General features: G+C 38.6%; 6 protein-coding genes across 11 annotated transcripts; 5 read left to right on the top strand and 1 right to left on the bottom strand.

Moving 5' to 3' along the window:
- The first annotated feature begins 23,019 nt into the window (after positions 1–23,019).
- zgc:110329 (uncharacterized protein LOC550500 homolog) lies at positions 23,020–48,294 on the top strand. The gene is made up of 8 exons (XM_057832626.1): positions 23,020–23,313; positions 28,948–29,133; positions 29,450–29,524; positions 29,630–29,725; positions 30,233–30,349; positions 34,964–35,014; positions 37,892–38,008; positions 46,563–48,294. Exons 1-8 carry the CDS (start codon positions 23,227–23,229, stop codon positions 46,896–46,898), a joined length of 1,065 nt encoding a protein of 354 aa, XP_057688609.1. The 5' UTR covers positions 23,020–23,226; the 3' UTR covers positions 46,899–48,294.
- A 12,197-nt stretch (positions 48,295–60,491) lies between these two features.
- On the top strand, positions 60,492–171,929 carry slc4a5a (solute carrier family 4 member 5a). 3 transcript variants are annotated; one of them, XM_057831414.1, is made up of 26 exons: positions 60,492–60,801; positions 76,565–76,623; positions 76,855–77,073; positions 81,207–81,336; positions 81,491–81,651; positions 86,042–86,194; positions 86,557–86,667; positions 86,984–87,039; positions 102,714–102,871; positions 102,955–103,042; positions 110,967–111,121; positions 111,207–111,335; positions 116,707–116,881; positions 117,073–117,206; positions 131,371–131,642; positions 136,574–136,608; positions 136,899–137,090; positions 141,915–142,028; positions 154,801–154,962; positions 155,722–155,900; positions 156,042–156,114; positions 158,978–159,046; positions 159,544–159,717; positions 163,431–163,598; positions 163,677–163,735; positions 170,135–170,379. In XM_057831414.1, exons 2-26 carry the CDS (start codon positions 76,566–76,568, stop codon positions 170,172–170,174), a joined length of 3,264 nt encoding a protein of 1,087 aa, XP_057687397.1. In that variant the 5' UTR covers positions 60,492–60,801; position 76,565; the 3' UTR covers positions 170,175–170,379. The 3 variants fall into 3 exon arrangements, with proteins under 3 accessions (XP_057687397.1, XP_057687396.1, XP_057687395.1); XM_057831412.1 differs by having other exon boundaries at positions 60,494–60,801; positions 170,229–171,928; XM_057831413.1 differs by lacking the exon at positions 136,574–136,608 and having other exon boundaries at positions 136,912–137,090; positions 170,229–171,929.
- A 5,043-nt stretch (positions 171,930–176,972) lies between these two features.
- Positions 176,973–182,073, bottom strand: ogfod2 (2-oxoglutarate and iron-dependent oxygenase domain containing 2). Of its 4 annotated transcripts, XM_057832110.1 has the most exons (8): positions 181,982–182,073; positions 181,453–181,543; positions 181,313–181,369; positions 180,860–180,970; positions 180,696–180,795; positions 180,507–180,631; positions 177,862–178,119; positions 176,973–177,772 (listed from the first exon to the last, which is right to left on the bottom strand). In XM_057832110.1, the coding sequence occupies exons 2-8, from the start codon at positions 181,534–181,536 to the stop codon at positions 177,506–177,508; spliced, it is 1,002 nt and encodes a 333-aa protein (XP_057688093.1). In that variant the 5' UTR covers positions 181,537–181,543; positions 181,982–182,073; the 3' UTR covers positions 176,973–177,505. The 4 variants fall into 4 exon arrangements, with proteins under 4 accessions (XP_057688093.1, XP_057688092.1, XP_057688095.1 ...); XM_057832109.1 differs by lacking the exon at positions 181,982–182,073 and having other exon boundaries at positions 181,453–181,670; XM_057832112.1 differs by lacking the exons at positions 181,313–181,369; positions 181,453–181,543 and having other exon boundaries at positions 181,982–182,033.
- Positions 182,074–182,820: 747 nt separating this feature from the next.
- On the top strand, positions 182,821–196,941 carry zgc:113436 (uncharacterized protein LOC503528 homolog). Its single transcript, XM_057833004.1, has 8 exons — positions 182,821–183,124; positions 186,248–186,441; positions 186,526–186,637; positions 186,732–186,870; positions 192,809–192,863; positions 192,965–193,222; positions 193,304–193,420; positions 193,738–196,941. The coding sequence occupies exons 1-8, from the start codon at positions 182,848–182,850 to the stop codon at positions 193,993–193,995; spliced, it is 1,410 nt and encodes a 469-aa protein (XP_057688987.1). The 5' UTR covers positions 182,821–182,847; the 3' UTR covers positions 193,996–196,941.
- A 1,906-nt stretch (positions 196,942–198,847) lies between these two features.
- Positions 198,848–210,747, top strand: abcb9 (ATP-binding cassette, sub-family B (MDR/TAP), member 9). The gene is made up of 11 exons (XM_057832809.1): positions 198,848–200,079; positions 203,976–204,090; positions 206,874–207,004; positions 207,083–207,288; positions 207,374–207,571; positions 207,674–207,802; positions 207,903–208,091; positions 208,181–208,354; positions 208,535–208,694; positions 208,842–208,978; positions 210,280–210,747. The coding sequence occupies exons 1-11, from the start codon at positions 199,416–199,418 to the stop codon at positions 210,592–210,594; spliced, it is 2,418 nt and encodes an 805-aa protein (XP_057688792.1). The 5' UTR covers positions 198,848–199,415; the 3' UTR covers positions 210,595–210,747.
- Positions 210,748–213,378: 2,631 nt separating this feature from the next.
- Positions 213,379–230,999, top strand: vps37ba (VPS37B subunit of ESCRT-I a). The gene is made up of 4 exons (XM_057832526.1): positions 213,379–213,705; positions 217,236–217,407; positions 228,343–228,425; positions 228,593–230,999. The coding sequence occupies exons 1-4, from the start codon at positions 213,601–213,603 to the stop codon at positions 229,082–229,084; spliced, it is 852 nt and encodes a 283-aa protein (XP_057688509.1). The 5' UTR covers positions 213,379–213,600; the 3' UTR covers positions 229,085–230,999.
- Positions 231,000–235,221: the final 4,222 nt, after the last annotated feature.

Raw genomic sequence — 235,221 nt, forward strand, 5'->3', positions numbered from 1 at the left:
TCAATACCATGGAATCATTTGGCAGATTATCTAATGATTCTGTTATTAATCCCAATCAGCACTAACCATGTCACGTAGATAATAAATGTTTAAGAAAGTCCAATCAGCTATTAATACCACATGGTTGCTTAAAGAGTGACTCACCAAGTCCCTCTGGAAAGTCCTTGCCGTGTAGGTTTATGTTGATTTTCACAGGCCACCTCGTTATTCATATGACTACTTAAACAAATGGTGATTTTTCCCCAAAAAAAGTCTACTAATGGGTCTATCGTATTCCTTGTCGAATACTCTATAGGAAAAATATAACATATATGCTTTTAAAATAGTCCTAAACAATTTTATTAGCAAATTTAATACTCATTTCGGTCGGTAGTCCACCAATCAGTGGTTTTTACGGAATAATTTGAATTTGGTGGGTCGTAGGGCCAATCTGACTACTGATTTCACACAAAGGTATATACATATCTCCGCATCCGATGGTGATATTTTTGTGTTGCTACTCTTTTTCTATTGCTCCAAGTCCAACTGTCCCCCTTATGTACTTTCACACGCTCGAAGGGCCCCTTGCTTGTTGCCTGGGGCCCCCGGGGACCCTCGCTACGCCTCTGATGAGCTATAACTGTTCTTACTGTAATTCAAGTCCTGTACGGAGTGTCCAAATACTGTATTGGCCCGAATTTAAGACGCCCCTGATTATAAGACGACCCCCTCTCTTTCAACACTCAAGTTTGAAAAAAGACTTTTTGAACACCAAATTAATTTTTATACAGAAAATAATTACATCCGAAACCAATGATTGTAATATATTTGAGAGAAAAAGCATGTTATTTTGCCTCATTCAAATCTTAATATCTGAACATTTAAATATGTAAACTAAAGTGCAATCACATTCGTAAATTAATGGCTTCTGGTTATTGAAATGTAAATAAACCAATCTATTGTGATAAAACAACAAAATTGCAATAACTGCATTAACCATCAAAGTGAAGTCTAACTGTAACTGTAGTCTTGAAACAAATCTGAATAAGGAAAAACATTGCAATGAAATAATGCAAACTGATACAACTTGAGAGTAGCTGAGATCTGTCATGACAGAACATCGCTTCAAAGATATCTGGCGCTATCTAGTGTCGTAAATGGGTATATTCGGGCCAATACGATATATATAGCTGTGCTTCTTTTCTGGCTTCACTTAATTGTTTAAGTCGACAACCCTCATACCTAATGTGTGTGTGCCCCCGCTCCCGCGGCCAGAGGACACAATTTTTGACGGGAGTAACTCCATTGGCAAGACACCGGTGGTGGCTCTGTTGCACAATTAGTGTCTTTAGTGGGGCAAATTGAAACTCCGCTCACCATTTTGACGGTGGTCTCTAGCGTTTCATGGTCCATATTAACAATCCCTGGTTCTTGCTCATTAGTTGTCGCTTTTGAAAACTTAGGTTTGAGAAAAATTACGTATATCCATCTTGCCATCTTGTCCTCAGGTGGTTTTGGCCAAGCAAACCAAATTGGCTAAGCAAAGCAAATGACCGTCCAAGGTGCTAGTCACATAATCTGTTCGAAAAATAATTTTGACCCATTATAAAAATATCTTTTTTTGTTCATTTTATTAATTTTTGTTTTTTTATTTTATTGCTTTAGAACTTTTATAGACAATATTTTACCGGAAAATTCTTAATTTTAAAATCATTTCCTTTAAAGGAAAGCCAATTAACTGCAATGACACTTTTCGGCCACCAGGGGGGCCTGCCCCCCACCCCTGAAAATCCTCTTATAGGGCTGATGTGAAAAAAAGAAAAAACATTCTTGACAAACATTTACAAAATGTTTCTGCAATCCATCACTGTTAAAGCCCACATATGTCTGAATCAGTTCCATTAAGGGGAATCCCTATTGTGGCCACCTTGTATATATGAACCATTTAGTAGTGATGTCCATCTGTGTCCACAGGGAATACAACTGATTTTATAGTTGACAGTGTCATGTCTATTTCATTATACATTGCTTGTGGGCTGATTGTATTTTTTACAGGGGTAAATGTAAAGGGAAAATGTGGCGGTGAACAAACTCATAAGGGTTTATTAATTGGATTCCTGATGACACTATGTCTTCAGAAAGAGTTATGTGGAGCACAAACAAGTTTTGAAAACAAATCGGGGCAGATTTCTTACTTGACAGTTTAACCATTAAATGGATTTATGACAATCATTTACAGGATGATTGCTTAATGTCAGCTCATCTAGCATTACAAATCAGTCATAACACATCATTGGCACTGATGTTAGATTTTCAAATAAACAGCTTAATTATCAAAATGACAAACGCCTGTGTCGTTCGTATTAAGATACAGCAAAGAAAAGAGACGCAATTATGCAATAGCTTTAAAATTATGTATTATATAAAATAGTTTTGACGCTGTTAGACCTCCTTTAAATACTGTATTGCCTCAGATGTATTCAAAGCCCAGGAGCATGTACATCTTTGATAATAAGGCAAACCTCATGACACCTAATGTCAGACTCTATTTATCTTCATAAAAGGACAGGTTGGGGGACGTTTATGCACACAGCCGCAAAATGTAAATTATGTACAAAGGAAGTTCCACTGGATTGAAAAACGGACTTTAGCAAGGTGTATAGTGCCTGGCTTCATGTGAAATGTTGAATTATTCCCTCCCTTTGGACGGTGTGCCCTTGGGTTCACCATGGTTGTCTGCACAGGACTTGATGTACAATATGTGCACCATCTAGTCTATATAGCCCCTTTCACATACACCTGAACACCGTTTAAATCCTTTGATTTACCCCGATATGTGAAAGCAATTTTCTGGGTCGACTGACACAGAAATGACACTGACATTTACCGAGTCGTGTCTTAGTGTCCCGGGAAGCGGCGTTTGAAAGCAGGCGTTAAATACACGGCTCACAGCACGATGGCTGATGATGTAAATATCATGGTGGGCCGATCGTCACTTCTTTCTTCACAGTAAGACGAAAAGCAGTAAAAAAAACATCGCAATTGTCAACATAGCAAGCTGGAAATAGCCAAGTTGAACTGAAAACACGACAAAATTAAATTGCTCCTGGATCCTAGAACCGAGGAAGAGAGTCCACCGTCCATCTTTGGAAATATGTGGTTTATTTTGTTTTTGATGTTAGGGTCCGCAACTGCGAGAACAAGGTTGTACATCAAAAGAAAACAATGGAGGGATGAGTTCAAGGGTTTTTAAATACAAACAAAAATACACACGATCGCGGAAGAGGGGGAATAACACAATGGGTCTGTGACAATAGGTCGACGGGGATCCATACCGTAATACTAACCTAAGCGGTAGGCAGAGAGCCGATAAGACAACAAATCAAATACATTAAAATACCAGCACGACATAGGGGATTTCAAAACAAGGGCGGTAGACGAACAAGCTAGCAAATGCACGAAATTTGAGAGTACAAAGTGTCGAACGGCGCCCAGCAAGTTAATATCTCGGCACCCTTTTTTTGGATCACCTGGGCCTTAAATACAGTCTTCATGAGCTTGAATTGGCTGCAGTGCAGTTACGACGTCGGGAATACGCCCACCACTGGCTTTGTAACAAAACACGAGCCGACCAACAGAATGTGACAGCCGATGCTGACCAAAAATGATGAAATTTCCGTGTTATAAAATCGCGCCAGCAGCCCTCCCTGCACAGAGAGTGCCGAGTAGGCAACATGGGACAAGTCTGTGAAAGTGTCCAACCCGCTTAATTTCCGGGATATTCCTCCATGCATGAAAGCAATAATGCGAGTAAATCCCGAATTGGGAATTTACCGGGGTATGTGTGTAAAAGGTAAAATGAAATAGGCTGGATCTGGGTTGAGTAGAATAATATTTTTCTACACACAATATCTACAAGTAAGTAAAGAACTTCTTTCCGCATCCAGAATGGCTTGACTGATGAGCTATTGAGTACTGTTCTTAAATTTTTACGAAAAAATACCTTTGTTAGCATGTTTATAAATTTCATAGCTAGAAAACATTGACCAGTCATGGAATTGCACTGTAAATAAACAAAACTTTAATTTTGTTTAAATAACTTTTTAAAGGCATCCATGTATAGAAAGACTTGTGGTTCTTAAAAGATAAACGTTATTATGAATTAAAATATTTTAATATTGAAACGCCTCTTGATGTATTTTTTTTTTTAATACGATTTGTAAAATTAGTTTAACTAGGAGGTCGCCATTGTTGTTGACGTCACAGGGCGGTGACGTCACATGGTTACGCTGCCGGGATTCCAGAGTATGACTCGAGCGACATGAACATGTCATCTGTTCAACCCTTTCAATTTGAACCGGAGAGGAACATTAATGAGCATGACAGCACTGTCGATATTTTACAAAAGCAAGAGCAAAATGAACAGCAAAGACAGGATGAGACAAAACGAGAATAGGAAAAATAAAAAGATGTTCTGCCAAAATGTGCTACACCGGCGAATCAAGAGGCGAATTTGACAGTCAAATTACTCCCGTGCACTTTCAGCTTGTTTTTTTTGGATGCATACAGAAAGAACATAGTAAAGGTGCCTTAAGAAAATACTTAAACGTAGTAATATTAAATAAGGGTGGTTTAAATATGCTACGTGACAAATGTGGTCAACAGATCAACAAATTGGTTTAAAGCTACCAAAATAAAAACTATGCTTAAAAGTATGAGAGGGAAACAAAAGTATTTTGAGGTGATGAAAAGATAATAAAAGACACAATAAAACCACAAATAGTAAGTACTCGCCACTTTTATCTGATGAACGCATGTGTTCGACGTCTTGCCGCGTAGAAGGAATTGCAGTAACCCGGTGTTCTGTCAAACTTTGCACCCTATCAGTAATTTAAACTTTGAGGTTCTGCGCATACGCTTAATTTTAAAAATGGCCACGAATGCAGCAGTTCCAAAGTAAACACTACAAACTTTCTTTAAAGAAAGGAATATTTACTTATGTTTGATCATGAACGGACATGTTGAAAAGTTCTCCTCAGACACATCCGGCCATGTTAGCTGCACACAACTGCACGCTGCTCTCTCACTGTTAACGTCTTCGCTGTGTCTTTAAGCATTAATTTACACCATTTTCGTGTTGCAAATATATGTTTATGATGTAACTTGTTTATTTAGCACCTTTGGATAACATTGAGAGTCCAACTGAATGTAAAAGAGGGCTTATTCACCACCACAAAAGCTTTGGGAGCAAGATATTATGAGGATGCAAAATTTGACAGAACACCGGTAGTATTCGTCGAGTGACAGTGGAAAATCTATGCCATCACCCCCAGCCTTCATAAAAAATGGCACCCTCCGTAGGTCAAAATGTGGACTAAATATTACAGATTTTTAAATCAATGGCAATAGTGGCACTGCCTGACAGCCAGCTAAGAATGAATGCACTTCCATAAACCACAAGGCTTGGTCTTTTCTTGCTTTTATGGTAAGACACTCGTCTTAATATTGTGAAAGTACAACAGAAAAATACACATATTCAATACTCAATATACAACAAACTGCACAATACACTTATATACACAACTATTATATGTATAGCATAGCACACTAGCTTGAGCTACTAAAGCATTGGCTGGCTTCTATAACACAACTTATGAAGTTCTGTACATATGACCCTTCACTACAGAAGTAAGCATATATTGCACATCCATATGTTATAGTAAACATAAAATACTTACATATATTTCCGAGGGGGAAACGTAACAGAAAGCATTCACGACTGTCAATGCTACCGCTAGACACCGCAATGTGTAAGTGATTGAACCAAACTACTGTAATAAAAAAATAGATGCATTGAATTATTCTGACCAGCAGGTGGGAGCAATGCCCCGCAAATGGTCAACTGATTTCCCATACTAGTGTGTAAACCAGGGGTCTCCAAACCGGTCCTCGAGGGCCACTGTGGGTCCTGGTTTTTGTTCATACCGATCAAGTACAGACCTTTTAACCAATGTGGTTTGTACTAAAACAAGCAGCACCTGACTGCAATCAACTGATTACACTTACAAAACACCAGATTGGTGATAAGGTCTGTACTTGATCTGTATGACCAAAAACCAGGACCCCCAGCGGCCCTATGTGGAATAGTTTGGAGACCACTGGTGTAAACTGTAAAGCCAGAACAGTACATATTATCGGTTCTATTATAAATGTTATTGGATTTATCGGGATGACGTCATAATTCCTATTATCGGACCGATTATTATCGGACCAATAATTATCGTGCACCAGTACTTTTTAGAGCCTACAAGTCAATAAGTCCAAGGTCCCCTTTAAATCACAGGTAGCACCAATAAAGGATTTTGTCCCCATAGGGCTGAGAGTTGGCGATCCTGCGTGAATAATTTGAATTAGTAATTTTTTACAGGTCTGTATGGACGCGAGAGGGCTCATCGTGTTTCACTGCTGAGGCACAATTCTAATAAGGGTCCTAGTTGTCCCAGGCATGTGCAAATTAAGAATTCATAAGGCCTATTAATTTCAGACTATTGATCCAAGTGATGCAGATGTGGGAAAATATCCCTTTATAAATTCACTTTTTGGCACCTCTTTTGTTATTTTGGGATATTTTTTATCGGGGTTTTGGATTAATGGTACAACGATCAGTGCAACATCACAGAATTACAAGACTGAAGTTGAAATGTGCGAATAAAGTTTACATGAATAAACTTCTTGAGAATAAGGTTTTTATGTGTATTTAAGACTTTTGGGTGAATATAAACTTTGTGTGCGTGAGTGTGAGGTACTAAATGTTCTCTTTGGCTTATACAGCACCTAATTTAGCCGTCAATAGGCTCACATCCAGGAAATGACTCTTGCTTTCTCAATATAAGATAAGTTTCTGCACTACCGGAGTAATTGAGCAAAGTCTCACTGACAGGTAATATGGGCAACAGTGAACTATAATTCATTTTCATCTGTCCACAGAGGGACACAATAACATGTTCATTAGCGTGGGGAAACTACTTTAGAGTTAATTTATGAGAAGCTCGCAAGGAGACGCATTACAATGAAAGACAAGTGAAAATGTTAGCGGCTGATTTTTCCTTTGGGGATTTACTCCAATTGCAAAAGTGAATGGGGAGAGACTTCATTACATTTATAAACTGTAATTAAACACTGGAGGCATTTTTTCCCCTCCTTTTGTTAATCTCTTTATGTGTTTGTTTGGATGCTATTCGACAGCATATGTTAAAAACTCACAAACCATAAATTGCACAAATGATGTTAGTTAAATATAGTTTGTTATCAGTATTATTATTATGCACGTTTGATATGTGTCATTTTTCATATAGACACAGATCACAGAAGATGTCCATTATAGCCTCTGTGAGCCATTAAACAGTCACAACTCTCAGATCCCAGCTAAAAAGTCATTTATTTGAAGTGGCTTACTGACTCTAATTTATGATCTGTTTGTTTACTCTGCTTATGCTATTCCCTCACTCACTTTATGCTTCAGTTGATTTTCAAAAATATTTTTATGCATGGCTTAATAAAAATAGTAATGTCTACATAGTAATGTTTAGTGAAAATAATCACTACAAGTGAAACCCAATTACTCTCTGCTTTATATTTTTCTTAGTATGACCCTGAGAATTAGATTACACCCATGCATACATGCGGGGAGAGATGTCAAGTGTCAATGGGAATAGAGGAGTTTTGGGGGTGTTTTATCCAAGGGCACCTCTACAGCTTTGCCCATACTTTGTCTAGGGTAGTTTGTCCTTACAGATGCTGCGTAAAGTTATTTAGAATGCCTGTGATATGTCATTGTGAAATTTATGAATAACAAACTGATGTCATTTCAACAAGGTCAAAGTTGGTAAGAGCTCAGTCACAGTACAGTATTGTCCATCTATCCATTGTCTGTACTGCCCATTCTCACGTGGGTATGCACAGAGGTGGGTAGTAAGGCGTTACGCTACTCAGTTACATTTACTTGAGTAACTTTTTGAGAAAAATGTACTTTTAAGAGTAGTTTTACTAAGTAAAAATGATACTCTTACTCTGCTACTTTGGGCTACACAAGAGTCGATACATTTTTCCTCTTTATTCTACATATTAGATTAAAAAAAAAAAATTTTTTTACCAGCGATGCCAAGAGTAGCTCGACTAATTTCACCAATGAGACGTCGCAGCAATAATCACATGACTCCATTCAACCAATCAGACGCAAGATTGCTGTTCTATGATCACGCCAGCCTGTTCTATCACGTGGCGTCTTTAAAGCACCATTAAAAAATGAAGTATTTGACATAGAGCGCTGCCCTCAACATGACTCGACAACGCGGATTTAAACCTCACCGACAGTTTTTTTTTTTTTGGCACCGACTGACCACGGAAAACAAGAGACTTGATACTTTTAATTTCATTATAGGAACCATGAAGGAACTATTCACTATTCGAACTTGGAACTATTTTCTCCACTAGAGGGCACTCATGCTCTTTGGACGAATAATGCTTCATTTCTGTCTTTTTTTTCTCTCTCGCCGGAATTGTATGGTTTTATTTTATTTTTATTTCTTTGGCTTAATGTTGTTATTTAATGGGTTATTGTACAGTAATGATAACAACCGTTCATAAAGAAATAAAACAAAACAAAAAATACAATACCAAAAAACACCCAAAAAACAGACAAAATAGCAGTAATGTTACTCATTACTTGAGTATTCTTTTCACTGGATGCTTTGTTACTTGTACTTGAGTACATTTTTTGGATGACGACTATAACTTTTACTTGAGTAATATTATTTTGAATTAACGCTACTCTTACTTGAGTATAATTTTTGGCTACTCTACCCACCTGACCTTAGATGGAAGGTGGATTACACCATGAACAGGTTGCCGGCCAAGTTTAGCAATGTGTTACGTTGATACAGAATTTGTTTAGTTCAATACTTGCTCCTATTACCAAATTTCTCAAGGAAATTCTGGGATAAGTCAAAATCTAATTGATTTGTGTCAATTGAGAGATTGGATATATGGTATCTCCAGAAATATTGTTCAGTTTTGAGTTCATGTTCGTTCTAAAAACATTTCATCAAAATGAAAATACTGTCTAAGGAAATCACTTAAATTCTACATCAATTACCCGGTAAAATGTGGTCGGAGTAATAGTTTAAAAAAAAAAATTATTTACAGTGGGGCATATAAGTATTTAGTTAACCACTCATTTTGCAAGTTCTCCCATTTGAAAATGTTAGAGAGGCCTGTAATTTTCAACATAGGTAACCCTCAACCATGAGAGACAGAATGTGGAAAAATGAAAAAACAGAAAATCACATTGTTTGATTTTTAAAGAATTTATTTGCAAATCATGGCGGAAAATAAGTATTTGATCAATACCAAAAGTTCATCTCAATACTTTGTTATGGACCCTTTGTTGGCAATAACGGAGGCTAAACGTTTTCTGTAACTCTTCACAAACTTTTCACACACTGTTGCTGGTATTTTGGCCCATTCCTCCATGAAAAGATCCTCTAGAGCAATGATGTATTGGGGCTGTCGTTGGGCAACACGGACTTTCAACTGCCTCCACAAATGTTCTATGGGGTTGAGATCTGGAGACTGGCTAGGCCACTCCAGGACCTTGAAATGCTTCTTACAAAGCCATTCTTTTGTTGCCTTGGCTGTGTGTTTGGGATCATTGTCATGCTGAAAGACCAAGCCACGTCTCATCTTTAATTCCCTTGATGATGGAAGGAGATTTTCACTCAAAATCTCACGATACATGGCCCCATTCATTCTTTCCTTTACACCGATCAGTCGTCCCGGTCCCTTTGCAGAAAACAGCCCCAAAGCATGATGTTTCCACCCCCGTGCTTCACAGTGAGTATGGTTTTCTTCGGATGCAATTCAGTATTCTTTCTCCTCCTGTGAACCTGTGTTTCTACCAAAAAGTTCTATTTTGGTTTCATCTGACCATAACACATTCTCCTAGTCCTCTTCTGGATCGTCCAAATGCTCTCTAGCGAACCCCAGACGGGCCTGGACTTGTACTTTCTTCAGCAGGGGGACACGTCTGACAGTGCAGGATTTGAGTCCCTGGTGGCGCATGGTGTTACTGATAGTAGGCTTTGTTACTGTGGTCCCAGCTCTCTGTGGGTCATTCACTAGGTCCCCCCGTGTGGTTCGAGGATTTTTGCTCACCGTTCTTATCATTTTGACGCCACGGGGGGAGATCCCCAGATCGAGGGAGATTATCAGTGGTCTTGTATGTCTTCCATTTTTTAATAATTGCTCCCACAGTTGATTTCTTTACACCAAGCGTTTTACCTATTGCAGATTCAGTCTTTCCAGCCTGGTGCAGGTCTACAATTTTGTCTCTGATGTCCTTAGACAGCTCTTTGGTCTTGGCCACTGACTGAGATTGTGGACAGGTGTCTTTTATACCGATAATGAGTTAAAACAGGTGTCATTAATACAGGTAACGAGTGGAGCCTCGTTAGACCTCGTTAGAAGAAGTTAGACCTCTTTGACAGCCAGAAATCTTGCTAGTTTGTAGGTGATCAAATACTTATTTTCCACTCTAATTTGGAAATAAATTATTTAAAAATCAAACTGGTTTTCTGTTTTTTTTCCCCACATCCTGTCTCTCATGGTTGAGGTTTACGCATGTTGACAATTACAGGCCTCTCTAATCTTTTCAAGTAGGAGAACTTGCACAATTGTTGGTTGACTAAATACTTATTTGCCTGTATTTTTTCAGTCCAATAAAAAACAAAATAATTTTGTTTTAAATTTTAATTCTAATTAGAAATAAAATGCAAATATTCTCATCACAGGGAGGAGCAAGTAAGTAAACCCTAGCATTTAACAGATGTTTACCCTTCTTCGGCAGCAACATGCTCCACCAAACATTTCCTGTTTTTGCAGTTCTAACCAATTTTTGCAGGGATATAAGGTATGTATGATTCACGTATTCTGCCTCCCACTCTAAAACAATCAATGCAAATCGAATTGTTTGTGGGGAGAAAAAAACCTTTTCTGTTCTTACTGAAATCGCACGTGTGATATCAACCACCTCAGTCAGCATGCACTGAGTTGTCTTTAAATAAAAGACATTTGGCGAATATGTCACCAGCAACTTTCTTCCAGAACAAAGGTTCAGGCAGAAAGCATTCAAAGTCAACCCTAAGCTCGATTCACTTGAGCACTCAAAACTGACAAATTGTTACACCACTCCAGCTAATGCTACAGTAGTTGCCCATGCACAGTATTTATTTTTGCCAAGCTCATTTCATGCACTGGGAAGTTAAACACATTTGCAATGAGTTAGGTGTAGCACTACTTAAAAGTTGGATAATCACCCACAGACAATTTGATTGGAAAGCACATTCTTCTAGCATGCCCTTCCATCGATCAGGCCTGGCTTTCAGCTCACGCTTCAGGCTCTGTGGTTGATGGTGACACAATATTTAGTTTGGGAGCGAAGAAAATGAAGCTGTGGTGAGAGTGTGTGTTGACGGACAAGAAAATGCTTCGTGTAGAGAAAAGAAAAGGCATGGAGCTACAAGCAGAGATGGGGGATGGAGACAAATAAAAACCGATGCTATACTGTTAATTGTATTATTTATATATACAGTGGTGCCTCTACTTACGAAGTTCTCTACATACGGAATTTTCAGGTTAAGACATCCCTCGATGGTAAATATCGCCTCTTGTTAAGAAAGAAATTTCAGGATACGAAAGGCAAAAATACAGAATGGGCTTCTACTCGCAACTCGCAACCAAAGTTTACTGAATGTAAAATATTTATACAGTGTAGCTGCTTTGCCGTTATCTATTGCCTAGCATTTTCCTAGCATCCAATTGGCTAAGAGGGACCTCTACTGTATGTGTGTATCCCAGCGTCCTTTTCATTCGCCCCTAAGGCCATGAGGTGTCCCAACAGTTTTATCATTTTTCATTCTTTACTCTATTCCTGTTTTTTTTTCTTCTTGTTTTTTAAATTTTTTTTAGGGCTGTCAAAATTATCACCATGAGCATTGTGTAATTATTGACATCAACAATGGCGGGCTACTAGTTTATTTTTTGATTGAAAATTTTACAAATTTTATTAAAACGAAAACATCAAGAGGGGTTTTAATATAACATTTCTATAACTTGTACTAACATTTACCGTAATTTTCGGACTATAAGCCGCTACTTTTTTCCTTCATTTTGATACCTGTGGCTTATAGTCCAGTGCGGCTTATATGTTGATTTATTTGAGTTAATAGGTAACACTTTATGTGACAGCGGCATCATAAGACTGTCATAAGACAGTCATAATTATGACATGATACTATCATGAGCATTACTGAGTGCTTATGTTATTAAGTATTATCCGGGAAATTATGTCACTAGCTTCATATATTTCCAGCTTGAATTTTTAAATCCATTCAAAAGTGAAATCTTTTGCCGGATAACACTAAATGACATCTGTTATAAGCATTCATTAATGCTCAGGACAGTGTCATGTCAATAATTATGATTGTCTAATGACAGTCTTATGTCGCCACTGTCACATAAAGTGTTAGCAAATACCATAACTAACAATTGATGAAACAACTGGAACAGTAACTGAAGAAATAATTAGCACAGAACATGAATTTTGATTAAAATTTACATCTGTACAATGCAATGCATGCTAAGAGGCATGTTGGATGACAACAGTGTTTACAGCAGGTGGCAGCAGAGGTTGCTTGTCTCCTCCAAGGGAGCAAAGATGGCCAAATGAAGCTTCTTGAAGCAATCAAGCCAAATGGTTCAAAGCTTCATGGTGGTGCATTTGGTCTTATGACAGTCGTATGATGCCGCTGTCAAATTAAGTGTGACCGGTTACTATCTTTTGGTGTAAATATCCCATAAAACAGTGAGTATAGCTGCGGCTTATCGTCCAGTGCGGCTTATCTATGAACAAATGCCGTTTTCGGGCCAAATTTGGTGGGCTGCGGCTTATAGTCAGGTGCGCCTTATAGTGCGAAAATTAGGGTATCTTTTAAGAACTACAAGTCTTTCTATCCATGGATCGCTTTAACAGAATGTTAGTAATGTTAATGCCATCTTGTTGATTTATTGTTATAATAAACAAATACAGTACTTATGTACCATATGTTGAATGTATATATCCATCTTGTGTCTTATCTTTCCATTCCAACAATAATTTACAGAAAAATATGGCATATTTTATAGATGGTTTGAATTGCGATTAATTACGATTAATTTTTAAGCCGTAATTAACTCGATTAAAAATTTTAATCGTTTGACAGCCCTAGTTTTTTTTTACATTATGCCCAACTCTCATTTTATATTTATTGTGCAATAATTGTAACATGTATTTATTACATATTTTGATGCATTTTTATGCTTTATAAAAGATTTATTTCTGAATTTTAGGGGGGCTTGGAACGGTTTGGGCATTTACATGGAAAACGCATCTCTACTGACGGAATTTATATTTTACGAAACTACTTCCAGAACCAATTAATTTCATAAGTAGAGGTACCACTGTACTCTATTTATAAAAATGTGTTTTCAGGAGTTGAAGTCTAGATTAAAATGGTGGATTTTCAACCTGCTTTTATAAACAGAAATGTTCCCTTTAGCTTTGAGGTGCAGTGACAGACTGTTCCACAGACAGGCCTTAAAACTTGAGTACTCGTGTTGGCTCAAGAGATAATGGAGTAGACAGTGGTTATTAGGAGTGGGAACCTCAACGCACCTCACGATACGATACGATTCGCGATACAAGGCTCACGATAACGATTATCTCACGATATCACGATACAGAAAATATCAATATATTGGTCAGAAATTTGATACATGATATTCTACGATACAACTGTTGAAACGGAAAAAAACATATATTTCAAAATAGAAAAAAATACTGTTTAAGTCATTTATTAAACAGTGACACCTTTTCAGTGCAACGTTGCTGTAAAATATAAATCTACTGATAATTGTGTACCTGCACATATAGAGGAAACGAACCACAACCACTGATATTTCTTGGCGAAATCATGATGAATGGCACCCTTAATTTCTTAAGTTATAAATCTTTTGAAAATTTTTAACAGTGCTGTAAGTGTCAGTCAGCAGTTGAGCTTGGATTGGGGCAATGATAAAATTGGTGGGCCTTTTCTTTGTATATGACCTTTGTTGTCAAAAGCATTGGTTTGAGCACTTCCACCATCTGCTTCAGCATTTGTGATGTCAGACTCAGTTACATTCTTCCTCACCTTAAAAACAACAAAATAAATCAAAAATATTAGCTACTCAATAGCTTTTGAGTTGAAATTCTGATGTTTTGTGTGTGTTGGAAGTATGGAGTGAATTTTAAAAAAAATATGAATTGAATGAATAAAAATTAAAAATGCAATAATTGCCTGTTTTTAATATGTAGGACACATTAATTATCATGCACGTCACCTTATATATCTTGGAAGCTATTCAAACCGTTTTTATAGCTTATTGTATCAAAATGGCAGTCATAACAGTTTGTGTAGTAAACTAGACGGAAAGTGGTTCTCAAATATGTAATCAAAATAATACATTTAAATGAAAAAATCAATTACTAGTACATTGCAAAACTTTCTTACCTCAAGTGATGCTCCATAGAAATCCGGTCTCCAATTAGTCACCAGCTGCCAGTGAACCTTATTTTATTAGACAATTCTTGCATACAGCAAAGTCCTTGTTCACCTTACTTCCTTTATTGTTGGTGTAAAATCCAAAGTGTGTCCACATGTGTGATTTTCAGCAATATTTTTCTCACTTTTTCCTCCACCGTTCTCACGAAGCTTTTTTATTTTTTTCAACACACTTGGGACCGCTCTTCTTCTATAGGCGACTTGTGCGCACTTTACCTTCACCGCCACTGTTGAGCGCCCCTAGTGGACCGCCAAGGAATTGCTCAACAAACATTGAGCAGTTTACAGCTTCCATACTCCATTGTATGGCCAATATGTCAAATAAAAGTATCAATGCTTGGCGGGAGCATATCGATAACCGATCGGGTTGCAAAATATCGCGATATATCGCTGTATCGAGATATTGTCACACTCTTAGTGGCTATGTTCTTTAAATAATAAAAAATGTTAGATTTTTAATTTGTGAAATAAGAGTGATCTAGGAGTCTACAAATAACGCCCCTTTTCCTCTTTTGCCTTTGAGGAAGGAGTCTAGGCAGTGCAAGTAATTTACAGTGGGGAGAACAAATACTTGATACACTGCCGATTTTGCTGGTTTTCCCACTTGCAAGCCATGTAGAGGTCTGTGATTTGTATCATAAGTTCTCTTCAACTGTGAGGGACGGAATCTAATACAAAAATCCAGAAAATCACATTGTATTATTTTTAAGTAATACATTTGTATTTAACTGCATGAAATAAGAATTTGATACATTACCAACTAGTAAATATTTCGGCTCTTAGTTCTTTTTTAAGAACCCCTCCTGTTCTCCACTCATTATTGGAAGTAACTGCACCTGTTTGAACTTGTTACCTGTATAAAAGACACCTGTTCACATGCTCAAACAAACAAACTCCAACCTCTCCACAATGGCCAAGACCAAAGAGCTGTGTAAGGACATCAGGGATAATAGACCTGCACAAGGCTGGGATGGGCTACAGGAAAATAAGCAAGCAGCTTGGTAAGAAGGTAACAACTGTTGGAGCGATTATTAGAAAATGGAAGAAGTTCAAGTTGACGGTCAATCTGCCTCGTTCTGGGGCTCCATGCAAGATCTCACCTCGTGGGGCATCACTGATCATGAGGAAGGTGAGGGATCAGCCCAGAACTACATGGCAGGACCTGGTCAATGACCTGAAGAGAGCTGGAACCACAGTCTCGAAGAAAACCATCGGAAACACATTAAGCCGTCATGGATTAAAATCCTACAGTGCACGCAAGGTCCCGCTGCTGAAGCCAGTGCATGTCCAGACACGTCTGAAGTTTGCCACTGACCATCTGGATGATCCAGAGGAGCAATGGGAGAAGGTCATGTGGTCGGATGAGACCAAAATTGAACTTTTTGGTCTAAACTCGGCTCGTCGTGTTTGGAGGAAAAAGAAGGATGAGTACAACCCCAAGAACACCATCCCAACCGTGAAACATGGAGGAGGAAACATCATTTTTTGGGGGCTGCTTCTCTGCCAAGGGTACAGGACGACTGCACCGTGTTGAGGGGAGGATGGATTGGGCTATGTATCGCCAGATCTTGGCTGACAACCTCCTTCCTTCAGTGAGAGCCCTGAAGATGGGTCGTGGCTGGGTCTTCCAGCATGACAACGACCCAAAGCACACAGTCAAGGCAACTAAAGAGTGGCTCCGTAAGAAGCATCTAAAGGTCCTGGAGTGGCCTAGCCAGTCACCAGATCTGAACCCGATAGAAAATCTATGGAGGGAGCTGAAAGTCCGTGTTGCCCGGCAGCAGCCCCGAAACCCGAAGGCTCTGGAGAAGATCTGCATGGAGGAGTGGGCCAAAATCCCTGCTGCAGTGTGTGCAAACCTTGTCAAGGACTACAGGAAATGTTTGGTATCTGTAATAGCAAACACAGGTTTCGGTACCAAATATTAAGTTCGATTTTTGTGATGTATCAAATACATATTTCATGCAATTAAATGCAAATTTATTATTAAAAAATCATACACCGTGATTTTCTGTTTTTTTGTATTAGATTCCGTCCCTCACAGTTGAAGAGAACTTATGATACAAATTACAGACCTCTACGTGCTTTGCAAGTGGGAAAACCAGCAAAATCGGCAGTGTATCAAATACTTGTTCTCCCCACTGTAGGTATACAGTACAGTTGGTTCCTGTCTCTGGGCATCAGTGCCCATGACTGAAATTACAGGTTTGCCCTCGTTAAGCTGGTTTAAGTTCTCTCAAAAGACAATCCATGGACTGGTCTCCTGGGGTCAGCAGTACAGTACAGTATCATTACTCACAGCTTCCTGAGTGATGACATTGAGAAGACAATGCAGTACAGTACAGTACAGAACAATACAGTACAGTGCAGTATAATATAGTACAATATAGTACAGTACAGTACTCTGTATATAATTTAAAGGGAAAGACAACATCTTAATCATTTCCAACCCAGGGGAAAGAATCGTGTTTAATAAATTGAAACGATACAGAATTTAATTTTTCTTACGTGTAATAGCTGAGAAAAATGTAAATAAAAGTCAGTATTTCAATATTAATGCTGATATAATTTTAGCAAATCAAATGTGAATACCCTGAATTTGCCAGCCCTTCCTCATTACGTCATAAAAACCCATTATCACATGCACCTGCTCTCCTATCTACCAGTGTGTATGTAGTACGTGGGTATAATTGATGTTTCAGAATGGCTAAATATTATTTTCCACATTATAAGAGGTCTAAAAAAAAAATCACAATTTGAATACTTAAATACATTAAGCAACCATCTTTTATAAGAAAGTCATTCATGTGTGGTGTTGTCTTACCCTTTAAACAATTTAGGAACTAAAATTGATAACCTTGCCGCTGCACTTGGTTTATTGTAATGTGACTAGGGATTTAATGCACATTTTTTCTCCACAGTCAGTTCTTCACAGTAAGTTAGTGGCAAAATTGTCACGTCACATGTAAATGTACCTCCACTGTATATGCGCAGCACTAATTGTAGATGAAAATTCTGAATAAAAATAAATAAATACAATACGAAAAACTATGACTAATGGAGAAAACAAATCACAAAAGAAAAACAAGCAGTCACTGATAATCCCTTGGGGGTGAACTTGACACATGGCCAGCTTTGTAGCGGCCTAAACCCATTGGTAAACATGTCAGTCATGAGCATTCCAAATATATCCAACAAGTGGTGGCAACAACTGGTGCAACCTGAAGCAAGAGCTAAGGATTAGTTTTGTGTACAAATTGAGAAGAAATACATTTCCTGTTATAAAACTGCTGTTGTCTGTTTGCGCTAAAATATCAAAAATGTTTTGAAAACGTGTTTATTATGTTGTTATTATTATAAATATTTTTTTTATGAATTAATAACATTTTTTAAAATTATTTAATAAAATTCAAATGAATAAAAACAGAAATCCTCTCCTCCCTCTCACTCCTCCCAGTCCAAATAGATTGGATGCCATGTGTCGTCAATGGCAGCCAGTGGCGTCGATAGGCCTATTTTAGGCGGGTTTCAGCCCCCCTAAAATATTTTCAAGACCCCCCCCCCCCCCCCCGGTGTTGTTAAAAAAACAAATGCTGACATATTCACAATGAAGTTGACAGAATATTGGTTTAAATCAATAATCGTAAAACTTCAATCATTATTAACTTAAATATGATCACACATCTGTCAGTTTTCCCTCACTTCATAGAGTAAGGTAGAGAGCTCCTTCAGTGGGTCATTATCCAATCCATTCCACTCGTTCATATAGGGAATGACCACATCACTGAAAATCCACTCTGTGTTTTCCCTGTGACCACTACCATTTGTATTACTGAAGAAATATCTAGTTGTATTGACAAAAGTAATCACGTACTTGGTGTTTTTGTGGATTTAAAAAAGGCATTCGATACAATAAACCATGATATATTACTTGGGAAAATGTAAAGATACAGGTTTAGAGGCATTGTTCTGGAATGGTTAAAAAGTTACATGGGAGCAGTACGTACAGATTGGTGATTACAGATCATCATTATCGGACATTACAGTTGGAGTACCACAGGGCTCTGTATTGGGTCCAAAACTCTTTATACTATTTATCAATGACCTATGTATGACATCTAAAAAATTAAAATTTCTACTCTTTGCAGATGACACCAGCATCCTATGCTCAGGAAAATTTTTAACGAATCTGATGCATGAGGTAATGACTGAATTAACATATCTGAATCACTGGTTCACGCTAAACAAATTATCAATAAATATGGAAAAAACTAAATATATTTAGTTTGGAAATAAAAAGACAGAAACTGCAGAAAAGATAATTATAGACAATAGCGAAATTGAGCGAGTAACTGAGACTAAATTTTTAGGTGTAATACTGGATGAACAGTTGAATTGGAAGTCACAAATAAAGCACATAAAAACAAAACTGGCAAAAAGTGTTGGACTACTGAACAAAACGAAACCCTTTTTAGATTATAAAGCACGCCATATCTTGTTCTCTTCATTAGTAATGCCATGCCTCAGCTACTGTGTGGAGGTTTGGGGCAATACATATCCCAGCAATTTACAGTCACTTGTGGTACTTCAAAAAAAGGCAATAAGAATAGCGCACAAGGCTAAATACCTCGAACATACAAATAGACTGTTCTTGGAATCCAAGCAGTTAAAATTCCTGGATCTAGTCAAATTCAAAACGGCCATAATCATGTTCAAGGCACGGAAAAACGCATTACCTGGAAATATACAAATTTTGTTTTCAAATAGACAAGGAGGGTATAATCTGAGAGGGGAGTTAAATTTCAAAAAGCAATACCACCGTACAACAAAAAAAGAGTTTTTGTCCTTCAATTTTAGGTGTGGACTTGTGGAACAAACTTACTGAGGACCTAAAGAAAAGCGCTAATTTGAGTGTGTTTAAGAGAAAATACAAAGATCTTGTTTTCTGTAATTATAGAAATGAATTATAGTATTTATGTTGAGAAAATGTTGAGTGATGCCAACAATTGTTCTTTAGGCATTATTGAACTGTTGTGAATTGTATTTGTTTTGTCTGATTCATGCTGATGAGTAGGTAGCGGACAAAGGGGTAGGATTCATATAAGTTTTTACTTCTTCCTACTCCTTTTCGAATCTTATGTTTTGTTTGTATTCTTGTATATCCATAATGTGATGCATGTTTTCGAAATAAAATTCAATCAATCAATCAATCAATCAATCAATCAATCAATCAATCAATCAATCAATCAATCAATCAATCAATCAATCAATCTCTTTCCCAGTAGTGAGTAATCTAATTACTTTTCCCATCTTTGCAATGCTATTACCGTTACAGAGAATGTGAAGGCGCACGTTTCTACAATTTGGTTGGATGAAAGGCGAGTTGTCTGATTTTGACAGCTGTCTGGATCGAGCAGTGCGGGAGGGGGGAGGAGCAAAGGGGGCGGTGACGCCGCTGCTAATGCGATGGTGATGATGATAGTTGGCTCGGAGCGATAGCATACCATTACCGTTCTCGTTAGCATTAGCATTTAGCGTGGCGAGCATCATCTTAAATTCTCGGGCATTTTTTTTTACATACAGTTCGTGGCGTCCAGGTGAGTACAATTAACTGAAAATACTGTTTTCCTGCTGAGTGTGCATTATCATCACTTAGTTAGCGTTGCCATGTAGACGCTACAATGTACATATTTATCTATACATATATATATATATATATATATATATATATATATATATATATATATATATATATATATATAAATTAGGGCTGTCAAAATTATCGCGTTAACTGGCGGTAATTAATTTTTTAAATTAATCACGTTAAAATATTTGACGCAATTAACGCACATGTCCCGCTCAGACAGATTTAAATGACAGTAGAGTGAAATGCCCACTTGTTAATTGTGTTTTATGGAGTTTTGCTGCCCTCTGCTGGCGCTTGGGTGCGACTGATTTTATAGGCTTCAGCACCCATGAGCATTGTGTAAGTAATTATTGACATCAACAATGGCGGGCTACTAGTTTATTTTTTGATTGAAAATTTTACAAATTTTATTAAAACGAAAACCTTATGAGGGGTTGTAATATAAAATTTCTATAAGTTGTACTAACATTTATCTTTTAAGAACTACAAGTCTTTCTATCCATGGATAGCTTTAACAGAATGTTAATAATGTTAATGCCATCTTGTCGATTTATTGTTATAATAAACAAATACAGTCCTTATGTACCGTATGTTGAATGTATATATCCATCTTGTGTCTTATCTTTCCATTCCAACAATTTATTTTACAGAATATATATATATAATTTACAGAAAAATATGGCATATTTTATAGATGGTTTGAATTGCGATTAATTGCGATTAATTACAATTAATTAATTTTTAAGCTGTAATTAACTCGATTAAAAATTTTAATCGTTTGACAGCCCTAATATAAATATATATATATATATATATATATATATATATATATATATATATATATATATATATATATATATATATATATATATATATATATATATATATATATATATAAATTAGGGCTGTCAAAATTATCGCGTTAACGGGCGTTAATTAATTTTTTAAATTAATCACCTTAAAATATTTGACGCAATTTACGCAGATGTCCCGCTCAGACAGATTTAAATGACAGTACACGGAAACGCTCACTTGTTGTTATGGATTTTTGCCGCCCTCTGCTGGCGCTTGGGTGAATGACCATCTCGCAGATTGCCTCAAACAGATTACATCATATGAGGCCGTTTATGGACATTAAGAGTGAAGAGAATGCCACCAGCCGCTTGGGGGCAGCGCCGTTCCATACTCATGTTATTTGTTCCAAACGTGGGAGAATTAGTAGTTGTGAGACGTTTATGCTGTATTCACAATGCAATGCAAATTGCTATTTGTACTCCACACATATTTCGGTAAGTTTTCTTTCTTTTACTTGCAATTATGTGTCTCTTGTTGTATTTTGGGTAAGATATGTACAAATATATGTTATACAGTAGAGGTGAGTGGACACAGGCATTCTTTGGACCGCACCGTTTATTGGCAACTCCTTCACAACAAACATACAGTGGGGAGAACAAGTATTTGATGCACTGCCAATGGGAAAACCCACTGGCAGTGTATCAAATACTTGTTCTCCCCACTGTAAGTATCGTTTAGTGAAAGCACAACAAAAATAATATTCCTATCTCTCCCCCAAAAAATAATGTTCACAAAAAGAAAAGCACTTCAGTCTATAGTAATGAGGCCCTATTCTGACACACAGTTAAACAACAATGAAAAATGAACTGGAATTCCATATCAAAATAGCTATGCAAAATACATGTAAAACTTAAGACTTTGGTCACTCTATTTTTATTCTTGTTATTTTTATTCCTCTTATTATTATATTAACTCTACTTTTGATTGAAAATTTTACAAATTTTATTAAAACGAAAACATGAAGAGGGGTTTTACTATAACTTGTAACTATAACATTTATCGTTTAAGAACTACAAGTCTTTCTATCCTTGGATCACTTTAACAGAAAGAATGTTAATGCCATTTGTGGATTTATTATTACAATAAACAAATACAGTACTTATGTACAGTATGTTGTATGTATATATCCGTCGTGTGTCCTATCTTTCCATTCCAACAATAATTTACAGAAAAATATGGCATATTTTAGAGATGGTTTGAATTGCGATTAATTGCGATTAATTACGATTAATTAATTTTTAAGCTGTAATTAACTCGATTAAAAATTTTAATCGTTTGACAGCCCTAATATAAATTATTATTACTAACAAAATTAGTCACTTGCCCTAAACTTTTCTTGAATTACGTATCCATGAACCTTGTGTGTACCAAGTAAGTTGCAATTGTAGCCATTTTTTTCCTGTTGTTCTACTGTATTAAAAAATAGACTGAAAAAACAACAATTATAATAATGATTAATTATCTGTCTTTATCTGGTTTGTGATGTTTTGTGCTTGTACGCTACGTTCACTTACATCCTGGTCATGTCCTGGGGGCCAAGCCCCCCTTGTTCTAAAAACGTAGTAACGCCCCTGATGGCAGCCAATGAGTTCAATGTGTGAGGGGAAATTTTAGTTTTCATTCAATTGTATTGTTTACAGTAAAAACCTTTCGTTTTGGTTTTTCTTTTCAAACAGAATTAGCTAAGATGTATAAAACTTCCATTCTTGTATATCTATGTATTTCTCAGTTACCTAATCTTGAAACAGTAATGAACATTAATGATTAATAAACCAAGGATAACGAGACTCTTTCTTGGTTAGTGGAGGTTTAGTGCACTGGCCCTTTAAGGATGTAGTCAAAACAAAGCGTATGCAAGCCGGTTGCACGGAAGTGTTTTTGTTCCACTCGACGTGATATATTTTGAAAAAAGAAAGAAGGAACGTTCAATCGACTGGACATGTTGTAACGGTGTAATTTTTAATTCTTATTATTTTATATGTAATACTACGGGGAGCAAAAAAAGGTAGTAAGCGAGCTGCCTACCAAACCTCAACAACACAAGCGGCCATGCCTCCCTATTCTGAAATGAGGAAAAGCAACCACTTCTATTACTTCATCAAATTTACCCTCAATGTCTATTCGATGCTATTTTCGGTAAGTAGGATGTACCTTTATTTAATTAAGAAACAAATGATGAAATAATGAAAGTGGAGTGGGTCTTGAATTGGAAATGCGAGCAACCCTAAGTCAGACCCAGACTCCACTTTCGAGTAATTGTATTTAAACTCCAGTCTTTATTAGCATACTCGTGCTTTTTTAGACTTACTTTTTGGGATATAAACTATCAGGATGTATCATTGTAATATTCGGCATACATCATTAAGTATTACTACTTTTCATTTAACCACACTGTTAAATTGTATTTCTGATTCTATTTGAACCAAATACCCTATGCTATTGATTGTCGGGTTCATAATAATAAATCTTACGTCTAAAGACGCTGTCTTGATTAGAACTTATTATCATGTTTCTTGACACGACTAAACAAATCTACTTAACGCATATATTTATGTGTATTCACTCTATGTAAGTGTCAACTTAAAACACCATATTTGCTAACGGGGTTTGGTACAGATGATGCTAGCTAGCTGCTAAACCATGAACTTTCAAGACAAATATAGCCACAGCCATCCCCGTGTTTATTGAAACAAGTTGAAATTTTCATATAATTAGATGGGTAATGTACAGTGATAACAAAAAACAAATATATAGCGTGGAATTTGATATCGTAGGTGAACACATCGTTCACCGGCTAATGAACAGCACCGTGGTGCAGGGCGTTGGACCTCTTAAAGGCAACCATCATTGTTGTTTTGCCGACATAAAATGACAGTTCGCTCATGCCCAAGCATGCTTTTCAACCAACTAATTCATGTTAATATATGTTAGTAACGCTAAAATAGTTTACCAAGCTGGAACTTGCCGTTGTGGTGTTTAATTTTAGAATTCTTGTGTCAATGCCAAATTGACAGAGCGCAGGCCTCAGTATAAGGGACATGTACACTCCGAACCAAGATAATAATAAAAAAAAAGAAAAAAATCTGTTCATTCAAGTGCAATGATTATATTTAACATTTGCTTCTACAACTGGAAATAGATACAAATTGAACAAACTATACTGTGGTGTATTTTAGGGTGACCATATTTTGATTTTGGAAAAAAAAGAGGACACTCGGCCCTGCCCCGAGATACTTAAATTTTACTCGAAGTTCACTCAAAGATACCTTATCATTTTAATATACAGTATATTTAAAGTGTGCCTCCTCCGTCTAGATAGAAAAATTTAGTTTTATTAAAAAAATTAAAAAATAATAAAAAAGCTATATAACCAAATACACAAATTGTCAGAAGTTACTCAACAGGCTTTATTATTCCTTAAAAAAAAAAAAAAAAAAAAAAAAAAAAAAAAAAAATATATATATATATATATATATATATATATATATAAAATAATGATAAACACTGAAATAATGTCAAAATGTAAAATCAAACCGTAGCCTCACAACAATCATTATTTAACAAAACAAACAAAATACGTCACTTTAGTCTTTAGGTTTTTTGTTTTGTTTTCTTTTACGATGGAACACTACGCCAACATATTTTCTCTGTTACTGAGCACAGCAGAACCAACCACGGATTTCGGATGTTTAGATTTGCCATCCGAATGGGCGGCAGGCAGCTCACAAATGGTTACCACTCATGCTTATATGTGATGTTTGTTTTTTGTCTTGTTTTATTTTTTACCCACAAATGCACAGGTGATAAAACAAGGAAACTAATAATAATAACAACACTATCACCATAATATACTGTATAATCATAGTAAGCAATGTCATCATTAAGTCATCATTGCATAAAAGCTGTTCAAAAAGTAATCACTAAACATTTCATTAATATACAGTTAATGCAGACCCATGAAAATGTAGTCCAGTCTATATACACAGTAGGCTACACTGCTGGCCAAAGATATTGGCACCCCTGCAATTCTGTCAGATAATGCTCAATTTCTCCCAGAAAATGATTGCAATTACAAATGCTTTGGTCGTAATATCTTCATTTATTTTGCTTGCAATGAAAAAACACAAAAGAAAATGAAAAAAAAAAATCATAATCATTTTACACAAAACTCCAAAAATGGGCCAGACAAAAGTATTGGCACCCTCAGCCTAACACTTGGTAGCACAACCTTTAAACAAAATAACTGCAACCAACTGTTTCTGCTATTCATCAATGAGATTCTTACAATGGTCTGCTGGAATTTTAGATCATTCTTCTTTGGCCAAATGCTCCAGGTCACTGATATTTGAAGGGTGCCTTCTCCAAACTAACATTTTCAGATCTCTCCAATGGTGTTCTATGCGATTCAGGTTTGGACTCATTGCTGGCCACTTTAGAAGTCTCCAGTGCTTCCTCAAACCATTTTCTAGTGCTTTTTGAAGTGTGTTTTGGGTCATTGTCCTGCTGGAAGACCCATGACCTCTGAGGGAGACCCAGCTTTCTCACACTGGGCCCTACGTTACGCTGCAAAATTTGTTGGTAGGCTTACGACTTCCTCATGCCATGCACACGGTCAAGCAGTCCAGTGCCAGAGGTAGCAAAGCAACCCCAAAACATCAGGGAACCTCTGCCATGTTCGACTGTGTGCACCGTGTTCTTTTCTTTGAAGGCCTCGTTTTTTTCCCCCCTGTAAACTCAACTTATGTTGATGCATTTTCCCAAAAAGCTCTACTTTTGTCTTATCTGACCAGAGAACATTCTTCCAAAACGTTTTTGGCTGGCTTTGTTATGTCTCTGGATCAGAAGTGGAGTCTTCCTGGGTATCCTACCATAGAGTCCCTTTTTATTCAGACGCCGACGAATAGTACGGGTTGACAGTTTGACACTGTTGTACCCTCGGACTGCATGACCACCATCCGCACAATCTTTCGTTGAAATCTCTAGTCATTTTTTCCCGTCCACATCTAGGGAGGTTAGCCACACTGCCATGGGCTTTACACTTATTGATGACACTGCGCACAGTAGGCTCAGTAACATTCAGATCTTTGGAGATAGACTTGTAGCCTTGAGATTGCCCATGCTTCCTCACAATTTTGCTTCTCAAGTCCTCTGACAGTTCTTTGGTCCTCATTCTTTCCTCCATGCTCAATGTGGTACACATAAGGACACAGGACAGAGGTTGAGTCAATTTTAATCAATTTTAACTGGCTGCAAGTGTGATTTAGCTATTGCCACCACCTGTTATGTGCCACAGGTAAGTAACAGGTGCTGTTAATTACAGAAATTCGAGAAGCATCACGTGATTTTTGAAAGGGTGCCAATACTTTTGTCCGGCCCATTTTTGGAGTTTTGTATAAGATGATAATGATTTTTTTTCCCATTCTCTTCTGTGTTTTTTTCATTGCAAGCAAAATAAATGAAGCTATTACTACCAAAGCATTTGTAATTGCAATCCTTTTCTGGAAGACATTAAGCATTATCTGACAGAATTGCAGGGGTGTCAATACCTTTGGCCCGCTGTGTATGTGCCATCTAAACATTTTTATAAATTACTATGACTAAAATTGTTGTTGACAAATTGTTATTCCCACTCAATATTTATTGTCATTCAATGTTCTAGATTGCACGCAAACAATAACCGAAATAAACTGACAAACAATTCAACCAGCATGTTTCCAAACGCAGCAGTTTAAATCTACATTTCCCATAATGTCTGACAGGATTTTACAGATCACACCTGTACAAAGTTCCGACAGAAGTCAATAGATGCCGAGAAGTCAGTTCAGCAAGTGTACATATAGCATGTAAGCTTCTGTCGTGAGGAAGGTTTGTTTGTGAATGAGAATTGACAGTTGACACCATGATAAAGCCAGTCTTTGACTGCGCATGCATCCGCAAATTTGTATCCAAAGTAGAGTAAAGGTATTTTCGTCTTTATTACTCTTTTGGATACATGACCATTTGATTATATACACGTATTGATCGTAATAAAAGTCTTAACATCTGGGCAGGCTCTCTGGGAACACGTCACAGCCAGCACAGTACCATAGTATTCTGGGCAAAGCGTCAATTTCAAATCACGCTAATGGGTCCCGCGAAAAATAATGAAAACCGGACATTTTCATGAATTTATATAACTCAGCCGGACTCCGGACAGGATGTGAAAAGTGGACATGCCCGGGCAAAAGAGGATGTTTGGTCACCGTAATATAGATTAAAAAAATAAATGAATTAATTAATGTGAATTCTGTTTGTTCAAGTGTAATGATGATAATTAACATTTGCTTTGACAACTGGAAATCGATACCAAATTAACAAATTATACACGGGTGTATTAATAGTGTTAATTACCTGCTGTCCATTGTATTTATATTTCCTACTTCAATTAAATGTAGTAGGTATATAATTAAAACAAATACTGTATTTGCCCGAATAAAAATTAGCCCTGATTATAAGACGACCCCCTCTTTTTCAAGACTCAAGTTTGAAAAAAGACTTTTTGAACACCAAATTAATTTTTATACAGAAAATAATTACAGTACATCCGAAACAAATGATTATAACAATATATTTGAGAGAAAAAGCATGTTATTTTGTCTCATTCAAATCTTAATATCTGAACATTTAAATATGTAAACTAAAGTGCAATCACATTCGTAAATGAATGGCTTCTGGTTTTTTATACGTAATTAAACCAATCTATTGTGATAAAACAACAAAATTGCAATAACTGCATTAACCATCAAAGTGAAGTCTAACTGTAACTGTAGTCTCGAAACAAATCTGAATAAGGAAAAACATTGCAATAAAAAATTGCAAACTGGTTAAACTTGAGAGAAGCTGAGATCTGTCATGACAGAACATCGCTTCAATGATATCTGCCGCCATCTAGCATTGTTAATGGGGAGAGTAGCTGAGATCTGTCATGACAGAACATCGCTTCAATGATATCTAGCACCATCTAGCGTTGTTAATGGTTATAATGTCTAGACCGCGAATATAAGACGACCCCCTCTTTTTCACTCTTATTTCAATGCAAAAAACACCGTCTTATATTCGGGCCAATACGTTATATATTATAAATTGTGGGAAGCAAAAACATTTTTTTTTTTTTTTTTTTTTTTTTTTTTTTTTAAGAAATAATATTCTGCTGTCTGGTTGGCATTGCTCACCCCAATATTATTCAGAGCCTAATGCCCTTTTACTTCAACGACGGGAATACTGTAATAAATCACACTTTTGAAAGGTGTCTGCATTTGGTTTTCTTGTATTTGTAATATTGGAGTTTACAAGAAACTTGGCAAAAATCCTGCACAGGTTGCCATTCAAACTCACCACACTGTATGGACCGAATTTATCTAACTTGCACAGATGTACAGAGATCCGGTGACTCAAATGGCAAAGTATTTTCTGTTTATTAGTTTGGTCTTTATTTTAATCAGCCTGTCTGCAGTCTCAAAATGATTTGTGTTTATTGTTTGGGAGAAAATAAGTCTTTCTTTTCAATGTTTGTTTTTTCAAAACGCGCATTTCTGAATAAAAGTATTAATAAAGGAATAGCCAATGCAATCTAAGCTCTGCTGCTAAATTATATAGTGAAATCCATTGAGTCTAAAACAGCAAGTCTCATTTTAGATATTTTGGGGAAGCATTCATCATCAATCCTAATAGCATATTTTACCCTTTGAAATGATTTGTGGCAACCCAAACCTCATGTTTCTCTTTGTCCAGCTGGTGGGTCTTTGTGTGCTCTGCGTGGGGGTTTATGCCGAAGTGGAAAGACAGAAAAATCGAACCCTGGAGGGTCTCTTCCTGGCTCCTGCAGTGGTGCTGATCCTGCTGGGTCTGGTAATGTTCACAGTCTCACTTGTGGGCATGGTTGGCTCCCTCAGGGATAACAAAACCTTGCTACACATGGTAAGAATGTTAAAAAGGAAGTGTGTGTGTTCTTTCGATTTACAATTGTAGTCAGAGGCTTAGAGCTATTCAGTATAAGCATGATTATTAACTATACATGTTACTGCAAATAGAAAATAACAAAAGTCCACATGTGGCATTTCATTTTCATTTTAAAAAGAGCTCCACAATAAATTGTAGCTTAACCTGATAGTGGACTGCACTGGTCTCTGATCTCATAAGATTGTGCCAGTGTACGTCGTGTCAAGAGAGTGTGTTTGGTGTCCGAATGGGAAGTGATGTTCCGTGAAATAATGTTTATTCTGTTCCTCCACAGTTTCTCTGTGTTCTCTGCGTGTTGCTTCTTCTCCAGGCCATCGCCCTCGTTATAGCTCTCATCTTTGAAAAGAAGGTAAACGGGGGCAGTGAACCTGATTATCAACGCTCATCGCTATAGAGCTTTGTTTGCCAGTGTTATCATTATTCACTGACCTTTTCACGTTGCCGCTTGTTCCAGACGTCTTCCTTGTTTCAAAGCAGTATACGAGAGGGTATCAAACACTACTACGACGACTTGGACTTCAAAAACATCTTAGATTACGTGCAGGAAAAGGTATTCGTTGAGATTAAGTTTAACAATTCTGGCACAAATTCAGTTCTTTTTTTTTTTTTTTTTTTTTTTTTTTTTTTTTTTTTTTATCCTTGCATGGCACTCATTTACATTATTGGTTGCTGTTGACAGTGGGGGCGAATGAATGAAGGTTTGTTTAGCACCACCCAGCCAAAATGATTGGACATATCTCGCCATCAATAGCACTGATATATGAGAATTCACAGACAGTCTTCCTGATTTAAATGATTTGGATATTTATCGCCATCAATGGCGTGCAATGAGTTAAATACTATGGGGAAAAATTCAACTCGAGTGCTACATGGAATGCTTGCAATGCAATGTTTACAGCAACAGAAATTGAACACTTCTCAATTGTGAAGAGGCTGACGCTACTGATTCATCTTAAATTTCTACCACTACAACATGAGTACATTACTGAATCGGATATACTGAAAGGTCAGTCTTGCTAAATTTTTTATTTTTTTTTTTTTGTACTTTCTGGTCCAGTTTTCATGTTGTGGAGGGGATGAATATAAGGACTGGGGAGTCAACCAATACCATTTCTGCAACGGTACGGGCCCACTAGCCTGTGGAGTTCCATATACCTGCTGTGTCCGCCGTGAGGTGAGTGACCCTCCTGAGACGAACAGTCTAATGGTCCTCCTTTTTGGAATTAAAAAAAAAAAAATGCCTCTGAAATCACACATGAAATCAGCACATTCTATGAGGCTTCAGCCATAGCTTCAGCTTGGTGAGCATCGAAAATATTATCTCCTGTTGACTCCCTGTTTATAGAGAGGAGAAACATGACGGTGAATCTAGAAATGGATACACAGTGTAGGCAAACGCGACAATATGTTAAATGCAAATTAGAAGAGGTAAGGTTTGTACTGTGCTATGCTTTACTCGTGTAGCATCGCTTAGTATAGTCATTTTTGCTCAACAAATGCTGAAAAGACACTATGAGCATTAAATGTGAGTCTATGGTTAAGGACCCTCACGAGGGTCGCGGAGGAGCTGGAACCTATCCCAGCTAAGAATGGACAGTGGGAGGTGTACAACCCAAATTGGTTGCCAGCCAATTGCCAGATTTCAAGCCACTCTAGAGTGACAGCTTCTAGGCATAAATGCAAAATTTAAAGAAACACTAGGGAACTTTCAGTTTTGGTCGATTTCAGCTGCACAGGTTGACAAAAGACATGAAAATCTCTCACCTTTCGGCGAAATTCGCCGTTTTGAAGTAAAAAAGGATGACCTACGTGAATCGTGTAGATCCGAGGAGAAAAAATTTTAAGGGGGGGGGGTCGTTTGTAGGCATGTGCCAGTTACCTTCACGGATTACCATGCTATGAAAACGTCGCGGTTACAAAACCACTAAAATTTTCCGTCATACAGTAGTACGTATTCGTTATTTTTCATGTGTCGAAAATGCAGCCAGAATTAGCTTGGCGCGGCAGCGCTTACCCCTTCCCGTTTGATGCTGCGTGTGTCAGTGACGCTATTCCAGCAAACCCAAAAACAAGCACTCCAAACGCAAGGCGTAAATTCTTCAATTTATTGATCTCTCAAATCGTGGTAACTGAAATATACCAAATGAATACATTTAAAACGTTGTACACTCGTATTTTTCCACATGTGAGTAGCTTCAACAGTTTAGCTTCATGAAAAAGTTCGTCAAAAACAAAACACACATTTTCCTTTCAAATTCAATACACAAAGTTACTAAAAACTTACAAAGACGAATGATAGGCAAGGCTTAGCTAGGACAGCAACTTCATTGAGCCGCTGAGAGAGAAACAAGTTTGTATGCGGGGAGGAAAAAAAAAAAAAAAAGAGCGTCAAAGATCGCTAATTGCGATAGATGATCTTGTACTAAGCACAAATTCACATTCGCTGGAGGAGGTAAAGTATCACTCCCGATTGTTTTTAGATGAATGCATTTGCCAGCATATTGAATTTAGTGAGTAATGGTTTTCGTTTTCATATTTTGTGGTATGACAAAGTTACTGCCATTCGTTGCAGCTTGCGTTGAACACTGCCGGAGCGTCCGGTGAAAAAATAGCTCTCCCGTTAAGGTAGCGTCAAGCTTGTGTATTTAACGGTAATATAAAAGCAGTGTTGTCAATAACGCGGTATCGTAATGCGTAACTAATCTGATTACTTTCTTTCAGTAAAGAACAATCTAACGCGTTCATTTTTCTAAATCAGTAATCTGAGTAAAATTACTTTCCTTGATGCCTGTGCGTTACTATTTTGTTATTGCCCCATAATGTGTGTAGAATGAAGAATACTGTAGTCATGGGAGTGACATCACATGTCACATTTTTTAATCGGGGATGGAACAAAAAGGGTCACGTGTATTACCATGATGCGTGAGCGCTGGGAGTTTGCGGCCAAAACAACATAGCCTTGCTACCTCGCCAGGATGCAATGAAATAGGCAGGAGATACAAACGGCTGCATTTGCACACTGGAAACACAGCCATTACTTCACATTTTTGTCCAGTAAAGATAACAAAAATATCTCTGTGCGCTGCAAACTTTGCGCTGGCTCAAAAAGACTGTCCACCGCTATAAGCATCCAATTCAAGCACCACTTGGAATTACAGCACAACAGGTAACACGACAGCCAGGACTTTTTGATACTGCTCGTGCTCAATCCTCGGTTCAAGCTCAGTTGTTGTTGAGGGTTTTGAAAGCTTAGGTTTAAAGAAATTCTAAATATCCATCTTGCCTCCTAGCTGTAGTTTTGGCTAAGCAATGCAAACGGCTGTCTCTAAGGTTCTATAGTCACATGATATGTTCGAAAAATAATTTGGACCTATTATGAAATACTTTGAATGATTCCTGTTCATTTTATTCATTTGTGTTGTTTGTTTTATTGCTCTAAAACTTTTATAGACAACATTTTAAGGGCCATATTCAATGGTCTTTATTTTAAAGGGGAAGTTCAGATTTTTTTACATTAGGCTTAATCTTTGAGTTAGCCGGGGTTTAATTAGTCGTTGGAAATGATTTGAACAAATTCTGTGCAGTTTGACAGTTATTTGTTAGTTTCAGGGCTCCGGAGTGGCTAAGCTAGCGCGAGTCAATGGTGGTTGAAATCAACTCCTTCAACTAATTAAACCCCCGTTAACTCGAATATTAAGCCTTATGTGAAAAATTAAAATGGTCAAATTCGCCATATGTAGGACGTTTTGCCGACGGCGGACATTTTGGCAGAACGCCGGAACATATTTCCTCCACACCTTTCTCACCTTTTTAACCCCTGACCCATTTTCATGCCTGAAAAGAGGTAGTGTTCTGTACTTCCCATGAGGAACAGCGCACAGTGTCGTAAAATCCTGATCTCCTGGTCGCCTGCAGTTGGATTGAAAGACATTTCTTTCTTCTAGCAGCTGTGTGAAGGATGAATAGTGATGAGGTAATGAATCCAGTTGTGGCTAAACAATATCATATGAAGATATTGAAATTATGAAACGTTTGATTTTGTACCGTATTCCCACACCAAACCCCCCAAGACCCCCCCCCCCCACCCGACGCTAATGAGTTCGGGTGAGGAGGGGTGGTCACGCCAGCGAGTGAAAGCCGTCCAATGTTTTTTCTTGAGTTACCTTTTATCCTGGTAGTGTCCCGTTTTCTTTTTTTTTGTCTCCTTGGACAAAACTTTTGTCTCTTTTGTTGCTCTGCCATCTCTGCAGAATTCGCGAGAAAGCGTTCGCATCGACGTCCGTCTTTATAACGAATGAGAAAAGGGAGAAGCTAAGTCCGCCGTAAAACAGTCAGCACGTTTGTAGTTTTTTTGTGTGGCAAGGTTTCTGCCACCCTCCTCAAAGTTAATGAGTACCGGTGTTGTGCCAAAATCTCCTACATTGGCGAAACGCCCTGCATTAGTCAAATTTGACACCCAAAGTACTACCGTGCGCTCTAAACTTGTTTTGTTTAGATGCATACAGAAATAACGTACTAAAAAAATGCCTGCAGAAAATACTTAAATGTAGTTATATCAAATAAGGACAGTTTAAATACGCTACGTAACTAATGTGGTCAACTGCTTCAAAGCTTAACACAAAAAAAAAACCCATAATGGTTAAAAGTATGAGAGGGTAATACATGCAAAAAAAATATCTTTTGAGGCAGTGAAAAGGTTCTAAATAACTGAATAAAAACAAAAATAGTGAGTACTCGCCTCTTCAAACTGATGTGTGCATGCGTGTGGATGCAAGCGCGCTGAGCATTGTGTAGGATGTTTCGCCACGTAGTAAGGATTGGCCAAACACCGGAGAAAGTGATACAGACCCCATCGGGCCATAACAGAGGTTTCATTCAACTGGTTGTAAGTTGACATATCATCAAAAATGTTATGAAATTATGTTATAAAGGTTGAAAACTCCCCTAGTGTTGCTTTAAACCATTTTATCCTATTAATCATGAAACAGCTCTACCTGCCATACTTAAAAATTTGTTAATATAAAACGGGTCTTGTGCTTCAATAAACCAATTACAGAACGTAAATGAAGTTTTGCTGCATTTGTCACAGTGTCACAAACTGTTGCTTTGTTTAGGCGCTAACAAACACGTACACGATAAAAATAAAATTTTGACAAAAGCTAAGTGTAAATGCTCAATTGTATCATGTTATTGTTTATACTATCTTAGTAAATTAAAACAGTCTACTTAGTTCCGAAACATTCACATCTAAAGTGACATAACATAATGATTAGACTTATTGGTTGGGACTTTTTCCTCTATTTTATTTCCCAATGGTGAAGAAAATAATAAACGTCTGTTACTTTATCACTATAGAAGGAGACTTTAATTATTTCCACTATGTAGTTGCCGTTTCTCTTTCTAAATGAAATGGCAGTCCTTGAAGAGCAGCTCTGTGCTCCCAGTGTCTGGTATCATCCTTGTCCTTCCCCTCAAAGTGCTGATATGGTCTATGGAAGCAGTGCAACCATGCTGGAGCAATAAGGAACAGTTGCCCTGTGCTGACACTCACAAGAGTGATAGAAGAGTTTATTAGCAGGGCAGAACACGAGCGAGATTGTCGCCATTATCAGTTCCCAGATACCACGGCTGCTGCCGTTTTCAAGCACGCAAGTTCACGCTCTGGCTGGCAGGTGACATGGACGCCCCCCCCATCCCCATTTTCACCGCTACTTCATAAGAGGAGCATACCACTAGCACATTTTATCTCCACATTTTGTGTCTGGTTTTAAACTTGCTCTTTCCACAGGTAGGAGAAGTAATTAACACCCTGTGTGGGTCCAAGGCTCTGGAAAGACAGGTATGTGGAATAATAGTTATTTGCTTCTGTAGCACTATTGCACTATTGTGTGGTTCCCATTAATGATTTGCCATGTAATAAAGGACACTGGAGTAATAATTGTGCATTGTGTACGGATGCTGGGAGGCAAGAATGAATTCTATACCCGTGTTTCCGTTCATCCAAGGGCTGTAAAATAGACTGTTATCTTTTACATTTGTATTTTACAAGTGCTGCCCTCACCTAGTATGCTGTAAATTTACATGGACATTTTGTGAAAGCATATGCTGAGATATAAAAACTAGGGCTGTCAACATTATCGCGTTAACGGGCGTTAATTAATTTTTTAAAAATTAATCACGTTAAAATATTTGACGCAATTAACGCACATGCCCCGCTCAAACAGATTAAAATGACAGCAGTGTAATGTCCGCTTGTTACTTGTTTTTTGGTGTTTGTTGGGTCCAAATGATTTTATGGGTTTAAGCACAATGAGTGAGCATTGACATCAACAATGGCGAGCTACTAGTTTATTTTTTGATTGAAAATTTTACAAATTTTAATAAACTGAAAACATTAACTCTTTCACTCCCAGCCATTTTCACCAGAGCAAGGCCCTTCGCTCCCGGCCGTTTTTTCTGGATTTGGACTGATTTTGCAAGGCCCACAGAAAATTATGTTCTATTGCTATATAAACTTGGAACACACAAAAAGAAAGATTAGACTCTCTTCTTTCAGCTGAAAAAAAGTAAGTTCGTATCTTTTTCCATTCTTTAGAAATCAGCATTAGAAAATAGCTTAGTTTGAGCAATTTTCCAATTTCTGATGAAAAAATGGAGAAAATGAGCTTTTTGTAAACGCATACATTTCAAACATAACTTTGACTTTAACAAAGCTATTTTTTTTGCATTAGTTACATTCCATACATCTGAATAATGTTTTCCTTTTGCAAAATACCATGAACAACCAGACAAATAGAGCTTTAGATAGCAAAGTAACAATTTATTCACACACGACTACTGAGAGATGACGGTTTGTCGCCGAGATGACGCCGTTGTCGCCACGTCAGCTGTGTAAACTTTTCCCTCATCGTTGTCTGTCTCACAAAGATGGATTATTTTTGCATTTCTGCGGGGTCTGCTTGGCGAGCCGCTCCATGGGGGGTTTCATTCGTTTTGCACGGTCGTCCAGCGCCTGGCGTCCCAGGCGTCCTCTCGTTGTTTTGTCCGGTCGGAGCGCCGCCTGGCTTCATGCCGCCAGCGCTCTGACAAAGCTGCCCGGCCGTTCACTGCTGTTGAATCGGTTGCCTGGTCTTCCAAAATGCGCTACTGCCTTCCAGTGGCCAGTTTTATTGCTTTAAAAAGGGTTTGGAGCGTTGTTCTTAGTTTCTCAGATACAGCGCAAGCTATATTTGCTTCTTATTAAAAAAAACACGCAAAAGACGTATAAATACGTTTGTGGGCCAGTGGAGCATTTAAAAATAGAACGTTTTTGTACGTTTCTGGGAGCAAATGAGTTAAGAGGGGGTTAATACAAAATTTCTATAACTTGTACTAACATTTATCTTTTAAAACCTACAAGTCTTTCTATCCATGGATCGCTTTAAGAGAATGTTAATAATGTTAATGCCATCTTGTTGATTTATTGTTATAATAAACAAATACAGTACTTATATACCGTATGTTGAATGTATATATCCGTCTTGTGTCTTATCTTTCCATTCCAACAATAATTTACAGAAAAAATGACATTTTATGGATGGTTTGAATTGCGATTAATTACGATTAATTAATTTTTAAGCTGTAATTAACTCGATTTCAAATTTTAATCGTTTGACAGCCCTAATAAGAACCTTTTTAAAGGGATCCACGGATGGAAAGACTTGTAGTTCTTAAAAGATAAAGGTTATTATGAGTTAAAATAGTTTGATATGAAAACCCCTCTTGATGATTTCGTTTTTTGTACAATTTGTAAAATTAGTTTAACTAGTAGGTCGCCATTGTTGTTGACATTGCCGGGCGGTGACGTCACATGGTAACACTCCCGGGCTTCCAGAGTATGACTCAAGCGACATAAACATGTCATCTGTTCAACCCTTTCAATTTGAACCCGAGAGGAACATTAATGAGCATGACAGCACTGTCGATATTTCACAAAACGCGCAGCTAAAGCAAAATGAACTGGAAAGACTGGATGAGACGAGACGAGAGTATGACAAAACAGGTGTTCTGCCAAAATGTGCTACACCGGTGAAACGTGCTACGAGAGGCGAATTTGACACCCAAAGTACTACAAAGTGCTTGTTTTGTTTAGATGCATACAGACAGAACATACTAAAGGTGGCTTAAGAAAATACTTGAGCTTAGTAAATTCAAATAAGGGTGGTTTAAATACGCTATGTAATTAATATTGTCAAGAGATCAACAATCTGCTTTAAAGCTACCACAAGAAAACACAATACTTAAATGTATGAGAGGGAAACACATGCAAAAAGTGAGGCAATGAAAAGGTAACAAAAGACTCAATAAAAACACAAGTAGTAAGTACTCGCCACTTTTAACCCGATGTGCGCATGTGTTGGATGTCTCGTCGCGTAGAAGTAATTGGAGTAACCCGTAGTGTTCGTCATTTAAGTGACAAACTACGTCATCACCCTGAGCGTCCATTGCGCGCATAAAACATGGCGTCCTCTGTAGGTCAAAACATGTACTAAATACTATAGATTCTTAAATCAATGGCAATATTTTATGTGTTACTAATGACATATTTTAGTAAAAGAGAACAATTGAGACTTATTAGAGCCTACAAGTCTTTAAGTCCGAAGTTCCCTTTAAGAATCTCTGCCCTTTCAAGTTTTAAATTAAAAGGGACTCTTGTTGTCTTCTTCCTGTACATCAGCGTGAAACCCTGCAGGAGGATATCCATGTGCGAGGCTGCATCCATGCAGTCAACCTTTGGATGAGTGACAACATTGGAATAACTGTCGCGCTGTGTTGTGCCATAGGACTGCCACAGGTAACTAAAAGTCAAGGTACTAACGCGCTGTAGCCGAGCACTTTGAAACTCTTTTGCACTTTCCAAAATTGATGAAAGGTATTTTTCGCTTTTGATATGATAACGGCTTCTTTGAAAGCTAGATGGAGATTTATGCAGAATGACACAACCATGCTGAAATATTTGAGATATGCGCAAGTTGATAAATGCAAGGAGTCAGCCCAATATCTTCCACACCCAGATTCCCCTTATAGTTGTAAATTTCAATGCACCTGGTGTAACAGTGGGTCATTAGTAGAAACTGAATGTTATAGTATGCCTTATCCAAAGTTTGTCTTGAACACTGGATACAACGCTAAACTAATAACAGCACCAATGTACAGCGCATGTTTATTCGGCCGTTTTCATGTGAACCATTAGTCACATTTCATAGTAAATATAAAAATTTTAAGTACAAATTTCTGTTCTTACCATTAAACAATGAAATCCTTCTATAACTATGCTGACCATAAATTGTTTGTTGTGTGTGCTCAATTCCATTCAACATTGCAGTTATAAGAAGCTGTGTACACTTGTGATACCACATTATCTCAGATTGGCATTTGAATAAGGGTACAGGGTTCCCTCGGTACTTCGCGCTTCAAACTTCGCGCCCTCAGTCCATTGCAGATTTTTTTCAATTAAAATAACTAACTAACTAACTAACTAACTAACTAACTAACTAACTAACTAACTAACTAACTAAATACAGATGAGCTGTCAAGGGCCGATTGCGTAGTCTCACTCTCCCTCCCTCCCTCCCTCCCTGCTCTTTGTTGGTCAGGCAGTGCACTGGAGTTGCTTATTAAAGTCAATGATGATTGACAGACGTTTAATGTTTGATCTTGCCACAGATGCCTGGAAGCCAAAGCTTCGAAGCGCCGCATGCGTCAATAATCGTTTAACTTGTTAAACAGCTGCTGTGGCAACTCATTGTGTGTAAGTGAGAAGCTTGAGCGGATTTGAGTGGACTCACTCAATGAAGCATTTAATAAAGAAAAGCATTTTTCTACTTTATTTCTGTTTAAAAATAATTAGGTGGGACATGTTTAAAATGTATTATACTGTAATTATTACATTTGAAGTGCTTAAAAGACATGTATTAAAATAATATATGTATATATACACACATAAAAGTTTTTAAAATATACTTTAGGGAAAAAAATGAAAAAACATGGTTTATATTTATCTCTTTCCAATAGTAAATCTGATTAAATACATTGAACACCCCCCCAACTTTTTTTTTTGGGGGGGGGGGGGGCTACTTCGCAGTTTTTCACTTATCGCGGTAGGTTCTGGTCCCCATTAATGCGAAAACCGAGAATTCTATGTATTTAGACTTTTTATAGCCATTGTTTATGTCTGTACAGCAGAGGTCACCAACATTTTGCCCTTGCCACCAGGTGGCTCACAAGGACTGCATGAGTAGCCCGTGGGCCTTTCTATGGCAGAGATGTATAGAACTGATATTTTTCACGTGGATATTTATCACAAGTGAAGTATGTATGCATCTGAGAACTTGTAGTATACTTGTACATGTGGTTGAAGATGTTTTTATATGTGTTTGTGACTACATTTATGGATTTCATGTTATACATATTCAACATGTATACTGGTGTATATTTCATAAGTGTATGTGTACTGGAAAAAATCTTCATAGCCCTGAGGGTTCAGTGAAACTCAAATGTTGGGTTAACGACACATTTGCCTTGAAAATGTAACCCTGTCCCTAGATGGTTCAGGGGAATTGCCCTTAGTAACTATTATGGTGAGCTTTTTATCTTCTCTGTTGCGCCACTCTTATTTAACACGGTCAGCAGAACCTCAGCTGAATTACACAGCTGAGACTGCAGTTTATTCAATTTTTAATGCCTATTCGGAGACTAGACTGCATTACATTGTTCATCTCTGGGACCATTCTCTGCAACAATGCTATTATATAAATATAATTACCTTTTTTCACATGCATCACTCATGTGGAAATGGTCAAAATATAATTATGATCAAGTTCAAATGACCGTAATTGTTCCCAACATCCATTTTAAGTACGTGTTGATTATGTGGGAGCCCTGTTTACATTGTCGTATGTGACCGTGTAATGCAGTGGTGTTGATGGAGTCACTTGGGGCTCCTAATAAAAAAATCCCTGGGACTCCGACCCCACCAGTGCACACCGCAAAAACCTGTTCTTTTTACACACAAATGCACAGTAAAAAAGTAAACAATGTACAAAGCCACATTAAACGAAAGATAAGTTGTCAGGCAATATATATAAAACATTTTGATTAGGGCTGTCAAACGATTAAAATTTTTAATCGAGTTAATTACAGCTTAAAAATTAATTAATCGTAATTAATCGCAATTAATCGCAATTCAAACCATCTATAAAATATGCCATATTTTTCTGTAAATTATATATATATTCTGTAAAATAAATTGTTGGAATGGAAAGATAAGACACAAGATGGATATATATACATTCAACATACGGTACATAAGGATTGTAGTGGGCATTTCACTCTACTGTCATTTAAATCTGTCTATGCTGTCCTAACTCCGAAGCGTCTACTTTTTCCAAAGCTAGACAGCTAGTGAACGACGCCTTAATAATCAGACTTCTTCTTTTTTCATCTGATTTATTAATAAAATGGCCTCAAACCATTGTCCTCTTTAGACCGTCGTAAAACTACAAAAAAAAGTACACAAGCATTGCTTTAGCAACAACGTTAGCTTAGCACGCTATACAGGTTCACTAAACATAACAAAAAGCGTCTCATACAAAAAATATAACATTTCGCTTACTAACATAATATGTACACTCTTTACAACAACCATACTTACGGACAAATCTTGTCCAAGGATCATATAAGCACAACATTACAACGTAGGCGTCAGCCCGAGACATTGTGCAGCCATATTGAACTGGCATGAAAACAATAAACCATGTCGCAAAGCGACCACAAGAGTTCGCTGTTAGACAGCACAAAAAGTCTTGCTGTAAAACTTCCCAAAAGGCAGAATACTGTCTGAGCGGGACATGTGCGTTAATTGCATCAAATATTTTAACGTGATTAATTAAAAAAATTAATTACCGCGTGTTAACGCGATAATTTTGACAGCCCTAATTTTAATTTTTTAAAAATGTAATCGTGTAAATAAATAAAGTCAAATAAAATAACCTTACACGCTTAAGTTTCACTTTTCACGAAATACACCGGGTCCAATAACAATGTGGTGCCCCCACAATGGGGGTTGCTACAGCGGTGTCTTTTCAAATTTTTGCCGTTTCCGTGGAGTACAATTTGGCAGCCCTCAGGGGCCCCTTTGTTTTATTTGATTGGGCCCTGGGTGCTATGGGGAGAATCACTATTCAATGCTCCAGTCACAATCAACACGCGGTTGACTGGTGACCAATCACAGTGCGGCCCCTTTGGAGATGTGTTCAAATACAATAACTGAAAAGTTAATGTGAAAAAAGGTAGTTTGTGACTCGCAACTGTACACCAATTGATATGGATGATTACGGAATTGAAAGACATTTTGTCTTAAAAAATCTTCAAAATTAGGCCTTTAATTCTCTTCTTTCTGCTCATCATTCATCATTAGTAGGCAATAAACTACAAAGGCAGATCAATAGTAAATGTTTTATTTAGGGATGACCCTATTGCATATTTTTGCGTCCGAGTCACCTGATTTTGAGAATCTGCCAATACAGAGGGTTACGATACCAGAAAAAAAAAAAAAAAAAAATTATATGAACAAAAGCTCCAAACATGTTACAATACTGTACTTTTTACAGTACTTCCTCTTCCGCTTTTTCCAGGAGTATGTGGGGTATAAAATGTATATATTTTTGTATCTTTTGGCAGTACCATTCTATTTCTGGATTATTTACTTACTTTTTAACCCTTAAAAGTAAAAAAATATATATAGAAATTGGGCCTGAATGATATTGGAAAGAATTAACATTACGATATACAGTATATTGCCATGGCTCCACACTTACTTTTTGCAGTGGTTGCACTGGTGCGCTTAACATTTTTTCTTAAGGTGCATCGGCACAAAATGTAGGCACACCCACATTTTTCATTGCATCACCTTTATTGCAATACTTTTAATCACTCTCCATAACATTCATATAACTCACATGAGTGAGTCCACTCAAATTCATTCATGCTTTGATGCTCACGCTGCCGAGAACAGCTTCTGGACAACAAAGATTGACTAAACAATGATAGACACATTTGTGCCTTTGATCCTAGAACGACCGAGCCTTCACTCATCAGATCAAAGCTACAACCTGTGAAGCATCGTAACTTTAAGTAGCAAATTCCAGCTGCTTGCTGACTCAGAAAAGCAGCAGAAGGGAGAGTCAGAGGCTGTACGTGCATGAATAAGAAAAACACAAATGTATTTTTTAAAATTAAAAACCCAATCCTTTTCACCCGATTCCAATCCTCTAAAAAATGGGGCGATCGGCCCGATCCGATCACGTGATCGGATCGGGACGTCCCTAATTTTATTGCATGATTTATTTTATATTCACAGTATGTGGCATTAGGCATGTGCTGGTATGAGATTGTGACGGTATGATAACCTTAAGCAAAAATGTCACGATTTCACGGTATCACGTAATTGCAAGTACAGCTGTAAAATATGTTGGTTTGAGATATCTGGGTTAAAAAAAAACAGGTACAGGATTTTTGTGTTTCAAAACATATTAGTAAATTGGAACATAATTATAATGTTAAGTTGAAATAGCTAAAGAAAATCATAAAAAAATAACTGAAATATTCTAAATAAAATTAAAATAATGCAATCCTTTAGGTGAGTGTAAACCCGCAGACACAGCTCAACATTTATAGCATCAGAACAAAAATAATTGAATTATTTTCCATAAAAAGCACATGTGTATGACTCGTATCATGTTTACATTATACACACACCCTTTTCTCAACACAGACAGTTGCCGGAGAGAAAAAAAAAAACCCACATGTTTTACCACCGCTAGACGCACTAAACATGCTGAAGTTAATTCTCGTAGCTGGTGAGAAACGTTCATGACAGTGTTTACTAACCTTTAACCGTGTATAAATGCGGAATCATATTAGAGGTATTTCCTCCTCGGCAGCCACCCTCCGCAAACATGTTTTACACATCGGTTTGCTCTCGTCCTCTAAGCCGTGGCCATCTGTAACTTTTCTGTAGCCGAAGTATTCCCATACCAGCGATTTTGTTTCTTCGATGTGGGGAAAAAAGTTCAGGAGTTTCACTTCCTCCAGCCTTTGTGTAGCACGGCTAACTCACTGAAACTGAGCAACAGCTGGTGGGGAGGATTATGCTTTGCAGCTGCAAGCGAGGAATTTCTCCCTGTATTTTTGGGACATAAAAAATGGCTAATAACGTAGGGACGGTATGACAGAAAATTTTTGCGGTTTTGAAACCGTGACATTTTCATACAACGGTATACATTGAAACTGGTAATTGGCACACATCTATGTAGCGTATTCACAGTAACAGGGTTGCGCCATGTCAGGGTTGTAAATCCAAATTAATGTTATCTTTTTCTCAGGAATAGGAGCTAGTGGTTTAGCTAGCTATCACTGCTTATTAAGTAGACAGGTTTACGTACTAGGCCTGTCGCGATAACAAATTTTAGTGTGTTTATCTCATAAATTATTGCGATATGCGATATTATTGCACCCCCCCCCCAATTTTTATTTTTTAAACCAATTTACAATAACACAGTGAGAATACAGTATATATTAATAGATCAAGTACACCCATTTAAACGCAATAAATATTTACTCTTAAATTCGAAAATACTTTTTAAGAAATCACAACTAAAAACAATAGACCATGCCTCTTAAGTAAAAGACAACAATATTAATACTGCACAGAAACACAGAATAAATAAAATGTGTTTTTTGAGGAAAAAAAGATAAAATTGCACTTCATAACTTAAGCATTTAGGCAAATGAAAACTTTTCCCCTCATAGCTTCTGCTATGGTTATCCATAAGACTGCAACGATACAGTTAAGTCACGGTTCGGTACGATTTTCGATACGGGGGACACGATTGTCGATCCGATTCAATACATTTTATGCTCCAAAAAAAAGAAAAAAAAATAACAATTGTATTTTTTGTTTCGTTTTTTTTTTTTGCTAACGAGCAAATATTAAATTGCCATCATATAAACATGCATTTTAGTGCATAATATTTATGTGCTTACTTCTTACTGATCTGAAGAAATTTTGTATAAATGTGCTGAGAACAATCTTTACTGTTTGTAAGTGAGGCGGGGCACACTGTTGATTGCTACAGCTCTCTTAGCAGCTAGGTTTACTACATGAGCAAGACATCCTATTTGTAGTCCGAATCCATCTGTGTCACGTACTGAATTAACAATATTTGCAGCATTATATTTAGTCACTGGTATGGATTGATTTGGCCTTCTTAACTTCCATTCAGTCATGGTGGTTTGTAATTCATCGATGTAGTATATGGACTACGTGTCCCATAACCACTCTGGGCTCACGTAGCCAATGGCACGGCACGTAGCACATCTAGTTTGCTATTTCATGATATCTAGTGTGTGCGAGCAAACGCCACAGAAGCCACGTCTGCTCATTACTGCACAACACCAACATATGACAATCGACTTTCATAAACAGGACGAGTTTGAAGCACAGCGCTCTTAATTTGCCACTCAATGTTCATCATGTCAGCTATCCGTTGTCAAAGCGAGGTTGTTCGTAGCAGCGAAGTCAGTAACAATGTTTTGGAGAACTTGGTTGTAAATACCCGATGTTGTGTCGAAAAATAGCCGCCCCGTGTGAAAGGCCACCCCTGACGGGCGCACCCACACGTCAACAACACCGACACGCTGGGAATGGTCTGCAGTCAATCCGGAGCACTGATGCGGCCGGTATACGTTGAACAATAGGTTATAATAGGAATGATTGGATCCGGCGCTATTTTTTGCTGGACCTGGAACGAAAAGGCATTTTGCGTAGTTGGTAACAAGGAATCCGAACTTTTAACAGCACGTCTGCACGCATGATAAATCGCAGCAGGAAAATTACCGCCTTCATTTTTATTTATGGTGCGATAAATGGAATTGTTGCATATTGCGACAGGCTTATTATGTACCGTAATTTTCGGACGATTAGGCGCACCTGATTAGTGCTGCAACGTTTAATCGATTAACTCGAGTATTCGATTAGAAAAAAAATATTCGAATTAAATTTTATTGCTTCTTTTACTGCTTCGAGTATTCCTTTATTTAAAGTGGTGTTGTAATGGTTTATTTTTAAAAGTGTTTGCCCTCTGGTCTGCCTCATTTCACATGGCTGAATCGAACTGCTCCCTGTTAAGACCAACATAAGCTAAGTTTTTGCTTGAGCTAATGTTTTTAATACATTCGTAATTTCGTTTATAGATATGTTTAGCCGTTTTTTTGTAGGAATATGTGTTTGAACCTTTTGTTAAGAGCATTGTAAAAAAAACAAACATTTTATAGCATTTAAGCTTGCAGACTTTTACTATCTAAGTTACCCAATTGTTCTTGTGTTGTACTTAGATCCTCTTTTATTTATTTATTTTTACACCGTTTGAGGCTCAGCTCAGGTATTTTAATTTTTCATGTTGTTTATCCGATTACTCGATTATTCGAACTAACTAGTTCATCGATTAATCGACTACTAAAATAATCAATAGCTGCAGCCCTACACCTGATTATAAGCTGCCACCCACAAAATTTTACATGAAAACGGCATTTGTTCATAGATAAGATGCACTGGGCTATAAGCCGCAGCTTTCCTCACTGAATTATGGGATGTTTACACCAAAAGATGTTAACGGTAACACGCTATTTGACAGCGGCATCATAAGACGGTCAAATGAACCACCATGAAGCTTTGAAGCTTCAAGAAGTTTAGTTTGGCAATCACTGCTCCCTTGTCCAGTCAACTTCTGCTGTCAACACTGTTGTTGTCCAACATGCCCCCTAGCAAGCATTGCAGTGCTGCAGATGTAAATAACGATCAAAATTCATGTTTTTTTCATGTTTTCAAGTATTTCTTCAATTACTGTTCCAGTTGTTTCATTCATTGCTAGTTATGGTATTTTGGTAACACATTTGACAGATAATCCTGTCATAAGACCATCATAATTATGACATGAGCCATGAGCGTTAATGAATGCTTATGACAGATGTCATTTTGTGTCATCCGGGAAATTATCTCACCTTTGAATGGATGTAAAAGATCTAGACATAAATGGAGTTGGTGTGATAATTTGCCGGATAATACCCAGGATAGTGTCATGTCATAATTATGACAGTCTAATGGCAGTGTTATGATGATGCTGTCAAATAAATTGTTACCTATTAATCCAAATAAATCAACAAATAAACCGCACTGGTCAATAAGCCATAGGATTCATATTCTGATCGCATGCATTACCAAGGTAGGGTGAGACATTCATTCAAAGCTACCTATTTTATCTTGATCAAGTGTGCGTGTCCCTCTTCAGCTGCTAGGCATCATCTTGAGCTGCGTCTTCTGGAACCTTCTGGTTGAAATGAGCCAATCTGTCGACATGGTGGACTTCAAGCTGAAGAAGCTGGAGTTCCAGTACAGCGAGCTGGACCTGGCCGGTGCCGGCTGGTGCATGTGCCTACCGAGGGACGGCGGCTACTTGCCCGTTCCGGCTTCAGAACCCGAGCTGGATCCCATTGACATTCACCTGCAGAAGCTGAAAAAGCAGCCGCCTCGCACTCACGCTCAGCTCCGAGAACTCCAACAGTCCAGATCGGCCATCGGGTTGGACGAGGTAGACGTGGGCCGCAAGCTGAAAAGGGAACACTGAGCGGTCTTGTTGCCCTTCTTGCCTTCCCTGCGGCATGGTGATCGTTTTATTTTTGTTTGATTTGTGTTGCACTATTTCATGGTTGAACCGATGATGGTTTTAGGGAATTTGGTCAGCCGAAGGGATCCAAAATAGTTTGTCACTTTGAGTGTACTGTTTACCAGAAATTGTTAGAACAAACAACCTGCAGCGTCTGCTTTTTAACTTAAATTTTTATTCTTTTTTTAATTATTTTTTTTAATTTCGTCTTGTTTCTGGTGTTTAGTACGTCAGGATTTTTGGCATTATCTCGCTTTTTAATTTTGAAATCAAGCTACATCTTGTATTGAAGTTTACCTCAGGTTGTTTTAAAGACAGCCCAAAAGCTATGAGGATGAATCTTGTATTTTGTGTAAAAATTAATTGTAGAGTAATACAAGTTTTTCAGTGTAGAACATATAGGACTAGCCCGTATGTCATGCGTGTAACGTTTGTGACGGATGTGTACAGGTGTAAAAGTTTTTTTTTTTTATTTGAATCTCAGTTGGATTTGTGCAGTCAGTGTACACTGTAAAACTGATAGTTGTGGAATAATATGGAATGCATGTTTTGTACTGTGTATGAATTAAATTATTTGTAAAATGATTCTCAGTTTACATTTTCAAAGGGGAGGCTTCAGTTTTTCATTTTTTAAAATTCTTTCCATCATTCAAAGGGCCAACGAAAGGGATAATACATGATACAAGTGTTAACAGCTGTTTGACTGAGCTACTATTGGACCGGTGTTCTGAGCTTCCCTCCATCTCCTGCCTTGTACCAACACTACTGCTCTTGTTAATAAACAGGAATTTGTCTACTGATTTGTGTGCTGTTAGTGTTTCCCCCCCCAATCATCCATCTATTATTTGTGAGTGATTGAATATGATTGGGAAAATAGTGCAAGATACTAAAATTGAAGTTACTTGGTAACTTCAATTTTAACTTGGCACTTGGTTACTTGGTAAAATTAGGAGTGGAAACCTCTGTGTACCTCACGATACAATACGATTAGCGATACAAGGCTCACGATAGTTATCTCATGACATGGCGATATTACAATTAACACATGGGTCAAGAAATAATTATACAGTGGTACCCATAGGCGGAGTTTGACTTTTGGGGCAGGGGGGCACAACATGTTGATGACCCCGAAACGCAGTGCCAGCAATAAAATTGACTTACGTACAAGAGTATTTATAATAATAAGTTGACAATGAGCGTTTTTTTGTTTCCCATCATTCTTGAGGGGAATTCTAAATCAGGCTGCTTAGGCAATACTTTTCACCAAGATTGTCATCCATTGAATATGGTACACCCGCCAGTGTCGTGCCAATGTCAAAAATTGTATCCCCTGGGCGGAGTCATATGGAGGTAGATTTGTGTCTTTATTATTCAATCAAAAAGAAAAAGTTGCTTCAATTTAAAAAAAAAAAAAAAAAAAAAAGTTGCTTCAATCAAAATATATATTTTCAATTTAAAAAAAGTTGCTTCAATCAAAAAAAAAAGAATAGAAAAATAAATTTGAAACTAAAAACAAAAAGCATGTGAAAGCTTTTTTCCTCTGAATTTTTTTTTTTTTTTTTTTTTTTTTTTTTGATTGGAGTCAAGGTTTTTATTCTTGATTGAAGCAACTTTTTTGATTGAACTAATGTTGATTTGTGTTTGGGGCACATTTTGGCTTGGACATTTTCGTCTTTATTATTCAATCAAAAAGTAAGTTGCTTCAAAAAATAGATATTTTCAAAAAGAAAAATCAATCAAAAAATGAAAAATTTCAATCATAGAAAACGTTTTTGAATGCGAAAAAATATTTGAGATTGAAAAATTTGCATTTGAACACTTAATTTTTCATTTCAAAATTTTCTTTGATTGAAGCAATCCTTTTTGTGTTTGGGCCATATTATGGGTAGGACATTTGTGTCTACATCATTCAATCCCCCCAAAAAGTTGCTTCAATTAAAAAAACCAAAACAAAACAAAAAAAAAAACATTTGAAAAATAAAATTGCCCTCCCCTAATTTAAAAAAAATATATATATATATATATATATATATGCAAAGCAAATGACCGTCTCAGGTGCTAGTCACATGATCTGTTTGAAAAATGATTTTGACCCATTATAAAAATATATATATTTTTTTCATTTCATTCATTTTTGTTGCAGTTTTATTGCTTTACAACTTTTATATATATAGGAAAGTCAATTTCATGCAATGACACTTTTGAACCTTCAGGGGGGCTCCCCCCCCTTAAAATCCGCTTATGGTGGTACCTCGTCATACGATCGCTTCGACATACGCTTTTCAACATCAGACGTAAAATTTGACTCGCCTTTTGTTTCTACTTCCGACGACATGCTCGAAATACGACGATTTATGACAAGATGGGTGCACGGCGGATTTTCTTGTGAGAGAAATCAACATGGGTTCCAAGAATGTTAGTGCAGGTGGTGAAAAGAGGAAAAAGGTGAGGCTAACCATTGAAATGAAGATGGAAATGATAGAAAAATATGAGCATGGTGTGCGCATCCATGAATTGGCTCGAAAATACGGCTATGGAATATCTACAATCTCGACAGTCCTTCTCCAACCTGTGTTTTCCGGTCTTTATCAGTTATAGTGACCATTATTATGATTGTAACATCGCCAAAAAATCACCAGCTTCATCAGGTTTTAAATCATTTATTTCATAACTTGTGCAACACAACATACCTAATGTCCGTCGCAGCTGAACATGAAAAGTGAAAGTGAAAAGTCCCCTCTCACTCTGTCAAGTCAGCCACGCGATGCGTTCAGGTACACTACGCAAAACACATTGACCACATTAGAACCTGATTTGTTACATTGTTACAGGTATTATTATTATTATTATTACTATTATTATATTACTATCCCTATTTTTGTTCATAATTTATTTGTTTTGTTCTGTGTAATTGCTATTTGCAATTGTACCAGCAGTATTTATTAAGGATTTAGTGTAGTTTTTCCGGCTGTGGAACGAATTAATGGAATTATAATGTATTCTTATGGGAAAATCCTGCTTATCAATCGACGATTTCGACTTACAAAAAAGGTCCTGGAACAAATTAACTTAATATGTAGTGCATAAGTGGAGTTTTAGGAATTGACTTTCCTAAATATGTATAAAAGTTGAATGAATTAATGAAATGAAAAAAAAAAGATTTTTATAATGGGTCAAAATTATTTTTCGAACAGATCATGTCACTAGCACCTTAGATGGTCATTTGCGTTGCATATTATTTTAAAGAAAAAATTAGGGGAGGGCAATTTTATTTTTCAAGTGTTTTTTTTTTCCTTTGTTTGAAAATATTTTTTGGGGATTGAATGATTTAGACACAAATGTCCTCCCCATAATATGGCCCAAAACCAAAAAGGATTTCTAAAATCAAAGAAAATTTTTTAAATTAAAAATTAAGTGTTCAAATGCAAATATTTGAGTCTCAAATGTTTTTTCGCATTCAAAAACTTTTTTTCTATGATTGAATTTTTTTTTGGTTTTTTTTTTTTTTTTGATTGAAGTGATTTTTCGTTCGAAAATATATATTTTTTATTTGAGGGCAGCTTATTTTTTGATTGAATAATAAAGACAAAGGTCCTAGCCAAAATGTGGCCCACATGCAAAACAACAAAGAAAAAAAGACTTCAATCAAAACAAAAATTGAAAGAAAAATAGCTTTCAAATGCATTTTTTTGAGTTTCAAATTTATTTTTGCATTCAAACACCTATTTTTTTTTTTTTTTTTTTTTTTTTGGTCGAATAATGAAGACACCAATCTCCGCCCAGGGGATACAATTTTTGACTGGGGTAACTACGATGGCACGACACCTGGGGTGTACCATATCTAATGGATGACGATCTTGGCGGAAAGTATAGCTGTCCTAAGCAGCCTGATTTAGAATTCCCCTCAAGAATGATGGGAAACCAAACACTCTCATTTTCAACTTATTATTATACATATTCTTTAAAGTTGACACTGCGTTTTGGGGTCATTAACATGTTGTGACCCCCTCCCCCACCCCGGCCCAAAAGTCAAACTCCGCCTATGATGTAGAGCTACCACTGTAATTTAATTTATTACTAGTAGACGTCCAATTCATATGAATTGGGAGGGTGGCAGCGAATGAATATTTGTTCATCTGCTGCCATTCCTCCCACCTCAAACGGATTGGACGTCAATGGCAACCAATGAGTTTAATTTTTGGGGCTTTTAAGCTCATTTGCTGTTGATTTTGGGTCATTTATGGGTCACTTCCTGTTGATTTTTACAGAACAGGAAGTGACCCAGTAATTGTTCCAAATAAATAGGCAGGCAGTGACTCATACACAACATGAAGTGACCTGTAAACAGAGGTGGGTGGAGAAGCCAAAAATGTTATTCAAGTAAGTGTAGCGTTCCTTCAAAATAATATTAAGCAAGTTAAAATAGTCATCCAAAAATGTACACAAGTACAAGTAAAAATGTATCGAGTGAAAAGAATACTTAAGTAATGAGTAACATCGTAAGTAACTGCTCAAAAGACCTTGAGTGCCTTCTAGTGGAGAAAATAGTTTCAAGTTTGAATAGTAAATAGTTCCTTCATAGTTACCATTATTAAATCAGAAGGAAAGTATCTCCAGTTTTCCGTGGTCAGTTGGTGCCAAATAAAAACTGGGAGAGAGGTTTAAATCTGCACTTTCGAGTCATGCTGAGGGCAGTGCTCTATGTCAAATACTTCATTATTTACGGTGCTTTAAAAACGCCACGTCATTGAACAGGCTGGCGTGATCATAGAAGGGTAAGCTTGCGTCAGATTGGTGTAATGGAGTCATGTGATTATTGTTGCGACGTATTTTTGGTGAAATTGGTAGAGCATATAGGTAACCTTTCAGGATACAATGTATTGTGATCTAAAACCATTTCAAATATTTTGTCACAAACCTACTTAAAATCCTTGCCCTGCAGTATATATGGCGGAAAACACAGACAAGACTGAAAAAGAAGTTTCTGCTCTTGCACGCCTCTTTAAAAGAAACTGTATTTTAAGCCAAAACAACTGCTGTGTTTGATAGAACAATATGTCTATATGCTGCCATAGCAGATTCATGGCGCATTAAGCCCCCGAACTATTTTTAATTTGTCCGTTTTTACCCTGGAGACCCCTGTTTACAGACGGCGCGCAACCGCTTTTGTTTCAACCTAACCATGAAAAGAAGGTAAGTAATCGTATTTATTACTCAAAATGTCTGACATTTTTAGCTTAGAATCATTAATTGATGTCTAATATTTAGTATAAAAGATAAAAACTGCTTTAAAAACATATTCACTCACATATTTTAAACTTTTAAACAACTTACGTCACAACGGAAAAGTTAGCGTCGGTAAAAAAAGTCACAGATTTCTACCTCATAACTATCGCTCAATTGTATTTTTTTCGTTACTGTCACATTTTCCCCAATATTTTAGATGATAGATAATCGATCCAAACAAAGAAAACTGAAAGAAACGTTTAAAAGTGTAAATACAGTTGTGGTCAAAAGTTTACATACACTTGTGAAGAACATAATGCTCTGTTAAGTTTCCAGTTATTTCTACAACTCTGATTTTTCTCCGATAGAGTGATTGGAACAGATACTTCTTTGTCACAAAAAACATTCATGAAGTTTGGTTCTTTTATGACTTTATTATGGGTTAACAGAAAAAGTGATCAAATCTGCTGGGTCAAAAATATACATACATGGATCTGAAAAAGCGAATTATTGACTTGAACAAGTCAGGAAAGTCACTTGGAGCCATTTCAAAGCCGCTGCAGGTCCCAAGAGCAACAGTGCAAACAATTGTTTGTAAGTATAAAGTGCATGGCACTGTTTTGTCACTGCCACAATCAGGAAGAAAACGCAAGCTATCACCTGCTGCTGAGAGAAAATTGGTCAGGAGGGTGAAGATTCAACCGAGAATCACCAAAAAGCAGATCTGCCAAGAATTAGAAGCTGCTGGAACACAGGTGTCAGTGTCCACAGTCAAGCGTGTTTTGCATCTCCATGGACTGAGAGGCTGCCGTGCAAGAAGGAAGCCCTTGCTCCAAAAGCGGCACCTTAAGGCTCGACTGAAGTTTGCTGCTGATCACATGGACAAAGATAAGACCTTCTGGAGGAAGGTTCTGTGGTCGGACGAAACAAAAATCGAGCTGGTTGGCCACAATGCCCAGCAATATGTTTGGAGGAGAAAAGGTGAGGCCTTTAATCCCAAGTACACCATGCCTACCGTCAAGCACGGTGGTGGTAGTATTATGCTGTGGGGCTGTTTTTCCTGCCAATGGAACTGGTGCTTTACAGAGAGTAAATGGGATAATGAAGAAGGAGGATTACCTTCAAATTCTTCAAGATAACCTAACGTCATCAGCCCGAAGATTGGGTCTTGGGCGCAGTTGGGTGTTCCAACAGGACAATGACCCCAAACACACATCAAAAGTGGTAATGGAATGGCTAAATCAGGCTAGAATTAAGGTTTTCGAATGGCCTTCCCAAAACACCATTGAGAACTTGTGGACAATGCTGAAGAAACAAGTTCATGTCAGAAAGCCATCAAATTTAACTGAACTGCACCAATTCTGTCAAGAGGAGTGGTCAAAGATTCAACCAGAAGCTTGCAAGAAGCTTGTGGATTGCTACCAAAAGCGCCTAATTGAAGTGAAAATGGCCAAGGGACATGTTACCAAATATTAGCGCTGCTGTATGTATATTTTTGACCCAGCAGATTTGATCACTTTTTTCTGTTCACCCATAATAAAGTCATAAAAGAACCAAACTTCATGAATGTTTTTTTGTGACAAAGAAGTATCTGTTCCAATCACTCTATCAGAGAAAAATCAGAGTTGTAGAAATAACTGGAAACTCAAGAGAGCCATGACATTATGTTCTTCACAAGTGTATGTAAACTTTTGACCACAACTGTATATGAAAAAAACATCTCGACCAAACTTTGAAGTCTGCGATTTCTGCATCGCGAACCGTGTTATATTACTATGTTTCACCCATAAAATTCCCCCCAAATCTGGCTGTGGCCATTCACATCTGTGTCTTGACACGCTACACAGTTTTTGGATCGAAACAAGGTAAGTATGCGATAATATCTCGTTAAAATCGTGGCGTCTTTAATTCTGCTCCCGTGTGTTCTCATCTCCTGTTTGGGTTTTGCTGTATAATTTTTTTTTGGTTTAAATGCCCTCCAGTTCAAATGTTTTCTTACCCCAGAAAATTGAGATTTTAAGCTTTCCATTGATGTATCACACATGCATATCGGACAATTTTGAAATTTGGCCAAATTGGGGGTCTCAGAAAGGAACTTCAAGTCACCTGAGTGTTTTCTGCCATATGCATTTGCAGGGAAAATGTGAATTTTGTAGTGAATTACTGGAAATTCTACAAGAATTGCTCAAAAACTGCGCTCAGATCTACAACAAAAGGCACACCAAAAAGAAATATCTTTCGACAGCATGTTTTGTAATTGTGTCTAACCAGCTGTAAGTATATACAATCCATAGAAAAGCCATACTAATTGATTTCCAGTAATGCTTGGCTACACACGTGCCATCTCTACCTGTGGGTCACCTATCTTCATTCAGTTCTCACCTCACTTCCTCTCTCATGACGACAGCAGATCAAATAACTAAGGGATAAATGGATGATTTATAACACACATGATCTGTGGTCTTGTTTGTGTAGTCCAAACAAATTGTGATTGTCACAATCTTGGCATGAATCATTGTCATCAGTCACAGGAGAAAATATGCATACGCAATGCCAATCCACACTGTGAAAATTTGGACCAGTGTTGAGTGAATAATAATGACATGCAATTTTCTGTGTCTTTGAAAATTTGCTGGATATATTTCAAGCTGTCAGTGTCGCAGAAAACGGCGCATGTTGTCAACAACTAATAGCTAATGGGGAGAATACAGCAGCACTGCGGCTAAGGTTTATAATTTAATTTTAGAGGACTATTTGGTCCTGATGTGAAAACTGTTAAAAATCAACACATCATACAGTGGGGCAAATAAGTATTTAGTCAACCACCACTTGGGCAAGTTCTCCTACTTGACAAGATGAGAGGCCTGTAATTGTCAACATGGGTAAACCTCAACCATGAGAGACAGAATGTGGAAAAAAAACAGAAAATCACATTGTTTGTTTAAAGAATTTATTTCCAAATTAGAGTGGAAAACAAGTATTTGGTCACCTATAAACGTGCAAGATTTCTGGCTATCAAAGAGGTCCAACTTTCTTCTAACGAGGTCTAACGAGGCTCCAATCGTTACCTGTATTAATGGCACCTGTTTTAACTCGTTATCGGTATAAAAGACACCTGTCCACAATCTCAGTCAGTCACACTCCAAACTCCACTATGGCCAAGACCAAAGAGCTGTCGAAGGACACTAGAGACAAAATTGTAGACCTGCACCAGGCTGGGAAGACTATATGTGCAACCGGTAAAATGCTTGGTGTAAAGAAATGGAAGACATACAAGACCAGTGACAATCTCCCTCGATCTGGGGCTCCATGAAAGATCTCACCCCGTGGCGTCAAAATGATAACAAGAACGGTGAGCAAAAATCTCAATGGGGGACCTAGTGAATGACCTACAGAGAGCTGGGACCACAGTAACAAAGGCCATCAATAACACAATGCACCGCCAGGGACTCAAATCCTGCACTGCCAGACGTGTACCCCTGCTGAAGCCAGTACACGTCCAGGCCCGTCTGCGGTTCGCTAGAGAGCATTTGGATGATCCAGAAGAGGACTGGGAGAATGTGTTATGGTCAGATGAAACCAAAATAGAACTTTTTGGTAGAAACACAGGTTCTCGTGTTTGGAGTAGAAAGAATACTGAATTGCATCTGAAGAAGACCATACCCACTGTGAAGCAGGGGGGTGGAAACATCATGCTTTGGGGCTGTTTTTCTGCAAAGGGACCAGGACGACTGATCTGTGTAAAGGAAAGAATGAATGGGGCCATGTATCGAGAGATTTTGAGTGAAAATCTCCTTCCATCAGCAAGGGCATTGAAGATGAGACGTGGCTGGGTCTTTCAGCATGACAATGATCCCAAACACACAGCCAGGGCAACAAAGGAGTGGCTTCGTAAGAAGCATTTCAAGGTCCTGGAGTGGCCTAGCCAGTCTCCAGATGTCAACCCGATGGAAAATCTGTGGAGGGATTTGAAAGTCCGTGTTGCCCAACGACAGCCCCAGAACATCACTGCTCTAGAGGAGATCTGCATGGAGGAATGGGCCAAAATACCAGCAACGTGTGTGAAAAGCTTGTGAAGAGTTATAGAAAAGTTTGGCCTCCGTTACTGCCAACAAAGGTAACAAAGTATTGAGATGAACTTTTGGTATTGACCAAATACTTATTTTCCACCATGATTTGCAAATAAATTCTTTAAAAATCAAACAATGTGATTTTCTGGTGTGTTTTTTTTCCACATTTTGTCTCTCATGGTTGAGGTTTACCCATGTTGACAATTACTGGCCTCTCTAATATTTTCAAGTGGGAGAACTTGCACAATTAGTGGTTGACTAAATACTTATTTGCCCCACTGAATGAGCACTGATAGCAGAGACACCAACACCAAAATAGGCATTACAGTTTAACACAATGATTCTCAATGTCGACGGAGACTACTGTGTCTTAAATTCTGTTTTCTGCCAAACACTTCAACACCTAGGGCCAAAAAATTCTGTTTTGTCAGTGCACAAACTATTTCTACATTTGACTTCAGACAGTGGACATGCTCCTGTGTGATTTTTATTCCCCTAACAGAGGGACTTTACGGGGCCTTCTTGCTCATAAGAACTCACGAGTCACTTCAGACTTCTTTGATCACCCTGGAGCTCATCATTGGCTGAGTTGGCTGATTCTTTTCATCATTCGATTAGTAGTCTTGAATGTTCTTCCTTGTCACTCTGGTTTTGCTTTTCATTCGAAAGTTGTCAAAGTCACTTTAGCCCAGTAGCTTACCATTTCCTGTACTTCTTTACAAATTTCCATTCTGTAATTAGTGTTTTTTTTTTCTTTCTTTCTTTTTTGCTTTTTTTTTTAAAACCTGTCCTGTTCAGCTGTTTGACACGGAGAATGGTAGTCTAAGTGCCCGGATGGTCTGAACAGTTTTAATGTTTCATATTGAGAGTCTGACATACTCCCATTGTGATCGTTCAACATTCCTCGTTTATTATGACAAAGCAGCGGACAGGAAGGGGTTATGGGGGAACAGAAGAAAAGAAACAAGAGAAGAAAGAAACACAAACTACAACAAGAAATACAATGACCGTCTACAGTAACTACTAACATTTTGGTGCTATCGTCAGATAGATGTATTTCCGGTTGACACCATGTGGGGGGCCTGTTGACCAGGGAAAGAGGGCGAAGGAGGTGGGGGAGTCTATAAGCTAAGTGATTGAAAGGGGTAGAGTGTACACAAATCAGCTCTGTGATATAGAACCCAGTAATCGTGTGAATCACTTGTGAGTGTAAGCCCATTGGCAACCGACCCTACGCCGCCCCATCGCCAATCTAGGCGATGTAATTAGAGTTTTAATTAAGGTACACCGCTCTATTTACCAATACATGAGAAAGGGAAGTACAGTCTGTATTGAACACTGTCTGTCCCCCACCACCACTACTAGTAATGTGGACCACTTAACTCAAACTTTAATATAACATTTGAATATCGCTGAAGCAGACAATTTTCCATGTCTGAGTACCTTTGAATGATCATGCATTATGTTGCCGGGAAAAGTTGATGAAGCAATCTGCAGTTAATTTCACACTCAACGCCTCATATGCGGAGGTATCAAAAGACCATTTTATTCCTTTAGTCAGAAGGTTCTCCTGTTGAATATTAAGACAGCAGACCTTGTGTAAGTGAAATTACACACTTGATTTGCATCTTCATCTAAAAGTACGTTTACAATCCAAGTACATTACCTTTCAATAGATAGCATTTTATCATTATATGCTGATTAAGTATTTATTTTTGTTTTCTGCAAAAATTATGACCCGTGTACACCAGCGGATTTTCTCATTTTGAAATTGTCAACTGAGGTTAATGGTGGTACGTTTGAGTAAATTATCGTCAAGGTTTGGTATATTTGTATAGACTCTGGAGTTTTTGGAGTTTTTCCTTGCCGGCATGGAGGGTCTTAAGGATAGGGGATCCCCAGGACTTGAACTGTATCTATTCATCTTTGTTGCTTCATTTCTAATTGGGTATCATATTGCCTCTGTAAAGCCCTTTGAGACATCTGCTGTGATTGAGGGCTATACAAATAAAATTGAATTGAATTGAATTGAATTAAAACAAAACAAAAAAAAACTGAAAGCACAAATGAACTCTCTGGAAATTATTCTTGTGATTATTATTAGTAAGATGATTACACTTGGAATACATTTTTGCTACATTCGAGCATTTGGGTCCATAGTGAATCCTTGTCACATCGCAGGACGTGCGATTTTTTTTTTTTTTTTTTAGTGTAAACTTGTTTTTCTTCTTAAAAGTAGCAATTGTGCAGAGACATGACTTCCTGGATCCCTTGTATATATACCTTCATCATTCACAGGATTAAACAGTATACTATGAATACTAGGTGATACTAGATGTCCCGATCGCATATTTTTGCACCCGAGTCCGACACTGAAGAAGTCTTTTTTTCTTTTTTTTTTTTTTTCTTTTTTTTGCCTTAACGTTCATGCTGCCGAGAACAGCCTCTCACTTACACAACTTACCACAGCACACTTCAGGCTTTGTACCAAGCTTAACGATGATTAATACATTTGTGCCTTTAATCGTAGAGCTACAGAGGTGTTTCTGGCCAGATCAAAGCTACAAACCTGTCAATCATAGTTAACTTTAAGTACCAAACTGCATTGTTGACCAAGAAAAACAGTGTGGTCGCACTGCTTAGCAGGAGGGAGGGTGAGAGGCTGTATGAGCATGAAGCAGAAAAACATAAAACCCAATCCTTTTCACCCGATTCGATGTTCTCAAAAAAGACGCAATCGGCCCGATTTCCAATCACGTGATCGGATAGGTCATAGGGAGTCAACCAAAGTCTTCCCAAATAGAGCTGTTGAAGTCATCTGGTGAAAATTCTTCTAGTTTAAAATCGCAATATATATTGCAAACCCCCAAAAAGTTTTGCGATTTTTTTTTTTTTGCAGTTTTTTCCAATATCATCTAATACATCTAATATTTAGTGCTGCAAGGATTAATTGATTAACACTAGAACTACCAAGGTTGGTTCAGTTGATACAAATCAATTTTGTAACCAGAGAAGGATCATCTGACCCTAATCAGCATATCTTTTGTGAGCCCTATGGTCCTCATAAGTCATTCCCATTCACACTCGCAAAACCACAGGGTTGAATTGCTCCAATTAGCATCTTGAGTGTTTGTGGGGGAGGGCTGTCTTGGCTTTGTTGGACAGTGGACAGCTCAGCCAGGCAATCGGGCGGACAACCTTTTTACATAGTCCAAAAGCTGCAGTTTGCCTACAGTACAAAGGACGGTGTAGTAATAAACAAAACAAAACAGTTTTTATGTGGTGACATATGACACCTCGCCCTTTTCCCGGGGCTAGGTGTTGGAGGTTGCTGCCGAAGCAATTTTTCCCTCTGCGCCTTCTTTGCGCCCTCATGACAGCGAGTCAATTCCTTTGCAAGACCCACCAAGAACTCCACCCGTCTCTCTTATATTCAAGATGCTAATTGCAGCTATTCAGAGTGAAACACCCCCCATAACACCTAGGCAGCGACGCCACAGGAGTATGTAGGGGCGTGGCCTGCTTGATTGCTTGTTTGAGTGGTCTATTGTTTGACAAAGCTCAGTAGTCAGTTTGGTATTTCTGGTATTTCTTTATAGCCCAAAAAAAAAAAAAAAAAAAAAACGGGACTTCTAGTGTTAACTAGAGTAATTCAATTAGAAAAATAGATTCAAATTCAATTTTGCTGCTTCGAGTATTTGTTCAATTAAAGTGGATTTGTAATGGTTTCTTTTGAAAGTGTTTGCATTCTTTTGTATTGATTTGAGTGGATACACTGCCCTCTAGAGGCAACAGTTAATATGACATAACTCATTTCATAAGGCTGAATCTAGCTGCTCCCTGTAAAGACCAAGATAAGCTAGGTTTTTGTTTGAGCTCATGTTTTTTTTAATGCATTCTTAATTTAGTTTACAAGTATACTTAGCCATTTTTTGTTTGAATATGTGTTTGAACCATTTGTTTAAAAAAAAAAAAAAAAAAAGTTCCTTTTTCGATTACTCGATTATTCGAACTAACTAGTTCATCAATTAATCGACTACTAAAATTATTGAGAGCTGCAGCATTACCAATATTATGGTTACCTCAATTTAGAACAAAAATAGTATGAAGGTATTGTTTACCTGACGTCAATATCCCAAAAAATGAACGTGATGGTCATTGTAAAAGGCTTTTATTTTCTTTGAGCTACTGTATGGGAGCTCACTTGATTGGTCGGGGATTACCTAATAAATTGACCGTAAGTGTGTATTGAGCTGCTGGTAGAGTACACCGAGATATTTCCTATGATGAGCTGATGTCAAGTATATTTTGACATAACTTCCTGCCTGGAGGTCTTTGCCAGTCCTACTTTACCCGTTATTGAACCAGCATGAGACAGATAGACAGAGAGAGGAAAGGAGAGACAGTTTGACAATCAGACAGAATGGAGCTCGTTCCTGTTTGCTTTGTTGATGTTTTTCACAAGTTCGCTGGTGCTCCACCAGCATGTTTTTACTGATGTGACCAAACAAGCTACAAGGGTCATTTCCTCTTCACTTTTGCCTCATCTGTCTTGGCAACCGAATCAGGTAGGACTTTAAATATATATATATATTTTTTTAATTGCTATACTGCTTATACTGGGCAACAATCTAATAATAATAATAATAATGACAATAAAGTTGTTTTTTTTTGTCTTACAGATATTTTTAACTTTTTTCTTTCCTAGGTTTACCTATTTACTATGTTATTGATAGATGAACTATTCATTTGATTTATAAAGACATAGTTGTGCAGGAGGAGGACCCTGTAATTCAAAAACCTGATCAGTTTTGATCCTCATTCAAAAAAAGAATTAAAAACAGGTGACCGATCTCTAACAATAAAAATTGTGTTATTATTTATTTATTTTTTAAATTTATTTTATTTTCAATTGTGCAGCTGATTTCATTTCATTTTACTCTCTACTTTTGAACGTATGTAATGCTTTTCTCTGTTATTTTGTGTTTTGTTAGGCTGTTGTTTATGTTAGTGGGGGGGGAAATTAAGTAAACAATATGATTTTTACTTCATTTTGATAGAGTTCAGCAGTTGAAACGTTAATGAACCAACATTATACAATATTATATTGTAATACACATGTGACATACAACATGCAAGTGTATATATATATATATATATATATATATATATATATATATATATATATATATATATATATATATATATATATATATATATACAGTGCCTTGCAAAAGTATTCGGCCCCCTTGAATCTTGCAACCTTTCGCCACATTTCAGGCTTCAAACATAAAGATATGAAATTTAATTTTTTTGTCAAGAATCAACAACAAGTGGGACACAATCGTGAAGTGGAACAACATTTATTGGATAATTTAAACTTTTTTAACAAATAAAAAACTGAAAAGTGGGGCGTGCAATATTATTCGGCCCCTTTACTTTCAGTGCAGCAAACTCACTCCAGAAGTTCAGTGAGGATCTCTGAATGATCCAATGTTGTCCTAAATGACCGATGATGATAAATAGAATCCACCTGTGTGTAATCAAGTCTCCGTATAAATGCACCTGCTCTGTGATAGTCTCAGGGTTCTGTTTAAAGTGCAGAGAGCATTATGAAAACCAAGGAACACACCAGGCAGGTCCGAGATACTGTTGTGGAGAAGTTTAAAGTCGGATTTGGATACAAAAAGATTTCCCAAGCTTTAAACATCTCAAGGAGCACTGTGCAAGCCATCATATTGAAATGGAAGGAGCATCAGACCACTGCAAATCTACCAAGACCCGGCCGTCCTTCCAAACTTTCTTCTCAAACAAGAAGAAAACTGATCAGAGATGCAGCCAAGAGGCCCATGATCACTCTGTATGAACTGCAGAGATCTATAGCTGAGGTGGGAGAGTCTGTCCATAGGACAACAATCAGTCGTACACTGCACAAATCTGGCCTTTATGGAAGAGTGGCAAGAAGAAAGCCATTTCTCAAAGATATCCATGAAAAGTCTCCTTTAAAGTTTGCCACAAGCCACCTGGGAGACACACCAAACATGTGGAAGAAGGTGCTCTGGTCAGATGAAACCAAAATTGAACTTTTTGGCCACAATGCAAAACGATATGTTTGGCGTAAAAGCAACACAGCTCATCACCCTGAACACACCATCCCCACTGTCAAACATGGTGGTGGCATCATTATGGTTTGGGCCTGCTTTTCTTTAGCAGGGACAGGGAAGATGGTTAAAATTGACGGGAAGATGGATGCAGCCAAATACAGGAGCATTCTGGAAGAAAACCTGTTGGTATCTGCACAAGACCTGAGACTGGGACGGAGATTTATCTTCCAACAGGACAATGATCCAAAACATAAAGCCAAATCTCCAATGGAATGGTTCAAAATTAATGTATCCAGGTGTTAGAATGGCCAAGTCAAAGTCCAGACCTGAATCCAATCGAGAATCTATGGAAAGAGCTGAAGACTGCTGTTCACAAACACTCTCCATCCAACCTCACTGAGCTCGAGCTGTTTTGCAAGGAAGAATGGGCAAGAATGTCAGTCTCTCGATGTGCAAAACTGATAGAAACATACCCCAAGCGACTTGCAGCTGTAATTGGAGCAAAAGGTGGCTTACAAAGTATTAACGCAAGGGGGCCGAATAATATTGCACGCCCCACTTTTCAGTTTTTTATTTGTTAAAAAAGTTTAAATTATCCAATAAATTTTGTTCCACTTCACGATTGTGTCCCACTTGTTGTTGATTCTTGACAAAAAATTAAAATTTTATATCTTTATGTTTGAAGCCTGAAATGTGGCGAAAGGTTGCAAGGTTCAAGGGGGCCGAATACTTTTGCAAGGCACTGTATGTATATATATATATGTATTTATATGGCGGAAAACACTCAGGTGACTTTAAAGTTCCACTCTGAGAACCCCAATTTGGCCAAATTTCAAAATTGGCCTATATGCATTTGTGATACATAATGGGCAAACTTAAAATTTCAATTTTCTGGGGGAAGAAAGATTTTGAACAGGAAGGCTTTTTTTTTTTTTTTTTTTTTTAATTGTTTTTAAACCCCTAAACCCTAACTCGAGGTTAAAGCATGAGAGAGCATAATTAAAGACACCACAATTTTAACGAGATATAATCGCCTACGTACCGTGTTTCGATTAAAAAAACTCTGTGTAGCATGTCTCAACGAGTGTCAAGACACAGCTGTGAATAGCCACAGCCGGACTTTTGGGGAATTTTAATGGTGAAAGACGGTAATATAGCAATGGTCGCAATGCAGAAAACGCGGACATCAAGGAGAGGTTGATATTTTCTTTTTCAAATAATTACCCTTTTAAATTTTTTTCTTTTTTTCAAAATGTTCTTTGTCTGGATCGATTAACACTTAAAATATCAGGAGAAACGCTACAGTAGCAAAAAATATACAATTAAGCGATAGTTATATGGTAGATATCGGTGACCTATTTACAAACACAATTTTTATGCGAGTTAATAATTTTATAAAGTTTTTATTTTTTATTTTCTTAACTAAATATCAGACACCAGTTAATGATTCTAAGCTAAAAATGATAGACATTTTGAATAATAAATATAATTACTTACCTTCTTTTTATGGCTGGGTTGAAACAAAAGCAATTGTGCAGTGTCTGTAAACGGGGGTCTCTAAGGTAAAACGGGCAAATTAAAAATAGTTCAGGGGCTTAATGCGCCATGAAACTGCTATGGCAGCATATAGACACACTGTTCTATCAAACACAACAGTTATTTTGGCTTAAAATACAGCAATTTATTTTAAAGAGGAGTGCAAGAGCAGAAACTGCTGTTTCAGCCTTATTTGTGTTTTCTGCAATATATTTATAAGGCGGAAAACACTCAGGTGACTTGAAGTTCCGCTCTGAGAACCCCAATTTGGCCAAATTTCAAAATTGTCCTATATGCATTTGAGATACATCATTGGAAAGCTTAAAATCTCAATTTTCTGGGGGAAGAAACATTTTGAACAGGAAGGCATTTAAAAAAAAAAAAATTGTTTTCAAACCCCTAAACCCTAACTCGAGGTGAGAGCATGAGCGAGCATAATTAAAGACACCATGATTTTAACGAGATATAATCGCCTACGTACCGTGTTTCGACTAAAAAAACTCCGCGTAGCATGTCTCACCGAGTGTCAAGACACAGCTGTGAATGGCCACAGCCGGACTTTTGGGGAATTTTAATGGTGAAAGACGGTAATATAACAAGGGTCGCAATGCAGAAATCGCGGACATCAAGGAGTGGTTGATATTTTCTTTTTCAAATATTTACCCTTTTAAATGTTTTTTTTCCCCAAAATTTACTTTTATCACTTAAAATATCGGGGAAAATGCTACAGTAGCAAAAAAAAAAAAAAAAAAAAAAAAAAAAAAAAAAAACAATTAAACGATAGTTATGCGGTAGATATCGGTGACCTCTTTACAGACACTATTTTTGTCATTGTGACGTAATTTGTTTAAAAGTTTAAAATATGCGAGTGAATAATTTTATAAAGTTGTTGTTTTTTTTTTAACTAAATATTAGACACCAATTAATGATTCTAAGCTAAAAATGATAGACATTTCGAATAATATAATTACTTAGCTTCCTTTTATGGCTGGGTTGAAACAAAAGCAATTGCGCTGTGTCTGTAAACGGGGGTCTCCAGGGTAAAACAGACAAATTAAAAATAGTTCAGGGGCTTAATGCGCCATGAAACTGCTATGGCAGCATATAGACATATTGTTCGATCAAACACAACAGTTAGTTTGGCTTAAAATACAGCAGTTTATTTTAAAGAGGAGTGCAAGAGCAGAAACTGCGTGTCCCAAAAAAATGTATACACCCTTTTGCAGTTGATATCATGACATGTTCACGCTTGAACTTGGATTTTCATTCTCCCAGTAGCATTTGAGAATGATTTTTCTTTCTTCAAAGTTTAGTCTGGCTGCCCTCATTGATTCAATGGGTTTTTATTAGGGCTGTCAAACAATTAAAATTTTTAATCGAGTTAATCACAGCTTAAAAATTAATTAATCGTAATTAATCGCAATTCAAACCATCTATAAAATATGCCATATTTTCCTGTAAATTATTGTTGGAATGGAAAGATAAGACACAAGACGGATATATACATTCAACATACTTTACATAAGTACTGTATTTGTTTATTATAACAATAAATCAACAAAATGACATTAACATTAACATTCTGTTAAAGCGATCCATGGATAGAAAGACTTGTAGTTCTTAAAAGATAAATGTTAGTACAAGTTGTAAAAAAAATTATATTAAAACCCCTCTTAATGTTTTCGTTTTAATGAAATTTGTAAAATTTTCAATCAAAAAATAAACTAGCAGCTCGCCATTGTTGATGTCAATAATTGCACATTGCTCATGGTGCTGAAACCCATAAAATCAGTTGCACCCAAGCGCCAGAAGAGGGTGACAAAACACCAAAAAACACACGTAACAAGTGCACATGATACTGTGCTGTCGTTTTAATCTGTTTGAGCGGGGCATGTGTGTTAATTGTGTCAAATATTTCAACGTGATTAATTTTAAAAAATAATTACCGCCCGTTAACGCGATAATTTTGACAGCCCTAGTTTTTATCTACAAAGAAATTTATTGACAACTTGGTTACCAACTGCTTAAGTGTGTATACATTTTTTGGGACACCCTGTAAATAGTCTCTGTATGTATTTGAAACTGCAATCTGGCTAATTCAATTTCCTAACGTGGCCTGGTAAGGCGTTCAAGTCCATTATAAAAATTTTTGGGGAGCAATACCTGGATTAAACAGCCTTCATTTCTTGAAAATAAGAACAAAATATTTCAAAAGAAGTTTGTTTTATACTGCTCTTGAGAGAATATTCAAGTCAATAAATGTTGATGCTCCAGATACTATCTTAGATAAGTTTCATTGCTTCTCCAATTAGAGCAATATTTCTAAGCTCTTCGAAAATAATTGCGCAGGTTTTTTTTTATTCATCAATTAACCTTTCAACATGAATAACTAACAACCTTCCAATATAACTCAGCATTGACAGCTGCTGTAAATAGGCCCATATCCACATAATGTATTTAGATCTTCCATTAAAGTTAACAATTTTCCGTCAAGACCCGTCAAGTCTTGACTCGACAATTTCCAGCCTGAAGGCATTTAATAATAAGCAATGTCTACATTGGATTTCTGCCTAGTTCAAAAGAATTAAGAAATTGCTAAGTGATGATTTTACAAATAGAGAATGACACACTAACTTTGGGAAGTTAAATTTCACTTTGGCATGTCCTCACTTTTGTGGTGAGCGCATCAGACCTTGAAGGTTGTGCGGCACATTATTTTCATAGGGCAATGAATTTACTGTTTTGTCGTTTCCACAGTGTTGTCTCATGAGACGATACACTTTACAATACACTTTATTTTGAGACACTAAACACACACTTTATAACCGTTATATGTACAGCCATCCTAGTACATGAACACACTATACCATGTGCATGTCAGCTTGACTGCGGCTTGTGCTTAGTGTTGACAGGGTGATCCCATTGATCCATGCTGCCTACTGGGTGTGAAGGACACTGATGTGACAGCACTAATTACTGAGGCAGGGAGCCACCAGTGCAAACATCCCCAAAATGTAACTCAGTTTGGCTGTGTGAGGCCAAAAGTACGCCCCATCAGGCTTCTTACATCCCCTCTGTATTTCCACAATTGAAAGAGCATTGTAAATGGGATGAAATCATAAAATTTGTTCTTTTTTAGCATTTGAGTAATACACTGTTAATTGCAAGACTTTGAGAGCGCACCACGTCAGCAAGCTTTGTCAAGAATGATTAAGACTTGATGCTGACTCACTGTTTTCATGAATTTTAGTAATTAATCAACAGCATTCAGTTGCACAAATTCTATTCAGGCAAAAACGTGTACATAAAAGACACAATAAGTTCTTCTTTAGCTTGTTGTCAGACAGTGGGGCACACACTCAAATGCATGAGACACTTGTGATTGGCTTTTACCAATGAATGGTTTATTCAAAAGCTAAAACGGGATGGCTTCTAAGTTACTGCAAAGATACCAACAAAAACATCAAGAGGATAAAAACGTCACAAGGCAAAAACTTAGCTAAAAGGGAACTTCGGACTTAAACAGTTATAGGCTCTAAGCCATAATTGTTGTCTTTTACTAAAATATGTTATCAGAAGTACATAAAATATTGCCATTGATTTAAAAAATATAATATTTAGTAGAGATGTCCCGATCGATCGGGTCCGATCACGTCATTTTCAAAGTATCGGAATCGGCAAAAAAATATCGGCCATGCCTTTTTTTAATATATATATATATATATATTTAATTAAATTGTTTTCTAATTGTATTTAACGTTACAGACATAATATGTTACACTCATCCAGAGTTTTTAGTTTAGGCTTAAGGTAGGGTTATCAAATTTATCCAAATAACAGCGGTAATAAGTTTTTTTTAAATGTATCACGTTAAAAAATTTAATGCAATTAATGCATGCGTTGCAGGACCCACTCACACATTATCGCGCTCAATCTGTAATGGCGCCATTTTACCTATATAGAGATATTAAAGGCAGCATACAATAAGTAGAGTGAATTTTGGCAGCCTTTGGAGACTTATTTTAATTGGCTAAAGTCTTACAATCCCTCTCCCTACAAATAGAAATATCATGGGAAGCAATGTGGGGAAACAAGGTCGCATTTGATCTTTTTCTTAACACCTTATTTTATTTCCCAATGCAGAGAAGATATATGAATTGCTAGCACTACGCACAGTCATGGTTCCACTTCCCATCATGCATTGGGGCATGGCTGCAGTATCATTTACTGAAAGCTCAACAAATACACTAGATGGCAAGATTTAGTCACAATATACAAAGTCACAAGTCTTTCTATGCGTGGATCCGTCTCACAGAAAGAATGGTAATAATGTAAATGCCATCTTGAGGATTTATTGTCATAATAAACAAATACAGTACTTATGTACTGTATGTTAAATGTATATATTCGTCCGAGTTTTATTCATTTTTTTCTTAATGCATTGCCAAAATGTATAAGATCGGGAAAAATTATCGGGAATGATTGGAATTGAATCAGGAGCAAAAAAAGCAATCGGATCGGGAAATATCGGGATCGACAGATACTCAAACTAAAACGATCGGGATCGGATCGGGAGCATAAAAACATGATCGGAACAACCCTAATATTTAGTACATGTTTTGACCTACAGAGGGCGCCATGTTTTACGCGCGCAATGGACGCTCAGGGTGATGACGTAGATTGTTACTATCACTCGATGAATACTACCGGGTCACTGCAATTCCTTCTACGTGGCGAGTACTTACTATTTGTGTTTTTATTGAGTCTTTTATTACCTTTTCATTGCCTCAAAATACTTTTTGCATGTGTTTCTCTCTCATACTTTTAAGCATTCTGTTTTTGTGGTAGCTTTAAATCAGATTGTTTATCTGTTGACCACATTAGTCAAGTAGCATATTAAATATATATACAGTATAGCTTAAGCTTTATAATTGTACAAGTCATATATGGCTACGTCTACACTAGGACGGATAATGGCCTTACACTTGTAATTAGTTGGACTATACGGCATGCTGGCTACACTAGTATGCCTATTATCCGGATTAGTTTTTACACGGATAATGTAGGCGGGTAATGTTACCTGCCGCCTATGCGCCGCTTAATATGGACTACTTTCTCCGTACAACATTCGAATACTCAGGAAAGGACGTCATGCCGTCGCTGTTTTTAGTGCAGCATGACAGCATAATAAACAATGGAGGTGGACGGTCATGACGTGGCATTCCTGCTCCTCTTTTCGTTTGCACACATTTTTCTTGAACCTTCAGACTACGTCTCAGTAATATGCTTCAATTCAGTGCCCATTTGGGTTCCTCCCATTGCGGATGAGGTGGAGATGGGCATTTTTTAAAGAGCTCGTCTCTCGAGTTGTCTCCGATCAGACAGGTGCGGGTCTGGCCCCTCCCAACTTAATGCCGACTGAACATGAGTACTGTATATAAAAACTCGCAGAGGAAAATTAAACCCCGAAAAGTGACCTGCGTGGTACCCCCAGTCAAAGGGGCGCGCGATCAATTTTTTTCCATGACATTTCTGCCTATCAAAACTGTCACCACTTCTAGGATCACCTCTTCATCATAGGCGGAGTTTGATTTTTTGGGCAGGGGGGGCACAACATGTTGATGACCCCGAAACGCAGTGTCAGCAATAAAATTAACTTACAAGAATATTTATAATAATAAGTTGACAATGAGCGTTTTTTGTTTCCACTCATTCTTGAGGGGAATTCTAAATCAGGCTGCTTAGGCAATACTTTTCGCCAAGATCGTCATCCATTGAATTTGGTACGCCCGCCGGTGTCGTGCCAATGTAGTTACCTCAGTCAAAAATTGTATCCCCTGGGCGGAGCCATGTGGAGGTAGATTTGTGTCTTTATTATTCAATCCCCCAAAAAGTTGCTTCAATAAAAAAAAAAGTTGCTTCAATCAAAATATATCTCTTCAATAAAAAAAAAGTCGCTTCAATTAATTAAAAAAAAAAAAAAAACTGTTTGAAAGCATAATGTTGATTTGTGTTTGGTCCACATTTTGGCTCGGACATTTTTGTCTTATTCAATCAAAAAAATAAGTTGCTTCATAAAATATATATTTTCAAAAAGAAAAATCACTTCAATCAAAAAAAGAAAGATTTCAATTATAGAAAACGTTTTTGAATGCGAAAAAAAAATTGAGATTGAAAAATTTGCATTTGAACACTTAATTTTTCATTGAAAAAGTTTTATTTGATTGAACCAATCCTTTTTGTGTTTGGGCCATATTATGGGAGGGACATTTGTGTCTAAATCATTCAATCCCCAAAAAAGTTTCTTCAATCAAGAAAAATATCATTTGAAAAATAAAATTGCCCTCCCCTAATTTTTTTTGTTGAAAATTATATGCAAAGCAAATGACTTTTAATTTGAACCCGAGAAGAACATTAATGTGCATGACAGCACTGTCGATATTTCACATTACGAGCAGCAAAATGAACAGGAAAGACGGGATGAGACGAGACTTGTATGAGAGTATGACAAACTGGTGTTCTGCCAAAATGTGCCACACCAGCGAAACTTCTACAAGAGGTGAATTTAACATCCAAAGTACTACCATGCACTTTCAGCTTGTTTTGTTTAGGTATACAGACAGAATTTACTAAAGATGCCTTAAGAAAATCCTTAAACGTAGTAATATCAAATGAGGGTGGTTTAAATACGCTACATGGTTAATGTGGTCAACAGATCAACAATCTGCTTTAAAGCTACCACAACAAAACACAATGCTTAAAAGTATGAGAGGGAAACACATGTAAAAAGTATTCTCTGGCAATGAAAAGGTAATAAAAGACTCAATAAAAAACAAATAGTAAGTACTCGCCGCTTTTAACCGATGTGCGCATGTGTTGACGTCTCGCCGCGTAGAAGGAATTGCAGAACACCGGTAGTGTTCCTCTAGTGACAGTGACAAACTACGTCATCACCCTGAGCGTCCATTGCGCGCATAAAACATGGCGCCCTTAGTGGGTCAGATCATGTTCTAAATATTATAGATTTTTAAATCAATGGAAATAATTTTTTGTGTTTCTAATAACAAATTTTAGTAAAAAAGAACAACTGCAGCTTATTAGAGCCTATAAGTCTTTAAGTCCGAGGTTTCCTTTAATATTGTTTTTGGTAGTCGTTTCTTGCTTGTTTTGACTGGCTCTTGTCAGGCAGATGCCGGTTAATCCTCGCACGTGCCATAGCTCAGTAAAACCTAAACTTGATTTTGACAAGGTTTAGCAGTTGTTGACCGAGTATTGATGAGCATTGTTGTCTTAAATCATTAAAAAAAAAGGAAAAATGCAATTTGCCCTGCCGGATGTTGATGCCATACAAATTACCACTAGAGTGTTGAGACACACATCAGTTCCAACTTTTGTGTTTGTGTAAACCACAATTAAAATAGAAGAAAAAGACTATGGTAACAAACAGATTTGGGTTTGACGCCCTTTTGGCCCCCACAGAATCAGCACTGCACCAAATTTGTTTGTGGCAAACAGTAAATATCATATCAACCAGTCAATGTAGTTTAGCTCTGCCTAGTAGAAACACGGTGGCCTTAAACTACTGGTTGCGTTCAATGCAAGTTTGATCCTCGTGCCATAAGTTACCCTCACATTAGTTCCAATCATGCAAATTTCCATTGACTTTGCCTGGGTTTTAATTATTTTCCCATTGATTTACTGTATTAGTTAACATGCAGGTCAGTGCACAAGATCCTTTACTACTGTAGCTCTTGTTTGACTCTCATAGAATAGAACACCACGAAGACACACGTACAACACATTAACTTGTGTGGGTACAGGCCTACTCGAATAAACATAAAGTAAATTCAATAACAACTAGGGTTGTTCCGATCATGTTTTTTGCTCCCGATCCGATCCTGATTGTTTTAGTTTGAGTATCTGCCGATCCCGATATTTCCCGATCCGATTGCTTTTTTTTGCTCCCGATTCAATTCCAATCATTCCCGATAATTTTTCCTGATCATATACATTTTGGCAATGCATTAAGAAAAAAATGAATAAAACTCGGACGAATATATACATTCAACATACAGTACATAAGTACTGTATTTGTAAATCCTCAAGATGGCATTTACATTATCAACATTCTTTCTGTGAGAGGGATCCACGGATAGAAAGACTTGTGACTTTGTATATTGTGACTAAATATTTCCATCTAGTGTATTTGTTGAGCTTTCAGTAAATGAGCCCATGCCCAAATGCATGATGGGAAGTGGAACCATGACTGTGCGTAGTGCTACCAATTGATATATCTTCTCTGCGTTGGGAAATAACATAAGGTGTTAAGAAAAAGATTAATTGCTACCTTGCTTCCCCACGTTGCTTCCCATGATATTTTTAATCATAGGGAGAGGGATGGTAAGGCTTTAGCCAATTAAAAAAAAGGCTCCAAAGGCTGCCAAAATTCACTCTACTCATTTAACGCTGCCTTTTATCTCTCTATATGGGTAAAACGGCGCCATTACAGATTTAGCGCGACAATGCATGAGTGGGTCGTGCAGTGCATGCATTAATTGCGTTAAATATTTTAACGTGATACATTTTAAAAAAAAAATAATTACCACCGTTATTGGGATAAATTTGATAACCCTACCTTAATCCTAAACTAAAGACTCTGGATGAGTGTAACATATTATGTCTGTAACGTTAAATACAATTAGAAAACGATTTAATTAAAAAATATATATATATTAAAAAAAGGCATGGCCAATATTTTTTTGCCAATTCCGATACTTTGAAAATGACGTGATCGGACCCGATCGATCGGGACATCTCTAATAACAGCACATCACAATGAAAAACACAAACCGTGTTGGCATTGGTTCAGGATTTCACTTTCATCAATTACATTTATTTCACATTTTTTCATTTCTACTACAAAATGAAAAAAAAAAAAATTCTAATAAAATCTGAAAAAAATGCATCAAATTTGACATGAAGCAGCCTTAAGCCTGCGTTATGCTTCTGCGTTGCATTGACGGCGTAACGGCAACGCCGTCAATGAGCATTCGATAGTTCTGCGACAAGGGAACGCGTTGTTCTGTAATTCACCGCCAAGCCACTAGATGGGTTCCGCGTTGTTTTTGTGCGGTCTTGTCTAATTCCTTGAACTTTCTTCCGGTTAAACAACAATGGCAACAAAGATGGAACATTTGAATGTGGATCTTCAGCTCATCACTATTGAACAAAAAAAGTTGATCATACCAAATGTTGAGGCGCAGGCGACTTAGACGGTTGTGGAGGTGATCTGTCCGACTGTTAATGCCGCACAGAGACTGGCAGTCACATTATGAATTCTTGCATTGGATGGAAATCAGCAGTCTGCGTTGTCCAGCATTTTGTCCGTTTTCTTTGCCCTGTCCTACAACCAGCCAGTGGGAAGCCATAGCAGATTTCTGGCACCTATGGAACTTCCCAAACTGGGTTGGAAGCCTTGATGGTAAACACATTATCATAAAACCACCGAGGCACTGTCAATCAGTGATGATGTATCGAGTGTGTGAACTGTCTGTTGTTGAAAATTAAACATCAAAACAACTCTTTTGACACCAAACATCTGTTTTATTCTTCATGTAATTGAAGCGTGAAATGTAAATAAGTCACAGACTCACAGCAAACATATGTTCCCAATAAATGATAAAGTACACCAACCAAAAACAAGACATAAAGTGTTAAAAAGCTGGCAGTGTTTGGCCGGCTGGATCATCGCTTTGTGTGGCCATTCACTTCCGAACACACAAACACATACTTGTCTCGGAGGTTCTTCCATTTTTTTTATGCATTCGCTGACCTCCAGCCCCATATTTTCAGCAATCTCCTTCCAGGAATTGCTTGCCATTTGGCAATTTTTTATAATGTCTTGACAAGACATTGTAGAGGTTGTCGTTCTTGAAGAACTCTTCGATGATACTCTCTTTGGCTTGGTCCATTTTTGTGTGTAGCGCAACAATGTTTGAAAATGTCAGTGATCTCGCGCTGAACCGGAAACAACAGTCTGAGTGGACCAATCACAGTGTATTTAGTCAGGATATTGTGGAGGTGCACGGCAGGCTACGGCGGAGGGTCGTAAATCGGGTCTGCCTTGACGGCGTAGGTCTGCCACAGGAGCATAACTTAGCCTTTAGAAACAAACATAAAAAAATGCAAAAAAAAAAAAAAATCACATTTACCTAATTATAAAATCACTTCATACTTGTTTGTTGCTGTTAATCACCAATTAACAACTGACTTTAAAACCTCACTAGCAGTAAAGCCCGGCGTTATACTACTTGTGCTGGGTTTGTTAAACTGACACATCCGGGTTTCCCCATAATTTTTTAAAATTAATTTCTTGTATGTATCCTGGATGAATTTATCGAGCAGTAATGTTAATCTATGGAACCCCAAAAGGGTCAAAATCAAATAAATAAAAGCAACATTTTGAAATAAATACGATTTTGATAAATAACAGATAAATTGTGTAATAGAGCCCTAATATTGTAAAATAAGGTAATATATATATATATTTTTAAATTGCAATATAAAAAGGGTTTTTCTCAAAATATTTTTTTATTTCATAATGTATAATTCATATTTCCACAATAGCCTTTTTATGTCATGATGTCGTTTTTCAGGACAATGAGATTTTTCAAGATGGAAAGTGTTTTTCAGCAAAAAAATTTCCATGTATTTTTCCACAATGGCCTCTTCATTTCATAATGTCATTTTTCAGCACAATGAAGCTTGTGCTGTCAATCAAATACATAAGGCGGAGTCAGTTAAGTGATTGGCTGTATGGATCGTGGAGTCTGGCTAGCTGTGCTGGCCTTTAGTAGTGGCGATGAACTGTTAGGTAAACTTCCAGATGGCATCTAATAAGAAAAACTGCTTATATCCTCGCTCAGGCTGAGGCAAAAGTTGTTCATTACTTTCCAACCGGTTCGCAACTTCTCTGAGTAACTCTGAAAGTGACGCTACGAAATGCTTGCGCAGGCAGCCAGACTCCACGATCCATACAGCCAATCACTTAACTGCTCCTCTTTATTGTTATGATTGACAGCACATGCTTTTTGTGCTGGAAAACAGCATTATGAAATAAAAAGGCCATTATGGAAAAAGACATTATGAAAAAAAATTCTTTGTGAAAAACACTTTTTCCTTGTAAAATCTCATTGTGTGAAATAAAAAGGCTATTGTGGAAAAAGGCATTATGATAAATACAAAAAAAAAAAAAACTGTGAAAAACACTTTTTACCTTGTAAAATCTTTTTCATAATATTACCTTATTTTAAAATTTAAGGCAGTCCAGTGATCCCTCGTTTTTTCTTTGGTAAAGGGGACTAGAACCCGTCGCGATAAGTAAAAAACCACGAAGTAGCGCCACTCCATTGTGTGTTCAATGTATTTATTCAGAAATCCTTCATTGAGTAAGTCCAATGAAATCTCATCAAGCTGCTCACTTACACACAATGAATTGCCACAGCAACTGTTTAATAAGTTAAATGATGATTGACGCATGCGATGCTTTAAAGCTCGCTTCTCTGGAAACATCAAACATCTACGTCTGTCAATGATTGTTAACTTAAATAAGCAACTCCAGTGCACTCACTGCCTGACCAACAAAGAGCAGGGAGAGGGAGGGAGGAGGGGTGGCTTGGGAGAGAGGGAGAGTGAGACTACACGATTGGCTCGGGACAACTCATCCATTTTGGTTTTTTGTTTGTTTGTTTTTTTTCCACGATGGACTAAGGGTGCGAAGTTTCAAGCGCGAGGTAGCGAGGGATCACTGAATTACATAATCTGTCTGTTAGTTATCAAAATGATATTTATTTCAAAATGTTGTTTATATTTATCTAATTTGAACCCTTTTGGGGTTCCATATTACTCCGGTATGTGTAACGTGAATGCAATACAACCGAATGGCAGATAAAACATGCTTTCCTTAGCGATGCAGCTGGAATGTAGAAAAAGGACATCATAATGGGGTTAATGCGTAATCACTTTTCCATCACTGTGTACAGTATTGTCGCAAGCGACGTGGAGAAGACTGAGAGGGATAGTTTTTATGTTTCACACATGCTGTTCTTCTACCCCATACACAGCAGGACCTCAAGAGACAGAGCCTTCATTGAACAGAAAACACCAGAGCATAACAATGGCAACCATCACTCTCAGTCATGGTTGCCACAAGTACCCATGAACCGTTGCGGGTGTAACACATAATAAATAACAGTCGCTACAGGATGGATATCCAGCTGAAACACTTAGTAATATTCCGGAAAATCTTGTTGTGGAATACTCAAAGCCACAGCATATCATCACGGCACATTTAAATTTATACATGAAACCATAAAGTTTGAAAGCCAACTGCAACATTGTAATCGCAAGAGACACGTCTTTTGCCCAAAAGATGGTGCTGTCGCCTCTCATTAGGTCACATTTTCTATGCTAATTTTTGGAGTTTTGAATAATTTTTCGCACTAAATGGAGGCCTACAGAGATCAAACCCATTTAAGAATACTCTCGAGACGCATAAAGTACAACTGTGGAAAATTTCGTCAACATCCGCCCAGCTATTTCCGAGTCCATTGGCAACGAACATTTATATAAAAATATAGATACAGATGTGTGAGAATGTATTATTAACTATCAATCATGTCTATATTAAAAGGATGGAGCATGGAGACAGAGGGGTGGGTGTCTCGCACCTACGCTATGATGAACAGGAAGGTGAGTGACAAAAAAATGTTTCTGCTGTTACCTCAGAAATTGCTTATTTCATTTTTTTTTTAAAGGCAAAAAGGAAAAGAATAATGTTGCCATAGAACTGCCACTGGCATTAAGAATTCAGTTTACTTAATTTTGTTTGAATTCATACTTTGTTTAGTGCCAAATCATTCCTAGCAATGCTTGCGATGCACTACATACAGTACTCATGTCTCTTTTCATTTTTCCCATCAGATCATCAGTCCATCTACATTGGCGTACCAGTTCCTCGGGGATATCGGCGTAAGCGCAGGCGAAGGCGTTCTAGTCACGACAGCAACACGGACAGAGAAAGACGCTACAGCCGCCACAGACATCACGAACATGACCAGTATAACCAGTATAGGGACATAGACATGGAGGAAGGACTCATGGATTCGCGTGAACAGAGTCTCCAAGATATTAACCGCACAAGTAAGTTGATAGGCAAAAAGTGTACGAACCCTGCCAATGACGTTGAAATCATTTGACTGAAGGTTCTTCTTAAGGCCAACAAAAAATGGAGTTTATAGTCTGTATTTTAATGTGTATGTACTATGTTTTTTAGTTAAGTGTCAATGTCCATACCAATTCCCGAAGAAAAAAAAAACATAAATGGAATAAGCCCTGGGTTGTTGTCAAGTGCGCATCAATAATATTGATAGCTGATGACAACACGTGTATGGTGGTTACATCCGCCTATATGTTTATATATAGTTTCTTACCCTATAGCACTAGTAGTGAACTCATATTAGCCCTCATCCACATAATACAACACTGACTGGATTGTATTGTACATTCAGGGGGAACATGATTGAATATCCATAATGCTGATGTAGTTATGAATGACCTGCATGTGCTTCAGTTCTGTCGTCATTGCCATTTGGGCAAGAGATTCAACACAAGCCATCAGACCATCCAATAGCTACCACTTATCCGTCAGGGTCATGAGTGAGCTAAAGCATAACCCTGCAAAGTTAGGGCGAGCAGGTCAATCATAGGGCACGTACACTGTAAAATAAATAAATAAAAACACGGTAAGAAAAACTGTTAAATTTATGATGAAGTACTGGCAACAGTGGTAGTTAGACTTGTAATATTGAAAAAAGGAAAATCGTAAGAGGTTTACTGTCAAATTAACAACAGACAACCAAAAATATAACTATCGTTTAACTGTCGTTTTACGGCAAACAAATGTAAAACTGGTCTGATTGTGATGCCACTGGGCTCTCTTCTCATTCTCACCCCTCTCTAACCAGGATTTGTAGATGCACCGTCACCATGGCATTCTAGCGTCCTGACTGCTGAGCAATATCTGTAGGTTTTCCTAACATTCTACAGCAGAGCACTTTCTTACAGTGGTATGAAAACGTATCTGAACCTTTTAGAATTTCTCACATTTCTGCATAAAATCACTATCAAATGTGATCTGATCTTTGTCAAAATTGCACAGAGGAAAAAAAGAGTGTCTGCTTTAACTAAAACCACCCAAACATTTATAGGTTTTCATATTTTAAGGAGGATAGTATGCAAACAATGACAGAAGGGGGAAAATAAGTAAGTGAACCATTACATTTAATATTTTGTGACATTCCCCCCCTTGGCAGCAACAACTTCAACCAGACGCTTCCTGTAGCTGCAGATCAGTGTAGCGCATCGATCAGGAGTAATCTTGGCCCATTCTTCTCTAAACAACTGCTGGAGCTCAGTCAGATTCCTGGGATGTCTGGCATGAATCGCTGTCTTTAGGTCATGCAACAGCATTTCATTGGTGTTCAAGTCGGAACTTTGACTTGGCCACTCCAGAATGTGTATTTTGTTCTTCTGAAACCATTCTGAAGTTGATTTACTTCTGTGTTTTGGATCATTGTCTTGTTGCAGCATCCGTCCTCTTTTTAGCTTCAACTGCCGGACAGTTTTCAGCTCAAGTTTTCCTGCAAAACTTTTGAATTCATTTGTCCATTAATGATTGCAAGTTGTCCAGGCCCTGAGGCAGCAAAACAGCCCCAAATCATGATGCTCCCTCCACCATGCTTCACGTTGGGGATGAGGTGTTGATGTTGGTGAACTGTTCCATTTTTCCTCCACACATGAAGTTGTGTGTTACTCCCAAACAATTCAACTTTGGTTTCATCAGTCCACAAAATATTTTTGCAGAAACTTCTGTGGAGTGTCCAAGTGCCTTTTTGCGAACATTAAACAAGCAACAAAGTTTTTGCTGTGGCAGTGCAGTGGCTTCCTCCCTGGAGTCCTCCCATTAACACCATTCTTGACCATACTTCTACATATAGTTGATCTGCGCGCAGAGATATTGGACCGTGCCAGTGATTTCTGTAAGTCTTAAGCGGACACTCTAGGGTTCTTTTTTCTCTGAGTATTCTGCGCTGAACTCTTGGCGTCATCTTTGGTGGATGGCCACTCCTTGGGGAGAGAAACAACAGTGCCAAACTCTCTCGATTTGTAGACCACTTCTCTGACTGTCGATTGGTTTACATCCAGACTTTTAGAGATGGTTTTGTATTCTTTCCCAGCTTTGTACAAGTCAACAATCCTTGAATGTAGGTCTTCAGACAGCTCTTTTGACCGAGCCATGATGCACATCAGACAATGCTTCTCATCAAGACAATGCTTCTCATCAAGTCAATTCCTACCAGGTGTGTGTTTTATAGTGGACAGGGCAGCTTTAAACCACTCATCAGTGATTGGGCACACTACTGACATAAAATGTTTGGTAAAAATTGGTTTCATTCACTCTTTAAAAATACCTGCAACATGAAGCAATTACCAGAGAATCCCAAAATTTGAAAAAAATGTCCTAATGAAACCATTTTTTCAAATTTGTAAAAAGAAAAGTCAAAATGAATATGTGCAATAAGCACTCCGATATCTATAACCCTTGCTAAGTCCTGTTTTTTTTTTCTTCTCATGGAACCTGCAGATGCATGTGTTAACTTGCATCCATCTTTTTTTTTTTCAAAAAGAATTTGTAAAAATTCCGAATTACTCTCAAAATCATGAAATTTTAGGTGCATCAAATTTGATACATTTGGCAATAAAGGGTTAAGTCTCCTTAGACAGAGGGTTCACTTACTTATTTTTCCCCTGTCTGTCATTGTTTGCATGCTATCATCATTAAAATATGAAAACCTATAAATGTTTGGGTGATTTTAGTTAAAGCACACACTGTATTTTTACCTGTGTGGTTTTGACAAAGATCAGATCACATTTGATAGTGATTTTATGCAGAGATGTGAGAAATTCCAAAAGGTTCAGATACTTTTTTATACCACTGTAACTGGTCTCCTGTAGTTCAGTAGTTATCGCGCTTGACTGCCAAGGAGCCGGTATGGGTTTTAATCCTGGTATCTAGATAATAATAATAATAATGATAATAATAATAATAATAATACATTTTATTTCTAGAGCACTTTTCAAAACACACAAAGACAAGAGACATGGAATCACAGTACGAAAAGTGATAGGGTAGATATGCTGCGAAGATCAGGGAGTAGGGAGTTCCAGAGCTGGGGGGGCGCAATGACTAAAAGCTCTGGAACCAAAGTTGGAGAGGCGGACACGGGGGACAGAGAGGGGAAGAATAGTGGTAGAGCGAAGTGAATGGGTTGGATTGTTTAGACGGAGATGGGCGTACGAGAAAAGGAACTCAGCCATGTCACCACTATTGATACTGAATACATATGGATCAAAGTGTGAGTACATTAGTGGAGTTGTCAAATAATGAATGTTTAATCTTTAAGCAATATCCCGATATTATCCAACTCCAAAAATCCTGATATCAACCCGATACCAATACTATATGCGTTCATGTACTTAACATATTATTGATAATTGCATCGTGATGCTCCATTGGATGCTTTAATAATGATAAATATAACAACCTCAGGGTTTTCCAGATAAACATTGTGAAAAGTAAAAAAAACATATATTTCACCTCTATATTAATTGTTGAAATCAAAATCGTGCAAACATCAGTTTTTTAGATCAAGTTCAACTGCAAGTGCAGATAAGGCACTGCCATATCACATATGCACAAGCATATTGGCCAAAAACCGATAATAAAAAACAATGTCGATATTATCCAATATCATTTTAAAATGCTTATATCGGCCGATATTATTGGCTACACTATCACATTGGACAACTCTAAATATTAGCTTCATGTTTTTTTTCCTACTATGACTTGAATTAAAATAAATCTTCCCTAAAATTTACAGTGACCAAAAAAAAAAAAACAATGCTGTTTTATGTGTATTTTATTTTTTTCTTGCCATTTATTTTCAACTATAAAACCCTGGCAACCAAATCTTCTAGTATTTTACCGTGAATTTAACAGGTTTTGTTTACAGTGTTCAGTCAAATAAGCCATCGCACTCATATCTACACCTACAGTATGGACAGATTAGTCTTCAATTAACATCGCAATAGTATTATGAGGATATGGAAGGAAGCTGGAGTACGCAGAGAAAACGTACCCTCCTCAAAAAGCTTAAATAAACAGTGACTCTTCCACTTGTCTTTTTTCCTGAACTGTCTCGTTTTCCATCAAGTGTCCCCAGCAGCTGAGAGGCTACGCTACATCCTGAGTGAGGATGATGACATGCCTACGCCTACACTCTTCACCGAAATGGACACTTTACAGCGTGAAGGTGACGAACTGGAGTGGAAGGAGTCTGCAAGGTGAGTACTCACACTCAGTATTACCGCACACTTATTGTGTGGCTCTCTACAAACAGATGCAACCCTGTTTGTCCTTGGAGATACAAAGTTCTGTTAAGATGGCTCACGTGTTTTTGTATTTTTCATTCATTCATTTGTTGTTTTTGGTGTTCAGGTGGGTGAAGTTTGAGGAGAAAGTAGAGGAAGGAGGCGAGAGATGGAGCAAACCACACGTGTCCACGCTGTCCTTGCACAGTCTGTTTGAGCTTAGGACTTGTCTTCAAACAGGAACCATTCTTTTGGACCTGGACGGCTATTCTTTGCCTCAAATAGTTGGTGAGCTATTGATAATCTGGATGGCAGGAAGATTGGATAACAACCTGTTGGGCATACGCAGTCATACTTTACAATTTTGGATCTCAACACAAAGAATGAAGGGGGTGTTGTTAATCTTCAGCGGGAGATTTTAGTTGACATGCTCATTTCCAGTGGGTATGCTGACATCACAGCACATATTTCAAACAGAGTGATGGAATTGACATTTCACACCAATTTTCCAGTATAAAAGTGTTTTGATAAAAGGCAATATCTAGTATTACAAAAAAAAAAAAAAACACCAATCAGCCATATTGTGCCAAGTGTTCAATACAGTAAATTGATATGCAAAGCAAAAGTAAGATCGTCATCCATTGAATTTGGTATGCCCGCCGGTGTCGTGCCAATGTAGTTACCTCAGTCAAAAATTGTATCCCCTGGGCGGAGCTATATGGAGGTAGATTTGTGTCTTTATTATTCAATTTAAAAAAAAGTTGCTTAAAAAAAAAAAAAAATGCTTCAATCAATATATATATATATATTTTCAACCAAAAAAAAGTGGTTTCAATTAAAAAAATATGTTTAAATACAAAAATAAATTTGAAACTCCAAACACAAAAAAAATGCACGTGAAAGCTATTTTTCTTTGATTTTTTTTTTTTTTGGATTGAAGCAACTTTTTGATTGAAGTAATGTTGATTTGTGTTTGGCCCACATTTTGGCTTGGACATTTTTCTCTTTATTATTCAATTAAAAAATAAGTTGCTTCAAAAAAAAAAAAAAAATCATTTCATAAGAAAAATCACTTCAAACAAACAAACAAAAAAAAACAAACAAAAAAAAAAAAATTCAATCATAGAGAAAAGTTTTTGAATGCGGAAAAATATTTGCGATTGAAAAGTTTGCATATGGACACTTAATTTTTCATTGCAAAGTTTTTTTTGATTGAAGCAATCCTTTTTGTGTTTGGGCCATATTATGATTAAGACATTTGTGTCGAAATCATTCAATCCCCAAAAAAGGTATATTTTCAATTAAAGAAAAATAAAATCATTTTTAAATATATATATTTTTTTCTAATATATAAATATATTTTAAATTATATGCAAGGAAATGACTGTCTAAGGTCGACCCATTATTAAAAAATGTTTTTTGATCATTTTCATTCATTTTTGTTGCAGTTTTATTACTTTACAACTTATATATATATATATATATATATATATATATATATATATATATATATATATATATATATATATATATATATATATATATATATATATATATTAGGGCTGTGATTAAATTATTAAATTATTATTAAATGCTTAAAATTTTTAATCGAGTTAATTACAGCTTAAAAATTAATTAATCGTAATTAATCGCAATTCAAACCATCTATAAAATATGCCGTATTTTTCTGTAAATTACTGTTGGAATGAAAAGATAAGACACAAGACGAATATATACATTCAACATACGGTACATAAGTACTGTATTTGTTTATTATAAGAATAAATCAACAAGATGCCATTAACATTATTAACATTCTCTTAAAGCGATCCATGTATAGAAAAACTTGTAGTTCTTAAAAGATAAATGTTAGTACAAGTTATAGAATTTTTATATTAAAACCCCTCTTAATGTTTTCGTTTTATTAAAATTTGTAAAATTTTCAATCAAAAAATAAACTAGTAGCTCGCCATTGTTGATGTCATTACACCATGCTCACTCCCCAAACCCATAAAATCATTTGGACCCAAGCACCAGCAGAGGGCTCCAAACAACAAAAAACAGGTAACAAGTAACAAGCGGACATTAAATTGCTGTCATTTTAATCTGAGCGGGGCATCTGCGTTAATTGTGTCAAATATTTTAACGTGATTAATTTAAAAAATTAATTACCGCCCGTTAACGCAATAATTTTGACAGCCCTAATATATTTATATAGGAAAGTCAATTACATGCAATGACACTTTTCGACAACCCTAACCCTAACCCCTGCCTCCTCTTAAAATCCGCTTATGATTGGAAGTAATGCCGTAAAGCTGTCTTGGACTCTGGGACATTTATTTATTGTTTGCACAAAAACATTCGTTGAGAAGCTGCTGAAGACCAAATTGTTTTTGCTCGGCTGCTCTACAACCCATCACTGGGTTTTATTAAGTCATACACGCTGTATTCACCTGGTTAAAAGTATGGCATCCTGACATGTGCAAAATTGCCCCAATATGGTTGATTAATCAAGTCAAAGCAGCAGATACAGCATAGGTGTAGGTATTAATCAATATATTGATATAATGTCAATTAGCATTTGTAATTTCAACTACTCAAACCTGAATTTCCCCATAAACCATTAATTAGTGATCCTGAGTGATCCTGAAGAGTTTAGCTTGATTCAGGACTGTTAACAGAATACCGTAATTTTCGCCCTATAAGGTGCACCTGACTAAAAGCCGCCACCCACTAAGTGTGACACGAAAACGGTATTTGTTCATATCTGTAGATAAGCCGCAGCTCTCCTCACTGTATTATAGGATATTTACACCAAAAGATATTAACCAGTAACACTTTATTTGACAGCGGCATCATACAACAGTCATGAGACCGAATGAACCACCATGAAGCTTTGAATCAATTGGCTGCAAAGCTTAATTGCTTCAAGAAGCTTCATTTGGCCTATACTGCTCCCTTGGGAGAGACAATCAATCTTTACTGTCACCTGCTGTCAGCCCGGCAGTTGTCCAACATGCCTCCTGGCATGCATTGCACCGCTCCAGATGATAAATAGCAATCAAAATTCATGTTACAGTATGTGCTAATTATCATTCTATTTATTTATTCAGTAACTGTTACAGTTGTTTCATTTATTGCTAGTTATGGTATTTGGTCACACTTTATTTGCCAGTGACGCTATAAGATTGTCATTAGACAATCATAATCATGACATGACACTGTCATGAGCATTAATGAATGCTTATAACTAAAGTTATTAAATGTTATCCCGCAAATTATCTCACTTGTGAATGGATGTAAAAGATCCGAGCTGGACATAAATGGAGTTAGAAACATAATTTGACGGATGACACTTAATGACATCTGTTATAAGCATTCAGTAATGCCCATGATAGTGTCATGTCATAATTATGACAGTCTTATGACGCCGCTGTCAAAAAAAGTGTTACCAAATACCATAACTAACAATGAATGAAACAACTGGAACAGTAACTGAAGAAATAATGAACACAGAACAGGAATTTTGATTGTTATTTACAACGATAGCGCTGCAATGCATGTTAGGGGGCATGTGTTACCTATTTCCCTAAATGAATAACAACAACAAATCGCACTGGACTATAAGAAACAGGATTCAAAATGAAGGAAAAAAGTAGCGGTTTATAATCCGAGAATTACGGTATTCATCATTTTGGCATAGGCCTGCTTTGGCATGGGCAAATTATTAGAGAAAAATCACATTAAATACTAGATCAATTCGTTCATATCTTTTGGAGAGATGGTGCATTACAATTACTTCACTTCCCACAGTGAAATATTTGAGCTGTTCTGTCAAAACTAGACCTTTACACAGTGTCTGTGTCAGATATGCCCCCAAATTCCAGTGTTTGTTTTTATACTAAATCGTTAATTTTTATATTTTTAAAATCATTTCTGAGGAAACTTCCACCTCAGAAACTTTCACTCTTAGGTTTGCATTCTAAAGTGTATGACTTTGATGTAAATGCCCGTATATATATTAGGGCTGCAGCTATAGATTATTTTAGTAGTCGATTAATCGATAAACCATTAGTTCGAATAAACGAGTATTCGGGTAAGGAACATGAAAAATTAAATTAACTGAGCTGAGCCTCAAACGGTATAAAAAATAAATAAATAAATGAGGATCTATGTACAACAAAAAACAATTGGCTAACTTACATCGCAATAGTCCGCTAGTTCAAATGCTATAAAATGCTAAAACTTTTTTATAATGCTCTTAACAAATGGTTCAGACACATATTCCCACAAAAATAGGCTAAATATACCTATAAACTAAATTACGAATGCATTAAAAAAAATTCCTCAAACAAAATTTTGCTTATGTTGGTCTTAACAGGGAGCACCTGGATTCAGCCATGTGAATTGAGGCTGAATAGAAGGCAGTGTATCCATCCAAATCAATAAAACTAAATGCAAGCACTTTCAAAATAAACCAATACAACGTCACTTTAATTAAACGAATACTCGAATCAGCAAAATTTAATTCGAATATCTTTTTCTAATCAAATACTCGAGTTAATCGATTAATCGTTGCAGCTCTAATATATAATCATTTTCCGAATAGTAAACCAACTCTCATATCTGTTTGCCCATTCATGTTGGCCAAATTGTTCGAGCATGTCTGTTTTTATAGATGACATCATTGAGAGACAGATAGAAGAAGGCATGATTTCGCCTGACCTGAGGGACAAGATCAGTTTTGTTCTGCTAAGGAAACATCGACATCAGACCAAGAAGCCAATCCATCGCTCTATAGCTGACATGGGAAAGTCTAGTTCATCCACCTGTGAGTACTGCAGTTCTTGCTCAAGTTTAAAAAAAAAAAAATTAAAAAAAAAAAACGTTATTAGGTAACTGAAATAAAATTGCTTCATTGCTCTGCATCACTTATTAGAACAAGTCATGACAAACAAAAGATGGCAGCCATAGTATTGTTTTCTCATTCCCATGAGTTTGTTTTGATGTGAATATTTTGACACCTGATTATTATTCAGACATTTCTCCATTTGTGAATGACAATGTGTCCACGGTGAATGTGTTAATCTGTGATAATTGACTATCAATTTTCCACATAACATCCAGAGTGGAAGCTACTAAATAACATCAAATCTGAAATCTTCATTTTTATGTGTGTTTCTTGCCTCTCAGCTCGCCCACCCGGGCCCAGAGGTGCACCTGGCCCAGTGCCGGTAGCCAACTATAATCGATCAACAGAGGACCTCCGAATTAAGCAGCAGGCTGGCAGCTATGGCCGTCTGCGTGAGTGCCTACTTGTTACTTCATTCTAAATGATCTGCTAGATATTTGAAAGCATTATACAGCAAATTCCCTCTTAACCGTGGTTTGTCTAGCAAGGATCCACTGTTTTATAATAAGCCTTAAACTACAAAAATTTTGTTACATAAAACGATGTGTTTTAGCTTATGATTTTGTTGTGTAGACATACTGTACAATGTGTAATTCACAGTTTATTGCTTGAAGTGACGCCCAGCACCTCCATTCAGTTGATCCCTCGTATTTACGTAGCTGGCGGTTAAGGAATTACAGGAGAATAACAGGTGTTGTCGCCCTGCAGGTCATGCTCAAAGTCGGAGTATGAATGACATTGCAGATACTCCCAGCACAGACCAGGTAAGTCTTAAACACCAATAGAGCCATACTAATCTAAAAACTGTGGTCACTACTGAAATCACTGAGGACTTGATCAGGAAAATTCCACTGTTAAAATCATTGGCATCTTAACTAGAGTTCTCCAATAATATCGGTTAGCTGAGAAATCGGTCAATAAAAGCATTTTAAAATGACATTGGATAATATCAACATCTGGTTTTCATTGTCGGTATTGGGCCATTATGCATGTTGCATTTAAGTGCATATAGAAGCCTTCTCCCTTTGTGCAAGGCTGGTCATAGCTGAGCAAAGCAATTATTCTTAATGACTGAAAGACGTCTCCAAAATAAAATGCTTGGGATTTTTTATGAAGACAGACCATTTGCATCCATAGTGCAAAGATACATATAACTACTGTGCAACCAGAAAGAAATAGTCACTAAGAAAACTAGAAAAGTAATAAAATACAAAAATCTGTGCAAAAGCCCAACAAAATGCATCTTGGGACCTGTCATTGCCTTGGCATTTCCTAGGATTGCCTGCCTGCCTGTGTAATGCTTTGGTAAACCCCTAGTGGCTTGTTGGGGTAACTACTGTAATTTAATTGCGAATTATTCATTTTATGATATTATAGACATTTCGGCTTGTTTCAATTCATAATACTTATATGGGACATTTACTGTCAAAACTTCAGTCACAGCTGTTCTCTAATTTTTCACAGAATGTTTATTTTATTTGGAAAAACTTGAAGTTGTTACAGTTATCATTATTAAAGGCAAGGCAGGGCAAATTTATTTATAGAGCACAATTCAACACAGGGCAATTTCAAGCGCTTTCCATCACATTAAGATCATAAAAATCACATTAAAATCAACAGAATGTAAAAACAAAGACAATCGAAATAGGAAATAAAATTATACATAAAAATCGCATATAATCACGAAGAGAATAAAAAGTAAATGAAAAAAATAAATAAAACAAATACTATTACTACTGATAAAAATTGAAATCAGCAATGGAGATAAGCACAAGAGGAATAGAAAGCAAATAGATTGACAAATATAGACAGTTATGGATATGCAGTGTTAAACAAAAGTGTTTTTAGCCCTGATTTAAAGGAGCTAACAGTTTGAGCACTCTTCAGACCTTTAGGTAACTTGTTCCAGAATAACTAAATGCTCCCTCACCCTGCTTGGTTCTTATTCTTGGAACATGCAGGAGACCGGTTCCAGATGACCTTAGGGGTCTAGATGTTTCATAGGGAATCTAACAAATCAAGCATGTATTTTGGTCCAAGGCCATTAAGTGTTTTGTAGACAAGCAGTAGTATTTTATCTTTTGACTCACTGGAAGCCAGTGTAACGATTTCAAAACCGGTGTAATGTGGTCCAGTTTCCTTGTATTTGTGAGGACTCTGGTTGCAACATTCTGTACTAGCTGCAGCTTCCTGACTGATTTTTTATCAAACCTGTAAATATACCATTGCAGTAGTCCAATCTGCTGAAAATGAATGCATACATAAGATTTTCCATGTCTTGTTGAGTCAGAAGCCCCGTAATTCTGGCTGTATTTTTTAGGTAGTCATAAGCAGATTTAGTGACAGACTTTAGATGGCTATCAAATTTTAGGTCTGAGTCAATAATTCCGCCAAGGTTTCTGACTTGATTTGTAGCTGTAAGTGTGCTAAGGGGCCTGCTTATTTTTTACCTTTCCTTTTTCGGCCCAAAAATGATCACTTCTGTCTTCTCCACATCTTAACTGGAGAAAACTCTGGCACATCCATTCGTTGATTTGATGAATGCATTTACTCAGGTAGACTAAGGGAATACACTGTATAATCATGCAGGGAGAAAGAAATGTAGAGTTGTGTGTCATCTGCATAGGTTTGATAGGAGATGTCATACTGTTCCATAATCTGAGCCAGGGGAAGCATATAAATGTTAAATAAGAGTGGTTCAAGAATTGACCCTTGAGGGACTCCACACGTGAATTTGGTTTGTTCTGACTGATGGTTTCCGATTGACACAAAGAAATCCCTATCATGTAAATAAGATGTGAACTACTGAAGAACAGTGTCAGTAAGCCCTACCCACTGTTCCAATCTACTGAGCAGTATGTTGTGATCAACCGTGTCGAATGCGGCGCTGAGATCCAATAGTAGCAGAACAGATGATTTGCCTGCATCAGTATTCCGCCGAATATCAGTTAGGACTTTGATAAGCACGGTCTCGGTGCTGTGTTGTGGCCGAAATCCAGACTGAAATGAGTTAAAAAGATTGTTTTGCATCATAAAAACCTGGATCTGTTCAAACACAACCCTCTTGATAATTTTAAAGCATCCAGTGGGTGATATCGTGTGTGAAATTTGATATCGGTATTGGGATTGTTGGAGTTGGACAATATCGGGATATTGGTTATCTGTTAAAAAGTAATTATCGGACAACTCTGATCTTAACATTAATGGCCGTCACGTAAATGTAAAATGAAGTCACCCACCGGTAATATTAAGACTTGCATCAACAAGTTCTCCCACATACCCCTCAATACAAATTACAATGATACCTGCAATCATCATTATCTGCTGGGATTATCATTTTACTTCACCTTCCCAGCGTTATGGTAACAAAATAGGGCTCAAGGCTGAACCCTTATTGTAGTACACCCACCTTGAAGCCATTTGTTAACTCCTACACTGCACTTCACTTCTGTAATTACTGCTCTTGAATTTTTACAGCACCAGGTTGACTCACTTTTCTGTCTCTCTTGACCGTCTCACATAGCACACAGCTACTTCTTTCTTACTCTATATTTTGCTTTCCCAAATGTTCTTTGTGTTACAGCTGTCCTTTGTTGTTACACGAGTTGAAGTCATCCTTGCTTTTTAAAATCACTACAAGTTTTCTTCATATTTTTTGTTGATAAATCAGTCAATAACATTACACTTTGTGTCATGCCTTGGGTTTTGTTAGGATTTTGCCCTTGGGTTTTTTGTCCATGTGATTACCCATTGATTTCACCTGTTGTGGCCTGCTCCTGGTGTCTTGACCAATCTGCTGCCTCTTGTATCAACCACCTGTGTCTCATTGTCTCGTTACCCCATGTCTATATTTAAGTTCGCCGTGTGCTGTCTGTTCTTGTTTGGTCATAGTCTATCCTTTGTCTATTGCCACGTTTACATGGAGCCAAATATTCCAATTACAATCGGAATATTTGTTCAAACCGAATAAATGTGTTCCATAGAAACACCTCATTCGGAATGAACATGCCCAAACCGAATGGAATTTCATTCCGATTCACAGGGGTGGAATATTCCTTTTCCCAAACCGATTAGAAGTAAAATTATATCATGTAAACAGGGAAGCGGAATGGTGTCTGTTTGCGTTCTTTCTGCACATGCTCCGTACTGACGTGGTGACGTCACTTGGTGATGTAAGTAACGTCACTTGCAACATGGCTTCCAAGCACAAGCACACGCACAGCGCACCCACACAACTTTTTAAATGAACGGCGTATCATTCTGAAGTTTTGTTTCCACTCGAAAAGTTAAAACAGCAGCTGATCTGACGATCGATCTCCATGTTTTGCAACGTGACGCTTTGTTTTGATTAATCTGCGCATGTCAGACGGCAGTTGTCAAACGTCCTTTCGGAATAAAGGCAGACACATGTAAACGCTGGATCGGAATAGATGAAGTGACATGTAAACAGCTGATGTGAAATTTCCATTCGGAATGATTTGAATCGGTATGAATAAAAGTCAGCATGTAAACGTGGCTAATGTCAGGTCTATCCCAGTGTCTATTTGTCCAAGCCCTGGTGTTCGCATTCCTCTTAAAAGTAAGTATGATCCCCTGGACCATTGTTTTGAAGTTTGTATTTTTTAGTGATGGTGAGATGAAGCCTCATGAGGCATTGCACCACTTGAGCCAATTGGTTCGAGAAATGGTTCATTTCTTGGAGCTTCATGTGTCCACGGAACCACCTACTGGCTAACTGTATAATCACAATCATTTGTCTCCCAACCACATGAGGGATTCGTTAATTTTTGTGTGTGTGTCTGTTGGGAAGGTATTATTTAGCAAAATATTGTCAGACCAAATCCTCGACGTACATAGATAAGAACCACCATGGAACCTTATATCAGATAAGTATAATGTATATATTTTTTCTTCAACTTTCTTTTCATTGTTTTCCAGTCACAGAAGTTAAATTTGGCATACATCTTCAGCAATGGGATCAAACTCATAACCTGAGTGACCATGATGTATGGGGGGGCAGTACCCCCGCAATCATTAAAAAAAAAAAAAAGAAAAAAAAAAACGCACACATAAACAGAATCTCAGAATCATATAAAATATATGATATGATGTCTCCTGTAGGTCAGCAGTGCCACGCAGCTCCCCAAAAATAAACGTACAACAAATTATACATATAAACGTTTGAACTTTTGGGTCCAGTAAGAGGAGTTGCCACATACAGTCAGTCTCATATGTCCCTCATGAAGTAAAACCTATATGTATATATTTTTAAAGTAGTCTGTGTATGTGTGAAAATAATTTCGTAAATGGCATTATAATTATGTGGTAGGTTGTGCAATGTTATTTTTTCTGATAATGACATGTGCGCATGTCACCAGTGTTGCATGGATCCGGGCCGCGCTACGCAATTAGTACCCAGGACAGAACTCGAACTCACTCGCACGACGTGTCCAGCACAGTAGGCGGATGCTCTGACCACCAAGCCAGAAGCCCGGGCTACCCACTTTGGCTGCCAGTGCACCCACATGAGGAAAGGGAGGTTTCGACACAACGGCCTTGCGTGAACCCGTTACACTTAATCAGAGAGAACAGTAAACATGTTCGTGTAACATGAAAAGGTTACTGATGATGCTTGTGCAATTTGGACATTGATGTAGCAACAGGATGGTGGGGATTTTCATTGTTTTATTATTATTATTTTTTTTTCCACAGAGAGAAAGTCCTCTTTCTTGCTGGCTTCATCCTAGTATCAACTACTGTACCCTTCTTTCAACTCACTTAAACTTTTTACTCTCCAAAGCACCTCCAAATTATCCAAACTCTCACCTGATCACAACTCTCCTGCTAACACCCACATTTTGAATGAAGGCAGATGTGTTGATAGACGGAAGCGAGCTGTCAAACCGTGTAGCAAATCTAAAGCACTCCATGAAGCGATCACGTGGTACAGCTTGGCAGCGAGGCTTCGGAGGTCATCATTTTCGGAACCTCCCCTAAATGAAACGAGCCTCGGTACGCGCTTCGCAGAAAAGTCCCTCATTACTCGACACACGCTTCGAAGACTCTGCGCACCTCGTGACATCACTAGTATTTTTGTTCGCTGTGATTAAAGAAGTGGTTCTTAACCTGGGTTCGATTGAACCCCAGAAGTTCGTTGAGTCACTTTAAGGGGTTTGGTGAAAGTTAAGACACGCAGGGCCCATTTTTTTGGACTAAATTTAGGCAAATTAGCATATTTGGACTGGTTAGTCCCCATATTACGTGCTTTATTCCAGTTCTTTCAACTGTTGGTCCGCTATCTGATAGGAGGAGAAATTAGTTTGCTCAGTGGAAGGTTAACTCTCACTTGGTATGAGGAAGTACAACAGAACTACGGGTAACATGCAATGTGTTTACAACATAAACACATAAAATTAAACATAAAACAACATTTGTGTCACATTTTACACCATGAAAATAGTATGCGAGGCAAGGATGTGATAGAATGAGAATGTTGACATGTAAGCAAAAATAGAAAGTGTGAAATGAATCGCATTTAATTTCATTCTCCAATGTGAAAAGCAAATCAAAAGGCAAAATTATTTGTTGTAAATTCACACTGTTTATAGGATTTGTGAGTTTTTTTCACATAATGACTTTGTGTACAAATTTGGCGATCATTTTGTGCAGCGTTTTTCATTAAATTCGATATCATTTGAGATGTAGCCATGACAAAAACTCCACGGTCAAGGTCAATGCACCCAAGCAAGTTTAATGTTGAACAATATAAGATATATTCCTCCAAATTTGAATGAAAAATTCTAAGATATGTGTATTGGACCAGTCTTGGTTTAGTCACTGTATCTGATCATAATGTAGGCACAAAGATAAAAACATACATTTTGGCCTGTTTGAAAACATGGTGTCTAAATGAGAAGAAATTTTTAAAGTTTTTTTTAGTTTTAGCTTGCTAGCTTAGATATATCGATTTTGAATTTGAGAAAAAAAAAATCCCAAAGGGTTTGGTTAATGCACGTGTGAAACTCATGGGGTTTTGTACCTTTAGCAAGGTTAAGAACCACTGTATTAAAGCATTTTGAGTTCACTGTCACCCTGCCTCGCCTCCCTGTCTTTGTTTCCCTGCTTTTGGGTCCGCCTTGCCACCACACCCTGACACTTAGGTGTGTAATGATACATCGTTCTGGATCGATACATCGCTTGGTTAAACTGATTGAAAGGGAAAACGTAAATCCACAGAGTCATCTTCTCCACATGCCATTTTGTTCAAAAGAAGGTTGGTTTTCATTCAAATGTCTGAAATGTTTCAGCAACAAAATTGTAAATCTCTTAAAAATTGCGTTGTATTTTTTAGTACTTTAGGGTAAATTGTAACTGATTCTATTAATTGTGTACATAATACTGTATATGAAATCGATCTAAGGTTCTTGAATCAAAACGAATTGTGGGTGACTTTGTAATATCGGCAAATATATTATTATTGTCCAAAGTGATATCGTATTGTGCTGAAATTGGTGATTCAAACCCCTAATGACTATCTCTGCATTATAAAGAAAGAATTCCAACACCATCTGTAGAGGCGTTTAATTGGAAGATAAAGCTGCTACTGGAGATTAAAAAACAATAATAAAGAAAAAGGTCATCTTTGAATATTTCCTTGGAGCAATGAAAAGAGCTTTTCATCCCCCAAGATGAATGATGGCTAAATTCATTTTCCTACAACTCCTTTACAATGTCCTAATATCTATTTTCTGCCTGGAAGCATATCGCTGTGGCATTCATTTTACTTTTTGATGCTTTGAATTATTGTTGCGATTACCACCTCACATCTCACTGTGGGTTGAATGGATGATGTTTAGGGTGAGTGCCATCAGTGTTTGAAGGTGACTGCCGGTGATTGAGGAAGTGTGCACACCCATAACAGATTCATTTCCAGGCCTCAAACAATTTGTCTTAAACTCATTTGTTTGGATAGATGTGCCGCCGATGGTTCCATTTATGCTCTTTTCAAACGTTTAGATCAAGAATAGTGTCATTTACTCTGGTTGACATGTCATCAATAATTTAGAATAGATATGTTTGAGATGAATGAATATGCTGGGTCAGGGTGTTACAATTGTATATACATACATACAGTGAGGAGCAGAAGTACAGTGGAATGAAAAAGTATCTGAACCTTTTGGAATTTCTCACATTTTTGCCCCCATCAAATGTGATCTGATCTTTGTCAAAATCACACAGATGTAAAAACATTGTCTCCTTTAACTAAAACCACCCAAACATTTATCTGTATTTTGTATCATATTTTAATGAGGATGGCATGCAAACAATGACAGAAGGGGGAAAAAAATAAGTACTGTAAGTAGAGCTGGAACGAATACTCGAGCAACTCGAGTAACTCGAGTTTAAAAACTGATCTCGAGTAATCGTTTATTTTGACAGCTCTAAGCATCACGTTTTGCTCGGACTACTTTTAATGCGGGACAACGCGCTGATGTCACGTGCTTAGAGGAAGAAGCAAAAAAAAAAAAAAACTTACTGCAGCCGACAGCCGCTACAAACGACACCGACGTTGCTAAATACTAGCCCGCACGATGCTGCGTTGGTAGCAGGTAGCGCCTGATGAGTCTCATAGAGATCACATGTATGTTGAACTAGATGTGAAATGACAGACTCAGCCGCGTCTGGGCAGCGTTAGTAAACAGCCGCCATCTTAAAGCAGTAGAGCGCTAAGCGCTAATAAAGAGCGCTAAGCGCTAATAAATAAGATTAACGTTACTGTCACTAGCTCACGTAACGTTAGCCCTCCGGAGGGCTAGGTTTAATTATTAATTATTAATTATGACCACTTTCAATGCGTGGCTAACGTGTCTTACATACAGGCTTTAACATAACATAGCGTTGTGGAGTGATGAGGGTTTAAAATAAAAACTCAGTAATGCTAACTATCAATTTTAGCTCAGTAGTCATTGCTGGATAAAACACCAAGTAGCACTGGTTCCTAATGTGCTCCACTACAGCATGTATCATACATTTATTTTGACCACTGCAAAAAATCAAAATCCTATTAGGACTTACAGTTTAGACTAACTTAAAACTAGAACTTAAAAATGGCTTGACACAAATAGAAATTCATTTGAAACACGTGGGAAAAAATCCTAACTTTTAAGTGATGTGTGTTATCAAGCGTAACGGCATTTTTAGGTATATATATAATATATACAGTGGGGAGAACAAGTATTTGATACACTGCCAATGGGTTTTCCCATTGACTGTGTATCAAAAACTTGTTCTCCCCACTGTGTACATATATATATATATATATATATATATATATATATATATATATATATATATATATATATATATATATATATATATATATATATATATATATATATATATATATATACATATATATATTTTAATAAGATCTAAAAGGTTTTTTTGAGTGAAAGCAGTGAATTAGTCTTTTTTTTTTTTTTTTTTTTTTTAATTCTAGTTACATCTGAGATGCAATTGTTGGCTGTTTTCAACAATATACATCGAAAATAAAGACATTGATTGACTGAAAATGGCTCAGGATTAGATGAAATGTCTTGTTTTCTCATATATATTTATAATTGCTCTTCACCTAAAAATATATTTGTTTTATCCGATTACTCAATTAATCGATAGAATTTTCAGTCGATTACTCGATTACTAAAATATTCGATAACTGCAGCCCTAACTGTAAGTGAACAATCTGCCTAAGGAGACTTAACTCATTTCGCATGTCGTCTTTGAAGCTTTGTCACGCTGGTTGTCAATAGGACATCAATATTACAAATTTTAGCAATTATTTTTTTGTTGTTGTCTTATTGGTTCCAAAATGTTGATTATAATTGGTCCATGAAGAAAACAACAGTTTGGACATGAAGGTTATGGTGTCCTGAAAAAGGGACCGAACCAGGCCATTGTGAACAATTTTTTCTTGGAAATATAAAGGCAACATCAAAGACATGCAAATTCAGACAAAATAGGCTCAGGTGTTAAAGGGTTAAATTGAAATTGAATTGGCAATTGAAACCAATTTTTACCAAACAATTTAAGTCAGGTGTGTGCCCAATCATTGATTAGTGGTTTAAAGCTGCCCTGCCCACTATAAAACACACACCTGGTGAGAATTGTCTTGATCAGAAGCATTGTCTAATGTGCATCATGGCTCGGTCAAAAGAGCTGTCTGAAGACCTGCGATCAAGGATTGTTGATTTGTATAAAGCTGGGAAAGAATACAAAACCATCTCTAAAAGTTTGGATGTTCATCAATCGACAGTCAAAGGAGTTGTCTACAAATGGAGAGAGATTGGCACTGTTGCTTCTCTCCCAAGGAGTGGCCGTCCACCAAAAATGGCAACAAGAGCTCAGCGCAGAATACTCAGAGAGGTAAAAAAGAACTCTAGAGTGTCTGCTAAACACTTACAGAAATCACTGGCACAGTCTAATATATCTGTGCACACATCAACTATATGTAAAACTATGGCAAAGATTGGTGTTCATGGGAGGACTTACGGAGGAAGCCACTGCTGTCTAAAAAAACAAAACAAACAAACCATTGTTGCTCGTTTAATGTTCGCAAAAAGGCACTTGGACACTCCACAGAGGTTTTGGCAAAATATTATGTGTACTGATGAAACCAAAGTTGAACTGTTTGGGAGGAACACACAATATAATGTGTGGAGGAAAATCAAGACATCATCTCCACCATGAAGCATGGTGGAGGGAGCATCATGATTTGGGGCTGTTTTGCTGCCTCAGGGCCTGGACAACTGGCATTAATGGAAGGATGAATTCAAAAGTTTATCAGGATGTTTTGCAGCAAAACCTGAGGCAGTCTGTCACAGCTGAAGCTAAAAAGAGGATGGATGCTGCAACAAGACAATGATCCAAAACACGGAAGTAAATCAACTTCAGAATGGTTTCAGAAGAACAAAATACATGTTCTGGAGTGGCCAAGTCAAAGTCCAGACTTTACCCCATTGCGATGCTGTGGCACGACCTAAAGACAGCGATTCATGCCAGAAATCTCGGGAATCCAACTGTTGTAGTTTTGTAGAGAAGAATTGAGTTGATTAGTCCTGATCCATGTGCCGGACTGATCTGCAGCTACAGTTAGTGTCTGGTTGAAGTTATTACTGCCAAAGGAGGGATCACAAAATATTAAATGTGACTGATTTTATCCCCTTCTGTCATCGTTTGCATACTATCCTCATTAAAATATGAAAACCTGCAAATGTTTTGGTGGTTTTAGTCAGACACTGTTTTTCATCTGTGTGATTTTGACAAAGGTTAGATCACATTTGGTGGTGATTTTATGCAGAAATGTGAGAAATTCCAAAAGGTTCAAATACTTTTTCATACCACTGTATTTGCACCCCTTATTATTTTCAAGTTCACCCACTTAGAAAATAGGTAGAGGTCTGAAATTTCAATCATAGATGCGCTTCCACTTTTAGAGCCAAAATCATAGGAAAAATAAAAAATAAAAAAATCCGGAACTCATATTGCATAATTTTTCAATAATTTAATTTGCAATTTACTGGGGTTCATAAGTATTTGTACCACTGAGAAAATCTGTGCGAATATTTAGTGCAGAAGTCTTTGCAAATACAGAGGTCAGACAGTTTCTGTAGTACTTCACCAAGTTTTCACAAATGGAAACAGATTTTGGTCCATTCCTCCACACATATCTTTTCTAGATTTGTCAGGTTTCGGGGCTGTCGTTGAGAAACACAAAGTTTCAGCTCCATCCAAAGATTATTCTATTAGATTTAGGTCTAGAGACCACATAAGCCACTCCAGAACCTTGATATGCTTTTTACGCAGCCACTCCTTGGTCAGCTTGGTTGTGTGCTTCGGATCATTGTCATGTTCAGATCCAGCATCTTCAAGTCTCTGACTGAGGGAAGGAGATTGTGGCTCAAAATCTGATATGTTTCACCATTTATCCTCTGCTTTATACAGTACAGTCATCCTGTCCCTTTTGCCGAAAAGCAGCCCCAAAGCATGATGCTCCCCCACCATACTTCACGGTGGGGATGAGGTGTTGATGTTGGTGAGCTGTTCCATCTTTCCTTCACACATGATGTTGTGTGTTACTCCCAAAAATTTCCACTTTGGTTTCATCTGACCATATGACTTTCTCCTATGACCCCTCTGCATCATTCAGATGGTCCCTAGCAAACTTCAGATGGTCCTTCACGTGTACTGGCTGTCAAGTTCAAATACGAATCCTTAGGTAGACATTTATAATATTACCCAAAATAAGGAGAGAAGGAGAAGGAGGGGAAACTATACAATGCAATACTAGACTACAAAATACAGCTTCCGCAATCGTTCTGACTAGCCCCTCCTTCACCTCTCTTTTTATTCGGGATGGCCTTAGCAACAGACGGGTGTCTTGCCCTAAAAGGGAAAGGGGAAGCAAGCTGGCGACACCCTTGTATTTGTTTGGCTATGTGTGTGCATGTAGGTGGAATTATATACGTGTGTCAGCACATTTTAGCAAAGCAAAGCTGCCTCTTTTGCCTCTTGAAAAGGCAGGAGGCCTCTTCAAGTATCCAAGACAAAACATTCCTTCTTTGTGAGCAGCAATACGGCAAAAGCATTTCTTCATTTGCGATTAGAGCAAATATATAATAATTATCTCATCAAATACATTTCATAAAGCAGTAGCATTTGGCAATTAATAAAATGCAACAATATGATTTCTTAAATGTCCCAGACAGTTTATTTTCTCAATGTCTGTGGTTTGTCCTCGAAGTTGACCTGTGGAACCTAGGCCAGTTTAAACCGCTCAGAATGACATGGCAGTTGTGTCAAGAACTAAACATGTCTATAGTAATCAATCACTAAAATGTCTCTTTACTGCACTCATGGAACATACTATTATAGCAATCAATACTTTATTGTGAGCCTTCATTGTTAAAAGCAAATATTTAATAACCATTAATAGTTATCTTATCACTGGCTTCAACAGGGGAACCTTTTGAGCAATGCATGATTTTAAACCATTGCACCGTAGTGTTTTAATGACAGTAGCCTTTGAAACTGTGCATCCAGCTCTCTTCCGGTCATTGACCTGCTCCTGCCGTGTAGTTCTAGGCTCAGCTCTCACTTTGAGTGATGTCTCACGAGGAGAGATATTATTTGAAGTCCAAGACCGTGGTAGTTCATCAGTCATGTTTAGCCTTTTCCATTTTCTAATAATTACTGCAACTGTTGATTTATTCTCACCAAGCTTCTTTCCAATTGTCCCATCGCCTTTTCCAGCTTTGTGGGGCTCAACAATTTTTTCTCTGGCGTCTTTCAAAAGTTCTCTGGTCTTGCCCATGGTAGCAGTTGGATTGTAACTGACTGTGGGGTACACAAGTGACAATAAAGAGCTCAAACGGATGGTGGGTGGGTTGTTACTCATTGGGTGAAGGTGGACCTTTTTTAAAGTAGACTGACAACTCTTTCAGTGTCATAATTTTTACTGATTCTCAGGCGTACAAATACTTATGAACCCCAGTAAATTACAAATCAATTATTTTTTTTTTAAAATCATACAATGTGATTTCTAGACTTTTTTTTAGATTGCCTCTATGAGTGAAAATGCATCTATGATTGAAATTTCAGACCTCTACCTATTTTCTAAAAGGGTAAACATGAAATATCACAAGGGGTGAATATACAGTACTTCTGCTCCTCACTGTATACAGTAGTTGGTCACATGACAATCGAAAAAGAAAAATTAGCTGCACTGTCTGTGTCAGTATTGATCTGGTTTGAAAAAAGGATTATACTGTCCACGTGCTCGGCCCTCACATGGCGCTCCTCATTCAGGCTTTGGGTTATTGGCAAGGCTCTCATGTTATTGAATGGGATTGTGCTGCCAAATCACTTCTGCACCTTTACATGAAGCATGACAGTCAAACTACATTACTACATTAGGAAAGTTCTATATACAGTATAACCAGGGGCGTAGGTTTGGTCTCAATATTGGTAGGGACGACATAACAGCATACCCTGCATGTACACTTTTTGCTGGGAACGGGACATTAATCAGACTTAATAGATTGGGTGAACGGACGTCAGGGCAACATTTCTGACCAATATGAAGCTAATTAATTGATAGGCTAAATGATTAATGCAAAATAAATCTGTATTGACTTATACTAATTTTCACACTGCAAATTTACGTTTTAATGATAATTTTTGTTAAATATAGTCGAATAATTTTCTCCAAAGTCTAGTTAACAGATTAATGCGTCAGGTTATTCCATTTACTTGAAATTAACAGCACCTGTTACATACCTGTGGCATATAGCAAGTGGTGGCAATAACTAAATCACACTTGCAGCCAGTTAAAATGGATTAAAGTTGACTCAACCTCTGTCCTGTGCCCTTGTGTGTACCACATTGAGCATGGAGGAAAAAAAAGACCAAAAGAACTGTCTGAGGACTTGAGGAGCAAAATTGTAAGTAAGCATGGGCAATCTCAAGGCTACAAGTCCATCTCCAAAAACCTGTATGTTCCTGTGTCTGCCGTGCGCAGTGTCATCAATGAGTGTAAAGCCCATGGCACTGTGGCTAACCTCCCTAGATGTGGACGGGAAAAAAAATGACTAGAGATTTCAATGAAAGATTTGGTCGGATGGTGGATATAGAACCTCAACGAACATCCAAACAAGTTCTAGCTGTCTTCCAGTCCGAGGGTACAACATTGTCAACCCGTACTCTCCGTCGGCGTCTGAATGAAAAGGGACTCTATGGCAGGATACCCAGGAACACCCCATTTCTGACCCAGAGACATAAAAAAGCCAGGCTGGAGTTTGCAAAAACATACCTGAAAAAGCCATAAACATTTTGGGAAGATGTTCTGTGGTCAGATGAGACAAAAGTAGAGCTTTTTGGGAAAAGGCATCAACATAGAGTTTACAGGGGAAAAAATGAAGCCTTCAAAGAAAAGAACATGGTCCACATAGTCAAACCTGGCAGAGGTTCCCTGATGTTTTGGGGTTGTTTTGCTGCCTCTGGCACTGGACTGCTTGGCCATTTGCATTGCATAATGAAGTCTGAAGACTCCCAACAAATTTTGCAGCATAATGTAGGGCCCAGTGTAAGAAAGCTGGGTCTCCCTCAGAGGTCATGGGTCTTCCAGCAGGAAAATGACCCAAAACACACTTCAAAAAGCACTAGAAAATGGTTTGTGAAAGCACTGGAGACTTCTAAAGTGGCCAGCAATGAGTCCAGACCTGAATCCCATAGAATACCTGTGGAGAGATATGAAAATGGCAGTTTGGAGAAGGCACCCTGCAAATCTCAGAGACCTGGAGCAGTTGGCCAAAGGAGAATGGTCTAAAATTCCAGCAGACCATTATAAGAAACTCATTGATGGATACCGGAAGCGGTTGTTCGCAGTTATTTTGTCTATAGGTTGTGCTATCAAGTATTAAGCTGAGGGTGCCAATACTTTTGTCAGGCCCATTTTTGGAGTTTTGTGTAAAATGATTTAATTTTTTTTCATTCTCTTTTGTGTATTTTCACTGCAAGCAAAATAAATGAAGATATTACTACCAAAGAATTTGTAACTGCAATTTTTCTGGGAGAAATTGAGCATTATCTGACAGAATTGCAGGGGTGCCAATACTTTTGGCCAGCAGTGTAAGGTTGCTTAAAAGTTGGTGGGGACTATTTCAGCATCCTGAAAAGTTGGTAGTGTTATGTCCCTACCGTCCCTATGCAAACCTCTGCCTTTGAGAATAAATGCTGATAAATATCCACTCTTTACAAACTGATTCAAAGTACTAATTAAAGGTGTGCTTGTTTTTAACTTTTTTTAATTTCACACTTGATTAGTGGACACACCCAAGAGGCCCCACAAGCTGCGCGCAATTAAAAAGAACATTTACATATAATGTCCCAATTGTCGCTCTTAAATTGAGAGCTGTGGTAGTCTATTGTTACATTTTTTTCGTGTATGTGTTTTATTGATTCACTTATTTTAATTAATTCAATTATTTTCAAACTATCCTTTTCAGCTGCTTAAACACGTAGAATGGTAAATGTGAGTGTGTTTAAGGGCAGGAGTGGTTTTAATGTGCCACATGGGATTTTTGGTATAGAAAAAAACATGTACTGCCTTGTGGAATTCAGGTATTTACTGCTGATTTTTTCCGGTGGGAAAAACAACGTGCTTTGAGAGAAATGTTTATTTGCAATGCAAGAGGGCATCTTCAAGCGGACGCACCTCTTGTATTGAGTAGCTCAAGAGGTGCAATATTGTTTTCATGCCCCTTCACTCTGGCATACTTGCTTGCAGGTGTGCCATCTGTGTCTTTGTTTACGAGAAAATCACAAATTCAGCATGCGTATATGGAACACTGTCTCACCACCAGCATGTCTCTGCCTTCATTAGTTGAAGAACAAATTCATGAAGAAGATCCCAAGAGATGCTGAGGCCTCTAACGTGTTGGTGGGAGAAGTGGATTTCCTCAATAAACCCTTTGTTGCCTTTGTTCGCCTGTCTCAAGCCACAACACTAGGCGGTCTGACAGAGGTGCCTGTGCCCACCAGGTGAAATGGCCCTTATTGTGCCAATGTCACGTAGCAAATCTTTCCGGCTGCAGAATCTTCATATTTGTTTCATCACTGCACAGATTCCTGTTCATTCTCTTGGGACCACAGGGAAAGGCCAAGTCATATAACGAGATAGGCCGAGCCATAGCAACGTTGATGGTCGATGATGTAAGTAGTTTGGGATTTCACATTATTCTGGCATTCAATCTGAAACATATTACCTTCTGAGATGCTGTCAAATGAAAATGTTTGAAATGATTTTTTTAGTTCATAAGGAACAATCATTTGAAAAGACAGACAACACTTTTTTCATCAGCATCTCAGTGTGAAGAATTCTGTTTGATACATTATAAAAACAGAATTAATGTGGTCTGATGAGAAAAACATAGGGCTGTCAAAATTATCGAGTTAACGGGCGGTAATTAATTTTTTAAATTAATCACGTTAAAATATTTGACGCAATTAACGCACATGCCCTGCTCAAACAGATTAAAATGACAGCAGAGTGTAATGTCCGCTTGTTACTTGTTTTTTGGTGTTTTGCGCCCTCTGCTGGCGCTTGGGTCCAACTGATTTTATAGGTTTCAGCACCATGAGTGAGCATTATGTAATTATTGACATCAACAATGGCGAGCTAATAGTTTATTTTTTGAGTGAAAATTTTACAAATTTTAATAAAACGAAAACATTAAGATGAGTTTTAATATAAAATTTCTATAACTTGTACTAACATTTATCTTTTAACAACTACAAGTCTTTCTATCCATGGATCGCTTTAAGAGAATGTTAATAATGTTAATACCATCTTGTTGATTTATTGTTATAATAAACTAATACAGTACTTATGTACCGTATGTTTAATGTATACGTATGTCCGTGTTGTGTCTTATCTTTCCATTCCAACAATAATTTACAGAAAAATATCGCATATTTTAGAGATGGTTTGAATTGCGATTAATTACGATTAATTCATTTTTAAGCTGTAATTAACTCGATTAAAAATTTTAATTGTTTGACAGCCCAAGAAAAACATAAATAAAAGCCAGTATTTCTCGGAAATTGCCATCATACGTGTGGCAAACATTTTATCAATGCCTCTACTACTTTAACCAATCAAATGCCAGCAGTGTTGTTTTCGTCATGGTTGACCATAATAAAAATATTTGGTCAATGAACACTTTTTTCATGACGATGACGAGACGATAGCGAGTGAAAGGAATAGGTACCGTTCTCGCACACACCATATAATTGTTTGCATTAGTCTAACACATTCATCTAACTATAGTTTAGGCAGACTTCACTCCATGCTCTTGGACACAGTAAAGTGGATCACCTTATCGGGGCTCATGAGGGGGAAATGGAAAAATGGTACCGTTTCTCATAGGCATCGTCTAACTGTTTGCATTACTCTAACACACGTAATATAATCAATCAGGGAATAGTATCATTTTTTTATATGTGTTGTATGATTGTTTGTACTACTCTAAAACACCAAAATAAATAGCACACCATAGTTTAATGAAAAGAAGCAGAATAGATACACAACGCCATCTTGTCACAGAAGCCCAATGTGCGCGTCACGGGCAAGATTGACGCACCAACTATTGCAATCAGTTCTCCTGGCCACTCCAAGGACAAAGAGCAGGGCACTCTGTCCTAAAACAAGTAGCGTCTCGCCCAGCCATGATAACAAAGTCGATAGTGGGCGGTTGGGACGTAAAGACCAGCGTCGGTCGCTGTGGCAACCACGTCTCATCCACGCACGAACCTAACTGCCCAAAACCGGCCACAGAGGGATGATCCCGAAACAACACCCTTCGGCCCGGCCCACTCCACTGCAGCCTTAAAAAACACTGGACACTGAGATAAGAAACAGATTCGCTGCTCGGAAACTTTTCTATGTAGCATTGTTTTGGATTTAGCATTGTTCCTCCGTCGTCTGTTTTTGCCTTGTTTTTGACCATTGTCGACGAATAAATTGTCAACCTGTTTTCGGTGAGCCTTCTTCAAACTTTTGGAACATGGAGTCAGTACAAAGGGTTAACACAAGAGGTGAACGCGTGGAATTTCGGACCTCCCGGTTGACTCGTGCGGGGGCGACATCAGCAGAGCAGCACTTCGTTCGGCTGTTGCAGTTTCCGTGCGGCTTGGCCGGGGGGGGGGGGGGGGGGGGGGGGGGCGAAATATATATTACATTATACATTATACATACATTATATATAAATACTATTGAATATGTCACGAGCTAAAAACGTGTTTCGGGGGACTAATACGTAACAAGAAGAATGCCTGTTTTCGTCTGACGAGACTAGAATGAGATGAAAATGTGCCATATTTTCTGTCACAGGTTCACAACGCGTAACATTTTGTGTGTAGTTAGCCTATATCGTAGCAGTGTCTGGTTGTGTCACTCATGACGTGCTGCACTGCCCCCTCCCCTTCCTGACTCAACAGTGTGTCGTCTCCAGTCTCCATGCAGGCTTGAACACACGGTGAGATTTGTTTTATTGGCCAGAGAGAATATGCAATGTTGCTTTAGCCTTTAAAGGTGTGGTGTACTGAGTGATCAGCATAAACTAAATGTAACTCGTAACGTTAGCATAGCATTGGTGGCCGCATTAGCATTAGGCTAATGCTAATGGTGAGTGTCCTCTAAACTCTCGGACAACTTTTTTTCTACATACAGTTTGTGGCGTCCAGATAGCATATGGAGCAGTTTTAATGTGCCACATGGGATGTACCTTATTTTCAATTATAGCCAGTGTTGTTAATAACGGCATTATTTTCTCCAGTAGTGAGTAATCTAATTACTTTTCCTCATCTTGGCAACGCCGTTAACGTTACTGAGGTGGGAAAGGCGTGCGTTACTATGTTGGTTGACTGACACGAGAAAAGTCTGAGAAAGACGGACACACAGAGACGAGAGAGCAGAGCAGAGCAGGAGTGGGGAGGAGGCAAGGGAGGGTGACACCGCTGCAAATGCGATGCTAATATGTTAAGTGACTCCAATAATACCTGACTGTAGCCGATAGCCTACAAACTACACCAACATGATGCTTCGGTAGATATCACATACAGTATATACAGAACTAGATGCAAATGACAGACACGGCTGCATTAGCAACATGTATAATAAAGAACTAGATGCGTTAGTAAACAGCCGCCATCTTAAAGCAGTAGACTTCTCAGGAAGGCTCTGTTGTAGAGAACCTACCTAGCGAACCTAAGTAACTTTTTATCTAAAATGCTCCTAAATCGGCAAAATCTTGACTTAAATCTATCTTTAAATGATGAAATAGTTTTAAAACTTACACGTCAAAAGCAGACAGAAGGGAACTAATGCAACAACGGGAGCAATTCTAACAACATTAACGGTTGATTCACAACATTAAATGACTTCCACACATAGCAAAGGTTACTATCTAGTTATCACAATATCCGCAATACCCCTGTGTCTAGTTAAATTTAGGGTAAGGAATTGGGCTAGGGCCAATTGTCCCCAAAAAACCCTTTAAACTTCACATTCTGTGACCTTTTATTTATTTATTTGTTTTTTTAGAAAAAAAAAAAAAAAAAAAAAAACATGAAAATTATCACCGGTTACTTTGCCAAGTAACTAATTACTCGTACATCCAGGTAATTGAGTTACTAACGCAATTACTTTTTGGGAGCAGTAATTTGTAACTGTAATTAATTACTTTTTAAAAGTAAGATTAACAACACTGATTATAGCCACCTGGATGCCACAAACTGGCTGTAAAAAAAGTTGTCCGAGAGTTTAGAGGACGCTCGCCGGCTAATGCTGTTAGCATCAGCCTAATGCTAACGTTACCACCAATGCTATGCTAATGTTACGAGTTACATTTAGTGTGTGATGATGATACCGGAGATGACACACTGGTGAGTTGGAAAGGGGGGGCGCAGCACGTCACGAATGACACAACAAGATAATGCTATGATGCAGGCTAACTACATATTAGGTGTTACACATTGTGAACATGCAACATAAACTATTGCGAATTTTCGTCTCGTTCTCGTCTCATCAGACGAAAACTGGCATTTGTCTCGTTATGTTTTAGTCTCCCAAGCAGGGGTCGCGTTAACCGAATATTTTCCGCCATTGACCGGTTTTTTAAAACGGTGACGGAAAAAACTGAGGTCCATCTGTCATTTTGACAGGTTGCAATTCACAACCCAGACCACAGGGTGGCGAGTGAGCATATTAATTAGCTATTGTCTCTCTTGATGCATGACGTCGTTGGCCATACTCGGAGTTTTTTCAAAAAAGTTTCTTCTTGAGGCATTTGATTATGCACATGCGGGCACGCATTTCAAGTCCATACGCACCAGGTGGAAAGTGTGAGACTGCGTTCAGGCCACAGCTGGTGAACTGTTAATTTCATTGTTCCATATGTAGCCTACCTACTGGGGCCACAGTCAGCTGTTTTTGTCACTGCGGAGAAAAAGTTACATATTCATCTGCTTGATGTGTGATGGCACGGTGTGGATTCTCTGTTAAGCTTGTTCAGACAGAATATTAATTAAAAATGAATGAAAACTAAATACTATTGAATATGTCATTATTATCATTTTAAAAATTTAAGTGACGGGTAAAAATAGATTATGACCGGATTTTTATGACCCTGTCAGTCAAAATGACAGACAACGAAAAAGTCTAGCGCAACCTCTGCTCCCAAGACACGTTTTTAGCATGTTATCGTCTCGTCACCGTTTAGAGAAAAAGTGGTGAGAAAATGGTTTTCTAATCGTTGACGAAAACAAAACTGTTCTGCTTCACTGTTGGAACTGTGCATAAATGCTGTAACACATTACAGTGATCCATGAAATTTGAACGAGATCAAGCAACTCAAGGCGTGTACAAGAATATTTTATTTTCTTCATTAGAAAATATTTGAATGTTTAAAGTATTAAGTACAATTTTTTTGAAAAACTAATTGCAAAACATTACCCATGCTGCACACTTGAATGTTCAGTTTCACCACCTTGCGATGATTACACTTGGTGGAACAATATAAATGACATCGTTTAAAGTTTGAATAGTATAAAAAGTGATTTGGATGGTTTTAAAGGTTAATGACCCCACCCCAATGATTTTTAATGTTCTTTTATTAAAATATACGCCGTAATTAGACATTTTTGTGTGTGAGAGATTGAAATGTAGTCCAAAAATATTGCCAACATTTCATCTTTACTCAGCCAGTTTGAATGAATGAGTTTTTATTTTATTTATTTTTTATTCATATTTTTATGTCAGTGACAACAAATGATTTAATTCTTTACTATATTATTTGACCTACTCTCAGCGTGGGTTGCTTATAAAAGCCATCCGCTGGTTTCAATTTGAAGAGCAGGGGAAAAAAAGCCTTGGAAAAATGCCCACACTGAGATCAAGTTATTTGTGCTAGTGGGAGAAAAATCAATGAACATGTCACTGCCCAGAGGAAAATATGTCTGTCCTCTCAGACCGATAATTTAAGATGTAAAAAGGCCACTTTATGAATTATGGTTGTTATGCGTTTCGGTTATCAATCCCATTGAGCTGAGACCTTTACTGTGGCCAACTAGCTTTCACAAAGATGGAATGGACTGAAAATGGGCTAATTTTGTTGTCAATTACAGTGACCTCTATTATTCCCATTAGAGAATGATGCTCCCCTGCAATTGACTCACAGCCTTAGGCGCCTTATGTTATGACTAGCAGGTGTTTTTCAATGAAATCCAGCTGGACTTGAAATGTCAATATTGCTTGCATCATATTTTTTTTATTTTTCAAACAGGCTTGCAAAGGACAAAATAGGTTGAAAATAAATCAAAATCCCTTTATAAGACCTCAGCAATACTGAATTGAGCATAGAATACATGTTTCATACATGTAATTTGATCAATAACTGTTATGATATTTTCTACTGAATTTCCATTGGAAAATCAATGAATGTTGTCGACATGAGTATTTAAATTACCGATTCAAAAAAAAAAAAAAAACATTTTTTTGTAATTCTCAATTTCAAAATGTTCAGTATTAACCATTTTGTGTCCCAAATTATATTTCATGATCGGCTCCTCTTGCCTTTTTCTCTGAAAACTCATACAAATTTATCTAATCTTAAGAGTTCCTTTTTTGGGGGGGTTCTTTTACAAATTGTCCATCTTTGTTACTCAAGCTGTTTTTAACTTTCCTGCCTCTAGATAGAGCCTCATCCTTATAATATTGTTGCAATACACCAGAGGGATGCCGCAAGCTGTCAGGGGCAGCAATTTTTTGCATTCAAAGATTTTTTTTTGTTTTTTTTGTGTGTGTGTTCAATTTATTTATTCAAATTTAGCATTGGAAAGAGATACATACAGTATAAGACATGTTTTTTCACTTTTTTCCCCCCAAAATATAATTTACAAAAACTTTTATGTGGTAATATTTACTTTCATTAATGGTTTTTAAGCACTCCAAATGTAATTCTGATTTTTTTAATTTTTAAGCATGTTACTGTCCCACCGATTTTTTTTTTTTTAAGTAGAATAAAGTAGAAAAATGCTTGGCTTTATTAAATGCTTCATTGAGTGAGTGCACTCAAATCTGCTTAAGTTGCTCACTTACACACAATGAGTTGCCACAGCAACTGTTTAACAAGTTAAACGATGACTGACGCATGCTGCGCTTTGAAGCCTCGGCTGTGGCAAGATCAAATATTAAACATCTTTCAGTCATTGTTAACTTTAACTCATTCACTCCTGGCCATTTTCACCGAAGCAAGGCCCTTCGCTCCCGGCCGTTTTACTGGATTTTGACTGATTTTGCAAGGCCCACAGAAAATTGTGTTCTATTGCTATATAAACATGGAACCCACCAATAGAAAGATTAGACTCTCTTCTTTCAGCAGAAAAAATAGTTCATATCTTTTTCCATTCTTTAGAAATCAGCATTAGAAATAGCTTAGTTTGAGCAATTTTCCAATTTCTGATGAAAAAACGGAGAAATTGAGCTTTTTATGAAAGCATACATTTCAAGCAAAACTTTGACTTATACACAGATATTTTTTGCTTTAGTTACATCCCAAACATCTGAATAATGTTTTCCTTTTACAAAATAGGATAAACAACAGGACAAATAGCTTTTGATCGCAAAGTAACAATTTATTTACACATAACTAAACTATTGAACTGTTGAACTATTTGCGCACATAACAACAGGGAAGGCTCTCGGCTGCTCCCGTGGCTAATCTGATGAGTCGAGATCAAGATCGGTCTCACTTTCTTCATCATTGGTTTCAACCTCGGGCTAAGGAGTAACGCAACGTGAGCTCCGCAGAACGCGTGTGGAACTGTTGTGGACTTCACCGTCCGTCTCATCAAGATAGAATTTTTTGAATCCTTCTTTGACGATGGTTTCATTTTCTTTTGAAAACACTCCACAAGTGTCGTCCGCCTTTTTCTTCTCCGATCGTTCTCCACATTTTTCTCAAATTCTCACGCGTTTTGACAAGATCGATCCAACTTCCGTTTCTTGACTATTTTTCTTCACTTCCTTTCTTGGACCGAGATGAGTTCTTACCAAATGCGCTACTGACCTCCATTGGCTAGTTTTATTGCTTTAAAATTGGTTTTGAGCTGTGTGCATTATATTTTAGATGGATTGGAACCTATAGATGGGGAAAAAAAAAAACGCAACAGATGTATAAATACGTTTTTTTTTAACACTGAAGTAGAACGTATTCATACGTTTTTGGGAGCAAATGAGTTAGTAAGCAACTCCAGTGCACTGCCTGACCAACAAAGAGCAAGAAGAGGAAGGGAGAGTGAGATTAGGACAGCTCATCTGTATTTATTATTTATTTTTTAATTGGAGAAAAAAATTTACGCAATGGACTGAGGGCGTGAAGTTTGAAGCAGGAAGTCGTGAGGGATCACTGTAAATACAAACATGAAATGTGTCTTATTCTGGGAGCATCACCAGGTAAATGGCTCCTTTGTCTAACTGTGATTTATGGTCCGGAAAATACAATACAACAGTTGGAAATGACCCATATCAGAGGTGCAAAGTGAAATACCAAAATCTTACTGTGTCTCCTTATCCTAGCTCTTTAGTGATGTAGCCTACAAAGCCAGAGACCGAGAGGACCTAATTGCAGGCATAGATGAGTTTTTAGATGAGGTGATTGTGCTTCCACCCGGGGAATGGGATCCCAAAATCCGGATTGAGCCTCCCAAGAAAACTCCATCAGCTGACAAAAGGTAAGACTTTTTTTTACCTTCCACACGAAGTGCAATTATTTTAATAGATGAACAAATGTATTTCGTTTTGACTCCCCATCCACAGGAAGTCGGTGTTCTCCTTGAATGAATTGGGACAGATGAATGGGACAGCAGGTGGAGGCGGAGGACTAGCTGAGGATGAGGAAATGCCAGCACAACATGAACTTGGAGAGGAACTGGCATTTACTGGGCGGTGTGTTTCCAAATCAATATTATAAGACCAAGCAAAGACAGTTCATAAATCTCTTTTGTATTTTTGGGCTTCCCTAAAGGGTCATGTTTATTTGTCTGCAATTACATTACAACACCCCAAAAGAAGCATGCGTTCTTTAAAGCGTGAAAAGATGTTATTTTCTTTTAATTATCTGGCAGGCAAACAAAGCTCTGCCTCATAATTTGAGAGCAGATGTACTGTTTGAGCTGTGCCCGGGATAGCAAAACAAACTACTGTGTTCAAATTAGTGTTGGTAGCAATGTGGTGCTAAAAATATTAGGGATTCATAAGAAATAATAATGAACCAATGCTGCGCAATATGTACTCTTTGAGATTAGAGCTGCAGCTATCGAATATTTTAGTAATCGATTATTCTCTTGAAAATTCCATATATTGATAAGTAACAAGTAATTTGATAAAACATGTTTTTTGAGGTAAAGAGCAATTATAGATGAGAAAACTGGACATTTCACCGAATATTGAACCATTTTTAGACAGTATTTTTTTTTTCGATGTAAATTGTTGAAAACGGCCAACAATTGTATTTCAGATGTGACTAGGAAAAGAAACCAACAAATTCACTCAAAAAACGTAAGATCTTATTTAAAAAAAAAAAAAAAAAAATCTTATTTCTTACCTAAAAATGTCATTACGCTTGATAACACACATCGATTAAAAGTTTGTGATTTTTCCACGTATTTCAATTGAATTTCCATTTCTTTCAACCTATTTTTAAATCCTAGTTAAGTTTTAAGTCCAAATTGTAAGTCCTGATAGGATTTTGAGTTTTTGCAGTGTTCGAAATAAATGTATGATACCTGCTGTATTGGAGTAGCCTGGAACTCCAGACTCACTGCTGTTCCAGCAATACAGTCTGGGACCCAGCTCCTTATTGGCCTCTCGAGCCCAAACGAAATCGTCTGTGCAATCAGATTCGTTTATTTGCGTGACATGTTCTTAACCAATGTCACCTCCGCCTCATTGCTGATTGGTCCACTCCGCTGTCTGTTTGCTGTGGCTTGCTCCACCCTGGGAATATGATCCGCTGAACAGTCGACAGACTCTATAGATCCTACTCACCAACGTCACACAATGACGTGTCTCTGTATTGGGCCGCCATATTGTCCGTCATTGTTTAGCCGTATTCTCAATGGTTTCAATTTGTCGTGCAATTTATAGTGCAATTCATTGAAGCCCCGGTGCTTTTAGACGCTGTAAACTCATTGGATGCGTTGCATAAAAGGCGTTATGTGGAAAAGCTTCAGTCTATCCATTCGCCAGATCCATATTTGATGCCTAAATCGATATTTTTCGACCCGCTGTCTTCGCTGTCTCTGCATGACATCTGCTACCCTGATATCTACAACCATCTTGTCCACACAAAATCATCCTATTCTCACGAAAGTTTGAAAAACTTTAAGAGCAGCACTCTAAGCAACATTACCCCGTGTGACCCTTTACTTCCAATTTTCTAAAATGGCGACAATCAATAAAAAAAAAAGTTGACTGCGATGGCTGACGCTTCAAGGATAGGTGGATATTGGACTATTTCTTACAACTGTGTCTGCCTCATTAGCAAAGAGACAGTCGCTGTTTTCAAAGAGTTCGATATTATTCGATATTACCAAAAAAGACACGCTGACATGTACGACAACATTACAGGGAAGATACGCAGCGAGAAATGAAAGCCACTTGAAGCTAGTTTAATTTCACAGCAGCAGTATTTCGCAAGAGCCCGAGTGTCGAAAGAGAACGCCACAAAGGCGAGATTGTTGAAATTATGAATTAAAAAAAATAATAATAAAGCAAATGTGACACACAGAAGGGCTTGCTAAAATTTGTTTAACTATATTGTTCTACGTAAATCAGCCAAGGTAACCCCCCACATTTTTACCACACCAAATCTGGCCCCCTTTGCAAAAAGTTTGGACACCCCTGTTTAACTGATGATCCGTAGACAAGGCCAGCTTCTTTCACTTGCTACCAGCTAAATATTATTCAAAAAATAATGATGGTGGAAGAAATAAGCATCTTGAATTTGAAACTGTATGTTGTCGGCGATTAGCCTCGCAATGATCTTAATTGTGGTTGTCAGACCAAAACCCCCTAAATATATATTAAATGCATCTTACCAGGTATAAAATGACTACTACGTAGTCTGTGGTGATCGTTTGGTGCCCAGTTTTCTCGTCGAATTGTAGCAGTCCATCTCGCTCTCCTCTCCGGGTCTCTCGGAAAACGGTAAACTTCAAGTCTCTCCGTCTATCTTCTCTGTTACTGCAACCAACCGCCACACACGCCTTCACCATTTTGATTATTAATGTTAACGAGCAGAAAAACACGCTATAATAGGAGGAATTTACGTAGCGATAATGCGTAAACACGACGAGCTAATGGACAATATGGCGCGGAGGCGTGGTTGTGACGTCATGTGAGTAGGGTCTATAGCTGGAACAGCGGTGAGTCTGGAGTTCCAGGCTAGTATTGGAGCATATTGGCACCAGTGCTACATAATAATAATAATAATACATTTTATTTATAACGCACTTTACATTTGAAAAACAAATCTCAAAGTGCACATTGCCAAAAAAGAATAAAAAGACTAATAATAAAAGAGTAAAAGCAAAACAGACAGAAGCACAGATAAAATCAGATACCAATCAGATAAAATAAGACAGTCAAATAACATGGTGTTTTATCCATCAACGACTACTGAGCTAATATTGACAGTTAGCTTTATTATGATTTTATTTAATCTCCAGCGCTGTTTTTACTAATTAAATAAAGCCTGTATGAAAGACACGTTAGCCACGCATCGACAGTAGTCATAATTAATAGAAACCTAACCCTCCACAGGGCTAACGATACGTTAGCAAGGTACAGTAACATCAGTCTTATTTATTAGCGCTACGTTAATTTAATTTTACCTTTTCCCAAGTATCACTCCTCCGCTCTCGGAGTAAATGAGGTGCCTTCGGTGGAGCAGGGGCTAGGCGGGCGGGTTGCGCCCGGCCCGGGGTTTCGGGGGAAGGTCATAGGTCGTGGGGTCCAGCCCGGGGTGCGGAAGCGTCGGCGGGGCCGCGGGTAGCCGGGACCGCTTGGAGGTAGTGTTATGCAAGTGCTGTCTTATGTACATGAAACGGTGTTCACCTTGGTCTCCACCTTTGAAATCAAACATATCTGACGACTCTCTCTTTTTTTCCTGTACGCATGTGACGTCAGCACATTGTGCCACATTAAAAGTAGTTTGGGCAAAATGTCATGCCTAGAGCTGTCAAAATTAAACGATTCATCGAGGTGGAAAAAATTCCTCGATCAATTTTTAAAATCGAGTTACTCAAATTATTCGAGTAATCATTTCAGCTCTATTTGAGATTTAGTTTCGAACCGCCGGCCACCCTACCCAAGATGGCCGCCAGCTATGCCCGCCACTGTGAAAAAGATAGCTGTCCAATCGTGTGGTGTCAAAGTCATTCTTCATTTTGGGTCATCCTGTTCATTTTGAAACCCTTACTGTTGATTTTTCGGCATTCCCGGTCACTTTTTGTTGATTCCTTGTCAATTCCTGTTGTTTTCGGGGCAATTTGAACACTTGCTTGAGTTTATAAATAGTAGAAGGCCAATCCCTTTGAAGTGGGAATAACAAATGTTCATTTGCTGGCAACCATCAATGAGTTAAGAAGTGTCTGACCAAATCATGATAGCAATTACTTTACATTCAAGTGAGTAAGAAGTAATTTAGTATTAAGAGAAAAAACAAAAATTTTTTCAAAAAATGTATCGGTAACACAAGGCTGGGTATCAGAAGTGAAAAAACAGTAGTTCAAATCCCAAATTGCTTTAATTAGGAGCGCTTAAAAAGTATTTCACAGAAACTAGTGTATCTAATCCAATATTGGATGTAGGGCTGCAACTATGATTATTTTAGTAGTCGATAAATCTGTCAACTAGTTCGTTCGAATAATCGAGTAATCGGTTTAGGAATGTTTAATGCGTTCCAGAATAAATTTCAAGAGATATAAGACAAAGTCTTGCTATGACTGCAATTGCAAAAGAGTGTGAGGGTGTTTCTTCAAACTATGCAAAAATGCACTTTCATTAAAAAAAAAAAAAAAAAAAAAAAAAAAAATAGCTGAGCTTAGCCTCAAACAGTATTTAAAAAAAAACTACAACAAAAGAACATTTGGATAACTTGTGTAGCTAAAGTCCGCTAGCTCAAATGCTATAAAATGCTAACTTTTTTATTTTATTTTATTTTTATACAATGCTATTATCAAATCGATCAAATACATATTCCCACAAAAAACAGCTAAATATACCTGTAAAATGAATTACGAATGCATTAAAAAAACATTAGCTCAAACAAAAACTTACCTTATGTTGGTCTTAACCAAGGCCGGCCCAGCCTATACGCTGACTATGCAGCTGCTTAGGGCCCCTGACCACTAGGGGTCCCCCAATCTGGCAACCTCATTTTATACATTTTTAATAGAGCATCGTGAATAATGTGGCGCACATTGCCATTTATCTATACAAACATCAATTTTCTTGTCATTACAATCTGGCAACCTGGGCAGTGACGTTGAACCTGCTTTGCGATGATTGGTGCGCAAACTTGCTTGGAAAATAGATGCACGAATATGTCGACGAGAATTTATCCTTCTGGAGCAGAGAAACAAAAAATCTGATTAATATACAAAACATGGATGTAGGGGTTGGATTGCATGTATGGGTTTCACAGTACACTGTGATGAAATGGTGGGCCAAAAATATGGGCCCCTTGGCATTATTTTGCTTAGGGCCCCCAAATGGCCTGGACCGGCCCTGGTCTTAACAGGGAGCAGCTGGATTCAGGTATGTTAAATGAGTTATGTCATAGTCACTGTTTCCACTAGAGGGCAGTGTATCCACCCAAATTAATAAAACTAAATGCAAACACTTAAAAAAAAAAACATTACAAGGCCACTCTAATTAAACGATTACTTGAAGCAGCAAAATGTGATTCGAAGCTTTTTCCTAATCGAATTACTTGAGTTCATTGATTAATTGTTGCAGCACTAATAAGATGCTCAGATTCAGAATGAATCCTCACTCTTGGTTAATAGAGTTAAATACATCTGTGCTTGTCTGGTTAATTTGAATAAGATGTCCATACCAGTGAGACTACTCACATCAGGACGGTGCAAATGACATAATTTCTAACTAACAATCCAGATGGACACAAGAAATTTAACTGTGCAAAGATTTAAAGAGTACGAAAATGATGGAAGGGTGAATTGCATGCAGACAGCACCAAATTAGCAGTCAATTTACCATCTGCTTTACGAACTGTGTATTGTTTTTGTAATAGCTTCTGTGGTGGATTGTACTTGGACATCAAGCGTAAATTGCCATGGCTGCCCAGTGATTTCTACGAAGGTTTTCACATTCAATCCATCTCTGCTGTGCTCTTCATCTACTTGGGCTGCATCACGAATGCCATCACCTTTGGTGGCCTGCTAGGAGATGCCACCGAGAACTATCAGGTAAAAGAGTGAGCATTTCCTGTAATTATGTTTTGCTGCATGAACATAAAGACTTAGCTTTGGGACTCTCATTTCACTTCCTTTTTGTGTTTCCTGTCTATTCTACAGTATTTTAACAATCAAATAAAGGCTCAAGCATAGTTTCATCCTCCTGCAATTTCACCCATGTCTGTCCCTCTCATCCTTCACAGGGTGTAATGGAAAGTTTCCTCGGTACAGCTCTGGCTGGCACTGTGTTTTGTCTGCTCGGGGGTCAGCCCCTCATCATTCTAAGCTCAACTGGACCCATCCTCATCTTTGAAAAGCTCCTATTTGAATTCAGCAAGTGAGCATTTTGCCAACTTATGACAATGCACTAGAATTGAATAAAGGGAATATTAATAGGTAGTATTGTACACAGCCTTCGTTAACACAATTTAAATTTGAAGATGCGTGGAAAAGGTCCCTAAGGCTAGGTTCATACCGCAGGTCTTAATGCACAATTCCGATTTTTTTGTCATATCTGTTTTTTTGGCGTGCCCGTTCAGACTGCCTTTGTCCATTGTGCCCATTCAAGTATCACACATGCGCAGGAGCATCAAAAAATATGCTGGCTCAATGTCATTCTAGGGTGATAATATATTATTTTTTTCCAAAAAGACGACGCAAATAACATACATAAATAATCCCCATTTAGTGTTATATTCAGAGTTTATATGGATTGATAGCATGCACGAACTGTGTCTGCATGACGCACACATATACGAACAGTTTGCCCCGTTTTTTGGCCTTGTAAGCAATCTTGAAATATTGCTCATTTGGAGCACCGAGAAAACCGAGCATTCTCAGGTTTATCCTCCCCCACCCATTTTATTTTTTTATGACTGTTGTCAAGCTCGCCTCTTCCCTAAAAGCCGCGTTCAAGCTAGGTGCTAACGCTAATGCACAGCTCCATTGCTAACGTAGCACCCTGTCTCTCTCGCGCTTTGCTTACGCAATTGCTGAATGAATTCCGATTTGGGGGACTTGACATTTCAGACCGCAGCCACATTCTGAAAAAATGTGGTCCAGATCAGATTTTAACCACATACGAAATGGACCATGATCGGATTTTAAATGGTCCACTTTTATGTGACTTTTCCCATTCAGACCATCTAGTTAATGCCTGATTCGAGTTGGAAAAACACACAAAAAATTCAGATTTGTGCATTAAGACCTGCGGTATGAACCTAGCCTTAGTTACACTAAAAACTCTGCATGTAGGTTGAAAAACCTCTATCTCCAGGTAAACCATGAATGAATCTCTGAAAGATCTTTAAGGTGCCTTTTAATTTGATGCCAATGGCTTGCTGTATGTAACCAAATATATTGTAGCACAACTAACATTGATTAGCCTCAACTTTCTTGCTACATCAAAAATGGTAAACCAATATCATTTATTTATTATAGAATTTATACAATTAGCATTAGCAAGCAAACTAGTGTACCATTTTTTTGGCTCCCGATATGGATTCCCGTGTGGTATTGGTTGATGCCAATACTCTACCGATACCATGTTTTTTTTTGGTGGAAAAGATAAACAAAATATTAAAATATAATAATATTAAATACATATTTTGAAAAATATAATAATAAATTACTTGGCTGTAAAACTAATCGCTATCATGCGTTAGACGTCCAACCCATTTGAAGTTAAAACAAATGTTCATTCGCTGCCACCCTCCCGCTTCAAATGAGTTGGATGTCTACTAGTGATAAATTGGTGGGAGGGTGCATCTCGGAAGAAAAAATTTGAATTTTTTTACCTCATTGGCTGCCATTGACAGTGACAGACGTCCAATCCATTTGAAGTGGATTGGACGTCTACAAGTGATAAACTCATTAAAACTCATAGCAGAAGGATGATTAGACACCGCACAATTGGATATCTATCAACATATTAGGAAGTGTGACAAGTGCTCCTTTTTTTACGGTGCTGCGCAGAGCTGGCTGCCATATTGAGTAGGGCAGCCAGTGGTTGGGAACTAGATATTGAAAAGTACGTATTGCACATCATCGGCATGTTATTTCTCAGTAGTCCCTGATACCAATGACGTCATTTTAATGGCATTTCGGTACCGATACCCATACTAGTACAGTGCACACTAGGGATGGGAACCTCTTGGTACCTCACGATATGATTTGTGATACAAAGCTCACGATAACAATGATCTCACATATGGCGATACAACGATTATCGATACATTTTTCAGGAAATCATTCTAGGATATTCTACAAAACAACTAATAAACAGAAAAACAACCTATTTCATCTTTCTGCTCTAATATTATCACAAGTAGACGTCCAATACATTTGAACAGGGAGGGTGGCAGCGAAAAAAAACCTTCCACATCAAACTAGCCCCTCCCACTTCGATGTAATGCTCTGGTTTCAAACGAATGTTCATTCGCCCTTCCGAGTCTTAATGGATTGAGCATCGAGCGTCGTTAATGGCAGCCATAGAGTTAACTGAGACACTATTATGATTGAAGATTTTGTTAGCAACTTGGTTCTTTTTTTTTTGAAAACATTGACATCTTTTTAAAACAATATCTTCATTCTTGGCATGAGTGTATCGATAACCTTTTGGGATGCAAAGAATCACGATATATCATCATTTTGATATTTTCTCACATCCCTACTACACATGAGGCAAATAAGTATTTAGTAAACCACCAAGTGTGCAAGTTCTCCTACTTGAAAAAATTAGAGAGGCCTGTAATTGTCAACATGGGTAAACTTCAACCATGAGAGACAGAATGTGGGGGGGGAAAAAAACAGAAAATCACATTGTTTGATTTTTAAAGAATTGATTTCCAAATTTGAATGGAAAATAAGTATTTGGTCACCTACTGTTATGTCCTCTGGTCTTATGTTGACTACTTTTTGGGTTTAATTTCTTTCTGGGATTGTACGTTGTTCATCCGTCCACAGGATGTCGCTATTCTAACTCAGAATCTTAAGTTTTTCTTTGGTATTGCTGTTTGCGCTCGGCTTCCCCTAGTGGCGACTTGCTGTAAGCAGCAGGCAGAAAGAACTTTTTATTTCAGTTGGAAAAGAGGCCTTGAGGTGTTAAGACGTTACACACCTCCTCTGCACCATACATCGTTGGGAACCCTTGACAAAACAAAATCTGTAAGTTTGTACGTTTTAACAGTGGGTTAGATGTAATTTTGGTGTGTCTATTCTGTTATTTTGTTGTTGTTTGTGTGGCGCGAACCCACACGTTTTTGTGCTAAGCTGAAGTAGCCACTTCATTTCATTTGCTCATAATGGAGCCAGTTTTCTGTTATTTACATAAACATGTTATTGTATAGAACCTTTTATTTTGTGTATAACATTTGTGTTTTATGTATGTTTCAGTTTTACCACACACACACACGCACACACGTTGACACAAAGAAATAAATGAGAGGAAGGAGTTCGGGCCTCCAAGTTTCTTTGTCGGTTTAGCTCGCTGCCAAAGTCGAGTAGCCATACGCTCGGCTGAGGGCAGAAGAGTAAAAAGATTTTCAACACATCAAGCACCCAAGATGTCTCAGCAAGAAGTTTCACCACCTATCAGCCAAGTGGTCACCAGGTCGGAGGCCAGTCATTCTCATTCTTCACGCCGGTCCAGAACGAGTCAAGCTGCTGCACAAGCACGAGCAGACGCCGAAGCTGCCTACGCCAGAGCACGGTACGCCAAACGCCAAATCGACATGGAGGTCGAGAAGGCACGCATCGAGGCAACACTACACGCTCTGAAGACGGAAGGTGAAGCAGAAGCAGCGCTCGCCGCAGCTAAAGTTTGGGAGGCGACTTTCGAAGAAGAGGAGCGCGCCAAAGTCGACCTCAGCGAGCAAGGGGTATTTTCCAAGACACCCCCCTCCATCAGGCGTGCACAAGAGTATGTGCATGCTCACTTTGACGACCAGCGTGTGCAAGCAGATGGCACACAAACGCCAAACACTGAGCACCTGGTTAGGCACAATGACTCTCAACAACCAGAAAATAGCCCAAAATCAGCTGGTGCTTTTCCACATGTGCGTCACATCGACATCGCTGACGAAGAGCATCTCCAATCTCATCGTGGGAGAACGGACATCTCACACCAGCCTACACCTTCAGCAACCCCACAAAGTGAACTGTCCAATTTAGCAGCCTATCTAGCACGGCGTGATCTGCTGACATCGGGGTTCAAGGTTTTCGACAACCGGCCAGAGTCCTACCTGTCCTGGAAGTCCATGTTCTGCAACGCGACGGAAGGCCTCAATCTCAAGCCCAGCGAAGAGCTCGACCTTCTCACCAAGTGGCTCGGCGGGGAGTCTCTTCAACACGCTCAGAGGATCAGGGCGGTCCACGTGAGTAATCCACAGGCAGGTCTCCAACGTCTGTGGCAGCGGCTAGACAAGACTTATGGCTCTCCAGAGGTAATTGAATCCTCACTCTTCCAACGGTTGCAGACTTTTCCAAGAATCTCCAACAAAGACACTCACTTACTGCAGGAGCTTGCTGATCTTCTGTTAGAGCTATCGTATGCCAAAAGTGAAAGTTATTTGCCGGGTCTTAGCTTTCTCGACACACCAAGGGGCATAAACCCGATAGTTGAAAAACTCCCATATGGACTCCAGGAGTCATGGGTTACACAAGGTACCAAATACAAAAGGGAAAACGGTGCAGTCTATCCACCTTTTTCGTATTTTGTGCGGTTCGTAAATGACTACGCTGAAATGAGAACAGACCCTAGCTTTATGTTACAGTGTTCAAACGTAATAAATCCAAGGGTTGATAAGACATCAGTAAGACGAGACAAATACAGAGTTCCATTGGCGGTGAATAAAATAGAGATCAGTCCGGCTAAATTGACAGCACTCGATCCAGACAAACAATGTCCTATCCACCAAAAACCACATTCACTCGTCAAATGCAGGGGGTTTAGAATGAAAACACTAGACGAAAGAAAGAACATTCTCAAAGAGCACGCCATTTGTTTTAAATGTTGTGCGTCCACAAATCACAGGGCTCGAGACTGTAAAGCTATTATCCAATGCTCAGAATGTGATAGCGATGCTCATGTGTCTGCCATGCATGTCGGTCCACCTCCATGGACACCTCAAGACTTTAATCCCCCAACCCAGAGTCACGGCGGGGAGTCTGAGGGCCCAAATCCTGTGAACACAGCCAGTTGCACAGAAGTATGTGGGCAAGGCGTAAAAGGAAAATCATGCTCAAAGATCTGTTTAGTTAATGTATATCGCCGAACTTCTCCAGAAAAGAAAAAGAGGGTATATGCCATGTTGGATGATCAGAGCAATTCATCCTTAGCCAGATCTGCGTTTTTTGACATGTTTAATGTGCAAGGTACCATATTCCCATACACCATGAGAACATGTGCAGGTTTATCAGAGACACAAGGTCGTAAAGCTGATGGCTTTGTTGTAGAAGATGTAGATGGTAAGGTCTCCATGATGCTGCCTACAATAACAGAATGTGATCAGATTCCAGATAATAGAGACGAAATTCCCAGCCCTGAGGTAGCAGCAGCTCACCCTCATTTGCGATCAATCGCTTCACAGATTCCTCCTCTCGACCCATCGGCAGACATTCTTCTGCTCCTGGGAAGGGACATCATTCAGGCTCATAAAGTTCGTGGTCAGGTAAATGGGCCAAACAATGCACCTCATGCCCAGCGTCTCGATTTAGGATGGGTTGTCATAGGTGATGTCTGTCTCTCTGGAGCTCATAAACCCACATTGAACTCATTTAAGACGAACGTTCTAAACAGTGGACGTCCCACGTTCCTCAGTCCTTGCGAAAACACAATCGTTATCAAAGAGAAATACACCAAAAACGATCCACTAAACACACAAGCGGAACTAGGACAACATATTTTCCAACAAACAACAAATGACGACAAAGTTGCACTTTCGGCAGAAGATGCGTTGTTCCTAGACATTATGCACAACAACTTTGCTAAAGATGAGGCGAATAACTGGGTAGCTCCACTTCCATTCCGCTCACCTAGGCGGCGCCTACCTGACAATCGGGAGCAGGCCTACAATCGTTTAATGTCGCTCCGCAAAACGCTGAGAAGAAAACCTGAAATGAGAGCGCATTACGCTGAGTTTATGGAGAAAATATTCAGCAAGGGCCATGCCGAACCAGCGCCCGCACTGGCGCCAGATCAAGAGTGCTGGTATCTCCCTAGTTTTGGCGTTTACCACCCGCAAAAGCCAGAAAAAATTAGGGTAGTCTTTGATTCGAGTGCTCAACTTGACAATGTTTCTCTCAATGACGTGCTCCTCAAGGGACCAGATCTTAACAACACTCTCGTAGGAGTTCTGATGCGGTTTAGGTCCGACCCATACGCCGTTATGGCAGATGTGGAGCATATGTTTCACAACTTTATAGTACGAGAAGACCACCGTAACTACCTTCGTTTCTTGTGGTTCCAAAATCATGACCTTGATGGAAAAGTGCAAGAATTTAGGATGACTGTCCATGTGTTTGGTAATTGTCCTTCCCCATCAGTCGCCATCTTTGGACTGAAAAGAACAGCCATAGAAGGAGAAATGGAATTTGGCAGTGACGCAAAAGAATTCATTGAACGGCACTTCTATGTAGATGATGGGCTAAAGTCATTCTCTTCCATAGAGCAGGCCATTGATGTTCTTAGTAGGGCACAGAAGATGCTGGCTCAGTGTAACATACGCCTGCACAAAATCTCATCCAATTGTCCTCTCATAACAGGAGCCTTTCCAACCGAAGATCGTGCTGTAGGCATGCAAGGTCTTGACATTGGGCAGACTACCCCACCAATGCAGCGCAGTTTGGGCTTAGGATGGGAGCTGTTGACTGACCAATTCAAGTTCCAAGTAAGAGTAAATGAAAGGCCGTTCACAAAAAGGGGAGTTCTGTCAGTTATCAACAGTGTGTTCGACCCACTTGGTTTTGCTATTCCAGTAATCGTAGGGGGTAGAACCATACTCAGAGACATTTCCACAAATGTTTCAGAGTGGGACACTGAACTGCCAAAAGACAAATTAGAACAGTGGCAAAAGTGGAAAAGTTCCCTCGGACACCTACAACATCTTGAAATTCCCAGAATGTACACTTCAATACCGCTGTCTGCAGCCCAAAGAATAGAGATTGACGTTTTTTGTGATGCTTCCACAAAAGCCGTAGGTGCGGTAGCCTACCTCAAACTCACAAATGAGGACGGACACAGCGAAGTGGGATTCCTCCTCGGCAAAGCACGTTTAGCTCCTAAACCAGACATCACCATACCCCGACTTGAACTCTGTGCAGCAGTCCTGGCCGTGGAAGTAGCAGAGTTGGTTCTAGAGGAGCTGGATGTCACAGTCGATCAGGTGAATCTTTACACAGACTCAAAGGTAGTGCTTGGGTACATCTCAAACACCAAGAGACGCTTTCACGTTTATGTGCACAACAGAGTCGAACGCATCAGGCGCTTTGCACAAACTCACCAGTGGCATTACGTGCCCACACACTTAAATCCGGCAGACCATGCCACACGAGCGTTGCCCGCTGAGCAGCTCTCCAGCTCCACCTGGCTCAGAGGCCCAGCTTTCCTCTCCAGGTTGGACCAAAGTCAAGTTCGAAGTCAAACCTTCGATCTCATAGACCCAGAGACTGACTGTGAGTTGCGTCCTGAGGTAACAACTTGCACTACCACCCTATCAAAAGGCCAGTTTAATAGTGCCAGATTTGAAAGGTTTTCAAGTTGGAAGGTGCTGCAAAAGGCTATTGCCAAACTCCAACATATAGCTCAATCATTCAAGAACAACTCTGAGGTTTCCTGTCGTGGCTGGCACAACTGCAACAAACATTTAACTGAAAAGTCACTGCAACTAGCCAAGACCACGATCATTCGCACCGTTCAAAGAGAGGTCTTCGCAGAAGATATTGGATGCATTGAAAAAGGCACAGCTTTAAAAAACTCAAGTCCACTCAGCAAACTGAATCCATTTGTTGACACGCAAGGGCTCCTTAAAGTTGGAGGCCGACTAAAGAAAGCACAGTTGTCTGCAGAAGAAACCAATCCCATACTAATCCCTGGAAAGCACCATCTTGCTCAGCTCATAATAAGACACTTTCACGAAAAATTATGTCACCAGGGAAGGCATTTCACGGAGGGAGCAGTCAGAGCAGGGGGCTTTTGGATTGTGGGAGGAAAAAGAGCAGTAAGCAGTGTGATTTTCAAGTGCATCACATGCCGCAAATTAAGGGGCAGGCAACCTGAACAGATCATGGCTGAGCTACCTGAAGACAGGCTGTCCACGGACCCTCCTTTCACAAATGTAGGCCTTGATGTGTTCGGTCCCTGGTCCGTTACAGTGAGAAAAACGCGTGGTGCTAATGCAGATGCTAAAAGATGGGCAGTCATATTCACCTGCATGAGTACACGTGCAATTCATATTGAAGTGATTGAGTCAATGGACACATCGTCATTCATTAATGCACTGCGTCGTTTCTTTGCCATCCGAGGTGGTGCCAAACTCTTGAGATCTGATTGTGGGACAAATTTTGTGAGTGCCTGCAAAGAGCTCCAAATAGACAAACTAGGCTGTCACAATGACAAAATAGGCACATTCTTGAAAGACAGTGCGTGCAAATGGCAGTTTAATCCTCCACATGCATCCCATATGGCTGGTTCCTGGGAACGCATGATCGGCGTCACCCGAAAAATCCTCAATGCAATGCTCCTTGAACATCCATATGGGAAGCTCACACATGAAGTACTCGTGACATTGTTAGCTGAAGTCACCGCAATTGTAAATGCACGCCCGCTAACGGCTGTTTCTACAGATCCCGAAAACCCAGTCATTCTTACTCCTGCGATGCTACTCACGCAAAAGGTTGGCACACCACCGATTCCACCAGGGCAGTTTCAGACCAGTGACCTATTCAAAGCCCAATGGAAGCGCGTGCAGTACTTAGCTAATGTTTTCTGGAGTCGTTGGCAGAAAGAATACATCGCAGGCTTGCAGGTTCGTCGCAAGTGGAAAATAAAAAAGCCGAACCTTCAAATGGGCGACGTTGTTTTAATGAGGGAGTCTCTGGAACATAGGAATAATTGGCCACTCGGACTGATCACAAAATCTTTCCCAAGTGAGGACGGTAATGTCAGAAAAGTTGAGGTTAAGATTTGCCGAAACGGCGAGAATAGGTTTTACATTCGCCCAATTCGTGAAGTTGTGCTTTTGATGTCTAAGGATAGCATGTAAAACGAGTTGTTGTTTTGTATCGTTCATTAGTTAAGAGCTGACATCTTGCAGATGTCAGGCGGGGAGTGTTATGTCCTCTGGTCTTATGTTGACTACTTTTTGGGTTTAATTTCTTTCTGGGATTGTACGTTGTTCATCCGTCCACAGGATGTCGCTATTCTAACTCAGAATCTTAAGTTTTTCTTTGGTATTGCTGTTTGCGCTCGGCTTCCCCTAGTGGCGACTTGCTGTAAGCAGCAGGCAGAAAGAACTTTTTATTTCAGTTGGAAAAGAGGCCTTGAGGTGTTAAGACGTTACACACCTCCTCTGCACCATACATCGTTGGGAACCCTTGACAAAACAAAATCTGTAAGTTTGTACGTTTTAACAGTGGGTTAGATGTAATTTTGGTGTGTCTATTCTGTTATTTTGTTGTTGTTTGTGTGGCGCGAACCCACACGTTTTTGTGCTAAGCTGAAGTAGCCACTTCATTTCATTTGCTCATAATGGAGCCAGTTTTCTGTTATTTACATAAACATGTTATTGTATAGAACCTTTTATTTTGTGTATAACATTTGTGTTTTATGTATGTTTCAGTTTTACCACACACACACACGCACACACGTTGACACAAAGAAATAAATGAGAGGAAGGAGTTCGGGCCTCCAAGTTTCTTTGTCGGTTTAGCTCGCTGCCAAAGTCGAGTAGCCATACGCTCGGCTGAGGGCAGAAGACCTACAAACAAGATTTCTGGCTGTAAAAGAGGTCTAACTTCTTCTAACGTGGTCTAACGAGGCTCCACTCATTACCTGTATTAATGGCACCTATTTTAACTCATTATCGGTATAAAAGACACCTGTCCACAATCTCAGTCAGTCACACTCCAAATGCCACTATGGCCGAGACCAAAGAGCTGTCGAAGGACACCAGAGACAAAATTGTAGACCTGCACCAGGCTGGGAAGACTGAATCTGCAATAGGTAAAACGCTTGGTGTAAAGAAATCAACTGTGGGAGCAATTATCAGAAAATGGAAGACATACAAAACCACTGATAATCTCCCTTGATCTGGGGCTCCATGTAAGATCTCACCCCATGGCGTCAAAATGATAACAAGAACGGTGAGCAAAAATCCAATAACCACACGGGGGGACCTAGTGAATGACCTACAGAGAGCTGGGACCACAGTAACAAAGGCTATTATCGGTAACACAATGCGCCGCCAGGGACGCAAATCCTGCACTGCCAGATGTGTCCCCCTGCTGAAGCCAGTACACGTCCAGGCCCGTCTGCGGTCCGCTAGAGAGCATTTGGATGATCCAGAAGAGGACTGGGAAAATGTGTTATGGTCAGATGAAACCAAAATAGAACGTTTTGGTAGTAACACAGGTTCTCGTGTTTGGAGGAGAAAGAATACTGAATTTCATCCAAAGAACTCCATACCCACTGTAAAGCATAGGGGTGGAAACATCATGCTTTGGGGCTGTTTTTCTGCAAAGTGACCAGGACGACTGATCTGTGTAAAGGAAAGAAGGAATGGGGCCATGTATTGAGAGATTTTGAGTGAAAATCTCCTTCCATCAGCAAGGGAATTGAAGATGAGACGTGGCTGGGTCTTTCAGCATGACAATGATCCCAAACACACAGCCAGGGCAACAAAGGAGTAGCTTCGTAAGAAGCATTTCAAGGTCCTGGAGTGGCCTAGCCAGTCTCCAGATCTCAACCCCATAGAAAATCTGTGGAGGGAGTTGGAAGTCCGTGTTGCCCAACGACAGCCCCAAAACATCACTGCTCTAGAGGAGATCTTCATGGAGGAATGGGCCAAAATACCAGCAACAGTGTGTGAAAAGCTTACAGAAAACGTTTGGCCTCCGTTATTGCCAACAAAGGGTACATACTGTAACAAAGTATTGAGATGAAGTTTTGGTATTGACCAAATACTTATTTTCCACCATGATTTGCAAATAAATTCTTTAAAAATCAAACATTGCGATTCTCTGTTTTTTTTTTTTAACATTCTGTCTCTCATGGTTGAGGTTTACCCATCTTGACAATTACAGGGCTCTCTAATATTCTCAAGTGGGAGAACTTGCACAATTAGTGGTTGACTAAATACTTATTTGCGCCACTCTGTGAGTGCAACACTAATTTAAACATACATGATATGATATGACGTATCAAGGCACCACAAATGACTTTTTTTAGTCTAGTGGCACTTGTTTGCTTTACATATTCTGAACTTTGTTAGGGTGCCTTCGCTTCATCACAGACTGTATAATCCTCATTCCCATGGGACATATTTTATGCAGGTACAACATCCATTTTTATCATTATGCAGATGGCAAACAACCCCTCCCTTTCTTGCAAAACTTCTCTGCTTGCTGACAAATCAAAAAATCATCTCCAATCTCACAAGTTTCACAAGCGATGTGTACGTATTTCACATTTATTGTGGAAAAAGTTTTGAAGTGATTTATTTTGTTCTCGTTTTTTATTAGCTAAAACATAAACCTGAAATTTGAATATGGCTATGGAGACTTTTTATATCCACTGTATATGTGTGGATCGGAAGCCTATCATGAAAATGTAGTATCATTTTACTGAAAAGTGAAAATCAACAGCTTTATTCATGAGAACTGATTAAACCTGAGTAATATGTGGACTTGGCTTGCATAATGCAGTCCCTTAAACTAAAAACTGGGCTCTTCTTCTGATAGATTCTCTAGTTGGCATTCTGATAGTGACCGAACTGTTTTTAAGCAGGGCCGCGTTGTGTATAAAGCTGTGCTGACTGTTATTGCAGTGCAGTATCAGCTTATGAGGAATGGGGAAAAACTGTCTACATTGCAGAACCAGTTATTACATGTGCACATTGTGCCCAAATATTATTTTTAACTCATTTGCTGTGATTGACAGCAATAGACGTTCAATCCATTTGATCAGGGAGGGGCTGGCAGTCAATCAGTCCTTCAATGGCAGTAAATAAGGTAATTTTGCAAATTGACATAGTAGAGGTGCAACAATTAATCGATTAATCGACAACTAATCGATTAGCAAATCGACTATTTTGATAACCAAATAATCATTTATCACCTTCTTCAACTTAAACTTGTCTAAATTTCTGAAATGATAACATATATATAACTTCTCAGTTGGAAATATTATCAGATTTCTTCATGAACGTTTTTTTTTTTTTTAAATCAAAGTAGGACATGAACAAAAATCTGATTTTACTTTGGAAAACAACAATACACATTTTTGCCAATTTTGGGACGTCTCATTGTCTAAACTAGCTTCTTTATAAAGCTGCAATAACTAATGGATTAGATCGATTAATAAATTAGTCGCCAACGAATTTCATAATCGATACATTTGAAGGAAATAATCTATTTTGTCTTCATTGCTACTTACAACATGCCGGAAACAACTTCAAGGTAAATTGTGAAGGTAATTGAAAGAAGTGACATTTATCCGATTAATCGTTTAATTAATCGTCCAATTAATTATGAAAAATAATCCTCATTTGCAGTCAGTGTTGTCACTAACGCGTGACTAAGTAATGCATTACTGTAATCTGATTACTTCTTTCAAAAACGAGTCATCTAACGCTTTCATTTTTTTCAAACCAGTAATCTGATTAAAGTTAGTTTCCTTAGTGTCTTTGCGTTACTATTATGTTATTTTGCATCATAATGTATGTAAAATGAAGAATATTGTAGTCATGTACGAAGAGCATTTGAATAGAAAATGCTAGAAAGGTTCTCGCTACGTGTTCGTTTCCATGGTAACTGCTCATAGTTCTTCCTGTTTTGGTCTCGAGTCACATGTGCTCAGTGTTTTGGGACTGAGAAAGGCGTGTGCCAGCGCAGGTGCATATCCGAGCAGAGTGCAGCCACCTGTTGTCCGTACGAGGGAATGTTGATCTGTGTGCCCTCCATGAATGAACGTGAGTATTTTTCCTTCATTCTGGAGGGTTCCAGCGATAGCTTAAAGCCATGCGTGGCCATTTCCTACCTTTGCCGTTGCAGCGGCGGGTAGTCGGCGACCATTGTTTACATCATATTGCCGTTGCACATTTATGCTGTGAGGTGACATGTTTGTATAGCATCTTTGGGGTGTGTTGTAAGTCCGATTGAGTGTAAAGTGCTTAGTTGCCACCATGTTTTATGGCCAAATTGACTGTGTGTGTGTACGGCATACTTCCGGGTTGTGCGCGCGAATCTGAGCCCACCCTCACCTTTGTGTTGATTGCACTGTGCAATTCATTTGTGTTTTGGTGATTTTTGTGCCGTCACTTTGCATTATTTTACATTGGCACAGATATGCTGTTAACACTAACCCTAAACCCTAACCCGAAATTCTGAATTTTTGACATTAGGCTTAATCTTCGATTTAGCTGGGTTTAATTAGTCAGTGGGGTTGATTCCAACAAATTCCATGCAGTTTGTCAGTTATTTGTTAGTTTCAGGGCTTTGGAGTGGCTAAGCTAGCACGAGTCAATGGTGGTTGAAATCAACTCCATCGACTAATTAAACCTCCACTAACTCGAAGATTAAGCCTTATGTGAAACATGTGATCTTCCCATTTAAATTCAATTATCGGAAAGTGAATAACATGCGATGACATTTTCTGTTGTCATTTTTATGTTGAGGTGGCAAAGGGAGAAAAACTGGAAAAAACTAACCGATGAATTACTTTTAAAGTAATTTAGTTTCTTTGATAACGAGGTAATCGGTAAAGTAACTAGATTACTTTTTTGAGCGTAATCAGTAATTAAATTACTTTTTCAAGTAATCTGTAACAACACTGGTTGTAGCCCTATGACATAGTATGTGGGCTGCTATTGCGCAACAACTAGCATATAAAATGAATGGATGGCCAGTAAGTAGGTTTAACTTTAGAGGAGCAAGGTAGAAACTGAAAGACAAGGCTGTTGTAAGACAATCATTTATCATCCGCAAGGCAGAGATGCCAGACAACAGACTAAGTGCAAACTATATCATTTTGAATGAGTAGGAATTTTTTTTTTTGCTTTAAAATGCGGTAATCAGTGTTCTCATTTACATTTGACAAATTTTGTTTCTGTTTTGTTCCCCACTACTCTAATTAAAAAGATATTCCTTGAACTGCTAAAAATATTGTTTCTTCAGTGGAAATGATGTAGATTTGTCCTTGAGGGGCTTTCGGTCCTTGAATACTTGATATGTCAGAGCATGATTTTATCAATTCGTTTATCACACTTCCCTGATTCTCTTTCCTAAAGGAATAACAACATCGATTACATGGAGCTGCGCTTGTGGATAGGCATCCACTCATGCTTGCAGTGTTTCATCCTGGTGGCAACTGACGCCAGTTACATTATCAAGTACATGACACGTTTCACTGAAGAGGGCTTCTCCAGTCTCATTTCATTCATCTTCATCTCTGATGCTATCAAGAAGATGGTGGGCTCCTTCAAATATTACCCCATCAACACCAACTTCAAACCAGACTACGTCACCGCTTACAAGTGCGAGTGCTTGGCGCCGGACCCGAGTGAGTTTATCCCTTCTTTTAGGGAAAAGTATACTGATCATAAAGTTGCTACAAGTTTTTTTTTGTCATGTATAGTAAGGTCTGGGGCTAAACCTCATATTTTCTTGAACAGAGAAATCAGCATACTTGTCTACAGCTTTTTAAGGCACACCGTACGTGTCATTCATGAATTGTAGATCTTTTGGTATCAAAATTCTTGACAAATAATCCTTCGCTTAATATACTGGTTTTTAGCTGCATATGCTGTCCTCTCTTCGAAATGTCCACTTTTTTTCCAAGCTGGACAGCTACTGAATGACGCTATATTAAACAGACTTTGTCCTTTTTGTTCTGATTTATTGAAAAAGTGGCCTCAAGCCATTGTCCTCTTAAGACCGTCGTAAAACCATTAAAATGAAACAAAAACAAAACAAAAAACATGTAGAATTAGCATTTCAGACAAGTTCGCTAAACACGAACAAAAAAACGTCTCATACAAAAAACAATAAAACATTTCTCGCGATAAGATAATGTGCATTCTTTTCAACCACGGACAAGTCTTGACCAGTGATCATGTAAGCACAACATTACAACCAATGCGTCAGCCTCAGACGTCGTGCAGCCATATTGAATTCGCAAGAATACACAAAACAATGTTGCAAAGCAACCAAAAGAGGGCACTGTAGGACAGCGCAAAAATCTTGCTGTGAACTTGTCGAAAGGCAGAATAATTCATTTTTGTCAATAATAGGGCTGCAGCTATCAATTATTTTAGTAGTCGATTAATCGATGAACTAGTTAGTTCGAATAATTGAGTAATCTGATAAGGAACATAAAAAATTGAAATGCCTGAGCTGAGCCTCAAACGGTATAAAAAAATAAAATGAGGATTAAGTACAAAAAAAAAATTGCTATAATAAAATACTTTTTTTTTCAATGCTCTTAACAAATGATTCAAACACATATTCACACAAAAAACTGCTAAATATACCTATAAACTAAATTACAAACGCATTAAAAAAACAAGCTCAAACAAAAACTTGGCTTATGTTGGTCTTAACAAGGAGCAGCTTGATTCAGCCATGTGAAATGAGTTGTCATATTCACTGTTGCCACTAGAGGGCAGTGTATCCACCCAAATCAATAAAACTAAACACAAACACTTTCAAAACAAACCATTATGTCGCTTTAAATGAATACTCGAAGCAGCAAAATTTAATTTGAATCTTTTTTCTAATCAAATTACTCGAGTTAATCGATTAATCATTGCAGCACTAGTCAATAATACAGTGGGGCAAATAAGCATTTAGTCAACCACCAATTGTGCAAGTTCTCCTACTTGAAAAGATTAGAGAGGCCTGTAATTGTCAACATGGGTAAACCTCAACCATGGGAGACAGAATGTGGAAAAAAAAAACAGAAAATCATATTGCTTGATTATTAAAGAATTTATTTCCAAATTAGTGGAAAATAAGTATTTGGTCACCTACAAACAAGCAAGATTTCTAGCTGTCAAAGAGGTCTAACTTCTTCTCACGAGGTCTAACGAGGCTCCACTCGTTACCTGTATTAATGGCACCTCTTAACTCATTATCGGTATAAAAGACACCTGTCCACTACCTCAGTCAGTCACACTCTAAACTCCACTATGGCCAAGACCAAAGAGCTGTCGAAGGACATCAGAGACAAAATTGTAGACCTGCACCAGGCTGGGAAGACTGAATCTTCAATAGGTAAAACACTTGGTGTAAAGAAATCAACTGTGGGAGCAATTATTAGAAAATGGAAGACATACAAGACCACTGATAATCTCCCTCGATCTGGGGCTCCATGCAAGATCTCACCCCGTGGCATCAAAATGATAACAAGAACGATGAGCAAAAATCCCAGAACCACATGGGGGGACCTAGTGAATGACCTACAGAGATCTGGGACCACAGTAACAAAGGCTACCATCAGTAACACAGTGCGCCGCCAGGGACCCAAATCCTATACTGCCACATGTGTCCCCCTGCTGAGGCTAGTACACGTCCAGGCCTGCCTGCGGTTCACTAGAGAGCATTTGGATAATGCAGAAGAGGAGTGGGAGAATGTGTTATGGTGAGATGAAACCAAAATAGAACTTTTTGGTAGAAACACAGGTTCTCGTGTTTGGAGGAGAAAGAATACTGAATTGCATCCGAAGAACACCATAACCACTGTGAAGCACGGGGGTGGAAACATCATGCTTTGGGGCTGTTTTTCTGCAAAGGGACCAGGACGACTGACCTGTGTAAAGGAATGAATGAATGGGGCCATGTATCGAGCGATTTTGAGTGAAAATCGCCTTCCATCAGCAAGGGCATTGAAGATGAGACGTGGCTGGGTCTTTCAGCATGACAATGATCCCAAACACACAGCCAGGGCAACAAAGGAGTGGCTTCGTAAGAAGCATTTCAAGGTCCTGGAGTGGCCTAGCCAGTCTCCAGATCTCAACCCCATAGAAAATCTGTGGAGGGAGTTGAAAGTCCGTGTTGCCCAACGACAGCCCCAAAACATTACTGCTCTAGAGGAGATCTGCATGGCGGAATGGGCCAAAATACCAGCAACAGTGTTTGAAAAGCTTGTGAAGAGTTACAGGAAATGTTTGGCCTCCGTTATTGCCAACAAAGGGTACATAACAAAGTATTGAGATGGACTTTTGGTATTGACCAAATATTTATTTTCCACCATGATTTGCAAATAAATTCTTTAAAAATCAAACAATGTGATTTTCAGTTTTTTTTTTCCCCATTCTGACTCTCATGGTTGAGGTTTACCCATGTTGACAATTACAGGCCTCTCTAATATTTTCAAGTGGGAGAACTTTCACAATTAATGGTTGACTAAATACTTATATGCCCCACTGTAGCTAATAAACAACTATGAAAGTTCTGATTGTCCCATTCTTACAGATCAACATTATTGGTATTATGGTTTATTTGATAACTAAAGTATTTTTGGCATAATCACAGTAACTGTGTGGCAAAACAGTATAAATGTTAGATTTTTCTGAGGAGTAGAAGATAGCTGTGACAAGCTTATGTAAATAAGTCAAGAAATTATTTTTAAAAATATATTTTTTTCTTATTCTGAATATGCATAACAATGTTAAACCAGGTAGAGTGAGACACTCATTCAAGGCTAACTATTTTATATAAGAATGAAAAATAAACCCAAGCACAGGAATTTACTTAACCCATTCTTCTGGTAAACTGTCTTATGATGTCAAGTCTAGTATATTATGTGACTCACTGCTTTCTTCTTCTTCTCCCATGATAAATTATTGTAAAAGGGTTGTGTGCATGTTGTGAGACAAATGTTATAATTCATATTTGAAATACCGTATTGGCCCAAATATAAGACGGCCCTGATTATAAGACGACCCCCTCTTTTTCAAGACTCAAGTTTGAAAAAAGACTTTTTGAACACCAAATTTTTATACAGAAATTAATTACAGTACATCTGAAACAAATGATTGTAACAATATATTTGAGGGGAAAAGCATGTTATTTTGCCTCATTCAAATCTTAATATCTGAACATTTAGATATGTAAACTAAAGTGCAATCACATTCGTAAATGAATGGCTTCTGGTTTTTGAAATGTAAATAAACCAGTCATTGTGATAAAACAACAAATTTGCAATAACTGCATTAACCATCAAAGTGAAGTCTAACTAACTGTAGTCTTGAAACAAATCTGAATAAGGAAAAACATTGCAAAAAAACAATGCAAACTGGTTAAACTAGTAGCTGAGATCTGTCATGAGAGAACATTGCTTCAATGATGTCTTGCACCATCTAGCGTCATGAATGGGAAGAGCACCTGGGATCTGTCATAAAAGAACATTGCTTCAATGATATCTGGCGTCATCTAGCGTCTTGAATGGGTAAATTGTCTAGACCGCGAATATAAGACGACCCCCTCTTTTTCAATCTTATTTCAATGCAAAAAAAACAACACCGTCTTATGGCCTCCCAGTGTGGAGTTTGCATGTTCTCCCTGTGCCTGTGTGGGTTCTCTCCGGGTACTCCGGCTTCCTCCCACATCCAAAAAAAATGCATGGTAGGCTGATTGAGCACTCCAAATTGTCCGTAGGTGTGAGTGTGTGTGTGTGTGGATGGTTGTTTGTCTCTATGCCAAACAGCCTGGCAACCAGTTCAGGGTGTACCCTGCCTCCTGACGGATGTTGGCTGGGATAGGCTCCAGCGGCACCGCAACCCTCGTGAGGATAAGCGGCTCTGCAGATGAATAAATGAATATGTTTATTCAAACAATTTTTTTCACTGTAACAAGAGACTCACTGAAAAAAATACTTACAAAAAGAACTTTTGTTTTATCATTATTATTATATTTTTGGTTTTTAACAAGCACTCTAGTCCTAGATTTTTTTTAATTTGGGCTCAAGACAATTAACTGCATGTTTCAATATTCTGTAACTGTTATTTGAAAATAAATGGGTGGGACATTAAATGTTCCGGAATGATCCATACATTTATGATGTGTGTCAAACAAGTCCGAAGACTGGTGTCACAAATGATATTCACAATTCAAAGTAATTGCAAATTATCTCATCAAGCACACTTTTCCAGCATTCTCTTTTCTCACGCATATTGTATTTACAAACACAAAATGGCTGTAAAACATGCTGTGGTTTTGATAAACACTGATTTCTGTATCTGATTTCTCCCATATTTGTTTTGGCATGCTTATCCAATTTGGCTGCTATCTCATCCAAGTGAGTTCCGTTTTTTATTAGCCGGCATGCCCCGCAGACTCCATTCTGCAGCATTCTCATTATGACGTTGTGCATTTCTTTTCTGTTCCCTTCTGTTCCCCTCCTCATCTGCTGTTTATGTCTCATTAAACCCTCGGCCTCAACCTGTCCTCTCCGACTCAAAACAGTTGCTGCAATGATCTTCACTGGTTTAGTTCCAATGCCAGATAACAGCTCTAGTGTCCCTGGGGTAAGTGTTGTTTTCACTGAGATATCATCTTTTACTTTCTTTTAGGATTCCTTTATTTCAAGTTGAAAGTTGTTTTTCCTGATAAATCCTTTGTTGGTTGTTTCACTGTCCTGTCACTTCCTTTCCTTTGTCACCATCCATCCCACAATCCTCACAGTGCCTCTGTCTTGTGTGGATTGCAATGTCACATCTCTTTTGATAAATGTTGCTGTTTTCTTGGAAATTTTCATTAAGTCATTTTCCTTTTTTCCCCACCCTGTCTTTTTCTCTGTATCACTGCCACCCAACAGTTGAATGTGACAGCACTGGACTGGAGCCAGCTGAGTAAGAAGGAGTGTTTGAAGTACGGGGGCTCTTTAGTGGGCAATTCCTGCAAGTATGTCCCAGATCTGGCTCTCATGTCCTTCATCCTCTTCTTTGGAACGTACTCCATGACTGTCACCCTCAAGAAGTTCAAGTTCAGCCGCTACTTTCCCACCAAGGTGATCATATGAACCGCTAACAACCATGTCTACCTTAATTTCATTGTGTGCACTTTTTCCAATCAAAATTCCTATTTATCTTGTTCCATCCATCCATCCATTCATCATCTGCCGCTTAATCCGGGGTCGGGTCGCGGGGGCAGCAGCTTTAGCAGGGAAGCCCAGACTTCCCTCTCCCCAGCCACTTCAACCAGCTCCTCTGGCGGGATCCCAAGGCGTTCCCGGGCCTGCCGAGAGACATAGTCTCTCCAGCGTGTCCTGAGTCGACCCCCGGGGCCTCCTGCCGCTGGGTAATGCCCAGAACACCTCTCCAGGGAGACATCCAGGAGGCATCCATACCAGATGCCCGAGCCACTTCAACTGGCTCCTCTCAATGCGGAGGAGTAGCGGCTTGGCACCAAGGCCCTCCCAAATGACCGAGGTCCTCACCCTATCTTTGAGGGATAGCCCAGACACCCTACGGAGGAAACTAATTTCGGCTGCTTGTATCCGGGATCTTGTCCTTTCAGTCACAACCCATAGCTCGTGACCATAGGTGAGGGTAGGAACGTAGATCGACTGGTAAATCGAGAGTTTCGCCTTTCAACTCAGCTCCTCCTTTACCACTACGGACCCCTGCAGAGTCCGCATCACTGCAGACGCTGCACCGATCCGCCTGTCAATCTCCCGCTCCCTCCTACCCTCACTTGTGAACAAGACCCCAAGATACTTGAACTTCTCCACTTGGGGCAAGATCTCATCCCCAACCTAGAGAGGGCACACCACCCTTTTCTGACTCAGAACCATGGTCTCGGATTTGGAAGTGCTGATCTTCTTCCCAACCGCTTCACACTCTTTTGCGAACTGCTCCAGTAAGAGTTGGAGGTCATAGCTTGATGAAGCCAAAAGCACCACATTGTCTGCAAAAAGCAGAGATGTAATGCTGAGTTCAGCCACCAAACCGGACCCCCTCAACGCTTCGGCTGCGCCTAGAAACTCTGTCCATAAAAGTTATGAACAGAATCAGTGACAAAGGGCAGCCTTGGCAGAGTCCAACCCCCACTGGGAACGAATTCGACTTACCGCCGGCAATGCGGACCAAACTCTGACACTGGTCGTAGAGCAGGGGTGGGCAAACCGGTCCTCAAGGGCCGCAGTGGGTCCTGGTCTTTGTTCAGACTTATTCAGCGCAGACAGTTTAGCCAATGAGGTATCAGTGGAAACAAGAAGCACCTGACTGAAATCTACTGATTGCACTTGTAAGAAACCGGATTGGTGAAAGGCTGTCCTCATGATGGGTATGAACAAAAACCCGCACCCACTGCGGGCCTTTGTGGAATAGTTTGCCCACCCCTGTTGTAGAGGAACCGAGCAGCCCTTACCAAGCTGTTTCGTACCCCCCAAAGGACTCCCCGAGGCACACGGTTGAACGCCTTCTCCAAATCTACAAAACACTTGTAGATTGGTTGGGCGAACTCCCATGCACCCTCGAGGACCCTGCCGAGGGTGTACAGCTAGTCCACTGTTCCAAGGCCAGGACGAAAACCACACTGCTCCTCCTGAATCCGAGATTTGACTTCCCGTCAGACCCTCCTCTCCAGAACCCCTGAATAGACTTTACCAGGGAGGATGAGGAGTGTGATCCCTCTATAATTGGAACACACCCTCCGGTCCCCCTTCTTAAAAAGGGGGACCACCACCCAAGTCTGCCAATCCAGAGGCACTGTCCCTGGCGGATCTCATCAACCCCCGGGGCCTTGCCACCGAGGAGCTTGCCAACCACCTCAGTGACTTCAACCGCAGAGATAGGGCTCTCCTTATTCCTCTTAAGACAAAAAGTAAAATAAACGCTTGATATGAGGCAGTGGTGGTAAATATAGTCGACAACTCACTATAATTGTAGAATCAATTGCAGCCCTTCACAGCGATCCGATCAGAGTGATAGGACACAATTTGCCATTTTTCAAAATGAAACAGTCTTGCTGAAATGTAGAAAACGATTTTATCCTTTCTTTGCAGCCCAACAACAAACGATCCACTGTCTGGCATTAGGCCTCCCAGACAAATCTAAAAGGTGTATCGCCTAAATCAGTCACCATGAAAGTACATACAAAGTGTCAAGGACCCAGGTTTTAGATTATGCCTTTCTTAAAAACATGTTCCGAATGAGAATTTATAAAAGTTCCTACAGTTGTACTGCATAACAGGGCATTTACTGTATTATTATCAAACAATGACGTAGGTTTGTTGTCAACATTGGTAGGGACAATATAACAGCATAACCTGCATGTACACTTTTTGTTGGGGACGGGACATTAATAGGACCAAACAGATTGGGTGAACGGGGGTCAGGGCTACATTTCTCACGAATATGAACCTGATTAATTGATAGGCTAAAATCTGTATTGACTAATACTTTTATATGTATTTGATCGGTCTGTGGCGTCATTAGGCATATTATATATTCTTAAGCCCTCATGAATGATTTGGTGTTGTTTTATTTTAAAAACAACTTACAAAAATGCTGACACATTCACTATAAAGTTGCCAGAATACTAGTTTAAATCAATAATCATATAACCTTTCGCTATTAACTTAAATATGATGATAAATCTGTCAATTTAGTACCCCTTCAGTGTATCGCTAGCCAAACCATTCCACTTGTTCATATAGAGAACGCCCACATGTCTGATAATCCAGTCCGCGTTTTCCCTGTGACATTGCTAGCTATCTTTTTTTCTTTTTTTTTTTTTCTGCAGTCGGTCTCTGCGCACGTCTTCCTTTGTTGTTTGACGGTCAAAAGTTACATCCCAGCTCTAAAATAACACTGCTACTTAGCTGCTGCTAGCTAGTTAGCCTGAAATGCATTGTGAACGTCCTAGTAGAGTTAAGTGTGCACTCTTGTTACCACTATCTTTGGGGTGACTTCCTTCTAGAGCATCAACTGTGTTTCTCACCTTACGCATAGATGAGCACAGGAGCTGAGCTCATTCATGTATGATTATCATCAGTGGATAGTCATAATAATACACTAATAATAATCACTCCACCCCCTTCATTGACCTGTTGGAGTCAGAGCAGAGGAGCAAAGAGGGTGACAGCAGAGAGACCTCTACTTATTGAGTAGGAGACGAATGACTCATGGGGGCTAAGCTGTTCGTAAAACCTAGTGACGCCCTTGGTTAAGGTGATACACCGTTCAATTCAAACCTTTGCTTACCAAGAAACTACCAAGAAACTTTTTGAAAACCAGAATAAATGTCTGGATTTAATTAGCAAATTTAAATAGCAATATTTGAACATAAATTATATGACATATACAATAAATCCAAACTTCCAAAATCCAAAAATGCAAAAAATAAACATTTGTCACTCATCATTGTCTGTCTAAATAAAGAAATTAAATATAACTGAAAAAAAGTCTTAGTTGGAATAACAAAAATAAACAAAAATGGAGCCTTCTTTTAGGTAAAACACAACTGCTTTTGTGCACAAACACAGCCAAACTCAACAAAAAAAAATGAAAGCTTCTTTGGGTTGCTTTAAAACCACATAAATAATATAAAAATGAAAATTGGGGAGAAACCTCGGTTCTCTACAGTTCTCACAGTTTAATTAACGTTAACAGTAGAAAACACATACAGGAGGACACTTCTCCCTGAGCAGCTTCCTACTCGGGTTTTGCTGGTTAGCAAATTCACACAGTTTAATGTTATGCTAATTCTGATGCAGGTCGGAATTTCAGAAGCAAAATAAGTGGTGTGTTCCCACCTCGACCTTTTTACATTACAGTGGCTGCTGCTGGCCTAAACAAACTGGGAAAAAAATGAGCTGAATCATTCAGCAAGTGAAAAGGGATAAATGTAAGTCTAAACATAATAAAAATAATTCACTTAATAATGGTAGGGTCAATTCTATCTTTACAACTTACAGAAAGACTATCTAAATCACATACAGTACATAACTGAACTAATTATATAATACAAATAAGGTTGCTTAAAAGTTGGTGGAGACAATTTGAGCATCCTGAAAAGTTGGTAGTGTTAGGTTCATACCGCCCCGATGCAAACCTACACCCATAAGCGGATTTTAAGGGGAGGCCAGCCCCCCCCCCCCCCCCCCTTTGAAAATATATTTTCGAAGCAACTTTTTTTGGACAATAATAAAGACAAAAACGTCCTAGCCAAAATGTGGCCTGAACACAAATAAACATTACTTCAATCAAAAAAGTTGCTTCAACCCAAAATAAACTTGACTCCAATAAAAAAAAAAAAAGATTCAGTCAAAAAAAAAAAAAGCTTTCACATGCTTTTTTTTTTTGGTTGTTTGTTTCAAATTTATTTTTGCTTTCAAATTTATTTTTGCATTCAAACACTTTTTTTTTCATTGAAGCAACTTTTTTTTGATTGAATAATAAAGACACAAATCTACCTCCATATGGCTCCGCCTAGGGGATACAATTTTTGACTGGAGTGACTACATTGGCACGACACTGGCGGGCGTAACATATTCCATGGTTGACGATCTTGGCGAAAAGTATTGCCTAAGCAGCCTGATTCAGAATTCCTCTCAAGAATGATGGGAAACAACCCCCCCCCCCACTCCAAAAGTCAAACTCTGCCAATCTGCCGTGAATTTAAATGAGTTTATCACACTAGTAGACATCTAATCCATTTGAACCTCCCAGTTCAAAAACGGATTGGAGATCTATAGCTGTCAGCATTAGCCAATAAGTTAACTACTTTTTGACTGGTTTTGTCTGTTTTTTTTTTTGTAATATCAGTTACAAATTGAATTTTATACTGTTTAGTGATTTTATGTTGTTGTTTTTGTCTCTCATTCCAGTTGAGGAAGCTTATCAGTGACTTTTCTATATTCATGTCAATCATGACGTTTGTGGGCCTTGACATGCTGATGGGTCTTAAAACGCCCAAGTTAATTGTGCCAACAGAATTCAAGGTACGGTCTTTATTTATTTATTTTACCCTTATAAAACGGTAGTTCTAACGGGTTGAATAAATTACTGCATAATTTTTTTTTCTTTCCGCTGCTTCATTAGATCACACATTTTTTAAACACTTGAATCTGATTTAGTGCATACATTTGATTCTTGTACAGGGTGCAAATCATTTTCTAGACAAGTGAGAAATTAAATAATTGGTTACCTTACTGTAATGACGCAGGTACTCTGTTTATAGCATCTTACTGTGAAAATATGTTACATGAAGCCAAATATAGCTATAGCTGAATACCAAAGTCACATGCATGCAACAGCAATGATTGATTTTCATTTAAAGATGCTTCATTATGATTGCAGCAGAGGCTTTCATGCAGCTCCGCAATGGTTGGGTGGGAATAACAAATTGTCGGACTGTTATCAACAACATAAATTATAGTAATACACAAACACATTGAGCTCCATGGGAGTCCCTGATTGTGTTCATTTGAATACATCATAAAAATGGGTGACCACTCGAGAAACAATGGAGGGTACAGAATGGAAAGCAATTTCAGCACACTAATATGAACATAACAAAAGAAAATTATGTTTTAGAAAAAAGAAAAACAAAATAACAGATTTGGCCATTGGGCTTCTATTTTACTGTTAAATTCATTTTCTAACTGAATTATTGTATATTTAGTCATATTTAATATAACTCATTAGCTTGTTTTTACAGTCCAGATTTTTTTTGTTTAGCATTTTGGCTAATTTTTAAAGTGATTAGAGATTAGGCACACGTCGACTCGTCCACCCAATTAACTCTTTCAGCGAAAGTGGTCAGTACAGTAGAAATATTTTCAAAGATTGACATTTAAGACTTTTAACCCTGTATTGGGCAAGTGACTAGGGATGGGAATCGAAATCCGATTCCAATTCAGAACCGGTTCCTTGTGTTTCAAGCCCTCGACATCACAATGAAAAAGCCTGAACGATCCCTTTAACGATTCCTAAAGACGCAAATTGCGTTGTGACATGTCTTGTTGTCCAGACGCATCAAACTAGCATGGTGCCAAGAACCACCCGCTCCAAAGTTTGGCTACACTTCACCAGGAAAGAGGGTGAAAATGAAAGGTTATGATGGTTTAGCACGAGCATTGCAGCCGTAAACATAACAATGACAGCACGTAGGTTCAAACGCTGGAAAGTGTGTCTTTACTTCACGAGGAAAAATTACAACAAAACGTCTTGCAGTCTTGCAAGGTGGAGACAACTTCATCGGGAGGGAAGGTGGAGATAACTTCATCGGGAGGGAATAAGACTGCACTGTCCTGACAGAGACGCTAAGGCTTAGTCCTGGCTATATAGCTAGCTAAACTCCCAAATGAGGATACAGAAGACGTTGGTATAATTTGCTGACTTTATTCAACCATCACTTGAAGAGTGAAACTTAAAATAGAAATGAAACAAATCAATTTCGTCCCCAATAACAAACAGGTTTGCATTAACGTAAATCAGCGATGATTAGCTGCTAATACAGCTAAACGGTTAACATGCGTTCGCTAGCATTAGCACATTGTTCAAACTACTACACAACTGGATTTAAGTGTCCAATCGCGAGTGGAAGCACAAAACAACAACACAAAAGACGATACATACAGGCGTTGCCTCTGTAGATATTTTACAAACATTAAAAAAGAACGTAGGCTTGTAGCAGTGTTTCCCCTCTCTCACTAACTCGCTCACTCGCTTGGATGCGGCATTTCTTCTTCGCGTGTAAGCGCGCTCTTCTTCACGTGAACGCGTTCTTCTTCGCGTGAGGAAGCACAAGGGCGCCCCCACTTGAGCATGAAAGCGCCATAAAAACTAATGCATTTCAATATACTGGTAAATAATACACTTTAACAGGGGTCCCCAAACTACAGCCCACCCCCACATTTTGTCCGGCCCCTGAACAATACCAGAGAGCATTTTGAATTTTTTTTTTTTTTTTTTTCTTAATAGTGTTATTTATTTTCTGGCCTTATTCTGTGAAGAACTCAGAGAGGGTTATTTGGTTATTATCTATTTGATTAATAGTGTTATTATTCATTATTATTATTATATTTTTATTTTTATTTTATTTACTTTTGTTCTCTAAAGAATCCAGAAAGGGTTATTTGATTGCGGCTTTCTGAAAAGCAATAATTTTTTACATTTCGGCACTCCTGCATTTGTCACACTTTTTCTGTGTTCTGTTCAAACTGACCCCGGCCCCTCATCAGTTAAAAGTTATGTGGCCCTCACAGGAAAAAGTTTGGGGACCCCTGCTTTAACACATATTGCCAACGGCAGAACAACGACCTATATGCCACTATTCATTCATTCATTTTCATATTTTTTATTTCTATTAGAAAAATGTTTCAGTAAAATGTTACACATTATTGTGCATTTGCCACTTACTGCCACAGTTAATATTGAGGCTTTGGGCCTCTTTTGACCTCGTTGTGAGTTTGTAAGGTTGCGACTTCTGATTAAACTCGATGCCAATCAAAACGTTTGTTCTTCTTTTTCCCCAAATTAGAATCGATAAGAGAATCGATAAAGAATCGAATCGTTAAGCAACATCGATAATGGAATCGGAATCGTAAAAATCCTATCAATTCCCATCCCTACAAGTGACTAATTTTGCTCATTTAAAAAAACTATAGACAAGTTTCCTGAGCGAAAATCGGGCGACGCCATCTTTGACATTTTCTTCTCCGGACTTTGGTTTGGACAGAAAACCATGAATTGCGGTCTAAGTAGGCAAAGTTTAGACTGCCAAATCAAACCAAAGGAACCCACGGACACTCCAAAAATGGATTCAGTACGGCGTAAATGAGACTCGGGGACCTTCTGTGCTGTGCTTGGTTATGTGAACTCCTGGAAGCGCCTATATACTGTATATGCTTGGAAGTTGAATGCTTTTAACAGCGTCCAGCTTCAAAGCGCCAGTGTGGATCTACCTCGCCATACGCCTTAAATCGAGCAGACAATAAGTTAAGGATGTACTTTGAAGCTAAAGGATCCACCTAAAAGACTGCATGTTTGTTCTTATCACTTCGTTGATCGTTCGAGGACAAAATTCTAACAATCTGTGCAGCCTGTGTTAACATGGGGTGTAGATTGATACGCCGGCCACTTGAGTGACCATAATAAGGCGAAATTACAATGTTACAGTTGCCAAATCCAAAAGGGCTGACATGGATTTTGTTGTTACAAGGAAATACTATAGGGTCATTTTCACATAGTTAGGTTATAGTTGTGATATTATGAGGTCATCGCACATGTACAATAAGCACAAATAGTATGTCATTCTTTTTTATTGCAGATATTGGTCGCAATAAAACTTTTGGACAACATTTCATTTCTTGTTTTGTTTAAAACAATTGGTGCATGTTCAAAACAGGTCAATAAATCACAATTTATAAAATTAAATTAATTGTAAACAAACGAACAAAAAAACGTAACACTTGAATTTATGCATTTAGGGTAAAAGCCCGTGTATGACTTGTAGTAGATGAGTGTTTTCCATTTCTTTATCGTTGAAGCTAATGATGTCCAGCGGCGTTAGAATATGACGGCGTTACTAACGGCGTGTTTTTTTTCATTAGTGAGTAATCTAATTAATTACTTTTCTCATCTTGGGAACGCCGTTACCGCTACTGAGGATGGAAAGGCGTGCGTTACTATGCATTACTATATTGGTTGAATGACGCGAGAAAAGTCTGAGGGAGACGGTGTCATATTTGTATGCCTTCTCAGTTGTTTTTTCTTTCCAGCATCTGATTCAGCTGGATGGGCGGGGCCGTGGCCGCACACCTGTGGCGCATTAGGAGCGCTCACTATTTAAGGACTCCTGTCACCGTCTGCGAGTGTCGGACTATTGCATATGCTTGTTCCTGCCTTGCTTACCGCTGTGTGCTCATCGTCATCCTCGGTGCCTTCCGACGTTCTTCGGTCGTGTTCTGGTTTGATCTTATTTACTTTTGTGCTCTTCTGGATTTTGTAGTTAGGATTTTGTACTCTGTTATATTCACGCCATCTTGGGTGCTCTTTTAGTTATACTTGTTATATCCGCGTTTTCTAGCGTGCGTCCTAAATTGTACTTGTTATATCCGCGTTTTCTAGCGTGCGTCCTAAGTTGTACTTGTTATATCCGCGTTTTCTAGCGTGCGTCCTAAGTTGTACTTGTTATATCCGCGTTTTCTAGCGTGCGTCCTAAGTTGTACTTGTTATATCCGCGTTTTCTAGCGTGCGTCCTAAGTTGTACTTGTTATATCCGCGTTTTCTAGCGTGCGTCCTAAGTTGTACTTGTTATATCCGCGTTTTCTAGCGTGCGCCCTTTGTTATACTAATTAAACACAAACATTTGCTCTATTGATCTCCTGGTCTGTGTTTTTTGGATCCACATTAACGGCTTGCCGTCATAACAGAATAGTCCGACCATGGATCCCACAGACTCGGAGGGTATTCGCCACGCGCTTGCCGGTCATGGTCATATGATCAGCAAGCATGAACAATCGTTAAATGAACTAGTGAACGTGATCACCGCGCTAACCACTAGAATTGAAAATATGGCCCCACCTGCACAGTCCGGTGGCGTAGGTAACGCTGCCGCGGCGCCCGATCACTCCGCCCCGTCTCCGGTTGTTCCACCGGCTGCTTTCCGGGAGCCAGTGTTGCCACACCCCCATCGTTACGAGGGAGAACCCGGCGCTTGTCGACAATTTCTGCACCAGTGCTCCCTTGTATTTGACCAGCAGCCATATACGTTCGCGAGTGACAGGTCCCGTGTAGCGTATACCATGAGTCTACTCGCCGGTAAAGCGGCCACTTGGGCAATGGCGGTAAGCAACGCTAATCCCGCAATCCGTCAGTCATTCGAGACTTTTAAAACAGAGTTTGTGAGAGTATTTGATCACCCGGTTAGAGGCAAGGAGGCAGGCAGCCGCCTGCTGGATTTTTTTCAAGGCGAGCTTAGCGTGGCGGACTACTCCATCCAATTCCGCATTTTGGCCGCGGAGTGCGGTTACGACGAGGCGGCGCTGTGTGGAATTTTTCGGAGGGGGCTGTCGTCTGCGGTGAAGGACGAGTTGGCGGCCCGGGAGGATTCCTCGGGCCTGGAAGACCTTATCTCCTTGTCCGTGAAGTTGGACAATCGACTGAAGGAGCGCGAGAGGGAACGAGCCTTGGAGCAGCGGGGCCATCGTGGGTCGTCATCGCGGTACGGTCCGGCAACGTTACGTGCAGACGGCTTCGTCGAATCACCATCAACCTCTACGCCGACGCGGAGTCCGGTCCTGGCGGGGGAGGAGCCAATGCAACTCGGCAGCGGTCGTCTTTCTACGGAGGAGCGGCGGAGACGGATGAGGGCGGGCTTATGTCTTTACTGTGGCTTGCCGGGGCACCACGTTGCCGCCTGTGACGCGATCTCTTCACGTCGTCCTGGATCTTCGGCCCCTGGGGTTCCTCTCGCCAGAGGGGGGACCAGGTTCGTACATTATGGCAATCAGTCAAATGATTTGCCTCGCAACGAGTCGATTGAACTAAAACAAACTCGAGGTGAAATGAGACTGCAATTGCCGGGAGAGGTTTCGCATGGGGGGGTTAATTTTAGGTTCACTGCTTTAATAGATTCAGGGGCAGATGAATGTTTTATAGACCAGAGTGTTGTTGATGCTCTTAAATGCCCATTAATAAGACTCTCTACTCCTAAAAAGGTTCTAGATCTCGATGGGCGACCCCTGGCGGACGTAAGGTTTATAACGCCCCCGCTTAAAACAAAGCTGTCCGGGAACCATTTTGAGGTTCGTAGCTTCTTGGTTATGCCATGTAAATCGGCTTCGGTTGTGCTAGGGCTCCCCTGGCTAAAGATGCATAACCCTAATATTGACTGGACTAAAACACAAGTAGTGACTTGGAGTTCCTTCTGTTACGCGCACTGCTTACGCTCGGCGTGCCTACTTCCGGATCAAGCCCAAACAGTTGCCGAGCCTGTAAATTTAGTAAATGTTCCTGCCGAGTACCATGATCTCGAACAGGTTTTTAGTATAGACCAGGCTAAGACCCTGCCTCCGCACCGCCCTTACGACTGCGCCATTGACTTGCAGCCCAATGCCCCACTACCTAGCTCGAGGTTATATCAAATTTCTAAACCTGAGCAGGAGGCTATGAGAGATTATATAACCTCTTCCTTGGCAACTGGCCTAATTCGCCCTTCGTCCTCACCGTTGGGAGCGGGGTTTTTTTTCGTTGGCAAAAAAGATGGGGGTCTTCGGCCGTGCATTGACTACCGGGGCCTTAATGAGATTACTGTTAAAAACAAATATCCGCTGCCATTATTAGATTCGGCCTTCGCACCGTTAAAGTCAGCCACCATATATACCAAGTTAGACTTGCGCAGCGCTTACCACTTGGTTAGGATTCGGGATGGAGATGAGTGGAAAACCGCTTTCAAAACCCCGCTCGGACATTTTGAATACTTAGTCATGCCTTTTGGTCTGACCAATGCACCCGCTGTTTTCCAGAGCCTCATAAATGATGTGCTTCGTGACATGCTAAATGTCTTCTGTTTTGTTTATTTAGATGACATCTTAATATTTTCTAGAAACTTGCAGGAACACCGCCAACATGTCCGCATGGTCCTCCAAAGGCTTCTGGAAAATAGGCTGTTTGTCAAGGCCGAGAAGTGCGAGTTCCACCGCGGGTCAATGCAATTTCTTGGTTTCATCGTCGAAAAAGGGCAATTACGGCCTGACCCAGCCAAAATTCAGGCAGTTGCAGATTGGCCAACCCCCACTTCACGTAAGCAGTTACAAAGGTTCCTCGGGTTTGCCAATTTTTATAGGCGTTTTATCCGGAACTATAGTATGAGGGCCGAGCCCCTTACCAGGTTGACCTCTAATAAACGCCCGTTTGTGTGGTCCTCCGTGGCGGAAGCCGCTTTTGTAGGTCTTAAAAGGGCATTCACTAGCTCACCTGTCCTTGTTCACCCTGACTCAGATCTTCCTTTTGTGGTCGAGGTTGATGCGTCGAGTTCCGGAGTGGGGGCCATCCTATCCCAGAGGTCTGCAGTCGACCAGAGACTACACCCCTGCGCATTCTACTCCCGCCGCCTCACCCCCGCGGAGGCAAATTATGACGTCGGCAACAGGGAGCTGCTCGCTATAGTTCAGGCTTTACAGGAATGGAGGCACTGGTTGGAGGGGACGGAGGTGCCGTTCCAAATACTCACCGACCATAAGAATTTGGAGTACCTCCGGGCTGCCAAGCGCCTCAACACACGCCAGGCCCGTTGGGCGCTGTTCCTGACACGTTTCAACTATGTGATTACTTACCGTCCGGGATCACGCAACGGGAAGCCCGATGCCTTGTCAAGAATTCATGAACCGGTGGAGGAAATGTCTTCAGAGGAGCCTGTTGTTCCAGAGAACCTGATCATCGGCGCACTCCGATGGGAGGTTGAGCGGCTGGTGGAAGACTCTCTACGGGGTGTTAGGGTGCCCGGAGGCTGCCCTGCTGGCAAACTTTTTGTTCCGGACGCTCAGCGTGCAGGAGTGCTAAAGTGGGGGCACACCTCGAAGTTTGCCTGCCACCCGGGTGTGTCCCGCACTTTCTTCCTCATTTCCCAGAGGTTTTGGTGGCCGGGTATGCGAAAGGACGTCATGGACTACATTTCTGCGTGTTCCATCTGCGCTCGGGGCAAATCGGCCCATCAAGCTCCAGCAGGACTTCTGCGTCCGTTGCCTGTTCCATCTCGTCCTTGGTCCCATGTTGCACTCGATTTTATTACTGGCCTTCCACGCTCAAGGGGATATTCCGTCATCTTGACAGTGATTGACAGATTCTCCAAGATGGCGCACTTCGTCGCTCTCCCCAAGTTGCCTTCAGCTCTGGAGACCGCTGACCTGCTGGTAACACACGTTTTTCGAACCCATGGCATTCCGTCTGACCTAGTTTCTGACAGGGGACCCCAGTTTGTGTCTCGGGTTTGGAGAGCATTCTGCAAAGCTCTGGGGGCCACGTCAAGTATGTCTTCCGGCTACCACCCACAGTCCAACGGACAGACAGAACGGGTCAACCAGGAGCTGGAGGCTGCCCTCCGTTGCGTTTGCCAACTGCATCCGGCCTCCTGGGCCTCACACCTGCCTTGGGTGGAATATGCCCACAACACCCTCATTAGCTCAGCCACTGGGAGGTCGCCTTTTATGTCGGCATACGGGTTCCAACCACCACTGTTCCCTTCTCAGGAAGCCGAGATCGTCGTGCCGTCTGTCCAAGTGCACCTGCGGAGGGCCCATAGAGTCTGGAGGGACGCTAGGGCTGCACTAGTCCGCACTGCAGCCCGCAACCGCCTGATTGCTGACCGCCACAGAAGACCCGCTCCGGTCTATCGTCCGGGCCAGATGGTCTGGTTATCAACACGGGATTTGAACCTTGCTGGGACTTCCAAGAAGTTGGGCCCTAGGTTCGTGGGCCCTTTTGCTGTGGACTCTGTGGTGAACCCCGTCGCGGTCAGGCTACAGCTTCCCGGTTCAATGAAGATCCACCCAGTCTTCCACGTGTCTCTGCTCAAGCCGGTCTCCACTAGCCCCCTGAACCCTCCACCAGTGCCTCCTCCTGCCCCTCGCGTGGTTGACGGTGGGCCGGTATATACGGTGCGTACTATTCTCGATTCTAGGAGGCGGGGAAGGGGGGTGCAGTACCTGGTCGACTGGGAAGGTTATGGCCCTGAGGAGCGCCAATGGGTCCCCCGCTCCTGGATCCTCGATCCATCGCTTTTGCGGGATTTCCACTCCCTTCATCCCTCGAAACCAGGTGGTCCGCCAGGGGGCGTCCGTTGAGGGGGGGGTTCTGTCATATTTGTATGCCTTCTCAGTTGTTTTTTCTTTCCAGCATCTGATTCAGCTGGATGGGCGGGGCCGTGGCCGCACACCTGTGGCGCATTAGGAGCGCTCACTATTTAAGGACTCCTGTCACCGTCTGCGAGTGTCGGACTATTGCATATGCTTGTTCCTGCCTTGCTTACCGCTGTGTGCTCATCGTCATCCTCGGTGCCTTCCGACGTTCTTCGGTCGTGTTCTGGTTTGATCTTATTTACTTTTGTGCTCTTCTGGATTTTGTAGTTAGGATTTTGTACTCTGTTATATTCACGCCATCTTGGGTGCTCTTTTAGTTATACTTGTTATATCCGCGTTTTCTAGCGTGCGTCCTAAATTGTACTTGTTATATCCGCGTTTTCTAGCGTGCGTCCTAAGTTGTACTTGTTATATCCGCGTTTTCTAGCGTGCGTCCTAAGTTGTACTTGTTATATCCGCGTTTTCTAGCGTGCGTCCTAAGTTGTACTTGTTATATCCGCGTTTTCTAGCGTGCGTCCTAAGTTGTACTTGTTATATCCGCGTTTTCTAGCGTGCGTCCTAAGTTGTACTTGTTATATCCGCGTTTTCTAGCGTGCGTCCTAAGTTGTACTTGTTATATCCGCGTTTTCTAGCGTGCGCCCTTTGTTATACTAATTAAACACAAACATTTGCTCTATTGATCTCCTGGTCTGTGTTTTTTGGATCCACATTAACGGCTTGCCGTCATAACAGACGGACTCGAGACGACAGAAGAGCAGGAGTGGGAAGGAGGCAAAAAAGTTGTGACGCCGAGCAAACGCGATGCGAGGTGGCTCCAATAATACCTGACTGTAGCCGATAGCCTACAAACTACGCCCACATGATATGGTAGATATGGCAGACATGGTAGATATCACATATACTGTAAATAGAACTACATGCAAAATTACAGACACGATGGCGTTAGCAACATGTACCTAAATCGGCAAAATCTTTTCTTTTTTTTTTTTTAACCTGTCCTGTTCAGCTGTTTGACACAGAGAATGGAAGTCTAACTGCCCGGGTTGTCTGGACAGTTTTAATGTTTCACATTGAGAGTCTGATATACTCCCATTGTGATCATTCAAAATACCTATTTATTATGACAAAGCAGCGAACAGGAAGGGATTATGGGGGACAGAAGAAAAGCAACACAAGAGAAGAAAGAAAAACACATACACAAACAACAACAAGAAATACATACAACATCTAGACTAATTATTAATATGCTGGTGCCATCGTCAGCGAGATGTATTTCCGGTTTACACCATGTGGGGGCCTATTGGCCAGTGAAAGAGGGGACAGGTGTGGGAGTGTCTATAAGCTAAGTGATTGAAAGAGGTAGGGTGTACACAAATCAGATCTGTGATCTAGAACCCAGTAATCATGTGAATCTCTTATGAATGTAAGCCCGTTGGCGACCAACCCTACGCCGCCCCATCGCCAGTCCCGGCACCAGGACCCCAACCCGAGCATGCCCTACCGTATCCAGCAGCACGCGAGCCCCATCGGGCGCGCGATAGCCACGCAGACGGGCGGAGAAGCTGCGCGGGCACCAACCCAGGGCCACGGCCCCCACCCAGCCAGCCCGGGGAGGGAGGGTGGCCGGTGGGGGTGGGGGGGTCAAGCGCAGCCCATCCCTCCTCCCGCAGCCCAGCAAAGGAGCCATCGTCCCCCGGGCCACCCGCGCACCCATCAACCGGCCTTCAGGGATGGCAGGAGGGGACGCACCACCAACCCCACATCCACACCCACCTCCGCCCGCCCACCGGGGCCACGAGCCACAGCCGCAGCCCCCCAACCGGCACGGCACGCCACGGGACCCCCAGCGGCCCACCAAGCCCAAGGCAGGGCAGGGCCCCCCACCGGTGCAGGCAACACCCAGCTGATACACCGGCGCCCAGCCAGCAGCCCGTGACGGAGCGCAGGGCGGATGTCCAGTCAGAGAAGAGGGGAAGGCGGAGGCAGGAGAACGCCGAGGAACTGCCACGGGGCGATGCAAGGTCGGAGCCCCGACCCCCCACCCCACTCCCGCGGCCGGAAGCCCAGGCAGAGGGGTAGCCACACCCCAGGACCCACGCCATAAGGAAAAAGTGTGGGACCCACCTACCACCCTATTACTGTGGCTGCCAGGTTCCCGGCTGGCAGCCATCACCCAGCACCGTGATGGGATTGTGAGGGGAGGGTAGTGCAATGTATGCATTAAAATGGAACAGCAGCATGGAATTTCTGCCCAGCCGCCCGTCCCACCGCCCTTTGCCGGAGCTCTCCTGTGGAGTATGATGTGTGTGGTGCGTTTAAAAAAGGTGCAGGGATGGCGGGGCCTGTCGTGAGGAGGCAACCGTGAGGTACCCCCCCCAACAGGTCCCAACCATCCCACAACCTTGGTGTGTGGTGCATTAAAAACAGGGGGGAGCCGGGCCGGGACTGTAAAGTCCCGTCCCAACTCTCCCTGGAGAAACGTATGAGCATGTTAGTGCCACGGTGAAAGATATTTACAGTGCCGAAATGAGAAGTGCTTGAGTTAAGAGGCAGGCTCCCGCGGGCGTGGCCCCGTCCACCAGAACCACCGGCCACAGGGCGGGAGAAGCGTCAGGGCCCCGATCAATCCCCGCTCCAGACCACCCACGGCGCCTCCGCGACCGCCCCCCCCCACCGAGCACCCACCCCGCACTCCGAGCAGGGCGACCAGGGGACGTCCACCCCACTGGCAAGGGACAACAAGCCCCAATGTCGGCAAAATCTTGACTTGAATCTATCTTTAAATAATGAAACTGTTTTAAAACTTCCACATGTCAAAAGTAGACAGAAGGGAACTAATGCAATAATGGGAGCAATTTTAACAACTTTTAACTGTAGATTCAGCGTAAAGGGTAAATTAGGGTAAAGAATTGGGCTAGGGCCAACTGTCCCAAAAACCTTTTAAATTTGACATAATGTGACCTATGTTTTATTTTTTTTAAGGGAAAAAAAAACATGAAAATTATCACCAGTTACTTTGCCAAGTAACTAATTACTCTTACATTCAGGTTACTGAGTTACTAACGCAATTACTTTTTGAGGGAAGTAATTTGTAACTATAATCAATTACTTTTTTAAAGTAAGATTAACAAGACTGATGATGTCTCAGCTGTAACGCAACACAGAATTGTAGTCAAATTGAACATATTTGTATCTGTTTGTGGTGGCACTGTCTTGGTTTCACATTTGCCTTCATGAATACAAAATCCACATTTTCATGTATTAGGACACATTCAACTGGAGGATTCGGAGATTTTCAGGTCCCTGATTGTGTATCCATCCACTGCCATTACATCAATAAATTACAAAACTATTTGGCTACTGGCGACTCTTAGCCATTTCTTCATGTTGTCCTTCCATGTCGTGATGATAGCAGATAGATGCGGCATTTCCAAATTGTCTTTTCTGAGGGATTTTGATTAGTTATTCCACGCCAGCTCCACTGTTGTTTTGGTTAGAGAAAGTTTCAAACGGAAGTCACGAGCAGAAATGTGGAAGTACCTCAGAAACTTGTCTAAAGTTGATTCGTCCTTCTCAAAATTGGTCGGATGTCTAGCGTCGTCAATGCCAGCCCATGCGTTAAATAAGTGCCCTGTAAGTTTTTCAAATAAATCATAACTTGTGCATGAAAGGGTTGAATAAACTATCTTCGTTTACCAGGAAAAAAATTCTGATATATCCACTTTTGTTTTTGTTATTTGGTCATTCCAAGATGTCATGTCTAAAATGGTGCATGATTTCCATCTACTGGTGGCTATAAGGCCCTAAAATTGTTTCCCAGTTCAATTTTCTTAGTGGCGCAGCATCAGACATTTTTGTTCATGGCAAAGCATAATATTTAATCACACTTAGTCTTGTCTTCTCTAACCAGCCTACTCGTCCGGATCGTGGCTGGATTGTGTTGCCCTTTGGGAAGAACCCATGGTGGGTTTACTTGGGCAGTTTTGTCCCAGCCCTCCTTGTCACCATCCTCATCTTCATGGACCAGCAAATCAGTGCTGTCATTGTCAACCGCAAGGAGAACAAACTGAAGGTAGGTGTACTTCAGATTTATATTTTTCTATCATTGCATTATCTTTTAGGCAAGGCAAGGCAAGGCAAGGCAAGGCAAATTTATTTATATAGCACAATTCAACACAAGGCAATTCAAAGTGCTTTACATCACATGAAGACCATAAAAATCACATTTAAATCAACACAACGTAAAAACCAAGACAAAAGATCGCATTTAATCACAGAATAAAAATAAATAAATAAAAATAAAACAAAAACTACTACTAATAATAATAATTGAAATCAGCAATGGAGATAAGCACAAGAGGAATAGAAAGCAGATAGATTGAATTATATAGACAGTTATGGATATGCAGCGCTAAACAAAAGCGTTTTTAGCCCTGATTTAAAGGAGCTAACAGTTTGAGCATACTTCAGACGTTCGGGTAACTTGTTCCAGAGGTGAGGAGCATAATAACTAAATGCTGCCCCACCCTGCTTGGTTCTTGTTCTTGGAACATGGAGAAGACCGGTTCCAGACGACCTTAGGGGTCTAGATGTCTCATAGAAATCTAACAAGTCAAGCATGTATTTTGGTCCAAGGCCATTAAGTGTTTTGTAGACGAGCAGTAGTATTTTATAGTCTATCCTTTGACTCACTGGAAGCCAGTGTAGCGATTTCAAAACCGGTGTAATGTGGTCCAGCTTCCATGTATTTGTATGTGTTTTAGTATTAGACCTTCCAAATTCTCCAGGAATTTTAACTACTATGATGTTATTATCACATGTGTCCTCGCAGAAAGGTTGCGGCTACCATTTGGATCTATTCTGGGTGGGTGTCCTGATGGCCACATGCTCTTTCTTGGGTCTGCCCTGGTACGTAGCTGCCACAGTCATCTCCATCGCCCACATCGACTCTCTGAAGATGGAAAGCGAATCCAGTGCTCCCGGAGAGCAGCCACAATTCCTCGGAGTCAGGTCAGAAGTAGTAAACGATGGTTGGAAGTCCGTATTTTTACCTGTTGAGTGAATTACTTTGCCAAGAAATAATGTCAGGGGGAAAAAAAAGTATTTTAACTGATTTGTCTTGTGTGTTTGGCAATAATTTTGATTTTGCAGAGAACAACGAGTGACGGGAATTCTAGTCTTTGTTCTGACTGGTGTCTCCATCTTCCTTGCTCCAATACTAAAGGTAAAAAAAAAAACACTGCAAATGAAGGAAAAAAATTCAAATTTAGTATTTTTATTTAGATTTTTTTTTACTAAAGAAATACTATGTGGCACAGAGAATGGAGAGTCATTCATCTCGTGACATTCACAATTTTCACAAGGGTCATTTTGAGTTTCGAGTAATAATGTCTAATATGGCGTCTCCCTGATATCAATGAAGATTGGTGAAAGATTGTTCAATTCCTATTCATCATTTTATTCTTATTGCAAGACTGACAATATACGAGTAATGTTATCAAACTTTTTTTGTCTTCGATAAAAATCTCGCTGCAGTATTTTGTACAAAATGCACGTTTTTAAACCTTCCATGCAAAAATTATTACTTTTTTTTTTTTTTAACTCATTTAACTCATTGGCTGCCATCAACAGCCCTAGATTCCCAATCGCTTTTGACTGTAGGCAAAATGGATTGGACATCCAGCGGCGTCAATGGCACTAAAAGATGAGCTTTCACGGTGAGTCCTCCAAGTTTTAATGACTTGGGCGTCTATCACCGTCAATAGCATGCAATGAGTTAAATACTAGGAAAAAACTATCTACCGTATTGGCCCGAATATAAGACGGCCCTGATTATAAGACGACCTCCTTCTTTTTCAAGACTCAAGTTTAAAAAAGAGTTTTTGAACACAAAATCATTTTTTATACAGAAAATAATTACAGTATATCTGAAACAAATGATAACAATTTATTTGCGAGAAAAACCATGTCATTTTGCCTCATTCAAATCTTAATATCTGAACATTTAAATATGTAAACTAAAGAGCAATCACATTCGTAAATGAATGGCTTCTGGTTTTTGAAATGTAAATAAACCAATCTATTGAGATAAAACAACAAAATTGCAATAACTGCTTTCACCATCAAAGTGAGGTCTAACTAACTGCAGTCTTGAAACAATACTGAATAAGGAAAAACATTGCAATAAAATAATGCAAACTGGTTAAACTTGAGAGAAGCTGAGATCCGTCATGACAGAATATTACTCCACAAGTTCAGCATTCGCTTCAATGATATCTGGCGCCATCTAGCGTCATGAATGGGTATAATGTCTAGACCCCGAATATAAGACGACTCCCATTTTTTCAGTCTTATTTCAATGCAATAAACACAGTCTTATATTCGGGCCAATACGGTACTTTAGAGTGTTACAAGGCGATATAACTAGTGTGTATTTGTTTGTATTCATTGTAACTTCATAATTTTTTCTTTTATGAACACTATATTTAAAAAAAATGCAATTTTTGTAATATTGTGAATGTGCAAATAAAAAGAAAAAGTTGGATTTAATATAGCGCAAAGGTAAGTGTACGGTATGCTAAAGTTACATTGACACATCAACAACAAACTGAGAACGTGCCCGGTATGTTAACGTAACATAGCTAGTAAAGTTATTCATATAACTATAGCATAAAAAACATGCTATTACAAACCATCAATGTCACTCCAAATCACTAAATCTCTGAAGCAGCTGTTTTCCAAAATTTTGTTGGGCGGTGTAATTTCTATGCTTTGTATATGGCGGAAAACACTGAGGTGACTTGAAGTTCCAATTTGGCCAAATTTCAAAATTGTCCTATTTGCATGTTTGATACATCATCGGAAAAATTCAAATCTCAATTTTCTAGGGGAAGAAAAATTTTAAACAGGAGGGCATTAATTTTTTATTTTTTAAACAGCAGAACTCTAACTGGAGGTGAGAGCATGAAAAAGCAGAATAAAAGACGCCATGACTTTAACGAGATATTATTGTGTACTTGTTTCGATCCAAAAACTCCATGTAGCATGTATCACTGATTGTCAAGACACAACTGTGAATGGCCACAGCTGGAATTTTTGGGGATTTTATGGGTGAAACATGGTAATATGACAAGGGTGGCGATGCAGAAATCGTAGACATCAAGGAGTGGTCGAGATTTTCTTTTTCATATATTTACCCTTTTAAACTTTTTTTTCAATTTTTATTTGTTTGGATCGATTATCATCTAACATATCAGAGAAAATGTGACTAACCAAAAAAAAATACAATTAGGCGATAGTTATGAGGTAGATATCCGTGACTTTTTTTACAGACACCATTTTTTTCATTGTGACGCAATTTGTTTAAAAGTTTAAACTTTGCGAGTGAATAATTTTTTTTAAGTCGTTTTTTTTTGTTTGTTTTTTTAACGAAATATTAGACACCAATTAATGATTCTAAGCTAAAAAGGAGACATTTTGAATAATAAATATAATTAATTACCTTCGTTTTACGGCTGGGTTGAAACAAAATCGGTTGCTCGACATCTGTAAACGGGGTTTCCAGGGTAAAAGGGAAATGGTTCGGGGGCTTGATGCGCCGTGAATCTGCTATGGCAGGATACAGACATATTGTTCTAACAAACACAGCAGTTGTTTTGTCTTAAAATAGAGCAGTTTCTTTTAAGGAAGAGTGCAAGAGCAGAAATTGCTTTTTCATGCTTGTCTGTGTTTTCCGCCATATTTCTAAATGCTGTTTTTGTGCTTATTTGACCAGCAGTTCCTTGGTTAGTTGGCAATTCACTTGTTTAAGGAGGGTGACAAACAGGTTGAGAAGCCTTTTTTATTATGGGGGTTGGACAGTTCTCCTGATTCAAGCAATCAATATAAATTGAATGTTTTTTCACCTTGCCTCATGCATAGAGCCTACTACTGTAAATTGCATAGCGTTTGATTATATCTAAATGACTGCTCTACAAAATGATCAAACAATAGATGGGAGTCCAAAACTGATGCAACATCATATATTACTCTTTCCCCCTTGATACAATTTTTATGTTTAAAAGATAATTTGTGTTTCCTCTCTATAGTTTATCCCCATGCCTGTGTTGTATGGCGTCTTCCTCTACATGGGAGTAGCTTCCCTCAGCGGAATTCAGGTATGCTACCCGCCAAATTGTGTCAACGCATTTTTATTACACTTGCTAACTGATAGAAAGTTGCCAAACAAACAAAATTGCACTTAGGTAGACAACTGGAAGTTTATTCATTTAAAGAAATGTAACATATGTAATTAAAGACTACATTTTAGTTATAGACTATCAGTCATGAATGAAATAAAATAAAGACAGCCTCGTACTTTTGATAGCGCTTTTATTGTACATGATTAGATTACGTTGATTCATTTCAAGCTGATGCTTTCGGCGCAGGTGACACTTGTCATGCACAGCCAGTCTGAGGTGGGGCAGCAAAGCTCCAAATAGTCAGTGATTGCTCATTTATTTTATAGGTCTGCATTCAATTAACTTCTTCACCCCTCTGCCACATGGTTAAATAATTCATTCTTTTATAATGCATTCCTTCTGGACCTGTGTAACAAGCGATCCTAGATAACTTTTCCAAACTGACACCACCTCGTGCTCATCACTATCCGTAGTTCTGGGACCGGATCAAATTATACATGATGCCATCCAAGCATCAACCAGACCTGTCCTATCTGCGCCATGTTCCTCTGAGAAGAGTCCACCTGTTCACCTTGGTTCAGATTGTATGCCTGGCTGTACTCTGGATACTCAAATCTACGTTTTTAGCCATCATCTTTCCAGTTATGGTATGTAATAATCATTACAGTAACTATTTTTGTCTTACACATTTTCATATTAATATTCAAATAATTTATTGGCTACCGTTGACAGCAATAGACGTCCAATCCATTTCAACTGGGACCTCCCAATCAAAATTGATTGGATGTCCATAGTCGTCAATGGGTGTTTTTAATGTAACTTTCTTTCCTCTTTTACTAACTACCACAGTGCATACACTGTAAATACAGTCATGTGAAAACATTAGGACACCGCATGAAATATTCAGTTCTTTATGAAGAAATGTCCACATATCAATGATCTTGTTTTTGTTTATCTCTGGAAAACGAAAGTGATTTAATTGCAGGTAAATAACAAAATTAACATTGTTTTACTCATTAAACCAAATATATCAACAAAAATCCATATTCTAACCGAACAAAAAGTTAGGACGCCCTACCACCTAAAAGCTAGTGTTACCCCCTTTGGCTGGAATAACTTCAGCAAGACACTTTTGTAGCCATCTACCAGTTTTGACATCGGTCTGAAGAAAGTTTGCCCCACTCCTCAATGCAGAATACTTTCAGCTGTGAAATGTTTGAGGGGTTTCTTGCATCTCAATGGGATTAAGATCTGGGCTTTGACTCAGCCATTCCAGGACTCTCCATTTGTTGTATTTCAGCCAGTTCTTGGTGGATTTACTGGTATGTTTTGGGTCATTGTCATGTTGCAGGGTCCAGTTTTGCTTCAGCTTGAATTTTTTCCACAGATGATCTCACATGTTCCTCAAGCACCCTCTGATGCACGATAGAATTCATGGTGAACTCTATGATTGTGAGCTGGCCGGGTCCTGCTGTAGCAAAGCATCCCCAAACCATGACACTTCCACCTCCATGCTTCACAGTTGGTATGAGGTTATTTTCCTGGAATGCTGCATTGGGTTTGCGCCAAACATATCCTCTGCTCCCGTGTCCAAATAATTCAAGATTCATCTCTCAAAAGAACATTATTCCAGAAGTCCTGGTCTTTCTTCCTTGTACACCTCCCATAAAGGTTAAACTTGTGAAGTCTCTTTATGATTGTAGAGGTATGCGCTTTCACATCAACAGTAGCAGGAGCCTGCTGTAGTTCCCGTGATGACATATAAGGATTTTTGGAGACCTTTTTTAGCATTTTGCGGCCTGCTCTCGGGGTGAACTTGCTTGGCCAGACCTGGACATGTTGGCAGTCGTTCTTAATGTCCTCTACTTGTAGACTGTTTTCCGGACATTGGAATGGCTGATTTTAAATTCTATTGAGATCTTTTGAAATCCCTTACAAGACTCATAAGCATCTACAATCTTCTTTCTGGAGGCCTCAGACAACTCTTTTGATCCCACCCAGAGGTTGCGCTAGACTTTTTCGTTGTCTGTCATTTTGACTGACAGGGTCATAAAAATCCGGTCATAATCTATTTTTACTCGTCACTTAAATTTTTAAAATGATGATAATGACATTGTGGTGACCCTTTGTTTGGCATAATCACCTTCCGTACTTGTGTGTCCATTTGGCCGAGCGCGTTACCGGCTAGGACAGTCACGTGACAGAGACACTTAAGAGCCGCGCGCGGTCCCCTCACTATCCACTCGCTCTCGCTATATGATTGGCCGAAGAGTCGAAATGCTCTCCCGTGAAATGCCTGTTTAAAAATGTTCCCGTTGTTACTTCTTTCGTTCGCTTATAAGTGCCCATTTAAAAAGGAAAAGCGATGGATGATACTACACACAGAGCGTATTATTAACAAATGTTAAAGTTGTATAATCATATAGCGAGAATAAGGAACGTCACTGACAAGCGCAGGCCCCCGCGAGTGGATAGTGAGGGGAATAGGATAGTGCGCCTACAGCTAACAAGACTCTTAACATTGCATACTGCTTCAACATATTCAATAGTATTTAGTTTTCATTCATTTTAAATTAATATTCTGTCCGAACAAGCTTAACAGAGAATCCACACCGTGCCATCACACATCAAGCAGATGAATATGTAACTTTTTCTCCGCAGTGACAAAAACAGCTGACTCTGGCCCCAGTAGGTAGGTAGCCTACCATATGTAGCATATGGAACAATGAAATTAACAGTTCACCTGCTGTGGCCTGAACGTAGTCTCACACTTTCCTCCTGGTGCGCATGGACTTGAATTGCGTACCCGCTTGTGCAGTCCCTGTTTTTTCACCTCTTTTATCAACACCATCGTCGTTTTGGGGCTTTTTGAAGAAACTTCGGACACTCAGTTGCCTTGACATTTTTCAGAGTAAGGCCAATGACGTCATGCATCAAGAGAGACAATAGCTAATTAATATGCTCACTCGCCACCCTGTGGTCTGGGGTGTGAATTGCAACCGGTCAAAATGATGGATGGACTTCAGTTTTTTCCGTCACCGTTTTAAAAAATCGGTCAACGACGGAAAATATTCGGTTAACGCGACCCCTGATCCCACCATAGTGTTTTCTCTCACTTCAACAGTCAGGGGCACACCAAACGAAATGTGAGGTTTAAATAAGGCAAGCCACCCTCAAAACACTTGGTAATGATGTTCTAAGCATGTGCACCTGAGTTGATACCCCTGTGTGATTTTAGCCATTTTAAGTGGGATTGAATGGATGAATGTCCTAATTTATTCCTCAACAGAAATTGCATTTATTTAAAATTACATTTTAAAGGAAAGTTATTTAAAAAAATTTTTTTTTTTTTTTCAGTTTTAATTTTTTAGTTTATCTCTCAAGATTGTTAAAATTGATATTAAATATCCATATGACCAAATATGTTAGAAAACACATGGGCTTCCATTGGGTGTCCTAATTTTTTCACATGACTCTATATCAGTTGACTGGTATTGAATGAGTTACAGTACGTGTGTTTTGTATGGTCCAAACAAGGGTCTCACACTTGCAGCCTGGGGGTCAACTGAGGCTTGTGGGACAATATTTTGTGGACATGACATTTTTAGTATTAACATGGCCCTCGTCCTGTGAGTTTTTTGTTTTTCCCCAGTTATAGTACATGGTACTATAATTCACTCTTATTAGCTAAAAATGAATCACCAATGTTAGTCCGTTGTTTGAAATGTTGGTCCATTATCCAGTCACCAAGTCCTGGTCACGTCTCTCTCAAAATCTGCCGTGAAGAGAAAGGTTGATTACCATCGTGACCAATTTTAAGACAAGTTGGAGATGGCGTTATTAATATAATTATTATTATTATTGATCATAGGGACACCTAATTTTATATGCACAAAGAACATTGCAATGCTCAAGAATTACAATATAAGATGTTGCTACTAGGCAAAACATGTGGAAAAGTATGCAATATACCAGAGATGAGAAAGTGGACCTGGTAACCCCAATTTCATTCTTGTTTTGAAGAACCAAATTTATTATGAAAGATTGGATTAGGGTTTCGTTTTATTGTTTTAATATCCAAAACAACTTTGGGTGAAATCCTTGACTCACCTAGACTATTTCCGGCTGCTCCCAGATAAACTGAGTTTGAGACCCCTGCTCCAGAAGTAGTGTTTCATGTCTGAAACGATACGCAGCCATGCGACAAACTGTAGTGCAAGCCACGTACATTAAGTATAAAAGTGATTCATGTTAATGCCATTTTAAAATGCCATCCACTTACATCACATACAGACTCTCAACTAGCCTATGAGAAAAATCTTAGTGTGAATTTGAAAATGTTACTTACAAATTTCTTCAGATCCTGGGTCTGATGGTGGTCCGCAAAATGCTCGACATGGTCTTCTCCCAGCATGACCTGGCATGGCTGGATGACCTTCTGCCTGAGAAAGAGAAGAAGAAGAAAGATGACGATAAGAAGGGAGGAAAAGACAAGAAAAGGTCCAAATTAGAAGCAAGTGAAGAGGAGGTGAGAAACGTGAGCTTTTGCTACTCTCTGCAGGCCATAATTGATATTTTGTGTGCATTTGCGTGTATTGATTTGCAGGATAAGTACAGCCCTTACTCCAACCATTCACCAAGTTCCGATTCAGACTTGGATCGCAGGTACTGTGTCCTCAAACTGCACATCCCCTACAAAGATTTGGTGTATCCTGATGTTGCACAGTCTGAGTGGGGGGCATACTGCCAGCCTTCTGCCACACACACATGAATTTTAATATCGCATTATGTTTGTCAATAGCCTCTCCTTTGATAAAGAACTCCCGTTCTGTAACTGTGTTCACTTTCGAACAAGAAAAAGGCATCCCTTAATCAGAAGATTAAATTAGTTACATCAGCGCCAATGTGCGCTTTAATGTACTGTATGTAAGGTGTATAAGACAGCAACAACCCCTCCACATGTCGTTTCCTTTCACACACAGCAGAATCGTAGAGATGACCCAAGAAATTTGAAATCTTGCCTTTCCATTCTTGGCAGTATTTTCCCTCTGTTTGTTACTTAGTGCACTGGGGTCAAACACAAGGCTTGGGGGCCAGATATGACACGACACATCATTTAGTGTGGCCCGCGAAAGCATATACAGGTAGTCCCCGGGGTACGACGTACCTGACTTATGTGATTTCGACATTACGACGCCGCAGTCTCGTCCGACATTCTGTCTCCAGTTTTTTTTTTTTTTTTTGGAGTCGCGTAAACAGCACCTCTTGCCATGTCAGGATCCCCTCCTCACCCACCCGGTGTCAGGTCCAGGCTTCCTTGTTCTCATACTGCTGCTGCTTCCCCCCCAGTGCGGACTCCTCTTGCGAGTCCCGATCAGGTTTTTTGAGTTCGGACGGCGGGCTCACGTGAAGAGAAGGGACGCTGTTGACCTGAGCGGCCATGATATCCCCCTGCTCTCGTCTCCCTACTCTCCCTACTCTTTCCACTGCTCCCTTTTCTCTCAGCAAGGCGACTCACTAATATTTATTTTATTTATTTTAAAGCCCAAATAGTCATTGAATATAACAATATTTAACATAACATACCTCACAGTATCTTATTTTCTAGATTATCTTATTAATATGATGTATAATGCATGTTTTTGGACAGTTATTTTTGGGTTCAGGGGGTATCTTGGGGTACTTAAAGGGGTTAATTCCGAGGTATGCAGAAATTTGGATTACATTGCCAGCCTAGGAACGGACCTGGTTCGTAACCCAAGGACTGACTACCTGTAATATCATACCTGTCAACCCGAGGCCGTTGGCAATCTTACAATCTCGGGTTGACAGGTATGTAAACGTGAAGTTGTTCAGCATGACAGACAGCAAACAAAGCAATTGTGCTTTTTGAAGCTTTTTACTTCCTTCACTTTTAGTAAGTAGTAAAAATAAAAATAAAACTCAATTTTTAAAATAATATGAATTTATTGGTAATATTGTAACATATAACCTGGTGCAATTAAAGAACAATATCTTCAGCTACATCATGATTACTAGAATTTAACAGTGACTTTTGTGAAAATTGTATGTAGCACTTTTGGCAATTTCTATCATGTCTTTTGATGGCTGCACTTCGTGGCACCTCAGCTCGCAATTCAGATTAACTTGAAGGTAGTTAGTTAGTGTGTCCAGTTATAAATGAAAAAGGTCAATTGATAAAATTAACTTACCGATGCAATCTTTGAGTCAGGGAACATTTCTTTTGCTAATTCAGAGAAGTGATCAGCAATGGTTGCAGTCAAATTATGTTCGGCAACAAATTGGCAGAACAAAATCTCCGTTTTTGTCACTTTTCATTCTGCAGACTTCATCTTTATTAAAAGTAATCAATTACAGTTACAAATTACTTCTCCCAAAAAGTAATTGAGTTAGTAACTCAGTTACCTGAATTTAAGAGTAATGAGTTACTTGGCAAAGTAACTGGTGTTACCTTTCATGTTTTGTTTTGTTTTTTTCATTAAAAAAAAAAAAAATAGTAACCTTTGCTATGTTTGGAAGTCATTTAATGTTGTGAATCAACTGTTAAAAAGTTGTTAAAATTGCTGCTGTTTTTGCATTGGTTCCCTTCTGTCTACTTTCGACATGTGAAAGTTTTAAAACCATTTCATCATTTAAAGATAGATTCAAGTAAAGATTTTGCCAATTTAGGAGTATTTTAGATAAAAAGTAACTTAGGTTCGCTAGGAAGGTTAACTACAACAGAGCCTTTCTGAGAAGTCTACTGCTTTAAAATGGCGGCTGTTTACTAACGTCGCCGAGTCTGTCATTTCGCATATAGTTCCATATGCATGAGATATCTAGGCGTAGATTTTAGGCTGTCGGCAGTCAGGAAATATTGGAGCCACCTAGCCTTGCATTGAGTTTGCTACAGCGTCACAACTTTTTTTTTCTGACTTTTCTCATTCAACCAGCGTAGTAACGCACATTGTCTCGCTGCAGAAACGGTGACAAAATCCGAACGGAAAAAAAAAAAAACGTAATGCACGAAAAACGTACAGATTTTCCTCCCCCATCATGTTACCTATTAATTCCCTAAAGATACTTGTAGTATTAGATGGTCTGTGATGACCCTTTTGCTTCTATCTATATATTTGAAGATGTAAAAAATATAACACGTGAAGACATATGATGAAGAGCAATTACATTGTATTACGCGATTGCCCTCACAGTATGCTGTGCTCATGCTAGTTTTAATCACATCTAGTGTCCTCTCCATGCACTTTAAGGCAATGCAGATCATTATAATCCTACTTTCTGTGTAATGCTTGCTGCTTCTCTTCCTGTGCTACAGCATGTAGTGAATGTTTCATAGAATGCGGACTGGGATCCATTTTGTATATACTGTACATTGTTTTTCCTTAGCGTATAACTTCATGTCATACAAAATGTGGAAATCATTCAAATGTATGGTGTATAACTGCTGTCAAGATGTTAAATTAAGCGTTTTGTGTTTTTAGTGATTAAAATAGAGATTAACGAAAATGTTGGACAATGTCAAGTGTAGAAAATTCATTTCTAGATGATTTATTTCTCGACTCATCCTTATGTAAGAAAAAGATAACTTTGGTTGTTTCTTTTTCATCTGTGTTCCAAGACTCAAATCAGCTACACTGGCATGCAATTGTAGTGAATCCTGTTGCAACCTTTTTTCATTTCTCTTCTCTGTCTTGCCTCGCCTAAAGAGCACAGTCTATTAATACAGAGGGGAATTTGGTGCAAAAGTAGCCAGCATTTGGGGGGGGGGGGGGGGGGGGGGGGGAGCAACGTTTGCTCCAAAATTAACTTATAATGAGAAGTCAAATTGGTGCCAAATTAACTTTTGGTTGTAGGAAAGAAATATTTCAGTTGTAGAAAGAGCAACTTGTAGTTCTACAAGAGATGGAATTGCAGTTGTAGTAAAAATAATTTGTAGTTGTAGCAACAATGACTTACTGTATGTTTGTACACATGTACAGTACATTGTTTCTTGAGAAAATTAAAATTGCAGTTCAGTGGTTCTTAACTGGGGTTTGGAGAGTAAGCCTCAGGGGTTCGGTGAAGGTTAAAAAACTCAGAGCCCTGTTTTGTACGCTGACTAAATCTAGGCAAAGTGGCATTTTAGACCAGGTTTTGGACTGGTTTGGCCTCAATTTATAGGCTTTATTCCATTTCTTTCAAATGCTAGCACTCTATCTAATGGAAAAAGAAATCTGTGCAGTGGAAGGTTGACTGGCACTTGGTAGAAGGACGTGTATAACATGTGTAACAGACCTACAGACAGCGTGAACTGCGTGGATAATTTTTTTAAAAATCCTTTTTTAAAACTGCGTGATGAGAATGTACACATGAAAACAAAAAAAGAACAGTGTGAGATGACGTGAGTTTAATTTCATTTACCAACGTGAAAATGAACGGCAAAATTATTTGCAGTAAATTTGAACTCTGGAGGAATAGAATAGAATAGAATAGAATAGAATAGAATAGAATAGAACTTTGTCATTGTCAGCATCGAATGAACATTGTCAACAATGAAAATAAATTTGAACAGGAATTTGCTTACAGTGTATCACAAAAGTGAGTATACCCCTCACATTTCTGCAGATATTTAAGTATATCTTTTCATGGGACAACACTGACAAAATGACACTTTGACACATTGAAAAGTAGTCTGTGTGCAGCTTATATAATAGTTAATTTATTTTCCCCTCAAAATAACTCAAAATATAGCCATTAATATCTAAACCCCTGGCAACAAAAGTGAGTACACACCTATGAAAAAACACACATCCCTAAATGTCCTAATTGAGTACTGCTTGTCATTTTCCCTCCAAAATGTCATGTGACTCGTTACAGGAGTGCTGTCAGCATTGCTGCAGAGATTGAAGAGGTGGGGGGTCAGCTTGTTAGTGCTCAGACCATACGCCGCACTCTACATCAAATTGGTGTGCATGACTGTCACCCCAGGAGGAAGTCTTTTCTGAAGACTGTACAAAAGACAGCCCGCCCATCTCATCAGACCATAGGACATGGTTCCAGTAATCCATGTGCTTTGTTGACATGTCATCAGCAAACTGTTTGCGGGCTTTCTTGTGTACCGTCTTCAGAAGAGGCTTCCTCCTGGGGTGACAGCCATGCACACCAATTTAATGTAGAGTGCGGCGTATGGTCTGAGCACTAACAGGCTGACCCCCCACCAATCTCTGTATTGGTGTATCAATACAGTAAATGTGTATTTTCCCTGCAGTTTAACTTCATTACAATATTAATGAATTAGATAATAATAATAATACCTCAAACTTATATAGCGCTTTTTTGGACACTCAAAGACGCTTTACATAACATAACACAAAGACAGAATTAAGAATTAAGAGGTGGGAAAAGCTAGTTTGAACAGGTGGGTTTTTAGGAGTGATTTGAAGTTTTGTAATGAGTCCGAGTTCCTGATGGGTTTTGGGAGTGAGTTCCAGAGTGAGGGAGCAGCAGCGGCGAAGGCTCGGTCCCCCAAGGTTCGGAGCTTAGTTCGAGTGATGGGTGTGAGGAGATTAGAGTCGGCAGAACGTAGGCGGCGGGAGGGACAGTGCTGTTGTAGGAGGTCAGTGAGGTAGGAAGGGGCCAGGTTATGGAGGGACTTGTAGGTGAGGAGGAGGAGTTTGTATTGAATCCGGTATGAGATTGGAAGCCAGTGAAGCTGTTGGAGGATGGGGGTGATGTGCTCTCTGGAGCGGGTGTGGGTGAGGAGGCGGGCGGCAGAGTTCTGGACGTATTGCAGCTTTTGGAGATGAGAAGATGGAAGACCATAGAGGAGGCTATTGCAGTAGTCGAGTCTGGATGTGAAAGATGAACATTTGTGTCATGTTTGCCCTCCTACAGAAACCATATTAAAACTAAAAACATATTTCCCTCCCCCATCTTTTGCCATTTTCAAACATTTTTTAAAATTCTCCCGGGAGCCACTAGGGCAGCCCTAAAGAGCCGCGTGCCCCTAGTCTAAGTGAATTACTGTTCAAATTTCTTCCAGATTTCAAATTTATTACAAATAGTTTTGATTTTTGCTGTTGATTTTCACGTTAGTAAATGAAATTAAACTCGTTGCATTTTCACATTTCATATTTTCACACTTTTTTTGTTTGTATGTCTATGTTCTCATTTTATTTTCGCATCCTTGCATCACATACTATTTTCATGTCGTAAAATGACGCAATTATTTTTTTGTTTTAATTATCTAAGCAGTTTACGCTGTCTGTAGGTTTGTTATACTTCCTCATGCCAAGTGCTAGTCAATCTTCCACTGAGCAAACGGATTTCTCCTCCCTTTAGATAGAGGGCTAGCAGTTGAAAGAAATGGAATAAAGCCTGAAAATTGAGGGCAGTCCAAAACCTGGTCTAAAGCACCACTTTACCCAGATTTGCGCAGACTCTGCGTTTCTTAACCTTCACCAAACCCCTGAGACTTACTCACCGAACCCCAGTTAAGAACAACTGCTTTAGTGTTTGTAGAATGAATACACATGAGTACAGACTAGAGGGAAGAGCACTAGTGACTTCTAGCGGCCAGATTCTACAAGTACACGTTATATTTCTACAGCTACAATTCTACATAGTTAAATTTACTACAAATACAATAATTTTTGCTACACCTTTACAATTTTATTTTCTACAACTTCAAATTGTCTAGTTGCTCTTGCAAACACTGCATTTTTACTTTTGCATCAAATTAACCTCTACAATTACAAGTTAGTTTTTTAAACTAGTATTTTCCCTCCAAAAGTACAAGTTACTTTTGCAGGAAATTAATGTCCATAAATAAATGTGGTACTTTTGTCTTAATACATATCTCCCTTTTATGCCTCTTTTTTTTTTCTCCTTGTGTGAAATTGGCCTATTGTGTCTGCATTGCTTTGAAAGAGGCATGGTTTGGAAGGAAAGCAAATTTGAATTTTAATAGAAGTCACCTATTGAAGTCACTAAATAACAATGGCTTCCTGTCATTCACTAAACAATAGAGGCGCTGCCCCTTTTCTATCACTTGTCCTTTCTTCCTAGACTCCGTCATCAACGACTGTTTCTGTCAGGTGTCTCATGAACAAACTTGTTTTTCGTCCCTCGGCCTCCCCTTTTCATGGTTGCCCTTCCTCAGCATTACCCTCCACCTGAAGATCTCCTGTCCGTCGTCTCCAGCCATGCCAACTGGGCGAGGAATGACCTGCCCCGTCCCACAGGTCAAGATAGAGATGGAGTCCGATGATGACTCGGATACGGACCACCACCGGCTGCGAGACATGAGCAGCGAGACGACGTTATGAAATTAGGAAGAGGATTCTTGACGTTTCATGAGAAACCAGCTTGGCCTCAAACTGAAGGAGGTGGCCTAGACACCTTCAGAAACTTTCGAGCCAGTGGATTTCTGACAAATGTATTGAACTTGTACTAACATATTGTCAAATATAATCTTCGATGTGTTGTATTTCTTCTCATGATATAAAATGTTCTGTTATTGCAGTGTTATGACAGGCCGACTTGCCCCTCACAAGTGCAGAGATGTATGTGATATACAGTATTTGCATAATATTGTAAAGTTACTCATGCATTTTCAATAGTTTTACTGTATTGTATGTTGTATTATCGTTGGGTTTCAAAAGCTGTTATCCCTCAAAACCAGCCCTCTTTTGACCTTGCTCTCCAAATCCCATCAGTGGAATTTATTCACATTGGGGCATTTACCTGGAACAAAAAGAAACAACCAAATGTCTTGATGTTGTTATGGTTTTATTAAGCAAAATGTACAGTTCAGGTGCTCAGTTTCACTTGTACGGTTTGAGAAATTAACATGTTCATGAATACACCCTTTTGGCAAATTTGTCAAAATGCCCGCCTGTTGCTGTACTTAATATGCTATTATTAAAATACTGTATTATAAAACATGCTGTTTGTTGTATCTTAATACATCATGAATGAAATTATTGGCATCTCTGGAATTTTTCCAGAAAATACAGCATTTCTCACAGAAACATAGGCGGAGTTTGACTTTTGGGCCAGGGGGAGCACAACATGTTGATGACCCCAAAACACAGTGTCAGCAATAAAATTAACTTACAAGAATATTTATAATAATACGTTGAAAATGAGTGTTTTTCGTTTCCCATCATTCTTGAATGGAATTCTAAATTAGGCTTCTTAGGATAGCTACACTTTTCTCCAAGATCGTCATCCATTGAATATGGTACGCCAGCCGGTGTTGAGCCAATGTAGTTACCCCAGTCAAAAATTGTATCCCCTGGGCGAAGCCATAGGGAGGTAGATTTGTGTCTTCATTATTCGGTTAAAAAAAAAAAAAAAAATGTGTTTGAATGCAAAAATACATTTGAAACTCCCCCCCCAAAAAAGCATTTGAAAGCTATTTTTCTTTGAATTTTTTTCTCTCTTTTTTTGATTGAAGCAACTTTTTGATTGAAGTAATGTTGTTTTGCGTTTGGACATTTTTGTCTTTATTTTTCAATCAAAAAATAAGTTGCTTCAAACAAAATATATTTTCGAACAAAAAATCACTTCCATCAAAAAATAGAAAAATTTCAATCATAGAAAAAAAGTTTTTGAATGCGAAAAAATATTTGGGACTCAAATATTTGCATTTGAACACTTAATTTTTAATTTTAAAAGTTTTCTTTGATATTAGCAATCCTTTTTGTGTTTGGGCCATATTATGAGTAGGACATTTGTGTCTAAATCATTCAATCCCCCAAAAAGTTGCTTCAATAAAAAAAATAAATAAAAGAATCCTTTGAAAAATAAAATTGCCCTCCCCCAATTTTTTTTAATAATATGCAAAGCAAATGACCAAGGTGCTAGTCACATGATCTGTTCGAAAAATAATTTTGACCCATTATAATTTTTTTTTTCTTCATTCATTCATTTCATTCATTTTTGTTGTTTGCTTTAGTGCTTTAAAACGTTTATACATATATACTGTATATACTGTGTATATATAAAGGAAAGTCAATTACATGCAATGATATTTTTCTGCCACCAGCGGGGCTGCCCCCCCTTAAACTCCGATTATGCACTAAAATGAATGCTACAGTGCCTTGCAAAAGTATTCGGCCCCCTTGAACCTTGCAACCTTTCGCCACATTTCAGGCTTCAAACATAAAGATATAAAATTTTAATTTTTTGTCAAGAATCAACAACAAGTGGGACACAATCGTGAAGTGGAACAAAATTTATTGGATAATTTAAACATTTTTAACAAATAAAAAACTGAAAAGTGGGGCGTGCAATATTATTCGGCCCCCTTGCGTTAATACTTTGTAGCGCCACCTTTTGCTCCAATTACAGCTGCAAGTCGCTTGTGGTATGTTTCTATCAGTTTTGCACATCGAGAGACTGACATTCTTGCCCATTCTTCCTTGCAAAACAGCTCGAGCTCAGTGAGGTTGGATGGAGAGTGTTTGTGAACAGCAGTCTTCAGCTCTTTCCACAGATTCTCGATTGGATTCAGGTCTGGACTTTGACTTGGGCATTCTAACACCTGGATACGTTTATTTTTGAACCATTCCATTGTAGATTTGGCTTTATGTTTTGGATCATTGTCCTGTTGGAAGATAAATCTCTGTCCCAGTCTCAGGTCTTGTGCAGATACCAACAGGTTTACTTCCAGAATGTTCTTGTATTTGGCTGCATCCATCTTCCCGTCAATTTTAACCATCTTCCCTGTCCCTGCTGAAGAAAAGCAGGCCCAAACCATGATGCTGCCACCACCATGTTTGACAGTGGGGATGGTGTGTTCAGGGTGATGAGCTATGTTGCTTTTACGCCAAACATATCGTTTTGCATTGCGGCCAAAAAGTTCAATTTTGGTTTCATCTGACCAGAGCACCTTCTTCCACATGTTTGGTGTGTCTCCCAGTTGGCTTGTGGCAAACTTTAAACGAGACTTTTTATGGATATCTTTGAGAAATGGCTTTCTTCTTGCCACTCTTCCATAAAGACCAGATTAGTGCAGTGATTGTTGTCCTATGGACAGACTCTCCCACCTCAGCTGTAGATCTCTGCAGTTCATCCAGAGTGATCATGGGCCTCTAGGCTGCATCTCTGATCAGTTTTCTCCTTGTTTGAGAAGAAAGTTTGGAAGGACGGCCGGGCCTTGGTAGATCTGCAGTGGTCTGGTGCTCCTTCCATTTCAATATGATGGCTTGCACAGTGCTCCTTGAGATGTTTAAAGCTTGGGAAATCTTTTTGTATCCAAATCCGGCTTTAAACTTCTCCACAACAGTATCTCGGACCTGCCTGGTGTGTTCCTTGGTTTTCATAATGCTCTCTGCACTTTAAACAGAACCCTGAGACTATCACAGAGCAGGTGCATTTATAGGGAGACTTGATTACACACAGGTGGATTCTATTTATCATCATCGGTCATTTAGGACAACATTGGATCATTCAGAGATCCTCACTGAACTTCTGGAGTGAGTTTGCTGCACTGAAAGTAAAGGGGCCGAATAATATTGCACGCCCCACTTTTCAGTTTTTTATTTGTTAAAAAAGTTTAAATTATCCAATAAATGTTGTTCCACTTCACGATTGTGTCCCACTTGTTGTTGATTCTTGACAAAAAAATTAAATTTCATATCTTTATGTTTGAAGCCTGAAATGTGGTGAAAGGTTGCAAGATTCAAGGGGGCCGAATACTTTTGCAAGGCACTGTATGTTTTCAGTATGAGTGTGTTTATATCTTGGATGTGTATTGGAAAAAAAAAAACCTAAGGAAAAAAGCTAACATTGACACAATTTTAGATGAAACTCAAAAAATAGACTGGACAAAATTGTTGGCACCCTTAACTCATGATTTGGTTGCACATCCTTTGGAAGAAACAACAGAAAGCAGTTGCTTCCTATAACCATCAACAAGTTTCGTGCACCTCTTAGGTGGAATTTTAGACCACTCTTCTTTTGCGAACTGTTCCAGGTCTCTCAGATTTGAAGGGTGCCTTCTTACAAAAGCAATTTTGAGATCTCTCCATAGGTTTTCAATGAGATTTCGATCCGGACTCATCCATGACCGCGAAATTCTCCAGCGCTTTGTGTCCAACCATTACTTGGTGCTATTTCAGCTTTGTTTTGGGTCATTACACTTTGGGACACTACACCCTACATCGCGGTCCAAAACATTTTGATAGTCTCCAGATTTCATGACTTCTTGCACAATGTCAAGGCACCCAGTGCCAGAGGCAGCAAAACAACCCCAAAACATCTTTGAATCGCAACCATGTTTGACTGTAGGCACTGTGTTTTTTTCTTTGTAGGCCTCATTCTTTTTTCTGGCATTTTTTACATTCTGTGTAAAATTGTGTACATTTTGGCTTTTCTCTTGGCTATTTTGTGTTTTTCCAATGCAAATAAAAAAACACACATTCATACTGAAAACATTTGTAATTGCATTAATTTCTGTGAGGAATGCTGCATTTTCTGGAAAAAATCCAGGGGTGCCAATAATTTCATCCATGACTCTATATGTCAAAATTCCAAGTTAATCCAACTTTACTGCCATGAAACCTGATCACATCTACAGCTGCATGGCAAATAGGTAGGCTCATTTGTCATGCAACTTGATATGTTAAATCAGTAGTTCTCAACATGGGTTTAATCGAATCCCAGGGATTCGGTAAGTCTAAAGGGTTTGGCAAAGGACCCCCAGGGCCCTATTGTCGTATGCTGACTAAATCTAAGCAACGTGGCGTGTTAGATTAGTTTTTTTTGACTGGCTTTCCCCCAATTTACACATTTTATTCCATTTCTTTCAACTGCATGTCCTCTATCTGATGGGCGGAGAAAATGTTTTACTCAGTGGAAGGTGAAGGTTGACTCACACTTGGTATGAAGAAGTATAACAGACTGATGGGCAGATAAGAAGAAAGTTGAACGAGAATCCGCTTAAATATTCGGTGAAATAAATTGGTTTTGGATTAAAAAAAAAAACAATCTAATTCTGAATGCATAGGTGGACTTTGACTTTTGGGGCGGGGGGGGGGGGGGGGGCACAACATGTTGATGACCCTGAAACGCAGTGTCAGCAATAAAATTAAGTTACAAGAATATTTATAATAAATTGACAATGAGCGTTTTTTGTTTCCAATCATTCTTGACGGGAATTCTAAATCAGGCTGCTTAGGCAATACTTTTCGCCAAGATCGTCATCCATTGAATATGGTACGCCCGCCGGTGTCGTGCCAATGTAGTTACCCCATTCAAAAATTGTATCCCCTGGGCTTAGCAATATGGTGGTAGATTTGTGTCTTTATTATTCAATTTAAAAAAAAGTTGCACCAATTAAAAAAAAAAAAAAAAAAAAAGTTGCTTTAATCAAAATATATATTTTCAATTTTAAAAAAAGTCGCTTCAATAAAAAAAAAAAATGTGTTTGAATGCAAAAATAAATTTGAAACTCAAAAAATGCATGTGAAAGCTATTTTTCTTTCTTTTTTTTTTTTTTTTTTTTTTAAATTGAAGCAACTTTTTTGATTGAAGTAATGTTGATTTGTGTTTGGGCAACAATTTGGCTAGGACGTTTTTGTCTTTATTATTCAATCAAAAAATAGTTTGCTTAAAAAATATATATTTTCAAAAAGAAAAATCACTTCAATCAAAAAAAGAAAAAATTCAATCATAGAAAACGTTTTTGACTGTGAAAAAATATTTGAGATTGAAAAATTTGCAATTGAACTCTTAATTTTTCATTGAAAAAGTTTTCTTTGATTGAAGCAATCCTTTTTGTGTTTGGGCCATATCATGGGTAGGATATTTGTGTCTAAATCATTCAATCCCCCCAAAAGTTGCTTCAATAAAAAAAAAAAAAAATATATATATATATATATATTTTTTTTTTTTTTTCAATCAAAGAAAAAAATCATATGAATAATAAAATTGCCCTCCCCTATTTTTTTTTTTTTTATTATATGCAAAGCAAATAACCGTCTAAGGTGCTAGTCACATGATCTGTTCGGAAAAAAATTTTGCTCCCATTATAAAATTATATTTTTTTTTTCATTTCATTCATTTTTGTTGCAGTTTTATTGCTTTACAACTTTTATATATATAGGAAGGTCAGTTTTGTGCAACGACACTTTTCGGCCACCAGGGGAGCCTGGCTCCCCCCTTAAAATCCGCTTATGTCTGAAGGGTTCTGTGAATGCATATGTGAAACTCGTGGGGTTCGGTACCTTTAGCAAAATTAAGAACCAATGTTTTAAACTGTGTGAACTTAACCCGAGCCTAACTCCCGATGCCTTCTTGAGACTGCACTAGCAAGTGTATGTAGCCATACTGTTGAGCTCAGTTGTCTTAGTGTTGCGCTGTTATAGAGCTGACCCAGGTTTGAATTAACTTTATTATGTCTATACATACTTCAACTGAAATCCAGTTGACTTCAAATTTTGAGCTCTTGACAGAAGTCCAGTTTGGATAACAATTTTAGTTCAATTGATTTTTTTCCAAAGTGATTTTTAAGTTGTCCATTAAAACTTGAAAATTCAAATGAAACAGCTTTGCTTGAAAATTCCTAGTTCGTATTTTTTTTTTTTTTACAGTGTAAAAATAAACAAATATTAGAGGTAAGGAAAATTGTGCTTTGACATGTGCTGAGAAACCCACAAAATAATTGAAGAAGCAGTTTGTCGGAGCATTTTTCATGGTGGGTAGTTGACATCAGTGAGTAGTCATAAATCCTTGCTTTAAAAAAAAAAATGTACAATTCAAAATTTTCCTTTAAACTCTGGTATTGACTTATGACCTTTTTTTCTAAGATTTTTTTTCTCCTTTTTTTTTTCTAAGAATTTTTTTTCTCCTAGGGAAACAAACTGGTTTTATCTAGACATGTAGTGACACATAACCGAAAAAATGAAAATTGTTTATTAAGAGTGCAACAAGATTAATTTTAAATCATCATTATCCCCTTTGCAATAAATTACTGTCAATAAATCATTGTCATTTAACATCCCATCTTCAATTAACATCACACTTAACATAAATATTCCATATCATGCTGGATTCATTTCGTACCATGTCATCAACCACAAATTAATCATAAAAAAAGATTACATTAATGATCCCCACAGCTAATAATGGTGTTTTAATTTCAGTGATTATTCCCATGTGGACAGTGATGCAAGACTACAAAACAGTATAGTTCAGATGACAACCAATGTTTTGGCAAGCACGAGGGCTCGAGAATAAGTTTGATGAATAACCTTGAGTCTTCATTCTTCATCTGGCCACCAAGCTCATTTGTTTACTGTTTTGCACAAGTTAAAAGTGCTGTGCAGTCGACTTGTAGGAAACATGCTTTATGTTCTTATTACCTTCATGACATGAAATGGGAAATACAGGCGCTGCATGAAAGCTGTTATAAGGCTGCTTATCAGCACATCAGGTGAGCACACAGTAGTCGGCGATGAGTGAACTGGAGTGTTTTGTGAATCCGTCCGCAAAGCCTTCCCCTTCTACCAGTGCTGGTTTTGTGTTGCACATGGGGCAAAGTTTATTGCGCTCCTGGGAAGATCGCATCCAGATGATGAGGTTCCATCGCTGGCCGGAAGAAATGGGCAAGGCTCCGTGCATATGCTGGCCTCTGTGGAGAAGGCCCTCACTTACTCTGTGTTCGATCTCCGAACATTCAGTCTCACTTAAAGGCACCTGCAACAAAATAACGTTATGAAAAAAAATGATGACTTAAACAGACCTTCTTATTTTCACTACCCTTACTTGAGAGGGAATCATGATACCTGTCTCATGTCACCAAAATAAAGGTTTCCATCCGTAAAGTCCTTGCCCAAGGAGACGTTGAGCGTGACCTCTGCATTATCGTAATGGTAGCTGAGGTCCAGGTCTTCATTTATGTCATATTTGACAACAAAGGCTTTGTGACTGTCCAGACAGTGCCCTCCACAGTCTGGGTAGAGCAAAGATGTGAGTGGGTGTAGATACTTCTCACGAAGAGGTGTGATTAAACCCTCATCGAAGCCAAGTTCACTGAGGAGGATCTGAGATGCAAACAATACTGTTTTGGATGACTGAACAAATTCACACCAGACACTAAACACTTTCATTCACAAATTATATATACATAGTCATGTGAAAAAAATAGGACACCCTATGGAAACCAGTGAGTTTTTCAACATATTTGGTCATATGGATCTTTAATATCAATTTTAAAACTCTTGAGAGATTCAAGTAATAGAACTAAACAATTAAAACTGAAAAAAAAAAAAAAAAAAAAAAAAAAAAACATTTTATAACTTTCTGTAAAATCTCATTTTGAATAAATTCAATTTCTGTTGAGGAATAAATTAGGACACCCCCCATTCAATCCCACTTAAAGTGGCTAAAATCACACACAGCGGTATCACATCAGATGCGCAAGATTGGAAGATCATTACCCAGTGTTTTGAAGGAGGCTTGCCTTATTTAAACCTCACATTTAGTTTGGTGTGCCCCTGACTGTTGAAGTCAGAGAAAACGGCATGGTGAGATCAAAGGAGCTGTCTGAGGCCTTTAGAAAGAAGATTATAAACGCTTATGAGTCTGGTAAGGGATTTCAAAAGATCTCAAAAGAATTTAAAATCATCCATTCGACTGTCCGGAAAATAGTCTACAAGTAGAGGACATTCAAAACAACTGTCAAAATGCCCAGGTCTGGTTGTCCAAGCAAGTTCACCCAGAGAGCAGACCGCAAGATGCTAAAAGAAGTCTCCAAAAACCCTAAAATGTCATCACAGGACCTACAGCAGGCTCTTGCGACTGTTGATGTGAAAGTGCATGCCTCAACAATCAGAAAAAGACCTTCATGGGAGGTGTGCAAGGAGGAAACCTTTGCTCTCCAAGAACATGAAGGGCAGACTGAAGATTGCCAGAGTGAATGTAGACAAAGACTTCTGGAATTATGTTCTTTGGACAGATTAATCTAAAATTGAATTATTTGGACACCAGAACAGAGGACATGTTTGGCGCAAACCCAAAACAGCATCCCAGGAAAAGAACCTCATACAAACTGTGAAGCATGGAGGTGTAAGTGTCATGGTTTGGGGATGCTTTGCTCCAGCAGTACCTGGCCAGCACATCATTATAGAATCCACCATGAATTCTATAGTGTATCAGAGGGTGCTTGAGAAACATGTGAGATCATCTGTGAAAAAATTAAAGCTGAAGCGAAACTGGACCCTGAAACATGACAATGACCCGAAAGATACCAGTAAATCCACCAAGGACTGGCTGAAAAGAAATAGAGACTCCTGGAATGGCCGAGTCAAATCCCAGATCTTAATCCCATTGAGATGGTGTGGGGTGACTTGAAACGGGCTGTAAATGCAAGAAACCCCTCAAACATCTCAGAATGTATTCTGAGTTGAGGAGTGGCGCAAACTTTCTTCAGACCGAAGTCAAACACTGGTAGATGGCTACAAAATGCGTCTCACTGAAGATATGTCAGCCAAAGGGGGTAACACTAGCTATTTCATGGTAGGGTGTCCTAACTTTTTCCTCAGTTAGAATATGCATTTTTGTTGATAAATTTTGTTTAAATGAGTAGAGCAATGTTATTTTTTGTTGTTTAGCTGCAATTATATCACTTTCTTTTCCAGAGATAAAGAAAAACCAGATCAGACATTGATATGTGAACATTTCTTAGTTAAGAACTGAATATTTAATGGGGTGTCCTAATTTTTCACACGACTGTATATATTTTAAAATGTTATTAATTATATTCATGTAAGACATGGGTCTCAAAGTTGAAGCCCAGGGGGCCACTTGCAGCCCACTCGACAAAAATTTGCGGTCCCCATTTGTCATTCGATTATAGTATTAATGTTGCCTGCAAGTATTTTGTGATGGGCAATTTAAATAATAATAATAGTATATATGAACAATTCTAGATTAAAAATTAAATAATTAATCGAAGGATCCTTTTTGAAAAAAAAAATTGTAGTATTTAAAAAATACAGAAACAGTTCTAAATAAAATTAAATTTGTTTAGAAAAATTTAAAACTTAAAATAAATAAATAAATACATTGGTAAAAAAGGATGAAGACAAATTCAATTAAGTGGAATTTTATTTATTTTTTGTTTTGTTTTAGAAATCTGTTGTGACCTCACATAACTCTTTGGCTGACATTGAAGCCATCGAATGATCTACTGCAGCACATATGATGTGACCTGGGCTGGCAGTGAATGACTTAAGCTCATAATATCTTTTGAATAGATATATGCTGTAGTGACCACTGTCCCTGAAAGGGTTAAGATTTCACATTATTGTATTATACTCAATTGTTTTTGCCAAGTGAGATCAGATTGACAACACCTAAATTCGATGAGATTCATAACAAAGAAACCACATCTGAGAAGGATTGCAGTCAGAAAAAGTGAATTAATCACCCCATAGTTGTTCATAGTGTTAGGTCGACCTTTGGGTGCTGCAGAACGCTCAAAGTGCTCCAGTTCTTCCATCAGATCCTCGCAGAAGCTCTTGTTGAAGACTGTCAAGCGATAAACTCGGGCCGCTTTAACAGAATGGTGCAGTAATGACTTCAGCGTAAATGTCCAACAAATGTTTGTTTAGAGTACCTTTTTCTTCTACCAACATGCCAGACAGATTCTGGATTGTGACATTGTGACTTTGACAATAATTGACCATATGCTTGAACTCTGGTGCAAGGAACGTATCCTGAAAAAAATGATGAAAAAATGTTTATGACACATAATTGGTGACACATCAGCAAGTATGGTACCTGCAGATTGTAGACATGAGGATGAAGAGGCCTGTATGTGTTTTTTATGACTGCGGTTCTGTCAGCAGACGTCAAAGAAAGACTCATTCGCCTGTCCACTTCCTGTGAAACCTAAGCAAAGTATTCACATCCAAGATAGTATGTTAAATTACAGTTATAATTGTACTTTTTTCCACATTTTGTCACCTTACAACATAAACACACGTCTTTTATTGGTATTTCATGTGACAGAACAACATGGTGCATAACAACACGGTGCATAATAGTAAAGTGAAAGGAGATTAAAATACGTACAGTATTTATTTTTAACTCGCTCACTGCAGTTCAGATTGACGTTCAATCCATTTTCACTGGGAATGAGCTCATATGTCGCACAGTCATACCCCAGTCTTTCCTGTCCTCTCACTGTCATTAGCAGTGAAGGAGCTAAATATGTTGTCTCAATGCACTTGCCTTGTTGAGGATATCCTCAAACTGTTGCTCCGTAACGCAGCCAAGCCTCTTCAGGTGCTAAAATATACATTTTACTTAATTTTGAGTTTTTAATATTACAATATTGCACACTGAAAAGAGCAAAACTAGATTAAACCCACCCCTTGATAGTCTTCTCTGAACTGCTCCTCAGTCTTAAAGCGAATGTGAAGCTTGTAGTCCTCTAGGAATATGTTGTCGGTCATGAAACAACTGCAGATATAAAACTGCGGTTTTATTTTTTCTTCGCATGTCATGGTAGTGTCATCATATGTTTAAAAAAAGTAAGCAGGCAAAAAGTTAAAAACAATGACACACAAGACAGCTGACGCTCAAAACCATAGATATCACATATATAAGGGTAGTTTTCAGGTGTGCGTTGTGAGCTATCGTGCAAGGGCGTCGTCACGTGTTGGCCATTTTTCGCCGGGGACATTTGATAAAGTTTCTGACCGATTTTAAAACAGCTTGTTTTTTCATAAAGGTCAGAGAAGCAGCAAATTGACGGCATACTCAAAAGTAATTATAATTTTGTTTAATCACCATACAGCCCCAATTATAGCCACGTTCATACGGTTACAAACGCAACATTTTGCGAATCCGTCAAGAACTCAACGAGTTAAGAGCATTTTAGTGGAGTAAAGCACTCACTTTACGTCTACTGCGGTAGAGCAGCTCACAAAGTCTTCCGACGCACGATGGCTGCTACTGACTAATGCCGCAAATTCTCACATTCAGACATCTATTCTTATATATGGTGTCTATTATATATTTAAAAAAAAAAAAAAAAAAAAAAAAAAAAAAAAGCGTTTCCTTCATACCACTTCCGGTTCACACAGCGTTTCCTTTATACTACTTCCGGTTCACGTGGCAAGCGTGCGGCGGAAAAACAAAAACAAAAAAAAACATAAATAAAAATAATATAAAGCAGCAAAGGATGAAACATTTCCGTTCTTATTTCTGTACATGATTTCTTGGTTAATATATAAGTGTATTTTTTCCCCAAACGAATTTATTCTATCTACATGTGTGAGTGTCAAATAAGTCATGTGAGTGACGTATTTAGAAGACCATTGTAACGTACTGTATATGAAAATACTAGTGACTTTATTATTATTGTATGATGGTACTCTTTCAGACTTGTATATGGTTCAAACACATCCAGTGAGTGAAAATGGAATCGTTACTATCACAAGCCATTTTCTCAGGGACATAAAACAAATTTTTAACACGTTTTTGTGACTGTTAAAGATCTCGATTTATTTTTGCTTGTTTGTTTTTGCAATGTTTACTACTACATTTAATCAAGAATATTACCGAGTCATCTGCCATTAAGACAGTTTGAGGTAGTTTTGAGAGAACCATAGGCATTTTCCATAATAATAAGGAGGTCATATACTAGTACAGTAGTATTTCGATTTAACAGTTTACAGTAGTACCAGCCATGGGAGCTTCACACGTTTGTATTGCGAAACAGCTGGTGGCGATAATGATCCTTTGTGCGCTTTTCATCATTAATGAAGAAGAAGAGGCTCCTTCAGTCGCACGTTTTAGCATTAGCTCAAAATGCTTTTGGATGTTTTCTGACGTTTTTCTGTCCTGCTATCAATCAAGCATCAGCAGAAATGTTAAGTGTGGACGCTTTGCAAGTAGCAGAAGAGGAGGTGGTTGATTCCAGCTCGAATAAACTAGGCGACATTTACACTTTTGTTGCCAAGGGATGCTTCCCTCAGTCGATGAATCCCCTAAGGAAGAAGAATCTCAAAAGATACGCACAGAAATTCATCATCGACGGTAAGGATTGATATAAAAGCTCGGTGCATCGATTTGACTGGGGAAAAAACCCGTTTCCCAAACTTATTCATTTGAAATCACCATTGCTTTCAAGGGCATTACGTCTTCAATAATCTATAATGCTCTGAATGTTAATTATATATATATATATATATAAATAATGCTTAGATTTGTAAAATCCATTTCATTTTAACTATTTAAACATTGTTTCAGCTTATCAATCGTCATGCGTCAAATATTCTAAAAGTCGACTACGTTTTAGTCATAAAAGTGCAATGCAAATGTCAAGGGAGTAGGTTTGGTCTCAACATTGGTAGGGAAGATATAACAGCATAACCTGCATGTACACTTGTTGCTGGGGACGGAACATTAATTAGAGAAGATTGGGTGAACGGTTCAGGGCTACATTTCTGAATTATAAACCCAATTAATTGATAGGCTCAATGATGAATGAAAAATTATTCTGGATTCACTTATACCAACTTTCACACTGCAAATTTAGAACATCCTAATCTGATAATTTTTCTTAAATCTAGTCAAATAATTTTCTCCATCTTGTTTTGAGTGTTAGAGGCTAGTTAACAGTTTAATGCATCAGATTCTTCCACTTACTTTATGTAAATACAGTGGTACCTCTACAAACGAAGTTAATTCGTTCCAGGACCTTGTTTGTAAGTCGAAAAAGTCGTTTTCCATAAGAATACATCATAATTCCATTTATTCGTTCCACAGCCCGAAAACCTACAGTAAATCCTTAATATTTACTTCTGGTACAATTACAAATGGCAATTACACATAGCAAAACAAATAAATTATGAATGAAAATCAGAATAATAATACAGTATAATAATAATAATGCCTGTAACAATGCAGCAAATTGATTTCTCATGCGGCAAATATGTTTGCTGGTGTACCCTAACGCAGGGGTCGGTAAACTTTTTAGCTGAGAGAGCCATGAACACCAAATTTTTTAAAAATGTAATTTTGTGAGCGCTATACAATAAATTTTAAAACTAAAAATACAACTATTGTGTGCATTTTATGCAATTTCAACACTTTTAAAGTACAAGGGTTTGGGTTGGTCTCTGAATTTTTTTTAAATAACATTGTTATGGTGTCGGTAATCATGAATCAGTATTACTTACCATTAATGTGACATCTGGTAATGCATGGTTTTGCGAATGGCTTTGTAGTCTGTTTGATACTTGGTGTGGTCAGGCTTTATGCAGGTGTTGAGAAACCTAGGATGGGTCTCTTTTCATGTTCACGAAGCGCCACGAATCCTGTTTTTCCCCAACCACGCACGGAGCATCATCAGTGCACATCGAAACAAGTTTTTCCATCGTTAGTTTTTTTTTTCTTTAGTGAATTCAGTGAAGGACTTGAATAAATCCTCCCCTCTTGTTGTCCCTTTCATAGTCAAAACCATGCAATCACGCTGGGCTCACACAGCCAATGGCATGCGACTTGAGGGGATCTAACACACATACATCTAGGTTGATATTTCAAGTCACATCTGCTCATTACTGCACAAGACCAGCATATGACCGGTGACCGTCGCCATTTCGCGCAATGCGCAAAGGAGTGCAACGAAACTTTATTTATTTTTAATAATTAAAGATTTGTCTGCGAGCTAGATGCAGCCGTCAAAAGAGCCAGATACTCTTTGTCCTTATTATACCCATACATCTAAAAGTTGGTCATTTTTCACCTACAGTGAATCAAGAAAAAATGTCAAATAATGTTTTGAACAATATCTATTCTTGTATTAAGAACATTTCTGACAAACAAGTTTTTTAAAGATTAAAATATACAAACTTTTTGGTTAAAAAAGTCTTAAGCTTATTTTCAGCTAGCTATTTTTCTTATTTTAAGAAATGTGAGTAAAATTCACTTGAAGTACTGGCAGATAGTTTCACTTATTTCTAGTAGATTTACACTGAAAATAAGGGAATTTTAAGTTTTGGGGTTTTTTTTTCTTCCGTTTTAAGGAGGTGGGTTTTTGCAGTGTGTTCAGGTTCAGGTGATGCACCGTTCGATTCAAACCTTTGTTTTCAAAAAACTACTATAAAAAAAGCAGTTTGATATCTTCTAGAATAAATATCTGGGTTTTATTAGGGAATTTAAATTGTAATATTTGAACACATTATATTAACATACACAAGAAATACAAACTTGTTAATCATCCCTTCACTATCCAGGAATGCAAAAAAATAAACATTTGTCTTAGTAACACTCAAAATTGTCTGTCTAAATAAATTAAAGCTTTTCTTCAAGTAAAACACTACTGTTTTTTTCCACAAGCACAGCCAAACTCAACAAAAATGAAAGCTCCTTTGGGCTGCTTTACGACCATAAATAGAATAAGAATGAAAACTGGGGAGAAGGGGGTAAACCTTGGTTCACTACATTTCTTACAGTTTAATTGCAGTTAACAGTACAAAATAGGATATTTATCGAGAAATCCGCACGGATTAATTTTATGCTAACTCTAATGCAGGTGAGACTTTTAGTAGCAAAAGTAGTAGTGTGTTCCCCCACCTCCACAACATTGTTGTCTTTTTACATTACTTACATGGCTGCTGCTGGCAAAAAAAAACCTTTAATATCCCCCGTCTTCGAAGGGGGCAGAGGAGGCGGCATGTTGTACTTCTATCTGGCTTTGTGTGTGTGGGGAGGTTTGTCAAGTCATCAGCCAATCAAACGTGTGTTTGAGGGAAAAATGGGCTGACTTACTGAGCAAGTGAAAAAGGGGTCAGTTCTATCCTTACAACATATAGGAAGACACTCTAATGACCTATATAACTGAAGTCATTATATAATGCAAATAAGGTTGCTTAAAAGTTGGTGGGGACAATTTGAGCATCCTGAAAAGTTGGGAGTGTTATGTCCCTACCGTCCCTATGCAAACCTACGCCCTTGGCAAATGTAAACATTGACCTTAAATCCACAGATGTTTTTCTAGGCGTCAAGGTGACATCACAAAAGTATTTTCACCGAATGTGCATGGACTTTTGCAGTCGTATTTATTTCATCTTTTTTTCTAACTTGAAATGTTAACGACTACGCTCACTTTATGTTAACGACTACACTCACATTATTTCAAATTGTCTGTATTTCAAGATGACAAGCTATATTATGTTGGACCAAAAAAAGAAGAAAAAAGAGAGGTTGTCATTGAGGCTGAGCGAAAGAGGCAAATTTTTCTCGACTGTCACTTTAATGACATTGGACATCATTTGGGTCAGAAGAAGACCGTCCACCGAATTCAAAGCAAGTACTACTGGCTGGGCATCATCAAGGATGTGGTGGACTGGGTATTATTTTACATGTTTATTATTTTTCTCTGTGTTTTATTAATGGAGTGAAAAAATAATGATATTTATCATTTCAATTTTCAGATTAAAGTATGCGAGACATGTCAGCATGCAGAGAGGAATAAAAATCTGGCAAGAACTGTCCGACCCATCAAAGTTGATGCACCATGGGATATAGTCGGAATTGACTTCATAGGTTTTTATCTCATTTTGTTTGAAATTTTACCACATTGTGTGTCAATAATTTCAATTTTGAGAGATGCTTTCTGCTTTTCTTTTTTGTTCCACAGGGCCTTTCCCAGAGACCCAGCAATGCAACACACATGCTGCAGTTCTCATTGATTACTTTAGTAAATGGCCCGAGGCCTTTCCTGTGCAGAAGATGGATGCTATCTCTGTAGCAAGGTGTATTTCGAAATGTATGTCCAGGTAAAAGCACACATTCTCACAGTTGAAAATTCTATAGAAATTTAAGCCTGTCGCAATATGCAATAATTCCATTTATCGCATGATAAATAAAAACGAAGGCGGTAATTTTTCCGCTGTGATTTATCGCCTCGCGTGCACGTGCCTGAGCGCGTGCGGCAGACGTGCTGTTAAAAGTTCCGATTCCTTGTTACCAACTACGCAAAATGCATCTTCGTTCCAGTTCCGGCAAAAAATAGTGCCGGAGCCAATCCATTCCCATTATATCCTACTGTTCAACATATACCGGCTGCGTCAGAATGGTTAAGGCAATTTTCTATTTTTGCTTGAGACGCATCCGTCAAAATGGGCGGATCCAGGCCTGGAGTCAACAGCCCAGTGTCTTATTAACGGTTTAAACACCAGCGAACATGGACGAAGAACGTTTCATCACGGAGGTGGAAAGTCACAACGTGATTAATGATGCAGCAGATCATATCACTGTTGCGTGCACTTCCGGTTATTTACAACGAAGTCCGCCAAAACATTGCTACCGACTTGGCTGCTACGAACAACCTCACTTTGACAACGCACAGTTGAATGGAAATGATGAACATTGAGTGGCAAATTAAGAGCGCTGGTCTTCAAACTCGTCCTGTTTATGAAAGTCGATTGTCATATGCTGGTGTTATGCAGTAAATTAATGAGAAGACGTGAATTCTGTGGCGTTTACTAACTTTTTTAATGCGCGCACACACTAGATATCATTAAATAGCAAACTAGATGTGCTACGTCCCATGCCATTGGCTACGTGAGCCCAGAGTGATTATGGGACACGTAGTCCATATACTACATTGATGAATTATAAACAGCCATGACTGAATGGAAGTTCAGCAGGCCAAATCAATCCATACCAGTGACTATAGATAATGCTGCAAATATTCTTAATTCAGTACATGACACAGATGGATTCGGACCACAAATAGGATGTTTTGCTCATGTAGTAAACTTAGCTGCTAAGAGAGCTGTAGCAATCAACAGTGTGCCCCACCTCACTTGACAAACAGTAAAGATTGTTCTCAGCACTTTTATACAAAATTTTTTCAGATCAGTAAGAAGTAAGCACATAAATATTATGCACTGAAATGCATGTTTTTATGAGGGCAATTTAATTTTTGCTCGTTAGCAAAAAAAAAAAAATACAATTGATATTTTTTTTTCAGAGCATTAAATGTATTGAATTGAGCAAAAAATCGTGTCCCCCGTATCGAAAATCATACCGAACCGTGACTTAACTGTATCGTTGCATCCCTATGGAACACCATAGCAGAAGCTATGAGGGGAAGAGTTTTCATGTGCCTAAATGCTCAAGTTATTTAGTGCAATTTTATTTTTTTCTTGAAAAACACATTTTATTTATTCTGTGTTTCTGTGCGGTATTAATATTGTTGTCTTTTACATTAGAGGCATGATCTACTGTTTTTAGTTGTGATTTCTTAAGTATTTTTTAATTTAAGGGTAAACATTTATCGCGTTTAAATGGGCGTAGTTGATCTATTAATATATACTGTATTCTCACTGTTATTGTAAATTAGTTTAAAAAAAAAAGGGGGGGGGGCGCAATAATATCGCATATCGCAGTAATTTATGGGATAAATTATCGCACACTAAAATTTGTTATCGCAACAGGCCTATAAAAATTATGGTTTTGTCAACATGATAATTTTGTCTTCTACAGTGGTACCTCTACTTACGACATTAATTGGTTCTGGAAGTAGTCTTAAATAGACGTATGTCGTAAATAGAGATGCGTTTTTTCATATCAATGCCCTAATCTGTTCCAAGCACTACTGACATACTAATAATTGGGGTAAAACTGGAATAAAACAACAGCCAAACACATTTGAAACATTCCGTATACCTAACCGTTGATACCTGTAATGATGAAGTAGATAATAGAACAAAGTGAAGACAGAAAGAAAAAAATATCTCACTTTTCGAGTGAGGCAATGTCCTCTTTCACGACATTGATGGACAAAAACACAAGGAGACTAGTCCTGCAATGATTAATCGATTAACTCGAGTAATTCGATTAGAAAAAAGCTTCGAATCAAATTTTGCTGCTTTGATTATTTGTTCAATTAAATGGCATTGTAATGGTTGGTTTTGAAAGTGTTTGCATTTAGTTTTATTGATTTGGGTGGATACACTGCCCTCTAGTGGCAACAGTTAGTATGATGTAACTCATTTAACATGAATGAATCCAGCTGCTTCCTGTTAAAACCAACATAAGCTAAGTTTTTGTTTGAGCTAATGTATTTTTTATGCATTCGTAATTTAGTGTATCGGTATATTTATATATATTTGATTTATATTCATATTTTTTTCGTGGGAATATGTGTTTGAACGATTTGTTAAAAGCATTATATAAAAACATGAGCATTTCATAGCATTTAAGCTAGCAGACTATTGCTCTGCAAGTTAGCCAATTGTTCTCTTAGATTATCAGTAATTTTTTTATTCCGTTTGAGGCTAAGCTCAGATAATTTATTTTTAAATAAAAGTGGGATTCTGCATAGTTTGAAGAAACACTCGGGAATTTCATTTGGTATTCACATTTAATATCTTTTGAAACTGCAATTTTAGCAAGCATATGTTTTTCATCTCTTAAAATTTATTCTGAGACGCATTAATTAAATGTTACTAATCCGCTTACTCGATCATTCGCACCAACTAGTTAATAGATTAATCGATTACTAAAATAATTGATAGCTTTAGCCCTAGAGGAGACAGACCTATGCTCTAATGTAAATAACCTTCTGTGGGCTTAAACTCGTGAGACAAAAACGCAAAGGGACTTTTGCTCTTTTGGCTCAGACGTCGACCTGTGAAACAACAATAACACTGTTGCACCTGTCCTTATACACATCATACTGAGACACCCAAATGGAAATGTCATCAACAATAGGCCAATAGGAGAGCACAATCCCATTACGGAGGCAGCAGGATCTAATGACGTGACATTTAAAAGCAGAAAGCAGGAAGTACATACGTCTCCTTTAAGTATTGTACAGTATTTTCACCTTCCATAACCTGAAATTTTTCCTAACAAGAGGCAATATTTTCCAGTTCAAACACGTCATAACCTGAAAATAATATGTGCAGAGAAGTTCGTAAGTAGAGGTACCACTGTACTTTGTTCTGAATTTCTAGATATTTTAAAGTTGCTACAATCAACTTAAATATGGCCTTCGTTCCTCCTTATTTCAAGCCATAAGGAGGGGAGAAAAGAATTTTCACGGATGTACCTTAAAATAATGCCGAAATTCCAAAATTTCACAAGATTTCTAGTACAGTAGCTAAATAATTATGTGTCTTTGTATCTACAGTTTGTTGTATTTATTGTATTGTGCATTAGTGGAAATGTCCAAAACTTCAAACATATTTTAAATACAATTAGGCTGCATTCAAACTGCAGGCATATCTGCTTCCAATCTGTTTCATCCTCAAATGCGATTTTTAAAGCTGGTTATTCACATGTTTTTTAATCAGTGTCTAAATTGAAATTGGGCCTGTTCAGATTGGTGCGCATAATTGACCCATCTGACGGGTAGCTGTGGTAATAAAGGCGTCATCCAGCGTGTGTAGTGTTGGACGCCATACAATTGCAACAGAGTCACCAAACATGCGAGAAAGTATCTACAAAGTAGGGAACCAACGTTACTATGCCATTTTATTAGCCGGTATACAGCAGTTTACCTAGCTAACAAACATTGACATTACTTATCTGCATTGCCATTATTTATATGCCCCTCCTTACTGTCTTTAGCAGGTGCAGCGCTGTTGTGCACAAACAGCGTGTGAATGCTGGGCTTTTCCCCAAGAATGTCGTCTGATAATTCATAAAAGAGGCACTTGTTTCGCCCTGCCCCACTTTTGTTGTTGTATGTATATATATACTGCTGCTTTCCTCAGTGTGCTCCATTCTTTTCAACTGCTCTGCATTCCGTCGTGTATGTAGAGTGACATCACAGACCATAAAATCCAATCTAAGCTGTTCAGTTAGAGAAGTATGTCGTATGTATATCAATACGTCTCGCAAAAAATTGGATTTCTGTGCTTTGGGACTGTTCTGACTACAAAAGAGCCATCCTGTTTGCAAGTACAGAGGTACCTCGACATACAGTCGCTTCAACACACAATCTTTTCGACATCCGATATAAAATTTGACTCTCCATTTGTTTTCCCGCAAGATGGTCACACGGCGGAAATCAACACAATTTCCAAGAAGGTTAGTGCAGGTGGTGAAAAAAGGTGACGCTTACCATTGAAATGAAGATGGAAATAATAGAAAAAATATGAGCGTGGTGCGCGCGTCCGTGAACCGGCTTGACAATACGGCCGTCTCAACGGTCTTCCTACGACCTCCGTTCGCCAGTCTTTATAAGTCAAGGTGACAATTATTATTGTAGAGAAATCGCCAGCTTTGTCCGGTTTTTAATCATTTATTTCTGAACTTGTGCAACACAACACGCGTACTGTCCGCCACAGTTGATGCTAATAACAACAGAACATTAAAAGATGAAGTAAAATCCCCATCCCAATCCCTATTTGTCTGTCACGTAAGCCACACAGATACAGTACGCAAAACACATCCGCCTCATTAAAACCTGATTCGTTACATTATTGCAGGAATTGTTATTATTATCATACTCTATTATTATTCCGATTTTTATTTATAATGTATTTGTTTTGCTATGTGTAATTGCTATTATTAATGGTACCAGCGGTATTTATAAAGGATTTAGTGTAGGTATTCGGGTTATGGAACAAATTAATTGAATTGAAATTAATTCTTATGGGAAAATCCTGCTCAACATAAGACCATTTCGACTTACAAGTTTCTAGAACAAAATAACTGCGTATCTAGAGGTACCACTGTAATTCCATTTATTCCTACCTCAAATATATGAAAATACTAGTGCTTCAGCTATCGATTATTTTAGTAGTCGATTAATTGATGAACTATTTAGTTCGAATAATCGAGTAATCGGATAAGGAACATAATAAATTAAAATACCTGAGCTGAGCCTCAAACGGTATAAAAAAAAAAAAAAAGATAAATAAGAATCTATGTACAACAAAAGAACAATTGTCTAACTTGCATAGCAAAAGTCCGCTACCTTAAATGCTATAAAATGCAAACTTTTTTTTTTTACAGTGCTCTTAACAAATTGTTCAGACACATAGTCCCTCAAAAAATATAAAAAATATACCTATAAACTAAAATACGAATGCATTTTAAAAAAAAAAAAAAAAAGCGCAAACAAAAATTTAGCTTAGGTTGGTCTTAACAGGGAGCAGCTGGATTCAGCCATGTGAAAGGAGGCAGACTAGAGTGCAGTGTATCCAGCCAAATCAATAAATCTAAATGCAAACACTTTCAAAACAAACCATTACAACGCCACTTTAATTAAACGAATACTCGAAGCAGCAACATTTAATTTGAATCTTTTTTTTCTAATAAAATACTCGAGTTAATCGATTAATCGTTGCAGCACTAGAAAATACAAAAAAATAAAATATAGGAAAATGGCCAAAGAAGATATGTAAGACATGTTTGCCTTTTGAAAATGTTTCATAGCATTGGTTACGCATTAAATTGACTTTTCACCCTCATTTTGATAATTTATTAAAAATTGGTATTGCTACCATGCTGCAGTATGTGATTTAGCAGGTGTTTTTTCAATGTGTTTGATGGGTCTGCTTAGTGAACATTTCTGAGGTGAGAGTCTATTCATAAACCATTTACAGAGATTTTTTTTTTTTTTTAGTAAAATACACACATGGCCTTCAGAGGGCATCATAACACATTTTGAAGCTCCTTGTTGATTGTAACTGCTAGCAATTGGAAATTTAATGCTTTTTAACATTTAGAACCATGCTTTTACTCTGTTTTCAGGTTTGGTGCCCCTAAAACCATTGTATGCACACAGGGCCCAGACTTCTGTGATGAGGTGAGATGTAAGTCAAAAATGAATCAAGCAACCTGAACAGTCAAAAGATGAGAAAGTGTGGAACTTTGGTGGGTCAGTGTGTTGTGGGTTCTTTTTGGTAGGTTACAAATCTGCTGAGCAACAGATGGGGCATCTTGCAGAAAGTCTCTCCTCTGGCTCAGCCTCAACTTAACCCACTACACGACTGCACCAGTCCATTGCTGAAGGAGGCCATTGAGCAGATGGTGACGGAAAAGCAGACAGACTGGGATGATTTTCTGGACCCTGTCCTGTTTCTCTTTAGAACATCCATAAACCCCACAACCAAGTTCACTCCTTATTCTCTCATGTTCAACCGGAAAGTTAACACCCTAAACCAGGTATGACTAGGTGTAAGATACACAGTATCAAAAAAGACAGATGGTTTTTCTTTTCTCAAATTTCTCTTTCCTTTTTTGCAGGCTATACATGACCCACTTGGATATGATGATCATGAACAAGAAGTGTATCCTGTCAAAGAGAAGGCTTCTACATACATGACTATTATGCAGGAACAGCAGAACACAGTTAAGCAGCTGGTAATTGTTTCTCTTATCTTTCAAGAGAAGTATTGTCAAAGTGGGCTGACTTCATTGTTTTGTGTTGTTGAGCGTGATCAGACATGTTGACTTAACTGATGTAGGTAGTTTGACTTGAGGGCAACAAACTGACCGCTTGTATTGTGTAACCGATTTCACTTGCATTGCGACATAAGTATATCGAGGGTAAATAAGGTGACACGAAAAATCAAGTAGAACCAAGCGTTGCTATTTCCTTTTGTCATTTCAAGTTTCAAGTGAGTGAAAATTTCTGATTAAACAACAGATTTTATTCTGAATGCGTGTCCTCTTTTCAGGTGATAGCCAATATGAAAGCAGCCTACAAACAGGAGCAGAAGAGCATGAAAAGAAAAGCACACAACAATCCCTCAATGACTTTAAAAACATCAACGCCACTCTTTTGTGATGGAGATGCCTCTTCCTCGAAAAAACTAAAAGAAGAAGGTTTATATTTGACTTTGCCTGTGGAGACGGTGCTGGCCACCGAGCAAAGCAGCACAGAAGTTCTAAAAACTGAGTTAACATATCATTTGGCTGAGTCTGATGGACACTGAGGATTGAGGGCTCTGATCATTCATTTTAGGAGACCACATTGGAGCTTTCTCAGTTTATGGATGGCAAAAATGTTGCCAGAATTAGTTGAAAATGATGATTTTTAGCTATCACATTTCACACGCTGAAGAAGTGGCTGTATTCATGTCAGAAATTAATTGATAGCAAGGGCGTAGGTTTGCACTGGGACGCCAGGGACATAACACTACCAGCATTTCAGGACGCTCAAATTGTCCCCACCAACTTTTAAGCAACCTTATTTGCATTATATAATAACTTAAGTTATATAGGTAATTTAGAATGTCTTCCCAAATGTTGTAAGGATAGAATTGACCCTACCATTATTAAGTGATTTGCATTATGTTCAGACTTACATTTACATCTTTTGACTTGCTGAATGTGCCAGTCCATTTTTTTCCCCTCAAACGCACTTGCGATTGGCTGATGACTTGACCCCCCACCCCCCAACACACGCACCACCAGCCCTCACAAAAATGCAACATGTCGACAACATGCCACCTCCTGCGATCCCTTTGAATTTTTGTTTCGACCACTAGCAGTAGTAGCCACTGTAATATAAAAAGAATGTTGTGGAAGTGGGGAACACACTACTAATTTTGCTACCAGAAGTCCGGCCACAGACCTACTATTAAACTGTGAATTTGCTAACCTGCAAAATACAAGTAGGAAGCTGTTAACATTTATTAGACTTACTAAACTTTTTTTTTTTTTGTTGATCCCTGACTCCAATTTTTTTTCAGTTATATTTAATTTCTTTATTTAGACACACAATGTTGAGTGGTCTTAAGACAAATGTTTATTTTTTGCATTCCTGGATAGTTAAGAGATGATTAACACGTGTATGTTAATATAATTTATGTTCAAATATTGCAATTTAAATTTGCTATAAAAAAAATCCAGACATTTATTTTGGAAGTTTTCAAAATGTTTTAGTAGTTTTTCAAAACAAAGGTCACAATCGAACGGTTTATCACCTGAACCAATACACATTAAAGTATAAGTCAATACAGATTTATTTTGCATTGATAATTTAGCCTATCAATTAATTAGGTTCATATACATGAGAAATGTAGCCCTGACCCCCGTTCACCCAATCTGTTGTTTGGTCTTATTAATGTCCTGCCCCCAGCAAAAAGTGGACATGTAGGTTATGCCGTTATATTGTCCCTAACAACTTTGATACCAAACCTACGCCCTTGATTGATAGACATACAATCCATTTCGACTAGGAGGGGGCTAGGCCTGTCACAGTAATTAGTAATTACTATACTTATTGTCCGATATATAAGATGGCCAACAATCTTTTTTACTATATTGACTTATGTCCAATATATGAAAAAGCCAAAAGTTTAGTTTTTCAGGATGTGATAACGTGTCGTCAACAATCATTCACACGGCCTTGTTCTCTCCGTGTAAGCAGGCTGCATGACACAAATACTCACATAGACGATGAGGAGGACAACGTTGGACGATATAGCATATTTTGACTTTAATCCGGTTCTAGTGACTAAATAGCCACTATTGCAGATACAAATACTATTTTATATACAGTTTTATATTTTTTATGTTCCTGGGAAAATATATCGTAAAAAATGTTTTTTGGGACGGGCTTATTTCAGACCCAGGTTCATACCTATTTACAATTTAAAGTATCGTTAACCAATAAGGACAATTTGAAATGTTTTATGAGAATTCCTTTAGACCTGGTGAAAAACACATAAGCACTGGAAGGCCTAAGAAGAATTCCAACCCTGGATCTTGGAACTGTGAGCTAGACATGCCACCCACTAATCCCCCGTGCTGCCTTTGGAACAACTGACATGGAAATTAGCTTTTTTCTTTTTTAAACTGTCTTGGTCAACTATTTGCATCCAGAATGATAGATCTGAATGCCTTTTAATACTGGAACAGTTTTGGTATATCCCCTTTGCGGTTGTTGCCATTTGTATATAAAGTGTGCTTATGTGTGTAAAACGGCTTTGACTTATGTTATTCTTGCTACACCTAAACACAGTAAAATGAAAAATAAACTAAGCCGGCTATAACAAACTTCCAGGAAACGCTTTTGGTACAGGTTTTCCACAAAATTTAACAATACAGAAAAACTCTCTATTTTGAAATTAGAAAACGGCTTATAATAAAGATGAAAGGTGTTTAATACCAAGTTGGTCAGTCACACGAAATATAATATTGATAAATGAAGGATCGATTAGGTTATTGAGTAATCAGAACTTCATAAAGCTAAAATCTGTGCTTCCCGAACATTCCACTGGCATCAAACTTACGCCAAAATGTATTTGACAATAATGGAATTCAGTTAACTTATCAGGGCATTTCACTCTATAGCTGCCATTGACGATACTAGTTGTCCAATCCACTTTGACTGGAAGGGCTAGCAATGAATAATGTCTAGCACCATCAATGACACTGCAAGATGAGCATTGACAGCCAGTCCTCCGAGTTGAAATGAATTGGACTTTTATTTTTATCAGTGTCAGGTAATGAGTTTATCGTAACTATTTACAGGGTGATTAAAAAAGAATGCCTAACTCATGCGATGTGTCAAAAATGGAAAAACATTACAAAACTGGCATAGGCAAATGTGTTAACATAACTTCCAAGTATTATTTCTTGTATTTCAAGTGTTGGTGATGGCCACCTCTGCATTCTTGATTTGAAAAATTGAAGTTATCTAATTTCCGGACTATAAACCACTACTTTTTTCCCCTCATTTTGAATCCTGCGGTTTATAGTCCAGTGCGGCTTATTTGTTGGGTATATTGAACATGTGTCCAAGCTAGAGTTCTGTAACTATTTTTTTTTCATATATTTTTTGATCTGTCACATGATGATTTTGGCATTCATTTTTAATCACTCTGTACTTAAAAAAAGAAAAAAATATGTATTTTTTGTATTATATAAAAAGGAAGTAATTATTGTCTTATTTTCATGTTTAAAAAAAAAAAAAAGCTTGATAAAGCTAAGATTGCAATATTCTATTAAAAAAAAAAAAAATTAAAAACAATTTTAGAAAATGTTACTTATTATTGATGCAATTTTATTTATTAAGAGTTACTGGGAGCAAAACCAGAGAATATTCGTTTTCATTTTTTATTAAACATTTTATTAACTCATTATTTCATATTTTATTTAAAAAATAATATAAATATAGCCTAACATGTCGACATTGTATTATCACAGATAGCAGACTGACATTGAATAAACGTTTTCCATCAAAATCATCAGTATGGTTGACATCGAAATTTTCGACGTCAAGTGACGTTGAAACAACGTTGTTCTATGGTATGTCAGGCGATGGTTGGGTTAACATTGTTTTATAGCTGATGAACTAATGTTGACAAATAGTTTATGATTGACCGGGAAATACTGTATGATTGAAAAGTCATTGAATTATGGATAAGCGGCCGTTTTGGTCGAAAACATAACATTGATTCAGCGTTGTTCCAATATTATTAATAATCGAAATGAGGTTTAAGTTTTGTAAGGATTTCAACGTTGAAACAGCATTAAGTGAGGGTGCAAAAGTGACGTTCATTCAACGATATAAGACAGACCGCGGAATGTAGAGCCAACATCTTTTCATCGTCGGTCTGCTATCTGGGATGGGTCATGTATTACTTCACCAAATTTCATATTGTGGCCCAGGGGCGTTACCAGGGGGGAGGGACACGGACACGCTCTGCCCACCCAAAGAAAACTGGATGTAGTACTAACGGCAGTCTGGGCACCGCGTATGGTATCCCATACATATAGTACTGATGTGTCCTAAGTTTTAACCTTTGCATTGTTACCTCCTCTTTCACCTTTAAGAAAAAAAAAAAATCAAATGTTTTGTTCCTTGGGGGCGCTACACACATTTACGATTATTTGGATTAAAATTTTTTTTAAAAATACATTTTATGAAAGTTCACCAGTGTTCACCTGGCTGTTGAGTTTGCTGAGTTTTGAAGCATTCTGAGGGGGTCAAAGTAGGGCTCAAAGCGTCGGCGGGACAAAGAATGACTGCCACGGGGCGCTACATAGTGCATTTGTCTTTACACGGTATCAAATATTGCACCTGTCTTGACTGCCGATTTTGGTGCATTTTAAGGGGGTCAAATTGAGCTCAAAGGGGCTGCGGAACAAAGAATAACTATAATAATAATAATAAAGCCGAGGAACCACAATAGGTTACCTAAAAAAAAAAAAAACGTCACCTGCATGTCCATGCTGTGCAGTTATGAATGTGTTCTAAGTCAAATAAAATCAACTTTTATCTCAAGGAGAAAACAAAACATGTTTTAAGGTGCAGTAGTCCTACGCTGGATCGCGACCTAATTGAGCATTGTAGCTTTAAAAAAAATATTTTTTTTTTGCCCCCCACTAATGCCCACCCACACCTGGCATCCTGGTAACACCACTGTTGTGGCCTACAATGTGATTTCCGCGTATGTGGACTCTAGTTCTTTTTAGGCATTTTTTTCTAATTACCAAAAAGTCGCTTTCCCTTTCAAGAGATCATGTTACATCATCCCAAAAAATTACACTGGGTCCGAAGGTTGAATGGGTTACAAATGATTGCAAAAACACCTAATCCGTAGTTTTAAATATATATCTCATATAGCTTGTATGGTTCAGTATCTGAAGTCCCAAAGTAAGAGGCCATAATGACTAATCGAAGTGGAATATATCAATTTATATTTTCAAATTATGCCATAAACATGTCAAAAGGATTTCATCATAGAGTATTTTATTGCATCATTGACGTGTTCTTTGAAATCCGCTATTTGTGTTCTTGAACGAGCCAGAGCAGACTGTGGGCGGAGTTTTACATTCGTCTTCCGTCACAGAAATGCTCATTCGGGGCCAGGTGTCATTGCCAGTCGGTTGTAGGAATGGGGACACCAGGCAGTAACGTGAGTTCCTTCCCAAATTCATCTCCAAATGGGACATAAATGACGGAAAAACTAGGTCGATTTAAATACTCTTCCCACCTAAGTAAAATAACCAGACTTGACATTGCGAGTGCACCTGCCGTGATAGGTTAACGCAGCGCTTTGACTCCAGGAAGTTTGTTGTTTGCAAATGTGAGACTTAATTCAGCATACTCCCGGTAAGCCTCTTTTGAATTTAGAACAGGACTGCAGTGATTTGAGACTTGCTACGAGAGGTGAAGTGGGAAGACTTCAATTTGCCTTATTGCTTTAAGCTAATTAACATTCTGGTTGCAACTGCCCGTGTCCCCCAAACAACTGCCTAAAGTGACCTTATTTTTGAGTGTGTTGATTTGCTACGCATTACCGACCTCAGGGAGAAATTCATTACATTGACCAAACTTGCCCCTCAACCGCAAATAATAGACAAGAAAGTTCCCCCTTTTTGTGCCTGAAAAGAAATAAGCATGAGTATCAAATTAAATGTGAGCTGTAGTATTTCATACATTCTACTGGATATCATTATTACCACAGTCCTATTTGCAAGTGGCACACATTTGAACATATTTGTGGAGGAAAGCCTGAACTTCAGCATTTTGAAGTCAACATTGGATATCTGGGGGACAGTGCTTATTCGAGCTTCTCTTCTTCTCGGTGCCTCAATTGGAGTGTTATGGAACCCAGAGGATGGCCCACCAAGGGTAGCTAAACTCACCACCTTTGTCCTATTAGTCTGTCAGACTATTATAACGTATACATTAGCCAAACTGCTGATGCTGAGTGAACTTGAACCTCTATCTCATCGTCCCTGGTCTTTGAGTCTGATTTGCTGGACCTGTTTCACCTCGCTGGCATTTCTGGTCCTGTGGTGGTTGCTAGGGTTGGAAAATAGCGGAAGCAGGTGTCAATCGAGGGATTCTCAGGACACGGAGAAATTGCTTAAACTAGATTGTGAAGAAGGGGAGGATGATGGGGAGTACAGTGAAAAGGAGAGTAATTGTGAGAAGAAAGAAACCGGGGCCACCACCACCACCACCACAGGAGCTACACTGGGGCGTCTGCTGAGCTACACGAAAAAAGATGGTGGGCTGTTAACTGTCGCCGTCCTATTCCTTGTCATCTCTGCTGTGTGTGAGTATCTTTATTTTTTAAAACTAACATGCTATGATCATATTTAGGAGTGTGACAAAATATCAAAATGGTGATATATCGTGATACTTTGTATCCCAAAAGGTTATCAATATGCTCCTGCAAGAATCGAGATATCATTTTAAAAAGGTGTCGATATCTTTAAAAAAAAAAAAAGGAACCAACAAGTTGCTAAAAAATACCTGAAAATCAACAGGTAAATGACCTTACATGGCCCAGAATTACTCATTCCCTGGCTACTGACGGCCATAGACGTTCAATCCGTTTGAAGTGGGAGGGATGGCAGCGAATGAACGAATGTTCATTCGCTGCCACCCTCCCAGTTCAAATGGATTGGACGTCTACTAGTGATAAACTCCTTCACAGCAGCTTGTTTTTCTCCTTATTAGTTGTTTTTAGAATATCCTAGAATGATTTCCTGACCAATGTATCGATAATCGTTGTATTGCCATATTGTCAGATCACCGTTATTGTGAGCTTTGTATCGCAAACCATATCGTACCGTGAGGTACCAAGAGGTTCCCACTCCGAATCATATTGCTTAATGGCATCAGATACAAACTCATACAAAATCATGTTTAGGTAACACATTGCCATCAGTATTGTCCCAGGTCATCCGTTTAAACATGTATATTGCAGGTGGCTAATTTTGGTCATTAAAAATAAAAAAGAAGCTTGACCTCATAAAGAATCGGTGTCCACATATGTGGACATCACAATAATGAGTCATGTAGGCAACAATTTCAACATTGTGTTCAAATATGGCGTACTACTTAACCCAAAATGTGATGGCCAAATATGCGGAGGCCAGGTGTCAATTATAATTGTATTTACTTATTGTTAATCATTAGGTTTAATATTTTTTAATGAATAAATGAAACCAAAAATTAATATTAAATGTAATCAAAACAACGTTAATAAATTAGAATGAATAAAAACAACCCGAACACCATAGGCGGAGTTTGACTTTTTTTTTTTTTGGGGGGGGGGGGGGGGGGGGCACAACTTGTTGATGACCCTGCAACGCAGTGTCAACAATAAAATTAACTTACAAGAATATTAATAATAATAAGTTGAAAATGAGTGTTTTTTTGTTCCCATCATTCTTGAGGGGAATTCTAAATAAGGCTGCTTAGGACAGCTATACTTTTCACCAAGATCGTCATCCATTGAATACGGTACGCCGCCGGTGTCGTGCCAATGTAGTTACCCCTGTCAAAAATTGTATATCCCTGGGCGGAGCCACTGCGCTGCACTGATTTGCTTGGTTTCAGTGTTTGTGTGATGTAGTTATCCACGAGGTTTTATAACATGTTCCATCCATCCATCAAAAAAAAAATAATTCTGTCGTATAAGGAAACATGCGTACTGAACGTAAAAAAAGGCAATGTTTTACTCGTAGGATGATCTATAACTCTTATTACTGTAATTCAAGTCCTGTATGGAGTTTCTCCAGTTTAATAAACGTCAATGACCAAAATAAATAACTGGTTCTTTTCTGGCTTAAATTAATAGTTTAAGTTGACATAACTCATAACTAATGTGTGTGTGTGTGTGCGCTCCCGCGGCCAGGGACACAATTTTTGACAGGGGTAACTACATTGGCAAGACACCGGTGGTGGCTCTGTTGTACAATTAGCGTATTAAGTGGGGCAAATTGAAACTCCGCTCACCACTTTGACGGTGATCTCTAGCATTTCATGGTCCTTATTTTCAATCCTTGGTATTGCTCAATAGTTGTCGCTTTTGAAAGCTTGGTTTGAAAAAATTACGTATATCCATCATGCCTCTTTGGTCCACGAGTGGTTTTGGCTAAGCTAAGCAAGTGAGCGTCTAAGGTGCTAGTCACATGATCTGTTTGAAAAATAATTTTGAACTATATTATAAAATTAACATAAAAATTAATTATAAAAATATCTTTTTTTTTTTTTAATCATTTCATTCATTTTTGTTTTATTGCTTTAAAACTTTTATAGACAATATTTTACCGATACATTTCTTAATTTTAAAATCATATATAGGAAAGTCAGTTACATGCAATGACACTTTTCGGCCACCAGGGGGGCTTCACCTTAACCCTCCTGTTGTCCTCATTTTCTGTATACACCCCGTGTCCTCCGGGTCAAAATGACCCGTCTTCACTGAACCCCCAATATAAGCAGCTTAATTGAATTTTAAACACCAAATTTTATTTTTCTTGAAGAAACAACTTGTCATCACCACAAAATGTGTGAATACCTGAGTTTTTCTCTCTTCACTTGTATTTCTATATCTTAAGAAAAGAAAAAGAAAATAGGCAACAATGAGTTTTGAATAAATTTTTATTCATCCCAATGACTCAATTTTTTTCTTTTTTTTTCCTATCCAGTGAACAATTTTAGACAATATACAATACAAAAATATGAAAAATAACATTAACCCATTCAACTAATTAACATTTCAACATTTCAAGTCTCTTATGGCTGCAAGTTTGTCTGTCACACGTCTTGCTGGTCTTGACTCATGGTCATCAAATCGTAGCAGTCTTGAGTAGGTGTGAAAGACTTTGAGTGGCATTGTGGCTCGGAAAATTGGCCTTCCACTCTCTGCATCCCATAGACTAGCTGCAGCCTCACCTCGGGACCTGTATACACCTGCTAAGATTAGCAGCCCAAAGTAGGCCTGCAGGTCAGTGTCATCCATTTTTTTCCAGCTGTCTCCATATTTGCGAAAACCCTCCAGATTTGTCATTTCCAGGATTATTTTTTCTATTGCTGGTGTGATAAACAGGTAGAATGTAGAGACAATGTCATGGGCATGAGAAACAGCATACGGTGTGGGTCCTGGGGTCATCTTTATGATGTTTTGCTCTGCATGCCTGCCATGTTGGTCATATGCTGCTGAGGACCATGTTATTTTGCCATTTTTTGAAAGGAAAGTCTCTCTTTCAGCATCAGGGTTTTCTTCTTCTTCTGAAGATGAATTATCATGCTCTGGGTTGTATTCCTCCCCATCTTCTTCTGATACATCCTCCACTTCCTCTTCTGAATCACAGTTGTCTTGCTGGACATCTGAAAAAATCAGCTCTAGAGCCTCCTCAACATTATAATGCACACTCATGGCTTCAGCACAGAGAGAATGTGGGGTCTTGCCATCTGCAGCACCTTTATATCCTTTGGAAATCCACAGAAAAAAAGCTTTGCAGTCTGCGAGAATGGCACCTATCTTGTGTTGTTTACGTCTGATACTGTCTTGTTCACATTTACAACTAATTGATCTGAGACTGATCAAAGGCACAGAAGTCTGCGAGAACACCACCTGATTTGTCTTGTTTACTTCTGCTACTGATTGATCTGAGACACAACAAAAAATTGTAACATTCTGTGGTGTGTAAATGACTCTGTGACCTTGATTTCAACTCTATTTGCCTCATGGGTCATTTTGACCCGAAGACCATCTTTGCAAAATTTTTTGTACAGCTTAGTTGGAAATGTGAACAAAAGCAACATTTCACTTTTTCTGCTGTTGGGGCCAATCTAGGAAAAGTCATAAAATTTCAAGTTAAAAAAAAATTGTTTAGTGGATTTTTTTTGTGTTTTTAACACAGCAGCGGGTCATTTTGACCCGAGGACAACAGGAGGGTTAAACGCCACTTATGCCGAACACCTTAAATTAAATATTATTAAAGTTATAGGCTGTCATTGACAACAACAAGACGTCCAAACCATTTCATCTGGGAGGAATGGCTGCGGATGCCCATGTTTCGGTGCTTCTCCCAGTCAAAATAGATTGGCTGTCTAGCACCATCAATGGTTGCCAATGAGTGCCTTATTAAGGGTTAATGACCATTGACTATTCAAGTATTTCTTGACCACAATCTTTTTTTTTTCCAATTGTAGGTGAAGCCTTCATACCTTACTACTATGGGAAGGCCATAGATAACATTGTGGTTCACCAGAGTATGGAATACTTTGCTAAACCTGCCATCACACTGACAGTCCTGGCCTTCACCAGGTGAGTTTTTGGCCATCCTTTAGACGCAACTTCTAATGGCGTACCGCAAGCAACACGGGACTTCCGCTCACTAATATTCATGACATTAGCTACTGTTGCTAAGTAGGGACAAGCCACCGTTTGTCCCTAATAGGAAATGAATGGAAATCGTGTACGAAGGAGATGTTTATAGAGCTAAACCGACCAATTCCCTCCGAAAATGATGTGACTGGTGCCAGATTCACTGGCAAAGATGTGGAAGAACATAAAAATGTTCAGTTAAAGAGATGGCTTGAGTGTCGAAGGCTGAAAAAGACGAAGAAAAAAAACGAGCCGACCTAAGCATAGCTTTAGCTTTTTTATCGACGCGACTGACAATGACATTCTCCTGTTTCAACAAGCTATCCTTTACCATCAGCCCTGTCTTTCTTATATATCCTCTGGTTGTCCTACGTCTCTTACCGTTCTTGGGTGTAATTTAGTTAGCTTTGTGTAGCGATCGCAAATGCTACTCAGTGACAGCCAATGATCACTTTTAATTTTTTCATTGATATCACATCTTAATTCTATATTTACACTTCCCCCTTACTAAAGTTGTTATATATATATATATATATATATAACAGAAACGGTAACAGTGGCAGTCAGATACCATTGTAATTCTTTTCAGGTCTTTCATTGTCAGACAGAAGCAGTACAGCACAACGTTACGCTAAAAGAATAAGTTAAAAATATAAAAATTACGGCTGTCAAACGATTAAAATTTTTAATCGAGCTAATTACAGCTTAAAAATTAATTAAGCGTAATTAATCGCAATTAATCGCAATTCAAACCATCTATAAAATATGCCATATTTTTCTGTAAATTATATATATATTCTGTAAAATAAATTGTTGGAATGGAAAGATAAGACACAAGATGGATATATACATATAACATACGGTACATAAGGACTGTAGTGGGCATTTCACTCTACTGTCATTTAAATCTGTCTATGCTGTCCTCACTCCAAAGCGTCTACTTTTTCCAAAGCTAGACAGCTAGTGAACGACGCCTTAATAATTAGACTTCTTCCTTTTTCATCTGATTTATTAATAAAATGGCCTCAAACCATTGTCCTCTTTAGACCGTCGTAAAACTACAAAATAAAAGTACACAAGCATTGCATTAGCAACAACATTAGCTTAGCACGCTATACAGGTTCACTAAACATAAACAAAAAGCGTCTCATACAAAAAATATAACATTTCGCTTACTAACATGATATGTACATTCTTTACAACAACCATACTTACGGACAAATCTTGTCCAAGGATCATATAAGCACAACATTATCAGCCCGAGACGTCGTGCAGCCATAACGAACTGGCAAGAAAACAATAAACCATGTCGCAAAGCGACCACAAGAGTTCGCTGTTGGACAGCACAAAAAGCCTTGCTGTAAAACTTAACAAAAGGCAGAATACTGTCTGAGCGGGACATGTGCGTTAATTGCGTCAAATATTTTAACGTGATTAATTAAAAAAATTAATTACCGCGCGTTAACGCGATAATTTTGACAGCCCTAATAAAAATGGCTTACCTCTTTGTCCTCTGAAAGACCATGCCAACCCAACATAATGTTTACTGCATATGAAATGTGAATGGATTCACCGAGTTGGTATTAAAGTCCGCGCAAGTTGATTCGGTCTTCACTTTTTTTCCTCCCGAGTTTTTGGTTTCCGGAAACGTAAGAAGAAACATCCTTCATGTGTCGTAATGTCTAGAGTCGTTTCTACAAGTTCCAAAAAATCAATGCGTGATCGGCATGTTCGATTTTGAAAGATTATCGGCGAAAAGTAGCACAAATTACGTTAAGTCTATGCGAGGGCGGGTCTATAATGTCCCACTTCGGCTTTACTTCCGCTTTACGATGCGACGTCACGGTCTAAAAATAGCCTGTGTGCGGTACGCCATTAATCTCACACACTACCTAATCTGTGTAGTCTTGGTTCGGTGGTGTTGGTTACAATTATTAGAACAAATGTGTGTCTTAAATACATTATTAACAAAGACTGGTTCTGGACAGCATTTGAGTACAGGATCTAATTAATGTGCACAATTTCCCTCAGCGCCTGCTTCATAAGTCTGGCGGGCCACAAGGCTTTTCTTACTACCCTACGTCAGTCTAAAACATAGACATCGTGTATACAACTGCGTCTGGTGATGCGAATGAAAGCGCAATGGTGATATGTTATGGTCAATATGTGAACAAACCTACACTGCTATTGCACTGAATAGCATTGTATTTCATTGTAAGACTGGGTTTTTGTTAGACTACATGTATGTACTGTCAACAAATAGGTTTTAATAACACCTATAAGTTATAATAAAAAAATAAATAAATAAAAAATCCGTCAACGTTTAATTTTTTTCCAAAACATGGTAGGCTGCTGTAATGCTTCTCGACCACCAGGCTGAAGGCTTCAGGATAAACTTTTTTATTTTTTTTATTTTTTTTTTAAATATTTTCCTTTCGGCTTTTCCCTTCGGAGGTCGCCACAGCAAATCAGTTGTTTCCATTCTAACCCTGTCCACTGCATCCTCTGCTCTCACAACCTTCATGTCTTTTTCAACTACATCCATAAACTACCTCTTTGGACGTCTTCTAGACATCCTGCCTAGCATATGTAAATTCAGCATCCTTTTGCCAATATACTCACTATGTCTCCTCTGGACAAACCATCTCAATCTGGACTCTGACTTTATCTCCACCAATACAAAATGTTACAATGCCTGACTAAACCACTTTATCCCCATTTAGTTCAATTGCAGTTGGTGTGCGGGGAGGAGTATTCACGCTAACATTTGCACGATTGAATCTTCGGTTCAGGAACCACCTCTTCAGAACTCTGATGAGGCAGGATATTAGCTTTTTTGATGAAAACCATACTGGTAAGTCATGTGCGTTGTCACATTAATCACCTGGTGAATGAGCCACTTAAATATTGTTATCTTTCTGTCAATCTTTAGGTGATATTACTTCTCGTCTGTCAGCTGACACCACCCAAGTGAGTGACCTCGTCTCCCAGAACATTAACGTGCTCTTGAGGAGCACCATCAAGGCTGTCGGCTTTCTTATTTTTATGTTTGGAATGTCCTGGAAGCTAACATTAGTAAACATGATGGGACTTCCTTTTATTGCCCTTATATCTGAGTATTATGGCAATTACTACAAGGTAACTTACTATAAAATCTATATTATTATTGAATTTGAATATGAATGTAAGTTAACTACTCTGCAAATTTACAAAAAACTTTCAGAAACTAACTAAAGAGGTGCAAACAACTCTTGCAAGGGCTAACAAAGTTGCAGAAGAAACAATCTCATCCATGAAGACAGTGAGAAGTTTTGCTAACGAGGATCGAGAGGCTGACTCGTACTATGACAAGCTCATTGTCATGTACCATCTCAACAAGAAACAAGCTCTGGCATATGCTTGCTATATGTGGTCTAGTTGTGTAAGTAATAGACGATGCATCACTCATGCTCTCATTTACTAAAATGATTTATGTAGTATTGATCACAGAGTAGGTATTTATCTAGATTTTTTTGTTTTCTAGATCTCAGAGCTTGCTCTAGAAGTCACCATCCTCACCTACGGTGGCCACCTTGTAGTCACTGGTCAGATGGAAAGCAGCCAGTTGTTATCATTTTTCATATACATGCTTGAAATGGGCGAATGTTTAGCGGTGTGTGTGATCTCCATTTCCGTTGACTGTGTTCGTTTGCTATGAATCATTGACAAGGTCTTTAATCTGTTACTAAATGCATGTGGAATCTACCTTGCAGAACATTGCATCAGTTTACTCAGGCCTCATGCAGGGTGTAGGGGCTGCTGAAAAGGTTTTTGAGTACTTGGACAGAAAACCCGAACACCCAGTAGATGGTACAGAGACTCTGGAGACATTCACTGGTCTGGTGGAGTTTCAAGATATCACATTTGCCTACCCTACTCGACCAGAGATTGAAATCCTTAAGGTTGAAGACATAAAACTAAAATAATTTACACACATACAAATCCTATATGACTGACATTGGTTTATTGTTCATTTATTGGCATGATGCAGGGAGTGTCATTCACACTTAAACCTGGTGAGGTGACTGCTCTGGTGGGACCTTCCGGGAGTGGAAAGAGCTCCTGTGTCAACCTATTGGAAAATTTCTATGTTCCCCAGCAGGGTCATGTCCTGCTGGATGGACAGCCGGTTAACATCTTCAAGCACGAAGACCTCCATTCTCAGGTCCGTACATGTCAGATAAAATAATGTTGTGATATGAAAATTTGAAAATGTACAATAAATGCATAGGAATTCCAGTAGAAAACAATAGCGGTGAATAATTATTTCTATTTAAGCAAAAAATGACAATGTTGACTTACCGTAGATTTGGTGTAATAATAATTTTAAAAAATCATCATGCAGGTGGCGCTTGTGGGCCAAGAACCAGTGCTTTTTGCTCGAACGATTGAGGAGAACATCACTTACGGTCTTACTGATGTCTCCATGGATGCCGTCGTCCAGGCAGCAACAAAAGCGAATGCTCATGATTTCATCACCGCTCTGCCCCAAGGCTATCAGACAAGTTATTATTGCATCTCTTAATTTGTCTTTCAAATCTATTCCCATAAATTAAGTATATTGTTGGGTGTCATGCTAGTCTCCCTCAAATGGTGAACTCTTGTTAAACTGTTGCTGTTCTTTTGTCTGCTTTCGTGTTACTGTTCACTAGGTGTTGGAGAGAAAGGAGCACAGTTGTCAGGTGGACAAAAACAAAGAGTGGCCATTGCAAGAGCCCTTGTCCGACACCCTCGCGTTCTTATACTGGATGAGGCGACCAGTGCTTTAGATGCAGAGAGTGAACACATTGTGAGTAACACGACTTTAAGATGATGGGATGTTGTACTGTAATGCAATTTCATATTTTTTGGGAGGAAAATGTACAAAGTCCACACTAAAGTTCAGTTTTACATTTTAAGTTTGCTTTGGTTGTCTATATGACATAAAAAATTGGGCAAATTCATTTTTTATTTGTGCACCTTTATTGGATAATTAAAGCATTGCTCCTTTTAATTTCATCTGCTTTAGAGGTTCCACTGTTTAACCCTTCATGGGTCTAGTGTTTTTTGGTCATTTAAAAAAAGTAACTTAACCAACAATTTATTATCTTTTAATTATTATTATTGTATTTTTACATTTCCATATTTTAAATATTTGTATAAATAAAATTATGATAAATACTAAATCAATACAATTTTTTTATTTTGGCACAATGTTTATGCCCCCCCAATAACAATCTAAAGTTGACTTTTTTTCAAATGTTGTTTTATAGTGTTTAATTGCCTGCCACTGACAACGACATACAGTTCTTCAATTACTGTATTTCTTGGACTATAAGTCGCATTTTTTTCATAGTTTGGCTGGGGGTGCGATTTATACTCTGGAGTGACTTATGTGTGGAATTATTAACACATTATTATATCATTTCACTTGTTATTTCGGTGTTTTGGAGTGACACTGATGGTTTGGTAAACTTGTTAGCATGTTCTTAATCTATAGTTATCTGAATAACTCTTAATAGCTATGTTACGTTAACGTACCGGCCGAGTTTGCATTTCGTTGTTCATACATCATGTAACATTATCATACTGTACACTTATTCAGCATGTTGTTCTCTATTGTATTTTTATTTGACATTGCCTTTCAAGATGACATCTCTTCTATGTGTTGGATTTTATCAAGTAAATTAACCCGAAAAATGCAACTTATACTCCGGTGCGACTTGTTTTTTTCTTCTTTGTTGGCCATTTTATGGCTTGTGCGACTTATATTCAGGTGTGACTTATAGTCTGAAAAATACGGTTTAGATTGGTTTTAATCTTCTGTACACCAGATTGAGTGTGGATCTTTATGAAATGTGATATATAAATAAAAAAAATTAACTGAATTCATATAAAGTGAGAGGACTGGCTGTTACTGCTCATATTTTATTGCCATCATTGGCAATCATTTGCAGCCAGCCTCTCCTAGTCAAAATGGATTAGACTCATAGCTGTTTTAAATGAGTCAAATGAGTAGAACAAATCTTCAAAAACCCCATGCTATATCGGGTTTAGCATAGTTACATGTATTTTTAATTGATCTTTGCTTTACTCTCACTGTTCTTACAGGTTCAGCAAGCTCTAAACAACATAATGAAGGAGCACACGGTGTTGGTGGTTGCACATCGTCTCAGTACAGTGGAGAGGGCAAATAGCATCATAGTGATTGATAAGGGCCGTGTGGCTGAACAGGGATCTCACGGTCAGCTGATGGCCAGTGGGGGGCTCTATTACAAACTGGTCCAGCGACAGGTTCTGGGCATAGAGACTGGGGATGATTTACTAAATTTTCCAGAGGATTCCTCCTGGAAGCCTGATGTAGGACACCAACATAGCAGACAAAGCAGTAGTGCTAGTGAGGAAGAATATAATCCTCGCTATTGAAAATAAACTTGTGGAAATGTTTCCTGTTGTTTTGTTGTTGAATCTTTCACCAAATATGCACATAATTTTATCAATTATACTAATGTAAGATACAATGCAAGATTTTGTTTTGAAATGAAAATGTTAATTAAAAAAATGATCTTCAAAGCTACCATCCTCTACCATCTCTCTATAATACACAAATCCATCTGGGATTAGTCAAGTTTTTAACAGGATTTTAATGGGACATTTTTTTAAACATTCTCAGGTGATTGCTCCAAGACTGCAAGGGAAGCTCAGCTTCCCCCAAAATGTCAAAATACAAGTGATCATCATCAAATCTATACTGTTGTGTGTGTGTATATGTCAATGACTAAATATACGATATAACATGCTCAACTTTTGTTCAGAATTGGCTTATCACCAGTTACAAGGCAGCTTGCTTTTCACTGATTCGCACACCTTAACAGTCCTTAAAACGGTGGGGAAACTGCTTTTCTAGAGTTTAGAATGCATTGTTTCCCTACTGCTAAATGAAAAGTCATCGGCTAAAGGCTGGGTTTATCCCGCCCATTTGACGCTGTGCATCTCTGGATCTAGGGGCAGTGGGCGGGGCCCAGATGCTCTGGTTCTCTGCATGATGACTGGATGATCTGAGGTGAATCCCTTTTTGATTGAAAGTGAAATGAGCGAATCAGGAATCTTGCCGTATTAATATGGACCAGAAGCGTTTTTCAATTTTCATTCTATTGTTCTGAGTTAAACCAGAGACTTTCATAATCATCCTAGCGACACTTGCTATGTTAAAAACGACTAGTGAAAAATCGAGCTTCTATTTCTTGTATGTTTTGTATTGTAGCTGCTTGTGTTTAAAGAGTTGACTCCTGGCACTCTAGTTTCTTTCCCTACTGAGCAGCAGGTGCAGCTGAGCTCTACCGTCACAAAGCACAGGCAGACATGCTTTGAGCTTTCGGTCATAGAGAGGCCAGCATCCGCCACTTAAGACATTGTCATGCCACAGTCCGGAGAAATTCAAGAACACAAAAGTCAAATCTGAAATGGTAAAAAGCTATTTTCAAGTGTTCTAAGACACCAGATGCCAAGTAGTTATCCATCAATAGAGATGACTAAATGTGATGAAGCATCTTCCCCAGGAGTTGTTGTAGTATTCTTGGGAGTAATTGGGAGACATTTAATGTACTGTACTTCATGCCTTACTACCAACTATACTAAACTGTAAGACACAGCTAAAATGGAATCTGTGGGGTGAGTTCCTGGATGAAATATGGCTGCTGGCAAATTAAAACAAAGGATTAACTCACATAACCTAAAAACCTTCTTTAGTTCCTACAGTCACTAAAATAATCACTAGGCTGGGCAACTTGCTATGATTCATGGAACAATGAATTCAGTTAAATAGAAAATAATGCAGTTGAACATCTGGCATTTGGTTCATTACCTAAAGCCAAAAATCAGCCAAAAGCCAAAAGGACAAAATCCCCAAACCAACTAGGAAGTCCACCTAAATAACTTAAAACAAGTCCAAAATGAACTACGGCCGCCCAGCTCTCTCCCTAAACGCCTTATTCGCCCAGAGACATTATAAGCACAACCAAAGTGTGTGCATGCCCTCTACTGGCTAACTCTGGAACCAACAGGCAACAATAAGTCTGCAATTAAAGTAATTATCAACCCTGAGACAATCTAAAATATGCCTACCAAATTTCATTGTGATCTGTCCACGAGTAATGGGGTAGCAATTTTAGTTAGTGTCCTCTTCAAGACGAACAAAGCTAGTTTTTGGGACCTCCATCAAGGCAGTCTTGAAAAAAGTAATAAAAATAAGTGCTCTGCTGTGACCTTTAACTCAGTTAATTCCCAGAAACACTATAAGAAAGAGTGAAAACAATTGTGCGAAGAAGGCTGTATCAAGATTGCAATCAAAGCCATCACTTCCAGTGATTAAATTGAGAGGATACTTTTTAATAGGGTCAGATAGGTTTTTTTTTTTCTCTCCAAAATATTTAAAATCATTTTGTATTCAAGACCAAACACTGACACCAAGTCCAAGACTTACCCAAGGCCAGAAAACAGAGGCCAAGTTGAGGTCAAGATCTTCGAAAAAGTTCAGAAGACCAAACTAATTCCATGAGAGTTGGATGTCGGCTATATTGGGTGATCGGGTTTCTTCTGGTACTTCCACTGGATGGCTAGGCCTTGTGTTTGGAGTGTTAGAGAATGATGACCCATACCCCATATTGGAATGCGATCAATTTTCAGAGCTGACTGATGATCCAGGTCTGGTCATGGTCTCATCAGAAGGATACTTAAAATGGAGCCAATGCAAGCAAACTGCTTCACTCAGAGGAATACTATCCTCTCATATTAAGAACACGATTTGTTGTTCTAAAAAATGTAAATACGATTTTCAATGGGAATTTTTCATCCATTGAAATCTGAAATGTGTTATGTGCGTGTCCTTTATTTTTTACATTATTGAGTGAGTATAATGCCTCTGGATTAAGGCCAAATGCTGCTTTCAATAGAAATCGGACAAATCCTAATTTAATGTGTTTTTGGTTTCGATGTGGGGAAAAAGTAATGCAAATAGTTATTTTTATCCTTTATACCAAGCCTTTTTTCGCTGTCTACAATCCCTTTAAAACGTATTCATTTAAATATGTAACTGGGCTTTTATATATTTGATAAAAGACATTACTCCTTTGATTCGTTGGTGATGATGCGGTCGTTTTGATGGCTAGAGTATGCCGGTCTTGTGGTAAATAATTTAGTTTTTGTCGAAAATACGGTCATACACTGAAATAGTTATGTCTTGAATTTGACCTCTCCCCTCATGTCGATATGACCCTAAATTGTTTTAATATGTGATTTCCGACGGGAAGTGAAGGCAACATTGGGCCTGTATGCTTGTACTTCCTGTAGGAGAAGCTCAGACTCAGTCAGCTGTCACAAACCGAGGAGAGAAGGGGGTCTGTAGACGAGGAAAAATAGACGACGGCAGCGACAATGTCTACTTTTTGCAACAAGTTCAGCGAGTACACGTTGACTCAGCTCAACGAATTTCTCGAGGACGACGAAAAACTTACCAAAATGATTCGAGAGATGGACGAGGTATGTTGAAGTCTTGCTAGTCGGCAGTTGCTAGCTATTGGTTTGTCGTTCGTGTTTCCCGAACCCTTTGTTTTGTTTTCCCACTAAACGCTCCTCGACACTGTATGAATATTTGTCATTGTATTGTCAGAAATAATCACATAAAGTAATACATTTAAATTAGTTTTTGATGAAGGTACACGTTGTTAACCTTGACAAGCAAATGAGTAAAGCAATGTTTCAAGTCTGATCATCTAGATTCAGTTTACGACATTGCTCCATATGGGATGTTTTTCATCTGGGTAAATACTTTATATATATAAATAAAACTGTTGGAATGTGTTTGAGACATTTTATAACGTTTAAATGAAACTTTCGGACTGCGAGCGAGACCCTTTTAAGGAAGCACTGTCATGGTGAGTCACGCGAAAACATGCCAAGAAGTTTCCCAGCTACGACACCTACGGATACGTGTCGTCTTGCCAGACTGCACGAAGAAAACCAGCTAATTATTATGTAAATCATCAACGTACTATCGAGATATCTCATTTACCATAGACAAAGATAAACCTTTTTTTTTTTTTCTATTTTCAGATAGCTGTATTTCCAGTAAACCGAAGTGATAAATGCTGTAACACTAGTGATTAGTTCATTTGGAACTCCGTATTTTGTGTACGAATATTTGACTCTGATCCAAAAATAGCGTTACCACTCCAATGTCATTGGTTCAGCCTGTTACTTATTGCACTCGTTTTTTACTTTGTGACATAAGGTACTTGTAGCTATGAAAGACACTATTCATTGAAGGAAGAGAATGGCTACAGGTGTTGTTCAGTTACTTTGACTTTTAATTGTCAACTGTTTGGCTGCCATTAGACGTTCAATTTGATGCCACCATCCCAGTTCAAATGGATTGGACTTCTTTTAGTAATAAACTCACAACAGAAAGATGAAAAGAGCCACATGATTGGAGCTCTATCCAAAGAGTTAAAATGATAAGTCTGTTGATCCTGTAGTGTAAAGTAAACAAATAATGACTTGTACCCTGTCACTAAAGGCACCTGCTGTCATACATAAGGTAGAAGGTTCAAGTCTGCTACATTCATTTCATTTTACTGAAGTTGGACGAGTTCTTTGTTGTGAGTCAGCATTTCTTTTTCATCCACACCTTGTCAGTTTGCCAGTCTCTGGTTTCTCTTTCCATAAGCTGCAAAGTGGGAAGGGTTTATTTACTTCTACAATACAGTTGTTGACTTTATTCACGAGAATGAATAAGCCAAGTAAAGACACATATAGGTGCTTCCTTTGTAGTCCTCCAAAAAAAAAAAGAAAAAAAGCTGAATGCAAACAAAGAGTGGGTGTCACAAGTCAGTGACTGAAATTTAAGCATGCAAAGGTGCACTACAGTAATGTGCCATATGAACACAATACCTGGCCTGCTATGACAATGCATGTTTTGTCTGACCAAGAACCTTCATCTGGTATCTGTCTATCTTCATCAGGCATCTGGTTGGTGTGTTTTGTGAAAGACCTGACACTGTTGTCGGTGACAAAAGGATTTAAAATGTAATTACTACCAGTAACAACAATAGAATTCATGTACTGTTATTAAATATTAAACAAGAAAAACTACAACAGTGGTTAATGGAATGTTTAGAACTGTTCTTAGTCTGGAGGTTTGAATGAAAAATAAACTTTCCTTTAACAAATGTTTATTATTTATTTTCCATTAAAAAAAAAAAAAAAAAACCCTGCCCGCCAGGTACTGATGTTATGTAAAGATTTGCATCGCCTATGAGAGAGCAAACTGGTTACTTGATCTTAATGGTATTTCATATATTTAGCTACTTTTCCAGTATAACATGTTTTCCTTTGCTCGGTGTAACAACGGAACAATGCATACATCTGTGAGTGAGTTACTCTTCAACACATTTTGTTGTTTGTAACATTGCATGTTGCTTCTTGTAGTATACTTTAAAATTTGGCCTTCTGTTTTGATGTGTAAATATCCATATTGTATACATTTGTATTAAATATGTAATTGTTCTAAAAGTGAAACAAATGAACAAATGTGCTTTAATATTGTATACATTTGTATTAAATATGTAATTGTTCTAAAAGTGAAACAAATGAACAAATGTGCTTTAATGTGTGCAAATGTTATTTTTTGAGGTGGGCTGTTCAACTGTAAAATATTACCAACAATTCTGGTAACTTATTTCCCTTAACCGTTACAAATTCATGTTTTTGTTAGCTAATGAGAAAATTGGCCCTGCTCAGACATTAAGTTATCTTCAATCTTAAATGCTATTTGGAATGTAACCAGGGTTGATAGTTACATTGTCTGCAACTGTGATTTTCAAATAATTGACATACAAGATGGTCCGTTAGTTAGTTCCATAGGTTTTAAAATCATTGTTTTACAATTTAGGTAAGGACATCTAACTCATTAACTTTCATAGGCAGTGATCAATTGCCAGCACATGAGCATTCACAGCCAGTCCTCCCAGTTAAAATTAAGTCTAGTGTTGGTCAATGGCAGGCAATGAGATAATGAGTGCTAGTTTTAAAAATACATGCTAGGTAAATTAAATTTTAAATAAAAAATAAATATTTCGGAATAATTTGTGTATTAAACAGTATGTCTCATTCTGATTAATCATCATAATTGCAAGAGTAGTACAATCATTCGATCGCATATTTTTGCACCCGAGTTCGGGTCACCTGATCTGATACAGAAAAAAAGATGTTACAGTACTGTATTTTTTTACAGTACTTCCTCTTACACATTTCCGGGAGTGTTGCGGAGTATAAACCGGATATATTTTTGTATCTTTCTGCAATGCCATTATATTCCTGGATATTTTGTTACTTTTTAGCCCTTAAAAAGTTTTTAAAAAATGGCTGTACAAGCATGAAGCAGAAAAACATGAATGTTTTTTTAATTATAAACCCGATCCTTTTCACCTAATTCCGATTCTCTGAAAAATGTCGGGATCGGACTGATTTCCGACCACGTGATCGGATCGGGACATCTCTAATAAACACCAAATTTGTTTATGAAATATGTGTTGATTAAATGTCTTTTTTTTAGTTAGATTTCCAAGTTACAGTATTCCTCAAAGGTAACTAACTATTCCTCAGTGGATGCAGGTTTTCATTCCAATTGATCAGTAGGTCAGTTTTTCACCAATCTGTTGTTTTAAAAGTTAATCAGTTGATTGTAGGTAGATGCTGCTTGTTTCAGCAGAAATCTAATTGGTTAAACATTCTGTGCTGGGTCGGTTGTAACAAAAACCTGCACCCACATTGGCCCTTGACGACTGTTTTTGGAGACCTTGGATTCAGAGTGTTGCTTAATAGATTGTTCTGGAAACGAAAAAGATGGCGTGTGACGTCTTGAAAACTGTATAGAGCATGCTAACTGCCACAATACCCTCCATTCCTCATACCAATGGTTAAGTCATGTTAATTCCTATTTCTGGACTTGTAACTTGCAGGCTTGATTTGTTTTGCTTAAATATGTTGGTGACATTATTTTTTTCCCCCAGATGCAGGAAGTCCAGCAAAGCAAAGAGACAACACTTGTAAATAACAGAACCCAGGCAGAGAAAAACCTTGCCCTCCAACCTGGCCTGGAGCTCAAGAAGGAGAAACTCACCAAGCAATATGGCTGCCTTCAAGAAAGCTTTGAAGCTTATCAGCTACGCAAGTCCTCTCTAGGTATAGAGTCTTTTTATTGTGCCTGTTGTAACACAGTCCAACACTGATTGATCAGTTAAATTGTCACACAAGCTTGATGTTTTAATACTATTTGTTAAACAGAGAAGATAGAGAGAGCAAATCTTATCATACATAAACATTTTTTTCTTATGTAATTTTTTTGTATAGGAGTTTGATAGGAAGAGAAAATAATGTCTTAAAAGTTTTTTTTAAAACAATTTACAAGTTATGTCAAACATAGTAATGCATTGTTAAAGAAACTATAGAGATTCATATTTGTAATAATGAATGCGTGGATGCGGGGAGCACAAAAGTATTAAAGTATTTTGACAAAGAAATTTACATCCCATTTGGGTTCCTCAATTTCAAATTGAGCTGAAATTAATTTTAGCATTTATTTCTCATATCAGTTGTGGTAATGTTGTTCGTTTGAACAAATACCGTGCTTTGAGACTTGTTATTCCAGTTTGGGTATTTCCCTTTTAGTGGCTGTGAGCAGCTTTATTACGAGAAGTTGTTGCTTCACAAGGTACTGAAAATTCTGGTTTTATTTTAGATATAGGAATCGTAAATTTGAGTTCTGTGGTGCAGTCTCAATATTACTGACGCACACTCACACAGCTTTCTATTATGTGAACATGATGTGACCATACATGTAGCTGTGTTGACGCAGTGGTTGCTTAGCAACCGTCTCAAAATAGCTCTCCTCCTATTCACTACTTATTATGACAGAAGTTTCACTTGAATTTACCTGCATTAAAGTGACCATGCAGAACTTGCATTTCTTGGGTGTGGAGGCATGCAAACTTCCAATCACTAGCTGTCTGATGGAAATGTGTAGTTGCCATGAATCGTGTATAATCTTAAAATTTCACATGCTATCCAAGCATCAGCGAGCGATCAAAGGGTCATTATCTGATTTAAATGAGGCATTTGCCGGTTTACAGTACGTAGCATTATGTCAGTATTATATACAAGACTATGTCTACAGTAGTGTGCGTACTAAAAAAATATTTGTGCTGACATTTTGAGCACTAAGTGCTAACTTGTATTTCTCGTTTCTATTCGGGAATGCCATGGTACCCGCGGGTTATTAAAAGTATTAAAAAAGCATTGAATTTAGTTTTCCATTATTAAAGGTATTAAAAGTATTAAATTAGCTGTTGTAAGTCTGGAATTTTTTCACTGTGGTCTTAATTTTCAAGAACATCTCAGTGCAACCTAAATTATATCCGTGATGAAGTTTTTTTTTTTTTTAAATCCATGCACTGCACGACAAATCGAAATGCATCTTGTGCGTGCCAAACCACCACAACAGGCAAAACGGAGAATCCACCCACCTCTGCATTGGGAATGCGTCCGTTTGTCGGTGGAACGAAAACCCTGCAGGCAGAAGTATTGTGGATTCTGAACACCAAAACAGACCACCATTCATATACTTCAAATATAGTCCATTGGTGAGCTGTTTCGGATATTACGTCATTTTTGGTTGGCATCGGCGGTCACAATGTTGGTCATATTGTGTTTTGTTCCAGAGGGAGCGTTCCTGATGTCGTAACTGTCTTTTGTAACGAATTTTCATTTGGCAGAAAAAAAACGCACATTTTCTTAATGTTTAAATAGACTACATATTTTTATGATCATTATAAATTTATTTACACAACAAAATAACGCTGGAAAAGTGTATTAAATATAAATAAACAGATGCGGTTTTGCGGACTCGCAGAGGGGAAGATTAAAAAGGCGTATAGGCACGCTCTGGCTCTGCAATGACCATACAGCGCCTTCTTTTTTTTTTTTTTAATCCAAATTATTTATTTTATAACAAGTATTCCTTAGTTTATCATTCATACATTGTTAATATATAGTTATTTCACAAAGTTAGCGAGAAAGAACCCTGGCCCGGCCCGACTTAATAATTGACATTTTAATTTTGGTCATGTTTTCAGTTTAATTTAGCTGTTTCCAGCTTGCTATGTTTATAATTGCGATGTTTGTTTACCGTTTTTTCCTCTTACTGCGAAGAGGGAGGAAGTTACATCGGCCGCCGCTATGATATTTAAGTGCTGTGACCGGGAATTTAACGCCTGCTTTCATGCACACTGTTTCCCATGTCAGTCAACACGGGAAACTGTTTTCACACACAACTTCTGCACGGTTGTCCCGCAATATTCCCGTTGTTTTGGAGTATGTGATAGGGGCTCAAGTTACATCCAGATACTTTAGGTTGCAGTTTATGGATCATGCGAAGGCAGTGGACCTGCTTAAACATTTCGGTTTGCCTTTCAAATGAATGTGAATTTTGCCGTTTTAACTCGAGAGTTAGCCATGTTCACTAGGGTCTTGGCAGGTGCACTAGCGGCTAGCCTGTTACAGAAGATGGCTGGTCTGAGTCCTGTCCTCCTCTTCTTTTTGTCCATAATTATTGTGTGCGTGTGTGTGTTTAAAAAAATTCTGACAGGCTTTATAATGTTACTTTAAATGTGTTTTTAATTGTATCTTCAATATATGTGCATTCTTTTGTCAAACACACTTAGTAATTGAGGTTAATTACTTTGATTTAATTTGCTAGAGGGTCGGAAAAGTTGCTAAACATAGCAAAAGAGTAAAAAAGGCTAGTTTCATACCGCAGGTCTTAATGCAGGAATACGATTTTTTCGTGGTTTTCCGACTCGAGTGAGGCATTAACTGGACGGCCTGAACCTGACATGTCGCATAAAAGTGGACCATTTCAAATCCGATCTGGGTCACTTTCATATGTGGTTTATAGACCCTACTCACATGACGTCACAACCACGCCTCCGCGCCATATTGTCTGTCAACTCGTCATGTTGACGCATTACCGCTATGTAAATTCCTCCTATTATGGCGTGTTTTTCTGCTCGTTAACATTAATAATCAAAATATTGAAGGTGTGTGTGGCGGTTGGTTGCAATAACAGAGAAGATAGACGGAGAGACTTGAAGTTCTACCTTATTCCGAGAGACCCGGATTACCAAACGATTACCACAGATTATGTAGTTGTCATTTTATATCTGGTAAGATGCATTTAATATATATTTAAAGGGTTTTGGACTGACAACCACAATTAAGATCATTGCGAGGCTAATCGCCGACAACATACAGTTTCAAATTCAAGATTCTTATTTCTTCCACCATCATTACATTTTGAATAATATTTAGCTGGTACCAAGTGAAAGAAGCTGGCCTCGTCTACGGATCATCAGTTAAAACAGGTGTGTCCAAACCTTTTGCAAAGGGGGCCAGATTTGGTGGCCAGATTTGGTGTGGTAAAAATTACCACACCAAAAAAACCTTGACTGATTTACATAGAACAATATATTTAAACAAATTTTAGCAAGCCCTTCTGTGTGTCACATTTGCTTTATTATTTTTTTTAATTCATAATTTCAACAGTCTCGTCTTTGTGGCGTTCTCTTTCGACACTCGGGCTATTGCGAAATACTGCTGCTGTGAGATTAAACTAGCTTCAAGTTGCTATAATTTCTCGCTGCATATCTTCCCTGTAATGTTGTCGTACATGTCAGCGTGTCTTGTTTGGTAATATCGCGTCACATCGAACTCTTTGAAAACAGCGACTGTCTCTTTGCAAACAAGGGAGACACAGTTGTTGCGTATTTTATTGAAGAAATAGTCCAATATCCACCTATCCTTGAAGCGTCGGCCATCGCAGTCAACTTTTTTTTTTTTTATTGATTGTCGTCATTTTAGAAAATTGGAATTAAAGGGTCACGCGGGCTAATGTTGCTTAGAGTGCTGCTCTTAAAGTTTTTCAAACTTTCGTGAGAATAGGCTGATTTTGTGTGGACAAAATAGTTGTAGATAACAGGGTAGCAGATGTCAGGCAGAGAGGGCGAAGACAGCGGGTCGAAAAATATCGATTTAGGCATCAAATATGGATCTGGCGAATGGATAGACTGAAGCTTTTCCACATAATGCCTATTATGCAACGCATCCAATGAGTTTACAGCGTCTGAAAGCACCGGGGCTTCCATGGATTGCACTATAAATTGCACGACAAATTGAAACCATTGAGAATACGGATAAACAATGACTGACAATATGGCGGCCGGATACAGCGACACGTCATTCTGTGACGTTGGTGAGTAGGTTCTATATCAGATCTGGGCTGCATTATTCCAGAATGTTGCGGTGGTCTGAACTGTCAAGTCTCCCAAATCGGAATTCATGCAGCAATTACATCATCAAAGAGCGAGAGAGGCAGGGCACTACGTTAGCTGTTCAGCTAGGCGTTAGCGCCTAGCTTGCCTTGAACACGGCTTTTGGGAAGGGTCAGGCTTGACAAGTCGTAGAAAAAATGGGTTGAGAATAAGTCTGAGAATTCTGTTTTCTCCCTGCTCCATATAAGCAATATTTCAAGATTGCTTACACGGCCGAGAGTCTGGGCAATCTGTCCGTATGTGTGTGTGTGTGTCATGCACGGACAGTGCACGCATGCCATTGATTCATATAAACTTTGAATATAAGATTAAACGTAAACTGGGATTACTTATGTCTATTTGTGTCCTCTTTTTGGAAATCAAAATATGATCACCTTTGAATGACGTTAAGCCAGCATGTGTGGTCATTTGTTTTGATGCTCCTGTGCATGTGCGTCATTTTCATCAGCGCATGTCGGACTGCGAATTAGTGCGCATGCGTGATACTTGAATGGGCTCAATGGGCGAAGGCAGTCTGAACGGGCACACCAGAAAAGCATATATGACAAAAAATCGGATTTGTGCATTAAGACCTGCGGTATGAACCTAGCCAAAGAGTCATCAAAATCACCGAAGAAGCATTTTTGACTTCACAACAAATGCAAAGGTCTTTCCGAAACCACCTGGTGCACCAGGGCCATTCTTTTCCCAGGTCTGCGCTAAACATTTTTGTCAAATATATATTGTGCCTTCTTTCTTAGTAATATACATATAGTATTAACATTATACATTTTTATACTATAAGGGGGAATTTAAAATGTTTTTTTCATTATAGTAGATACTTTCTCTTTTTAAAAGACTGAGAGATTCGGTTGCCGGTTTTGTCATCAGGAAGGCTGTCTTTTGTCGAGTGTAGGCTACTCAATGGATCGCCCCCATCCCCTTAAATTCCTGCCTTAGCCATCGTTATTATGGATTTGCGGTTGAACAGCTGGGGGAAAAAAAAGCACAATGACGATATGATTTGAACTAAAAACGTATCTTGGGGGACTAAAACATAACGAGACGAGACCAATGCCAGTTTCGTCTGACAAGACGACAACAGACAAAAATCCGCCATAGTTTCTGTCAAATGTTCACAGTGTGTGACATTTCCTTTTTTTGTGTGTAGTTAGCCTGCATTTTAGCAGTGTTTAATTGTGTCACTGTGACGTGCTGCCCCCTGCCCCCCCTCTTTTTTTTTTTTTTAACATACAGTTCGTGGTGCGCAGGTGGGTGTAATTAATTGAAAATAATATACTGTTTTCCTGCTGAGCGTGTGCAATTATCACGAAGTTGCCGTTGTTTTTGTATACGCTACAATGTGTGCTTGTCTATTATAGTTCATTCGAAATTGTTGGAAAGCTTTGTGGACGAAAACATTTTGCGTAATCGTCAACAAAAACTAGATGAAAACTAACACATTTGGAAATGACTAATACTAATTATTAGAGGCGTGTGAAATTTCCGATTCTGAGATTATTCGCGATTCGGCCGTGGAAGATTCGAGAAGAATTCACAAAAATCCAAATTCCGATTATTGATTTATACCAGGTAAAGTAGACCTAAAACACAACGCAGTCTTCGTGACGCAATGAGGAACGGACAGAGAGTAAATATGTTCAACTCATGCCGCTAGATTAAAAAAAAAAAAAAAAAAAAAAACAGTAATACCTGACTGCGGCCGACAGCTGCTTCAAAAAACGCCTAGTTGCTACAAACATACGGCCACATACGGCTATAGTAGATATCACATATACTGTATGTAGAACTAGATGCAAAATGACAGATGACAGCGCCGGTAGAACATGTTAAAAGAACTAGATGCAAAATGACAGACTAGCCATTTAGTAGTTGCCCCGTTGAAAACAGCCGCCATCTTAAAGCAGTAGACTTCTCTAGAAGGCTATGTTGTAGCGAACCTAATTAACTTTTCATCTAAAATACTCCTAAATCCGCAAAATCTTAACTTGAATCCGTCTTTAAATGATGAAACAGTTTTAAAATTTTGACATGTCGAAAGTAGACAGAAGGGAAATTATGGAATAACGGGAGAATTTTAACAACTTTAACTGTTGAGTCACATCATTAAACTAATTGAATGTAGTTCAAAGCTGCTCATACGGAATGGGACTTGAGTATTTTATGTAATGTTTTGAACTGTTAACATGATACTGAAATCTTAGTTCGGCTAAGCCTGAGAGGATTTTTGAACAATTTTGAAACTAGTGTACAAAACATTAAAAGTGGGGGGCCGTTAACATTCATTCATTCATTCATTTTCCATGCCGCTTATTCCTCACGAGGGTCGCGGAGGTGCTGGAGCCTATCCCAGCTAACTTCGGGCAGTAGGCAGGGGACACCCTGAATTGGTTGCCAGCCAATCGCAGGGCACAAGGAGACACACAACCATTCACGCACACACTCACACCTATGGACAATTTAGAGTGTTCAATCAGCCTACCATGCATGTTTTTGGGATGTGGGAGGAAACCCACGCAGGCACGGGGAGAACATGCAAACTCCACACAGGAAGGCCGAAGCCCGGGATTGAACCCTTGATCTCAGAACTGTGAGGCAGACGTGCTAACCACTCAGCCACCGTGCCACGCCGTTAACATCAATAATCGATTTATAATGGAATCGGAGCCTTTGAATCGTAATCGAATCATTAGGTGCCAAAAGATTCCCACCTCTACTAATTATTTTCGTACATACTTGGAAGACGAAAATTAAAAGGGCTGCCAAAACAAGACTGCTGTCCACTGCCACCACAGTCTGTTGCCTCTGAGGATGTTGCAGCACAGTAGACCATTGTACTTCCAAAGCCTGGTGTGAAACATAAGCAGTGGGCCGAGGGAGTGGTGGATGACTGGGCCTGGCATTTTTGTCTGTTTTCCACTGGACAGTACTGGGTCTTGAGTTCAAAATGCTGGTGTCTATGGATTCATTGTAATTTCCAAAACAGGACTGCAAAGGATATTGCTCCGTCTGTAAAAAATTATAAATGGTTTTATATAGGGAACCCTTTTTTTTAATTTTGAATAATGCTTGCTAATATTTCAAAAACAAATAAATTATTTTCAAGAAATCCATCCGTTTTCTATACCTCACAAGGGTCAGAGTATCTGGGCCAAGATGCCATGCCTGATGCTGTTTTTCCTGGTATCCTATTATATATGCTACTGATGGGAATTACATGGGATAGCCTTTCCCTCAACCTTCCCGAGACATTACGGTTACACTGTAGCTGACGACAGTCAGGGAGAAGTGTCTCATACTTCCAGATTTTATTTTTCCTCGTCCACCGAGAAAGAAGTACTGTCTACACACATTACAGTGGACAGTTTCTGGTTCCCCCTACTCTACAGTCCAAATGCTGTAGAAGATCCGCCTTCATTTGGCTGAATAAAATTCTCCAATCAGCACTGGTTAACAGGCTACCACCCTTTTCCTAGGATGACCTTTCCCACCTGGAATTATGGCTACTGAAAGTTGTAGTTTAATAGCCGAAGGGTGTGCACTTTGCAGTTTTGTGATCCAGTTCACTAATTCACCATGAGCCTTTATATTTATAAAGGGCAAATACAGGTAGTGACTGACTGTTCTGCCCTTTGGCGAAATGTGTATTTGATTATAATGTTGAATTTGTTTTGTGATGGATGCTTTTATTTTGGAGCAGGTAGTACTTCCGCACGCTAGTAAGAGCGCATTTACACATGAACAAGAACGTATTTGCGCACACAAAGAAGAGCGCATTTTCTCCCACGAAGAAGTCGCGCAGCCGAGTGTGAGCGAGAGGGAAAAGATTACAGCTTAGCTCGTTGTCTAGCTAGGACTTGGCTTTGTCTTGGCGAGGACAGTACAATGATGTATAATACATGTTTTTGAATATTTATTTTGAGATTTAGAGGGTATTTAGGGGTACTTAAAGGGTTAATTCTAATTTACACAGAAATTCGGGTTAAGTTGCCAATGTAGGAACGGAACTCATTCGTAACCCGAGGACGACCTGTATTTGTGAACCGTTCTAGTTAAAGAGTATTTCTCTCAAGGCCATCAGTTGAGAAGATAGTAAAAATGTTTTGTCAAAAATCACCTTCCATAAGGTCTTCAATTTCACTATCACCTTCCATAAGGTCTTGAATTTCCCATCCCTGCTATGTGAAATTATAGCCTAAGTGTAAAAATAAAATTGTATTGACAGTATATGACCTGGCAGGCTGTACCAGGATGTAATGGGTGGCAAATAGGAAAGGGCAGGTAAAGACAAGACACGGTAGTGCACCAGGGAGTGGTAATGCCAACTTAGCCTATAAAGAATTTGAGTTCAAGTGAGAGCACACTTCCGCAAAGCTGGTGACTTCCCCCACATCAAGAAACTACAGGTGTGTTTGTATAGGGAGACATAATAATGAATCAATGGTCAGTTAAGAGGTGTCCGGAGTTGTTAAGCAGGTTCAATTAGCCACATTTTTTTTGCTTGGAGTGTAAGTAGTGCACAGAAAGGAATCATCTAGTTATATTGCAGGGGGAAGGAGGATCTTCTGTCTCACTCCACGGTAGAGCTTGGCACAGTAAATGTGTTTTGCCCCTTGATAAATTCCGGTAAAATCCAACAAACAGGTAGGTTACATTCTACAATAGAATAGAATAGCCCATTATTATCATTATACAGTTGTACAATGACATTCTGGAGCATCTCCCTTTACAGTGCAGGACAAGTAAAATCACAATCTTATCCAACCTTTGTTGAGGAAATTAGATTGTGGGACAAATTCTAATGGTTAGTTACATTGTTATATGATAAGGTTGAAGGCAAAATGAAAAAATAGGTGTCCTTGAATGGGAATAGGGCACATATCTTGACTATTTTAATTGGTGCAGTTGTGTGGACGTTATGGTTGTTGTAACGAGTCAGACTGAAGTAGCTTCTGTCATATAATGTTTCGGTCAGTTATAAAGATGAATTGATACATTGATTGCCTAGTCGAGAGCTGGAGGCCCATTTTTACATTTCAAAACTCTCACAACTTACGCCAAACATGTTTAAAAAAAAAAAAAAAAGTCGTCTCTCGGCCAGCGTCTGTGTCACTCCCTCAGGGCCGTTCCTGACCAATTTGGTGCCCTAGGCAACTAGGCACACTAGAATAATGATTTTATTATTATTTAAAGACTTATTATGAACGGTTTTGTTGTTCTTTTGCTTGTTTTGTATATTTTTTTTAATACTGCTATCATCAAATATTATTTGAATATTTTTCTTGACGCCCTTTTGGACACTGGTGCGCCCTTAGGCGGTTGCCTAACTCGCCTTATGGACGGCACAGGTCTGTACTCCCTCCTGAATCGATGCCGAACAAAGTGGAGTATATAAAAATGCTTAGGGGAAAAAAAACACCAAAGAAAACTGTGTAGTACCCCAGGTCACACAGGTGCACCATCGCTCTCATTTTCGTGCCTTTTTTACTGTCAAATTGTCGCCACTTCCAGGAGAGCGAAACTCACGAAAGGGCCGCCCCGAGAGGCACACGGTGCGTTCAGGAACAGCAAAACACAACCACCACATTCGAACCCAATTCTGTGTATCAAATGCAACTGCTTAGTGCAGCACAACAACTTTAGGCCATGGTTAATTGTCTGTCATCTTGCCGTTGTTTATTTTGTAAAGCTTGCGTGCTGTACTTCAGCTTCCAAGGATGCTCTGCGTGTAGCCTCACAGCTTGGAAAATCACAGCTCCATGCTGCTACATAAAGTAGCAAAAGTGCACCCTGCTCTGGTTGCATTCGCAAGCAAAGCAGGTTGCGCTTAAAGCTGTTAGGATTACGATTTTTGAGCGGACCAGAGTTGTTTTGTCCGAACTAGTTCGGATGCATGTTCACATTTACAAAACGAAGCGGACTATCTGAGAAAAAATACTCTATGCTAGTGTGAACGCGCCCTAAAATGTACTCCGAATTGTTTTTACTTCCTACTTAATGTGGAATCTGGGTGTTTTTGAATTTGTTGGATTGATGTCCTGTTTAACTGGCAACCAGTGGATATACAGGTTACTTGTACCTTCTGCCATCTAGTGGAAAAACATTCACTTCTGTTTGGTTGACACCAGTTAAGCACGTAAAACATTTGAGTGTGTATGTGTTCCTCGTAGTTTACCAACTTATTAGATTTACCATAATACTAAAATGAATCTTTGCCAATTTTCATGTGAAATGGGTGTTCAGGATAGGAAATGAGCAGTGTCACTTACAGCACCTGCCTGATGTATTAATTGGTGCTGATCAGATACAAAGAAATCCATGGTGTTAACTTTCAGGCTTGCATAGGAACACAAACAAAACAGATACCTTAGAGATTAGGGGGTAACATGATCACTTCATTTGACTCAGTGGAACTAGTTCTAGACTGAACAAACAGAAAGCAATTGTGGTTGTTGGGATTTGCTGACGGCACATTTTTCATGTCTTGCTCCGTGTGACAAGCATGTGTTTTCATACCCAAATGTTTTCTCTGATCAAATCTTGATTTGTCAAGTAAACCACGTTGCTAAATCAGTCGATTCATGTTAAATCTAAAACTGGTAGTCTTCACGCTTAAATATTAGTCTCAGAAAAGGTCACTTTTCACATCTTCTGCGTCTGCTATCATTTATTTTAATTTAGCCTGTGTCATACCTTTATTTATTTATTTATCTTTTTTATTTTATTTTTTTAGACCACAAATCCGCGAACACATCACTGGACATTCTGTTGGCTCTACTACAGGCAGAGGGAGCCAAAGTAGAAGAGGAAACTGAGGTAATTACTTTGCTGTCTCCATAAATGTGATGCTTGCCTGATATTCCCTGTCTGTAAAGTTACAAATACTTCTACTCAGCAGTCATCATTTACCCTTTGAATCAGTTGATATGATTTCACCTGCTCCCATACTGTGCTGATATGTTATACATGATTTACTCCTACAGAATATGGCGGATTCTTTCCTGGATGGTGACATGACCCTGGAAGCCTTTATTGATTCCTACCAGAACCAGAGGAAGCTGGCGCACTTGAGAAGGGTGAAGATCGAGAAGCTGCAGGAGATGGTGCTGAAGGGTCATCAGCTTCCACAGGCATCGGTATCTACCTCCCGATCTCAGGATATATCAATTGGAGCCAGACCCTCAGTCTCCTTCCTTACTGAGGCAGGCAGTGACTCATCCCCTCATTGTGAGCCCAGAAGGAAGCCTCCAGCTCCCCCATCCCAGCCGCCCCCACTACTAAATCCAGCTCCAACTGTCGCCCCCCAGCCTTCGACCTACCTTGCTGTATCACCATATCCACCAATTCCTCCTCGAACGGGTCAACCTTACCCGAATGTTTCATCAGGCTATCCTTTCTTAGCACAGTACTCCTCTGCTTTGCCGCAGAAACCCCCCTCTCGTGTGGCTCCGCAACCTGGCTTCATCATTCAATGAATAAAAGCCATTGCCACTCAAGAGTTAACAGTGTGTGCCAAGGACACTTCACCACTGGACCTCTTTTGAAAACTATTTTCTGTGGCTTTTGCCATCTTTGTTCATGACCAATTCCCAGACAGCCCAGAGATCAGCTCAGCACCGTCTGCATTGGTGATGTTGAAGCTGAAGTCAATCTGTAATTGTGGGGATATGTTCACAGCTCTCAATCAATACCCTCATCAACACTCCAAACATTAACAAAACATGGCGGGATCAGCCTGGCATCCATTTGGCCCAATTCTTCGCAAAGGAAGCAGCCAGTGTAGCCTATAAAGACAACCTGCAGAGTATGGCCTGTTGAGGTTGTCATCTATTAGCACTTTGTCTGTGTTTAGTGCCCTCAGTTTTCTAAGTTAATTAGTTTTCTATCCTTTCACTCTCCTGGCTTGTTCCTTAAGCATCAATGGAACTCGCGAGGAAACTAGGTTTACTTATTCATTGATTTCCAGTTGCAGCATACTAATACATATTACTGGTTATGTGTATGCAAGCACAGAGACCATAATTACTGTGTTTTGACAAAAATATCATTTCCCAGAATATATTCAGAGGAAAAGCATCTATGCTGTGATTTTATTTTATATACACGTTCACATGGTACATAGAAAACATTTAATTTCAGCATCATTCTATTGAATAGTACTTATAGATTTGTGTTTGATAAACAATCGAGACTGATCGATTCATATAAAGGAAATCTTTATTTGGTGAATCATAATGCAAGGTGTCTCAGAAGGTCCAGACCTGCCTTGTTCAAAGAGGGCTGACTTTTGCACTTAGTCCAATATCAGGGCAGATGTCAAAAGGGACTTGAGAAGATCGCGGGCCGAATTATTTTCAGTAATTTGAGCCATTAAAGCCAAGATGAAGGATTTGTATATTGCCATACAGTACACCTTGTTTGCGTGTCTTCTCTAGATTCATGTTGTAGTGCTGCGCTTTGTGTATCTTTTGTCTTCAACACACTTCGTTTGGTCTAGAACTTCTGCCAACAATTCAGCTGATCTCGGACATATGCTCGTTCTTACTTTCTGAGCACCAAAGGCTTCATGCATCACTGTTTAAAAGCTGTGTGTTTTTGTAAATGACACATTTGCACACATGCAATGCAGATCTCCTTCAGAGGGACTTGCTAGACTAGCCAAGCTTTGGATTAACCTTATTGTGTTGTAACTAAAACTTCACTTTTCATCTTTACTGCTGTTGCTGTGCACTGTTTAAGAGCCGTGAGTGCCTACACGTGTAGTGGCGTGGACCACTTCCTGGCTGACTGCTCCATTTTCTCTATTCTGCTCATTGACTTGGCCGGGTTTCTTCTTCTGAAAAGAGCAGCTTGTGACTGTCAAGTATGTTATCATCTGCTCTCAAAGTGACAACCAGAAGGCCAGACCATTTGAGTATGTGCCAGTGTGACATCCTCAGGCTTTCTGCCTACTGGTGCTTGTGATTTCCCCAATTCTTCCCTCATTGTTCTGAGGTATGTGTGGCGTGACAGAATATTTTTGCATGTGCAATTTTTTTTTTTTTAACGCAATGCGTGAAATAAAACGACTCAAATCATTTTCAGTTATATTTAGCTCAAGCCAAGAGTTTAAGAATACAGAATTGGAAACTAAATCATCAATGAAATGATGGGAAAAGCATTTCTAATGATTAAAGGATGTTTTTTTTTTTTTTTGTGCATGGCATACATGCTTAGTCTGAAAAGTCCTCTTAATAATTTTTTTAGCTGCTGTTCAGCTGACCTGATACCTGTAGCCATGGTTTTATGTGGTTGGTGATATTTTCAGTGTACTGTGTAGGTGTTTACTTATTCTGAATGTTTAGGTGGAATTTTATGCTATTTTCAAGTTCAATAAATCTCAAATTTTTGTATCGGTGCAAGTTTATTTCCTAATTGCTAAATATTGACATGTCCATTCTATCAGGTGTGAAGTGGCACATATGTGTATTGAACAAGATGGCCATCTAGTGTCATGGCTTGATAATGCATGGTTAGGAAAGAAAAACTGCAACAGCCAACTCGAGTGTACTCCCGACAACTATAGTTTTCTACATGATAAAATACATTTTTCTGTACCACTCTTCCACTCAAGGATTGCGGGAGTACTGGAGCCTATCCAATCTGATATCGGGCGAAAAGCAGACACACCCTGAACTGATCGCCAGATGCATGATAACAATGGTGGTCAATGATTGGTTGTTCATCACAAGAACACCAGTGATAAGATTTAGGTTTTATGTGTGACAAAATAGTAAAAATGTACAGAGAAAACTATGATAAGATTTTGGCTTATGTGTGACAAAATAGTAAAAATTCACAGAGAAGTTGGATTTTATTTGTTGACAGTACAGTATTTTTATCTTGCCTATGCAGGTCTCTACCAAAGTGAAATGCCCTAGTGTAGAAACTTTATGGCATTAAATATGCAAACTGAAGATCAGTAGAAGTAAATTCAGAAATACAAATCCCTGTTCTTAAAAGATGAAAAAAATATTTTCAAAAAGTCAAGAGACCAGCACCAACAGCTACTGGTGAGTCTAACATGATAAGCGGCTAAACACTTCTTTGCTAACACAACAAAAATCGAATTAAACTCGCCACTCCCCTATTAACAGTCACATTGACAATAGAAAATTACTAATATGTGGCAGTGGTGCCAATAAATTGACAGCACATTAGGTGTTAAGGAAAAATAAAACTCCTTGGTGCATGATGAGTGTTCTTCATCAATTTGGTGCCAACTCTCTTTGATTGCAGTTGCCGGATCATACTTGCAGTTCGGAGCCTTGCTGTGGACCCCCCCCCCCCCCCCCCCCCCCCATTTCCACCATGGGCTATTTGCAGGCCATGCCCCATTGACTGGATGAGTCTTTCTCCAAGGAATACTTTGACAGTTTTAGCTCTGTGGCATGATGCATTGTCATCTTGGAAAATGACAAAGTTTTAGTTGAAGGGATAAGAAAGCTGTCTAAAATTTGAATGTAAACGTGCATTTATTGAAGATTTAACCACAGCCATCTCCCCAGTGCCTTTGCCTGACATGCAGCCCCATATCATCAAGGACTGAGAGAATTTTGATGTTTTCTTCAGGCAGTCATTTTTGTAAATCTCACTTGAACAGCACCAAACCAAAGTTCCAGCATCACCTTGTACAATGCAGATTCTTGACTCTTGACAAGGACCCTCGAGCAGGTGACTGAGTGTATGACTCAGCAGGTTGCAACAGTCACAGCAAGACATTTTTACTGTAGTTGACAGGCACTAAGAAATTGGCATGGCAAAAAAAAAATCTTTTTGCCATTAAACTCATACATTGATTTGTGCGATGGGTTGTGAAACATTCAACACTTGGACATTTTCCTTCAAACCCTAAGAAAAGTTGTATGGCATTTTGAATTATGATTGCGTTGTAGTCGTATGTAAAAACACAAAAATGGGATAAAGGTTCACCCTTTATAAGGCACTCATTTAATTTGCTGCCATTTTCGATGCTAATCGCCCAGTCCTTTTTGACAAGAATGGCTGGCAGCAAATGATCAAAGCCAGGCCTCCAAGTGAAAATGGATTGGATGTCTAGCGCTGTCAATGGCAGTAAAAGATGAGCATTCACAGCCAGTCCCAGTTCAAAGAAATTGGACACCAATAGTCGATGTCAATGGCTAAAAAAATGTATGTGTATTTTATTGGGGCCCATAATCAGAGTATATTTCTTTTTTTTTTTTAATCATTTATGGTTTGTTCTTGGTTCTATTAACATTTAAAAATTTATTCATAAAATACTATTGAAAAATAATGACTAATAATCAGGGGTGGGTAGTACCGCATCACATTTACTCCGTTACATTTACTTGAGTAACTTTCTGAGAGAAATGTACTTCTGAGAGTAGTTTCACTAAGCTATACTGACTACTTTTACTTGAGTAGATTTGAAGAAGAAACGCTACGCTTACTCCTTTACTTTGGGCTACACTAGTGTTTACATTTTTCAGTTTTTTCTACGTATTACAGTGCTGGCCAAAAGTATTGGCACCCATGCAATTCTGTCGGATTATGCTCAATTTCTCCCAGAAAATGATTGCAATTACAAATGCTTTGGTAATAATATCTTCTTTTATTTTGCTTGCAATGAAAAAACACAAAAGAGAAGGACAACAAAATTCATCATTATCATTTTACATAGAACTCCAAAAATGGGCCGGACAAAAGTATTGGCACCCTCAGCTTAATACTTGGTGCCACAACCTTTAGACAAAATAACTGCGAACAACCGCTTCCGGTATCCATCTGAGATTTGAAGGGTGCCTTCTCCAATGTGCCATTTCAGATATCTCCACAGATGTTCTATGGGATTCTGGTGTGGACTTGTTGTTGGCCACCTTAGAAGTCTCCAGTGCTTTCTCTCAAGCCATTTTCTAGTGCTTTTGGGTCATTGTCCTGCTGGAAGACCCATGACCTCTGAGGGAGACCCAGCTTTCTCACACCGGGCCCTACATTATGCTTCAAAATTTGTTGGTAGTCTTCAGACTTCATAATGCCACGCACACGGTCAAGCAGTCTAGTGCCAGAGGTAGCAAAGCAACCCCAAAACAGGGAAACAGGGTATCCTCCGCCATGTTTGACTGTGGACACTGTCTTCTTTTCTTTGAAGGCCTTGTTTTTTTCCTGTAAACTCTTATGTTAATGCTTTTCCCAAAAAGCTCTACTTTTGTCTTATCTGACCAGAGTTTTGGGCTTTTTTCAGGTAAGTTTTGGCGAACTCCAGCCTGGCTTTTTTATGTCTCTGGGTCAGAAGTGGGGTCTTTCTGGGTATCTTACCATAGAGTCCCTTTTCATTCAGACGCCGACGGATAGTACGGATTGACACTGTTGTACCCTCGGACTGCAGGACCGCTTTAACTTATTTGGATGTTAGTCGAGGTTCTTCATCCACCATCCGCACAATCTTTTGTTGAAATCGCTCGTCAATTTTTCTTTTCCGTCCACATCTAGGGAGGCTAGCCACAGTGCCATGGGCTTTACACTTATTGATGACACCGCACACGGTAAACACAGGAACATTCAAGTCTTTGGAGATGGACTTGTAGCCTTGAGATTGCCCACGCTTCCTCACAATTTTGCTGCTCAAGTCCTCAGAGTTCTTTGATCTTCTTTCTTTTCTCCCTGCTCAATGTGGTACATGCAAGGACAGAGGACAGAGGTTTAGTCAACTTTAAACCATTTTATATGGCTGCAAGTGTGATTTAGCTATTGCCACCACCTGTTATGTGCCACAGGTAAGTAACAGGTGCTGTTAATTACACAAGAGTTTTGTGTAAAGTGGCAATGATTTATTTTTTCCCCCCACTCTCTCTTGTGTTTTTTCCATTGCAAGCAAAATAAATGAAGATATTACGACCAAAGCATTTGTAATTGCAATCATTTTCTGGGGGAAATTGAGCATTATCTGACAGAATTGCAGGGGTGACAACACTTTTGGCCAACACTGTACATTCTGCTTATTCTAGAATAATCAATAAATAAAATAATAATGGGTTATAGTACAGTATAATAACGGATCATATAGATAACTTTGTGCTGAGAAAAAAAAACAGGTTGAAAAAAGTCACACATCGATAGCAGTTACTCAGATTGTTACTCATTGCATTAGTATTCTTTTCACCAAATACTTTTTTACTTGTATTTGAGTAAAATTTCTGGATGATTACTTTTACTTGAGTAATATTATTTTTGAAGTAATGCTACTATTACTTGAGTAAAAATTTTGGCTACTCCACCCACCCCTGCTAAAAATATATGTACTGTAGTCAGGGGTGAAAGTGGGCCAGAACGGTCAGGAACGCAGTTCCGGTGTAAAATTCAGGACCAGAACGCAGTTCCGGTGTAAGATTCAGGGCCTGAATGCTGTTCCGGTACACGGTGCTTTTATTCCGAAAATATGACGGCAACTTTCAAAACGCTATGTAAAAGAAAAAAATGCTAAGCTGCCACACTTGTATTTCATCTCCAAGAAGAAAACAATCTACCAACATCAGATTTACATACACTAGTGTTCACAACAAGCATAATGAAGTGCTTGTGTAGCGTAATCCGT

Source organism: Corythoichthys intestinalis, chromosome 3 (assembly GCF_030265065.1).
Source record: "Corythoichthys intestinalis isolate RoL2023-P3 chromosome 3, ASM3026506v1, whole genome shotgun sequence".
NCBI lineage: Eukaryota > Metazoa > Chordata > Actinopteri > Syngnathiformes > Syngnathidae > Corythoichthys > Corythoichthys intestinalis.

Excerpts from the sequence above, each read along its gene's own strand:
- abcb9 (XM_057832809.1), top strand. The coding sequence starts at position 199,416 with ATGAGTATCAAATTAAATGTGAGCTGTAGTATTTCATACATTCTACTG. Across the intron at positions 200,080-203,975 it reads CCTTGTCATCTCTGCTGTGT|GTGAAGCCTTCATACCTTAC; the intron begins GTGAGTATCTTT and ends TTCCAATTGTAG. Across the intron at positions 207,005-207,082 it reads TTTTGATGAAAACCATACTG|GTGATATTACTTCTCGTCTG; the intron begins GTAAGTCATGTG and ends GTCAATCTTTAG.
- slc4a5a (XM_057831412.1), top strand. The coding sequence starts at position 76,566 with ATGGAGCATGGAGACAGAGGGGTGGGTGTCTCGCACCTACGCTATGAT. Across the intron at positions 81,337-81,490 it reads GAGTGGAAGGAGTCTGCAAG|GTGGGTGAAGTTTGAGGAGA; the intron begins GTGAGTACTCAC and ends TTTGGTGTTCAG. Across the intron at positions 87,040-102,713 it reads ATACTCCCAGCACAGACCAG|TTGAAGAACAAATTCATGAA; the intron begins GTAAGTCTTAAA and ends TGCCTTCATTAG.
- ogfod2 (XM_057832109.1), bottom strand. The coding sequence starts at position 181,587 with ATGACATGCGAAGAAAAAATAAAACCGCAGTTTTATATCTGCAGTTGT. Across the intron at positions 181,370-181,452 it reads TCAGAGAAGACTATCAAGGG|CACCTGAAGAGGCTTGGCTG; the intron begins GTGGGTTTAATC and ends TGTATATTTTAG. Across the intron at positions 180,632-180,695 it reads CATGTTGGTAGAAGAAAAAG|CGGCCCGAGTTTATCGCTTG; the intron begins GTACTCTAAACA and ends ATTCTGTTAAAG.
- vps37ba (XM_057832526.1), top strand. The coding sequence starts at position 213,601 with ATGTCTACTTTTTGCAACAAGTTCAGCGAGTACACGTTGACTCAGCTC. Across the intron at positions 213,706-217,235 it reads TGATTCGAGAGATGGACGAG|ATGCAGGAAGTCCAGCAAAG; the intron begins GTATGTTGAAGT and ends TTTTTCCCCCAG. Across the intron at positions 217,408-228,342 it reads GCTACGCAAGTCCTCTCTAG|ACCACAAATCCGCGAACACA; the intron begins GTATAGAGTCTT and ends TTATTTTTTTAG.
- zgc:110329 (XM_057832626.1), top strand. The coding sequence starts at position 23,227 with ATGCCTCCCTATTCTGAAATGAGGAAAAGCAACCACTTCTATTACTTC. Across the intron at positions 29,134-29,449 it reads ACAAAACCTTGCTACACATG|TTTCTCTGTGTTCTCTGCGT; the intron begins GTAAGAATGTTA and ends GTTCCTCCACAG. Across the intron at positions 29,525-29,629 it reads CTCTCATCTTTGAAAAGAAG|ACGTCTTCCTTGTTTCAAAG; the intron begins GTAAACGGGGGC and ends CGCTTGTTCCAG.
- zgc:113436 (XM_057833004.1), top strand. The coding sequence starts at position 182,848 with ATGAAGAAGAAGAGGCTCCTTCAGTCGCACGTTTTAGCATTAGCTCAA. Across the intron at positions 193,223-193,303 it reads AAGTTAACACCCTAAACCAG|GCTATACATGACCCACTTGG; the intron begins GTATGACTAGGT and ends CCTTTTTTGCAG. Across the intron at positions 193,421-193,737 it reads AGAACACAGTTAAGCAGCTG|GTGATAGCCAATATGAAAGC; the intron begins GTAATTGTTTCT and ends TCCTCTTTTCAG.